Consider the following 269,431-nt stretch of genomic DNA (forward strand, 5'->3'; position numbering starts at 1 on the left):
CAGGGTGAAAGGGACCCACCACCTGCTTGGTGGCTGTCATAGCAGACTTGCAGGCTGCTCGGAATCTTGAGTCAGAGCTTTGTAGGAGCAGCAATAACCAGGGGCCTCTAATTGTTCATTTTAACCCAGACTCAGAATCAAAGGACACAGGAGGGTCGCGTAAAGCTACAAAAACTGTGTTCTCAGTTGTAACAGATTTTACAGGAAGATGTTGGGGAATCTGACACCCACTGAACTTGGCAGGACTCCACTGGGTCTCACACCCAACACCGGCCCATTGTGCATGACTGAACTGAGAGAACATTCAGTGGGTCAAGTGCCACCAAGTGTAGAAGAGCAGTCAGTCCCTCTGGGAAAAGGGAAGCCTCAGGAGTTTTGGGTTTCGGACACCCTGAGATTAGGAGACGTGCTAAGATCATAATGATGAAGGAGGTGGAAATAACCCTGTAGCTTAAACGAACTTGATTTGGGATGAGGCCGTGCACTGATGACGGCGTAGCGTTGTCATGACAGTGACCCATGCGGATTGGCTCCTGGGTGTAGGGAACCTCACTGGACACCTGAGGAAAGGGAGACCCGTCTTGTGATGATCCCCTGCCGGAAAAGTGTTCCAAGGCCCAAAGCAGCCAGGAACTTGGGGTGCAGCACAGGGGCCGTCGGAGGGGCTGAAACTCGGTGAGAAGGATGGAGGGAGCGGAGGCAGGCAGATCCGGGACCTCAGAGGCTGGTGAGGGTGTCCTCTCGTCTAAGGACAGTGGGAACCTTTGGAGGGTTTCCAAGGGACAAACGATTGTTCTCACATTTTTTTTCTTTTTTTTTTTTTTTGAAGTACTCAAGCCTCTCACTGTTGTGGCCTCTCCCGTTGCGGAGCACAGGCTCCGGACGCGCAGGCTCAGCGGCCATGGCTCACGGGCCCAGCCACTCCGCAGCATGTGGGATCCTCCCGGACCGGGGCACAAACCCGTGTCCCCTGCATCGGCAGGCAGACTCTCAACCACTGCGCCACCAGGGAAGCCCTGTTCTCAACTTTTTAAAAAGAGCATCTTACTGCTGGTGAAGAATGGATAAGGTGGTGGCCAGGTCTTCAGGGAGTGTTTGGTTTGAGTTTTTTTTTTTTTTTTCCCAAACAAATTACATAGGAGTTGAGAAGTACTTAGGGTTTTTATAAAATTCAAGGCTGCTTTATTAAGATGAAGATGGGAGAAGTATCGCAGGGGTCACTCAGGGATAAGAATATACCAGAGTCATCGTATCAGTGAGTTTCATTGCAAGCACTTTCTCCCTCTGGACCAGCAGGCCCCTTTCTGGGGTTCAGCTGGATGCTGAGGGCTGAGCCTCGTTCACCGGAAAGGGGAGGGAGGCTGGCAGCCAGAGTGGATGAGTGACCACCAAACCCACCAGGGCTGGGGGTGGAGGAGGAGTGCTGCTATTGGGCCAAACACCTGGAGGGAAAGTTTGCTATCACACAGCGTGGACGGGTCTCCACCAGGTACTTACTCTCAGCTGGAGACAGAGGGCACCCCCAGCCCTGCAGAACCCCAGGCGAGAGCATAAACAAGGCGCTTCACTCCACATGCCAAAAGGTGTAAAGGTCATAAATCAAAATAGCAAACTGCTACATTCTTACCTCCAGCCTCATTAGACACATCTTCATCACTAGGATAAAGAAAATCCCCCCCTCTCCAGATGGCACTCGAGCACCCAAATCCCCCCAGAGAAAATGCAGATGCACTTTCTTGGAGAAGTTTGTTTGTAAATAGGACGTATTTGCAATAACAATCAAAGGACAGTTCCTCCAGCTCATCCAGTCACATATTGATTATATTGATGGACTGGCTCCTCTTGAAGAGTTTTCAGGCAAGAAAGTAAACTACTTCCCCACAGTTGTGATGCTTTCCAATATTTCTCCTTGTTTCTAGCAAAACAACCATGATCACCAAGGTCTTCGCCCCTGGAGCTGGAAGACGGAGATTTGTGTGGTGTGGTTGGGATGTGCCCACAAGGCGCCCTGGCCCCATGTCCTCCCTGCTGAAGCCAGGACTCACCCCACAAACTGTCATGACACAACGTGAAGTCACTCCTTGCCAGCCTCGTCATTTGAAAATAAATACTTGGCAGTGGGATGTATTTATTGAACAAACACTAATATAGAACATTCCCTAGCCAAGCTGCTCTAATCATTTTATAGAAAATATTTGTTGCTTCCAATAACCTTCTGAGGCTCAGAGAGGCTAATAACTCACCTGAGGTCACAGCTGCTGGGGAGAGCAGCCCTGAGTCTGTGCCCTTCAACATCATGCTCTGTGTCACCAGTGCTCTATGTCACCGATGCTCTGTTATCAGTGATCTGTGTCATCAATGCTCTGTGTCACCAGCGCTCTATGTCACCAGTGCTCTATGTCATCAGTGATCTGTGTCATCGATGCTCTAAGTTATCAATGTTATCATTTCATAGATAATGATAAAATGTTCTCTGGAGCAAGGAATCACAGTAAGAAGCATCAATATTTCTGCAGGTGTCCCTTCTCTTGGAGGAGCTGGGTCGCCTGCCCCTGCGGGGCCACCTGGGCACATCCACCACCTGCCCGTTCGATCAGCCATAGTGATGCTCCGACTTCACGCATGTACCTGGATGTACCACCACGGGGTGGGGACTTAACAAAGATGGAAAAGAATATTAAAAAAAAGAGAATGTATATATATAGATATAGATATAGATGTATAACTGAATCACTTTGCTGTACAGTATAAATTAACAAAACATTGTAAATCGACTATACTTCAGTAAAAAAAAATATTGATTAAAAAAAAAAAAGAAGCAGATTCATGGGTAAGTGTGTCACCAACAGGGTGCTGTGCTGGATGGGACCCACCGTGGACCAGCACAGCCTGGTTCTCCAAGGAGTGAGAAGCCCAATGAGGAGGGGATGGAAAGAAAACAGACCACAATTCAGGGTCGTCCCCCACCACCCCGGCCAAGGCGGGGACCTCGGGAAACAGACACAACTCACATCCAGGGGAAATTTCAGGGAAATATGGAGAACAACGTAAGCTGCTGCAGAGTAAGTAGCATTTGGAGTCGACTGCTCAGTTCTGCTCTGAGGCAGGAGGGAGTTGAATGTCGGGCTGGGCACACGGGCCCCACCAGATTGAAGGCCGTGGCCTGCTTCTGGGAGCGCTGGCCGCAGACAGCCTTCGGGGGCTGCCCTTCAGGCAGGGCCCGGCCTGCCCAGGGCCACAGCCAGTGATGAGGGCCTGGCCACTCAGCCCCGACTCCACACAACCTTGAAGGGCCTTTCTGGCCCCGGGGCCCCCATAGGGTCAGCCTGCATCACAGCTGTGCCTCTCCCCTGCCCAGTTGGTCTCTCTTCCAGCCTTTCTATAGCGGTCGACCCTAAGGGTCCATCCCAGAGTCTGCCCACCTGCAAACCCCATCTGCAGCAAAGTCAGTGGGGAGGGGGTGGGGTAGAATGCTTTGGTCTCCCCCATCAGGTCCATTGTTGGCGTAGCTTGGGGAGGTCTCAGGGACGCTGTGACCTGCTGTGACCGCAAGTCTCTCTCCTTTCCAGCCTAACTGTCGCCCGGTTTGCCAGGCGCTGTCCTGAGACTCACTCTTCTCCCCCGAGGGCAAACCTCCACAACAAGCACATCATGCCCTGTCGTTTCTCTTGATTTGGTTGCTGCCCTGTTTTCTCACCCGGCATCCTGAGAGCCAGGTGTTTCCCAAAGCTGCAGTCCTCACAGCCAACTCAGTTGTTTCTAACACTTTCATAAGGTGATTTCCTCCTACTGTTCAGAACATTCTCGACGAGGCACAGTTCGAGCTACACTGGAAATGCCGGCGATGAAAACCCATCTGATGCACCAACTCAAAGGGCGTGGTCTTCGCTGGGTGGTCACAGTGGTCACAGTCAGAGAAACTGTCTCCAAGGTTAGCAGATAAAAGATTGAAATGATCTAAGACAGAAGTCTTTTGTCTCTTCTCATATATATATTCTCATATGTATATATACATATATAATGTATATACATATGTACATTTTCCAAAAATGCCCTAAGTGTTTGATGCTCCCATTAAATGACATGGCCATGTGTATTCTACAGGGGAAAATAGACAAGTGAGTCTCCTTTGTTGAGAAGTTTTATTGTGATAAAGAGCGATATTAATCAGCCACTCACTTTTCTTTCTAATGTTGTCAGAGAGAATGACCTCAGATCAATTGTACTAAAACTAAAATCAATGATTTTGAAACATGACCTTCAAAATTTACTTTAAAATCAATAATAACACAGAAAGGCAATTTCTTTAGTTACTTTGAATACATTTTACAACTAATGCATCCTGGCATTTCACCAGAAAGCCACATGGTTCAAAACAAGGCCACCTGGAGGATTTTAAAACATTGAGAATCTTTCTTGGCCAGTATAAGGGACTGGAATGGCTGCTTTGAAGTATTTCCTAATCCTAACCATTTCAGGTACACTCTATGTTTATGAATTAACTTCTCATTTGTTCATATGATGAATTTGCCAGATTAAAATATTTGCAGCATTGCATAGAGGAGTTTCCCAAAATCGGCGTGCAGAGTTGAGAGAAACATGGCTTGGAAGAGTTTCAGTTGGGTTCTTCATTTTCCACAAGAAAAACACAGCCCCAGCATGATGTGTTTCACCTTCAAAACCACAGAGCTCTTCCTGCAGCCCAGAGCCCCGCCCTCCATTCCAGCAGGTGCAGAGGTCAGGGCCCCACAGGTGACGTCTTGAAGGGATGCCATGCAAGATGCTGGTGAAACGACGTGGAGGGTATGTTCTTGGGAGAAAGATGAGAAACATCACCTCATTCTGAAGGTGAGAAGCGTCTCTATCTACCAGCCCCCAGTTGCTGGGCTGAGTCGACCCACGACTGAGTGGGACTCGAAGTGCTGTTTTAACACTGAATTCGTAGTTCCCCTGCTCTGAGTGATGCATGGCCCTGCCCAGAGCAAATATCCCCAGAGCCCTCCTCTCTTCCATCTGTCAGAGGTGGGAAGGATGAGGACTTTCCTCCTAAATAAGCCCTGTTGTCCTCGAAGCTGAGGCTCTGGGGCACAGACCCAAGTGAGGGGCTTCCAGGCCAAAAGGAGCAAGTGAACTGTCACAGCCCTTTCTGCTCGATGCCCACTCTCTCCAAGGGGAAAAGATCACTCTTATCATTTGCTAGAACCAAAGGCTCTAGAACACCCATTCTTTTTCAAACCAGCCCCCAAAGGAGGCTCAAAACAGAAAGGCAAAGTTGGGAACACATATGTCCAACCCTTGACACACGTCCTGTTTCGTTCAGTACCAAGGCCAGCACCCCTCCTGCCTTGCCATGGCAACGGGACCAGGGCCAACATCCTCCAGAAACAAGAGTGAGTCAGAATCAGCCCCTGTGCCTTGGCAGGGTCCAGACGTGGGGGCAGCAGCCTCCTGGGTCTCACATGGGCCTGGCCAAGCACACGGACCCTGCACTTCATGGGAAGCGATGTTCTGTTTATTGGGGAATTTTAAATACCATGAAAGAAGGAAGGAAGATCTTGAGGATTTCCCAAAGAGGCTCGGTTGAGTTTAAAGAGCTTTGATAAACATGAGTTTACAGTTGAGCTGGCCTGAGAATTTTCCAATCTCCTCTTTTCACCAGAAACGTGGCATGATTTTCTCAAGGTCACATTCTCGTGAGGGATGAAGTGGCAGTTCCATCCCTGAATTTTTGACGTTGTACCAAGCAGTTCTGCTTTATCACTAGATGTTTTCTTTGGTTGTAATTTCTCCTTTTGCCAAAAGATTGTAAAGAACTGACTTTATAACTTCCTGTTTGAATAATGCCCATTGGTAAGCGTTGTTTAGATAACTCATGAATTACACAGACTTTCTAAATAATTAAAATATTTCAACCTCAGAATGAATTTGATCCAGATTGAGGATTCATAAATGTGAAATAAAACCTCTAGGATACGCAGAATAACCAGGCTTCACGGACCTGCATCCAATGTGATTATAGTGCTGTCCATTCGAGGGACAATGGAACTCAACCTGCCAGATACCAAATCGTGCCAAAATCACGTGTCCAGATTAGTAGAGTTTAGCAAACTAGGATTAGCTTCCCTGGGTTTTTTAAGCGTCACCAAATTCTTGCTTGAGCAACCTCAGACCCACGTCATCGCAACACGGCTCGAGAGGACGGGGGACATGCGCCAGGGAGAGAGGAAAGCAGCCACTGACAGCGGCCTCTGCTCACGCGGAAATCATCTAATCTATCTCCCTTTTTAAGAAAGACACTATCAGCACTGCAATCTAATATCACTCGTTCCAGGGGAGAGGAAAATATAGAATGTAAATGCATAATAGTCCATGCAAGAAAAAAGGCATATAAGTGAACTCATGAATCCTGCCTCAGCCAACAGGGAGAGAGATGGAGAGACAGACAGAGATGGGGAGAAAGACAGAGAGACAGAGACAGAAAGAGAGACAGAGGCAGAGACAGAGAGACCAAGAGAGACAGAGACAGAGAGGAGGGAGAGGGAGGGATTGAGAAAGAAATTCTCTCTGTTTAAGACCTGGACCCTCTTGTCCACTCTGGTGGACACTCTGTTTCCCATGAAATTCACGCAGGTCCCTCCACACCCCAGACCATTTCTCGTCACTGAATGGCACGCAGTCTGTTCTGTCAGGGACTTGAAGTTGACCCACGGCCGCCCACACGGATGCATAAAGCCCACGTGCTCCATCCCTTCCGCCCGAACTCGGTGGGGTCCTGTCTTGTCGGGAAGTGCTGCCCCAGGCCGGCGCCGTGAGCAGGTGCTGACAGACATGAGAGCAGGCAGTGAGCCTGGAGGCACTTACGGGTGGGGCAAGGAGTCAGGATGAGACATGTCCACACAGAGTGGGGCCCTGGGAGACAGTGTGGACTTCCACGTCACCCCAGCTGAAGGTCAGGAGAAGTGACATCTTTATCTGTTAAGCTGCAGGCCGAGGGCTGCTCCCGGGGGCACTGGCTCCTTCCATCCTGGCCCATCCCCACCGGGACCAGGTGGCCTGCACCTGCCCTCAGGACAATAGTAGTGGGATGGGAACAGCGAGTGCCAGAGGCAGATGGGTTGGGGGGGCCACCAAGAGAGTCTGCGACAAGGAATCTGTCCGGGTGGAGCCTGCGGTATTTCCCTGGTGCATAGGACAATGTTTTGGAAACCTAGCTGGAGTCCAGAGAGCAGCCATCAGCCAGGCTTTAATAGGCTCTATGAAAACGGTGTTCTGTTGGCTGCATTTTCATCTGGCTAATATTTGTTGTTTAATAGGACGCCGCCTACTAACAACCAGGTTTAGGGTCAAGAAAGGAAAACACCAGAAAAACCTGGGCTGGCAAAGGTGATGGGTCCAAGCTGCTCTGGCTCAGGGACCTGACTCATCTCCTCACCAGGTGTGACTCTGGGCAAGTTGAAGCCTTCACGTTCTCATCTAGGAGCCATACACACTTTACAGGGTTATTTTGATGGTTAAACAAGGCACCACATGCAAACAGAGCTGCACAGGTTACCTCCCACTAGACATCAGAGGCATCTGCTCCCCAGAGCATCCATGGAAACAGAGAGGAGGGCAGCAGACTGTGAAAGAACTGACTGTCTACGGGGACGTCTTCTCCATCCCGAGGTCCCTGGTGGATGTTACAGAGCCCCTGAGACACTGCCCAGAGCTGAGGGGCGTGTGGGGGGCAGGACCCTGGGACTGATACAACGGTCCCCTCGGGTACCCAGCCAGAGGTGACCCGTGGGCTTTGGACAGTGACGCCTGGGTGTCGTCATCCAGGGTGGAGCGTACGACATTCAGGAAGGGGTTACAGAAGATGAGGAGGTTTGGGTGGAAATCTCAGAACGTGCCTTTGCTCAAAACTCCTCTCTCCTCAACACCTTAAAGTCAACAAAGAGTGTGTGTGTGTGTGTGCGTGCGTGTGTGTGCTTGTGTTTGCCTGTCTGTGCGTGTCCATCCATGACAGCACAGGGAACAGGAACATCTCTTGGTGAAGACACTGGAGGAAATGCTTGATGTCGTCAGTAAGTGGTTACACCTGGGAGGAGATTCCTTTCAAGGAAAAGGGTTGACCGACCCCTCACTTTCCAATCACAGTGACAGTGAAGGTGCAAGTAGCAATGGGACCATCAGAGGCCGGTGGGGAGGGTGGGGGGGAAGGAGGCAACGGTACTGGAGAAGCCGCTTTTCAATGGAGCTGAAACTGGCAGAATCAAGTCAATCCAGAGACTCCTCGAGAGTAGATGACGAAGGGCATCCGTGAGTGTAGCCCTAGAGGAGCCTCCAGGGCCCTAGCGAGTGTAGCTCCAGCCCCACACCAATCTTGAGTTGCTGCCCGACACCAGGGATCGCAGGTCGTACGGGTCTCCAGAGTGGTTCCTCCACAAAGTGCACGTCTGCCGGTCCCGCCTTATTGGGATCGTTGCCTTGAGGTATTGAGTTGTTTTATTTCTCAATCTGTTCAGTGTTTACAGAGCTTCAGAGAGAGAAGCTACCGTGTGTAAATGTTTAAATTGCCTGGAAATCTGTTCCAAAATAAAACCTAAAATCCTCAGGCTAAGTTAGAAACAGAGGGCAAACAAAGCACCGATTTCAGTGGGAAAACAGAGCCTGAAAAAGTGATGTGAGAAATCCATTTGGTTCTGTGTTTGTGGGTCTGTGAAGGACATGCAACCACAAGGGCTGGGATAGAGCTGGTGTTCATGCTGGCATCCTGACGGGAGGGGGGCGCCTTCCAGGAGCTGGGGTGCAGGGTGCAGGGTAGAGTCACATGAGACACAGCCCCAAACGGTCTGTGAGACACACACATCTCACGACGGGGCTGAGGATGACGAGTGCATGTCAGCAGGACCAGCTGGCTGCTGAGCTCCTGATGGAATATTTTGCAGGGCTCTTGGTTTTTCCAGAACTTCCGAGACAGTGTTCTTAAGGGTCTAGTGTCCAAACTGTGGGATCTGAATCACTGGGGTGTTGTCATGGAGGAAATTTTGGAGAAAAACCTCTTGACATAAATAAATATTCAACGAAACTGAAGATTATGAATGATTTAGTTAAGAGGTGAAAGCTGTGGGGACCCAGTAGGAAACTGCTTTACTTTCCTCTAACTTCCACCTTCGAGCATGCTTCATCAGATTCCTTTTCTTACTCCCAGACTAAAATTCAAGAAGTTTCCATGGTTTTCCTGTTATTTTCAGTGACTGCCTCAGACTCATTTTTAGGTATGAAAAAGTCCAGCCCAAGCCAGCTCAAAACTACAGTCTCTCATCCATCCAAAGCCTCCTCTCCCCAGCTCGAGATGCCAACCCCCGCAGAGGGCTTGTGGTCCATCCACCCCCCCAGCACCTGGGGCAGTTGAAGCCTGCCCGTCCCACAAGCGCCTGGCACTGATGGGCTTCTGTCGCCGAAAAGAGCGGCACAGTCAGCTCGACAGCAAGCTGGGTCTCAGCCGTGGGCTCCGGGCAGATTCAACATATGCCACCTACCCCTTCCAGGTGGAGGCAGTGATCTGAATATGAGTCAGAAAGAAGCTACTTACTCTTTTTTTAATTTTTATTTTATATTGTAATAGAGTTGATTAACCATGTTGTGTTAGTTTTAGGTGTGCAGCAAAGTGATTCAGTTATACATACATATGTATCTATTCTTTTTCAAATTCTTTTCCCATTAGGTTATTACAGAATATTGAGCAGAGTTCCCTGTGCTACAGAGTAGGTCCTTGTTGATTATTTATTTTAAGCACAGCAGTGTGCACATGTCAATCCCAAACTCCCGATCCATCCCTCCCCCAAACCTTCCCTCCGGTAACCATAAGTTCGTTCTCTAAGTCTGTGAATCTATTTACGTTTTGTAAGTAAGTCTCTTCAAGATAACTCACCGTACAGAGAGGCACTGTGAAATGAATATTTGAAACTATTTCATTGTCACATCATTATATTATGAAGAACGATGGAAGTGTATCACTTCAATGTCACTCTTATCTGCACACTAGTCAAATTAAAAAAAAATCTTCCAAATGAAAAGACTCTGTGGGTTATGAAGTCATTCTTTAGAATCAACATGGAGGAGGGAAATTTACAGAAAAATAAACACCTTTACATAATAAGTAGGTGGGATCAAAAATGAATTTTAGGATTTAGAGTGAGTAAGCAATGTTTTATACCTATAAGATAGTTTTGTCTGCTCTGACAGCCTTTGAAACCAAATATCAAAATAAATCAATATAAAATATACTCTCAAACTACTATATTATAGAAGGTTAAAAAAATTTTTTCAAAATTTTCGAAGCATACTTGATCCTCTCTCTCTAAAATATTATCATCACTACTAAAAGATTTTGTACTGCTGGTAAAAAAAAATGTTTAAAATGCCTTCATGTCATATTCATCACCTATTCCTGTGTGTTTTAAAAGTATATATTAGTAAAATGCACATATACACACACGCACATGACATGTAAGTACATATATAAATACACACGCACATATTTACTACTGTTATCTGTAGGGTTACCTGATCAGACAAGTTCAGAGACACTAGAATTCTCAAACTGAATATCAGGCTTGCACACCTATCGGTTTTATCGTGACCCTGGAGTCAGGATGCCTGCCGTGTGAATCTGCGTCTGGTCCAGACCTGCAGATGGTTTCAGACCCAGCAGAGCGGCAAGGCTCCTGGCCTCCGCACCCTCTACCAGATGCTGCATCCAAGGCTTCATGGAAAAGAGACAGGATGCTGGGATTAAGACTGTTCTTTGGGAGGTTGGCTTAGTTAAAGTGAAGCAGAAAAGATGACCCTGCGTTCTGAGTAAACATGGGTATTCCATTCCTGCAGTTAATCCTGTCTGAGGTCGGGTTCCCCCGGAGCAGACACTGAGCAGTGATTTGTTAGTGTCTGACGTGACGTATTTATTAGGGAAGAACCCCTGAGAATTGAGGGGGGAGGGGGGAGCAGGATGGAGGCAGGAGCGTGCTGCTCGCAAGGCTGGGCCGAGTCTCAGGCGCAGCCTGACCTCCAGGGAGCTCTGAGCACCAATCCTCTCCTGGGGAAAGGGGCTGGGATGTCACACTTCCGCATAGCCAGGCAGGGCCACTGCCACACAGGGAGTGAACCCCAAGGCGCTTCCACCCTGCACCCTGGGGACGCTGTCACCCACTGGCCGTCCTGGAAGGAAGCTGTGAGTGCAGCTGTCAGAGGCCAGGCTGCGCAAGGGGCACAGGGACAGGTCAGAGGGATCAGGAGATCTGGGGGGACGGCCACTGAGCCACTGTGCTCGACTAGAGAACCATCAGTCTCCCGACTCACGGCCGTCCCTGGATCTATGTCCTCAGTGTTGGGGCAAGTCCAGCATCCCAGGCCCCCCTCCAAGGAGCTCACTTCAGCCACAGTTGGACTGAAGGATGAAAACCTGGTGTCTTCAGCCCAGTTTTTGTTGTTTTAACAATGAAACTGAAGGAAGAAAAATTACATTCAACACCAGCAAGGAATTAAATGTTGTAGATGATATAAACTTATTTTAATGCCAAAACTGCATTTAAACATTTGCACAAAAGTCTTTCTGAAATATGTAAGTCTGTTATCTGCCTACTCAGCGGAGGGTCTCTGAGCACAATCAGAGTTTTGCTAACACATCCAGCAGAAGGTGTTATTCAGGGCCGTCACACAGCACATACGATGGGCAGGAGGCGACACTGCATCTCACACTCAGAGGCCCTTTCTTACTGCGCGTTTGGCTCCTCAGAGCAGTTTCTGGCGCTTCTGTCCTCCGCACGCTCTGTGCTCTGTTGGCGCATCCCTTTGCCTGCAGCTTCTGGCTTGGGCTCTAAGAACAGGGATAAATGGGCCTCTTAGCTCCATCTCTGAACCAGAAGCTACCCCGCCCTGAGTTAGGGCCTGAGGAACACTTCTGAGCACAAAGTACAGGAGCATCAGTCATGAGATCCAGGCACCTTCTTACCTCTGCAAAGACCCTCAATGTCCTTGCTCTGGCCACTGCTTCACATTTTGAGAAGTGAGAGTCAAAAAGGACCTTCCACACGGAGACCTCAGCTGCCTCAGTACCCCAGATCTCCCCAAAGCACCCGGGTGTCACCCTGTTCTTCTCAGGACCATACATTGGGAAAAAACAGAAGCACCTTGATTCTATCACATGATGGACACAGAAAAGGTGTGAAGCCACGTCAGGCAGAGATCGATGTCTTCGAAACAGGGCTCCTCCGTCAACACTAAAAATGGCACCTGTAAGGGTTTCTGGGGCTTCAGGTAAACCTCCTGTATTTTCTGTGGCTGAGCGAAAATCCTACCACTTCAAGACCAAAAAATTTAAAAAGTCAGAAAGAATCTGCTTACTTTGAAAAATCAGCTCGTGGGTTCACTTCCTAAAACAGCTCTCCTGCAGCCAGTGAAAGTCCTGCTCCCAAATGGAACTGGATCCTCTTCCTTGGCTCTGAGGGTCTCCTCATTCACAGGTGAAGGACATACGCCGGCCCTGGTCAGTGCCCACCTCGAGCTGTCAGGGATCTACACCCAGAGGGGGTGCTCCCAATGCCTTCCAGGGGCCTCCAAGTCCTCAGCCCCAGGGGCCATAGAAATGGGGCCAGAGACTGATTTCAGGGACTCGGACATTTTCACAACACAGAACAGGAACTGGAAGAAGGGTTTCCATTGTTAAGCCATCACAGGGACCCACAGGGAAGGTGAGGACATGGAAATGGGGCGAGCTGGGGGAATGCCAGTCACTTTTATTTAATATCTGTAGAGCTTTTCTCACACACTCTTCAAAACAGGGGACAACCCAGATATCACCAGACCCAGAATTATTTCTAAGTAAAAATAAAGTCTCTTTGACCCTTATGTTTCTCCCTCCGTCTCCCTTTCTCACACATATACACTTTGGATAAAATACTGTTGAAAAACCTAAATGAAGCATAAAAATTGAAGGATACAGATCGTACACTCCAGCTAGGTTACAACTAGAGATTCTAATAATGTCCGTCCTGTGTTATTTCCTGTAGCTGCTGTAACAGATTAGCACAGACTTAGTAGTTTAAAACAACAAAAATGAATTAACGTACAGTTCTAGAGGTCAGGAGTCTGGCATGGGTCTCGCTGGGCAGCATCGAGGTACCATCCGGGCTGGTTCCCTCTGGAGGCTCCAGGAGAGGACCTGGTCCTTGCCTTTTCCAGCTTCCAGAGGCACCCGCATTCCTTGACTCCTGGCTACATCACCCCAACCTCTGCTTCCGTTGCCACATCTGCCTCTGACGTTCCCACCTCCCTCTTATAAGGAGCTTGTGATGACGTCAGGCCATCTGCACAGTCCAGAGTCACCTCCCATATCAAGACCCTTAACTTACCCACGTCTGCAAGGTCCCTCTGCTGTGGAAGGTGACATATTCACAGGTGCAGGATTAGGACACGGGCATCTATAGAGGCATTATTCTCCCCCCAGCACTCATCGCTAACTCCCCCCTCCTCTGCCGTGGTAGGCTGTGGTCAGAAAGAAACCATCCTGTCTCCTCGTGACACCCACTCCTCGGCCAGTGCTGATGGGATTGGGGGTGGGCGCGTCTGCAGCTCAGCCAGGTGAGCACCCCTGTGAGGTGCGAGAGGGCACAGAGGTGCCATTGTCTGTGCAGAGCTAAGCCAAACACTCACTTGACTCAGGCCATGGACACTGGGGTCACAGGAAAGCACTGGCCCGTGGAGAGGGCAGTCTGCAGAGAGAAGTAAAGCAGGCGTGTAGAGATGGGCGGGGGTGGCCAAGGACGCCAGGCAGAGGCGATGGATGACCTCCTGTTCCCACCAGCCCTGCGTGCCTCTTGCCTGCTGCGTCCGGGATGATGTCTCAGGTCGATAGAATGAATCCGCTGAAGGTTTAGATCCTTAAGAGGGTCTCCGTTATGCACCCTAACAACACACGCATTTGTATGATTAGACCACAGCCCTTGTCTTGTCTCTCAGTCCTGTACAGCATCTGCCCGTCTTCACATCCTTTGCAAAACCACGTGACTTGAGACCATTTACAAGCTGTGTCTGTGGTCAGTAGAACTTCTGCATCGGTAGAAAAACTTTGGTCTGTGGAAAGGAAGGAATGAAATTACGTTAGAGCTAAATTTTAACAGGGCTGAGATCATCTCTCCTAGTGCAGGAGTAGGAAAACCAGGGGCCTTTTATACATTCAGAAGGACAAAAGTTCTTTGTGGTATTGCTTTTCACATTTGTCGAGTGTGGGGAGCCTGGACTGGATGCATAAAACGAAAATCTCATCAAGACATCGTCAACAACTCCACAAAATAATGCTTCAAACACTACAGCTTCAGACTCCCCATCTCTAGGGAAATTTAATGGAATTAAGTCTCCTCTGTTCCCACTTAGAAGTTCATACATAATCATAGCAGGTAATTATACAGACAGAAAGTACAGGACTGCAAAGACAGAGCTGGAATATAATGCAATTTATTTCTGCCGCTGATAAATCTCTCCCTCGGTCATGGGAGAACAATCTGACTACAGAGACCGAGGGAAAGTGAGGCCCATTCTCATGACACTGTGGCAGCCACACCCTCCTTGAGGGCTTTTGAGAACGGACAACACTGCCGGGGTCTCATCTCTCCAAGAGGTGAGTTCAACAGCCTCTGCTGATGTAAAGACCATCTGCCGAACTGGCCTGTGGACATACATTTCTGGAAAGTTATTAACTTTTTATTGGCCTAAGCAGGACTTTGTTCCAGATTTTATTTGTAATAATCATAGATGTGATAGAAAATTTTCAGCCAAGACAATGTCAGTTCATAAACCTGAAGGAAGTCAGGCAAAGCTTCTGAAGTCAACTAGCAAGCTCATCATAATTTATAGGGGAAGTTCTGGCTTGCAGTCAGAGTGGCCTGGTCCAATTCCCACGCTGTCACTTTGCCCCTGTGTGAGCTCTGAGGGTTTGCTCAGCACACCTGTATCTTGATTTTGTGGAAAACCTAACGTACTTGAGAGGGGATTAGCGGGAATAGACTGAGGTACCACAGGCATCACAGCCAACTGGGCTTCAGACACTACAGAGCAAGGACCTGAGGTCTTGTCCTCTTCCCGCCCCTCTTCTTCCTGTGCTTTGCTTTTATGGGGCTGGATTTTGAGTCTAACTCTGTAAAACCCTGTTGTAAAGGGTCTTCCAATTGCAGATGGTGGCCTGAGCCCAAGTAAGTCCATCCCCTTGCTCAAAAAGATTATAATAATTTAGAGACATAAAAAGACAAATAAACGAATATCTCGTAGCCCACAATGAGTAGGAAGACTCCATACCATAAAGACATCAGTTCTCGTCACATGCAATTATAAGCAAAACTTCAAAGGGTTTTTTGTTGTGAACGAAATTTTAGGTTTCTGAAACTTATTGGATGAGTTTAGCAAGATTGGACAAGACACTCCTGAAGGAGTAAAAGAAAGTGGAGGCCCCTTGACCAGGTAGTACTGAGCTGCCATAGGTGTGTGGAGGAGGAGGATGGACAAAATGACAACAGAGCAGAAGGACCACACAATCCTGGGTGCATCTCAGGTCCCTGGGGGAAGAAAGGACAGTTTAGTGAGTGGAGATGACTAGCAGTTACCCGTGTAGAAAATAAATTGGATTAACACATCATAACAAAAATCACTTCAAGCTGGAAATAAAAAGAAAGAAAGGCACACTAGGTTATTCTGTGAAAGAACCCCGGATCTCATTGATTCGACACACAGTTTGTTTCTTGCTCACACCAGGCTGGCTGTAGCTCCAGAACCCCAGGCTGTCGCCACGCTTCCCGATCCCCCCAGGGCACTCTGACCTGTGGCCGCCCCAGTGGCAGCAGTGGTGGACGCCTGTACAGAGAGAATCACGCACTGGCTCTTGAATGACTCCACGGCAATCACACAGGCCCCTTGTACTCACGTTTCTCTGGGCAGAGCAACTCACAAGACCCTGGCTCTCCAAAAAGGAACTACTGTTACATACGAGGATGAGCCATGGAAACAAGATGTTAATGGAAGAAAAACACAGGTCCCTGAAGAAATGCATATTTTGATACCATTTTTATAAAATTTTAAAAAACGAAAAGAAATACTGTAGTATTTAAACATATATTCATATTCATAAACCTATATATATATATATTTGTGTGTGTGTGTGTGGTACGCGGGCCTCTCACTGTTGTGGCCTCTCCCGTCGCGGAGCACAGGCTCCGGACGCGCAGGCTCAGCGGCCGTGGTTCACGGGCCCAGCTGCTCCGTGGCATGTGGGATCCTCCCGGACCGGGACACGAACCCGTGTCCCCTGCATCGGCAGGCGGACTCCCAACCACTGCGCCACCAGGGAAGCCCAAATCGATGTATTTTTAAAAGGGAATGGGTTGCACCAAAATTCTGAGTGATGGTCACCTCTGTGACAGAGTGGAAGGGGCAGGGGAGATGCACACAAGCAGATGTGAGTAGTTTCCACCTTGAAGCACTAGCCTGCCATCACCAGGCCTTGGAGGAAAGTCAGTGTTCCAAGGGAAATAACCAAAGTCGACAATAACTCATTCCACAGGAAATTGGGATAACTCAGAGGAGACAATTTTCAAAAGTCCAAACTATCTTCAGACACATTCGAGAATCTTCATCCATAAGACAAGGACAGGCTGCCAGGAAAGGATCAAAGAATAAGAAAATATTCTTGGTAATATTTTAAAGGATTATTTCTGAAATTAAAATAAAGTCATTAGTGAGGTTAAAAGATAAACATCTCCTAGGGACTTCCCTGGTGGTCCAGTGGTTAAGACTCCACACTTCCACTGCAGGGGACGTGGGTGCAATCCCTGGTGGTTGGGGAACTAAGATCCTGCAAGCTACGGAGCACAGCCAAAAAAAAAAGATAAACATCTCCTAGACTATAAAGCAGAAAGTTAAGGTGATGGAAGATGGAGAACTGCTTGCAAACCCCAACCCTAAATGTTCAAAAACCACATACAATCAAGTAGGGAGCCAGGGAACAGAAGTGCTCCTGGGGTTAAGAAGGGCATTCCCTGTACTTTTCCCAGAGTATGTAGATTTCCTGGGATGTGAGGTGCCCTCTAAGCTGCAGACTCAGCTCTGAATTTCAGGGTAACTTTGTTTTGTTACATTTTGGGGGAATGTGTTTCTGTTCTATTTGTTCTGTTTCCATCTTCATGGATCTGAAGCACTGCACGTTGGGGTCTCTCTCTGATACCGTTTAATATCATGTATGAATTCCTGTTTCTCTTTAACTCTTTGTGGACAATGATGTTGTCTGTTATTTTTGGAGTCTCTGGGGAACTGTGTTCAGACTCAGCCTCCTTTGGTTCATTTCTCTTCTGATATATGCATTTTATTTCATTTTTTCACTCCTTCTTCCTTGTATTTCTTCTTTGTATTCTTCATTGTATTTCTTCATTGTATACAATTGTATACAACATTTGTATACAACAAATACAATTCTTCATTGTATTTCTTCATTCCTTCTTCACTGTATTTATGTACAGATCATTTCTACTGTTTTCTCACTGCTGAACCAGAACGCAGTGGGTGGGAGGGGGCAGGAGAGTGAGCCTGGAACTCACTCTACTTGGCCCTTTTGGTTCAGGTATCAAAAGACAGACAGATATGCCTCCCTGTGGTTTAGCAGCCCCATTAACAATTTACCCAAATCAGGTCTCTCCCCCTGCCCCAGTGGGTGCCGCTCTCCTCAGTTTGCCAGTAGAGATGTTGATAAGGTTCCAGTTTGGTCCTTTGATATTATGTACCTCTTTCCGCTCACACACCTCCCTGTGCTGGGTGACCAAGTCTATCTCAACAGCAGGGCCATCCATTCTACATTAGTTATTCCTCTTTGCTGCTCTTCTGTGTAAAACTGGGTCCTCCAAAATTTATGTCCTGCCTTTCCTGTGGCCCTGCAAGCCCCTACATCATGTTCTTGGACATGTGTCAGGACCTCTGGATGTGTGTCAGGACAGGGACTCCCACGTTTGGGGAAATGAGGATCCTGATTGAGATCCAGGAAACAAAGGCACTTAGAAACTCCAGGTAAAGCAAAAAGCCTTCTAGAAATGCATGGTTTAAATGGGAATCCAACTAAAATGAGGTCTGATGAGCAGTGGAGGGATGTAACTTGACTTTCACCCTAGAAATATTCTGCTCTGTGAGCCCAAAGTTATAATACTTGGCTTGGAGAAGAGAATACAACTCAACCACATGACTTGGCTCTGGATAAATAACATTTACTTTATCATAGTTTTGTTAAGGGTATGTATTGGTTGTGAACACTTAAGTCAACCCACAATGTGCACAAAACGTAATTATGGTACAGAATATAAAATAAATGTTATCTCCCCTAACAAAGGTCCAGTCAACAGTGGTTGGGGAGTGAGTGTAGAAATGGAGATGACAAGAAATACAAATCTGATTTTAAACATGTGCACTTAATTACATGACTTATATTTACACTGTAACTGACAGAAGCACTGTCTGAAATTGGGAAGAAGCCAGAGAGAAGAGAGGGAGGTGGTTCAGGTGACCTAAATTTTAAAATTTAAATCAAAGGATTACTAGAAACTGTCTGAAAATTATTTTAAGATGAATGAAACAACAGAAGACGCTATGAGGGACTTCCCTGGTGGCGCAGTGGTTAAGAATCTGCCTGCCAATGCAGGAGACATGGCTTCGATCCCTGGTCCGGGAAGGTCCCACATGCCATGGAGCAACTAAGCCCATGTGCCACAACTACTGAGCCTGCGCTCTAGAGCCTATGAGCTACGACTACTGAGCCTGAGTGCCACAACTACTGATGTCTGCACACCTAGAGCCCGTGCTCCAAAACAAGAGAAACCACCACAATGAGAAGTCTGTGCACCGCAATGAAGAGTAGCTCCTGCTCGCCACAACTGGAGAAAGCCTGTGTGCAGCAATGAAGACGCAACACAGACCAAAAAAATAAATTAATTTTAAAAAAGAAAAAAAGCATCCCAGAATAGGCTATGAGTGTTTGGTTGGTAACCACCAGAACTCATAATGGGAAGAGTTGAAGGGTTGGGGAGGGAATTGAGGTGTGCAGGGACTTGTGCCTCTCCCTGTGCACTCACGTACCTTCCTATTTTTCTTTGCTGTATGTGTATTACTTTGGTAGATATTAAAACTTTATGAAAAATGTATCTCAACCTAAAAAAATTACAAAATGTAAATTAGCTCTTATATAAAAAGAGTTGTATTTCTACTCTATTCACATTTCTCAACACCTGAGCTCGCCGATCCCACACACGATATAATCATGTTGTTGTTGGTACCTTGTGGGCTCCTTCCGTGGCAATAATTCCAAATTTTCTTGACCTCTAATCACTTTCTGGCTAAAAACAGGCATGTTGACCTCTTGCATCCTGGCAGGAAGGTGACAACCACCACCTGTCTGAATCCTTGTAGGGAATAACAGTCTCTGCTCATATGACGGATTCCCAAAATGATTAGTGACGGCAAGAGCCACTATACTGCTGCCCGTTTGGAGTCAAGAGCCGACTCCACTGTTGGGTTAATAATGAAGTTATTTTGCTTTACTTTTCCTGGAGTTTCTATATGCCTTTGTTGATAAGTTGATAAGCAAATAAGTTTTATTTGCTTTACTTTGGTGCAGACCAGAGTCCCTGCGGCTGAAGGATGGCGATGCAGCATCGCCAAGGTTGTGGCTGAGTGTTTACCTGCCGCAACTTGAGTCAGAGCAATTTCCAAGCCGCTGTCAAGCCGGTCAGAGCTCCCGGAAGCCAAGTCAAATTCAAAACCAGAACTTGCTACCCTCAATTATGTAAATAGACACAAGAGGAGACAAAACACAGTTCATTCACTGGAATTAACTTACACCATTAAAGAAGTCTGATCCTCCAGATTAAGAGACAGGTATGAATCTAGATGTGTTTGGAGGCAGTGTCACGTCCTTTATTTGAAAGTAGAAGTAGATTTGAGCTAAAGAGGCTCAGACTGGGATGAATGTGATAGCAGCTGATGAGCACGGGAGGGGTGATTTGGGGGACAGTAATTACTCTTCCCTCTATGTCCCCGAGGGTAAAACTGGACTGGAGGGAAGGCAGCCTGAGAGTCGATAGGAAACTACACTTGCTAATAGTTAGAGGATTCATCACAATCTTGGGGCTTCCTGAGTCACGGTGGCCTTGAGGGAGAGAGCAGAGGTGAGGAAGAGTCAGGGAAGGATGCGCTGGGACCCTGGACAGCTGCACCTGTCTCCCACTCGCCTTGCCTGTGCTGGGGGAGCACCCGCCTGGAACAGCAAATGTAGCAGAACTTGGAAGAACCTCACCTTTTCCTCTCACTTTGGCTGCTCAGACTGAGCCCTTGGCTGGGAGTTGCCTTTTTACCAACTGCTCCCCACGCCCATCTCAGCACACCAGGCACGCACGCAGAGATGCATGCTTACTTTATAGGATTAAGCTCAAATTGCACCTTTTCCAAGAGGCCTTTTCTGAAGTGTTAATCAAGGAAAAATCTGCAATTCTCAGCACGCTTGCAGGTTTGTAGTTTTGGCTTCATTTGCCAGCCTGTGAATCCCCTGAAGGCAGGAGCTATGTCTTATTTGTCTGTTTATTCCCAGTGCTACATCACACCAGGCACACACATGCCCAGTGGTTTCCTTGATGAAGAAGAACATGAAAAACACGCAGCTGGTTCTACAGAGGATGCACACGTCAAACTGTGGCTGCCTGGTGCTCACCAACGGCACTAAGGCAGGTGTGGAGGGCTGTGCCTGGACCACCGTCTGTGCCAGGTTCTTGGCATGGACCAGACACTAGTCATGCAACTTCTGTCCAAGACGAGCGTTTCCTCCCTGAGTCATGTAAGACAAAGAAGAGGCCATGCTGACTTTCTCTGTGTCCAGCTCTCACTTCCACATGTGCAGACTCAGAATCCCTTCCCCTTCTCCATTCACCATCCCTGGCCTCTTCCTGCCACTCAACAGAAGGTAAGTTGATTGACAGTCCATGCGGGGAGGGTGTTTGTACGTTAACCTACTTAATAACTCAGTGCACCGGCCCCATGTTGGGGCATCCTGTGCATTTCACTCCTTGAGATCCAGGAAGCATTTGTAGGACTGAGAAGCGTCTGGGATCCTGGTCCTGGGATGGGGCTCGGCTGGGGTCCTCTCCCTTCAGTCATTTCACTGGGAAAGTCTCCTTAGTGATTATAAAACACGGCCCCACAAGATTGGTTCTCCTGCTATTGGGAAGTGGGCTCTGGGGTTCCCCCTTGAATCTGTCATGAACAGAATGCACAGGAGGAAGGGCACGCAGCTCACACCTGTTCTCTTGGGATGCCCTTGCTGGGGGGTGCCAGAAGCCCCGTAACAAGTCAAACTGCCCCGAGTCTCCCTTGCTGGAGAGGCCACGAGGGGCGTCCACTTTGGGGATGAGCCCAGCTGAGCCCTCAGAGGACTGCAGGTCCAGCCGAGGTGATCGCAGCGCAACCCAACCAGAATGGCATAGCCAAGTGCTTCCTGAGCACCTGACCCATAGACCTGGGAGCAGGATTAGCGGCGTTCTAAGCTGCTGAGCTTGGAGAAATTTATTATGCATCACTCGTCACCAGGTACCTTCTGGCCCCAAAGAGAGTTACCTGGAGGTGTTCTCCTGTTTGTATTACGGTGGACTCGACCCTTCATTTCTCACATCACCCAGCTTCCTGGGGGCCCATAGTGTGGCTCTTTCTGTACCCCAAAACTGTAAGATACCATCACAAGTACGTCAGAGAAAATGAAGCACTATACAAAGTCAAGTCATCATTGTGACCATAGTTATTGAATTTTTCAGAGAGCAAACTTAGAAAAATACTCTTAGTTTGATGCCAAATTAACAGTAAACCTGGTGGAGAGAGATGGGAAGTGGGCCTGTCATGGGCAGCGTGGCAGAGCACAGGCTGTGTCCCTCCTCCCCTCTCCTCCCCTCCCCCTTCTCCTCCCTTCCCCCTTCTCCTCCCCTCCCCCTTCTCCTCCCCTCCCCCTTCTCCTCCCTTCCCCTTCTCCTCCCCTCCCCTTCTCCTCCCCTCCCCCTCTCCTCCCCTCCCCCTTCTCCTCCCCTCCCCCTTCTCCTCCCCTCCCCCTCTCCTCCCCTCCCCCTCTCCCTCCTCCCCCTCCCCCTCCTTTTCTGCCCCTGTGTCTCTCGGTTCGTCCCTTTGTCTCTTCTCACTCAGCACTGCTTCTCCCTCAGAGAACCAGTCTTCACGCCCCGTTTCCTCTGCCCCTTTGCTTTCCCAGGGGATGAGGAAGCGAGCTGGGCCCCTTTGCTGGGGTGTGACCTGAGCTGAGACAGGTGCGCGGAGAGGACCAGGAGGACCCCGGTTCTCCTTCTGAGGAGTCTTCTGTTGGGATCATTATCTAACTGACTGGGGTTTGCACTCAGTTTGCAGGCTCACTGCTTGCAATTCGTGTCTCAGAGCATCAAGCAGTGGAGGAACAATCAGGACTTAATTGCCTCAATGAAATCTGAAGGATAAGGAAGAAAGTGAAGGGAAAGCCAATCCCCTCGTTATGTCAGCCTTCCCTGCGCTGCTCCCAATGACGCAGGAAGTCACCTCGTTTCATAGCTGCTGCCATGACGCCCATGTGGGTTTTGGAGTCACTTAATTTCAAGCTATCTTTAAAATCAGGTCCTCTGAGAAACAGATATTTACTTTATGCTGCAGTGATTAAAGAAGCTAGTCTCCATTTCCAAGCACACAGGGTGTGTGCAGGTGAACAGCTTTGCAGTGTTTGGCTTGTTGTTCAGTTTTAATAACCTGTGGGATAATCTGAGCATTTATATAAACTGGAAACCTCTCTCTTAACTGATTTTTTTTCATGCAATCGCTTTCTGATAGGGGAATGCCTATCTCAAATCCTGCAAACGTGCAGATGCCTTTTGTTTGATCTGTTTATTCGGGGACTATAAAAGGGAAATGCAGGGGCTTTCCTGGTGGCGCAATGGTTGAGAGTCCGCCTGCCGATGCAGGGGACGTGGGTTCGTGCCCCGGTCCGGGAAGATCCCACATGCCACGGAGCGGCTGGGCCCGTGAGCCATGGCCGCTGAGCCTGCGCGTCCGGAGCCTGTGCTTCTCAATGGGAGAGGCCACAACAGTGAGAGGCCCGTGTACCGCAAAAAAAAAAAAAAGGGAAATGCAGTAGAAAAGGTGCCTCCTGGGGCAGTCTTACGAGACGGAAATCCTGTGTTCGCCAAGCGCGCAGCTCCGACGATCCCGTTCCCCGTGCAGGTCTTGATGCCGGTTGCTTGGCCTTGTGCAGACAACAGGCATGGGAACTCGTCGGCAGCAAAGTCCCTCTCAGTTTTCAAGTGGCCCCACTCCTCAAGCAGCCCTCCTGAACCTCTCCTTGCAAGAACGCGACATATAATGAGAGGGCTTAGAGCCCCGGGCAGAACGCGGCCTGGCTGCGTGCGACACCTGCTCGTGACCGTCGCCCAGGGCTCCACGCGTCCCGCGGGAGCGACCTCACGTCTGGGAAGACAACTCCTGCCGTGGTTCAATGGCTGCTGAAAGGTCTCCATCAGCTGTGTCTCTCTTAACTATTTGACCGGCGTGCAGCCAGGACACTCTCTGCAAAGAATGTCACCTTGGGTGGAAACAGAATTAACTCCTGGGAACACTAACCACTGTGGGAAAGAAAGCATTGTAGACGGATGGAAATCCCAGGTCCTCTCTTAGTAGATGCGTGACTTTGGGCCGGACGCTTGGCCTCTGTAAGGCTCAGCTCCCCATCCATGTAATGGGCGTCTTAAGGGTGTCTGCCTTGTAGGGACATGACTTTGCACAGTGGGCACATAGAACCTACTCGGTACGTCTTAGCTTAAAAATAAATTCTGTTTCCATCTTGTCCACCAGAGGCAGACCACGAGGAAAGGATCTGAGAGCAAGGTGTTGGTCTGGGCGACGATGAGGGAGCAAGCACGGGCAGTGGTGTGTGCGGAGCTGTGCCCGGAATTCCCTCGGGACTGGACTTGAGAGGATGGTGGTGCCACAGCCTCCAGCTGCAGCCCCTCAGGACCTGCTCTGCTTGGACATCAACACACCCATCCCAGCAGCCCCAGCCAATGACCTCAGTGACCACACAGCGGGTGGCTGGGGCCCACGGTGCCCGTCCAGGGGGATCTGACCTCAAGGACAGCATCTCACAGGGTTGCCGAGGTACCTCAGGCTGTGCCACAGCCGGTCCTGACCCCTTTCCCATCAGAGGTGTGGGGTCTGCATGGCGGAGTCCTTTCCCCACCCAACCTGCTTCTTCCCCCTTATTCCTTTTCACAGGCTTTGTCCCCAAGAAACTGCAGAAAGTGCTAACTCCTTCTCGGTGTCTGCTTCCTGGGGGACCCTGATGACATGTGGGAAACTGACATAGAGAAGGTCACCATCACGGGCAGCTCACGTGCAATCCTGGGGGTCCCAGAGATGAAGTGTCCCTTGCCTCAGACTTGCCTAAAAGGGTGAAGGAAAGGATTTTGTTCTCCACTGGCCCTGAAGGATGCTGGGGTGTGAGCGCTGGGACTCTGACCGTCCCAGCAGCGTGGGGAGCAGGCTCTCCGTGGAGCCGCAGGCGCGCAGAGCATGGCTAGCAGGAGGGGTTGAGGATGTCCAGGAGTGTGGGTGGGGCTTTGAGAGCATCTGCTACAAAGGTTTATCCTTTGGCCACTCGTGTCCCACTCAGTGTCAGAGCGGAAGAACAGCAAGACGGGGATAATGCCTGGTAAATACTGCCTCTGAGGGAGTAAAGGAGTTATACTGTTTCATGGATGCAGAGCACAGTTTGGGAAGATAAAAAAAAATTCCTATGTCATGACCTACAGGGGTGGGATAGGGAGGGTGGGAGGGAGGCTCAAGAGGGAGGGGATTTGGGGACACGTGTGTATGCGTATGGCTGATTCGCTTTGTTGTGCAACAGAAACTAACCCGGTATTGTGAAACAATTATACTCCAATAAAGATCTATCAAAAAGGAAAAAAAAAATCCTGAGATGGTTGCTGGTAATTGCACTACAATGTGAATGGACTTAATGCCACTGTACTATACTGTACTTCTAACAACTTAGAAGTTGTTACAATGATAAATGGTATGTTGTATATTTTACCGCAATAAACAAAAGAACCACTGTCTAAATCAGAAGAAGATGCCATGTTACATAAGAAAACGTTAACAGCCAGTTCAGGAGTGAAAAGGAAGAGGACCAGCCAGAGGGGTTGCTTCATGCACATAACAAAAGGCTCCAAACAAAACAGATGCCTGGAGAATGAGGCGCTTTCCCGACTCTCCCCATGTAAATGGGCCACTTTAGCTGTCACACTTGGGCAGGGAATGGATTTGATTTTAGTGGTTATGCTAATTTCTGTAAAATAAATCAGACTCCTGAAACAGCAAGCTTGGCTGCCCTTTGCATGAGTTCAGAATATAAATGAAAGCTATTTCTCTCCAAGATGATCTGAGTTAAAAAGCAATAAGCTACAGGAAATACCTGAGCCACGCCATGAAAGGGCATTCTGAGGTCTCATACTCTAAAGGTATTAGCAGGACAGCCAGTCTGCATTTTAGTATCATCGTGATGCTCAGTGATGGGCCGCAAGCAAGGCAAGTAGCCGTGGCTGGTGGTGCCTCTGTGGGAGAAGCAGGGAGCACGGTAGGCGGGAGGTGGGAGGATTTGGGAGTGCTGCCGACCAGAGCTAAGGGGCCTTTGGCAAATGAGGGCTCCTTGGGGTCTTTCCTGTCACACCAGCAAGCATTCTTGTATATTTAGAGGAGTCTGCAAAACAGAGCACATATAAAGCATGAGAAGGTCCCTTCGCTTCGCTTGCCCCTGACCCTGGGAGTTGCAGCCTATTGAGAACATAGAACATTTTCTTCCCAAGCCCACAGCAAAGCCCATGGAGGAAGGTTCAGAGAAGAAACCCACGATCAAGCCCAGAAATCCTGGCGCTCTTTTCCCCAAGTGAGAAGGGACTGAATCACTTTCTGCTATGCCCAGAGCAGTGACAGAGGAGTAAGCGGTGACCTCAATAAAATTCCGTTCAAGGAAATCTTGTTTGATGGGACCCAAAGGCAATGGTAATGAAGATGACATTCATGACCGGATTTATTTTAAATTCTGTGCATACACACCTTTCTGAAGACAGGGGCTCTAGAAGTTTGTGGCTGGAGGGCAACATGGCTTACCTACTTCAAACGCTCACAATCTGAAAATGGATGACTTCCCCAAACTATGTTAAACCGAAGGAAGTAATTCACAACATCCCTCCACGATCTCGGGAAGAAGGGAGGCTCACAGCTCAGGGTGGGCTGTCGGCACTGTGGTGAGAGGTGGACAGCAGAGGGTCCTGCCTCCTGCCCACACCCCAGTGCTCCCCAGCACAGCCTTTCAGGAGCCCTGGGACGGGACATACAGCATGTGGTTACTCCGCCCCGGTGATCCCATGTGGGGAGGGCACTAAGATAAGGCCTGGACCCACTCCTGCATCTTAGTACTGGAGCACCGGCTCAGACCCCAGCTGAGCCTGAGGAAGGCAGCTCCCTGGGACCACCCCATCCTCATGCAGGAGATGTGTTATCACAACAGATTAGGGTATGAACCCTTTCTGCTCAGGTGGAGAGAACCTGGTTGCTGTAGTTTAGCACCTGATTGAGGAAGCAGGACTCCGACCACATCCCCGCTCTGCTGGTCTTGCCCAGGAGAGCCCAGCCCTCTAGCATCTGAGCCAATCCCAGCTGACCCCGCCTTGTGGGCGGAGCTCCCACTCAATCCCCACAGAGAGCAGGAGAGGATTCTGCCAGCTCCTTAGATTTAGCTTTAAAGCAAGTTCGCACGTGCTCTGCAAGGTGGAAAAGCCCAAATGCTACTGGCCTGTCAGGCTACCTGTGCTCCGGCATCACTTCTGGAACAGTCTTTAGCTGACTGGACTCTCCAGTGGTGCCTCATAGATGTCTCTCGTTCCCCATGGTTTCCTTACAACATGACTTGTCACCCCTTCCATGGAGAGACCAGGGCTGTGTGAACACCACCCCGCCCACATACAGCACAGATGTTGAGGATGGGGTCTTCCAAGGTGACGTCTGCTCTATGTACCTGCCGCCATGTATCAGTTATCCATTGCTGCATGACAAGCCTAGGCTAGCCCCTTGAACAGTGTGAGACCCGTACCTAGCCCTCCAAGTTTTGGTCACTTAAAACAAGTATTTATCTAGCACACGACTGTAGATTTGCAATTTTGGCTAAACTTACCTGGGTAGTTCTGTTTATCTCAGCTGGAGGATTGAGAGTTTGCTCAGTGGCCTGGGACAGCTCCCGTACATGTTTGTGAGCTGCCTGGCTGTGGGCTGGAGGGCTGAGCGTGTGTCTCCCACCATTCAAGAGGCTGGCCTGGGCTTGGTACACAGGAGCCTCAGGGGACCAGAAGAGTGATGAATAGGTACTTTTCAAGCCTTCGCTTACATCACATTTGCTAATATCTCATTGGCCAAAGCAAGTCACATGGCCAACCTGATTCAGCAGTTAGAGAAACAGACTCCATCTCCAGACAGGAGACTTTTTTTTTTTTTTTTTTTTTTTTTTTTTTGTGGTACGCGGGCCTCTCACTGTTGTGGCCTCTCCTGTTGCGGAGCACGGGCTCCAGATGAGCAGGCTCAGCGGCTAAGGCACACGGGCCCAGCCGCTCCACAGCATGTGGGATCTTCCCAGACCAGGGCACGAACCCGTGTCCCCTGCATCGGCAGGCGGACTCCCAACCACTGCGCCACCAGGAAAGCCCTCAGACAGGAGACTTTTTAAGATCATGATTCAATGGTGAGGATGCATGTAGGCAAGGACTCATGTTCATTTGTTCAACCTATCCTAACGACCTAATGAAGATTCTGGATTGTTTCTAGTGCAGCTAAAAAACTAATTTGATGTCATAAAGAACCTCAGCACTCTTGAAGTGAGAATCTCTCCAGGTAATAGAAAATAGTCACTATTTCCAGGAGTTCCCTGGATTTCACTACAAATTCTCCTCCACGTCTCTGAACTGAAAGCCCAGACATCAGGCCTCCAGATGGAAATGAATGGGTTTCATTCAGTTCCTGGAGGCCAAGCTGAACATCCTGTGCTCTCACCTGGGTCAGGTAATGTTCACACCTGGTCAGATGAGACTAGTGCAGCTGGAGAGGTCGCTCCTTCCACGGCTCTCACAGGAGTAGTCTCCACAATACATACACTGTTTATTTTCCTTTAAATACTTGCTCCCATTTCTGCCTTAGAATCTTGGAGGTACAACTTTGAAGGGGCCCAGCACCCAACGGCCTTGTAGTTGAACTACCAGAGCTTGGATCCTTTGTATTTTCTAGGCACTTCAAATTTTCATACTGTATAAGCTACACACTCAAAAACTCCAAGCAGGTGCTCTCACTTCTCTGCCTGCGTACAGTGACTGTGTTCTACCCCAGGACATTCTCTCCTAGAGATGACAGGGACATGAAAGTAGGACCTGCAGACACCTATTATGGGGACACCTTGAGAACCACCCAGGCTGGGCAGGGAGTGGGGGCCGAACGTCACAGCTGGGAAAGCCCACAGTGGGGATCAAACATGGACCACAGTGTATCACTGCGTATATGGTTTGGAGTTGTCCTGTGTCAAAATCGATATGGGGCATGAAGCTGACACCTGTCACCTGTTGCCTGGCAGGTCATGGGACAGTGGCACATCCCCTTGTGACCCATGACTTCTAGGGTATGAATAAGTCCAGTGAAGTTACTATTGTTTCACATTTGCTTTGCCCATGAGATCCACCTGGGTGATTAGTGTAGAACTTAAGTATCTTGAGTGTAGGAGGGGAGGGTGTTCAGTGTGGAAGGACTAACAGGGAGGAAGGGTCTCCCAGGAGGAACGCCAGCTCCACCAGTCAGTGCCCTGAGCTCCAGCAGCGTACCTGTTGAAAACTTACCAGTGGTCAGCAACTCAGAGCAACCCATGGCAGCCATGGCAGAGAAGACTCCTCCATGTACACGAAAGAGAAGATCGGCTCCTCAGCCACCACCTGTGGGCTAGCAAAGAATGCTCTTAAGCTTCTCATGGTTCTTTTTTTTAATTTTATTGAAGTATGTTTGATTTACAATTTTGATTTCTGCTGTACAGCAAGGTGATTCTCTTGAATGCTCTTCAGAATGCTCTTAAGCTTCTTAAGAAGCAAAGAATGCTCTTAAGAATGCTCTTAAGAATGCTCAAAGAATGCTCTTAAGAATGCTCTTAAGCTTTTCATGGTTCACTCTATTATTTTTAATTTTATTGAAGTATAGTTGACTTACAATATTGTTGATTTCTGCTGTACAGCAAGGTGATTCAGTCATACATACATACTGATATATTCTTTTTCATATTCTTTTCCATTAGGGTTTATCTCAGGATATTGAATACAGTTCTCCGTGCTCTATAGTAGGACCTTCTTGTTTATCCATCCTATATATACTAGTTTGCATCTGCTAATCCCAACCTCCCAATCCTTCTCTCCCCCACTCCCCCGCTTCCTTGGCAACCACAAGTCTGCTCTCTGTGTCTGGAATCTGTTTCTGTTTCATAGATATGCTCATGGCTTACTGTAAATCTTTCTGTATTACTTTCCTTACACCCATTCCTTTTGGTTGGTTGGTTGTTGGTTTGTCGTGGACGCTATTACTCACATATTGGGTATCCTGAAATTGTCCTCCACGTCTTTTATCTTTTCCCCTGTAGCTTCCGTACCCTGAATGAGTGAGTGAGTGTGTGTGTGTGTGTGTGTGTGTGTGTGTGTGTTCACTGTGCTGCAGGCTGTCTCTGCTCAATCTCCAGGTCTGTAATTCAATTGTCAGCCATAATCATCTCTCTCTCTCTCTCTCTCTTCATCTGTTACACATTTTAATTGAAAACTCAATTGTTTCACCTACTTTTAGTTCCTAAAAGTAATTTTGTGCCCTGACTACATCTCCTAAAGCTTCTCATTACTGTTTTCTATTAAATTTTCTTGTTGTTCTTCCACCAGTTCAATAGGAGCTGAGTATTATAAGTTATTCACTTTGTTATAAGTTATTCACATCCTCTCTCACAGCCTGGAATGTCCTGGGCGAGCTGAAATATTTTTCTACTTATTCTAGTGTGTCCCCTGGTCATCCAGACCCATCAGGCTTTTGGAGCCTCTGGAGCAGGGATGCTCCCCAGCAAGGGAAAACACATCACTCCCTGTCCTCCGAGATGTGCAGGAAACAAGCTGGCAGATGGTTACCCCCATGGCAGGGCGTGGAAAACAAGCTTCCCTTCTCCCAAGGGCAGACACAGTCTTCATCCAACTGGAGGGGCTGCATAGAGTCCAGCCCGACCTCAACTTCCCCTCTTCTCCTTGGTCATAAAGGTTCAGGAGGGCCCCAAGGGCACACCTATGGCTCCTTTCTGGAGAGATTGACAGAGTTCCACTGGCCACACTCTGTTGAAGAATAAGTGAACTTCCCATCCCCCAGAATGGCTGTGGTTGTAGGCTAGACAGGTATCTCCCAAGGAACCATGCCCTGAGGTTCACACCCTAGTGTGGTTCTCTCTGCTTGGGTCGGGGCTGACCCTGTGAAGCCTTATAATCAATAAAATCAGAGGAAGTGATGTTGTACCACTTCTAGGCTTAAGCTTCAAGAAGACAGCTTATGCTTTGGGGAGGCCTGAGCCACCACATAAGATGCTTGGGTACCTGGGTGGAGAGACCACATGGAGAGGCCATGACCTTGACACTAGTGGAGAAAGACAGAGGTCATCCCAGCATCCCAGCTGAGCCCAGCCCCCAGCAAATCTGTCAGATTGACCAGTGGCAAGACCAGGAGAACTGCCCAACTGGCCCAGCCCAGACTGCAGAATCATAAACAAATCTCTGACGCCAGGGCCGTGGGGTTTTCCTCTGATTCTTGCCCAGGGAGCACACACATATGCTCACTACTATTATGGGGTGACAACAATATTCCCGGTCTTTCCAGACCCAGGAGGTCTGGTGATCATTCTACTTATCTCTCATTTCTTCAAAAGGACTTTTTGGGGCCAGGTTTGTCAGCTATAAATGGGCTTCATGACTCAATAATATCAACTCAAGTCATGAAATAGAATTCTTCTATTTTGCATTATATTGTTTGTTATAGGAGAGACGAAGACGATGACCCAGATCCCCTGCCTGGAATTGCTTACTCTTTGGAAAGGAGGGCTCAAATTATTACAACCCAAATAAAATAAATAAAATAAGATGCGTGCTATAAAGTACAAGCCACACACTCTGGAGTTTCCATAGAGAACTTCACTATGCATTTATGCCTGTATATAAGTCTGCCGTGCTTCTTAATATCTCTTTAAATGATTCTCACACAGCCAGTTCTGATACATTTTTATGTAAGCCCAAGTGATATCCTTCTATATACAAAATCTAATTCGAACTTGGGAAGGAAAAATTGAAACACCTTAATTACAGAGATTTATTATTTTTTAAACCTGAGAAAGATTAACTTTTTCTATTATTTATAATTTCACTCCCCTAGCAACCTCATTTACAAGCTGGATCCATGTTCCTTTATGAAGCCTTGCTCAGTTTTACAACAGCATGAAAAAGCATCTGCGAAGAGAGTGTTAGCTTGGATAGAAATGTGTCTTCCATGCTGGGGTTCAGACTCAATCCTGTGATGAAAACGTTAGCTTTGTTCCTTAATTCTTAAAAGTAGAAATGAGCTGACTCTTGGTTGAGGTAGGGAAGAGTCCCATTTAATCCCAGGTTGACAGCAACCACAAAGAATGAATTCCCAACAGCCCCTGCTATAGACACACGAGGTCAATCTGGGTAAATATTCTAAAGAAGAACGGCTGCAAAGGAGAGACAAGAACTGGGAACACCTACAGCAGGGTACCAATGCCCTAACGTGGCTACAAGAGGGCAGTATTGCTTGTGTTAATAATTCAGGAGGGACATTTCAGAACAATGAACAGTGGTTATTTTTAATTACATTAATTTTCCCTTTAATATTACAAACAGGGAATGAAGTTCATTTCTCAGTGCTCATGCCAGCTGAAAGTTCCAATTAAAATTAAAAGGGGAAATTGATTTTTCTTTGGGTTCAATTAAATTTTTCATTTGGTTAGTCAGAGCCGATGCCAGAAAAATGGGCGCACCTAGAATTCTGTTGTCCTGGGGAGGTTTGGAGCCAGCTTCCAGCTGCTCCCAGGTTCCCAGGCCCTACCAAGAACTTGACCTCTGGTTACAATGTGATGCTAGAAACGTTTCTGATGTCAGGAAGAGTCCAGCCTCAACCCAACAAATACCACCAGGCACACTTTCTCAACTAAGGTCCTTGTTATTTTATCTGGTCAATTCCTTGAAAACTATGATAATGAAAAGGAATTAATGAAATATCTCAAAAGAGACCTGCATTATGCCGAATATTCAGAGATGAGAATAGTAAATGTGTGTGTCGGGCTTGCCAGGCCACAATGCAGGAGAAGTCCTCTGTGAGCTCCCTGCCCCCGCAGGACTCCCAGCACTGGCCCCTCCACCCACTGCCAAACCACCTTGCTGCCCCTGCCAAACAGCTCCTATTCCGAAAATGTAGCCTGGTCACACCCTCCCCTACTCCGAATCATTCTCATCTCCCAGTTGCCTTCAGGACAGTTGAGCATCTTGGAACTCAGGGACCTCACCTCTCTATCCCAGCTCCCAGCGGCTCCTGCCATGTGGACACACATTCTGAACACGCTGCTCTCCATGTCCTCTCCGCCTCTTCTCCGTCTGATTAACTGCTCATCTGTCACTCAGGGCCTCAGAGCTGTGGACATGTGGGGCCAGATCCTTCTCTGTCATGGGCTGTCATGTGCATTGTCGGATAAGGCCCCCACCCACCGGCTGCCAATCGCACCTCTTCAGTCATGACAACCAATATGCCTCCAGATATTGCCAAATGTCCTTGAGTGAGGCTTAGGTGATACCTGCCTTGAAAAGCTTTCTCTTACCTCTCTACCTGCGCACCCTCTACCTGTAGTGCTGTGTTGTATTGTGCATCTACTCATCCACCTCCCACAGGAGCACGCCCAGCAGAGCTCACAGCTACAGTAGATATACACTGTGGTTGTTGGATGAATGGGTGGGTGGGTGGATGAATGGATGGATGGGTGGGTGAATGGATGAATGGGTGGATGGGTGGATAGACTGATGGATGGATGGGTGGATGAATGGATGGACTGATGAATGGATGGGTGGATGAATGGATGGATGAATGGATGGATGGGTGGATGAATGGATGAATGGTTGGACTGATGGATGGATGGGTGGATGAATGGAAGAATGGATGGATGGGTAGATGAATGGATGAATAGATGGACTGATGGATGGATGGGTGGATGAATGGATGGATGGGTGGGTGAATGGATGAATGGGTGGATGGGTGGATAGACTGATGGATGGATGGGTGGATGAATGGAAGAATGGATGGATGGGTAGATGAATGGATGAATGGATGGACTGATGGATGGATGGGTGGATGAACGGATGAATGGATAGATGAAGGGATGGATGGATGTGTGGGTGAATGGACTCAATTCTAGACAATTGACCTAAATGTCTACCCTTCTCTCAGGACCACCCTGTCTTGATTCTGTAGTTTTGTAGTAAGTTTCAAAACTGGGAAGTGTTAGTCCTCCAATTTTCCCCTTCTTTTTCAAAGATTGTTTTGGCTCTTCTGGTTCCAGTAAGGTTTTTCATAGACTCAGGTAAGCTTATTTTAAAATTTATATGGAATAGCACAGTCCCTTAGAATAGCTAAGATGATCTTGACAGAAATAGTAAAGTGAGAGAAATCACTCTACCCAATATTAAGGCCTAATTTATAGGTATTAAAGGCAGGTATTGGTTGAGGGATTGACTCGTGGATCAATGGAACATGGTAGAGAACCCAGAAAGAGACCCACCAAATATGTCCAACTGATTTCCTTCAAAGGTGCAGAAGCAACTCAGTGGAGGAAAGAGACTTTTCAAAAGAGGATATATAGATGGAAAAAAAGCTCATGAAATATGTTCAACATTATTAATCATAGGAAAAGGTCAGTTAAAACCTCAATGAGATATTACAACACACCTATCAGAACAGCTAAAATAAAAAATAGTGACAGGACTTCCCTGGTGGCGCAGTGGTTAAGAATCCACCTACCAATGCAGGAGACACGGGTTAGAGTCCTGGTCTGGGAAGATCCTATATGCCACGGAGCAACTAAGCCCGTGCACCACAACTACTGAGCCTGTGCTCTAGAGCCCATGAGCCACAACTGCTGAGCCCGTGTGCCACAACTACTGAAGCCCATGCACCTAGAGCCCGTGCTCTGCAACAAGAGAAGCCACTGCAAAGAGAAGCCCGCGAACTACAATGAAGAGTAGCCCCCATTCACTGCAACTAGAAATATCCCACTCACAGCAGTGAAGACCCAACGTAGCCAAAACATTTTTAAAAAATAGTGACAATATCAAGTGCTGACAAGGATGCATAAAAACCGGTCCCTGAGGCATTGCTGCTGGAAGTGTACGTTGATAGAGCCACTCCAGAAGACAGTTTGGCACTTCCTTATGAAACCAAACATACAACTTACATGAGATCCAACAATTGCACCCTTTTATCCCAGAAAGATGAAAGTTTATGTTTGCAGAAAAATCTGGACAGGAATGTTGATAGCAGCCTCCCCTTATTCACAATACCCCAAACTGGAAACAATCTGATGTCAGTCATTCAACTACTGAGTGTTTACACGGACTGTGGTAGCTCCACTCTGTGGATTCCTACTCAGTAATAAAAAGGAGCAACTACTGATACAATCTGGGTGAATTCTCAGGAGAACTATGCTGCGTGAGCCATGAGCAATGCACACTTGCTAATGCGATTTTGTTTTAATTCCCACAGTCCAGGAACTGAGGCTGCAGTGTTTGACTCGATGTTTCACGGCCCGTGCGTAACTGATTGGACAGGAAAACGCTCTGTTTTTCTGAGTAAAACACTATGCTGCCTTCTGCTTTATTCAAATATGTATTTTAAGTTGTTCAAGTGGAAAATGAACTACATGAAAGCCAGGTGTGGAACTTGACATATTACAGGCGCTTGGTAAATATGAGTTGTTTTGGGGGAAAAAAAGAGAAATGTCCTATTGAGAAGAACATAGTAAACCCTGCTGGTGGCCTTCTACAGCGCAGCAGGCAGGCATCCATGATTTGGGGCGTCCACTAACAAGAGAGGGGGAGTGGGAGGGGTGATCAGAAGATGTGTTTTACTGATGGGAGGAGAGGAGTCCCACAGTCCCACATGGAAAGCTCGTTGTGGTGTGTGTACCTTCCTTTTCTGTTGCTTTTTTTCCCAATAAAATCCAAGGGCAGCAGCATCTCTTGGCAAGTGATTGAAAAAGTCAGCTTAACAACAGCAAGAATAGGGCAGGGGTTGATCAGGTCACACACACACACATCCCATACAACCATACAGATACACACACACACAACCACACACACACACCCCATACAACCACACGCATACACAACACACACACACACCCATACAACCACACACATACACATATACAAACACACACACACACATACTCTCGCCCCTGGGGTTAAGATTCAGCGTGTCTGGATGGGGTCTGGGAACCCGTATGTTAAGTAGCCCCCTTGCGGTCTTCCGCAAGGTGTCTGCAGAGCACACTTTGAAGAAAGCTGCATATGATGATATTTATACATTCAAACACTGTGGGAGAATTAGACACAGAATCACAAAAGCAAGAATCAGATAGGCAGTGACCATTGGCAATTGAAGTCTGGAAAGATAAAGGTGCTATGGGGTATGTTTACACTTCTTAAAATTATTCTAAAAGTATGTATCGCAAAGCTTATAAGGAGAGAGCTGTACTCACATTATTATTATCGTAATAGTTATGCACACATATATAAAAAACAAAATTGACCCCATTTGTGAGGTCATCGCCACACACTCCTCATACCAGTCCACCCGTGGGTCCATACATCCAAAAAGCAGAAGTCAGGATTTGCCTGATGGGGACCACCTAACTATAGGCCCACGACCCTAAATGGAAGAAATGGTCTCATTTAGAACTGACCCAGAAGATCAAAACCCAAAGAGTAATCACAACATTGTAAGACCTACTTAGACCTCTGAACCCTAAACGTTCTGACCCATTTAGGCAGCTTCTTGGATGCATCCCTGGAGGAGTCACTCTCTCAGTGGGATGAAGAACCAAATTAAAGACAATTTCGGATTCTCAGTCACTCTACTTGTCCAACGTGTGAAAAACAGTGGAGTGATTTTTAGACTCCATTATCATTTAATTTATGTCCTCACTTGCATTGGCTCTAACTAGAATCATTCATTAAGTGGAACAGTTTAAAGTAAAAAGCCTCAGACTTTATCTAAAGAAGCACAACAGTTGATACTTTCCTCAGCGTCTCCAGAATGGATTCTGAAGGTTTGTACCAAGCACTGATTCTTCTCTTCCTGACACACCATCACAGGAGAGGTAATGGTGTTTACAAAGTTGTGCACGAACCCTAACAAGAGGGAGAAATGTGTACCCCTGGTCACAACCCTTGAACTCGATGGCCTGACAGAGACTGTGAGTACATGTTGTTCAGGTGGATCAAAGCCCTTTTGAAGTCTGTTCGTTTCTCTGGGAGAAGAGAAAAAAAAAAAAAAAGGTTAAAGTCAAACATCTCTCCCTTGAACAAATTAGATGTTGATTTTCAGGTCAGGGTGACCCTGGATTGAAGCTGTTGCTCAGCCCTGATACCCGTGATGGAGCCAATTTTTAATCAGATCCTACAGGTTGGAAATTGAAAACTCAAACATCTGAACTTGACCCTTTGTTGGGAAAGAAAAGAGCATCAAAGGCGGTGCCTCTACCAGGACCCCCAGCTCAGGGAGACCCTCACGCCCCTGACTCCGACCTTTACCTGGACCTGACCCTTGCTTCTTCCATGACATCTTCACCCCTTCCGGGAACTTGGTTACCCTGTCCTGGTGATCTCAATTAATTAATTAATTATTAATTAATCTCAGTGAATTAATCCCACGATGGCTCAGGATGTCCACCGCAGAGCCCTGAATTCCTGGCAGGAGTGGAAGGTGGCACTAGAGAGGAAGCCAGTGGGGAGACTGTCGCCCAGCTCTGCGTGAGGCCAGGAAGAGAGAGGCCTTGCTCGGACTGAAAGGTCATTTCCATGTCCTAACGCTCTCTAATCCTCTCGAACCCCAAAGTCATGTGAGATAAAGTGCTTGACTTCTGCAAGCAAAACCCGAATGTGAACGATAATAACACCAGCCCCCTGTCCATCACCTCGTCCACTCTTCTCCGTGGGGTGGGCGGCACCACTGTACCTGTTCCATGGACACAGAACCCAAGACTCGAGAAGGACGACTCAGCTGCCCAAGGGCACGTGTGTGACACCAGTGTTCAGGGTCCAGGGCCTCACTCCCACCCCTCCAGCCTCACAAATCCCCTGATGCATAAGCCGTGATGGGAAGGCGCGGTCGCTGACAATGTTTCTGTTATTATCCACAATCATATCACCACCCGCAGGGACACAGAATGAATCTCAACTTAATAGTATGGATTTTCTTTTTTGGAGAAGACATCGTCAAGTCTAAGCCTTTTCAGAGTGCCCAGCGGCCATTGCTGTTTCTCTTAGAATCGAGTCTGATTCCCCAATACCTCATTGACTGCCCGGCAGTTAATAACTAATAATGGTCTTAAGAAGCTTGATGCTAGGGCTTCCCTGGTGGTGCAGTGGTTGGGAGTCCGCCTGCCGATGCAGGGGACGCGAGTTCGTGCCCCGGTCTGGGAGGATCCCACATGCCGCAGAGCGGCTGGGCCCGTGAGCCATGGCCGCTGGGCCTGCGCGTCCGGAGCCTGTGCTCCGCAACGGGAGAGGCCACAACAGTGAGAGGCCCGTGTACCACAAAAAAAAAAAAAGAAGAAGCTTGATGCTAAAATGTTACGCGTGAGAACTGGTATCAGTTCTTCCCGGCTATGGAATGGAAAACATGTCAGCCTCTGTCCCTATTCTGTGCAGAGTTGGAATTTGCTTGACGAAAACTGGCCACGTGCTGGGGTTTCTTAGCTGCCTCAGGGTCCCAGAGAGGCAATCGTGTCTAGAGAGGAAGATCAAACCAGGCAAACGAGACCGTAGGCACGGGGGTCTCAGGGGGTGGGGGTGGGGGTTGGGGAGGCAGCACTCGGTGCCACACGGGCTGTGTTTGGGACAAAAGGTCAGAGGGTGGGCAGCGTCCATCTTGTGGTCATGCCACAGACACTGCGCTGTCTCCTGGCCCTGCCAGGTCTTTGAAATAATGTAGGAGAGGAGCCCATCAGGTTGACATTTTGAAATATTATGCCTTTTCTAAGAATGCCTTTAGCAAAAATAATGTCACAAGTCAGTGGTAAAAGATTAAAATTCAGGAGGTTAGAAATGCCCTCAGGTCAGTGGAGACACATTCCTGGCAGGGGAGGCGTGAGCCCATTGGAGGACTGGACACAGCAGGTACCATTGTACCCTAGTGGGGGGAAAGGTGGAGGGACATGGGGCGTGAGACCCAAGACGGGCCGTTTGCTGCTGGCCCAAGGCCTGGACAGTTCAGTGGGCCGTCTTTATGAAAAATGCTACAGTATTACCAATGCCAAACTAAGCACAAAAGGTATTTTATTTAGAAGGAAAAAACAAATCATGGCATACTACAAATTCTAAAATGCTTTAATACCCTAACATCACAAAATCCAGAAAAATAACATATGTCATAGTCCAGTCAGCTCTCCAAAATCAAATCTGGAGCCAGGAGTCACCATTACTGGCTCACTTCAGCCGGGGAGCCAGGCAATTCACCCAGCAGAGGAAGAGAGTTATTGCAGGCTTTGGAGAAGGGGTTTTGAAGCCGTATTTTGATGGGCTCGGAGTGAAGCGGGGTCACGGGTACCGGAGTCACTGCGAAGTGGACCAGGGCCATCTGCTTAGCAACCACGACGTGCAGTCAGATCTGGGACATTCCTTCCAGAACCCCTTCTCCAAGTCTTCTCTGCGCCTCTGCGTGCAGGGTGCTTCTCTGGGTTGAAGTGATCTTGGTCCTCCGGGCAGTGAGGACTGTTTCTTCTCCTGATGAGCAAAGTCTCTGATAGATAGTCCCTGAATCTAGAGAACATGTCGCTCACTGAGTGAGAAAGCAGTGGTTCATCAAAAGACGGGCTCTGACCTTCCAAAGATGAGGATGGGAGAATTTTTTCCTGGTGAGCTTGTCACTGGCTTTGTGCTCATGCATTGATCCATCCTGTGGATGGAACAGCGGATTTTTTCTTCCTTGATCCATGTTATTTTTACTTTGTCACATATTATTTTTACTTCCTGACACAAGTCTGTCATAATGTCTGTTTGTATGGTCATCCTCAGCTAATGAATGACAATTGGATTGCCTTAACATAGGACATTGATTTTATAACACCATTTTCTATAAACATAATGGAAAGATAAACCAGTCTCTCTACTAACAATGCTGATCTCTTTTTAAATTGATGGCATATAACATTTTCTTTCTGCTTCAAAACTCATAGTTGGGAATAGCATTCAAATAGCACATTTTTCAAATTATTGTCAAATATGGGCAAGTTTTGTCAGTTTTCTGTCATAGATGAGCTCTAAGATTTTAGTAATTCCTATATTTTCTTGATTGAAGATTGGTAAATCTGAAAGACTCTTTATTGACAACGCTCACCAAACAGAGCATTTTAAAATTGTTACTACCTTGTCGAGCTTCAAAATTGTGTAGTCGTAAAATTCTATACTACACTGATTAGCTCGTTGAATTTGCATAAGGATTTAGTACTGGAACTATGATTCCCTCAGGATATCTTACTGCCCAGGTCACAAGTTTACTTCTACCTGGTCTGGAACTGCCAGACTTCACCAGGACCCCTACACATTGGATCTATGACATGTCCTTGCTATGGGTAGTTACCCTACACTGTCTTGTGCCCACACATGAGGAAGGTTGAGAAATTCTGTTTGATCTCATTAATTACCATCCAAAATAAAAACAAATGCAAGGTGCATGGGTTATTGCATATACCACATTAGTGAGTAAATTTCCAATAGGAGAAGACTTCCTTTTTAGACTAGGTGTGAAAAAGGACCAAATCCTCCACTCATAATCTTATATATTTTATGATGGGAAGAATTTTCCACAGACCACCTTCTGGTTTCATGTATTTCAAACCTCGTTTCCTGTCCACTGGTCACACATTTCCCATGTGAGGTGCTGATCAAGACCCTGCTGCCTGAGTCCAACCCCAGGTGGATGGAGGTGCTCCAGGTGACACTGGGACGGCTGGAGACAACGTCACTGTACACCGGAGTGACCAGGAACCTTGGGGTGATAATCCACTAACCCTTAGTTCAGTGCATCCCCAACTCAACTCATAACCAGATACCGAAATGCCTGTGACCACCCAGAGGAGGAGAATGTGACGGAGATGCCGGGTGGAAAAGACCAAGTTCTCAAGTGATCACGGGTGTAAAGTCTCACTGTTTTAATTGTGCAGAACAGGCGGGGGAGCCCTGCTGCTCGGGGTCTGTGAGGAGCCGTGCACGTGAGCACCATTCACTCCAGACAAGCCTCTTCTGACCGTGATGTGAACAGACTTCCGTTTTGCAGGGGAGAGGCGGGCAGGGAGGTGGGCAACGGGGACCCGGGGAGGATGCACATCCACCAGCTGCAGAGGTAGGAGGTGACCTGAGGAAGAGGCCAGGGCAGGAGGAAACCACACCGAAGAGAAGTTCTCAGGGCCAGGATGTGGAGCGGCTGTGGCTGCACAGGGGGAAGGCCTTTCCTGACTCACAGGCCGGGGCCTGGTCACAGGCCAACCCCCGGGTCATAGGATTTATTGTCAACTGTCAACAGAACATGTGCATGAGGGCTGCGGGATTGTACGGGGATTGTAACTTGAGGTCAGCACTGGGGCCAGGTTAGATAAACCCTGGTGCTCGCGTGTGATGGGAGGGTACACGGCCACCAAGAGGAGGCAGACAGTACTACACGTGTTACAATGGGAAGAATTTCATATATATTATTTTATGGAAAGGAGGGCGCGCACAGTGTGTTAATATAAGGCTCTTTCTGAAGACAGAACTATGCTTATGTGTGTGTACCACGCACACACACACATACCCCTCTGAGAGAATGGGGGGCAGGGAGCAGACCATCGTCTGCCTTTTCCTGGAAGGAAGCAGAAGTAATTCTGAACAGTGGGTGTCTTTGATGAGAAGTGGAACGGGTAGGAGAATGGGTTGTAAGCTTTTGATTTTTTAAAATTTTGCACCTATTGGTCCTGTTTGAATATTACAGCAATGAGCATGTGTCAGCCTTGGGTGTCTGGGCAATGAGATTGTAGGTTATTCTTTGTCTTATTCTTTAGATGCCTAGATCATAGAAACTACCAAATGCTACAGCTAAATGTCTATTTAGCCTGGTTACTGAGCCTGCATATGCTAATCTGGTATTAAGCTCACTAGGAATTAATCCGTGAGTTGACTTTCATCTCGGGTGTTTCCACATGCTCCCTGAATTGCGGCACCTGTTTAGTGGTCAATGCGTCTCCCCGGTTTTGAGGCACTGACCGTGCCCCAGTGCATCCTCTCTGGCCCCGCCCGTGCCCGGCTGGGCAGCGGGTGTGTGGTGGCCACAGGCTGAGCAGGGGGGCAGGGGCCTCCTGCGGGGCTCCCTGTACTGGCTCCTTCCCTCCGTCCTGTAGTCTTACCCCCACTGGCTGGCAGGAGGAAGACACTTGCTGCTATAGCTCAGCTGAAGGTGAGGCTGCTGCATCTCCAGGGGATGGTCTTCGCTCAGTCTCAGCGTCAAGGCCTGCATCTTGCATTCGGAGCCGCTACCTGGAGGAGGAACTGTTTGTGGTCACTGATCCCGTGAGGAGCCGTGGTCTCCAGGATCACGTGTGTTTACACACACATCCACACACAACATCCAGAGCCCTCAGAGTCCAGTGGAGTTTCTAGAAGCCCTCTGTGGAGTCTCCTATGAAGACACTGTTCCCCACCCCCTTGTCCTGCCTGCTCCTCGTGCAAAGACTAAAAGCACCAGACGATGGAGCCGTTTCTCAGCCCCGGGCCAAGACCCTGTTCCAGCCAATGATGTGTAAGGGTCTGTGGGCTCTTCTAGGAAAGGATCTGCTCTGGATGAGATGAGAGACGCCCTGGGGGGGTCCCCCCTCCCCTCTCTTCCCCTCCCCTCCCCCACGGCCTTCCATGATCACCTCCTAACTCCCTGGCCTTTGGAAGCTGCAGTGTGGATAGGACGCCTAGGGCCATGTCACGAGCAAAGCCCCCAGGAACGGAGGCCCAGGAAAGACAGAGAAGAGGGAGCAGCGGCCTGGGCCTCTGACGGCGACGCTCCCCCTGCCCAACCGTGGCTGCCTATCCCCATGGCCTGTTGGGCAACGACCCATGTCCTCAGGGGAAGCCAGTGTTTCTCAGGACTCTTGTGTCTCAATAGCAGCCAGGACGTTCCTACGGGAGACAGAGGTGACATCCCCTAAGTTACCGTCCCAGGGCCGGGGACCCCATGGAGGCTTATTGCGCAGTAAGGGTGGGGATGGGGGATTAACTGAAAATCATAGGACCTGGCTTCCTGTCCTCAACCCGCTTCCCACCTATTTCCTCACAAGTAGAAGAGGTTCATGTGACCTGCCCAGCCTCCCGCGTTGTGTGGATCACAGGAGAATGGGTCAGCAAGAATGTTCACAGAGCCCAGTATGGACGGAAGCTTCGGTCACTATCTTCCTGAGGACTCAGGAGGGGAAACGTCCAGGCTGAGAAGAGACCTTTGCAAAGAGGCAGCTTCCTGGATAAGGCATTTTCCCTGGAGCAAGTCTCAGATCTGAGGACACTGGGTCACCCTGGACAAGAGCTGGCCTGTCCTCCAGCATTCACAGACTTGTGGTCAACAGGGTTATGAGCCACAGTTTGGGTCCTGACTCCACCACTCTCTTAGTTAGGGTTCCCTGGAGATACTCCGAGAGGGAGAGTCCCGTGCAGGAGGCTGAAAGAAGAGTTTGCTCCGGATGCAGGGATGCAGGGGTGCAGGGCACGGAACTGGGCAGTGGGAGAAGCCGGGCTGGGATGCAGCTCCGCAGAGGCCTCAGCCAGCCCCAGGCAGAGCTCTGGAGCTGGGGTGGTCCCCAGAATTGTTGCACATTCAGGCAGAAGAGTCAGGCCTTTGTCCCCCATCCCCCCATCGTGTAGACCATTCTTTGAGATGGGTGATCCCAGGGAAGGGGCACGGCCTGGCTCAAAGCAGCTTTCTTCAACCCAGATCCAAGCCCAGAGAAGGTTCAGCTGTGAGTGATGAGGGGCTGTGCTCCCAGCAGCGCAGAGAAGGAAGCCTGGTGAAGAAGGTTGTGCGGCTCAGGGACTGCTGAGTGAGCAGGTGATGAGGTCTCTCTGAGGCTCAGCTCAGGTAATTACAATATGCACATGGCAGAGGAAATAAAATTGACTTCACACGGCAGCGTTTCACATGTCCCAATGTGAGAGTCACTCCCGAGGGCTCATTAACCAACTCTTAGGTGCCTTGTGTGGTCTGAATGCTGGGAATGAAAAGTCACGTAAGACATGGCCTACTGCCAATGGCTGTTTAGATGGAACCCAGTTAGCTAAGAATGCGGGAGGGAACAGACAAGACGATCCTTGTCGGTAGATTTTTCTCTTCTGTCTAGAAATCTCAGAAGAACCAACTTAAATGTTATGAGAATCAATATAGGTGTTCAGCAACATGGCTGAATCCATGGCAAAAGTCCAGATATCAATAGCTTTCCTAGATACTAGCAAAAACCAATTAGAATTTACAAAGGAAAAAAATCCCACTTCTAGCAGCTGCAGAATGCTCAGTAATATCCTTAAAAAGAGCTGCACACTGTACATCAAGGAAGAGGCTTACGAGGATCCCATGCCTCTCCTTTGCCTCTTTGCCTCTTCTTTGCGCTCTTCTTCTTCCTCCCCTGGTCTCGGTTAATACAGCTATCAGAGCAGAGCTCACAGCCCCTGGGGCGGGCGCGGGCCTCACCCGGCATCCGGTCAGGGGTTTCTTGGTCCCCTGATGCTGCAGCGGTCAAGATGGTCTGGGATCTGCTGCAGAAACAAAGAAGCTGAACTTCGGCTACAACAGCCACACCACCCCTGGCTGTGTGTCCTGCTTGTTCCAGGAGGCCCTGAGAGCCCGAGGGGGTCTCTGCTCCACGCCGTGCTCACCCTGCGCCCTGGGCACAGAGGCCGCGGGCACCACTCCCTAAAGTGGCACTGGGCGACATACATCATCTCCCCTTCTGCTCTGTGGGCCAAAGCCAGTCCGATGACTACACCTGCGGGGCAGGTGTAGAGGGGAGGGGCAGCCCTCTGGTTCTCATGAGAAGATGCAGGAGAGTTCAGAGGGCGGCCCGAATGGCCAGTGTGATGCCCACCTAAACGCCCCTGGGGGTGTCCGCAGCCTCACAGGCAGCTCGATGCTGGACGGCAGGCAGGGCAGGACCCCAGAGCCGCTTTGCCCTGACCACCCATCCCCCTCCCCTGGCTGACTTTGACATCAAAACCACATGATTGGGTGAACTCTACTCAGTGCTCTGTGGTGACCTCAATGGGAAGGAAATCCAAAAAAGAGGGAATGTATGTATACATATAGCTGATTCCATTTGCTGTACAGCAGAAACTAATACAACATTGTAAAGCAACTAGACCCCAATCAAAATTCATTTAAAATAAATAAATAATTAATTTAAAATTTTAAAAATACAAAAAAGAAAAGAAATGCTTGCTAAATCATAAAGTACTGTACTCAAATTGCACTTAACTCTAGGAAGTAGACAATGAAAGTGCCCTTAAGTTTCTGTCTCTTCACAGACTCCTATAACTCCACTCCTCACATCTAGATAACCACTATTAACACCTTAGTGTATTTCCTTCAAGGATATGTGTTATTGTGGTGGTTGCTTTTCTTTGCACACACTAAATATAGGTAGATGGTAAACAGGTCAGTAGATTGATGAAACAATAAGGTGATGTCTGTAGACTAAAATTGCGTCACCTCCTGTATTCTGCTTCATTATCTTCACCTTAACGTTGACATAGACATTCTCTTTCTAATTAATAAAGTTTGCATGGTATTCTTTTTTTTTTTTTTTTTTTTTTTTTTTTTTTTTGCAGTAAGCGGACCTCTCACTGCTGTGGCCTCTCCCGCTGCGGAGCACAGGCTCCGGACGCGCAGGCCCAGCAGCCACGGCTCACGGGCCCAGCCGCTCCGCGACACACAGGATCTTCCCGGACCGGGGCACGAACCTGCGTCCCCCGCATCAGCAGGCAGACTCTCAACCACTGCGCCACCAGGGAAGCCCTGCATGGTATTCTTTTTTTAAATATTTATTTATTTGGCCACGTCGGGTCTTAGTTGAGGCACACGGGATCTTAGTTCCCTGACCAGGGATTGAACCCGCGTCCCCTGCATTGGAAGGCGGATTCTTAACCACTGGACCATCAGGGAACTCCCAACATCGTATTATATTTAAAAAAAAAAACAAAAAACACATGATTGGGGTCTGATGCAATTTAGGATCCTAAACATTCCTTAAAGTATAAAGAAAAGCATGCTTTTCCCCATCTTTGTGATAATTGAGGACCACGTGGACAGAACACCCGGATGACCACTCACACTGTCCATCCAACTCAGCTGCCAGGTTCACCAGGAGGCCAAGAGGGCTGCCTTCCCTGAGTGCCACGTGTAACGCAGCAAGGGGACCAGCCTTTCACTCTGTTGAAACTCTTGCCTGAATCCTTGTGTATTCAGAAGAGAATGGGTGTCTCACCACCTGTGATTCATATTCACTTTTACCTGATTTTCCTTCTGGGCCTCCAGAAAGAGGCTGCTGATTACCTTTCCCTTTGCCTCCATTTCCCTGTTTTACATTTTAATTTTTCTGGGTGATTTTCTAAATGGCATGAAGCTATTTGCTTTTTGTTCCTGCAGCTTCTGTAAAATATTTCTCTCTTTTAATGATTCAAGCACATTCCTCCATAAATGAAAGTTTCTGAGTTTCTGAGTTTTTCAGGCCTGGCCTAACAGGTCTGTGCCAGACACTTGATCAGGTGCTGGAGAAATCAATCAAGGAGAAGAGCCTTCAGTTTCGACGGAAGGCAGGTGCTGGATGGGTGAACAGAAATCGGAGGAAAGATGGGTGCTGGTGAGCGGAGGGAGGGCGCCAAACCCACACAGAGGGCTGGGGGAGGGACGGGTGCCACGCACCCATGGTGCTCCTACGTCAGGACCTGCCTGCTCACCTCCCAGCTGCCAGCATCCTTGACGGTTTGCCTCCACTGGTGTCCAGGAGAGCGCTAGAGAACTAACGCCCCGGCAGGACCACTCAGCACCGCCTGAGGCCCACCGTCTCCCAGGAGTTCCCTGGCAGGAGCCCGACAGGCCACACGCCCTTCCCTTCTTTTCCCCAAAGGTGTTTCCCGGGGTTGCGCCCCTAGAAACCACCTGCTCATCTTCTTCTGAGCAGCCCAACCTGGACAGTCACCTTCACAGACAGAGGAAAACTGCTGAACCACAAAAGGCAAGCAGGAGTCAGTGAGGCAGCTGAAGGGGAAGGGAGTTCGGAGCAGAAGGAGGGTCTGGGCCCAGACATACCAGTGCGGATCGGTGCCAAGTTCACGGTGAGGGGCAGTGACCCTGGAGTTGCAAAGGGCCCGATCTACTGAGCTTCAGCTCAAAAGCAGCTTAACTATGGCCCAGCACAGAGTCTCTCAAATATCCAAAGGACTTGGAGACTGCAGACAGCTCACTTCATGGCACCGGCATGGACTTGGATCCAGACTACGTGCGCTAAAATCCTGGTTCTGTCACTGACAAGCTGTGTGACCTTAAGATACTTTCCTCACCTCTCTGTGCCTCAGTTTCCTCATCTGTGAAATGGGGATAGTAATAGTACCTACTAACTGGTTATTGTGAGGCTATAATGAATGACCGAGTGTTGTGTTCACGGTTGGCTGGTGGTGGTGGTGCTGACAGGAGCAGCCAGTTTCTGTTTGTGATTATTTCAGTGACGTCTGAGGCAAATCACACAGGGAAGGAGACTCAGTGCCTGCTCTCCAGGAGGTCATGGCCTGATGAGGCAGAAATATACATACAAGTAGGAAAGGCCCAGGAGGAGGATGGGAAATGCACTAGTGGACTCAGAAGGGCTGTAGGACTTGAGTGAGAACGTTCACCTCCGGCTGCTGGAACAAGTGGACCTGAACTTGAAGGACAGCTCACTGACTGTCACCTGCTCCCTGAAGATCCCTGTCTCCCCGATGGTCCGTCCTGGGTGGCTCCCCTCCCTGGGGACGTCTGGCGCGGGCCTCGCTGCAGGATGATGGGAGCCTGCTGCCATCTACTGGCATTTGCTCTGCTCAGTCCCATCGCCCGCCCCAGGTCCCGGTGGTGGCCCAGCAAGCGCAGAGCCCAGGAGGCGGGTCTCCAGAAGCCCAGGCAGCATTCAGAGGGTTCAGCCTGCAAAGCTGTCCCCCAGGTCGGATCCTCAGTCACCCTGGGGGCGCCCACAGAGTGTTCAGCCCATGGTGAAGCTGCAATAAGGAGAAGGAGGGGAAAGACAGATCATCTGCGGATGAAGGCTCCCCTCTGGTGGTCACCGTGGTCAAGTGGCGGATGCGGCCAGAGCCTCAGACTCTGCAAACTCACGAGTCGGTAGGACTTACAGGGAAGGTGACCGCAGCCCTGAGCCTGTGGCTGAAGTGCTGCCCTCAAAGGAGGGTCCTCTTCCTGGCGTCTCAGCACATCATCCTCTTCACTGTGTGTGGGGGGGGAGTTGCCCCCTCTGTGAGCCTCTTGCCTCCTTTGTGTCCTGCAGACACCCTCCCTCTCTCAGAGCCCTGGTGGTCCACACCCCCGACACCCCTCCCTGAAGCCCCCAGTCCCCCTCAGACTCCCTCCTCGCCATGGTTCTGTAATCAGTGCCTTTATTTTTTAACATCTTTATTGGAGTATAATTGCTTTACAATGGTGTGTTTCTGCTTTATAACAGAGTGAATCAGTTATATGTATACATATGTTCCCATATCTCTTCCCTTTTACATCTCCCTCCCTCCCACTCTCCCTATCCCACCCCTCCAGGCGGTCACAAAGCACCGAGCTGATCTCCCTGTGCTATGCGGCTGCTTCCCACTAGCTATCTACCTTACGTTTGGTAGTGTATATATGTCCATGCCACTCTCCCACTTTGTCACAGCTTACCCTTCCCCCTCCCCCATTCTCTAGTAGGTCTGTGTCTTTACTCCCATCTTACCCCTAGGTTCTTCATGACCTCTTTTTTTTTTTCTTAGATTCCATATATATGTGTTAACGTACGGTATTTGTTTTTCTCTTTCTGACTTACTTCACTAAGCCATCTCCTTATGACGGTTGAAGCTGGCTAAGGATTAAGGATAAGTCCCACCAGCTTCCACACCCGTGATGGTCTCCTTGGCGCTGGAGGCTGGGGCCTGGCGGGTGGGGGGCTGTGACGGTAGAGGTGGTTCGGGGCAGAGGGCTGAGAAGGGAAGGGTCTCCTGCTTCTGCCAGACCCCATCCTGCGCCTCCCGCTGCCAGCGGATGGGGCCCTTGCTGTTTCCCATCACTGTTCTTTTGCGTCCTCCTGGGTTTTCACCACAGGATCCACACCCACACCCACGCGGGATGTGGCTGGTTTCTGGAACACAGTAGCTTCACGGCCCAGGGTTGGTTGGAGGTGGAGCAGGAAGCGGGGTGAAGAGCTTGGTAGATAATGAATCACAAAACTTAGGGCTGGCAAGGACTTTCCTAGACCATGCCCTTTAATCTCTCCATTTTTGTAGAGAAGGATGTTGCGTCCCTGGGAAGGGAAGCTGCTACGGACCCCGCTTAGGAGCCGTGGCTTCCCAGACATTCCGGGGTCGTGAAGAGGAGATGGAGAAAAGCAGCCTGTTAACAGAAGTTCAGCCACTGTCGACGTGAGGTCACGGCATCATGGGAACACCAACACACCCGTTCTAGGGAGAGGTGTTTTTCCAATGTAGTGGGAAATAAAATTATACATCCACACCCTCTGCCCAGAGCTCGGCAGCACCTCCCTCTAGACAATGCAAAGGGCATGCAAAGAATCATTGAATGGTTATTTTTTTAGATAAGAAAACAGGGAGGCGCGTGGTGGGATGAACTGGGAGATTGGGATTGACATATATACACTATTATGTATAACATGATAACGAATAAGAACCTACTGTAGAGCACAGGGAACTCAGTGCTCTGTGGTGACCTACATGGGAAGGAAATCCAAAAAAGAGGGGACATATGTATATGTATAGCTGATTCACTTTGCTGTACAGCAGAAACTAACACAGCATTGTAAAGCAACTATACTGAAATAATAATTTTACAAAAAAGAAAAAGAAGGACTTCCCTGGTGGTCCAGTGGCTAAGACTCCGTGCTCCCAATGCAGGGGGCCCGGGTTCGATCCCTAGTCAGGGAACTGTATCCCACTTGCCGCGCAGCCAAATAAAAGAATAAATAAATATTTTTTTAAAAAAAAGAAAACACAGAATACTTTAGGAAGGTGGAATCCATTTTCAGGTTTACAGCCTGGTGCAGAAAAGAAGCAAACAGGATTGGTGAGGTTCCCAGGTTGTTTCAGCCCGACTCTGCTGGACTTTCTATTCCACTGGGGCAGGAGTGGTTTGACCAGATCACGTGACGAGCGAGTGTGCAGACGGGCTACACTCAACCCCCCTGCCTCCTGGTCTCCACTTCCTTCCTCTGTACCTCGACACCATGGTCAAGGATACCTAATCCTCTGTCCACCTGTTGGGGGAAACCTTGTTTCACTCAAATAACAGTCTTTAAAACTGCAACCGGAAGGCTCTGAGTTACGACTCCTTCTCTGGATTTCACATAGGGTGGCAGGCTGGTGTGTTAATGGCCACCAGGGCATCAGGCCTGGGGGCGCCCACACCCGTGGAGCCCCTCCCACCCTGACTCTGGGCTTGGCCATGTGACCTTCTTCGGCCAATGAGACATCCGTGTACATGTGCTCCCAGGGCTGGAGCCAGGCCTGTTCACTGGAGCTTGTGCTCTTACAGCGTTCCTGATGCGGAGACAAACTGCCTGTCCTCCCTGAGGATGAGAGACGGGCCCAACTGTCCCCGCTGGGCCCACCTTCCATTCTACTTTCCAGTGAGCAGTCTCACCAGTGAACCCAGGAGGGGTCAGCAGAAGGGCCGCCGCACAACTGCAGAAGCATGAGGAAAGCCTCATGCTGTTTTAGGCAGCAAAGCTGTGGGAAGGCTCCTTAAGCAGCGACAGGTAACTGACACTCAGAATCCTAAACATTCGCCACAGCAAAGACTTGCCCCACCCACACTGGGTCCAAAGAAGGTGAACCTCCTCGGCCCCCAGGCTGTGAGCTTTCATCTGGTGCCCATGCACATGGGCATGGCCACACTGCACATGGACCCAACTCTTCCCTACTGAGTCCAGCCTATGTCATGGCCCATCGGTCTCCTCCCTGTAGCTTTCATCCTCTTTCCAAAGCACTAGTGTATTCAGAACCCATCAAGCTGAACCACCGGGAATCTGCCTCCCAAAGGACCCAAAAGAGATCCAGGACGAGTACACACAGGATCACAGCATGACGTCCTGTGGAGTATGGTCCAGACTCTCTCCCCAAAGGCCAGGCCAGGCCATTGCCCAGTGGCCTGCAGGATGCACCAGGGAGCAAGGCCACACTGTTATATGTCATGTCATGGACTAATTAGAGGGTGGTTAGGAGCCATCGAGGGCTTTAAGCAAAGAATCGCAACCCGCTCTGCTGCAGTGGGTTGGAAGGCACAGGAGAGGAAGCCTGGAGTCTAGCTGGGGTGCTTTAAAGGTAATTCACTCAGGACAACCCATGGGCTTCCTTATAGCTATGGCAGTAGGGGTGAGTGACACACTTAAAAGATATTTAAGAGAATTTTGCAAGTCTTCCATTTCTTTTTTTTTTTTTTTTTGACTGGTTGTAGAAAGATGAAGAATAAAGTGGAAACATTATAGACAGGTAGGTAGGCAGGTTGATAGATAGACGGACGGATAGATAGATGATAGACAGATAGGTAATAGAAAGAAGGAGAAAGAGAAAGGGAAGGAAGGAAGGGAGGGAGGGAGGGAAGGAGGGAGGGGAGAGAAAGGAAAGAAAAGAAAGAAAGAAAGAAAGAAAGAAAGAAAGAAAGAAAGAAAGAAAGAAAGAAAGAAAGAGAAAGAAAGAAAGGAAGGAAGGAAGGAAGGAAGGAAGGAAGGAAGGAAGGAAGGAAGGAAGGAAGGAAGGAAGGAAGGAAGGAAGGAAGGAATGCCAGGCACAGTTCTAAGCACTTTACAAATCTTATCCCACTTAATTCTCCCGACACCCCCAGGGGGCAGGGCACTGCACTACTGTGGCACATTGGATTATTGTTTAAAAATATTCACTCCCCCGGCGCATGGTGGCCTGTAGCTCTCCACCACTTCACTGTGGGCTGGGCTGTGTGACTGTGTGACTTGCTTTACCTGACGTAATGTTAGCAGGTGCATCGTAACCAAAGGCTTAAAAAGCATTTGTGAAGTTAGCATTTGTTACCAGTTTCCTCTTTCCCAATGTAACGAGAGCTCCAACACATATTTTCTTCATTTATTCTTGGTATTTGTTTTCTTAATGTCAGGGAGTAAATGACAAACAGCAGCTGGGACACAGCTCTTAGCCCCACATGCTCTCGGCAACGCTGGTGATTGAGGAATTCGGCTACACCCTGTCTTCACCGAGGCCCACGTGGTCTGCCCTCCTCAGGGCAGAACCGTGGGCGCACCTCGCCCAGCCCCGCCTCGTTTATGGTGGTCTTGGATCCGGGTATCTAGAGGCGTAGTCTGGGATGGGATTCTAGGACACGGCTTTCCTGAAGGGGTGTTTCCAGGGGAAACTCGCAGAGTGAGGGGCAGGCAGGAAAGGCAGAGGAAGCCGTGAGCAGAGGTGGGTTTCAGGTGAGCTCCAGCCTCAGGGTGACCCCAGGGTCCCTGGAGCCTGAGTGGCACCACAGCGTTGTCCCCCTGGAGGCACAGGGTCTAGGCTCCAGATGGTCATTGGCCAAGGGCAGGGGACCAGTCACCCAGACCCTAAGCCAAGGACACCTGTCTGGAGCAGCATCCACAGGAGGAGGGGACGGGCACACAAGCCTGGAGGGGGGCTGGGGGGCAGCCCTGCTACAGGAGGTGTCCTTGGCTCCATGTGGAAACTTCAAGTGTGGGGCTGGGGACCTAGCGTCCTGAGCATCGACACAAGGTCCCAGGCAAGGCCTGAGGAGGGAGTGTGGATATGATGCTGGACAGCATCCCAAAGGCAACAGGAATGACCACCCGGACCGGCCGTGACACGACAGGACCTTGCGTCCCCTTAACCTGCAGGCACGTCACTGACAGCGTGGGCAGGAGCTTCAAAAATTCCCACGGATCCTCCCACCCATGACCTTCTCCTCGAGCTCAGAGACGCGACCCGCCAGACAATAGTACCTTGTTCCCTAAACACCATGCACTGTACTCATCTCAGGAGAGGAAGCCCAGGGTTCCGCTCGACTCCCGGTGCTAAGCCAAGTTCTGGCTCCTCCATCCATGCCGTCTGTGTAACCACGGGCGTGGCTGGCCCTCCAGCACACGTCCCCTGAAGTGTCCTACTACCTACTACCACTCCTCCGCAGGTGAGCCGAGCATTCAGGAGAGAGAAGTAAAAGGAAAAGAAGGTGAGTTCGGAGAAATGAAACCCGGAATAAAATGTTACTTTTGCCCCAAGACTGAAGAGCGAGACTCGACAGCAGGACTGTGACAAGCAGAGTGTAAAGTCCCCGTTTCAAACCCCACGATGCGTAAGCACGTCACAGGTCACAGAACATGCCCAGGCCCGGCTCCGCCTGCACTGCTTCCTCTAGACCCCCGATTGACGAGGTTCCTGGACCGGTCCCCTCGGCAACAAGAGCTTGCTGGGATGAGGGAGGAGGTGGGTGGGACGGGAGTCGACGTGAGGGGCTCATCTTCCCATGGTTTCAATACCTGACACACTCCCGCATCCCAGTCGAATCTGAAGGCCTGGGTTTTCGAACTACCTCTGCTTCTGACCCTGGAGCTGTCTTCCTCGCTCACCTGAGTTAGGAGGGGCTGAGCCACGCCTTGGGGTCCAACCAGGCCGCACGAAGGGTCAAGTTCAGGGTTTGGGTTAGAACTTAGAGACAGTCGGCTACAGCCAGCCCTGAATTACAGAGACCCCGTACAGCCCTTGCCCACCCAGCTCTTATCAGGGACAAATCTCAAGGCTTCCATAATTTTCCTAAGCCCCTATCTTGTTCAGTTTCTTCTGGAGCTAACAGAAGGTGCCAGGATTGCCCAAGCCTCAGGTTCACGATTCCTTGCAACCCAGGTGGGAGGCCAGATGCCAGGGAGGCAAAGTGGACAGGCCACATGGAAGAGGCCACATAATGTTGCACACCTCCCAGACGGGGCACACTCCACACCGAGAAAGCCTAGCCCCACCAGCTGTGTGTGTGTGTGTGTGTGTGTGTGTGTTCATGGAACTTTCACTTGGTGCCCAATCAGTATTTCCTTCAGTGCCCTCATTAAGCAAAGGAGGAATTCGGAGATGAATTCTGGCTTTAAAGGTTAAGCCTCTTAATCTTCATTTTCACTCAAGTAAGTCCCATTAATGGAGATTAGCTGTTCACCTTTGTGTTTGGAGAAATAACATGACTTTATTGGTTCAACAGTTCTGATTCAAGGTGGTTTGTCTTGGATTCCATGCTTGAAATGTCAAGAGAAGAGGATTTCCCCTTGTCCTCAGAGGAACCAGAGAGAGCAAAGAGAAGGCAAGCCTTCAACCTGACCTTCCCGTTTTGCCCAGGTTGCTTGTACTGTCACCGCCACCCTTGTACCAATGTGAGCAGCTGGAAATCAAAGATGTACAGTGATTCCCTCTCCCCTTTTGTTTGTTAGCTGTGAAATAAATCCCTGGGCATTTTCACAGCAGCTCCTTGAGGATGTCATTGCTAATTAAGTTTCACTGGAGGGTGGCTGATCACACATCAGGGAACATCGTAATAATTTGATGTAAAATGCCCGACACTGTCGGCCAGTGGAATTCTGAATGCCCACTGGCTAAGTTGGGGAGTTTTATCTTCTCCTAGTTGGTGTTAGAAAGCAGCCCAAGGGGTGAAAGGACACTGGGGATGCAGCTCGAGGACACTGGTGCTGGTCTTGGACTTAGTGCACCTGGGTCCAAGGCAGATGGAACCATGCCCTGAAAGATGCACGCCTCCAGAACATCAGCACTTAGTAGTTGGAGGAGATAATTATTAAATTACTTCATACACACTCACAAATCACAACCAATGACACGTAGCTGTGTTCTAATTTAGCTTAAAATGGCTACACTGTCATTTTACTGAGAAGTATGGGAAATCCCAGAAGATCCAGAACCAGTAGCTGGTGGTGGAAAAAGTGAGGAAATTCATCAGTGTTGTCTTTTATACCAATAATGGGATTCTCTAGCGGGAAGGAGCACAGCGCCCTGCAAGGAACTGAAACCAAGGCTAACCAACTTCAGAGAAAAGGGCTCATCTGAAAGGAAATGAGGTGGTACACAAAAGTGGGGAGGCTTGGAGAGCCCGGCTCAGAAACGAGCACAGACCGAGGGGCGTTGGGTCACCTGATCACGGCCATGGCCACACCGGTCAGGGCTGAGCTCCCACCACCGCCCGCCATCAGGGCCGTGGCCCAAAGGGCAGTGTGCCAGCCACTGGCACTGCCATGGAGGACGTGGACGCTTCCTTGTACAGTATTCCTGTCTCTCTGTATTCCTATTCCCAATTTAAAATCCAGAACGGGAGCGTCTGACTGGCATCCATGTCCCACGGTCCAGGAAGCAGGAGAGGGGTCTGGCTTTCTCAGCTCGTGTAGACGAGGCTGGAGTTCTGACTGCCCGCCAGGACACACACAAGCGGGTGCCCCAGAGGGGAAGCCGGTTCAGACTCTCGACAGCCCCCCAAAATGAAACATTAAAGCGGCCAATGTCCAGTACAGAAACCTAAAATCTTAGATTTGACTGGGGAGCTAAGTCATTAAGATAGCTTCAGCAGCATCAGTTAGCACAAGTTTCACAGACCGTGCTGAAAGGGTTTTTTCCTGAAAGTGTTTCTGAGAGAGAACCAGCGTTGCTGGACTTAAAGTAACGGCAGACTTCAGAGTCATAGGTAATTAAAGTCATGGCTTTTATGATGTGACGTGAAATGTATGCACACGCGCTTTGTGCTGAGCAGCAGCTGAACCGACCTCGCGGCTGCTTGTGTGGACACGGGCTCAATGCTGGACACGGCACGTTCGCCTCCAGCCATGTGGTCCTGCGCACCTCGACCCCCAGTGCCAGGTTAGCCAAACAAGGGAGCCGGTAAATCATCCAACAAGAAGCAAGGACGGAGGCCAAGGGCTGACTGGACGCCCCCAGAACCACACTTGCAGCTCAGCCCCAGGTCTGCACTCCCAGCCTGAGGCTCCCGGCACCCACATCTGTGGCATCAGCATCGCCCTGGAGCAGGACGGAAACGCAGCGTCTCAGGTCCATCCCAGAACAGCCAGGTCAGACTCTGCGTTTCACATGCACATGCGAGTTTGGCAAGCCCTGGTCTACAGCCCCAGACGGGGATGGTCTGCCCGGGCTGCGGCCCACCTGCTCTGCCCAGCTTGTTGCCAAGGTTGCTGTCCAGTTGTTGGCAGGTGGACTCCGTCCAGGACTGCTCTCCCGCTGGGCTCCCTGTCTCAGTTCCACGTCCTGCGCGACAGGTAGTCTCTGAGCTAGGACATCTGGATGTCTGTCACCTTATGATGTTCAAGCCCAGTTTCCACCCGGGAGATGGTGAATATTAGGGCCTCACAGCATCCCCTCCTCTTCTCTCCGCGGAGGCACGTGGGAGAACGGCCCTGAAGTCAGAGCAGTGCCCGGCCCACTCTGGGCAAACTCCCCCACCTCCTCGGAGGTCTTTCTGTCGAGTTGCAGACCCCATGCAGCTGCCCTCCCCCTCCACTCATCCACTTGGTAAACAAAGGGGGAAGGGAGCAGCCTCAGGTCAGTCCTCCGTTGGGAGCTTAGCTCAGAGCTGGAAGTGAAAGGGGGATGGAGAAGGACTGAGTTCCTCCTGTACAGTGGAGAGATTTGATCTTTTATACCAGACGCTCTGGGAGGAAGTGAAAGAGGAGGTGGGAAGCAGTTCGCTGTCTGTGGCAGGAAGTGAGGGAGCTAAGGAAACCCCCTCCTCGGTGGGAGCCCCTCCCTCATGCCTCTGGACCCCTGGCAGTGAGAGGGCAGAGTCGTTGGGCAAACGTGTGCACACAGTGAGTCCACACGAAACAGTGGAGACACAAAGCCCTGTGTCCTGACACCAGGACACCTGACACTGTAGTCGAGGCTGTGTTTCGCTGGGTTCCAGCTTCCCCAACACAGGACGGCCCTTTCCAATGTGGTCCAGACACTGCTCCTGCCCCATCCAGGAGAGTGCGGCCAGCCTGAGCTGGCTGCCCCTCGGTATGAGTGCAGAGCGTTGGCCGACAGTACAGTCCTTTACCCCCTCCATCCTCACGAGGAGAAATTCAAATTCTGGAAGGGACAAAGCTCGCATTTATCCAGGCCAGCTAATGAGGAATGCCGGACCAAATGCTGAGAATTCACACTGCTTAGGAAGTCAGCCTCGAACCCGAAGGATCCACAGTTGAGCCAGGAAAGAGCCTTTTTCCCCATCAATCACTGCTTTGTTTTAACAAACCCCTTCAGCTCTGCATGCCCACCAGTGATTTCATCCGTAATACACTATTCTCTGCACTCACTACTTCCTTCTTCTTGAGGCACCACCACCAAAACCCCGCGTGTGGCTGGTGATGTATTTAGGTCTGCAGATCGTCGGGGCTGGGTTGCTGAATGTCACTAAGAAGCACGTGTGAGCCTTGCTTACACGTAAGGACCAGGAGAGCGCTCTGGGGCCGACCCATAACCAGCAGCCCTGTGGTGTTCAGGAAATCTGTGCCCAGGATGGCAGAGTAACCCGGGCGCTCCCTCCCAGCTCCCAGCCTGGGACCGTGCCTGTGGGGTGCCAACCTCACCCTGTCACTCCCTTCTGGTCCCTGTTGGGCCCAATCCATCACTTTCCACACCCTGTTGTCTCACACCCAGCCCAGTTCCACATCCGTGGAGAAGAAACCCACTTGGTCCCCACCCCGTTTCTGACCGTGTGAGTGTGAAGACGTGCTGACCGCCAACTCTTTGTGGATTTCAATATCTACAACTCAGAGGTAATGCCTCTCGGATTGGCTGAAGGTAGGTGAGGAAGCACATAAAGAAGGACCTGGGACCACCTTCGTTTCCCTGCCTCGTCCTCTGCTCCTGCCGCCTCCCCCTTGCCCACCCTTGCCCCCTCGAGGTCATCCCCACCTACGATCACCGTTCTCACAGCCTCGGGGTGAGAGGGAGTTACATTTCCTAAGCACCGTAGTGGGATTTTTTTTTTTTTTTTTACATCTTTATTGGAGTATAATTGCTTTACAATGGTGCGTTAGTTTCTGCTGTATAACAAAGTGAGTCAGTTATGCATATACATATGTTCCCATATCTCTTCCCTCATGTGTCTCCCTCCCTCCCACCCTCCCTATCTCACCCCTCTAGGTGGTCACAAAGCACTGAGCTGATCTCCCTGTGCTATGCGGCTGCTTCCTACTAGCTCTCTATTTTACGTTTGGTACTGTATATATGTCCATGGCTCTCTCTCGCTTTGTCACAACTTACCCTTCCCCCTCCCCATATCCTGAAGTCCATTCTCTAGTAGGTCTGTGTCTTTATTCCTGTCTTACCCCTAGGTTCTTCATGACATTTTTTTTCTTAAATTCCATATATATGTGTTAGCATATGGTATTTCATTGCAGCTCTATTTACAATAGCCAGGAGATGGAAACAACCTAAGTGTCCATCATCAGATGAATGGATAAAGAAGATGTGGAAAGAGAAAGACAAATACCGTAGTGGGAATTTTAGGAAGAAACCCGCATACGCGTCGGATGGCCCTGTCTGCCACAGATCCTTGGCCTCCAATCACCATACGGCCCCTGGACCGTTACACAGAAGAGGGAATTGGGGTCAGCACACCCGGAGGACCAGAATGTGGACTCCGACTCATAATGTTACCTAGTCCAAGCTCACACTGCTCACTGCACGACAGGGCAATCAATCGAGATCCGAGTTGCTGGGGAAGGAATAGCAACATCATTCAGAAGCCAGCAGACCGAGAAGAGGGTAGACAAGTGTCCCAAAGAACCACCTTGCTGCGGTCTGGATGCTAGTTTCTTTTATAGAACAAAGAAAGGGACAGGTGAGGAGGTAAATAAAAAAAGACCATAAACTTATGCCTTGCAAATATTACCTGGTCTGGCCGGACTCCAGAGAGGATGCCTTAATTTCTTCCTTCCTGCAGCCATTCACAGGTGGGCCTGGTCAGGAGTTTTCCTGGGAGCTAAACAAAGGTATTTTAGCTTAATATTCAGGCATGGGAGGTGAGGTTCCAGGAGACGGGCCATTATGTATACTTTAAGCTATAGGCAGCATCCCTTTAGTCATTAACTTATAGCAAAAGCAATAGAAAACAAAGATTAAAGTGAAAGAAACAGATCCAACATGGAGTCAGATTTGTTCTTCCCTGTTACAGTAAATTACGAGTAATATTAGCTGAGTGCTTGGCTTCTCGGTGGAGACAGCAGCCACCCAACGCCCCGGTGTCAGAACCTGCTGGGCCCAGTCCAAGTCCCACGGCCACACCTCTGGAAAGTGGACTTGCAGCCAAGATTCAGTGAGAAGCGCTCTTTGTGAAAATAAAAATACACGGCAGGATGTGGGTGTATGCAGTCAACACATCAGCAAGGATTGCCTCTTCCGGAAACTTTGGTCAAGCTTGGTGTGGCACTTGGGTCCAAGCAGTGACTTCAGCTACATCCTGCTCCAGCAGGATCCCAGGTCACCCGCTGTGGCCCAAGGGCTTGGTGGCCTCCCAAGCAAAACCTCTGTCCACTGGGCAGGCGTCTAAGAGAAACAAAGCCAGATGTCCCTCGCGTCCTTGACTGCTAAACACTCGGTGCTATTCTTAGACTGAGGGAGGACTAACTCCTGGCTCTGGGAGCACCTGTCTGACCTTCGACCTGGCCTGGCCGCCCAGTGCTCGGGCTGCAATCACCCGAGGAGACTGAAAACTATGGATGCCTGGCAGTTACCCAGAAGCTCTGGGGGTGGGGGGGGAGGTGCCTGACCCCAAACAGCACCCCTGGGGCCCTGCTGTGTGACAGGGGAGAACCGTTGGCTGGACCCTGAGGGACCCTTCCCAGAGACCCGGCTCTCAGGGATGTCCCCTCAGGCGAGCTGGGTGCCACCTCCTTTGTCCTGACCCCAGGGGAACCCATGGGCCACAGGGTGGGTTCAAGGGGCAGCTCAGCCCACTCCTGCAGGGCATGGAGATCACAGATGACAGAGAACGGGGTGGGGTGGGCAGGGAGGAAGGGAAGGAGGAGGCCTAAGGGGGGTGGATTTGGGTGGTCAGCAGTGGGCAGGACCTGGCTGGGCCTGGGTGCTAAATTGCCTGAATTTGATCATTATGTTGTGATTATATATTTTTTTAAAGTCATTTTCTTAGAAGTACTTCTTTTTCAAGGAGAAGTATTTAGGCATAAAAGGCCATAATACTGTAACTTACTCTCCAAAGCATTTTCCAGATGCCATTCCTGGCTCTTATAACAAGCTTGCCTTTCAAAATGCATATTTTCTTTCAAGATATTGTTTCTAAGTGTTTGTGAACTAGAAAACCAAAGAATGAGGTTTCTTTGACTTGTGTATAAAGTAAGAGTTCATCAGCTCTGAATAATCTGGTGAATAAAGTGATGAACCTGTTGCCATCTAACTGGCCTGCACACAACATGGATGGACCTAGAGACTGTCCTACTGAGTGAAGTAAGTCAGACAGAGAAAGACAAATATCATATGACATCACTTATATGTGGAATCTAAAAAAAGGGTACAAATGAACTTGTCTACAAAACAGAAACAGAGTTACAGATGTAGAAAACAGACTTATGGTTACCAAGGGGGAAGGGTGGGAAGGGATAAATTGGGAGATTGGGATTGACACATACACACTACCATATATAAAATTGATAACTAATAAGGACCTACTGTATAGCACAGGGAACTCTGCTCAATACTCTGTAGTAGGCTATATGGGAAGAGAATCTAAAAAAGAAACCTACAGAAACTAGCTACAAATCTAAAAAAGTCACCTGTACCCCAACAAAAATTTTTAAAATTAATAATAATAATTGGCCTGCATAGAGTCATTCTACCTTATTCTTGTATTCTTGGGTGGAGTTTGCTGGAGCAGTAGTTTCTGGATAAAGTGTTGCAATTTTAAAATAGTTTAGTAGTGATTAGAATACTAAATGTTTTAAAATATTACTTAGAAAATTTCAGATATTTTTTATGCAATTCAATTTTTGTAGTTTTATGCAATTCAATTTTTGTAGTCTGAGGGAAACTTGAAGTGATTCTTTGCCCAAAGTATAGAAGACTTGAAAAATATTTACTTGCTTTTCCACATGTTAACTTGCTTAGACAATCACGTTGGGTTTTAGTTTCTAAGTGTGCAGTTCAACCAAGCCTGGGAAGGTCAGGGAATGACTCCATTTCCAGGAATAAGGCAGGACGGGGATCAGACCAACGTCCCACTAGAAACAACCAAAGTCACTGACTCAAAACATTTTTTAAATTTCTTAAAAGCATCAAAGATTTGGCAAGATAACAAGAAACTAAAGTCCAAAATCAAAGGGGAGATGAGATCTCTGAAAGTTAAGTGGTACCCTTAAAGTTGTCTTTGAACTAAGGGCATTTGCCAACTTGGGCAAACTTGAACTTTTAATTTTATACGTGTGTGTTTATGTGTGGGTACGTATAGGAGTAGATCAAGCAAACGCTAACAACTGGTACATATGTGTGTGTCAGTCAGGGCCCAGGCAGAGAAGCAGAACCAGAAGGAAATGCACGTGCAGAGGTTCAGGGTGAGGCACTGGCCTGCAGACAGGCAACAAGGCCACAGGGAGGGAGGCTGCTCGTGGACGCAGGGCTGGAGCTGCGGCCCCCGGGACAGGCAGGTCTCAGGCCTTTGGGCCTGATCTCAGGTGGCATTGGCCTGCAGCGGCTGGAAGCAGGGTTTCAGTTCCCAGCCCAAGATTGGGGTCAGGCCAAGAGAGTGAGAGCGCTGAATCCTAGCCACTAGACCAGTGGCCAGTGACAAGGCCCTGGCCCTTTGGCTTTGCAGAAGAGAATTCCCACAGAGACAGAAAGTAGTGAAACAAGTAAAGTGTTTATTAGGAGGAAAAAGAGTACAGTACGTGTGGATAGACACACAGGCGGACTCAGAGAGAGAGTCGTGCCCTCGTGGTCGTTTAAATCACTTATATGGGGCATTTCTTCTTGGCTTCCTTTGGCCAATCATCTTGCTCTGCCTGGTTCTGAGTCCATATTTGGTTTATCTCAGGATACTGCCATGTGTGCAGGTGCCTCTCTTAGCCAAGATGGATGCCAGTGAAGAGGCCTATGGGTAGGTTGACATCACCTACTATGGGGTGGCACACTCTCCCTTTTTGACCTTCAGGGAGCTTTATAGTCGGGAAGGTCTCCTTGACCTCGAGAATGAGAAATATGTGGTCTTTTATCTTTTATCTGGGCAGGGCCCAGCCTCCTCTATTATCCTGCTATTATGGAGTTTCTGTCCACAGGGGAGAAAGTCCAGCTGCTCAGCCTGGGGCCTGCCTCAGACCTGCTTCGTGAAGCCCACTGGGTCATCCAGGACACCCTCCCCTCCCTCAAGCGAACCTACTAGGACTCTAATCACGTCTACCAAATACCTTCACAACAACACCTGAATTCATGCTTGATTGAGTAACTGGGGACAAAAGTCTGCCCAGGTCACACAGAAAACCCACCATCTACTTTTACAACTTTTCCATAATTTTGAAATCTTTCTAAATAAAAAGTCTCACGTGCTGAGCTGCAAGTTCCTTTCTCAGACCGAGGGTCCGAAGGCCCGGCCTACCAGTCTGGCTGCACAATTCTGTCCCCATGTCCCTCACGGCCACACAAGGACCAGACCTTCCTCCCTTTAACCCCTGAGGAAATCAGCGCATGCCCTCCCAGACAGGGCGCCAGGCCTCAGCCACGGTGCTTCTTGAAACTTGATGTGCGATGAATCACTTGTTCTTCAGGAAGAAGGAAAGCGGTGCAGGCCAGAAACTCAGATCCACCTAAAGAAAGGAAGCGAAGGAAAAGCAGAAGGCAAAATAAACTCTTTCATTTTTCTTAGTTATTTTATTTTTCTCTCACCTTCCACAAGCTAACCTGAACCACCGCAATGCAATGGATGAACACGTGAGGATACAGTCTCCTCCCAAAGTAAAACTCTGTGCTTTACTTTTTACACTGCCTGTTTTTTGGCCCCTATCCCAGCCTTCCCAAATAGCCCTGTTTTCTCTTTGTTTCTTCTCCACCTTGCAGGCTGACCTGAGTGTTGCACACGCAGGCACATGACCACAGTTGCCGTCGTTGTGAACGAGTTGGTGCTGCACCGTTGTGGCCCAGGGAGCTTGGAACCCCTGGTGACCCTCACAGCAGTCACGTCTGGCAGGGGACTCCGGCTAACACTCATTTCTCTTTGCAAAGGCGCCCCCTTCTTGGACAAGCTGGACATAATCAATGGCTGCCGCCTGACCCTGGGAGCCAGGCGGGCGTGGGGGGACACCCCCTGGTTCCCCTTCACGTCACTGTCTCTGCCAGTTCTCATCTGCCTGTAGCCTCCGACTTCCAACTGTAGGGTGACCAAGAACAGCTCAGCGAGAAGCAGGTTTAGGCTCGTCAAGCACCTCAGGTATAGAAAACATGCTACTGTGGAGGGCAAGTAAGAACCACAGAAGGATGGAATTATGCTTTAACCGCCAGCTGTTTCCAAACGAGCGTGTCCAGACCTGACCTCCCGGATAACTGGCAGCCTGCTGTGTGTCTCAGCCACAGAACCCTGACCTCCCAGTAGGTTTCATTTCCCAAAATTCCTGAGACATGAAAAACAACTGGTACCATGGACTGTTTTCTTCCTTCCTTCCTTCCTTTCTTTCTTTCTTTCTTTCTTTCTTTCTTTCCACTGTTTTCACTTGTACTTCTCTTTTTGCAAGTCCCTGGAGGGTTGTCCCTTCCCTGTCTTACTGAAAGAATTAACTCCAGTTCCATACGAATTAAGCTATAATGGGAGGAAATGGTGACATTTTCACAAAAACAACAAAAACCAGTTTAAGAATGCTAATCCAGTTCATTCATTAGTTCAGGTAATACTTACCCATATTATTATGGTCATGGGCCAGGCAAGGGGAATGGCAGTGAACAAAACAGACAGAAGTACCAAGCTTGGGACTTCCCTGGTGGCGCAGTGGTTAAGAATCTGCCTGCCAATGCAGGGGACATGAGTTCGAGCCCTGGTCCGGGAAGATCCCACATGCCGCAGAGCAACTAAGCCCGTGCACCACAACTACTGAGCCTGCCCTCTAGAACCCGCAAGCCACAACTAACTGAAGCCTGCGCGCCTAGAGCCCGTGCTCCGCAACAAGAGAAGCCACCGCAATGAGAAGTCCCGCGCACCGCAACGAAGAGTAGCCCCCGCTCGCCGCAACTAGAAAAAGCCTGCACGCAGCAACAAAGACCCAATGCAGCCAAAAATAAATAAATTTATTTAAAAAAAAGAAAGAAAGAGAAATACCAAGCTTACATTCTGTAGGTAGAGATAGAGAAGAAAGAAATTATGTATCCACACATTCAGAAGGTGCAATGGGAAAAATAAACCAGGAAAGGAGGCTGGGGATGTGGAGAAGGGGACACATGATTTTAAAAAGTGAGGTCGGGGAAGGTGTCACTGAGGCGCTGACCCTGAAGTCACAGCCCCGACTGCAGTGGGGAACTCTGTGGACACTGGAGGGAGGGGGCAAAACCACATCCAGCTTAGGGATGGGCAGCATTGGGGGGGCGGGTCTTTGGCCACCAAGTAGAAAGACAATCAGATGGATTTGAAGGTAGGATTCTGGTACCAGTTACTGATTCTGGTCACCAGTTCAGAGGTGTGAGCTCTCCCCACAGCTAGCAGTGCTCTGACACCAGCTGGGTGTCCTACAATTCAACTCAATCCTGACACTGTCTATATGGAGATGATGTCAGACCCCACAGGATAAGGGCTCAGTCCCACCACTGACCCACCCACCCACTTCAGAAGCCAGTTGCAAGATTGATTCAGCCTCCAGCGCCTCTCCCTCAACCCCAGGGTCGGGGGCGGGGAAGACTGAATATTCCCATCCTCTAATCACATGGTTAGACCCCCTGGAAACAAGCCCCCAGCCTTGGGTGGTGGTCCAAAAGGCACCTCGTTACATAATGAACCACACCTTTATGGCTCTCATCCCTTAGGAAATTGCAAGAGTTTTAGGAGCACTGTGCCAGAAAAAGGGATGGAGACCAAATATATATTTCTTATTATAGCTTTCCCCCAATATCAAAAAATAGAGCGTTCCTAGGGAAACTTTCATAGACGAAACATCATAGAGTGAAGAAGCTACTACATTAGGACACATCCTGCTGACAGATGCACAGAATAAATGGGGGTAAAGCCCAGATGCTCACAGACACAGCGCACAGCTCTAGTGGCCGATGCTGAGATACTGAGTGTGGTTCCAGGGAAGGAGGTGGCAAGGCCGCTCCCACTCCTGGGGTGCAAGTTACCCCTATAAAGGCTCAATGGAAACAGATGCTGAACGCAATTTTCCCTTCTTGCCTTCTGTTGTAAAAGTGAAAATCCTCTTCAGATTTCCTTCCTTTAGTGAAAACAGGTGGCGTAAAGGAAACTTTGGAAAGCGGGGATCCCTGTGTCAATCACACCATCACGGGGGTAACGTGGCAGTTCTGTGCTGGAGACACAGAGTGGGAGTCGTGGGCGTGGAGGATATTACAGCTGCGAGTGGGTGCGCCTCGAGGGAAGGCACTCTCAGAGGTGCTGGAGGCACAGGGCTCCAGCTGAGCCTGGCAGGGAGGCTGGACTAGGGAATTCTTCACCCCTAGACCAGCAAAGATAGGCCACCCTCCAGGTTTCTTGGAGTTCACAGCGAATCAAGACCACACGCTCCTTCTGCAGCCATGGACAGGTGCTTGGTGAGAGGCCCAGGCAGAACCCGGAGCACGGGCCTCTGGACATTCCCGCACCTGTGACTGTTTGCATCATGCGGTGTTGAAATACCTGTTCACATGCCTTTCTCATGCGGTGTTGAAATACCTGTTCACATGCCTTTCTCATCAGACCAGGACGTCTGGAGGGCAGGAGCCGAGCTTTTCCATCTTGAAAGTCAGTCTCTGACATCCTGTGTTCCATGGATGTTCTCGAAGTTGATGAGTGAATAAATAGCACAGACACGGAATTGATAACATTTTTCATGGAGGGTAAGTCCAAGGCGGAACCACCACGATGTGATCCAGGTAGAAAGGCTGCAGTCCCGGCACAGAGCTGCAGTCGCGTGGCACCACCAAGGGTCTCGGGTCCAGCAAAGTGACATTGAGGTCACCTGTACTTGTAACTATTCCCAAACAAAATAAAGCACAAAATGCTGCTTCTGACACTACTTGACCACCACCGCTTTCTCTTTGCTCCTTGGACCTGACTGAGTCAGGCACAGCTTTCTGGAGAATTATTTGGCAATCTGTATCCAAAAAAAATCTTTGTAGCTTCTGACCCAGTAATTCCAATTCCAGGAAGAAAACAATCCAAAATACACACCAAGACTTTATTCCTATAGTAGTGTGTATTACAGTATTACTCGTCCCAGGGAAAAAAATGGGAACAATCTAAACGTCTAGCATTAGAGAAAAAGTTAAACTATGGAGTAACTAGTTGAATAGGGAGCAGAACAGAGTTTTCAAAGACGATTAACTTCATGAAAAACATTCACGACATAATGACAGTGGAAAACATGGCAGGAATTAGTCATCACATGACCTCCTGCACACGTGTCCACAGAGGTACACGCACAGTCACATATACACATGTAACTTGTCTCCTTTACAGTTGTTTTTTTGTTTTTATAACAAACATATTGTACTAATTTGATTTTAAAAAAACAACAAGAACTTTTATTTTCAAATACAGGGAAGCATTGGGAACATCTGCTCTTTGTCTTTTAAAATCAGGTTTTCCTCTATTTTTTTTCAAAAATTAAAACTAGCTTTGGGGATGGGGCGAGGAAGGGAAGGAAGTTGTTTCAGGTTGAAAAGAGAAGCTGCAGCAAATATTCTGAGTGACCGAGGCTTGCTGCCCTTGTCACTATAGCTGTGCCTGCAATCTGGGGTCCGAGACGCTCCTGAGACTCTTCCGGAGGGACTCCCAAGACAGGGTCAAAGGCTGTCTTATAAACATACAACTTAAACAGCAGGGATGATCTCAGAAACATCAAGCTGAGTGAAAAAAGCCACGTACTGTAGAATTCCATTCAATGAACTTCCAGAATAGACAAAACTAATCTATATATATTTTTAAAAATCAATGAAGCATTATCTCTGGGGGTGGGGACCCAAAGTGACTGGGAAGGGGGGTGAGGGAACTTGCTGGGGTGATGGTCACATTCTGTAGCTGATAGGAGTTTGGGTTACATGCATCTGTCAAAATCAAGTGAATGGGGACTTCCCTGGTGGCGCAGTGGTTAAAAATCCACCTGCCAATGCAGGGGACACAGGTTTGAACCCTGGTCCGAGAAGATCCCACATGCCACGGAGCAACTAAGCCCGTGCACCACAACTACTGAGCCTGAGCTCTAGAGCCCGCGAGCCACAACCACAGAGCCCATGTGCCACAACTACTGAAACTCGCGCACCTAGAGCCCGTGCTCCGCAACAAGAGAAGCCACCACAATGAGAAGCCCGCGCACCGCAACGAAGAGTAGTCCCTGCTCGTTGCAACTAGAGAAGGCCCACGGGAAGCAACGAAGACCCAACACAGTCAAAAATAAATAAATTAATTAATTTTTAAAAAATCAAATGACTGTTCACTTCAGATTTGTGCATTTCACTGTAGGTAAATTTTCCAACCAGTGAAAAAGCTGTAAATAAACATCAAGCTCCAGTTAATGCCCTGCAAGCATAAGTATTTTGGGGTGAAATGCACTGATGTCGACAACTCCCTTTGAAATGCACTTAAAAAGATAGATTGGGGCTTCCCTGGTGGCGCAGTGGTGAAGAACCCACCTGCCAATACAGGGGGCACAGGTTTGAGCCCTGGTCCGGGAAGATCCTTCATGCCACAGAGCAACAAAGCCCGTGTGCCACAACTACTGAAACCCGTGCGCCTAGAAGCCATGCTCTGCAACAAGAGAAGCCACCGCAATGAGAAGCCCACATGCAGCAACGAAGACCCAATGTAGCCAAAAATAAAAAAAATAAAAAAATAAAAGATAGATTGATGGCTGAAGAGAAAGGACAGGTGGACAGACAACGTGATAAAGTAGGTGCAGTATTAGTGGTAGAATCTGGGTGGTGAGTATATGGGTGTTTTCGATGAAATCCTTCTAACTTGGTTGCATGTTTGAAAATTTCCATCATAAAATGTCAAGGGAAATGCTTCCCCCTTCTCCCCTGCACCCACCCCGCTCCTGCCTCTCTTTCCTCCCCCTTTTTTGGTTCTCCCCAGTCTCATAGGCCGAGACTTGGCGAGAGTATTTTCACCACGTTCCAGGCAAAACCTGGGGTCGGGCCGAGCACGGCCTGCCTGGCTTCTAGTGTGAAAGAAATATTATTCCAACACTTGTCCTCTGAGCCTGGCAGGGAGAGGGGCAGGGGACACCTCGGAGAGGGCAGGGAGTGCCAGCTCCAGCATCCAGGGTGCCAGCTTTCACGGGCCGCCCCACTGCAGATGGCTAAAGGAACGAGGCTGCACAAACACCCGGAGGGAAGTCAAGCAGTGACCACGCCGAGGATTTGGAAAGGAAACGCTGACCATCCAGAGGTGCCAAGGGGATTGCTAAACCCGGCTCAGAGCCACACTGCTTTCCTCGTGGCTGGACTGAGGCCCAGAGAGACGGGGGCCATGGGAGACGATGCACAGACACCCGCCCTGGTCCCCAGACGCCCTTTCCCTCCCCCGACACCCTGGGCTGTGCTGCTTCCCCCGCACGTGGGAGCTGCTCTGGTAAATGTGCCGCTTGAGAGGATAAATGGTAATTGACAACACAAGGCGAGGAGGGCCCTTTCCACGTGGACCTGAGCACAAGCTTCCAGAGGATTCTCTGCTCCCCCGTTAAGTGCAAAACAGCTATAGGCCACTGCGCTCACTCTGGCCTCTTCTATGGGGGCTGCCAACAGCCTTTACCTTGAGCATCCCGGTGTACCATTGCCATGGCATCAATCCCTAGCAAAGCCCTAAGTGCTTTGCCCACACTGGCACACGGTGTAGAAGCATCTCCATGTCTCCCCAAGTGGGGGTGGGAAAGGGACACAGGGGGAAGGAGTGTGTAAGGGACCTCAGGGCTCAACCCCAGAGAACCCCGTGCCTCCCACAGGAGAGGTTCCTAATCTTTCCGTGTTAAGATGTCACAAAAACCTACGACTTGCTCGGTCTAAGCTACCATTGTGGACACCAAGTTTTAATTGCTCAAAGCCCTAGTGTTCAGAATCTCAACTCTTGGCCACTTGATGTGACCACTTACCACTTCAGGGGATGTTTTATGTGCTTGGTCATTTATTTATTGAAGTATTACTTAATATCCACTTATTATTGTTTATTGATTTCAGAGAACTCCTGTCACTCCCTCACCTTAAATTCTCACTCTGCTAATTCAGATCACGAGATCAGCAGACACACACACAGCCTTGTGGAAACATGGTTGGTTTGCTCTTCACCCAGCAGAAGGGAAATACACTCACCTCCTGGGCAGACGTGCCCCCTCCATGCTGCACTCGGTGGGTATATGCCGGAACCCCGTGCCTCATCTTGAGTTCACTGTTTCTCTCTGGGTTCCTGCTACCTTATCCCAGGAGCTGCAGGCCCCAGAAACCAGGGCTTGGGCTGCTCTGTCATTTTCCACCGTGCTTACACATCCCACCGAAGCCTGGCCATTTCTGTGTTTCCGACCCCCAGACCCCACAGTTCACAAGGTGGCCAGCCTCACCAGACTTGTGACATTTGCCGAGATCATCCACACAGCTGGAGCGGAGGCCCAGCCTCATCCTGGCCTTCCCTTCCTTATCAGACTGTCCTGCAGGCTGCTCCGGTGGCTCCCGTGGGCACCCTGTGCTAGGATTGGAGATGTCGCTGTACCAAGACGCCTACCGCCAGTGTAATCAACCTCCAGCCGCACGTGTCACCGTTCAGGCCACCCCAATAGGCTCAAACCCACCACCGTGCTCCCATTCTCTGCTGCCCCGCACCTCCTCCGTGATGACGGACGGGAGGACCCTGCCGGTCTCTGCACAGCACACCTTCTGAGGCTGCGGCCCCAGCTGCCCAGTGTGGTGGGAAACCCCAGTGAGGATCAGTCCCTGCCCTTAAGAGACAGTCATGCCGCTCAGAAGTGCTGGCCGGGGCAGTCCACTCTGCCCTGCTCTGTGGAGCTCCCCTCTCTTCTAGTTCACAGAGAAAGCACCTTTTCTCCCTCATCGCACTGCAAAAGCATCCCTGCTGCACCTAGTGGGTGCCATGACTTTTCTAGAGGCTCCTGAGTCAGAGCAGGGAGAGATTAGGGGGGACGGTCGGAGAGCGCAGAAGATGCCACCCCTAAATGTACCACTTTGGCATGTGGAGTATTTAGAGCTGAAGGCAGTCAAGACGCTGAAGCCTCAGGAAAAACTTTTACCTCCTCCTAACTGCCTCAAGAAATTTAGATACCGGACAGAGAGACGCTACCAGAGACATGTTTTTATCTGAAGAGCCATCTGTGTGGTAGGGCTGACATCTGATCCTCAAGCATCTCCTCGTCTCATCGTCCTGTGAGTCCCACCGGCTCCATTTGAAGCCCCAGGCCCCCATTCCTTAGATCAGGGCGGCTTATAAGCTTCAACTACCTGACTGCCTTTGTGTCGCATCTTTGTGGGGCTCTTAAATGTATACAGTTAAATTTATTTTTCTCCTGTTAACCTGTCCTATGGCAATTTAATTATTAGACCAGCCAAAGAACTTAGAAGGGTACAAGGAAAAATTTCTTGCCCCTACAGTTGTAACTGAGCCTCAAGCAACAGCGTCTCAGAAACACTGAACATGTTATTCATTACTGATATCATTCTGGATTCCATGCCGGCTCCCTGCTGCTCCAGCCCCAAGGCCAAAGCGACTCTAGGATGATGCCTTGATGCCTTGACCACTCCCAGGAGAGTTCCTCTGTGTTTGCTCCAAGGGCCCAGAGGTCTCCTGGTGTTTCTGCCACCATCTCCATAGGTCATCGGTCACTGGGCCACCTTCAGGCACACAGGGTGCAGGTAAGAGAATAGCCTTCCCCTCCACTCCCAGGGCCATGTTCAGGCCCAGACCTGCATGGTCCTGGGCTGGAGGGTCTGGTAGCCCACACAGTACCCAGCTGACCATGTCCTCTCAGTCCGGGGAGAAACAGAACCAATAATTAGGTTAACCCAACAATAGAGGAGGCTAAAAAATGATGCTCAAAACCCAGATGCACACACTGCATGAGGCCATTTGCAGAAAGTTCAAGAAGAGGCAAAGACCTAGTCCACAGAGACAGATGTGTGCATCACCCAGAGCCAGGGGCGTGCACAGGATTGACCACAGAGAGGCAGGAGGAAATGTTCTAGAGCTTGGTGGGGCGGGACTACTGGTGTATGCACGTGCTAAAATTCCTCAGTCTGGACACATAAAATGAGGCATTTATTGTATGGGCATCATACCTCATTCAAGTTGATTTTTAAAAATCAAGAAAGGTTTCCAAGCAGTGGACAGAAGACCAGAGCCAGACATGCACCTCCCTGAGGGGACAAGCAACTGCCCCTCCCCCACTGGCCAGGTAAGGGTCATCCTCACCCCTCCACCTGCATCCCCCACCCACAGTAGGGTGCATACGGCTGCCAGGGTGAGATTCCAGGTCATATCCCTTCCCTGCTTAAACACCAGCTGCTTTGCTTCCTGTCCCTAGAGCAGGCCAGCTGAGCCCCACCACAGGGCCTTTGCACTGGCCGTTCCCTCTGCCTGATGCTTTCTTCCCTTGTGTCTGCAGGACTTCCTGCCCTTTAGGTAGGTTTCAGCCTAAATGTGTGTCGTCTCAGAGGCATCCCTGACCAGGGTCCATTGGCACCCATCTCTATTTCACCCTTCACTTCGCTTCCAACAGAGCCCCTGGAGCTCCCTGATCTTAATTACTGATGACTGCCCTCCCCCCTACACCGCCTAACGCTGGGCTGGGCAATGCCACAGCCATGCTTGGAGATGAGGCCAGTCTGCACTGACGCCTGCTCTAAGGATAAAATGTACACACACAGAAGAGTGTAAGATATGTCATTCACAGTTGCTTGTATATGCTGAAATAATATTTTGGATATATTGGGTTAAACAAAAAGTATTGTTTTATACGCTTGTTTCTTTTTGCTCTTTTTAATGTGTCTCCTAGCTAATGTAGTTACACAAGGGTTCGCCTTATGTCTCCAGCAGGTAGGGGCTCTACCACCTGGAGTCCCTGGCCCCGGCTCCCCTGCCCGCGCTCCATCTACCGGCCCCAGACCCTCTGGCCAGGGAGAAGCCCCAGAAAGGTGTGCCAGCTGAATAAATAAATGAGTTGTGAGAAAGAGAACCCGATGAGCTTTTCCCAAATACAGGTTAATTCATTTATGTTTGGCAAAGAAGTTCCCCTAGGACGGGGCGCACACGAGGTCTTCCTTCGTCTGCCTCGGAAGCTGCAGCCTTGTGCGCTGGGGACTCCTAGACGCGGACAGCCGAGGGGGGGCCGAGAGACGCCCCTTCCCCCTTTCAGACCAGGAGACAAGAGCTCGGGGTTACAAGCATCGCCGGCCTCCAGGAGGTGACACCTTCTGCGAGACCGGGGTGAGTCGGGCTGAGGAGCGCGGGGGTGGGAAATCAGGACTAGGAGAAGAGGGCCGGGAATGGGAAGGAGTGAGCCGGGACTGGGAAGGAGTGAGCCGGGTCTGGTGGGTAGAGAAGCGAGAGGAGGGGCGGGACTAGGGCGGAGGACAGGGGCGGGCGAGGGGAGGGGCGGAAGAGGAGGAGCCAGGCGGGCGGGGGCGGGGCGATCTGGGATAAAGACTCGGTGGCTGGCCAGGCTGTGCTCGTGTCGCCGGATCGCTCTTCGGCTGCAGCTCGGTCCGCCTCCGAGAGATCATGGCCGGATCCCCGCGCACCGCGCTGCTTCTGCTGACCGTCCTGGCCCTCGCCCTGGCCCTGGCCGTGAGCCCTGCGGCCGGGCAGAGCCCCAGAAAGAAAAGCCTGGTGGGCGGCCTGACGGAGGCGGACGTCAACGAGAAGGGCGTACAGGAGGCGCTGTCCTTTGCCATCAGAGAGTACAACAAGCTAAGCAACGACGCCTATCAGAGCCGCGCGGTGCGCGTAGTGCGCGCCTTCAAGCAGGTGCGTCCCGTCTGGGAGGGGGCGCGGGGCCCGGGGTGCAGGGGCCGGGGGCACCAGGCCAAGCTACAAGGCAGGGGCGCCGGGGCCGGGCGGCCCTGAATGCGGGAGGCCGGCCCCCGAGGGGGCGTGGCCTTCGCGGTCACCAGCCCCGCCCCCCCAACCCCCCCAGCTCTCGGGAGGGCAGCCCCCAGCCCCTTGAGGCCCCGGGGATCGCAAAGGACGCAGACGGACTTCTCACCCCGGCGCAGCCCCCGGCCTTTCCGGCGCCCGCAGCCCTTCGTGGGACCGGCCGGCCCTCTCGGTCGGCGCTGGGGGCAGGGCCCAGCCTCCTGGGTCCCGGGGGCTTGGCGCGAGATGTCAACTAAATGACCGCAGGCGAGGTAAAAACAGACCCACACCTGTCTGCCCTCCTGGCTCTGCCACTGAATGCCCTTAAGCACTTTTTCCCTTTAACTTTTTATTTTGACATAATTTCAGACTTACAGAGCAGTAGCAAAAATAGCATGTAGAATCACTGTAGATTCTTCACCCAGATTCTTCAAACGTTAAAAAGTTGCCATAGTTGCTTGATCCACCTCATCCCCACGTACACGTGTGTAGGGATGTATATATGCATTTATTTTTCTGAACCCTTTGAAGGTAAACACTTTTGTGTATAGTTCCTAAAAACAAGGGCATTTTCTTCCATAACCACAATACAGTTTTGAAAATCAGGACTCTTTAATACACAGGCCTTATTCAGATGGCACTGATCATCCCACTGTGTCCTTTATAGCCAAGGACCCTCCCAGGCCACACGATGCAGCCACTGTCCTGCAGCCCCTTTTACTCTGGAGCAGCCCCTGGACTGTCTCATGACCTTGGCGTTGTTTCTGAAGCGTCCAGCCAGTTGTGGCTCAGACTGTCAGTGGGTTTGGGCTGGCCTGATGTTTCCTCGAGATGAGCGAGCCTCGGTTCACACCGAAGAGGCATGCTCTCCTCTGAGCCTCCTGCCCGCAGATGCCACTAAACGTACCTGGCCACCATGTTGTCGTGTAGTGGCATTGGGGACAGACACTCTGAACATCCTCCAGAGCACCCGGAGGTTATCAGCAAGCAGACAAGTCCGTGAGTTGGCCCGTGGTGTCCAGTGTGTCCCAGATCAGGGGGTCTGGCATAAGAATACAAAGCTTCCTGGACCGTCGCTTCCGCCTGCAGGTCACATCCATGGGAGCAGCCTCTGGGCTGTGACATCTCACTCCCACCCTGAGATGGACACACGGTCGCTGACAGCCTGACCTCTGCCTCTGCCAGCCTGCCTGGGGTTCTGGCCAGATAAGGAACCCATTGTCAGAGTTGAGAAGAGGGCAGGAGGGAGAGTTAGGACGGGTTACAGGGCCTTGCGCTGGTCCTTGAAGGAAGGCTAGAATTTAGACCATCCGGCCTGCATCCCATTGGAGAGCAGGACGCAGCCACACAGCACCGAGAGTGTGGTCCTGCATGCCAGCCATAGGGCTCCCTGCCACCTTCTCTTGAAACTTCAGAAGATGGGTCAAGACCAGACCCATTTCTCCTCCTGCAGCAGTGGGCTGGTGCTGTCCCCTCTGGATAGGACCTGCTCTCTCCATTCACCAGGTCCCGTCCAGCCTGCTCCTCTCCAGTGTGACACTAGCTCACTGGCCACATGGGGAAGCTGACAGCAGAGGGATCATGGGTCTACCAGGTGGGGTCTGGAGCCTGGTCCCTGGCCCCTCATTCCATGTTTCTCTAGGTTCTAACGAAGCATGTCTGGGATGCCTGTGTAAAGCCAGAGTTCACTTCTATTCTGTAATCTCAAGTGTAAAAGGCATGCAATATATGACACACTTGAGAAATATTCCCGTCAAAAATCACACCTAAGAGGAAGGCATTCCAGGCAGTCTTTTATTGGCCTAAACGTCCACGAACGTGAAGCTCTCATTTTCTTCTGTTCCGGGAGGGAATAAATAAACCTGGGCTACATGCAGGGAATGGGATGCTGTGGGCTCCACCCTGGGGACTGGAGTTCAGCGTAAGTGTAATCACCAGGCAACAGCTTTCCTGCGGATGCAGTGTGGACTCTGACACAGGGCCACCACCTTGTGCTCAGTCCCCTCCCTGGCTCTGGGCACTGGCCAGTTGCTTGCCTGTACCCTGGCTGGCTCCTCGGAGCTGTGCCTTCTGTTCCTGGACCCAGTTAGAGTGTTGGTCCCTGGCTTCCCCCTCTGTGTCCCTGTGGGAGATGCCTTGTTGGAGCAGCTGGTAAACAAGTTCCAGGGAGGGCCTGGGGCGCAGCGGCCGTCAGGAGGTGGCTGTGCTTCCTGGGTGTGGCTCTGGCAGCCTGTGAACGTGGGGGGCGGTGGGAAGAAGGTAACCACATGTGTGCAGCCGGCAGGTGTCATAAGCGTGTGTGCTCTCTGTGTGTCCAGGTTGTGTCCGGGATGAACTACTTCTTGGACGTGGAGATTGGCCGAACCACGTGTACAAAGCCCCAGGCCAACGTGGACAACTGTCCCTTCAATGACCAGCCAAACCTGAAAATGGTACGTGCCTGATGGGAGCAGGAGTTGGGGGTGCCCATGGGGGCGCATCGCGGGTGCCTGCCGGGGCTGTGAGGGGAAGGGTATGTGTGTGCACATGACTGCTCTGGATTTATGGGGTTTTATCCGGGGAATTGGGGCACCGTCTGCTTTGGGGATTGTTGCCTGCGGGATGGAGGACCCAGCTGCGGGTGTTTGCTGGGAAGGGAGAAAGGGCCCTTTAATCCCAGCCTCGTGCCCGCATCCCCGGGCAGATTAGAGGGAATTGGAGGCCTGTAACCGGCCCACCATGCCACCTGCTCACCAAAGGCCAGACTCTCCCAGGGACTTGGCTGGTTCTCAGGGGTCTCGGCCTCAGGGAGGGCTGCACTCCTTTGTCACCCCTCCCGGGCCTCACCTCTGCAGGGGGTTAACTGGACCTGGGTCCCAGCCCCTGGGTCCTCCCCTCTGGTCCTGTCTCAGTGCCAGCCCGCTGGGGGTGGGGGCTGGGGCCAGTGCACTTTCCTCTTTAACTGTAACCCTGACCAACCATCCCTCTCTTCCCTTTCGCAGCAAAAGCTGTGCTCCTTCCAGGTTTACGTCGTCCCCTGGAGGAACAGCATGACCCTGGTGAATATGAGCTGCCAGAATGAATAGGGGACTGGGCATCAGGGAGGCCGCTGACTGCCTCTCACTCACGCCCCCCCAGAGCTCTCACACCTCCCTCCGATGGGTGACCCGCCTGGTGGATGTGCCCTCCGTGTGCCGTCCCAGCAGACACACAGAGAAGGCTCTTTGGGCATTTTTTGAACTGCTAAGGGGCTCTAACTCATTTCTTTCTTCTAATTGCTTTCCAAGTGAACCAAATGCCCTTGCTCTGCTATTTTACTCAATAAAAAAGTAACAGCAGCTACTCCTTGAGTTGCTCACTGTCTCGGGCGGTGCAGCGGGAAGGATCTAGGCAGTTACTTTTTGGAGGCACCCCGTCTCGCTGGCTCTGAGGGCAGGCAGTGGGGAGGGGCGGGGAGCGGGCATGGCAGGGGAGCTGGGCCTTCAGCTCTGGTACTCCTGATAATCGGACACGGGAGAGGAGGGGGGACCTAAGCTGCTGACCCCAGAGACTCAGCTGCTGTGTTTGCAAATGAGTCAGACTGTGTGCTGGGGCTGGACAGGAGGCTGGGGAGGTGATGGAGCCCGGGACCTGGGTCACCCTCCAAGGAGCTGCACGTGTGCTGAGCTGATCAGACTCCTGGGATGACTCTCACTGGTCACGTTCCCTAGAAGCAAAATAATGATATAATGTCTACCTCTTTCCACAAACAACTTTGGGTACCTACGAAGAAATAAAGACCAAAAGTATGTGTAACTGATGGAGCGGGGGAATACTGATCAGAATCAAGGTCAAACAAGGTCGAAATTGGAAATTCAATAGAATGAGAGCAGGTCTTCTCTGATACATTTCCGGAGCCGTGGAATCTACAAGGATTTTACCGATTTACACCCCTCCTACTCTTCTCTGGGCTCCTAGATAAAACGGGTCTTAGTGCAGAACTCCACGTAAGGGGTGTAGAACTTAAGACACATAGTGGGCCTTCTTCTTTTCCTAAGGACTGTATAATTAATAGGCAATGTCACTTCTTAGTGTCACCATCGTTCTGCAGCAGAGTGGATATTTAGTGCCCCAAGCTGGGAACAACCCCGCTCCCTGCACTGTCCTCACGTTGACCATCCACTCCTGAGGGTGACGCTTCCTCTGTTCCCAGATGCCCACCACGCTCAGGTCAGCGTTGCCCAGCCCTCCTGTTGTATTGCAGTGACCACAGAAGGCGACGTGACAAAGGGAACTCACCCAGATGACTCCAAGGCTGGCACCCCACGTGCCACAGCTGCACCTGCAAAGCTAGAACCGGGACGCCAGGAAGAGGGTGGGACCGTCCCCTTCCACCTGCGGCCCCCTGACTCACTGGGCCCCGAGGGCTTCCCCCCCACCGCCCCCCATCTCTGTCTTCACCGAGCACACAGCAGAGCCTTCTCACCCCAGACTCGACTTAACAGAAGGGCTTTGGGATTCAAGGAGTGAGGTGCTGTCTGCAGGCCTGGCACTGGCCAGGTTTGGACCTGGGGCTGGGCCCTGCAAGGGGTCCTGGGACTTGTGGACACAGAAGTGGTGGCCCGGGGCAAAGGCCTCCCTGCACAGACTCTCCTCCTGGGTGGAAAATCTTGGCTTTCCACAAGCAGCCAGCAGCTAGGCTGATTTCCCATAAAGTCGTCCCTTTGTGATGCTTCCAGTGCCCTGTTCCTCGTGGAAGTCTGGGCAGCTGCGTCGGGGTGTGCTTTGCTCGGCTCACCTGCTTCTCCCACCCCCCAGCCCTCCCCGCTTCTGCAGCCCACACTGCAGGGTTCAGGTCGGTGCCACCCCAGGTGGGACAGGGGGTGGGACAGTGTGACTGGGAGGCCTCACTGACCAGGAGGTCACCCAGACCGGTGTGTCTAGGTAGGAAGCACAGCCCCTGAAACTTTCATCTGCACCGTTGTACTTTTATTGCTTGTTTATTTTAAACGTAAATATAAGTGTGGTTCGAAAGCAGAATTCAACTGAGTGAACTTGAAGGTCTTGGCTTTATCCAATGGCTCATGAATATGGCAGCATCTCATAGAGGGACCTGAAGGGCCTGCAGAGGAGCCCTAGAGCGTGGAAGTTGCTATAGAAAGGAGGGTGGGTGAGGAAGTCAGCCAAAGCAAAGGGTTATTTGGGGCCTAGACATCTTTGGGAGGCAGGGGAGCAGGACAGGCACGGGTTTCACTGTGCAGGCGGCCTCTTCTTCCCCTGGGGATGGGGAGGCCCCCCGTGACAGGTGACCTCATGGTGCTGAGCGGAAAATCCCATGCTGTTAAGATGACATTTCTGGGGAAGGTCAAGACTGCACTTAGGTGAGGTGTTAAATCTGGGTGTTGTATCCTGGGCTTTAGCACATGTGACGCCCCTGGGGGTCTGTGGGTTCTCTCTTTGTGTATAATTGAAGGGAAACTATTCATATAAATAGATTTAGCACAGGGCGTGGCTCTGGATGAACGCTCATTGATCTAACTACATCTTATAGTGGTTTAAAACGTTGACACTCCTTGCATTGAGAGGTGGGGTCCGTAAGCTGCCTCTTCACTCTAGGTGGGCTTGTGACTCCTTCAACCGAAAACTGCAGAAGTGGCCCTGTGACCTTCAAGCTGCAGAGAAAGCTTCCCTCCCTCAGCTCCCTCAGACACGTGCCCTGGGGGAAGCCATGTGGAGAGCCCCCCCGGGGTGCCCACCGGACAGCCCCAGAGGAGCTCCCGGCCAAAGCCGGCATCACCGGCCACCAGGTGAGTGGGCCACCATGGATGTCCAGCCCACCTGGACATCCAGCCCCGGCTGTCACCTGATTGCAGTCACGTGACAGCCCCAAGCAAGAGAAAATGGCTGTTGTACCGCACCTCCTAGTGTTCGAGGGATGTGTCACATGGCGGTGGGCCTGGGGCAGGTGCGTGTGGAGAGCACACAGGTACAGAAGGGGTGATGCCCAGGGAGGCTGGGTGAATGTCTCATTGGCCACGTGACCTCCAGCTTCCGCCGTGTTGAGCCTCAGGTGTCATTCTGGGGTGGAGGGAGGGGCGATAGAGCTCCTTCCTCGTGGGGTCGCGGGAATCCTGTGTGTTCATGTCTGTAAACACCTAGAACAGCGCACAACACATGAAGCCACTGAAGTTTGTCCCATAAATGCATCTCATGTCTCCAGTCAGAATGTCAACAGACTCGAGTTTTAGGTGGTGTCTTACAAGAGTCTAATGTCATTTTTTCAAATGAGGTGATTAGCCTTTTTTTTTTCCAGTGAATTTTTTAAGAACTGCTTCAAAAGATGAGGCTTTTCGTTCCCACAGCATAGGGGGCCACTTTCTGTATCTCAGTGCTAAATCTAGCTAGGTTCATTTTTCTGTGCCAACTACTCCATTTTAATTCAATGTTTTCATATCCACTGGGTAAGAGCCATCCTCTTTATTCTTTTCTAAATTTTATTTCCAAATATGTTGTATTTATTTATTTCTAAATATGTTGTATTTATTTTTTTTAATTTTCAAACATGTTCTGATCCTCTCTCGTGACTCTGGGAAGCGGCCACAGCTCCCCGTCAGCCCCGTGAACACGGGGGTGAACAACCGACACGCTTACAACCATTCTGGACCCAGACAACCACTCTGTTTTTCACTTTCAGTACCGTATTCAATAAATTACATGAGAGCCAACACTTCATTATAAAATAGGCTTTGTGTTAGATGGTTTTGCCCAACTGCAGGCTAATGTAAGTATTCTGAGCACATTTAAGGTGGGTCAGACTAAACTCCAATGTTTGGTAGGTTAGGCATATTAGATGCAGTTTTGACTTATGATATTTCAACTTACGATGAGTTTATCAGGCTGTAAGCCCACTGTAAGTTGAGAAGATCTGTATCCCCATTTTGTGGATCATTTCTTGACTTATTTTATTCTAGCTGGTTTGGATCATGGAGACTCTGGCTCAGGCACGCTCTCCAAACCATGGGCATTGTTTTGTTTCTAATAATAATTATTGTCTCCCTAATTCACTGTGTTCTCTTGGAAGTTTTAAATGCATGTGGGCAGCCATTGACCAGGCGATAGTTGGTCTCTTGCGGACTAAAAGACGAAAGAGAACAGGAGACACAACCGGCTCCAAGAATACGAGCTTGACATCCTCTCCTGTGAACACCACGCTGAGATGAGACCCAAGGAGGCAATGGTAACTGAGTCACACTAAGGCCAGTGCTTTTTTTTTTTTTTTTTTTTTTTGTGGTACGCGGGCCTCTCACTGCTGTGGCCTCTCCCGCCGCGGAGCACAGGCTCCGGACGCGCAGGCTCAGCGGCCATGGCTCACGGGCCCAGCCGCTCCGCGGCATGTAGGATCTTCCCGGACCAGGGCACGAACCCGTGTCCCCTGCATCGGCAGGCCAGTGGTTTTTATCAAACCTCTGGAGTGGCCAAGAGGATGACCGGTGGGGGGTGGACTGTGGAAATAAATATCTAGGCCCAAGATGGGGCTGCTCCTGCTGAAGATGCCACATCAGCAAACTGAACTTCAAGGTTCTTGTAAATGCTTCACTTGACCAGAAATGCAGAATATCCAGTCAGCCAATCCGCAAAAGCCAAGCCAACTCTGGCTCCACGTTTATTTCCTTGTTCCTTGATCTTTCTAAACAAGATCAGATATGCAACCCCCGCCAATCATGCCCTGTCTCCACGTTGCTGCTTCCGACGCTCTATAAACTCGTTCTTGACCAAAATCCCTTGAGAAGAATGTGCCACTGTACTCCCCCAACCCATGGATTATTTTCCCTTGAATAAAGGGCATCAAACTTGTTCCTAAATTGTTTTAATTTTGTCATTTGACAATCTTGTCAAGAAATAGGAAAGACAACCCACAGAATGGAAGAAAACATTTGGAAATCATATATCTGATATGGAACATGTATCCAGAATTCATAAAGAACTCTTACAACTCAATAAGAAGACAACTAATCCATTTTTAAATAAACCCCAATTTTAAAAGTTAAAAAATAACACAATGAAATTTTTAAAAAAACAACTCAATTTAAAGATCCCAAAGGATCTGAACAGACATGTCTCCAAAGAAGACATGCAAATGGCCAATAAGCACATGAAAAATGCTCATTGTTAGCCACTAGGGAAACGCAAATCAAAATCAAACTGAGAGACCACTTCATACCCACTACATGGTTATAAGAAGAAAGACAATAACAAATTAGAATCCTCATATATTGCTGGTGGGGATTAAAATGGTGCAACTGCAAAAGGTTAAATGTAGAGTTACCATGTCACCTAGCAATTCTACTCCTCTGTTGATACTGATATAAATGAAAACGTGACCATAAAAAACGTATACATGAATTCTTATAGCAGCATTATTCATAGTTTCAAAAAATAGAAAAAAAACCCAAATGTCTGTCAACTGATGAACGAGTAAACAAAATGTAATATATCTACACAACAGAATATGTTGGGCAATAAAAAGGATGTACTGATCCATGCTGCCACAAGGATGAACCCTGAAAACATTATGCTATTTGAAAAAACTCAGCAACAAAAAGACCACATACTGTATAATTCTGTTTATGTTAAATGGCCAAAAGAGGCAGATTTATGGAGACAGAATGTAGACTAGTGGTTGCCCAGGGCTGGGGGCGGCAGAGGGGTGGGAAGTGACTGTTACAGGTAGGGGGTGGCTTTGGGGGATAATGAAAATGTTCTAAAATTAGATTGTGGAGATGGTTGCACAATTCTGTGAATACACTAAGAACCACTAAACTGTACACATTAACTGGTGGAATTGTGTGGTTTGTGAATTATATCTGAATAAAGTTGTTTTTAAAACATTCATCCCAAAGCTACAATTGACCCAAACCAAATGTTTTCTGCCTGTTCTCTTTCCCATCCCAAATAATTTCCGGCCACATTTCTAAGCCTCAACAAAATTAAATGAGTACAATCAAACAACTGTACTCTAATGACAAGCCAACATAGACATTTCCAGCCCACCTGACCCCTATTATCTCATTCCCAGGAAAAATCAAATTCACGATTAACTCCTCTTGTAAGATGAAGTCTTAAGAAATTAGAGTCCAAAGGATTAAAAACCCCAAATAGAATGCCCTTATTCTTGTGTGAGTTAAAGATCCAAAGTCTTAAAGTTCACCAAGGATCCTCCCCAAATTTTTATTTGGCTCAGGCTCAGCCAGAATCTCAGCCATTGAGGCTCCTGGTCTTGGTGCCTGGGTGAAGTCCAATTTCCTGCAGCAGCTAGAGCCCATTTCTCACTCTGATTGGGTGTAAGGGTTTTAAAGCAGCAATTCCCAAAATGTGGTCCTTGGACCAGTAGCAGTAGCAACGTCAGCCGGGAATCTGTCAGGAATAAACATTCCTGGGCTCCAGCCCAGCCCTGCTGAATCAGAGTCTGGGGTGGAGCCCAATAATCCATGTTGAGAAACTGTGGCGGGGCTTCCCTGGTGGCGCAGTGGTTGAGAGTCCGCCTGCCGATGCAGGGGACACGGGTTCGTGCCCCGGTCCGGGAAGATCCCACATGCTGTGGAGCGGCTGGGCCCGTGAGCCATGGCCGCTGAGCCTGCGCGTCCGGAGCCTGTGCTCCGCAATGGGAGAGGCCACAACAGTGAGAGGCCCGCATACTGCAAAAAAAAAAAAAAAGAAACTGTGGCAGGCAGCCCCCTGGCTGGTCCCCCTGATCTCCATCTCCTGGGATTCATGCCCTTGTGTAATCCCTTTCCCCTGAGTATGGGCTGGACTCGGTGACTAGTCTTTTTTTTTTTACATCTTTATTGGAGTATAATTGCTTAACAATGGTGTGTTAGTTTCTGCTTTATAAAAAAATGAATCAGTTATACATATACATATGTTTCCATATCCCCTCCCTCTTGCGTCTCCCTCCCACCCTCCCTATCGGTGAATAGTTTTTAATGAAAGGACCACAGCAGAACTGATGAGGCATCACTGACCCACCTTTCCATAACATCTGTAGACTGTGACTTCCGCCTCGGGCACTCAATGGCTCACTGTGACCATAGGACACTCAGGCAGCCCCTGGAGAGACTCACAGACGCGGAACCAAGACATGCCAGCAGCCACATGGAGGGGCTTGGAATCAGCCCCCACCAACCAAAGCTGTCAAGCCTCCATCTGAGACGCATCTATGCTGACGGCCTGATGTAACCTCATGGTACCTTGGGCTGGAGCCACCCAGTTTGGCTGCACCTGGATCCCTGGGGCACAGAAACTGTGAGACAGTCAATGCTCACTGTTTGAAGTTGCTAATTTGTTGCACAGCAATGGGTAACTAACTCACCAGCCCTGAGGGGATTCTGAAGCAGGCTGAAGTTGAGAACCAGTGCTTCACTGAAGGAATGGTCAGAGACCAACTGAATCAGGTTTCCCACTCCTCCCCTTGCCCTTCAGCAAGGATCAGGAAAGTTTTTGATGGTCTTGTGCCCTTTCATTAAGGAGTCCTTTGGTTGCTTGTGGTTTTTTGTTTGGTTGGTTGCGTTTTTTTAGTGCCAGAATAAGTCAACACGGCTGTGAATTTAGTTTTTCCCGAAGCAATCTTGCAATCTCATGAGGTGCAAAGTCTGAGGAGGGATGTCGGGAAAGAGGGAGGGGCACAGAGACGGGGTAGGTGGGAAGCCGGAGGGCAAGGCAACCACCTTAGGATTTGCCTGCAAGGGAGTTGAGCTCTCTCCCGTGCTTATCTTAGACCATTTACACTGAAAGTCTAAAGTCAAGTGCCACAGGTCACTCCCCAAGTGAGCCCTGGCTATTGCTGGCATCGTCCCCCTGCCCCGTCCTCCTACCCACAACACTGTGGGGTCTCACAGCTTCTTTGCATGCCCAGGGATGCAAAAAGCTGAGAACCATTCTTCTCTTTTCTTTTTTCAAATTAATGTCAACACAGGAGCAACCCCTTCACGCTCCCAGCCACCGTCCAGGCCCCAGGAGCAGGTCACTGTGTCCCAGTTTTCCCAGGGCCTCCCTGTGGCTGGTCTGGTCACAGGTTTACATCACTGCCCTGAACTGGCCTTTATCAGGCTACCTGTCTGATCTCTGATGTGACAGGGGCAGCGGACACATGCAGGCATCGCCCCACCTCTGGTATCTGATGCTCGCGTTTCACTACTGCTAGAGGTCACCTTTTGACTTGAACCACTGTGTGTGGATGCTGGACAGGTAGATCCAAGTCTAATTATTTAGGCTGAGTTCACGTGGGTGGTGGGAGGCTTAAGAAAGTTGAGAACAGCTGACGGGCCTGAAAAAGTAAAGAAAGTGGAAGATGGTTGGAATCAGTTTTCTGTTCCCCCAAAGGGAATGTTATCTCTGCACTGACTCTCCTGTGTGATGTTTCCAAAGTAAGTGCCAGTGCTGGGCATCCGTGGTTGATCCCTGAACATCACGAATTAAAGAAGTGGAAATTTGGCCGAGTTGACGGAACTGCCGCAGGAGACCCAAAACCGACTCTGAATGGACTCGTTTCAAGGAAAAGCAGCTGGCGTCTCCACTGGGGTAGCCGTCTCTGCTGGGGTAGCCGTGAAGGCAAAAAAGACACACTTGTCAAATTGGCAGCGTCTAAAGAGACCGTTTTGAAAAGAGCAGCGGTAAACACTGCCCAGAGCTGTCAAAATGAAAAGTCTGCAGGTTTCCGCACAGCGTGAGAAAGTGGCCCGGGCCGGACAGCCCCAAAGGCCCAGGCAGAGGGAGGAAGAGAGGCGATTGGCTGGCGGACGATCGCGCGGATCCTCTGCCTGATTTCATCCCAGGATAGAACAAGAGCCCAGGGCTGCTGACTTGGGCGTGGAGCGGGGACGGTGGGGTTCCGTGAGCCCCAGTTCAGCGGGGCTGAGAGGTCACACAGCACAGCTGCCCACACCCCTCATGGGAACCTGACCCCAAGCCACGTGCAGGAAGAGGGGAGGGGCTGGGAAAGCTGAGTACCTCCTGTGGGGTCAGAACACAGGGACTGTACCCCCCGAGCTCCCCAACATGTGGAATCGGAAGCTGGGAGGGCGAGTTTGGCTGTCAGAGCCTTTCAAAGAGGCAACCATTCTACTCGATTCTCCAGGATGAGTTTTCTTGAGCTCTGATCCCAGTGTGAATCAGACCAAGGCCAAATAGCAACGCCCGCCCACGTCCGCCCCCGTACCTGCGTCCACCCCATCCCGGGGACCTGACAGGCAGTGATGGAGCCTGTAAAGCCCTCCTCTGCTGACCCTGTAACTGAGCAGCACCCCATGGGGCCTTCCCGGGCCGGGGTGTGGGGGGGACAGACCCCTCTCCCATATCCTCTGCTTTAGCTGCTCCCTGAAGTACCTAGATAATAGTATTTGATGCACATTTCCTGAGTTGTTTTGCAGATGTAACCCCCTGCCCCACAACAAATGGAAGATGTTCACTGCTTGATGACCAAGAGCACGTAGCCCCAGGCCTCCTGGAGCCTAAGGACAGACAAGGTGAACCCCTGTGACACCGCCCCGTTTCCTCACCATCAGCCAATCAGAGAACTGTGCACAAGCTGATCGCAGACCTGCAAGCCCCCTCCCTCACCTGGCTTTTAAAAGTGCTTTGCCGAAACCCTTCCGGGGAGCTCGAGGCTTTTTAGGGCACGAGCCACCTGGTCTCCTTGCCTGGCCCTGCAGTAAACCTTTCTCTGCTCCAAATTCCGACATTTCGGTTTGTTTGGCCTCACTGTGCGTAGGGCACACGAACGTGCGTTAACAACCCTACACCCCGTCGCACAGAACCCCAGTGCTCACTGCTGGTGACGAGGGTGGTCAGGACCATGCCTGGCTCCCGAGGGACGCTTGTCCCATGACCAGGGAGAAGCATGGGTGGCACAGAATTGCTTGTCAGCGCCTGGCTCTGCCAGGGTCTCTGCGGTGCCATCCACACATTACCTCGTTCATCTCATAACCGCCCTCCAAGCAGGTGCCGGTGATTCGAAATCTGTGGTCATGGAAACAGAAGCTGACTTGAATCCGAAATGTGTCCCCAGGGCTGCAAGTAGGAAGAGGTGTAAGTGAGGCCCCAGCTCAGAGGTGTCAGCCCCGAGGGCCTCCGTGGCCCTGCTTTGCCTCCCCCTGGTCCTGTGCATGGCCTCCACCTCCCCCTGCCGGCTGGACCAGTGGAGGAGGCCTCACATCCTTTGTGGTAACATTTATATTTTTCTTTTTCTTTTTGTCATTTTCAGATACTGTTGTAGCTCTTCTTTTTCAGTTTAAATTTGCTACAAGTCTAAATGGCATTCCTTAAGTAAACAAAACTCAAAGTCACATAATACCTGAGCTAAGCAGGGCGGGGTGGGGCTGGGCCCGTGCAGAGGGGCTGTCCTGGCCCTGCCTGCTCCAGCTGATCCTGATACCATCCAGGGCTCTTGGCCTTCCCCAATCAATAAATTGATCAGAGGCCAGGCAAGACATTCAGGCTGGCTTTGTTGGGGCCCCCGCTGCATCAGGGGAGAGTGAAGACAAACAGGTTCCCTTGCTTGCTCACTCCCTGAGTGGGGGGTGAGTTTGTTCCTTACATGGGGTGAGGGTAGGGGTGTGTCCAGGGGTCGGGCTGGAGGTGTGGCTTAGGTGGTCTGCCCACCCCTTAGGTGGTGGGGTGTGCAGGGGGCATGCGCAGTACCCTGCTTGTGCTCCAGGCTCTTCAAAAGTGGCAGTTGGGTTTTTTGGTCTCTTTTGTCCAGAATTTGCCCTAACTGCATACATGCAGTTATTTTTAGTCCCATACAGTTTCTTTGTATTTTGTTGCTGGAGGAGAGGTGTGTCCAGGTGCAAGCATCGCAGAACGGCAGCAAAGGGTCCCAGGTCCCAGCCTGTCTCAATTCCTTTGGCAGACGGTGGTCACACAGCTCCGTCCTGGGTTTCTCTCTGCCCATGTCTTACTCTGACCACGTGGGCCCTAGGCACATCCTTGTTTCCCAGCTCCTGGGGAGCCTGGGGGATCTTGGGCTATTTGGGTGGGGCCCCGAGGGGAGTGTCAAGCAGGAGGTGGCCTGGAAGCCAAGCATGCGATCCTGGGCAAGGAGGCACAGACAGGAGGGGCCGGTCAGTCTGGGCAGTGAGTTCAGGGCACCAGACCCCCCCGGAAGAACGGCTTCGAGCTGTGAGTTTGGGAGCGTTGTCCGGGAGGATCATCGTGTGTCCTGTGGAGTGATGACCGACTACTCACCCCAGCTCCCCAGAGAAGGGCTGGTAGTTGGTCCTGGCCATGGCCCACACTCTCCGATCCTTGAAAGGGATGCTTCCGGCACACAGAGCTGGGCTTCACGGAATCAGGCCCATTTCAGTGAGTACTTCTGGAGAACTCCCTGTGAGACGCCCAGGGGGTGCTTGGTGCCAGCAGCACGAACATGGGCATGACAGAAGCCCTGCCTCCCCCGGGAGACAGGCCAACCGGTGCCCATGATCCGGTCCAAGGAGACAGAGATCTTCCAATGGGAGTCAGGACAGCCTTAGAAAAGAGGTGACACTTGGCCTGGGCCCTGAGGGATGAGTAGGAATCTTGAGGGCAAAGGCAGCCCAATCCCAGGTAGAGGCCGGGCCAGGCAGAGGGGCCCCAGACGGGATTGCACACCTTCTGGGTTTCCTGGGCCCCGGCCCTGTCTGTACCCACGTCTCAGGGCCTCCCAGCCTGAGGCCCACATTCACCCTTCTTCCCTGGGCTCTTGTCTGGATGTGTCCGTAGCTCTCGGTCTGGGAAGGGAGACCACCAGACCACCAAGGACTCGGGGGCTCTGTACACATTTGTCAGGGCCAGCCGTGTCCATGTGCTGTGTCCTGGGCTGGCTGTGGCCACGCCGTCCTCTCCTGGGCTGCACTGAGAGTAGGGATGCTGTGCACAGGGGTCCACACCGTCCCTTGTATGAGAGTGTGTGTGGACACCCGCTTTGAATGCACAGGGCTGCTTGCCCTCAGGACATGCACAGGACAGACCCATGTTTTTCAGGCTCCTCTGGTGACAAAGTGTGAGTGGCCACTGTGGGCATTGCTGGCCTCTGTCGGGATACTTGCTATCCATCCAGGTGTGTGTCAGGACTCACTCATGTCTCCACAGCCTGTTCCCCCCGAAAATCCACTGAGACGTTCCTACAATTGCTGACCACCTCATCTCACCCCTACACCTGCACATTTACTCTCCTGCAAAAAAAGCCACGTCCCTTCCGTTTCCTTTGCAGTTTTAGTGAACTTACAACCATCTGAGGAAACGGATAACCTGTTGTGGATTTTTTTGGTTACATCACTTTATGGAAAAGATGACTGACAGACAAAAGCTGCACACATCCAATGTCTACACTTAACAGTTTGGAGGTTGAGAAGATGTGGCACATATATACAATGGAATATTACTCAGCCATAAAAAGAAATGAAATTGAGCTATTTGTAATGAGGTGGATAGACCTAGAGTCTGTCATACAGAGTGAAGTAAGTCAGAAAGAGAAAGACAAATACTGTATGCTAACACATATATATGGAATTTAAGAAGAAAAAAAATGTCATGAAGAACCTAAGGGTAAGACAGGAATAAAGACACAGGCCTACTAGAGAATGGACTTGAGGATATGGGGAGGGGGAAGGGTAAGCTGAGACAAAGCGAAAGAGAGGCATGGACATATATACACTACCAAACGTAAGGTAGATAGCTAGTGGGAAGCAGCCGCATAGCACAGGGAGATCAGCTCGGTGCTTTGTGACCGCCTGGAGGGGTGGGATAGGGAGGGTGGGAGGGAGACGCAAGAGGGAGGGGATATGGGAACATATGTATATGTATAACTGATTCATTTTGTTATAAAGCAGAAATTAACACACAAAAAATAAATAAAATAAAAGAATCTTAAGCTAAAAAAAAAAAAAGAGTTTGGAGGTTGGGATCTATGTGAGAAAGCTCCCACTGTCCAGGCTATACACGGATCACCTTCACGTTTTTATTTAATGTTTTTCTTTTCTGGTGTTGAGAGCACTCATTCAACATCTGACCTTTCAGCCCAGGTGTGAGTCCGCAGCAGTGTCAGCTCCAGGACCTATGTCATAGAGCACACACCCAGAAATTGTCCATCTTATAAGTAAAATTTATATCCTCTGACCAATATCCCCTCCAGTTGCCTCCTTCCAGCCCCGGGAACCAGCATTCCACTTTCTGCTTCTGTGACTTTGAGTACTTTGGAGTCCTCATGAAAGTGGAATCAAGCAGTGTTTTGTCCTATGTCTGGCTTCTTTCACTAAAATTTCCTCCTGGTCCATCCACATTAATGCAACGTCCTTCTGTTTCGAGGTTGAATGGTAGTCCAGAGACGCAACCTCTTTCAGGTTTTCCTGCACATCTGGCTGCTTCTCACACCTGATCATATTGCCTTGCTTCTTTGTTGCAAACACCAAATGGCAAAATGACATCTTCCAGCCAGGACTGAGTCCTGTGCTTGGACACCAGGGAACGGTGACCATGGAACCTGATTGAAAAAAAAAAAAATCACAGGGAATTCCCAGGCAGTCCAGTGGTTAGGGCTCTGAGCTTTCACTGCCGAGGGCCAGGCCAAGATCTCAGGGAGGAGTCGGGGGAGGATGGGATGTGAGCTGGTCTCGTGCACCTGGGCACCCCGAGGAGGGGAGGCCTGGGCAGCGTTCACAGCGCCTGCTCCCGGGAAGACAGCAGCTCTAAGCAAGTCAGTGTCGGGCGGGGGTGAGGGGGGTACAGAAAGTTAGGGTCAAAGCCCCTTCTCTCCCCCCAGAGGCACCATCTACTCACTGATGCCGGGCTTCTGGAAACCCACCTTGTTCTCTGTCCCCAGGCATGGTATTCTTACTCCTTCTCTGATCCAGTGTGGCCCCCAGAAACCATTCTCAAGCCCCCAGCCCGCATAAGTGAGTGACTTCTCATTGTGACTCAGCTGTGGCCACTCCCGGGGACCCTGAACTGTGCTACTCAACGTGTGGACCAGAGGCAGGGAATAGCACCATCCCCTGGGAACCGACTAAGAGGCACATTCTCTGGGCCTGCACAGACCTGCTGGGTCAGGATCCTGGAGGAGGGCAAGGCCCAGGGTTGGGGGCATCCACAGACCTCTGGGGGATGCTGGGCCCCTCAGAAGTTCTCCAGTAGCTGCAGACAGAGGCAAAGTCTTGTCTGGAAAGGGTGTGTGTGTCATCATCCCAGAGCTGGTTTGTGCCCCAGCTGGAGGCTGTGACGGTCTCTTCCTCGGACGCAAACCCAGCACACAGGAGTTGTGTGCCCGCTGAGCTGTGGCCCCGAGGCGCCGAGACACTGGCGTCTCCTGCGGACTCAGCTCAGCCTGCTGAGCGCCTTGGCTTCCTCCCCTCTCTCTGCTTCCCCCTCACTCACTCTGCCTCCTCCGGTGACACCCCGTGACAAAGGGGCACCCTGGGCCCAGGGTGTGTCAGTGGCCACCCTCCGGTCACACCTCTGGAGGGAGGGTGTGTCCGTCAGCGCGAACCCGGGGCGGAGGGATTGTGTCAGGGAGACGCAGGGATTTGGCGGGAAGCTCCTGCTTCCAGGACCTGCAAGTTCTGTCTCCCGGCACCCGCCCAGGGGCCTGGGCGCCCGTGTTCCAGAACTCGAGGGGGCTGGGGGCCGTGGGGGACAAGGACACACCTGCACTTGTCAAGACCTCGGCCCTCTGCTGCTTTCCTAGCGTGAATACACTTCCCCTCTGGGCAGGCTGCCTCTGTCACCCACAGAGCCGGCTCTGGGCCACTCAGCCTCTTGGGCTCTGTCCGTCCTCTTCTCGCTGACCATCACCTACTGCTGTGTCCAGAGACCCCCTTCCAGTTCAACCCTTTGCAACTGTGTCCTTGATTCAGCGTCCGAAACTGGGACACAAAACTCAGCCTCCCCTCCCACTGAGGTGCCGAGGGGGGTGTATGGCTGGGCTTCAGCTGCCGGGGTCCTTCCTCCACGGCTGGTCCTTCTCCACCCACCCTGCCTGGGTCTCGCTTCTCTTTCCTGAACAGGAGGCAATTTTATCAGCTTTGGATGGAGGAGGCAGGGTCACAAGAGGGAAGGGACAGGGTGTGACGCCAGAGGGGAGGACCAGGGCCAGGGGCATGTCCCAGAGCAGATGAACTGGCCCAATGCCCAGGGAGGCTGGGTGGGAGCCGGCGCAGGGAAGGGCGAAGCCTGGGTGTCCGGGCGCCCACAGCCATGCTGTGTCAGCAGTGGAGGTTCAGGTGGGCTCAGCCCTGCGCCCTGCTCCTGCCTCTCCCATGACGGATACATCTGCCCAGCCCTGTTCTGGGTGATCTGCGCAGGGTCTCCATATCACTGGCATCACCAGCACCTCTCAGCTTTGGTTGTCCATGGTCCCTGGGTTTGGAGAAAATGCAGCCTCCTTATCCAAAAGTCCAGAGACCCTGGGGCTGCATGTTTCTAAGAGGCTCCAGGAGACACTGCAGCTTCTGGTGGGTGGGCCCACCTTCAGTGGACGCTGCAGCCCCTCCTACATTCTGCCCCGCCCCGAACATCCTGGACCAGTGGGTGTGTGTGAGCAAGACCCCAGGGCAGGTGCTGAGGGGTCTGAGGCCCTGTCTGGGTCCACCCTGCACTGACGGTTCCCTGCCAGGCTGTGCTGATGCCCGTCTGAGGACGACGGTCATCCCTTGAGCCCAGAGACACAGCTCAGACGCACCTGGGCTCCTAGCTTGTGCCACCTGCGGCTGACTCAGGTGTCCAAGGGAGAGAAACCCACCCCACGAACCGGCTGCCCTGCTGGCAGGACGGCCTCAGCTGCCCAGCCCCCAACCTCTGGAACCAGGGAGGCACAAAGCTGCTTGCAGTGCTGACATTTAATGACCAATTCTACGGGAGGAAATGACAGGGAGGAATGTCCACATTGCCCGGATGGGACACCCAGACACCTGCTCGTACAGAGGACAGAACCAGAGCTGCTCAGCCACTGAAGGGCCACGACAGGGCGTCACTGGTGCCCAGGAGGAGGACAGCCGAGCCCAGGCGGGTATGTGGTCTCACTCAGGGGAGCCCTCCGAGCAGGTGTTGTTCAGGAGTTGAAACCTTGTTCTCCAGGGTTCAGTGTCGATTGTAAAGAAGCAGGTGATGGTCTGCGGGACAAAGCACAGGGACAGAGAGTGGCGGGAGGGCCCTTGGGAAGCATGTGGCTCCAGATCTAAAGCCAGCATCCCCCCAACCTTGCCTTCCTGGGGTGGGCAGCTGGGGGTGCAGGCTCTGGCCCTGAGTCCTGGATGTTCCCGACCTGGGACTCTCTCCTGACCCCAGAGGCACCTGGGGCATTCTCCCCTCTCCAGCTCTGTGGTCTCCAGGGACCCCTCCCCCAGGATGTCCCAGTGTGACCCATGCCCCCAGCGTCCCAGCAGGGACTCTGATCCAACTCGGGTTTGTCCCGGGGCGGGGCTCACCCGCCTTATCACCAGGGCAGGGCCTGGGAGGGAGGGCAGTGGGGCTCCTCAGCTTCCACCCCTCGGGCTCTGGGTCAGTGGCAGTGGGACCCGAGAGGGGGCTACTCGGCCAAGGTGATGTTGTTGCCCCCCCGCACTTCTCCTGAAGGCAGGGAAGGGAGGTGGGTGAACACCAGGGAGGGGACATTCCCATCTCTGGCCCAGGTGACCCGGACCCAAATGGTCAGGAGCACCCTGACCCCAGTGTGACCTGGGGTGCAGCGTCTAGACAGGCCAGGGGCATACAAGTGACTGGGGCTGGCCTGCCTGGCTGGGCTCCGTCCTGCAAATGCCCCTCCGTGTCCCTTGGAATGGCATTGTCATCACTCCCCACACCCCCTGCCCCGAGGCAGCGTCCACGGCCGTGTAACCTGAGGGCCGCTGTCGCGTGTCTTACGTGGTTCACGTCTGGACTTGCTTGAAACGAACAGTTGTCAGTGTCTTCGTCAAATTTCCCACACCTGGTTCGGCCGAGCTGCAGCTCCATGGAGAACACGATGCCATTTGCCTGTGTTTGTACAGACCTTGACGTGGACCCATTCCCTGCCCCCCACCACACACACATTCACACACACACACACACAAGAACACAAGCACACAGGCACACTCACAGGATTGGGACAATGGCTCTGTGAAACGTCACCCCTTCTCACAAAGTGCACTCGGAAGGCTTCTGTCTTCTTCTCCACTCCCTGGTCCTCCAGCCTTACAGTGTCTTCTGGCTCCATCCCAGCCTTTATTCCCAACACCCAGAGTCAGTCTTGGACTCCAGGCCAAAGACCATAGACAGAGGCCCAGCTGGAGGGCGCAGGGCGGCAGGACCAGCCAGGACCAGCTCCAGGGTCCACGGAGGGAAGCCCAGCAGCGTGGAGGGCATCCTGCCTTCCTTCTGTCACTCAAGCCAGAGGTGCAGAGGGAGTGATGCCCCAGCGCCCCACCACACACGCGCACACACAGGACCAGAAGTGCCCCTCCTGCAGAGTGTTCTCGGTGTTCGTATCTGCAGCCCACATGAAAATCGCACCCCTGGTTGCATTCTGTAGAGATTGTGTTGCTAGGGGAACATTTTAGGATCAAGAATGCCCTCTGGGAAGAGTGTAAATCACACTCAGTCCACGTAAGTGGGGACCCAGAGGGAGCCCAGAACACGTGGAGTCAGAGGAGAGGCTGAGAACTCCCAGCGACTCCTCAGGACCACGGGGGCCTGTGACTCCCGAGCCGCTCTCCCCCTCCCTCTGTGGGTATCTCTGTGTATCTCTCTCTCTCTGTTTTTCCTAAATTAACCTATTTTAATGTTATTTCCATGAAATCTTTTCTAAATCTCTCTAATCCAGTATTTTCTGTCTGGCTCCTTAGTTTTACTAAATAGTTTCATCCCCTCTTAGTCCATATTTGGTCATTCTTCATTAAACAAGGTCAAAAATGACAAAAACTACAAACACACCTTCCATGTGAGTAGATTGACAGTTTAAAAAATTCCCAAGTTATTTTTTTAATAAAACCTGAAGCTAACCAAATAGAGTTTATCCCTCTATCTTATGGGTTTCAAATGGTGATAGAGATCCCTTGATGACACCCCCCTCCCGACCCTCATTAGCAGCAGGTGTGGGCCAGTGGGGGAGGGGGAAGGATGTGGTACCTACCGGCTCCTTCCACGACCTCAGGATGCGCACCACCTTGTAGGCATTGCTGTCCTGGCTCCTCTGGTTGAATACATGTACGGCGTACTCCACAGTGGCAGGGAAGTAAAGCTCCAAGGTTGCTTGGTCTTCACCACTCCCTTCCCCTTGGGGTTGCCAGCCATGAGTCACCAGGAGCTGGGGATCTAAGAGAAGCAGGAGCAGGGCCCAGGGCTGAGCCCACCTGAACCTCCACTGCTGACACAGCATGGCTGTGGGCGCCCGGACACCCAGGCTTCGCCCTTCCCTGAGCCGGCTCCCACCCAGCCTCCCTGGGCATTGGGCCAGTTCATCTGCTCTGGGACATACTCCTGGCCCTGGTCCTCCCCTCTGGCGTCACACCCTGTCCCTTCCCTCTTGTGACCCTGCCTCCTCCATCCAAAGCTGATAAAATTGCCTCCTGTTCAGGAAAGAGAAGCGAGACCCAGGCAGGGTGGGTGGAGAAGGACCAGCCGTGGAGGAAGGACCCCGGCAGCTGAAGCCCAGCCATACACCCCCCTCGGCACCTCAGTGGGAGGGGAGGCTGAGTTTTGTGTCCCAGTTTCGGACGCTGAATCAAGGACACAATTGCAAAGGGTTGAACTGGAAGGGGGTCTCTGGACACAGCAGTAGGTGAGGGTCAGCGAGAAGAGGACGGACAGAGCCCAAGAGGCTGAGTGGCCCAGAGCCGGCTCTGTGGGTGACAGAGGCGGCCTGCCCAGAGGGGAAGTGTATTCACGCTAGGAAAGCAGCAGAGGGCCGAGGTCTTGACAAGTGCAGGTGTGTCCTTGTCCCCCACGGCCCCCAGCCCCCTCGAGTTCTGGAACACGGGCGCCCAGGCCCCTGGGCGGGTGCCGGGAAACAGAACTTGCAGGTTCTGGAAGCAGGAGCTTCCCGCCAAATCCCTGCGTCTCCCTGACACAATCCCTCCGCCCCGGGTTCGCGCTGACGGACACACTCTCCCTCCAGAGGTGTGACCGGAGGGTGGCCACTGACACACCCTGGGCCCAGGGTGCCCCTTTGTCACGGGGTGTCACCGGAGGAGGCAGAGTGAGTGAGGGGGAAGCAGAGAGAGGGGAGGAAGCCAAGGCGCTCAGCAGGCTGAGCTGAGTCCGCAGGAGACGCCAGTGTCTCGGCGCCTCGGGGCCACAGCTCAGCGGGCACACAACTCCTGTGTGCTGGGTTTGCGTCCGAGGAAGAGACCGTCACAGCCTCCAGCTGGGGCACAAACCAGCTCTGGGATGATGACACACACACCCTTTCCAGACAAGACTTTGCCTCTGTCTGCAGCTACTGGAGAACTTCTGAGGGGCCCAGCATCCCCCGGAGGTCTGTGGATGCCCCCAACCCTGGGCCTTGCCCTCCTCCAGGATCCTGACCCAGCAGGTCTGTGCAGGCCCAGAGAATGTGCCTCATAGTCGGTTCCCAGGGGATGGTGCCGTTCCCTGCCTCTGGTCCACACGTTGAGTAGCACAGTTCAGGGTCCCCGGGAGTGGCCACAGCAGAGTCACAATGAGAAGTCACTCATTGTGTGGGCTGGGGGCTTGAGAATGGTTTTTGGGGGCCACACTGGATCAGGGAAAGGGTCAGAATACCATGCCTGGGGACAGAGAACAAGGTGGGTTTCCAGAAGCCCGGCATCAGTGAGCAGACTGTTCTTGTCAGGGAGAGGAGGGGCTTTGACTCTGACAGCCTGTCCCCCTGTCACCCGCACTGACTCCCTCACTGCCGGTGTCTTTCTAACACTCAAAAGTCATTCTCATATTTAGTCAATGCCTAAGAATTGACTGTTGAAGTTTTTCTAATTACAACTATCACAAGGAGTTCTACTGTGAAAATTTTTTCTATGTATTTTTTATTGAATTACATTTGCTTTAAAATATTATATTAGTTACAGGTGTATATACATTATGATTCAGTTTTTCAAATATACTCCACTCAAAGTTATGGCAAGGAAATGACTAGATTTCCCTGTGTTATACAATATATCCTTGCTGCTTATCTATTGTATACATAGTACTCTCTCTCTCTTAATCCCTTACCCTTCATTTGCCCCTCCCCATGCTCTTCCTGACTGGTAACCACTAGTTTGTTTTCTATGTCTGTGAGTCTGTTTCTGTTTTGCTTATAGATTTGTTTGTATTATTTTGGGGGGTTCCACATATAGGTTGATACAGAGTATCTGTCTTTCTCTGTCTGACTTATTTCTCTAAGCATAATATTCTCTAGGTCCATCCACATTGCTGCACTGGAAGAACTGCATTCTTTTTTGTGGCTGAGTAATATTCCATTTTGTATTCATACCACATTATCTTTATCCATCAGAGCATTAGAGCTCATGATTCATGATGTCTCTTATGCCCATAACCTAGGCCACTTTGCTATGGAGGCTTGAGCACTCCATCCCGTCCTGAGCTGGACCATTGCCATGGACATTCTCCTAGGTGTCATTTGACTAGTGATGGAGGTGAGGGAATCAGACAACAAGAAGGGACTTCTACAGATGTCTACACCAGGTGGGGAAGTCTTGTTAACGGGAACAAGTCTGCCCCCCGTGTCCTAACGTGAGAGGGACCCTGAGTCGGACACCCCATGCTTCTGGGGTCCAGAAAGGACAGTGGGTGCAGCTCCAGCATGGGGGAGCCCAGGTTGTGTGGGGCGGGGGGTGTCCCATGCATCCCCTGTGAGTGAGGGGAGGGCGTCGCGGTGACCCAGGTGGGCAAGCTGGAGGAGGGATGTGTCCTTCAGGTGAGGGGCTCCTGGCGCCCACCTGCCTGAGGCCTGTGTCCCACCTACTCCTGCTGGGGCTCCTCCCTAGCCGACCTCAGAGGCCTTTGATAATCACGGTGCTGAAATCCCTCCTGGCTTCTGCACGTGGCTGTCCTGGCGAGCACATAGGGGTGTCATGGACCTGGACGTGACTTCCTCACCCGCCTCCTCACCCCGTTGTCAGAGCTTGGTCACAGGCAGTACCTGTGCGCAGCTGTGTTCGGGAGAAAATGACCAGGTGCTGATGACCTGGCATCTTTCCCGTCCCCAGGCTCCTTCCTCTGTCTCTGACTCCCCTGGCATTGGATTCCCAATCCGAACAAAAAACCCCTCCCCTCTACGGCAGAAGCCCTCGTGGACCATCCTTGCCCGTGGCCGCTGGCAGCTGTCAGCACCTCCTGCCTTCCTCACCTCTCTGTCACGAGGCTGGTCTGCCTACAGCAAGGGGATAGCACCAAGGAAGTGGAAGCCTAGGGAAGCCTACACCGCACGGAGCCAAGACCCCCTCCCTTCAGGCCGGTGATTCTCAGGCAGGAGTTCTGGAATCCTTCCCAGCCATTGCAGGTCGCCTTCTGTCACCCACAGAGCCGGCTCTGGGCCACTCATGCTCTTTGGCTCTGTCCGTCCTTGTCTCACTGACCCTCACCTACTGCTGTGTCCAGGGACCCCCTTCTACTTAAATCACTTGCAATTCTGACCTTGATTCAGCGTCCGAAACTGGGACACAAAACTCAGCCTCCCCTCCCACTGAGGTGCTGAGGGAAGCATATGGCTGGGCTTCAGCTGCCGGGGTCCTTCCTCCACGGCTGGTCCTTCTCCACCCACCGTGCCTGGGCCTCGCTTCTCTTTCCTGAACAGGAGGCAGTTTTATCAGCTTTGGATGGAGGAGGCAGGGTCACAAGAGGGAAGGGACAAGGTGTGACGCCAGAGGGGAGGACCAGGGCCAGGAGTATGTCCCAGAGCAGATGAACTGGCCCAATGCTCAGGGAGGCTGGGTGGGAGCCGGCGCAGGGAAGGGCGAAGCCTGGGTGTCCGGGTGCCCACAGCCATGCTGTGTCAGCAGTGGAGGTTCAGGTGGGCTCAGCCCTGGGCCCTGCTCCTGCTTCTCGTAGGTCCCCAGCTCCTGGTGACTCAAGACCAGGATTCCCAAGAGGAAGCGAATGATGATGACCAACGAGCCTCAGAGAACTACTTCCTTGCCACAGTGGAGTACGGCTGACACGTATTCAACCAGAGGAGCCAGGACAGCAATGCCTACAAGGTGGTGCGCATCCTGAGGTCGTGGAAGGAGCCGGTAGGTACCACATCCTCCCCCGTTGCTGTTAACGAAGGGCCAGCGGCAGTAGGGGACTTAACAAGGGATCTTGATCATCGTTTGAAGCCTGTAAAGTAGAGGGAAATATTAATACAATCTATTCGGTTGGTTTCAGTTTTTATAAAAGAAATAACTTGGGAACGTTTTAAACTTCAGTCAGTCTACTCACATGCAAGGTGTATTTTCAGTTTTCATCATTTCTGACCTTGTTTAATGAAGAATGACCAAATATGGACTAAGAGGGGATAAAGCTATTTAGTTAAAAAAGAGACAGACAGAAAATACTGGATTAGAGAGATTTCGAACAGATTTCAAAGAAATAACATTAAGATAGGTTAATTTAAGAAAATCAGAGAGAGAGAGATACACAGAGACATTCACATAGGGAGGGGGAGAGCGGCTCGGGAGTCACAGGCCTCCCTTGTCCTGAGAAGCCTCTGGGAGCTCACAGCCTCTCCTGACTCCACGTGTTCTGGGCTCCCTCTGGGTCCCCACCTACGTGGACAGAGTGTGATTTACACTCTTCCCAGAGGGCATTCTTAACCCTAAAATGTTCCCCTAGCAACACAGTCTCTACAGAATGCAACCAGGGGTGTGATTTTCACGGTGCTGCAGACACGAACACTGAGAACACTCCACGGTAGAAGAACTTCTGGTCCTGTGTGTGCTTGTGTGTCCTTGTGTGTGCTTGTGAGTATGTGTGTGTGAGAGAGAGAGGGGTGTGTGTGTGTGTGTGTGTGTGTGTGTAGCAGTAGCTTTGTGTGGCATTTGTCTTGCTGTAGGGCAGGTGAAAGGGGTGACAAGGGGGCACAGAGGGGAATCTCCCTTTCTCAGCACTGATCTATCCAGCAAAGTTTGAGACTCAGAACCCCACTCCTCAGGTCCCTGTCCTGCCTACACTGCGTGGATCTAATCTATTGGCTACATAACGGGCAGGAAGGCTGTGTCCACTTAAGTGTCTGTACAAACCCAGGTTGATTTTGACTTCGTGTTCTCCACGGAGCTGCAGCTCAGCCGAACCAGGTGTGGGAAATTTGACGAAGACACTGACAACTGTTCGTTTCAAGCAAGTCCAGACGTGAACCACGTAAGACACGCAACAGCGGCCCTCAGGTTACACGGCCGTGGACGCTGCCTCGGGGCAGGGGGTGTGGGGAGTGATGACAATGCCATTCCAAGGGACACGGAGGGGCATTTGCAGGATGGAGCCCAGCCAGGCAGGCCAGCCCCAGTCACTTGTATGCCCCTGGCCTGTCTAGACGCTGCACCCCAGGTCACACTGGGGTCAGGGTGCTCCTGACCACTTGGGTCCGGGTCACCTGGGCCAGAGACGGGAATGTCCCCTCCCTGGTGTTCACCCACCTCCCTTCCCTGCCTTCAGGAGAAGTGCGGGGGGGCAACAACATCACTTTGGCCGAGTAGCCCCCTCTCGGGTCCCACTGCCACTGACCCAGAGCCCGAGGGCTGGAAGCTGAGGAGCCCCCCTGCCCTCCCTCCCAGGCCCTGCCCTGGTGATAAGACGGGTGAGCCCCGCCCCGGGACAAACCCGAGTTGGATCAGAGTCCCTGCTGGGACGCTGGGGGCATGGGTCACACTGGGACATCCTGGGGGATGGGTCCCTGAAGACCACAGAGCTGGAGAGGGGAGAATGCCCCAGGTGCCTCTGGGGTCAGGAGAGAGCCACAGGTGCCTCTGGGGTCAGGAGAGAGGAGTCCCAGGTCGGGAACATCCAGGACTCAGGGCCAGAGCCTGCACCCCCAGCTGCCCACCCCAGGAAGGCAAGGTTGGGGGGATGCTGGCTTTAGAGCTGGAGCCACATGCTTCCCAAGGCCCCTCCCGCCATTCTCTGTCCCTGTGCTTTGTCCCGCAGACCATCACCTGCTTCTTTACAATCGACACTGAACCCTGGAGAACAAGGTTTCAACTCCTGAACAACACCTGCTCGGAGGGCTCCCCTGAGTGAGACCACATACCCGCCTGGGCTCCGCTGTCCTCCTCCTGGGCACCAGTGATGCCCTGTCGTGGCCCTTCAGTGGCTGAGCAGCTCTGGTTCCGTCCTCTGTACGAGCAGGTGTCTGGGTGTCCCATCCGGGCAATGTGGACATTCCTCCCTGTCATTTCCTCCCGTAGAATTGGTCATTAAACATCCGCACTGCAAGCAGCTTTGTGCCGCCTGGTTCCAGAGGTTGGGGGCTGGGCAGCTGAGGCCGTCCTGCCAGCAGGGCAGCCGGCTCGGCCCAGGGGGTGGGTTTCTCCCCCGTGGACACCTGAGCCAGCCGCAGGTGGCACAAGCTAGGAGCACGGGTGCGTCTGAGCTGTGTCTCCGGGCTCAGCATCCCTGCCCCAGGGCGGCCATTCAGAGGTGGGTGTGCAGAAGCCCGTGGCTGTCCTGGGACTCTTGGTAGCAGCCACGTGGACCGTCTCCCTCCTTGCCTCCTCTCCTGGTGCTGCCGCGATCACATCCTGAGTCAAAACCTGCTCCCAAGTGTGTGTCGCAGGGTCTCCTGGAGAGGGGACCCTTGGTGTAGTGTGAGGACTTCCTCAGGATGCGTCCTACACACACACCTGGCTGGCTTCCCAGGCCCGTGACCCCAGCAGAGCCAAGGGGAGCCCCGACACGGGCATCCTCGCTGTTGGTGGGCGTTGCTCAGCATAGGCACAGCTGTGCTCTTGTCCCCCTGCCACCTGGGCCTGGACCAGGCAAGTTGCTCTCCAAGACCCTCCCCCACCCCTCCTCCTTCTCCCTCTGAGGCCTTTCCTGACTCCTGGCTGTTTCCACCAAAGGAAGCTTAAAGGATCCTTTACGCACTGTGGTTCTCATCGTGTTTCCAAGGAATCGACGCCGCAATTCTCCTCAAGCAACTCCTGGGAAAGGGTCTCCTCTGAGGTCACCCCAATGTGGGGAAGCCGCCCGGCCCCTCATGAGCTCAGCCCTTTCCTGGGGCTGTGGAGGGACCCCGGGAGGGGCGTCAAACCCGGCTTCTGCCAGGGCTGGTGCGCTGCCTGTCAGCCCACACGCGTGGGGCTTCGCCAGTGCATCTGCCCCTGGGGGGGAGCTGCAGGGCCTGGGTTTGTCCCGACCCCACTATCCCTCACTAGTCCAGAAGGTAGGACACCCGTGCTGCTTAGCTTGGTGAGCACAGGTGTGGACTGAGGGACCTGTCCTGGTGGGAGGAGCCTCCTCCCTGACCCTGCGCACCTCTGCCTGGAATGGTGTGTGCTGGGCCCCTTCCTCCCACTGGAATTTGTGCTCTGAAGAATCAGGGAAGTGGGTTTCTGGCCCTGTTGTCCATGCCTGGGCAACACCCCGCCGGAGGCAGAGGCAGGATTGCTGGGCTCCAAGCGCAGCCCACAGCTAAGGCAGGCACCCCCCTCTCCTGAAACGAGAGACTAGTGGGGACTCTGCCCTCCTAGCTGCTGACCTGTCGGCCATAGGCTCTGGGTCACCAAGGCTTGCAGCTGGGCATCGAGAGGGCCATGAAAGGAAATGCAGCATCAGTGACCAAATGCCTTGCCTCCAGACCCTGTGTTCTGCTCTGTGCCCACTTGCCCATCTACCAGGGGCAGATTCGGACACTTTCCTCAGCTTTCCCACATGTCAGGGTCCAGGCACAGCCCTGGGACTCAATAAATAAGGACTCAACACAAAGGAATAAGCAAGTGGAGACCTTGGGAGGACTTTGCAGTTGCCCGGGCCTCTCCGGTGGAGAGGAAGGGGCGGGGCTGTCTGGTGATGGACGCAGGGACACACCCAGCAGCTGGCCGTCCCTTCCCTGTACACTCCTCAGCCCGCTCCCCCGTCTGCACCTCCCCCAGCCCTGGTCCCCAGACTCCCAGGGAGCTTAACAGCCGTGGGATTTGGACGCTGGTTTCCTCGTCGCGGTTGTCAGCCCGGGAAAGCAACATGCCCTGCTGGAGGTGCATCTGTGACTCTTTCTCCTTTTTTTCCCCCCAAATTCTTGATGATCTATGCTGGGGGGAGGGGGGTGAATGAAAAGGGTGAGGGGGATTAAGAGGTACAAAAGTCTAGTTATAAATGAGACACAAGGATGAAACGTCCAGCATGGGGGCAGTCAATAATACTGTAATAACTCTGTATCAGTAGGGTGACAGATGGTAACCAGACTTATCTTGGGGCTCACTTTGTAACATAGAGGAATATTGTTGGGCAGTTGGAACTAACAGTGTTGTAGGTCAATTACGCTGTCATTTATAAAAAAGAACGGAGGTATTTCTCCCCCAAGTCCTGCATTGGCGGTGGGCTCCCCTCAGGAGCATCAGGCACCCCGCTGTCCAGCCCACCCCTCACAGATGCTCACCGCAGGCAAGTCCTGCCAGAGGAGGAGTCCCAGGGAGGGTTCACCTGTCAGCCAGGTGGGCTTCGACCTGCTCCTGTGTGGTTGTTGACACTTACCTGGCTGGCCCTCACCTGCACACCAGTGCTGTATTTTCCACACCTACGTTTTGGAACATGCTTCCTTCTTGTCATATTGACCCGCTTCACCATCTCAGCCCAGCCCCACACATACACACACACACACAGCGAGAGCCCGCCTCCTCCATGGCCTCTGCTGAAGCGTATCTCCTGGTCATCACGTCTTTAAGCCTCCCCTCCCACACTGAACCAGAGCTGATCTAGGTGACCAACAACACAAAGAGGTGATGGTGTGTCACATCTGAAGCTGGGTCACCAAGCGCGCCGTGGCTTCCATCCCCGTCTCTTGGACACTCTGTCCAGAGGAACCCATCCCCCTCACCCAGCACACAAGAGGCCAAGTGGAGAGGCCCACACTGAGGATAGCAGAGACCACCTGCCGACAGCCAACGCCAGCCAGCAGCCGGGAGGGTAAGCCGCCTGGAGAGTGTGTTCTCCGGGGCCAAACTCACCTTCAGACGAGGGCAGTGCTGTCAGAGCCTGAGTGTGACCTCAGGATAGGTGACATCAGCCAAGCCACCCCAGACCCCTGGTGCACAGACACCACGGAGACATAAATACATTGCTTAAGCACCAAGGGCAGGGTGATGAGTCACGCAGCATTAGATTATACCTCTTACCCTGTGCGAGCACACACACACACATGCACAAATGCAGCCTACTCTCCGTGTACCATCCCTCTTGCATTTTTCTGCCTCAATTCAAAACCAAAAGTAAAACACAAATCTCTAAATGATACAGCTAGCTCCCAGGTTGGATCAGGGGGCTTAAAACTGTTTCTAAAGCCATTTTGCTGTGTCTTCCAGAGTCCTGGGCAGGGATATTTCTGTGGAAAGCCATGGATGGACCTTCTCAATGCATCTTCAGAGCCTTGCAGAAACTACCCACCAGCCTGAAGCAGTGGAGGGGTGGGTCTCCCTATTAGTTCCACACAAAGAGCTGTCAGTGAAAAGTAGCTTGTGCCCAGAGTTTGGTGAAATAAGGAAACAGGTTCAGGTTCTCTTCCATTCATTGGGAGCAGACTGCCCCTGCTGGTAAATGCGTTGAGCAAGCAGAAGACACTACCCAGCCCGGCACCGCATTCTCAGCCTCCACCCCTGAAGAATGCACAAAAAAGCAAGAAGGCTACAAAATGAAGTCAATAGGTCAGATGTGTTATTTAAATGTTTTGCGAGTGTCTTTGCTTCTTTAAATGCTCATGAGAGCGACAGAATGTGCTAGAAGACCATTAGACAGGCTGGCATTCTTCCTTCAGCATATTGAGTTCAAAGTTCCAGGGTTTCGATGCCACAATAAAGGTGCAATGAAACATCTAAAAGAGACAAAAACAATAACCAGCTTGTAAGAAAAATTGCAAAAAACACAAGTCAGAAAATCCCAGAAGTTCCTATTTCCAGGTGCCAGGATTTGGCTTCAAGAGGGCCAAAAGGCCGTCCGAGCCAGCCACGCCTCTACAGACCCCCAAGCTGTTGGCCCAATGGCAGAGCAGCCAGACTCATGACTGGGATGGACCCCCATCGGTTCACCTCCCTGAGAGCTGAAGCCATCACGGTTGTGGCTCCATTTGCTCCAGGTGAGTAATAGTTGGAGCCCAGGACCAATTATCCTCAAGAAATCCTCGTGTCCAGCTCTGGCCCTTCTCCAGACATGCCAACTTCCTGCAGCCCATGGAGACCCCACGCAGCGTGGAGGGCCCAGTGGGTCCTTCCCAGGGGAGATAGCACCACAAGAATAGCCAGGGTCCTGCACGCCTTGGAAAGCGGTGTCAGAGTCTGGCCAGATTCCACCAGGGAAAGCTTGCAGCTGGGGAGCTGGGAGGAGACACAGGGCCTGCAGAGGGAGCAGGGCTCCAGGCTCCTGGTATGGATGAGATCACTGTGTCCCTCCTCTCACCTAAAATCTTTATTCAGTTAGAATAAAAATATAAAGGACGAATAGCTCTTTATGGCAACATCCAGTAGAAGTGAAGTTGCATAAGATACACAGACTGAGGGGCCAGGTTGAGGGGGAAATAGGACCAAGTGACCAGTAACCCAGACAGGCCACGGAGGAACTGAGGCCAGGTTGGTGGGGTGTCCAGGCCGGAGGGGCATCAGGATGGGTGGAGCTGGTTCCTGGCAGTGGCAGGAGGGGCAGGGAGGGCAGGTAGTGTGCTTACCAGAGGATTAACTAATTGCTTAACTTGTGATCGCCAGGGTAGACAGGAAACAATCGCGAAATAAAGGGATTGAAAACCCAATTATTAAAATCAACCATAGAGGATACTTTAGCACTGTATTAACATGTTAAAAATCTTTAAGAGGTGAAAAAATATTGGACAAGGAATTCAACTTCTTGGAACTCTGCCCACAAGGCAACAATAATCAGATATACACACAAACAGAAATAAAGAAGAATATTCATTATGGCACTGTTCATAATAGCTAAAAATTAGAAAAACTTAAATAATCATTTCTCAGGGGTTGACTAAATAATATGTGGAAACACCATTAAACGAAGTCAAATAGTTTCATTACATAATGCCCTCAAATAATTTTACGGTTTGGGAAATCCTTAGATTGTATTATTAAATAAAAATCTAAATTGTGGAACAGTGTACAGTGTGATCCCCACTACACAAAAATACAAATGTAAAATATAGAAAAAACTAGGATACATAAAAATAAGTTGACGGCAGTAAACTTTCCATAAAGGTATTTTTAGTTGATTTTTTTTTCTTCTGTAGTTGATTTTAAGCTACTTAATACTTTGGAAAATTTCTAAATTTTCTACTAAATGAATAGGGCCTATTACTATTTAAAACAGTATCAGGTTTTAAAATTTATTTTCCAAGGAGCTCGGGTAGTTACCCTTTCTTCCTTTCTAAGTCGCAATAAATAAAGAAAACAGATAAGCTCGAATCTATATGAGGTCAGAAACGGGGCATCTCTAGGAGTTCCATGATCCGTGCAAGGGCAGAGACTGGGAGGAACCCTTGGAGGGTAACAGGTGATTTTGAGCAAGATGATCCAAGGCTGTTGAACTCTATCTTAGCACCTACCTTCTGCGTTTTGGGATCCCATTGTACTAAGCAGTTTTCATTTTCCCCTGAAGCTTTCTTGCACATTGTCCGGGCAATTTTGACTTCAAGAAGGTAATCCAAACTATCCGTGACCTGTCCATGAGTAATTTAAAGTTAGAGATCATAAAAGAATATGTGGTATCAATTGTCATTTCTGATAAACAAACATGTCACTGACTGCTTAGGGCAAAAGATGTCTTCTCACCTCCTTCTCTCCTACAGTTTTCTTTTTTTTGGCCAGAGTTTTGGGGTAACGTGGAGGTGGTTCTTACCTTGCTCTCTCTCTCTCTCTCTCTCTCTGTTTCTCAGCCTCTCTCATTATGGTATTTAATTTTAAAGTAATGACAACTGTCACCAAAATAAAGCAAGAAAACTATTCCCCTAAAGACCATTTTCCTGGGAAAACTAATGGTTTGCTCATTGGAGCTTGGGAAATAAACAGCATTTTCATCGAAATCCACTGAGAGTGTATCGATTCCCTTTAAAGCTTTGGTAGTTTTAGTCATCCTTGCCTTCTTCCACGTCATATACCCTCCCAAATCCCTGACTTTCTGGGCATCTCCCCTCCCCTCCCCTCCCCTCCCCTCCCCATGCAGAGCTCCCGTCAGCACTGTACTCAAGAAGGGTCTCACAAGGAAATGCAGATGAACAATGGCAAATGTCCACTCTCATGATTAAACAATGAACAGGAAAACAAAGTTTACGAGACGTCAGGGAGAGAGCATGTGAATGAGAATGACCAAGTTAGTTAAGCACCATAACTGAGCCCAGAAGAATAAGAGATAATTTGGAAAATATAGTAAACATTTTGGAAGTTCTAGAAAAGTCACCTGGGCATTGAACAAAATGGGTGTAGGCAGAATTTTAAGTACAGTTTCATGAATATAAAGTATACTTTAAAATTTTCAGTTATGCATCTAAATGTCTGAAAGGACACTTGCGGGGTGCCCCCAGGATTGCTGAGTCCATGGGGGATGCAAGAAATCAGTGGTCACTTTCACTTTTTACCTCAACTACTTCCAAATGTACCCCTAGCGCATTTTTCATGACTGGATATTAAGTTTCTCTGCCTCAGCTCTGTTGGCATTTGGAGCTGGGTCCTTCTTGGCCATGGCGGGCTGTGCTGTGCCTGGAGGGTGGTGACCCACATCCCTGGCCTCCACCACCCCAATCTCAGTAGCAGCCCCTTCAGTTGTGATGACCAGAAACATCTCTGGGCATTGCCAAAAATGCCCTGTGGAGCAAAATCCATGCCCAGCTGAGAAGGAGTGCTTTAGTTTTGAGTTATATTTCCAAGTGAAAATTATCAAGAAAACAGACTTTCCCAAATCACACTCAACAATCACTGACTGACCACCAGCTCCGTCTTGACCCCCAATTGCCCAGGAAAGGGAGGCAGATGGGGATCCAGCTTCGGAGGCAGCCCCTCACTCCTTTCATGGCCAGGCCTCTCTGACTCTCCTGGCCTCCTGTGACACCGTCCCCTCCTGGCTGGCTGCAACGTCCCATCACCTTCATCCCATCCAGCATCACTCAGAGGCAATAGTATGGACAGATTAGGAGCAGGCAGCCTGGGTTTAAATCTTGGCTCTTCTACTTAGTAGCTGTGTGACCCTGGGCAAGTTACTAAACCTCTCTGTGCCGGTTTCCTCCTATGTGAACCTGAAAACCTGAGTGTGCCTACAGAAAGCCACTGGATCTAGCACAAAGTAAACATGGCTCCAGGCTGCCATTGGCGGTCTTTCCTACAAGTCTTCGCCGTGTGTGAAATCAGCAGCAGAACCCCAGTCAGCTATGAACTGGAGCAGGCGGCCACATGCTTTCTCTTCAAAGGCCAGAGAGGAAATATTCCAGGCTTTGCAGCACAAATACAGCCCAGAGGACCCTCAAAAAGTGTGTGTGGCTGTGTTCTAATAAAATTGTGTTTATGGACACTGAAGTTTCAATGTAATGTAATTTTCATATGTCACAAAATAGTCTCCTTCATTTGTTTCTTATAATCATTTGTAGCTCACGGGATGTACAAAGATGAGAAGTGGGCCGGTTTGGCTTCAGGCTGTTAGTGGCCACTGCTGATAAAGATCTTTGCACTTTTAACTTAAATCATCCAATGGAATAGAACAGTTTTCTTTCTATAGCTCCTGGGCATATGTTATTTTTATCTGAATTTTCACCCAGCATTTTTCTGTTCGCTTTCATTAGGAGTTATTTTTGTTTGGGGGGTGGTGCATTCTTCCTTACCTCCTTTCTTCAATATATTTTTTTGTAGCTGGAATTCCAAGGAGTTTTAAACACTTCTGTTCTAGCCTCTTTTTGAACCTGTTTCTACCTGATTCTTTTGCATCCTTACCTGCATTTGACCTGACAGTCCACTAAGAAATAAAATGTACATTCGTGACTAGTCCCTCCCATCAGGAAACTTGCACAAGCCTCTTAGATAGCCTCATCCACCAGAGGGCAGACAGCAGAAGCAAGAAGAACTACAATCCTGCAGCCTTTGGAACAAAAACCACATTCACAGAAAGATAGACAACATGAAAAGGCAGAGAGCTATGTACCAGATGAAGGAACAAGATAAACCCCAGAAAAACAACTAAATGAAGCAGAGATAGGCAACATTCCAGAAAAAGAATTCAGAATAATGATAGCGAAGATGATCTAGGACCTCAGAAAAAGAATGGAGGCAAAGATCAAGAAGATGCAAGAAATGTTTAACAAAGACCTAGAAGAATTAAAGAACAAACAAACACAGATGAACAATACAATAACTGAAATGAAAACTACACTAGAAGGAATCAATAGCAGAATAACTGAGGCAGAAGAACGAATAAGTGACCTGGAAGACAGAATGGTGGATTCACTGCTGCGGAACAGAATAAAGAAAAAAGAAGGAAAAGAAATGAAGACAGCCTAAGAGACCTCTGGGACAACATTAAATGCAACAACATTCACATTATAGGGGTCCCAGAAGGAGAAGAGAGAGACAAAGGACCCAAGAAAACATTTGAAGAGATTATAGTCAAAAACTTCCCTAACATGGGAAAGGAAATAGCTACCCAAGTCAGGAAGTGCAGAGAGTCCTGTACAGGATAAACCGAAGGAGAAACACCCTGAGACACATAGTAATCAAATTGGCAAAAATTAAAGACAAAGAAAAATTATTGAAAGCAGCAAGGAAAAAATGACAAATAACATACAAGGGAACTCCCATAAGCTTAACAGCTGATTTCTCAGCAGAAACTCTACAGGCCAGAAGGGAGTGGCATGATATACTTAAAGTGATGAAAGGGTAGAACCTACAACCAAGGTTAGTCTACCTGGCAAGGATCTCATTCAGATTCAATGGAGAAATCAAAAGCTTTATAGACAAGCAAAAGATAAGAGAATTCACCACCTCCAAACCAGCTCTACAAGAAATGCTAAAGGAACTTCTCTAAGTGGGAAACACAAGAGAAGAAAAGGACCTACAAAAACAAACCCAAAACAATTAAGAAAATGGTAATAGGAACATATATATCGATAATTACCTTAAATGTGAATGGATCAAATGTTCCAACCAAAAGACATAGACTGGCTGAATGGATACAAAAATAAGACCCATATATTTGCTATCTACAAGAGATCCACTTCAGACCTAGGGACACATACAGACTGAAAGTGAGGGGATGGAAAAAGATATTCCATGCAAATGGAAATCAAAAGAAAGCTGGAGTAGCAATACTCATATCAGGTAAAGTAGACTTTAAAATAAAGAATGTTAAAGGAGACAAGGAAGGATACTACCTAATGATCAAAGAATCAATCCAAGAAGAAGATAAAACAATTATAAATATATATGCACCCAACATAGGAGCACCTCAATACATAAGGCAACTGCTAACAGCTATAAAAAAGGAAATCAACAGTAACACAATAACAGTGGGGGACTTTAACACCTCACTTACACGAATGGACAGATCATCCAAACAGAAAATTAATAAAGAAACACAAGCTTTAAATGACACAATAGACCAGTTAGATTTGATTGATATTTATAGGACATTACATCAAAAAAAAGCAGATTACACTTTCTTCTCAAGTGTGCACGGAACATTCTCCAGGATAGATCACATCCTGGGTCACAAATCAAGCCTCAGTAAATTTAAGAAAATTGAAATCATATCAAGCATCTTTTCTGAACACAATGCTATGAGATTAGAAATCAATTACAGGGGAAGAAAAGGAAAAAACAAAAACACATGGAGGCTAAACAATACGTTACTAAATAACCAAGAGATCACTGAAGAAATCAAAGAGGAAATCAAAAAATACCTAGAGACATATGACAACGAAAACACAACGATCCAAAACCTACGGGATGCAGCAAAAGCAGTTCTAAGAGGGAAGTTTATAGCTATACAAGCCTACCTCAAGAAACAAGAAAAATCTCAAATAAACAATCTAACCTTACACCTAAAGAAACTAGAGAAAAAAGAACAAACGAAACCCAAAGTTAGCAGAAGGAAAGAAATCATAAAGATCAGAGCAGAAATAAATGATATAGAAACAAAGAAAACAATAGCAAAGAGCAATAAAACTAAAAGCTTGTTCTTTCAGAAGGGAGACAAAATTGATAAACCACTAGCCAGACTCATCAAGAAAAAGAGGGAGAGGACTCAAATCAATACAATTAGAAATGAAAAAGGAGAAGTTACAACAGACACTGCAGAAATACAAAGGATCCTAAGAGACTACAACCAGCAACTCTATGCCAATAAAATGGACAGCCTGGAAGAAATGGACAAATTCCTAGAAAGGTATAACCTTCAAGACTGAACCAGGAAGAAATAGAAAATATGAACAGACAAATCACAAGTAATGAAATTGAAACTGTGATTTAAAATCTTCCAACAAACAAAAGCCCAGGACCAGGTGGCTTCACAAGTGAATTCTATCAAACATTTAGAAAAGAGCTAACGCCCATCCTTCTCAAGCTCTTCCAAAAAATTGTAGAGGAAGGAACACTTCCAAACTCATTCTATGAGGCCACCATCACCCTGATACCAAAACCAGACAAAGATACTACAAAAAAAGAAAATTACAGACCAATATCACTGATGAATATAGATGCAAAAATGCTCAACAAAATACTAGCAAACAGAATCCAACAACACATTAAAAGGATCAAACACCATGATCAAGGGGGATTTATCCCAGGGATGCGAGGATTCTTCAATATACACAAATCAATCAATGCAATACACCATATTAACAAATTGAAGAATAAAAACCATATGATCCTCTCAATAGATGCAGAAAAAGCTTTTGACAAAATTCAACACCTATTTATGATAAAAACTCTCCAGAAAGTGGGCATAGAGGGAACCTACCTCAACATAATAAAGGCCATATACGACAAACCCACAGCAAACATCATTCTCAATGGTGAAAAACTGAAAACATTTCCTCTAAGATCAGGAACAAGACAAGGATGTCTACTCTCACCACTATTATTCTACATAGGCTTGGAAGTCCTAGCCATGGCAATCAGAGAAGAAAAAGAAATAAAAGGAATACAAGTTGGAAAAGAAGAAGTAAAACTGTCACTGTTTGCAGATGACATGATACTATACATAGAGAATCCTAAAGATGCCACCAGAAAACTACTAGAGCTAATCAATGAATTTGGTAAAGTTGCAGGATATAAAATTAATGCACAGAAATCTCTTGCATTCCTATACACTAATGATGAAAAAATCTGAAAGAGAAATTAAGGAAACACTCCCATTTACCATTGCAACAAAAAGAATAAAATACCTAGGAATAAACCTACCTAGGGAGACAAAAGACCTGTATGCAGAAAACGATAAGACACTGATGAAAGAAATTAAAGATGATACCAACAGATGGAGAGATAAACCATGTTCTTGGATTGGAAGAATCAATATTGTGAAAATGACTATACTACCCAAAGCAGTCTACAGATTCAATGCAATCCCTATCAAATTACCAATGGCATTTTTTACAGAACTGAACAAAAAGTCTTAAAATTTGTATGGATACAAAAAAGACCCCAAAAAACAAAAGCAGTCTTGAGGGAAAAAAACAGAGCTGGAGGAATCAGACTCCCTGACTTCAGACTATACTACAAAGCTACAGTAATCAAGACAATATGGTACTGGAACTAAAACAGAAATATAGATCAATGGAACAAGATAGAAAGCCCAGAGATAAACCCACGCACCTATTGTCAACTAATCTATGACAAAGGAGGCAAGGGTATACAATAGAGAAAGGACAGTCTCTTCAATAAGTAATGCTGGGAAAACTGGACAGCTACATGTAAAAAATGAAATTAGAACACTCCCTAACACCATACACAAAAATAAACTCAAAATGGATTAGAGACCTAAATGTAAGACCGGACACTATAAAACTCTTAGAGGAAAACATAGGAAGAACACTCTTTGACATAAATCACGGCAAGATCTTTTTTGATCCACCTCCTAGAGTAACAGAAATAAAAACAAAAATAAACAAATGGGACCTAATGAAACTTAGAAGCTTTTGCACATCAAAGGAAGCCATAAACAAGATGAAAAGACAACCCTCAGAATGGGAAAAAATATTTTCAAATGAATCAATGGACAAAGGATTAATCTCCAAAATATATAAACAGCTCATGCAGCTCAATATTAACAAAACAAACAACCCAATCCAAAAATGGGCAGAAAACCTAAATAGACATTTCTCCAAAGAAGACATACAGATGGTCAAGATGCACATGAAAAGCTGCTCAACATCACTAATTATTAGAGAAATGCAAATCAAAACTACAATGAGGTATCACCTCACACCAGTTAGAATGGGCATCATCAGAAAATCTACAAATAACAAACGCTGGAGAGGGTGTGGAGAAAAGGGAACCCTCGTGCACTGTTGGTGGGAATGTAAATTGATACAGCCACTATGGAGAATGGTATGGAGGTTCCTTAAAAAACTAAAAATAGAATTACTCTATGACCCAGCAATCCCACTTCTGGGCATATACCCAGAGAAAACCATATTTCAAAAAGACACATGCACCCCAATGTTCATTGCAGCACTATTTACAATAGCCAGGTCATGGAAGCAACCTAAATGCCCATTGACAGACGAATGGATAAAGACGTCGTGGTACATATACACAATGGAATATTACTCAGTCATAAAAAGGAACGAAATTGGGTAGAGACGTGATAGATCTAGAGACTGCTATACAGAGTGAAGTAAGTCAGAAAGAGAAAAACAAATATTGTATATTAACACATATATGTGGAACCTAGAAAAATGGTACAGATGAACTGGTTTGCAGGGCAGAAATTGAGACACAGATGTAGAGAACAAATGTATGGACACCAAGAGGGGAAAGCGGTGGGGGGTGGGAGTGGTGGTGTGATGAATTGGGAGATTGGGATTGACATGTATACACTGATGTGTATAAAATGGATGACTAATAAGAACCTGCTGTATAAAAAATAAAATTAAATTTAAAAATTAAAAAAAAAAGAATAGAAAAGAGTCCTACATCTGCAGAATACCTCATGCTTGGCAGGGGTGACACTGTGGTATAGTGTAGAAATAATGCTCTTTTTAATAAATGGTGCTATCTGGTTAAAAAAAGCAAAAAAAGAAAACCACACACACAAAAAATGTACATTCGTGAAAAGAAGTAGCAAACACTATGAAATGATTCGTTAGTCTTGAGCTATGTGGGTCTTTGGTTTATTTTATTATTAAATACCTGCCTTTAAAGCAGAACCATGTATTTCTATTTCTGTAAATGGAGAGCACAGATTAAAATGTCCAAGAAAGTGGACTAATCCTGGGAAAGACGGGAACTTCACTAAGAACAAGTACCAAATCTGAGCCCCCTGGGGCATCGACATCCATGAGGTTTTACTTCAGCCACCCATTGGGGACGCACATCCTGGACCAGGTGTCACTGCCTAAAAACACAAACCACACAACTGGGGCCACACGGAGAACCAGCAGGAACCCGGGGCCCACAACCTGTGCAGGTGGCCAGGAGCCAGGGGTCCCGGCCTCTTAGGGGATCCAGACGCTGAGTGAAACTTCTACCCACATAAGAAAACCGGAAACGGAGGCAGGTTGGCGGTGGCTGGAGGGTGGGCAGCGCAGGTTAGAGGGCAGATGGGGCGAGTGGAGGAGGAAGGGGGCAGAGGTGTAGGTCAGGCCGGCGTCACACGTAACCCGGGCCCAGTGGGGCCCCTTCACCCTCTGCCGACCCCTCTCGTTGCTCACCCCTCCACCTCCCATCTCGGGCTCCTGCATAAACCTCAGGACACCCCTCTTTCTCAGGAAACACAGCGCTGGTTCAATGCACTCTTCTCAGACATGGTCCGTGTTCAAATCCTTCCAACTGCCCTAAGAACATCCTTTACAGTATAATTTTAAATCTAAGAGACAATACAGGATCACATTTTGCATTTAACGTCATGTTTCTTAAGCCTCCTTTAATGAGAACCGTCTCCTTCTTTTTCCCCGTCTTTCACAGCACTGATTTTTTTTTTTTTTTTTTTTTTTTTTTTCCGGTACGCGGGCCTCTCACTGTTGTGGCCTCTCCTGTTGCGGAGCACAGGCTCCGGACGTGCAGGCTCAGCGGCCATGGCTCACGGGCCCAGCCGCTCCGCGGCATGTGGGATCTTCCTGGACCGGGGCACGAACCCGTGTCCCCTGCGTCGGCAGGCGGACGCTCAACCACTGCGCCACCAGGGAAGCCCAGCACTGATATTTTTAAGTGGTCTTAGAGAACGCCGCATAATACGGACTCGTCTAATTGTCCCTCGAGATCACCCTCAGGCATTTGGAGCAGGAACACCGTATACAGGCGACGCTGTGTCCCTGCAGTGATGTCACGTCAGAGGCACACGGTGTCAATTTGTCCCATGTGTCCTGGTTGTAATTAATTAACAAGCAATCCCTATAGCGGTCCACCCTCCTCCCTCCCCCTCCCCCTCCCCCTCTCCCCCCACACCGGGTGGAGGATTCATTGCTGATCTTCGGCCTGAGTTAGTTATTACCATGGTGGTTACAAAAGGCGATTTTCTAGTTTCATATTCTTTCACATCTCTAAGTAGGCATCTTTCTGTAAAAAAAAGAGCCTTCCCTTCCGCCCTGGTTCCTTTTTACAGTGAAAGCTGGATGTGGAGTTTGTTCACTTGTTAAATGTCTTATAGTCCATCCCTGTAGCCACTTAGGTTGATGATATCAGCTCAAACTGTCCCAAACTTGACCCCTTCAGGAGCCCTTCTGGGCTCATTACCTGTGTTTTCTGATGTGGCTATAACTAAGTTTAAGTTATTTGAATGGATATATTATGTTTTACCCCAGAATGATAAAGGAGGAAGTTTAATTAACTTTCTTCCAAAACCCCCTAAAATAAAGTTCATAAATGCTGGCTCAGGTGTCTCTCAGCTTCTCTCCACGGACGACAGCCCTGCCACAAAGGCGAGTGTGGGGACAGAACGGGGAGTGAAAGCCACCAACCTGCTCCTGGGACTTCAGAATCTGCAACACCTTGAAGGTGTACTTGTCCTTGCTGGCCTTGTTGTACTCCTTCATGGCGAACCACAGTGCCTGCTGCACGTATACGTAGGATTCGGGGACATCTTGGAATTTCCTCACCACCTTCGAGGAACCCCAGGCCTGGACACCTCTGGACGCGAGGGCCAGCGTGGCCATCAGGAGCAGCAGGCCGGGGCGGAGCCTGGCCATGGCCCCTCAGCCCAGGGGGCACGGCCGAGTCCCTCCTGTCCTCGCAAGGCTGGCCAGGCCCTGCTGCGTCTGCACCCGGCCCCTCTTAGCTCTGCTGCAGGCGGAAAGGGGAGAACAGCGGTTAACGTCGCCTGCCCAAAAAAGAAGCCGCCTGCAAAATGTGCAATTCAGTCCATTTTCCCATCTTGGATGTTTCCTTTCTGGAAGGACACACACCTCTGTGCACTCACGTGTGGGAGGGATGCACACATACGTGTACACACACACACGCCTGTCCTTCCAGCCGGCTGGGTTGGGCCCTGTGGTAGGCACTGCACATACTGTGTGGCCTCTCATCATCAGAGCCCCGTGGGGCTGCGAAACCCTTTACACAGGAGGAAACGGCCACGGGGCTGCGTGTCTGCTTCAGACCGGGGCTGCCCTGCCTCGGTCTCACCCACGCGTAGGAGGGGTCGCGGCTTGTAAAGTGCATTTGCTTTAGAGGAATCCCTTCTGCCACAGAAGGTCACCAGGATTTGGCTCACGAGGCAGAGGCAGCGGTTAATGTGTCAGATGCAGACAAGGAGCAGGCCCCTCGAGACAAAGCAGGGTCCGTGGGTTGTGTTCGCCACAGAGAAGTGGGGACAGAGTGTCCAAGCTGAACAGAGGACGTGATGGCCAAACCAAGAGATGCCTGGTGTCCGTCAGGCTCTAGATACAGACACCCAGCACTGAACACTCCTAGGGTCTTAGCTCAGTTGCCCATCCAGGACACTGCTCTGACCCACATGCCCTCTGCCAGGAATCGCCAACCAAACCCAGGCTGCGGGAGGCGACTTTCCCGTGTGCTTCCCAGAGACGGGCCTGTGGGGAGGCTGATGCGTGAGGACACCGGGTCCCCTCCGCCTACTGGCCTGGCCCGTGGTAACCTGCTCCCTCCTGCCCGGCGTCCACGCGACGGCAGCATTGATGTGACACGCGTGGGATTGGAGCGGTTCAGACCCGCTCCGTGGCCTCTGGAGGAGTTGCCCAGACACACAGGACGGTTGCCCTGGGCCGTATTCCACCCAGCACGGCTAAACCTGGGACCCACCTGAGCACCAAGCTCCTTTCCACGATGCTGCAGCCAAGTCCTGAGCTGGCCGCTGGCCGCAAGCAGTCTCTCTCCTTCCTCGGGACCCGAGCTCAGTGGCTCCTGCCTGTGCCCCACTTGTCTCTGGCACGCTCAGTTCACAGCCATGCGCCTGCTCAGGGTGTCTGTCGGCGTCAGGGGGCATCTGCCCTCAGCTGCCCTCCCTGCCAGTGGTCACCTCTGGCCCCTTTGTGATGTAAGCCCTGCCCCACTGATGTTGCCCAAGTGACCAGCCCCTCTGTCAGGGGGCCCTCTGCCCTCAGAAGTCCGCAGGCTCACCGGGAGCCCCCAGCATCTGCCCCACGTGCTGAGTCCCAGCTCCTGTCCCTTGGCTCCTGACTTTCTAAATTTCTGCGCTTTGGATGGGCAGCTGGAAGTGAAGTCACCTCCAGGGCTGTTTCCATCAGTGTCTTGTCATGTGGCCCCTCAGTCTTAGAGACACAAAACAGCCAGGCTCAGGGGACCTGGGGCCAGAGGTCCTCAGGTCGGGAGGCCAGGGGTGGTGCCGAGGACATGAAGCAGAAGGCTGGCAACAGACTCGGGCGTGATGAGCCTCTGTGGGATGAACAGAGGGCAGATCCCCCTTGGCCCGCCAGCCATTCCTCCCCATCTCCAGCCTTGTCCCGGGCACGCTGCCCTTGTCCGGTTTCCTCTTCTGTGTGTGATTCTCGTCCCACGCCAGGCTGCCCTGACGGTCGGGACTCCATCCCACTCTGCTTTTGTGGCCTGGCTCGGCCACAGAGAGGGGCTCCCAAGAACTCAGAAGTTGGGAAATCACTACTTTTCTTTCCAGGATATGAAAAATACACATCAGCCCAAGGAGGTTCCTACCTGAGATCCATAAGATAAAATCCAGACAGAGCCTATGAGACCTGAGAGTCACCTGCTGGAGGGTCCAATGTGTGAGACAGAATCCTGGGCTGGAAATCAGGAGCCCTTTCTGAGCTTGTAGAAAACACAGAAGCCAGATGGAGAAAAACCATCAATCTGGCCACACATTTTGTGCAGCACACACTCACACGTGCTCTCACCCCACCAAAGTCAACAGGTAAATGGGAACACAATATGTTATTTGGAAGATATTTGGCAAAGGGTTAAGTTCCCTTTTATGGGAAAAGCTCTTTTTTTAATTTTAATTTTAATTTTTTTTAACATCTTTATTGGAGTATGACTGCTTTACAATGGTGTGCTAGTTTCTGCTTTATAACAAAGTGAATCAGTTATACATATACATATGTCCCCATATCTCTTCCCTCTTGCATCTGCCTCCCTTCCACCCTCCCTATCCCACCCCTCTATGTGGTCACAAAGCACCGAGCTGATCTCCCTGTGCTATGTGGCTGCTTTTAAAATCCGAAAGAAAAAGACAATTTCCTCACTTGCCTCGGCTCAAAGGGAGCCAAAGATATGAGCATATAATATGTCCAGAAGGGAGTCCATTTCCCCTCTTGGCCCCATGAATCGTTTGAAAACTGTGGCCTGGGCTGAGGCCTCTCTCAGCCACACACCCCCCACCCACCCACCTGGGCACCTTACTCAACACAAGTAGAGACAGCCCACATCTCTCCCTGGGAATCTGCTGGGGCCCACCCAGCTGGTCCGGGAAAAGTTCAAGGGCGGGGGCAGGGTGCTGACGCTGCGATGGCTCTGGACCCACAGGGCTGAGTCCTGGGCTGGTCCTCAGGCCTCCACTGATGGAGTATGGAGGGGAGACAGCCCCCGGGCTCTCTGGGCACGGCCCCACTCCCCTCCATCCCCCCCCAGCGGGCTCACCCCAGCTGCTTTGGGGTCATTGGCAATGGCAGATACTGACTGTTCCAGAAGCTATTGCCCCGAACGAAGCATCTCATTCTGCCCCTGACGGTGGGAACTGGGATTCCAGGAGGGGCTGGCTGGTACTTCTCACCCCAGCTGCCTTAGGGGGTGTGGCCAGAGGGCAGGTGGGATGCACGGAGCTCACTGCAGGGGCAGGGTGGTTTTTAAACAACTTTACTGAAATATAATTCTCATACCACACAATTCAACCATTTAAGTGCGAAATTCAGTGGCTTTTAGTATCTTCACAGTTTTACATCCAAAACCACAATCAGCTTTCCCAGCAAGGCTGAACCAGTACCCTCCCGATCTCCCTGCCTCCTTCCAATCCTAGGCAACCTCGAATCTGCTTTCTCTATAGATTTACCTATTCTGGACATTTCTTATAAATGGAATCATACTGTATATGTCTTGTGGTGTATGGCTTTCTCTTAGCATGTTTTCAAGGTTCATCCACGTTACAACATGAATTGCTACTTCATTTCTTTTTATCGCAGAATAACTTTCCTTCGTGTATGTGTGCACTGTGTTTCACCTATCCATTCACCAATTAGTGGATGTGGGGGTTTTGACTACTTTTTGGCTATTATGACTAACGCTGCTACAAACTTTCATATTTGGGCTTTTGTGTGGACATATGCTTTTATTTCTCTTGGTATACAGGTCAGAGTGGAATTACTGGGTTACCTGAACTCTGTATTTAACTTTTTGAGGAACTGCTAGATGGTTTCCCAAAGTGGCTGCACCATTTTACCTTCCCATCAGCAGTGTATGAGGGTTCCATTCCTCTACATCCTTGCCAGCACTGGTTACTATCTCTGTATTTATTTATTTATTTACATTTTGGCTGCGTTAGTCTTAGTTGCAGCATGTGGGATCTTTTGCTGCGACGGATGGGTGGGATCTTCATTGCAGCACAAGAGTTTCTCTTGTGCAGGTTTTCTCTCCAGTTGCATCACGCTGGCTCCAGAGCGCGTGGGCTCTGTAGTTTGCGGCAGGTGGGCTCTCTATTTGAGGCGCTCGGGCTCAGTAGTTGTGGTGCATGGACTTAGTTGCCCTGCAGCGTGTGGGATCTTAGTCCCCTGACCAGGGATTGAACCCACGTCCCCTGCCTTGGAAGGCAGATTCTTTACCACTGGACCACCAGGGAAGTCCCACTATCTCTGTTTTTGATGATCGCCAGCCTAGTGGGTATAAAGTGAGACAAGTGGTTAGACTTTGACAAATGTGACACAGAACATTTTAATTTCCATAATATCAAAGAGCTCTTGCAAGTAATTTTTAAAAAGACAAAAATCCAATAGGAAACTTGGAGAAAAGTAATCAACACAGAAGTCACAGAAAAAGGAATATAAATGTCTTTAATACATGTGTGAAAATATGCTTAGCTTCCTTAACAACAGAAAGTCAAATGAACCCAGCCATGAAGTGTCACTATTCTCCTACACTTTGGAAAAAAGTTAAAAAACAGTGACAGTGTCTGGTTGATAAGGCGCCTTCGTCAGCATTGGTGGAGTAGGAATCCAATGTCTTTGCTCAGGGTGATTTAGCAAATCTCTGTTAAACATTTAAAAGTGACATAGTCCTCAACACATCCACACGCAGGAGTTTGTCCCACAGAAATAGCTGCCTACATGCACAAAAGGGCATGGGGACACAGTTTTTTCTTGGCTGGAGTAGTTATTACCTACATTTTTCTGTCTTTATAGACTGCCCCTATCCTGGACCTTCAGCTGGAGAGAGCAGGCTTGGGTTGGACAGAGGAAAAACACAACTGTTTACAAAACGGCCTCTTCACCAACTTTGTCAGCACAGATCAGTTTCGACATCCTAGGCAGGGTTTAGGTGGAGGGGAGGGACGCCCCGTGGGTACTTGGTGTGGAGGGAGCTTCACAACCTGTATCAGAGGCTGTGCTTGGGGAGGGAGGGGGATCACACCGACACGGGTCCCAGTCAGAAGCTTCGGGGGGCTGTGGGGTCAGCCGAGGGCCGTGGCCCCTGTCGCTCCACAGTTCCGGCCATCAGCACCTTCTCCACTTCTTCACGTGGACTACTGTGTCTTTGTCGTCCTTGTATAAACCGTGGGAAGCAGATCAAGACAAGTCTTGGACTCCTCTTCCACCCGGATCGATACAGGTGAACCCTCCTCGGCAGCAATTCTGGAGCCATTCGGGCTGTAGGGCCAGATGGCATTACTGAAATAAGTTGTTCGGTGATTTATTTCCCCCTTCTGCAGGCCTCTGTCCCTCCACTCTGGACCACTCCCCCAAAGCTCTCCACCGTCCACCTAAAGTCATTCCCCACCTGCGGGATTGAGGGTCTGCCGGAGGCGGGGAGGCCGAGATCTCTCCCTGGGAGAGGCCCCCATGAAAGGCTGTGCAGCTGAGGCCCGAGCTCCGCCATGAGGGAGTCCTGTTACGTTCAAGCCAACACCCTCGAAAGCAAAGAGCCTGGAAGGAAAAAGGCCCATCACCTTTCTCCACATCCACATTGGCTGGCCGCTTGCCAAGGCAGGGGCTGAGCTAGGACGGCGCCCAGCCCATCTGGACTCACAGGAGGCACCGCCGAGGGCCAGACACCTGGCTCCAGTCCTAGTTTGGGAAAGTGGCCCATCCTCACCTGCACTCAGCCCAGCTGTGTGACATAATTCCCGCCTGGTTCATCTCATTTGGCAATTCTCCTTATAGCAATGCCCTTAAGTCTTGCTCCAGGGGTGGCTGAATTGGGAAAGATCCTGCAGAAATCACCCTCATTTCATCACAAATCCCCTTTCGTCAAGAGGAAGGCCACGGTCCAGTCCCCAGCACTTTGGAGCAATCCCCTGATCTGCAGCCCGGCTCTGGGCCTCTCCCATGGGTGAAGTTTGCTGTGACACTGAGCTAGGTGAAGCTAGGTCCACCACACAGCCAGTTCCATCTTGGCAACGGTCACAGTCCCACATTCTTGCTTTTTCCACGGGCAAGGTGAGGGTGAGAGAGTGATTGCAGAAGGGGCTTCTCTGCGTGTGCCCAGGGGGCTGGGCTTGAGGCCTTGAGGTTCCCTGCCAGGAGGCGCAGTCAGGGTTCTGGAAGCAGAGCAAGCTGGGCACTGGGCATGTGCACACCTCGGGTTGAGCCCATCAAGTCAGACAGCTCGGGGGCCTGTCCCTGCAGTGTCCGTGGTGGGAGACCATGTAGAGCTGGAGACCAGTTCATTGCCGTTGGCGATTCTTTTCCTGAGAAGGGCCCCCAGGTTCACGTTCCTGTCCTCATGGGGGGAAGGGTAAACGCTGCCAGCATGCCTAGTGTCCAGATAAGATCTGGGGACTCGCAGACCCAAGCCCTCCCCATCCTCTGGTCCAAGGACCCTCTGTTCTTTGGGCAAGAGCCTTGCAGTCTCTGTTTTGGCCCTGGCCTACTTTGAAGTTGCAACAATTAAACTCTGTGTCAGGGGCTTCCCCTGGTGGTGCAGTGGTTGAGAGTCCGCCTGCCGATGCAGGGGACACAGGTTTGTGCCCCGGTCCGGGAAGATCCCACATGCTGCGGAGCGGCTGGGTCCGTGAGCAACGGCTGCTGAGCCTGCGCGTCTGGAGCCTGTGCTCTGCAACGGGAGAGGCCACAACAGTGAGAGGCCCACGTACCACAAAAAAAACAAACAACAACAAAAAAAACTGTGTGTCAGCCCAAGAACAAAAGTGATCGTAGAACTAATGCTTTTTAACTCTTTGGTGGGACAAGGCTGACAGTGAAAAGTGGGAGGAGGCAACAGAGTCCAGGGATCAGGTCTCTGCTGCCAACTGTCCCTAAGGCCGCTAGCCGGCCTGACCCCAGCAGAAACCTGCAAATGTGTCACACATGGATAGCAGAACCGTCAGCCTCCCGCGCTGTAATGGACGTACATGCAGCTGACCCAGCACATCGTCTGGTCCTACCGAGCCAGCAGGCATTCTGTCCTCCAAGATGAAGGCTAGCAGACTGAGGGCCCAGTTACACCGTGAGGGCTTTGAACTAGAAGGTGGCAGCGTTGGGACAAGAACTCCATCTTCTGTGCTGGCCTGTGGCTGTACCCCTGCCCTCGAGGTGCCTACGGCTCAGACATGCTGGTGTCTGGGAGGCTGTCCCACAGGCAACCCTGCTCCTGGCCTCACTCCCCTGGCCGGGGGGCTCCGTGACTCAGCCAGGACTAGAGACTCGTTTCCTCGTGCTCAGACATGCTCATGCCCAAGAAGGGAGGCTGTTAGCTGGGACTGGTACCCAGGTAGCCAGGATCTGCCCGCAGAGACCGTAAAACGCTGTGGGGAGAGGGCCTGCCCCCTGCCAAGCCTGGCCCCGAGCTCCTCTGCGAGCGCCTGTTGTCCTGGGCCCCTCTGCCCTCTGTTCCCCATGGCTTCCTGGGCTCCCATCCTTCCATGGCCCATCCTAGGCCCACACATGCAGCCAGGAGTCAGGAGGCTGCCCGTCAAGGGGGGGCAGCCCCACCGAGGGTGGGGACATTGTGCGTGAGTGCCCATGTGGAGTCTCGGCCGATGGGCAGGGGGCCCAGGGTGGGCCATGGGTGGGCAGAGCAGGTGGGCATAAATTGCTCGGGGCACAGTGGGCGCACAAAGGCACTGTCCAGTCCCCACCGGCATGGTCACCAGCCTGTAGAGGGGCCATCCAGGCGCTGCAAGTTTCCTTTCCTTCCAGATGATACACACCAGTCAGTCTGCAGGAGAGGATGGTCCCCGGTGCGGGGGGAGTTGACGAGCCTCTGGCTGGCCCTAGGTGACATCCACGGCAGTGCATTGACCTGGGCCGGCACGTCCATCAGGAGCCTGGTGATTGGGGCAGAGACGGGCTTCTGTGCCAGGTATGCTCAAGTGCACTTGACGGGCCGTTGACTATGGGAGGAGGGAAATGTCCTGCTCGGTTTGGTTTTGGGACAACACTTGCGGGGTGGCCCTGGCTGAGATTGGAGACGCCAGGAGGGCAGACAGGAGGGGTTTATGGCCAGGCTGGTGCAGCGGGCTGCCTCCATCCTCCACCTGCCAATGAATCGGGGAGCCCTCCACAGTGGAACTGTGAGGAGAGCTGGCAGGAGTGCCCTTCACCAAGGAAAGCAGCCTGCGGGCAAGGGACCCCTGGACCGCAGAAGGCCCGTCTCACCCCCTGGCCTCTGCTCTGGCTGCAGCCCCGCTTCTGCTCACTCTCCTCTCCCCTGGCTGAGCCTGTTGGTCTTGGGAGAGGACTCAAATCTTTATCCCATGTGCCTTGGAAACAAATCGGCCTTGTTATTTCATTCCCGGGGTCAGAGGGGAACAGCTACTTTGCTGGCCTGGGTCCATCCTAGAGCTCCCACGTGGCCACCCCCCCATCCCCTGCGCAGGGTGGACACTTCCAGTGCCTGCGTCTTGACCCTTTGTCCCTGACTCCTCTGGAGACCCTAGAAATGCACCTACTGTGTCTACATGTACCTACCACATAGAAAGGGGAACACCACCCACTAGGTGCACGCGGGTGATGAGTCTGTGCCCCTCCCCATGGGCTCTCAGTCCAGCAGGGCCTGGGAGCCACGCAGTCCCCATGCTGGCCTGGGTCAAGGCGAGCAGACCTGGGGTGTGGTCAGTGGTGCAGCACCCAGTGGACACGGCAGAGTTGGGACAGTGCTTACATCCCTGAGGCCAGGACCAGGCTGCACTCTCCCCACAGCCCACCTGGCCCGTTTCCAGGTTGCAGGCCCTGAGCTCTGTGCTGCTGCTACCCAGGTGATCCCCGGAGCACCCACCCCTGGTCCTGGCAGCTCTGGCCTCATTTCCCACTGGCCTGCGGGGTCTCCACAGCCTGGTCCAGGATTGGGCTAAATGGATTCCTTGTTCTCGCAGAGGATGGCCATGACTGGTCACCAGCTGGAAAGGTCTTGGGTCCCCGCAAGGATAGGGGCAGGGCAGAGAGCAGGACCCCCAGACCAGCCCTGAAGTTGGGCAGCCTCCGAGGCCACGTGGCCAGTCTTGTTGGGCGGCATTTCCTTGATCTCTGTGGCCTTCCAGTGCCCCTTTGCTCCTGCGTCCCAGACAGGTGGACCCTGTTGGGTCCAGGGTGCAGGGGGGCTTCAGCAGAATGGAGTAGAGGCTGTAGGTCTGACCTCCCACCAGGGAAGTGAGCGTGTGTGTGTGTGTGTGTGTGAGTGAGAGAGAGAGAGAGAGAGAGAGAGAGAGACTCCAGTAACATCTCAGCAGAAAGGACATGAAACCCAGCAAGGGAAAGTGAGGCCTGCCTGGCATCTTATTTCGTGTGAAGAAAGAGAAAATGAACAGAACAGACTTGGAGAGACAGGTTGAAAAGAGGTGAAGTTAGATTAAATTTTTTTTTCTTTTTTTTGCGGTATGTGGGCCTCTCACTGTTGTGGCCTCTCCCGTTGCGGAGCACAGGTTCCGGACATGCAGGCTCAGCGGGCATGGCCCACGGGCCCAGCCGCTCCGTGGCATGTGGGATCTTCCCGGACCGGAGCTCGAACCCATGTCCCCTGCATCGGCAGGCGGACTCTCAACCACTGCGCCACCAGGGAAGCCCGGGAAGAGGAGTTTTTAATCAGGATAAGTGTATTCGGTCCAAGTGATGTTGAGCCTGTTTCAGATCTAAATCGTGGGCCCTTACCTGGGGTAGGCTCCTGGGGTTGGGGGCAGGGCAGGAGTTGTGTCGGAGGAGAGCAGGGCACACATGGGTGGGCTGGGAAGAGAGACTAGGGGGGCTGACAGGGGGGAAGAGACAGGAGAGGCAAGGGCTCTGCAAGGTGAATGCCACTTCTCCCCTATCACCCCAGGTGGCATGGTGTCTCCAACCGTGAGACCTTAATTTGGAGGAACCAGACACAAAAGAAGTGGCCTTTGAGTCTCGAGGCCTCATTCTCTCTGGGGCAGGAATGCTGAATCCCCACCACCCACCAGGCCCTGAGGTGAAGCCCTGAACGCTGGTCTCCCAAATTGTACCCAACACCACGTTTAAAACAGCCTATTTATTTTTTAAAAATCTAATTGTAGTAAATACATATAACATCTCCCATCAAAACCATTTAAGTGTGTAGTTCAGTAGTGTTGAGTATATTCACAGTGCCGTGCAACTGAACTCCACAAGCTTTTCATCCTGTGAAATCAAAACTCTATCCATTAAAGAATTCCCAGGCTCAACATCACTTGGACCTAATACACTTATCCTGATAAAAAACTAATCTTCCCGGGCTTCCCTGGTGGCGCAGTGGTTGAGAGTGCGCCTGCCGATGCAGGGGACACGGGTTCATGCCCCGGTCTGGGAAGATCCCACATGCCGCGGAGCGGCTGGGCCCGTGAGCCATGGCCGCTGGGCCTGTGGGTCCGGAGCCTGTGCTCCGCAACGGGAGAGGCCACAACAGTGAGAGGCCCGCGTACCGCAGGGAAAAAAAAAATCACTGATCACAGATCACCATAACAAATATAATAATAATGAAAAAGCTTGAAATATTGCAAGAATTACCAAAATGTGACACAGAGACACGAAGGAAGCAAATACTTTTGGAAAAACGGTGCCAGTAGACTTGCTCCATGCGGGGTTGCCACTGACCTTCAATTTGTGAAAAATGGAATATCCGCAAAGGGTAATAACAAGAGGTGTGCCTGCGTTCATTTTGTGGGGGGAGAAGGCTCCCTTTCCTCCCAAGACCATAGGGACTTCTCCTTTGTTTTAAACTTCATGGACATTTCTAGTCTTTACTTTCTTCCTTTTGTATCTGGGCTTAGTTTTCACAGTATTATACCAGCCAGTTTTTCAGTTTGTTTTCCATTGAGAGAAACTTATATTAATCTAATTTTTAAAATATCAGTGACCTGTCATACCTGACATTTCAGAACTGTCCTTTTTCTTTCATGCTAATTAAGCAGTTTCCCCCGAACTTTAAATTTTAATATTTTCACTGTTGGTTGAAAAAGGTGGTATTTCTCATCTCATAGCCTTCTTTTGGAAACTTAGTTTAGAATGTTGCAGAGGAATAACAAGGAAAGATTAAAAAAAAAAACCATATTAATCTTCTTAAACATCTGTTTCTGTTTTTTTCCAAGGTGTAAAAAGATGGTTCAAGCTTCGAAGAGGTTCACTATACACAGATCTTTTAACATTCTTACACTTTCTCTGAAACGTTTTGCAAATTTTACTGGTAGAAAAATTGCTAACGTATGTAGATAATATTATTAATAACCGTTTATGCTGAGCCTTTCAAGGCTTAAGTGTCAGCAACTAAATTGAACAGTTTTATTATCTGATTTTCTAAGTTCTTCCAGCACTTGGTAGTAGAAAAAAATGTCAAAGAATTGAACTAGCAGTTTGGTATGTGTGTTTATGAGCGTATGTGGTTTTTTTTTCTATATCCTTTAGCTGGCTAGACTTTCTGAAGATAAATTGATGATTATTATCTTCATTTGGGGTTCATAGTCAGTGCAGGTGACGAGTGGCTACAGGGAGTGAGCTTGTGTCATTTGAATCCAAAGAGGGCGCCCAGTCAGGTCTTGCCATTCTTTCATCAGAGCTTATTTTGTTTATTCATTTGTTTTCCGACTGGTAGTATACTGAATTTTCCCATTTTCTTCCCACATTCTGAAGATTGCAAGTGGTCAGAAATCCAGTAACATGCAAAAGAAATCTGTTCCTGAATTGTTAAAAATAAACAAAAGATTGTCTGGGGGCTTCCCTGGTGGTGCAGTGGTTGAGAGACCGCCTGCCGATGCAGGGGACACGGGTTCGTGCCCCGGTCTGGGAAGATCCCACATGCTGCGGAGCAGCTGGGCCCGTGAGCCATGGCCGCTGAGCCTGCGCGTCCGGAGCCTGTGCTCCGCAACGGGAGACGCCACAACAGTGAGAGGCCCGCGTACCACAAAAAAAAATAAAAATAAAAAAAATCAGACTGTCTGGACTCTCAAATCCAGAGTTACTGGATTGTTCCTGTCTCCTTTGATGGATTTGGAGAATTCACTTACTGTGGATCCTTATTTGTTTAAAGGAAATAAAGAATACAGTGGGACTGCATTAAACACACTTAGGTTCAGGTGTGCTCCAGGTTGATTCTGTCTTTTGAAACGAGGTCAGTGTGCTGGTTTTCTGCCAGAACATAGGGCGCAGTGCTCTGGGGTCTCCTGTGCCCGTGCACACGGGATGACCTGCACCTTCAGAAATGACGTTCCTTTTTCCTCTTTCCATTCCTGTGTAGGATGTGAAATATCCTGAGCATCTTGATATTCGACCGTATATGTCTCAGCCAAACGGAGAACCGATCCTTTATGATTTGTATGCAGTACTGGTACACACTGGTTTTAATTGCCATGCTGGCCATTACTTCTGCTACATAAAAGTAAGCTCTGTGGATTTTGCTAATAGCTATTTTTACAATACACTGTAAGAAAGCCCTGGCATTTTGGGGAGGAAAGGTGGGGCTTTTACAGTTAAAATGTGAAAGCCCATTTTTCTTACGTCTCTGGATTGGTGTTCCCTATTTACCTAATTGTATCTAATATCTCTTTTACTGGCTGTTTTGCAGGCTAGCAATGGCTTCTGGTACCAAATGAATGACTCCATCGTATCTGTCATCGTATCTATTTTATGATTTTAGGCAGCCTCTCTGCTAATGGGTGGCGTTGTGTTTCTGTCTTGCTAGTTGTTTGGCATAGGGTGTCCAGCACTGTAGCTTGCTGGTGCTGGTGTTGAGATGGAGATCTCTGGAAGATTTTCGCCGTTTGATATTATGTGGAGCTGGGAGGTCTGTTGTGGTCCAGTGTCCTGAAGTTGGCTCTCCCACCTCACAGGCACAGCACTGACTCCTGGCTGCAGCGCCAAGAACCTTTCATCCACAGGGCTCCTCAATTTGGGATGATTCGTTGTCTATTCATGTATTCCACAGATGCAGGGTACATCAAGTTGATTGTGGAGCTTTAATCCGCTGCTTCTGAGGCTGCTGGGAGAGATTCCCCTTTCTCTTCTTTGTTCGCACAGCTCCCGGGGCTCAGCTTTGGATCTGCCCCGCCTCTGCGTGTAGGTCGCCAGAGGGCATCTGTTCTTCCCTCAGAGAGGACGGGGTTAAAGGAGCAGCCGCTTCAGTGACTCTGGCTCACTCAGGCCGAGGGGGAGGGAGGGGCACGGAGGCGGGGCAGGCCTGCGGCGTCAGACGCCAGCGCGACGTTGACGTTGCGCCCGCGTGACGTTGACGTTGAGCCCGCGTGACGTTGCACCAGCCCGAGGCGCGCCGTGCGCTCACCAGGGGAAGCCGTCCGTGGATCCCGGGACTCCGGCAGTGACGGGCTGCACAGGCTCCCCGGAAGGGGGGCCGTGGAGAGTGGCCTGCGCTCGCACACAGGCTTCTTGGCGGCGGCAGCAGCAGCCCCAGCGTCCCACGCCCGTCTCTGAGGTCCTCACCTTCACCCGCGGTTCGCGTACGTCTCTGGAGCTCCTTTAAGCAGCGCTCTGAATCCCCTCTCCTTGCGCACCAGGAAACAAAGAGGGAAGAAAAAGACTCTTGCCTCTTCGGCAGCTCCAGACTTTTTCCCGAACTCCCTCCCGGCTAGCTGTGGCGCATTAGCTCCTTCAGGCTGTGTTCACGCCGCCAGCCCCAGTCCTCTCCCTGCGCTCCGACTGAAACCCGAAGCCCGAGCCTCAGCTCCCAGCCCCGCCCGCCCCGGCGGGTGAGCAGACAAGCCTCTCGGGCTGGTGTGTGCCTGAGGGCCCCGGTCCTCTGTGCGGGCATCTCTCCGCTTTGCCCTCCGCACCCCTGTTGCTGTGCTCTCCTCCGCGGCTCCGAAGCTTTCCCCCTCCACCACCCGCAGTCTCTGCCCGCGAAGGGGCTCCTAGTGTGTGGAAACCTTTCCTCCTTCGCGGCTCCCTCCCACTGGTGCAGGTCCCGTCCCCATCCTTTTGTCTCTGTTTATTCTTTTTTCTCTTGTCCTACCCAGGTACGTGGGGAGTTTCTTGCCTTTTGGGAGGTCTGAGCTCTTCTGTAGGAGTCGTTGGTGTAAGTCTATTTAAACGCTAGAGATTTTAGCTCCCACTTTGGACTTCCATTCACTTAATGGATTAAATATTTGGGGATTCTTGATTAATGCTGGCCTCCAGGAAAGTGATGCTTTTACAGAAAGAACACTTCAGTCGCATCCGTTTAGCCCTTTCAGGAGTGTGGCATTTTCTCTCTGCCGTCCGGCCGGGTCTGATCACGCTCCCTCATGGCTTCTCAGGGGGAATGGAAGGTACGCCTGGTTCGTGTGAAGCTCCGAGTCCTCAGTGGAGGCCTGGCTTTTGCTTGACTAGGTGTTGAGGTTGTGGACATGTTGGACTTGTTGGAGTAGCCTGTATACACCTTGGAATAATCCTCGCACCTGTGCCATAGTGTCGTAACAGCCTTCAGTTTGATAGGGAGTCACAGATTCAGTGCCTTAGGGAGTTGGACAGGCAGCGGGTCCTGCACTGGGCTCTGCCTGAGTGAGACCTCAGGACACGGCCAACGGGAGAGCACATGCCCTGTGTGGAGGGGCCAGTGCTGTTTCTTTTTCAAGAGGTTTTTTTGTTTTTGTTTTTGTCTTTTTAACTATGAAGCCTTCCAGTCTTAAGATAGCAACTAATTCATATATTTAAGAAAACATTTTGAAGACCAAACAGAATTTCTCTGAGAGTCAGAATTCATCCATGACTACCAGTTTGCAACTTCTGGGTTATAGCAGCAAAAGTTGGGATCTGGAGCAAAACAACTGCTCGAGTAGGAGTCGGAGATGACGGGGGCAGGGATGGCTTAGTGTGTCTGTCCACGTGCCTGTCTCCCTCGCTCCCTTGGCCCGTGGGAGTTCCCCGTGGCTGGCAGTCCCTTCTGCGCGGACTGCGGTGGGCTCCCAGGAAACCGTCCAAGGAGAACCTGTGTGACTCCATGCCCAAAGGGACCTGCTTCTTTCTGTCAAATTGGAGCAGGAAGAATTTGGTCTGGGTGTTGTTCTCTGAGAAAAAGAGTGGTCCCTGTTCACCCGAAATTCATTCTCAGAAAACTGTGCCCTGTGAAAGGTCTGTGGTGGGCAGGCCCACAGGAGAGGGGGGGGGCTTTCTAGGTGTGTGAAACTTGTTATTCACAAAAGAAAAAGATAACCAAAGTGGGAGAGGCCTATGGACTCAGGTTTCTGAGCCTGCGACTGTTTCTGGAGCTCTCACCTGGCTGTGGTCTGCTTGTTTCCAGAACCCACCTCATCTAAACGGGACGGGACCCTTGAAGGAAACGCTGAGCAGCTCCATGTCAAGTCCTAACTGGAATTTCAACGTCAGTAGGACTGGCCCCGTTAACGCCTCAACAGTTCTAACGCCAGTTCAGAACTGGTAGGTTAACAGGCCTCAGTTATTCGAGAACATCCCAAGAAACAGAAAATCACGATCAGTGTTCACGACAAGTTACCTGTGCGCCCAGTTCAGTCTCAGCCTGCGCTTCCCAGCAGTTCCCTGGAGAGTCCTAACAAGCCTGCCCCTCGTCTACCGTCACCACTTCTTCTGCAACACAGTCCACCTCGAGTGCCGCCATGATGCCCGCGTCTGGTAAGGTAGCAAAGCAGATCACCCTGAGGGCGTCCGGCCCTCGGCCTGTGATGAACGGCAGGTCCAGGCTGAGCTCCAGCGTCCGAAGAGTCCGACGAGGAGGCGAAGGGCCTCGGCAAGGAGAACGGTCTCGGCCCCGCCCAGAGCGCACGCGCCCCTGCTCCGGTGGCCGAAGATGCCGGGGCCTCTCCGCACGAGCTCCGAGAGCCCGTGGCTCTGAACGGTGCTACCGGTACGGACGGCGACCCGGAAGAAAACGGCCTGCCCTCGGGTGCTGCCCCCGGCCACGGCCAGCCTGCTCTGCACTCAGAAAACCCCTTTTCTAAGGCAAACGGTCTCCCTGGGAAGGTGAGCGCGCCTCGGGCGGGGCCGGGGCGGCCTTTGCTTCCGCCCTCGTGTCCAGCGGGTCACGTGGCTGGGTGTCAGGTGGCCCCCGGAGCTGAAATCTCTCCGTTTTTTTATGGTAGTTGATGCCTGCTCCTTTGCCACCTCTCCCAGAAGACAAAATCTTAGACACCTTCAAACTCGGCAGCAAAGGGACAGGCTCCACAGATGAGATGAGGTAAGATGCCGTCCCAAGGCCGTGGGATGCGGGCTGGGGAGTCACAGCAGGGCCTGTGGGTGCGGCCGCTCATGGAAGTCTCAGGGTGAACGTGTTGGACCCTGGAATGATTTGAATAACGATCTGTCGAACTCGTTCATGTTCCTTTTAAGAAAGTAAACACGTACAGGGTCAGTTCTGTCCAGCTGACGCCCCCGCTCCCGCAGCGCCCCTCCTCTCTGGGGCTCCTCCTCAGCCCCCAGCTGGGCCTCCCGCCGGCACCGTCCCACTCACCCCCCGCGTGACAGGCACCTGAGGAGGTGTGAAGGGGTGGCGCAGGGCTTCTCGACTGTCCAGTAACGAAGACTTTGTTTTGCTCCCTTTAGAATTCTGAAATTAAATTCCTAGTTAAGATAGGCTGCCTCCACACTTAAAAAAAAAAAAAAGTCAGGGCATTGAGTTCAGCGTCATGTAATGGAGTAGAAGGAAGGGTCAGAAGGCAGCGGCGTGTCGCCATGTGAACAGCCCGGGAGACGGTGCACAGCAGGCCGCGGGGTGGGCCAGCAGCTCGGCGCCACACACAGGTCACATCACGCATGTCAGCGCTGTGACATCCTCCTGGTAGACGACTTATGGCCAAGCTCTGACCAACCTGAGATCAACACCCTAGTGGTATCTGTGAAACGGCCAGTAATAGAGCCGGAGTTTTCACCCACGTGAACCTGGGGACATGGGCTGTTCTCTGGGACCGCCTGCCTCGCCCCCGCCCACTGGTGCTTCTGAGGCTCCCCCGTTGTGGGGCTAACCCAAAAATGCACCCCATGTTTCAGAAGGGCCCTGCGGGGGGCGTGCCTTCACCAAGAACCACTGTTAGGGATGCTCACTTAGAGAAACGAGCAAAGAGCACGCACCCCAAGTCGGTCCTAAAAAGGGGGCACTTGAACACTCAGTCCCTGGCAGGATGGCTGTCCTCCTTTGTCTATCCTTGTCCGGCTTAGTTGGTCTGCAAATGTCACGTGCGTGAGAATTAAGACAGGTGATAGTATAAGCAGTCAGTGCCCAGCTACGCACGTTTCCTAACCTCACGTGGGGCCTTGAACACGTCACTGCCACGCTGTAGATCACACGTGTCTTCTCTCTCCCAGATATTTTCCCGCTGCAAAGCAGGCCCGCTTTAGGGTTTTTCTTGCTTTCTGGCAGCTTTCATTAATTTCGAGATTCCATCAAAAAAAAGCAAGGCAGAGTTCTTTTACTACAGGAAGTGTTTCTGATGCCTCAGTGATTCCTCACAATTTGTAGGTAATTCAGGGAGCTCTTGGTTCTGTCTGGAGGTAGCTGCTCCAGCTCCGAGGCTCCAGGAAAATTCGGAGAAAAGGGATCCAGAGGAAAAGAGCGAGCCCCATCGTTGTTTGACTTTTTTGATGGTCCGGACTTAGTTATTAAGAAGAATTAGAAGTATATCTGAAAACAGAAGGCGCCTAGAATTGCAGAAGTATTATTGCTGAAAAATGAGGTAGGCTTGATACAAAGTTTTACATTTTTATTTAGTGAGAAAATGCAAAGTTTCCAAAAATGATAAGCCCAGTTTTAGGTTTCAACCAGATGTAGTAAAGCCGTAAAATATGTAGTAAACGAACGATTTGAAGTGTTTGTCCCTGTAAGGCAGAAAGCAAACAAGTAAGTGGCTGATTTCTTTCTTTCTTTCGGTGGGGCCGCAGTACCCCTGGGACACAGGAGAGGCCTCCGCAGGACCCCGAGGCTGAGCTGGAGGCTGGCAGCTGTGCTCCCTGTTCCCTTGAGAACCTGGAGCTGATCACGAGCCTTAGCAGCAAATTCAAGAAGCCTTTCTTACCCTCGGACCCCAGCATCAAACCTACCAAAGAAGAAGTCTCTGAAAACATTTTGGCAAAACCCGAGGAGGCTTTGCCAAGTACCAACACCTTTTGTAACACCAACAAGGATACCCTCGGGGATGATCAGCTTCCTAAACTGTGTGACCCTGGGAATTGAACAAACGATCAGGGCAAACCGTCCCAGGACGTGAAAGGGATGTTACCAGAGCGTCCCCAGGACCCGGCGGCAGCAGAAGCAGCGGGGAGGCTGAGCCCGAGTCCCTTGTCACGTACCGAGGGTGACTGTGAGCCTTAGCCCTTGGGTCACAGCAGTCGGGACAGAGGCATGGATGTGGAGGGTCCCCCTAAAAGCACAGGGGTGTCCGCAGATAGGGTGCCCTCTCCACAATTAGACAGGATCGGAGAAAACCGTCCAGATGGGGGTCCCCATGCAAGGTAATGGTGAGAGAGGTGAAGACAGTAAGGCCGGGCAAAAGGTCCAGGAGGCTTGTGCAGTGCAGGAAAAAATCAGCAGCCTCAAAAGGGTTGACCGAGGACATTACCGCAGCCGAAGAGGCCGATCGTCCAGCGGCGAGCACGCGCGGGACAGCAGGAGCAGGACGGAGGAGAAGCCTCGCCGGAAGCGACCCCACCACGAGTGGGAGTGGTCCCCGGTCCGAGCGGCCCCAGCCCGAGTCCTGCGCCACGGCCCTGCACGCCCCCTGCCCTGGATCCCTGGCCTGGTCCGGCCACCTGCGCTCCCGGAGCATGGGGGCCCCCGACCAGGAGTGGGGCCGCTACCACCACGCTGAGGCCGAGCACGCCTGGACCCGAGAGAAGTACTACCCGGGCGGGATGCGCTGGGGGCGAGGTGGGTACCAGCACAACAGGTACGCCCCGTACCCGGCCCGCGAGCCGTGGGAGTGGAGGCCCTTCCACGCCGAGCGAGAGTACGACCTTGCCGGGCCCTACGGCGGCCGGCCCCACAAGGACCACTACAGAGGCCGGAAGGGCTACGAGCCGGTGGCCAAAGAGACGGACCGGCACCGCGTCAGCAGTCCCCGGGCGGGCCTGGCCCACGCGCCCCCTCCACACCCCGCTGACAAGTACCAACGACAAGGCCGCACTGGGGGCTGAAGACAGAAGCTGTGACCTCGCCGGTCAGTTTCGCGAACACAAAAACGTCAAGTCACGAAAACAGAGGTACGGTGGTTCAGGGGATAATGACAGCCATGTAGAAAAGAAAGCCTGGAGAAGCTTACAAAAGGTTCCTTTAGAGGAGCCTAAAGTGAAGAGGCACAAAAAATCAAAGAAGAAAAAGAAATCCAAAGGCAAACACCGAGACCGGGATTCCAGGTGAGGGTGTGTGTGCTTGGTGACACGTGAAGGGCTGTGTCCTGTGTATTTGACTCTGATTTGTACTTTTTATTTGTACTTTTTATCAGGGACCATGTTTTTTTCTTCCTCCTTGATGTTCCAGGGTTCCTTTTTTAAAAAAAATTACTCTCTTTTTGTTTAGAGAACTTCCTTAAGTCATTCTTTTAGGGTAAGTCTACTGGTAACAAATTCTCCTTGTTTTGCTTCATCTGAGAATGTCTTAATTTCACCGTGATTCCTGAAGGACATTTTCAGTGGGTATAGGATTCCGGGTTGACAGTCCTTTTCTTTCAGCAGTTGAAAATGAGTCTGCTACTTCCTTTGTCTTCCATAGTTTTTGATGTGAAATCCATTGCCATTCAAGTAGTTTTTCTCTTATACGTGAGGTGTTGTTTTTTTTTTTTTCACTACTTCCAAGATTTTTTCGATGTCTTTAGTTTTCACAAGTTTAATTATGATGTGTCTTGGCATAAATATCTTTGTTCTTTTTCCTGTTTGATGTTTGCCGTGCTTCTTGAATCTATAGAATCATATCTTTTGCCAAATTTGGGAAAATTTCAGCCTTCATTTCTTATAATACTTTCAACCCAGCCTTCTCTCTCCTCTCCTTCTGAGATTCTGATAGCATGTGTTTAGATATTTTGTTAAAGTCCTGAAGGTCCCTGAGGCTCTGTTCATTTTTCTTTCCCAGTCTGTTCTTTCTGTATTGTTCAGAGTAGGTAATTTCTGTTGTTCTGTGTTCATGTTTACTGATTCTTTCCTCTGTCAGTTCCATTCTTCTACTTAGCTCATCCACTGAGCTGCTTATTTCAGTTACTGTGTTTTTCATTTCTAAAATTTCCATTTGGTTCTTTATATCTTCTATTTGTTGAGTTTTTCTATATTGTTTTATTTGTTTCTAGTATGTTCATAACTACCTGTTGAGGCATTTTTATCATGGCTGCTTTAAAACTTCTGTTAGATAATTCTAACATATCTCCTATCTTAGTGTTGGCATCTATTCATTCATTGTCTTCTTTCACTGAGTGAGAAATTCTTGGTTCTTAGTATGATGAGTGATGTTCAGTTGAAACCTGGACATTTTTGTGTTATGTTATAAGGTATTGGATCTTATCTAATATGTGTTTTAGCTGGCTTTCTCTGACACCATTCTGGCAAAGGAAGAAATATTAGGTGGAGATAGAAGTCCACGTTCCCCACGCAGTCTGTTGACACCCAGGGTGGGGTTTGGGGCTCCACGTTCTTCCCGGGTGGGGGTAGGAGTTTCTTCTCCCCACATGATGTCCACTGACACAGCAGTGGCTTTTTACCACTGGGTGATAGTGGAAGTCCTGATTCTGACGCTACCCACTGGGGAGTTCGAGGGTTGCTTCTTTCTTTCTTTTCTCTCTCTCTTCCTTTCTTTCTTTTTCTCGCTCTCTCTCGAGGTATAATTGATTTACAATATGATATGTTACAGGTGTACAGTATAGTGATTCACAATTTTTAAAGGTTATGCTCCATTTTTGATTATTATAAAATACTGGCTATATTCCCTGTGTTGTATACTATATCCTTGTAGCTTATTTTATACATAATAGTTTGTACTTCTTAATTCCCTACTCCTATCATGCCCCTCCCGCTTCTCTATCCCCACTGATAACCACCAATTTGTTCTCTGCATCTGTGAATCTGTTACTTTTTTGTCATATTCACTAGTTGGTTGTATTTTTTAGATTTCACGTGTAAGTGTTATCGTACAACATTTGTCTTTCTCTGTTTGATTTATTTAACTTAGCATAATATAGAGGGATGCTTCTTTATTACTGGCTTTGTGGGTGGAAATCCAGGCTCTTCGTTTGATCTTCACTGACATTGTGGGACGGGGTTGTGGTTTGTTATCACTCAGCATGGATGAAAGTTCCCATTCCTAATTTACCTTTTCTAACACCACCCCAGTGGGTAGGTTGGGATGTAAGTGGAAGACTAGGCTCCTCACGTGGCCATGGGTAGGTGTGGCACCACAGTTTTTCTGTGTGTTTGACTAGGCTAAAGCAGTTTTTGTAAGTTTTCTGCCTTGCGAGGCTGCCCCTTTCCTGGTCGTTTGGCTAGAGATAGCAGGCTTTCATCGTGGCTTTGTTCCCTCCATTTGTTGGTGTTTCCAGGTCGGTGGCTTCTTCAGCTCCAAGTCCTGGAATATATGAAGCACAAAGAAATCCCAGGGAACTCACTGCCATGTCATTCCTTGGGTTCTGAAATTGCTAGCTTGTCTTTCACAGCTTTCTTATGTTTGCTTCATGTACAATGTCCAGGATTTTTTGTTGTACTTAGTGGGAGGAGTAGGGAAAAGTACCGCTAATCCATCTTCCAAGAAGTGGAAGGTCTCATCTTTGGTTTTGAAAGATGTTTTCATGGGGTATGGAATTCTCTGTTGACATTTTTCTTTTAATACTTGACAGATGTTACTCCACTGTCTTCTGTCTTGCATTGTTTCTGACAAGAAGTCTGTTGTCAGTTTTACCTTTGCTCCTATATACATAATGTTTTATTTCTAACTGCTTTAAAATTTTTTCTTTTTATCACTGTTTTAAGTAGTCTTTTGTTTGGGGTTTGTTGAGGTTGTTAGATCTGTAAATGTACTGTTTCAGATTCGTATACCTTTCAGTCATTTAAAAAACCTTCTACTGGGCTTCCCTGGTGGTGCAATGGTTGGGAGTCCGCCTGCCGATGCAGGGGACGCGGGTTCGTGCCCCGGTCCGGGAGGATCCCGCGTGCCGCGGAGCGGCTGGGCCCGTGAGCCATGGCTGCTGGGCCTGCGCGTCCAGAGCCTGTGCTCCGCAACGGGAGAGGCCACAGCAGTGAGAGGCCCGCGTACAGCAAAAAAAAAAAAAAAAAAAAAAAAACAAACAAACAAAAAAAAACTTCTACTGTTATAATTAACATAAAGTTAATTTCTTTAGTGTACAGTCCTATTAATTTTGTGGGGGTCAGTTTTACGAATTTTTTTTTTTTTTTTTTTCCGTACGCGGGCCTCTCACTGTCGTGGCCTCTCCCGTTGCGGAGCACAGGCTCCGGACGCGCAGGCTCAGCGGCCATGGCTCACGGGCCCAGCCGCTCCGTGGCATATGGGATCCTCCCAGACCGGGGCACGAACCCGCATCCCCTGCATCGGCAGGCGGACTCCCAACCACTGCGCCACCAGGGAGGCCCTACGAATTTTAATACAGGTATAGGTTCATGTAAACCACCACCTCAGTCAGAATACACAACTGTTTCGTCACTCTAAGAAAACTTCCTTGTGCTCTCCCTTTTATACAATCATTATTTCTTACAATATTTGTTCTGTCTCTTCACCTTCAGACTCCAATTACATGTACATTAGGGACAACTTGAAGTAGTCCCACAGGTCACTGATACGCTTAATTTTTGTTCTTATTTTGAGAGGTTTTTTTTTTTAAGGTTTGTGTGTGTGTGTTTCATTACAGATAACTTCTGTTGCTAAGTCTTTAAATTCACTAATCTTTTCTTCTTTTGTTTCTAATCTTTTATTAATTTCACCTGGTGTGTTTTTCATGTCAGAGATTCTACTTTTCCTCTGTAAAGTAGATTTGGCTCTATTTCCATATCTCTCCTTAACGTGCTCTTTTTTCTACCTCGAGCATAGAAATTATATATATATTTTTAAAATGTCTTTTTCTAATGTCCTTATTTTTGAGTCTTATATCTGTGTCATTTTCAGGTCTGTTTCTGTTTATTTGCTCCTCGTTATTGGTCATTTCTGATCTTTCCGTGCCTCATCTTTGAGTATATAACTCAGTTGTACTCTTCAATTAGAATTTTATGTTGCTGCGTGCTGGATTTTCTTTTTACTCCTATAAATATTTTTGAGCTTTATTCTGGGACACAGTTATGTTAATGGGAAATAGTCTAGGACTTTCCCGGTGGTGCAGTGGTTAAGAATCCACCTGCCAATGCAGAGGACATGGGTTTGAGCCCTGGTCCAGGAAGATCCCACATGCCACAGAACAAGTAAGCCTGTGCACCACAACTAGTGGGCCTGCGCTCTAGAGCCCGTGAGCCACCACTACTGAGCCCACATGCTGCAACTACTGAAGCCCGCATTCCTAGAGCTTGTGCTCCACAACAAGAGAAGCCACCGCAATGAGCAGCCCATGCACTGCAAAAAAGAGCAGTCCCCACTCACCGTAACTAGAGAAAGCCCACGTGCAGTAACGAAGACTCAACGCAGCCAAATAAATAAATAATTTTTTTTTTTTAAAGGAGGGCTTCCCTGGTGGCACAGTGGTTAAGAATCTGCCTGCCAATGCAGGGGACACGGGTTCGTGCCCCGGTCTGGAAAGATCCCACATGCCGCGGAGCAGCTGGGCCCGTGAGCCATGGCCACTGAGCCTGCGCGTCCGGAGCGTGTGCTCCGCAACGGGAGACGCCACAACAGTGAGAGGCCCGCGTACCAAAAAATAAATAAATAAATAAAAATCAGACTGTCTGGACTCTCAAATCCAGAGTTACTGGATTGTTACTGTCTCCTTTGATGGATTTGGAGAATTCGCTTACTGTGGATCCTTATTTGTTTAAAGGAAATAAAGAATACAGTGGGATTGCATTAAACACACTTAGGTTCAGGTGTGCTCCAGGTTGATTCTGTCTTTTGAAACGAGGTCAGTGTGCTGGTTTTCTGCCAGAACATAGGGCGCAGTGCTCTGGGGTCTCCTGTGCCCGTGCACACGGGATGACCTGCACCTTCAGAAATGACGTTCCTTTTTCCTCTTTCCATTCCTGTGTAGGATGTGAAATATCCTGAGCATCTTGATATTCGACCGTATATGTCTCAGCCAAACGGAGAACCGATCCTTTATGATTTGTATGCAGTACTGGTACACACTGGTTTTAATTGCCATGCTGGCCATTACTTCTGCTACATAAAAGTAAGCTCTGTGGATTTTGCTAATAGCTATTTTTACAATACACTGTAAGAAAGCCCTGGCATTTTGGGGAGGAAAGGTGGGGCTTTTACAGTTAAAATGTGAAAGCCCATTTTTCTTACGTCTCTGGATTGGTGTTCCCTATTTACCTAATTGTATCTAATATCTCTTTTACTGGCTGTTTTGCAGGCTAGCAATGGCTTCTGGTACCAAATGAATGACTCCATCGTATCTGTCATCGTATCTATTTTATGATTTTAGGCAGCCTCTCTGCTAATGGGTGGCGTTGTGTTTCTGTCTTGCTAGTTGTTTGGCATAGGGTGTCCAGCACTGTAGCTTGCTGGTGCTGGTGTTGAGATGGAGATCTCTGGAAGATTTTCGCCGTTTGATATTATGTGGAGCTGGGAGGTCTGTTGTGGTCCAGTGTCCTGAAGTTGGCTCTCCCACCTCACAGGCACAGCACTGACTCCTGGCTGCAGCGCCAAGAACCTTTCATCCACAGGGCTCCTCAATTTGGGATGATTCGTTGTCTATTCATGTATTCCACAGATGCAGGGTACATCAAGTTGATTGTGGAGCTTTAATCCGCTGCTTCTGAGGCTGCTGGGAGAGATTCCCCTTTCTCTTCTTTGCTCGCACAGCTCCCGGGGCTCAGCTTTGGATCTGCCCCGCCTCTGCGTGTAGGTCGCCGGAGGGCATCTGTTCTTCCCTCAGAGAGGACGGGGTTAAAGGAGCAGCCGCTTCAGTGACTCTGGCTCACTCAGGCCGAGGGGGAGGGAGGGGCACGGAGGCGGGGCAGGCCTGCGGCGTCAGACGCCAGCGCGACGTTGACGTTGAGCCCGCGTGACGTTGCACCAGCCTGAGGCGCGCCGTGCGCTCACCAGGGGAAGCCGTCCGTGGATCCCGGGACTCCGGCAGGGATGGGCTGCACAGGCTCCCCGGAAGGGGGGCCGTGGAGAGTGGCCTGCGCTCGCACACAGGCCTCTTGGCGGCGGCAGCAGCAGCCCCAGCGTCCCACGCCCGTCTCTGAGGTCCGCGCTTTCAGCCGCGGCTCGCGCCCATCTCTGGAGCTCCTTTAAGCAGCGCTCTGAATCCCCTCTCCTCGCGCACCGGGAAACAAAGAGGGAAGAAAAAGACTCTTGCTTCTTCGGCAGCTCCAGACTTTTTCCCGGACTCCCTCCCGGCTATCTGTGGCGCATTAGCTCCTTCAGGCTGTGTTCACGCCGCCAGCCCCAGTCCTCTCCCTGCGCTCCGACTGAAACCCGAAGCCCGAGCCTCAGCTCCCAGCCCCGCCCACCCCGGCGGGTGAGCAGACAAGCCTCTCGGGCTGGTGAGTGCTGGTCGGCCCCGGTCCTCTGTGCGGGCATCTCTCCGCTTTGCCCTCCGCACCCCTGTTGCTGTGCTCTCCTCCGCGGCTCCGAAGCTTTCCCCCTCCGCCACCCGCAGTCTCCGCCCGCGAAGGGGCTCCTAGTGTGTGGAAACCTTTCCTCCTTCGCGGCTCCCTCCCACTGGTGCAGGTCCCGTCCCTATCCTTTTGTCTCTGTTTATTCTTTTTTCTCTTGTCCTACCCGGGTACGTGGGGAGTTTCTTGCCTTTTGGGAGGTCTGAGCTCTTCTGTAGGAGTCGTTGGTGTAAGTCTATTTAAACGCTAGAGATTTTAGCTCCCACCTTGGACTTCCATTCACTTAATGGATTAAATATTTGGGGATTCTTGATTAATGCTGGCCTCCAGGAAAGTGATGCTTTTACAGAAAGAACACTTCAGTCGCATCCGTTTAGCCCTTTCAGGAGTGTGGCATTTTCTCTCTGCCGTCCGGCCGGGTCTGATCACGCTCCCTCATGGCTTCTCAGGGGGAATGGAAGGTACGCCTGGTTCGTGTGAAGCTCCGAGTCCTCAGTGGAGGCCTGGCTTTTGCTTGACTAGGTGTTGAGGTTGTGGACATGTTGGACTTGTTGGAGTAGCCTGTATACACCTTGGAATAATCCTCGCACCTGTGCCATAGTGTCGTAACAGCCTTCAGTTTGATAGGGAGTCACAGATTCAGTGCCTTAGGGAGCTGGACAGGCAGCAGGTCCTGCACTGGGCTCTGCCTGAGTGAGACCTCAGGACACGGCCAACGGGAGAGCACATGCCCTGTGTGGAGGGGCCAGTGCTGCTGCTTTTTCAAGAGGTGTTTTTGTTTTTGTTTCTGTCTTTTTAACTATGAAGCCTTCCAGTGTTAAGATAGCAACTAATTCAGATATTTAAGAAAACATTTTGAAGACCAAACAATTTATCTGTGAGTCAGAATTCACCCATGACTACCAGTTTGCAGCTTCTGGGTTATAGCAGCAAAAGTTGGGATCTGGAGCAAAATAACTGCTCGAGTAGGAGTCGGAGATGACGGGGGCAGGGATGGCTTAGTGAGTGTGTCTGTCCACGTGCCTGTCTCCCTCGCTCCCTTGGCCCGTGAGACTTCCCCGTGGCTGGCACTCCCTTCTGCCCGGACTGCGGTGGGCTCCCAGGAAACCGTCCAAGGAGAACCTGTGTGACTGCATGCCCAAAGGGACCTGCTTCTTTTTGTCAAATTGGAGCACGAAGAATTTGGTCTGGGTGTTGTTCTCTGACAAAAAGAGTGGTCCATGTTCACCAGAAATTCATTCTCAGAAAACTGTGCCCTTTGAACGGTCTTTGGTGGGCAGGCCCACAGGAGAGGGGGAGGGCTTTCTAGGTGCGTGAAACTTGTTATTCACAAAAGAAAAAGATAACCAAAGTGGGAGAGGCCTATGGCCTTAGGTTTCTGAGTCTGCGGCTGTTTCTGGAGCTCTCACCTGGCTGTGGTCTGCTTGTTTCCAGAACCCACCTCATCTAAACGGGACGGGACCCTTGAAGGAAACGCCGAGCAGCTCCATGTCAAGTCCTAACGGGAATTCTAATGTCAGTAGGACTGGCCCCGTTAACGCCTCAACAGTTCTAACGCCAGTTCAGAACTGGTAGGTTAACAGGCCCTCAGTTATTCGAGAACATCCCAAGAAACAGAAAATCACGATCCGTGTTCAGGTCCAGGCTGAGCTCCGGCGTGCTGGTCCCCTACGGCGCCGAGTCGTCCGTAGAGTCCGACGAGGAGGCGAAGGGCCTCGGCAAGGAGAACGGTCTCGGCCCCGCCCAGAGCGCACGCGCCCCTGCTCCGGTGGCCGAAGATGCCGGGGCCTCTCCGCACGAGCTCCGAGAGCCCGTGGCTCTGAACGGTGCTACCAGTACGGACGCCGACCCGGAAGAAAACGGCCTGCCCTCGGGTGCTGCCCCCGGCCACGGCCAGCCTGCTCTGCACTCAGAAAACCCCTTTTCTAAGGCAAACGGTCTCCCTGGGAAGGTGAGCGCGCCTCGGGCGGGGCCGGGGCGGCCTTTGCTTCCGCCCTCGTGTCCGGCGGGTCACGTGGCTGGGTGTCAGGTGGCCCCCGGAGCTGAAATCTCTCCGTTTTTTTATGGTAGTTGATGCCTGCTCCTTTGCCACCTCTCCCAGAAGACAAAATCTTAGACACCTTCAAACTCGGCAGCAAAGGGACAGGCTCCACAGATGAGATGAGGTAAGATGCCGTCCCAAGGCCGTGGGATGCGGGCTGGAGTGTCACAGCAGGGCCTGTGGGTGCGGTCGCTCGTGGAAGTCTCAGGGTGAACGTGTTGGACCCTGGAATGATTTGAATAACGATCTGTCGAACTCGTTCATGTTCCTTTTAAGAAAGTAAACACGTACAGGATCTGTTAGTCCAGCCGACGCCCCCCCTCCCGCAGCGCCCCTCCTCTCTGGGGCTCCTCCTCAGCCCCCGGCTGGGCCTCCCACCGGCACCGTCCCACTCACCCCCCGCGTGACAGGCACCTGAGGAGGTGTGAAGGGGTGCCGCAGGGCTTCTCGACTGTCCAGCAGCGAAGACTTTGTTTTGCTCCCTTTAGAATTCTGAAATTAAATTCCTAGTTAAGATAGGCTGCCTCCACACTTAAAAAAAAAAAAAAAGTCAGGGCATTGACCTCTGTGTCATGTAATGGAGTAGAAGGAAGGGTCAGAAGGCAGCGGCGTGTCGCCATGTGAACAGCCCGGGAGACGGTGCCACCGCAGTCCGTGGGGTGGGCCAGCAGCTCGGCGCCATGCACAGGCCACATCGCGCGTGTCAGCGCCGTGACGTCCTCCTGGTAGACGACTTATGGCCAAGCTCTGACCAACCTGAGATCAACACCCTAGTGGTGTCTGTGAAACGGCCAGTAATAGAGCCGGGGTTTTCACCCACGTGAACCTGGGGACATGGGCTGTTCTCTGGGACCGCCTGCCTCGCCCCCGCCCACTGGTGCTTCTGAGGCTCCCCCGTTGTGGGGCTAACCCAAAAATGCACCCCATGTTTCAGAAGGGCCCTGCGGGGGGCGTGCCCTCACCAAGAGCCACTGTTAGGGATGCTCACTTAGAGAAACGAGCAAAGAGCACGCACCCCCAGTCGACCCTAAAAAGGGGGCACTTGAACACTCAGTCCCTGGCAGGATGGCTGTCCTCCTTTGTCTATCCTTGTCCGGCTTAGTTGGGCTTCAAATGTCACGTGCGTGAGAATGACGACAGGTGATTGTATAAGCAGTCAGTGCCCAGCTACGCACGTTTCCTAACCTCATGTGGGGCCTTGAACACGTCACTGCCACGCTGTAGATCACACGTGTCTTCTCTCTCCCAGATATTTTCCTGCTGCAAAGCGGGCCCGCTTTAATGTTTTTCTTGCTTTCTGGCAGCTTTCATTAACTTGCAAGACTCCATCAAAGCAAGGCAGAGTTCTTTTACTACAGAAAGTGTTTCTGATGCCTCAGTGATTCCTCACAATTTGTAGGTAATTCAGGGAGCTCTTGGTTCTGTCTGGAGGTAGCTGCTCCAGCTCCGAGGCTCCAGGAAAATTCGGAGAAAAGGGATCCAGAGGAAAAGAGCGAGCCCCATCGTTGTTTGACTTTTTTGATGGTCCGGACTTAGTTATTAAGAAGAATTAGAAGTATATCTGAAAACAGAAGGCGCCTAGAATTGCAGAAGTATTATTGCTGAAAAATGGGGTAGCTTGATACAAAGTTTTACATTTTTATTTAGTGAGAAAATGCAAAGTTTCCAAAAATGATAAGCCCAGTTTTAGGTTTCAACCAGATGTAGTAAAGCCGTAAAATATTTAGTAAACGAACGATTTGAAGTGTTTGTCCCTGTAAGCCAGAAAGCAAACAAGTAAGTGGCTGATTTCTTTCTTTCTTTCGGTAGGGCCGCAGTACCCCTGGGACACAGGAGAGGCCTCCGCAGGACCCCGAGGCTGAGCTGGAGGCCGCCAGCTGCGCTCCCGGTTCCCTTGTGAACCTGGAGCTGATCACGAGCCTTAACAGCAAATTCAAGAAGCCTTTGTTACCTTCGGACCCCAGCATCAAACCTACCAAAGAAGAAGTCTCTGAAAACATTTTGGCAAAACCCGAGGAGGCTCTGCCAAGTACCAACACCTTTTGTAACACCAACAAGGATACCCTCGGGGATGATCAGCTTCCTAAACCGTGTGACCCTGGGAATTGAACAAACGATCAGAGCAAACCGTCCCAGGACGTGAAAGGGACGTTACCAGAGCGTCCCCAGGACCCGGCGGCAGCAGAAGCAGCGGGGAGGCCGAGCCCGAGTCCCTTGTCACGTACCGAGGGTGACTGTGAGCCTGAGCCCTTGGGTCACAGCAGTCGGGACAGAGGCATGGATGTGGAGGGTCCCCCTAAAAGCACAGGGGTGTCCGCAGATGGGGTGCCCTCTCCACAATTAGGATCGCAGAAAACCGTCCAAATGGGGGTCCCCGAGCAAAGTAACGGTGAGAGAGGTGAAGACAGTAAGGCCGGGCAAAAGGTCCAGGAGGCTTGTGCAGTGCAGGAAAAAATCAGCAGCCTCAAAAGGGTTGACCGAGGACATTACCGCAGCCGAAGAGGCCGGTCGTCCAGCGGCGAGCACGCGCGGGACAGCAGGAGCAGGACGGAGGAGAAGCCTCGCCGGAAGCGGCCCCACCACGAGTGGGAGTGGTCCCCGGTCCGAGCGGCCCCAGCCCGAGCCCTGCGCCACGGCCCTGCACGCCCCCTGCCCTGGATCCCTGGCCTGGTCCGGCCACCTGCGCTCCCGGAGCATGGGGGCCCCCGACCAGGAGTGGGGCCGCTACCACCACGCTGAGGCCGAGCACGCCTGGACCCGAGAGAAGTACTACCCGGGCGGGATGCGCTGGGGGCGAGGTGGGTACCAGCACAACAGGTACGCCCCGTACCCGGCCCGCGAGCCGTGGGAGTGGAGGCCCTTCCACGCCGAGCGAGAGTACGACCTTGCCGGGCCCTACGGCGGCCGGCCCCACAAGGACCACTACAGAGGCCGGAAGGGCTACGAGCCGGTGGCCAAAGAGACGGACTGGCACCGCGTCAGCAGCCCCCAGGCAGGCCTGGCCCACGCGCCCCCTCCACACCCCGCTGACAAGTACCAACGACAAGGCCGCACTGGGGGCTGAAGACAGAAGCTGTGACCTCGCCGGTCAGTTTCGCGAACACAAAAACGTCAAGTCACGAAAACAGAGGTACGGTGGTGCAGGGGATAATGACAGCCATGTAGAAAAGAAAGCCTGGAGAAGCTTACAAAAAGCTCCTTTAGAGGAGCCTAAAGTGAAGAGGCACAAAAAATCAAAGAAGAAAAAGAAATCCAAAGGCAAACACCGAGACCAGGATTCCAGGTGAGGGTGTGTGTGCTTGGTGACACGTGAAGGGCTGTGTGTCCTGTGTATGTGACTCTGATTTGTACTTTTTATCTCTGTGGGTTTCGGACATCCCTGTTTTTATAGATTCCTAAAACTTAGCTCTGTGTTAAGCTGGATCTTACTTCATGGTATTTTAAAGTGCCCGAAAACCATCTTTTAAGATGATGTTGCCGTTTTCAGTTAGTGCTTTTTAACTTCTAGGAGTAAGTGTGCAGCGTTTGGTAGATAGGTAAAACTTGGCATCCTCTGACTTCACAGTGGTTGTTAATATATTTATTCACAGATGTAGTTATATTTTCACATCTGCTGATATTTCCTTCAACCTCAGAGACCGCTGCCGCGTGGCAGGAAGTGGGAGGCCGCCATCCTGTTGAATGTGCCTGTGACCCAAAGGGCTGAGACACATCATTTGTTGCATTTGCCTCTGTCTAGTTTTCTGTCTCCATTTCTCAGTTTGAAATCTCATTGGGACGTTTGTATTTTTAAAAAGCTAAATTGGTCAGTAGTTTTCTTGAAAATGACTTCTCCACGATGAGAGGGATGAGCACAAACACAGTTACTGCGCATTGTGTACTACACATGGGTGTCTCTTAAAATCGAAACCCTGGGAGAAGGTTACCAGAAGGCATAGGTAAATAGTGGTTACTTGAAGGAAAAGGAAATCAAACCTCCTTCCCTCCTATGTGCCTGGGACACCTGGCAAGAATATTTTTTCCTTCAGCCACTAGTTTCAGGGAAAATTGACGGAATCCTTCCTCTGGTGTCTTGGCCGTAGCTCCCCTCCCAAACGAAGCTGAAGGGCATCGGGGGTGAAAGGTTGAAATTGGTGAACTTATGACCCCAGACTTAAAAAAGTATTACAATGAAGACAGCGCATTTTTCATTATATAAGGCTTTACCTGTGTTCACGTAATGAGTGTCAACAGTAGTGAGTATAAATCAGAGTCAAAGACCAGTTCTCTTTGGGGTGGTTTGCTTTTCCGGTGGTTTGAGTTCTGGCTTTTTCTTCCTCAGGCATCAGCAGGACTCAGACCTTTCGGTAACGCACTCTGATGGTGACCTCCACAGACACAAGAAGAAAAAGAAGAGGCACTCAAGGAAATCAGAGGACTCGGTTAGAGATTCAGAGCCACACTTGCCCAAGGCCGCCAGCTGTGAGACTGTGGACCATTTCCAGAGAGTGGTCATCGCTTTCCCCCTCCCAGCCAGCCAGCCTCTGGACGGTGTGGGACCTTGCCGTGAGAAAACAAAACATTTCTGGATGGAAACCAGGGCTGACAAGTGTCATCTGAGTGTGGCCAGGGTAAGAGGACATACTTGGAACTGTGAATATAGAAACTCTTTTCTTTGGAAAGGGTGGTTAACACAGGGAAGGAGGCTCAAAGGGCATGGAAGGTGTTAGTCCCCTCTGAGCTCCCCGCCCTGTGTCCTCTGCCCGACGGCTGGCCCGAGGCTGTTGTGGCCGGTCTCGACAGTTTGCTGCCGCGGCCCTTACTGGAGACCTGAGTCACGCGGAACCGGGAACCTCTGGAATTGATGGCTCTGAGTGTGTGACTGTGGACCAGAACTTCGTTTTTAAGCCATTTTTGATAGAAATGTTGTGGTACATTCTTTCTCTCCAGAATCCTTAAGCCTTTGGCATTGTGAGTAGAACCTAGAACTCAGTTTGGTGACTGGCTCGCTGGACGTCACGCTTCAGGCCTGGGTTGGTGAAGCTCAGGCTCCTGACGGGGTTCCCTGGGTCACTGCAGGCCTCTGGGCTCTGGGATTCTTGTCTGCTTTGCACAGTTCTGCCTTCCCTTGTAACTTCCCAGCCTTTTCTACTCTGATTGCTCTGAAAGCAGAGCCCCCCTTGCTTCCTCATCTGTTCCGATGACCTTCGACCCTGGAAGGAGTGCTGAGCGTTTTTGAGGGGGCCGCGGGCCTAGGACAGGGCTGGACTGGCCGCCGCCTTTGCGCGGCCTGACGGTAAGGAAGGATTTGACGTTTTTCAATGGTTGGAAGAGTCAAAAGAAGAATATTTCATTTCACATGAAAATCGTGTGAAATTGAGGTGTCAGGAGAGCTGTAAGGAACCCAGCCCAGCCCGCCCGTCTGCCCGTCCACGGGGACAGGTTTGCTGGCCTTGCCCTGGACCCCTGAGGCGCACCCTCGCGACCCTGCCCGCTGTCCTAGGTGCCCAGGGGCCACGGGGTTCTCGACTGCATCCTGGACCCGGGTGAGGTATCGTTTGTTCGGGGGCAGCCCTGTCCCTTCCAGTGGCCCAGTCCCATGATGATGGTGGAGGAGGGACAGGTGGCCGCACAGCGCACTGGCGTCTGGGAGGGGCCGAGGGCAGAAGGGGGGGTGTTCCTGAGTGGCGGGGGGAATGCTGGGGCGTGCGGAGCGGGTGAGGAGTCGTAGGGACGGCAGGAGAGGGAAGCTACCAGCGGGTTTGCTCTGTGTGTGTGTGTGTTAAGAGGGGAATTATTTGCATTTCCGCATTGGTTTCCCATGAACAGTTAAGCGATTCGGGGAAGGCGCTTGGCGGGGATGAGGCCCTTCTGATGTCTGCTTGGTGCTTGGGGCAAAGTGGAGACGGGCTGTTCGTGTGCATTCTGCGCAGGTCCGCAGGGATTCTACGTTTTTGCCAGAATCTTCCCCTTCCGGCTGCAGGTCTCTTGTGAGGACCACAGCTGGAGGCCGCCAGTGCACCCGCAGAGCTGGCTCGGGGGACAGTAGGTGGCGTGCAAAGCCCAGTAGTGGGCATGTGGTGGCCCAGACGCGCGTCTCCAGAGGCTGCAGGTTGGGGGCGGGGGTGGCCCCTTTCCTGTCCTCCATCTGATGGCGCCCAATGACTGGTGTGCTCCTGGCTTGGGCACCCGTCCCGTCCTGACCTCCTGGGAAGGGCCACCTGCTCGGGCCCAGGCCAGACCTCTTGGCCTGCGTGTGTCTTTCCTGGTGCCTTGACCACTGACCTCTCTTCCAGACTCCTGTTCTCTGGCGCCATCAAGCTCTTGATTTCTTTGGCCTAAGATCTGTTCTCATCTAATGTTGAAATGCTGATGGGTTTACTGGGGTCAGAGTGGACTGTTGCCGAGGGGACGTGGCCCTCAGTTATCACCTCAACTCTTGTTTTCAGAGAAACACTTGGAGACACAGCTTGTGTATGACTGATTTCAGGCAGCAGACATTAAGCTACTGAGGACTGCTTCTGAGTGTAATCACGTAACGCACACAGCGCATAGGCACTACAATTTTTGCAAAACCATCATTAAAATGTTTCCTAACCTTTGCTTTCTAGGTGATTGAAAACGTGGCCTCAGAACAAAAAATTCACTAGTTACGGTAAGCTCTTTCGTCTCGGTATGTTCTTCCTGTTTGTTTGTAGAGCCGCTGAGGGGCCCTGAGGAGGGAGCTTTGGGCCTCGGCCTCGGCTTCGGGGGTAGCAGGTGGGGAGTCAGTCCTTAGCGGGGGGATTTGGGCCCCTTAAGTCAGAGAGTCACTCTGCTCCCACCCTCCCTCCTTGTAAGAAAGTGAGGCCAGGTCAGAAGCTTCAGAATCAAGTCATTTGGTAAACATTTAAAAGATGGAGAAGCCATGTCCTCTCGCAGCCCCACCTGAGGGGCCGAGAGAGGGGAGCCCTTCCCGTGCCCGCTGCCCGCTGACAGCGTGTATATTTAATTTAAAAACTTAAAGATTCACAAGCTCTCAACTAGGCTTTTGAGAGCAGTCTGTTTTCTGTAATGTCTGATCTAGAAACTAATTTGCTTCGTATTTTAGTTGTATTCAAGATTTGAAGATTTTATAGACAAGTTCTGTTTTTGAACTTTGTGGAACTATTCCAATCTATTTACCAGTTATGATGAGTATTTACATTATGAGTGTATAATCTGAACATTATTCGTAAGGCCTACAGTATGTTTTTATTACATAACACTTTTTTTATACAGTGTCTCTTGTCTTGACTATGATATTGGAGTCTGAGTTGTCAGCTTGGTCCCTTAAAGTTTCTAGTTACAGACAAAAATCATACTGTGATTTTATTTTTAATATGGATATGCTATCAAACTGTGATACACTTTAATTCACTGGTCCTGCTTCAGGAGTTGGAGTGGGGAAAACTGTATTTAATACAGTTTGTATCTGAATAACCTGTATGGTTTATACAGTTTGTGTTGTTCAGAGACGTCTGAAGTTTGATCTTTGTTTTTTTAAAGATTAAAAAAGCACTTGCCCCACTGTAAATATACAGCATGTAAAATTTATATAGTATATAAATGGCAGCAATTTTTTACTGCTGTTTTCCCCATTTGCTTACAGACACTTCTCATGGACTTCTTTCTCTTTGCATTCACTTTCCTAAAACCTCTAAAGCTCAAGCCACGGGCTCTCAGTCCTAGACTGAGAGGTGCAGACCCCAAATGGGTGAGGGAGAGTCAGGTGTGGGCTGCTGGGCCCAACAGTCTCCCTACTTTAAAGAACCCAGTCACGGGCAATCTTGTTTTAACAGTGCGTTTTTTATTTAACCAACACAGTATTTGCAATTTGACAGCCATACACTCTCCAACTTCACCATCCACTTTACAACAAAATATCAATAGATATAGGGTATTTCTTCATGCAAGTTGGAGTATATACACTAATAACACCCCAGAAGTCATATTATATATGTACATTATTCACATATTAACTCTATTTACTGTAAATAGAAATGTTTTCTAAGAAAAAAATAAAACAAGAAATCACAATGTGTGGTTTCTGGTCTACAACAGACCTAACTTCTCAGCAAAGCACATCTATGTAGATATATGCATTTTAACTTGAAAAATATGCATTGCTTTATATGCAGCATTAAATGCCACTTCATCTATAAATAGCTCCTATTTGGACTCAGTCTGGTACCACATTAAACTGCTCAAAACTGTTCCGTGATCCTGAAGACACTTGCTCGTCTGGGTCCAGGGTGGGCCAATTAAACCCCACATGTTAACGGGGGCTGTTGGGGCTGTGGAAACTGCTCTCTCCCACCCAGCGACCCCCTTCCCTGCCTCCTGCCCTCCGTCTCTGGAGGAGAGCTCTTTGGCCAGAGTTGGGACTGATAATTCAAGCACTAAGCGCAGACAGGGGGGTGGGGAGGGGGATGAACGGGGGACCACGCTGAGGTCCAGACAGCCGGGCCCGCACCCCACAGCCCCGTCAGCCCCGTCAGGTTAACACTGTCACACAAAACCTGGGGTTACACGATTTCACGTAACACTCCCGAGGGCAAGTGACACAGATTCTGAGCACCATGGCCTTCTGCATCGTTCCGGGCAAATAGCCATCAGGCGAGGCTCCTTCACAGGTGGCCAGAGGAACAGATTTCTTCCAGGTGTTTCCTTAAGCTCACTTCTCCCAGCCCCACCTTGAGGCAAACCCGAAAAACAGAAAGCCCTGTATCCCCAGGGTCCTACCTGGGTCAGACAAAGGAGAGACCGGTTATTCCACGCAAAATCCTGATGGATCCCGTGCCCCAAGCAGCCCGGGTACAGGGCCAGCCTGAGGGGAGGGCGCTGCCGGGTCGTCGTCAGCAGTGTTTGGTCTGGTGGTCTGGGCAGCGTCTCTTTTCACGGAAGACTGGGGCCAGAGTTGCATATATGCCAGTCACGCGTTTCAAGAATGCTGACTTGCCTTTCTCAAAACTAGAGGTTCGAATCTGAGGTATCAGTACAGTAGCAAAGCCTAAAAGCTTGGAATGAACCAAAAAAATCAGTTGATGCATGTTGAAGAGTCCTGGGTGCAGACCCCTGTGCAGTCTGCTGTGACTTAGCGTTACAAGGTCAGCTGCCCCGAGGCCAAGGGCCCACAGCCGTTCAGTCTCAGCATCGAGGCAGCTCCCGGGAGCGGTTCCTTCTGCTCTTTACGTCTCCACGTAAGTGCGTACAGCCTGCGGTTGTCATTCTCGGACTCTGCTTTTGCACAGGAGAGGTGATGACCTCTCAAGTGTGCAAACGGAGGGAGTGCTTTCGCGGCTGGGGCAGGGAAAGGAGGTGCTGCAGGGGAGAGACCCTCCACCGGAACAGCCCCTGGGGGCAAGGGGGTCCTGGCGGCGGAAATAAAGCTCCCAATAAAAAGGCATCTGTCACCAGCCCCGAATGTCCCAGCACCCAGTGCCTCTCGGCCGGCCCACCTGTGCACCCTTGGGCCAGTTCTGCGATGTGCTGGGGCCCAGCTCCAGCCTGCCCTCAGCACACGACTGAGCACCTCTCATTCAGCCACCAGCAACCTGACAACCTCCTGGTCGGCGATCTTCAGCAGACCCACCACCAGTGCATATTTGGGGTTTTAAACTATTTACAGAAAAGCCTAAGCGCTCCACTTCTTCATCTCCCCCCCCGCCTGCGCTTTTCCCTCCCCATAACGGAAGATCAAATCTCTGAAAACATGGAATAAGGTTATCCCTGTCTCCTTATATGTCTACTCATGACGTTAAGAAATCTGGTCAAATTATTCCAAGCATTCGTTTTGCCAACAAGTTTTAAGTACTGAAGACAGTGGTCACAGCTGGTCTGAACCACGTGTTCAGCTGGACCACAGGACACTGCTTTCTGTGGGCGTCATAAACGGTCAAACATGAGCACTTTCATGTGGTCCAACGTACACGCTGTCTATCCTGGGGTTCAGAAGTTACAGGACAAACGCCCCAAACCGAAATTTATATTTTAACAATTCGCCTCTTTAGAAAGTATCTGTGGGACCATAAAGTCTGAGCTGAACGGTCCCAGAGGACTGGACTCCGCCCTGCCCCGCCCAGTGCTGGTCGTCAAGGACACGTGTGCCTCCCTCCACCAGGAGCTCCCCTGGGCGCCCCCCACGGGCGGGGCGCCCCCCCCAGCCCCCCGGGGGCTGCATACGTGTACACATGTAACTGTTCTCAGTGCACAGTATATTCCTGTGTCCAGAAGTTAAATTTATAGCTGCCATTCTAAAAATACTACTGTTAGAAAGTATCTTTCATTATAATTTGAGAATATAAAAAGGCATATAAAAGCTATAATCCTATATATCTGAGAAAAAAACAATAAAAAACTGGTAGCTTTTCCTTTCCTGTTATGATACAAAGCAGCGGCTTCCAGAACGGCGAACACCGCCACAAAGGAGCACGTGTGACCCCGCGTCTGCCACGCGGATTTTCACGGCTGAACCACCAGGCGCAGCTGCTGGACGAGACTTCGAGAAGGATGCGCTCGGCGCCGGGAGGGCGGCGGGAAGGGACGGCGTGAGGCCCCTCGAGACCAGCGGGGGCCGCCGTCCCTGAGGAGCCAGGCCGGGGGTCCAGGGTGTCGCGGGGAGGCCCCCAGTCACTCTTTGCTGCGGGGTTTGAGTTTATTTTTACCTGCTGCTCAGGCCAGGAAAGCTCTATTTCTTATTGGCAATCCTCCTTTTCCTCGTGGCCAGCATGTCATAGAAAGGATCCCTGCTGATACTCGCTCTGGGGGAAAAATGAGAAACTCGGTTAGGCGAGGAGGGCCGGTCCTCTCCCGCGCGGCCCCGCCCCCTCTGCCCCCCCATATGACCCACCCACAGCCCCGGGCCCCGCCCTCCGGCCCCGCCCCCGCGGGCCCGGGCGCACCGGATGGACTTCATCCACTCCTCCTTCTCCTCGGGGCTGGGCGCCGAGATGCGGTACACCACGTGGTTGCCCTCCACCACCCGGCCGTCCGCCTCCGTCTTACAGGCTTTGATGACCTGCCCTTTGTGGCTCGGGTTGTAAAGCTCGAAACAGTTCTGGTGGAGACAGACACGACAGTCACTCGGCGCCGGGGGAAGGGAAGGGGAGGGGAGGGGAGCGGAGGGAGGGCGGTCGGCAGGGAAGCCAGCTTACGGGTTTCCGCGGGTCTTCCACCTCCCGGATGCTCAGGTTCTCCAGCGGGATGATTCCCCGGGGCTCCTTATCCTGCGGGAGGAGAGCGCTCAGCCAGCCTCCCCCAGCACCCGCGGAGGGTCCCGCGACGCGACGCGGAGGACGGGCAGCCCCGCACCTGCCCTGCACTTACCGTCGTGTATTCAAAGTAATAGAGGCAGTTGTCGGTGAGGATGAACCAGCGCCGCTTCCAGGTCTTCACGCGCCCCCCTAAGAGCAGAGGGACCCCGTGAGTCAGGGCGGCGCGGGCCCTACACAAGTTAGTGCGCTTTTCAGAAATGCCACAGGGGCCGAGCTGGGTTTTAAGTTTCCTTCCTCGTGGAAAATGTTTCACATTCTGCACCGCCCCCCCCCCCATTCCGCCCGACACTCAGCCAAATGCTGGCCGTGCTGTGCTGCCTGGCCCGCCCCGCATGCACCCCGCCCGCCTGCGCGGCACCCAGATGAGCGCTTCCCAAATCTGCTTCCTGGAAGGGTTAGTCGTGATGAATGGTCTTAATTTCCCCACATGGAAATGACAACAGGATGAAGTGAGCGCCGCTGCAGGTCTGTCCAGGACTCAATCCCGCTACGTCTGGGCCATCGTCACATTACTGAGGACTGCAGCTGGCCCTGGGATCCATCAAAATCGATCACGCCTTGGCCCGGGGAATTATTAGATTGAATTAATCTCTTAAGATCTGGGACACACACGTGTACACACACACACACACACACAGAGCTCATCTGCACTTACTCTCTTTACACTGTGGAAAAGAAAATCTTTTACCCTCAAATATACAGCAGAAACAAACTGGTTTCCATTTCTAGTTTTGCTCCTGATACAAAGTTTAAAAACAAAAACTGAAAGAGAAAACATGAGCCTGGTGACAGATGCCCACGATCCACGGGCACAAGGTAAGCAGCGGCTCCCCTGACCCACTGCTCCCCAGGGGACATGCAGGCAGGCAAGACCCTCATGGCCAAGGGTCATAAACCCGGTCCCTGCTGTGAGGAGCTTGGGGAGCCCAGACAGGGACACGGGGGGACATGAAGGGACATGAAGGTCACCCTGAGGGCTGAGGCACGAGGGCCTGACGTTTGTGGAGATCGGGGGGTGGGGGTGCGGGGAAGAGACATGCATGAGGACACCCAGCTGCAGGGAGGGAGCCCCACCTGCAGATTCAGTGCCACTGAAGGGTCCTCAGGGACTGAGACCCTCACCCCTGCGTCACTGATGATACGTCTGTCCTCGTGACGGCCGCGGGCAGGCTGGGTATACGGGGCGGCCATGCGGGGAGGCAGCCTCAGCCATGCCCTGAAGGAAGGTCCCCAGATTCCCCAGCTCCCCCCATCTCGCTTCCCATCCCCGTCAGAAGCCTTCATCCCCCCAAGGCCTCCATCCCCTTGAGGCACCACCCAACCCGTGTCTCTCAGACCCATGGGCTGGGTTCTCACTCCCGGAACCCTGCGTGCAGTCTCATCAGGGCTCTCTGTTCCCTGGAAGGCCTCTCGGCTCTTGGTACCCGGGTTCCCACCCCACTGCACCCAAGTTCAGTGGCAACTCTGGAGGAGCCCTCCCTGGTCCAGCTCTTGAGACCAGGGGAGCCTCTCAGGCCGGGGGCTGTGAGCATCAGGATGGAGGTGTGTGGTCTGCATTGACCCCTGAGCCCAGCCCAGCCCCGGGCCCCTTTTCAGGGTAGCTGGTGGTGACACTCTTGGTCTCCGAGCCCCAGCAGGTTTTGATGCGGGAGACCGAGCGGCTCCACTCATGCACGTGTTTGCGGCTGGACTTCAGGACGCGGGGACACACACACACCTATAGGAAGGAGCCTGGCAACACCTGACTAGTACAAGCACCCACTTTCTCTTTGTAAAAACCCTGCTGTTGGCACGGCTGTTAGCAGACACGCGCTCTCGTGCACACTGCGCACGCCTCTTCTCCACACCAGACCCACTCTGACCACACTCCTGTCTGCGTTAACACAACTGACTCATTCTCAAAACGTAGTGACTACGTGGTATTTACTGTACCAGCGTTAAGTGACACCAACAAGCTCTGCTCTGGCGGGGCACCCTGGCCTCCTCAAAGTGCAGGGTCCTCTAACTTTACGATGAGAAACCATCAAGCAAGGTCACACTGCCATCTCCATTCCTATCCCAGCACGTGCGTGGCCACAATTCTAGCTTCTCTGCCCGTGTGTCCAGGCCATGCAGGGGCCCAGGGCTGCGTGTCCTCACCGAGTATAGGCGCTGCACCCAGGCCCAACCCAACACGGCCTCCGCATCTGCTTCCTGCAGACAGACCGCCTCCTCAGTCCCTCGGGGGCTGACACCCAGTGACCCTTCCCAGCAGCCTGGCCAGCGTCAGAACTGCTGGCAGAAGTCTGGAGTGCAGATGGGCCACCAGTGTGCTGGGATCCCCCTGGGGACGCTAACAGCCCTGAGAGCAGAGTGGCCTCGGGAGCCGAGGCTCCAGGTGTGAGCTGCGCCATCACCAGCTCTGCAGCCTTAACGAGGACACGAGCGCGTGGCCTCGGGAGCAGGGAAGCAGCAGACCCTGGGTGCCAGCCAGCCCTGCGGCTCGTGACGGTGCTCTGTGCACCGGCGCTGTGGCCCGCTTATCTGCTCAACCAGGTCACAGGCCTGTTGTCACTCATTTTGTTCAGTCTCCGGAGCCAGCCACATCCCCACTGGCACTGGGGCACACTGGCTGCCAGGCCCGCTTGTGCTGTCACGATCCCGAGGGGGGCACTTGCTGGCAACACAGCAACAGGAAGGGCCCAAGTGCTCTTCTGGGCACCTTCCTCTGCCCTCAACCCAGGACCACAGGCTGCATGGGATCTCAAAGTCTGGTGCCTCTGGAAGGTTACTCAGGTATTCAAGTCCAAGGCTACAGTTCTGGGTTTTTAGGCAAAGACCCAGAACTCTTCCAAACCCTGGCACAGCCAGAGAAAGGTCAGAGCAAGACCCCAAATCAGAACAGCTGACCGGTGTTGCGCACCCCTACGCCCGTCACACTGTCACACTGTCACCAGGCCCATGTTTATCCTCTCTCAGTTAAAGGCACAAAATCACCAGAACTCTGTAGGCCCCGGTGTTTGCACAGTGCCTGGATGATGTCAGATCTCTCACGCTCCAATGTCACAGGAAGGTGGAAATCCCAACCCCGACCACAGTAAAAACCCCCTAGCAATTCCTAAAATTGCCCAGAAAATAAAAATGCTATTCTACTTGTTTGTCAGTGGTTAATGAAGTCCTTAAAACGCTGCTGGACTCTACACGGGTGGTGCAAACATGCACCGCCCGGTGAGTGGGCGGCGGGTGATTTGGCCGTCCCGCGCTCAGGCCCTGAGGATGCGGAGGCATGAGTTCCCCCGGGCATCCCCACGCGCCTCCGGCCCCTCACTCCTCACCCAGCCCCGGGTGGGCGTCATGGCCACCGCACCCTGCAAGGAGGATGAGGTGACCCCAGCACGTCCGAAGCCACAAGGGCCAGATGGATGACAGCCGAGTCAGAGCTTCACACAAACCGACAGAGAGAAAGGAGAGGAAAGAGCAGCTGGGAAGGGGGCAGGAAGCCACTGGGTACGTACCTCCTAACGCAGGACAAGCAGGGACAGCCCGTCACAGAACAGAAAGGTGGGAGCCACAAGCAGAAGGAAAACAACAAGAAGGCACATTTAAACCACTCATCAAAAATCAGCCACACCAAACCAAGAGAGGCGGCAGGTTCCGGGGTGGCGGCACCTGCCTCTGGTACAGAAACTGCCGTGGGCTTATCTGGACACTAGGGGGCGCCGTTTGCTGGGACGGGCACTGCGTGCGGCCCCGGCAGAATGGCCTCGTTCGGCAGGGCGCGTGGGATGCTCCGTGGAGCGTTCGTGCCTCCGGTCGGGGAGGCGCTGGAGGCACCGCGGGGGCTGCTGCCGCGGGAGGAGGGGCCTCGGCTCGGTCCCGCCCCCAGCGCCGCTCACCCAGCTTCAGGAGCCAGCCCTCCCGGTCCGGGTTGAAGAACGTGTGCGTCAGGTCGTTGCCATCGTCCTCGGGAATCTTGAACGGCTCGTTCTTGATGCTCTCGTACAGGTTCTACGAGGAGGGAAGGCGGCGGGCGCGGGGACTCAGGCGGAGGAGGAACGGCCGTCCCCGCGTCGCCCCCCCAACACGGGGCCCAGGGACCCTGTGAAGACGCCGTGAAACCAACGGCCTGGCGCCGCTGCCCTTGAGCTGAGCCTGACGCTCCTGAGCACAGAGATCGCGGACGGGGGACGCGGGGGCTCACCCGCAGCAGCTCCTCAGGGAGGTCCCCGCCCTCGTTGATGCCACGGTTCATGGTGACAAAGCGCTCGGCTGTGGGCTTGTCGCGCACGTTGTGGTTGTGAAGGCTGGTGTTGAGCATGATGATGGCGAAGGACAGCACGTAGCACGTGTCTGGGGGGAGTCAGGGCCGCGGGGCGTCAGCGCTGGCCCAGCGCGCGCCGCCCCTGCGTGTGCCCGGCGCCCGCAGCCCGTGCTCACCCGTGGACTGGAAGACGCCGGGGTTGCACAGGCAGTAGCGAGCCGCGAACGCTTCCATCATGCGGTCGATCTTCTGCGCCTCGCCCGGGAGTCTGAAGCTCCACAGGAACTGCCTGCAGGGGGACGAGAACCAGGGGTGGGCATGCGCGTCTCCACGGCCCGGCTGGGCGGCGCCTCCGCGCCTAGAGGCCCCGCGGGGACCCACGGGACACAGTGGCACGGCCGCTGTCTGTGCTCCGCCACCCACTTGTGGGAGAGAGTCGGGAGCCCCCGCGGCTCCGGGCCAGACACTGACCCAGAGGAACAGAATCCACGTGGATGCACCCCAGGCTCGCCAAGCCTGCACCTCCCCGTGACACCGTTTTCAAACACTGAATCTAAAACTCCTGAACCACGGCTGCAGGATTGGAACCCGCCAGTGTGTCCTTCAGCTGAGGCCAGGGGCTGAGCCCAGAGGCGCGAGTATCAGACAGCAACACGGCTGCCACCTTGGTCCACAGGTGGGGGAACCACGAGGGGGGCCACGAGGAAACAGGCTCGAGCTGGGGCGGAGCACGGAAGGGCCAGACCAGGACCAGCCAAGGCCGTCGGGCACACTGGGGCCAGGGGTGGCCTCCGATGGCAGGAAACCCACACCCTCCCAGGCACACGCCGGGTGTCCACACGGTTGCTGTTCAAGGCCAAATGTGGCGTAAAGTGAGCCTGTGCCCAGGCGGCACTGAGACCACGCGCAGAAGTGGGAAGGAGGCACGCCCACAACTGTCAAATATCACACAAAATGAAAAAGCAAAGCAACTATGAATGGAACACAGGACCAGCGGCCACAAGGAGGCAGGCGTGGCCTGACACCCCCACCTCCCTCCCCTCCCCCCTCCTTCCCCTCCCCTCCCCCTCCCTCCCCTCCCCCCTCCTCCCTCCCCCACCACCAGGCTGCAGGTCTGCAGAGGCCCTTCGCTTGCCAGTGGGTCACCCGGCACCGCTGGGCCACCTGCCCTCCCTCTGCGCAAGAGGAGGTGATGAAACACTCACCTTAAGGCTTGTACAAGGTTGAGATCGGCAAACTCGTGGAGTTCCACAAAAGCTTGAAGAACTTTAATGTTAAATTCATCCCTAGTAAAGAAAATGTATTTTACAGCCGCACTGCATGTTATTTCAATAATTTTAAACAACACTTCCTAAAGCAAGTTTTCATGGTTTTTATCGTCACATGACTAAAAGATCAGGTATTTTTCACTATGCGTTTGTTTTCAGGCTGAAAACAAAGGAGACCCAGTTGGATATTAAGCGTTTACTTCACAATCAGTACGAGTTAGGGTAAGACCCCAAATACAAGCCTGATGGCCAACGTTCCGGGTTCCCTGCACTGAGCTGTAAGGCACCGACCCAGGTGCTTGGTACAGATTCTCAACCTCCAAAAAAACCACCACGAAGCAGGTGCTAATCTCTCCAGAGCTCTCGTTCCCACCTCCCAGGTGGGATTTTGAAGCTCAGAGAAAGGAAGCAACTCCTCCAGGGTCATAAGGCAGAAAGCACAGTCCTGGACCCAGAAAGGAAGGTTTGGAAGAGAAGTAATGCCTTACATTAATAACTAGCTTTTAAAAACTAAACAGCGTGAGAACACAGTAAAAAAGGTAAAGTTTTATGACAAAAAAAAAACTGAAATGACATAACAGCGACAGCTCAATACACTGGCATTTTAACTCCAAGCCGCTCCCACAGGCCCTGGTCTGGAGGAGCAGTAAGGACACCCCAGCCAGCAAAATGCCAGGATAGCACCTAACCCAGGCTGCAAAGGGCTGGCTTACAGGTGTGGGCCACTGACCATGGGGACACCTGTAACTCGCCCTCCCGGGAGAGCAGACCAGGCCTCACCTGAAGATGCTCACCTCCACAGGTGCAGGCCCATGACCTGTCAACAGCAAGGAACGGCTGCAGCTCAGCACCCCTGTGACTGCGACGACACCACCCACCCGAGGGCTAAGGATGACACCCAAGGTGGGAAGAGGCCCCAGCACAAAGTATGTTCTGCAACTTCACCCCCTCCTTTTTCTTTGAGATGAGCTGGTGGCAGGTGTGGGGCTGCTGCCTGAGGGCCCTGGGGCTCCAAGGCCTGGGTGTGCAGAAGGGGGTGCGGACGGGACCCTCCCGGGAAGCAGTGAGCGCTCAGCCCACTGGAAAGACTGGCTCTTGGGCCCTGGTTTGTCCAACACTGCACCTGTCAGCTGGTGTCCTGCTGAAAAGGCCGCGTGACTTCGTAAAGGGCACGCTTGGGGTGGGTGTGTGTACACGTGCGTGTGTGCACGCAAGTGTGCTGAGCACCAGAGGAATAGCAGGCAGGCTGGGGTACAGATTTGTGCAGCAGGGACAGGCCTGTGACCCAGCACAGGGGTCTGTTCTAAAGTCCGCGTTAAAGGCGAGACGGCACACAGCAGGGTCCCGGAGCGCACGGAGCCCCGCCGTGAGGCCGCCACCTCCACCGGAGAGAAGGAGCGGGGGGTCCGGGCTCACAGGTGTTCAGTGCTCAGCTTGCAGCTAGTGTGAAGCCCCCCAAGGCCGGGGGGCTCCACCCATCCCCCGCTGGAGGGTGGTGTCGGGGGCCTCAGTCCTGAGAATTAAATTCTACCTCCGCGCCAGTCCTCCAGGGACTGCCTGCAGGCCGGGCCGCTCTCCAGAGCTCTCCACCTGACCGTCCACCAGGCCTCGCAAGCTCCTCGGCCCCGATGCCCCACCTCCCAGGCGGCTCGGCCCACGGCCTGGAGCCTCTCACCACCGCATCACCCCTGCCAGATCTTCCCCCCCCGGCTGTTCCTGGACCTCAGAGCCAGAGCCTGAGCGCCTCTCACCTCCTGAGCAGCCACCAGCCTGGCCAGAGCCACCCTACCCGCTCCCGCCTCCGCTCTGCTGCTCGCTCCGCACGGGGGCACGGGGACCATCTGCTCCAGAGGGAACACACAGCCCTGCCCCTCCCCCACTGGGAGCCTTCCACACCCCCACTTCCCATCACCCTGAGCACATCCGCCCCTCCCCGCATCCCCACACAGGTGCCCCCGCCCCAGTCGGACGCCCTGACCAGCCTCTCACACTGCTACCCACTCCCCCAGCTCTTCCACGGTCCCTTTGCCCTGGTCACCTCTGACATCACGTTTTCTTATTTAGTTTGCTTGTTACGTACTGTCTGTATTACTGCAGCCAACGCAGTTCCACAGCGGAGGTACCAACGCCACCCAAGTGCCTAGAACAGCACCTGGCACGGAGCCAGGACTTCATTTCTTTCTTTTTTTTTTTTTTCTGGCTGCGTTGGGTCTTCATTGCTGTGCACGGCCTTTCTGCAGTTGCAGCGAATGGGTGCTACTCTTCATTGCGGTGGCTTCTCTTGTGGCACAGCACGAGCTCTAGGCACGCGGGCTTCAGTAGTTGCAGCAGGCAGGCTTCAGTAGTTGTGGCTCGCGGGCTCTAGAGCACAGGCTCAGTAGTTCTGGCGCACGGGCTTAGTTGCTCTGTGGCATGTGGGATCTTCCCAGACCGGGGCTCGAACCCGTGTCCCCTGCATCGGCAGGCAGATTCTTAACTACTGTGCCAGCAGGGAAGTCCCCATATTTTTGGACTAAAAATCTGCAGGCACTGCCAGACCGTGCACTATACTAACGTCACAGTTAATTCAATCTCCGTAGTCGCACACCTGCCAGAGGACGCCGGGGAGTCGCTCAGACTCTGGCCCTCCTAGCACGTCGTCCTGCGCTAGGTGCCCGTTAGACTCGGTGCCTGAACTCCTAGAAGACCCTTCCATTTCTTTAAGAAACAGCTTTGTCGAAACATAATTCACAATCTGTATAGTTCACCCATTTCAAGTGTATCATTCAACAGTTTTTAGCATACTGAGTATATCACAGATCTGTGCAACCATCGCCACGAGCAATCCTGGCACATTTTCATTCCCCCAGAAAGAACGCCCACACCTCAGCCATCGCCTCCCCATCCTCATAGTGCCCCAGCGCCAGGCAACCCCTGTTTCCTGTCTCTATAAATCTGCCAGTTCTGAGCATTTCATATAAAATATATTCCTCATTGCAGTGCACAACATCATGGCCTTTTGTGACTGACTTCTTTTCCTATCACAATGTTTTCAATGTTTTAAATCCACGCTGTAGCATGTGTATCACTACTTCCTTTCTTCTTCATGCCCAATAACATTGCATCGTATGGAGAGACCACATTTTCTTTACCCATTCGTCAGCTGCTGGACATTTGAGTTGTTTCCACTTTGGGGCTGCAATGTGGCTGTGAACACTGGTGCACAAGTTTTTGTGCATACAAGTTTTTTTTTCCCCCTTGGGTTTGTAACTAGAGTAGAATTACTGGATCACATGGTAAGTTTACCATTTTGAAGAACTGCCAACTACTTTCCAAAGTGGCTGCACCATTTTTTATATAGTGGTGTATGAGGGTTCCAGTTTCTCCACATCCTCACCAACATTTATCATCTTCTTTAATTACAGCCATCCTAGTGGATATGAAGTGCCATCTCACTGTGGTTTTGAGCTGCATTTCCCTGATGACTAATGATGTTGAGCATCTCATCATACGCTTATTGGCCTTATCATATGCCTATGTATATATCCTCTTTGGATGAATGTCTATTCAGATCCTTGGCCCATTTTATAATTATTTGTCTTTTTATTACTGAGTTGTAAGAATTCTTTTTATATATTAGATACAAGTCTTCATCACATTTATATATGACTTGCAAATATTTTCTATTCTCTGGGTTGTCTTCTTCCTTTCTTGAGGACGTCCTCTGAAGCACAGATGTTTTGAAATTTGATGATTCTACTTTTTTCTTTTGCTGTCATATCTAAGAAACCCTTGCCTAATCCAAGGTCACAGAGATTTACCCCTGTGTTTTCTTCTCAGTGTTTTATAGTTTTAGTGCTTATACTTAGGTCTTTGACCCACTTTAATTTCTGTATATGGTGAGTGACCCAGTGACACTCTTTTGCAGGTGGCTGTCCAGTGGTCCCCACACCACTTGCTGAAAGGACCATTCGTTCCCCCGCTGAATTGTGTTGGCCCCTCAGCTGATGTATATATGAGGGTTTATTTCTGGATTCTCAAATTCTATTCCATGGCCTTTCCTTCTACTCTTATGCCAATACCACACTGTCTTGATTAGTGTAGCTTTAGTCTGTTTTGTAATTGGGAAGTGTAAGTTCTCCAACTTTGTTCTTTTTTTTCCAAGACAGTTGTGGCTATTCTGGGTCCCCTGAATTTCTACATGAATTATGGGATGAGCTTGTCAACTTCTACAAAGAAGTTAGCTCAGATTTTGCTAGGGAGTACATTAAATTTGTTTTGCTTTTAATTAAAAAAATTTTTTTTAGTTAATTATTTTTTCACTGCGTTGGGTCTTTGTTGCTGCACACAGGCTTTCTCTAGTTGCAGCGAGCAGAGGCCACTCCTCATTGCAGTGCACGGGCTTCTCATTGCAGTGGCTTCTCTTGTTGTGGAGCACGGGCTCTAGGCGTGCGGGCTTCAGTAGTTGGGGCACACGGGCTCAGCAGTTGTGGCTCACGGGCTCTAGAGCACAGGCTCAGTAGTTGTGGTGCACAGGCTTAGCTGCTCCGTGGCATGTGGGATCTTCCCAGACCAGGGCTCGAACCTGTGTCCCCTGCATTGGCAGGCGGATTCCCAACCACTGCGCCACCAGAGAAGTCCCATGCTAAATTTGTTTATCAATGTGGAAGGTACTGCCATTTTTGCGATATTTAAGTCTTCTAATCCATGAACATGGATGTCTTTCCACTTATTTGGATCTTTTAATTTTTTTTCAATAATACATTACAGTTTTCAGAGTAAAAATTTCGTCCTTTTGTTAAAATTTACTCCTAAGTGTCTTATTCTTTTTAATGCTACTGTAAATGGAGCTGGTTTCTTATAATAGCCTTTCTAGCATTTTCAATGCTACTGTATAGACATATGAGTGAAACTGTATATTGATCTGATACCTTGCAACATTACTGAAATTATTAGTTCTAATAGTTTGTTAGTGATTCCCCAGGATTTTCTATATGCCAGATTATGTTATTTGCAAATAGAAATGGTTTTAATTCTTCCTTTACAAATTAGATGCCTTTACTTTCATTTTCCTGCCTAACTGCCTTGGCTCAAACTGCCAGTGCCAAGCTGAATGGAAGTGCTGAGAACAGTCTTGAACTTAAGGGGGAAGCACGGAGCTGTGGGTTTTCACAGGTGCCCCCTATAATGTTGAGGAAGTTCCCTTCTTTTCCTAGTTTGAGTGTTTTTATTATGAAGCAGTAAATGTTGTCAAACGCTCTTCCTAAATCTACTGGGATGATCGTGTGGGTCTGGCTCTTTATTCTATTGATATGGCATCTATTGATAACTGATCTGTGTATGTTGACCTAACCTGGCATTCGTAAGATAATGAATACAGTTGACCCTTGAACAACATGGGGGTTAGGGGCAGCGACCCTCCTCCACTCAGTTGAAGATGTGTGTGAACTTACACAGCCCTCTACAGACGGGGCTCCTCCATCTCCACGGCTCTGCATCCGCAGATTCAACCAACCGTGGATCACGCAGTTCTGTGGTATTTACTACTGAAAAAGATCCACATACAAGTCAACCTGCACAGTTCAAACCCGTGTTGTTCAAGGGTTCTGGTGCATAATCCTTCTTCGATATTGCTGGATTTGATTTGCTAGTATTTAGCTGAGGATTTTTGCTTCTACAGTCATAAATGATATTGGTCTGTAGACTTCTTTTATTGTGATGTCTTTGATTTTGGTATCAGGTAGCACTGGCCTCACAGAGTGAGCTGGGAAGTGTTCTGCTTTTCACTTTTGATCAAGTATTTTTAATGAAAAGCTCGAAACAGAAACCACGCGGGCTGAGTGACTGCTGGCCTTCTGTTTAAAAACACTGCTGTCTGCCCCTTGCCCAAGTCTATTCTGACACATTCAGGGGATGCGCTGCCTGAGGACTCCTGCCCTGCCCTCTGCTAAGCAGAGTCAGTGGACTTTTAGGTGGAGACGGTCGAGAAGGTAAGCCTGACTGGCCGCTCTCCATTTAAAAAATAACAACCTTCTACCTTTACTCATACCCCCAACTAACAGGGGAAAGGCGACAGCTGAGAGATCCGGGTATTTCTGTGCAAAGCAACCAAAGACGCTTTCCGAGGCAAGGAGCGAGAGGCAGTGGCATTCTTGGTTCTGTCCTGGTTTCCTGGATGAGCAGAGGATTCCAGAGGAACGGCGACCCCGCCCAGCCCCAGGACACCCACCCCTCTCTGCTCACAAGGGCACAGGGGAGGATGTGGCTGCGCTGGACTCGCTCGGCCAGCACAGCCACCCCCAGAGCCCACGTGATAGACCCTGATGCAAGGGTCGGCCCGGGTGGCCGGGCTGCCCCCTGCCCTTGAACTCACCTTTCACCCAGGTAGTCCCCGATCACAGTCTTATTCAGGCCTTCCCCTTTATACAAGAACTGGGCCACGTCCTCCGGGGAGCACTGCAGCAGGTCGTTCTCTATTAGAAACTGAATTCCCTGAATAGGAGCGTAAAAAGGAAGCACCGGTTAGGAGGGTCACCAGACTCGTATTTCAAAGATAAATACATTTAGTGTCATGACCTTACTGGTTTGGACACGGCAAAACTAATACAAGAGCACGATGGGATTCTCACATCACCATAACACATTTTACCCATCAGAGAAAAGCACTTCCATGCCTCCTGGCAAATGCACAGGCTAAGAGATGAACAAGTTACTGACAAGTAACAAACAAGTAACAAGACAAACAAGTAACAAACAAGTTACAGTTCTAAGTGTTATTAGAGATCATAAAAGCAGAAGGAACAATGACACTGAATTTCCCCGGCTCAGGAAGATGATCTGTGCCGTGTGCGACAGGAACACATCGTACATGGTTGACCGACCCAACACCCATCCCAAGCCCCGCTTCCCAGACTCCCCTGCAACCAGAAATGACCTTGTGAACAGATCTGGTGAAACAGACAGAGATGAAGCCTGTGAGGAGGACCCAGGAAAGCTGCTCCTTCCCTGATAAAAGGGGACCTGACAGCTCTTTCCTCCTCCTTCCTGCCCTGAATGCAGATGTGATGGCAGGAGCCCTGGCAGCCGGCATACAGGGAAAGGCTGGGGAGAACACAGGACCCCAGTCCTGCCACCCGGGAACCACTCGACGCCCTGCGGCCCTCTCTGCCGTGAGAAGACAGCCCGCTGCATAAGCTGTCTTCACGGATGTGTTGCCGCCTGTGGCTCAACAGGAAACCAGTCACCATGCCACTGAGCTCACAGCAGTCAAGTCCACACCCATGGAAGGACCTACGGAGACCAGCCCAACAGTCTCTATGAGCGGCTGCAGAGGGGCTGCTGGGCCCGAACTATCGGTTCTCTGTCTCACGGGAAGCCCTAATAATAGCAAAAATTGACCTCGGGCAGAGCTTCTGAGCTGGTTTCAAAATACACGTTGGACAGCTTGTAAGGGAAGAGGGAATTCTGCCCAGAAGCTGTTTCTACAAAAGCAGCTAACAGCCTAAGGGCCCAAGACCAGGGATCTCTCATGCCCCATGAATCCATCTGAAGAGTCTATTCATTTTTTTAAACACATGAATGTCCACAGCAGCCTCATTCAGAATTTCTAAAAACTGGAAACAACCCAACAGTGGGTCAGTAAGAGAACCGACAAGTACACTGTAGCACATTCACATGATGGAAGACTATAGCACGCGACGGAATAAACCATAGCACAGATGAATCTACAGACGTGACATGGATAAAAGGACTCAGCGTAGTTTAATTCCACCTACGTAAATTTTTAAAAAGGCAACACTCATCTATGCTGATAGCGCAGAATTCATTCCCTAGGAGGAGATGCCAGGAAGGTGCCCTGTAATGTTCCACAGCTGCGTCTTGTTCTGAGTTGTGGTTACATGGGTATTTAAATTTGTTAAAATTCTTCAAGCTGTACATTTAAATTTTGTGCACCATGTTATTCTTCAAAAAAAAAAAAAGTTTACCAAAAAAAACCAGTAAGTCTGACAATCTTAAATTAACTGCCCTATATTTCTGGTGGGAGCTTAAGTGGGTACAGCCACCTGGGTATCATCTTCCAAATCTGAAGACACACACACTGGAACAAAGCATTCTGATCCTAGGTGTGCAACTGTCCTCACCCAAATTCCAGAAAACAAGGCTTTGGACAAGGGCGGTGCTGGCGCTCCTTACTCAGGGGACACGATGCCACGCCCAGGTGCCCATGGAGCAAGGCGAGGGGAGACTGCAGGGCTGGGGATGCCCTCAGGGCTCCGTGACGGAGGGGAGCTCTGGGGGGATGGGCAGAGGTTCCGAGTCTGACCTGAAAGCCCTGCCGAGAGGCCAGAGGCAGAGCTGCCCCCAGCTGCCTCGCTGGAGCCCGTGGAGCCCTTGTCGTGAGGACTTCCGGGCTGGCTGTGGGTGCAGACAGGAGGTTCTGCCGCTCCCAACACCATGGGGGCAGGGGAGAGGGCCTCCTAGGAGCCCGAGGTCGGGGACAAAGGGACCAGCAGAAGCAGAGGCTCCCTGGGGGATCGAGGCTCACATCGGGGTGACAGCCCTGGCCTGGTCTTTCGTGACCACTTCGGCTGTGATACCAGTGAGGGTGGTGGCCCAGCGGCCAGCCCCCCTTCTGCGGATGCTACTTGGCTGTGTGACCTCAGTGGGGCCGAGGCTGCGAGAGGGTCTTGCAACCTTCCGACCCTGCTCTCTCCCCACCCTGCCGGCTGTCTGCAGAGTCATCCGACCGGCAATCTCTGCGGCCAAGGGGCCCCGGCAACCCCGTCAGCCTACGGTCCCCAGAATTGAACGGGCTGCGGATGAGGCTTTCCTGGACTCTTCCAGGTGCACACGACCTGCTCTAAAACCCAACGCTCCCCAGTCACTCGGAAACTTCTCCGAGAGGAAGTGCCATCTAACCACCTCCCAGGATCTGGGAAGGCAGACGGGCTCAGCACGAGGGGATCCCTTCTGTGCTTAAACGTCACATAAGGCAGGCAGAGGAGGCCCCGAGGGAAGCCTGAGCTCCCTGTGCAACAGACGGAGGCCCTCCCTGGTCATGGAAAACACGGAGCCACTGGCGTGAGCCCAGGCCACAGGCAGAGAGCGCAGCTGCGAAGGAGGAAGGGGCCGGCTGCACCCGGGAGGGGGTGCGGAGACGGCAGAGGAAGAGGCCTGCTCTCGGCCGAGGACGCGCACCCCGTCCAGAGAGGAGGAGACGTCACACTCCGGGAGGGATGCAGCCCCGGGGCAAGGGCGCTGGCAGCCCCGGGAGCTGCGACAGAGGCTGCAGCAGAGGCTCCCTTGGAGCCTCGGGAAGGAACAGGCCCCACCCACACCTGGATTCCGGGCTCCCGGGCTCCCGAACTGCGAGAGAATGAGTTTCCGTTGACTGAAGCCACCAAGGTTGTGGCAGTCTGTGACGGCAGCCCTAGAAAACGAATACATTAGGTAAACACTAATAATTCAGAAGTCCTATGTGATTGCTATTTTTAGTGGCGACTCTTAATTTTAACAAATTTTTAAACTTATATTCACCTACCAACATCCAGAAAACCTTAGCCAGCTTTTAATTTCCTTCCTTTCCTTCTTGCTACTTACATATTGAGATAACCTGGGACCTAACTTTTAAAAGTATTCTTACAACGATCACTCTGTAGACTTAACTGTAAATGCTTCTGGTCTCTCTGCTCCTCTTTGTTTCAACCCCGCATCTCGCCCTTGGGCTCACCTCTGGATCAGAGACGTACTACTCCAACTACTCCATTTCTGGCGCTCAGAGAAGGTCTTAGTGGTTAATTTAAATCACTTGTCCCCAGACTTCAGAAAACATGATTTCCCTTGACTCGGCGCTGCTGATGACGAGCTTGCTGTGATTTTGTTTCTTCTTAGAGGATCTGCTCTTTCCTTCCTGGAAATTTCGTACACTTCTCCTAATCCACAGGTTTCCTGATATCTTACTCAATATATCTATGCATATAGGTCTTTTAAGAAATGTATCCTGCTTAGCATTTGGTGAACCCTTTGAATTTGAGGACTTGATCTTAATCTAGTTCTGAAATATTCCAATATTTTTTTGAAATATTTCCTCCACTCCAGTTTCTTTTTTTTTTAAGGTTTTTTAATTTTTTTTTTTACTATTATTTTTTAAATTTATCTATTTGGCTGCCTTGGGCCTTTGTTGCTGCACACGGGCTTTCTCTAGTTGCGGCGAGCGGGGGCTGCTCTTGGTTGCGGTGCGTGGGCTTCTCATTGCGGGGGCTGCTCTTGTTGCAGAGCACGGGCTCTAGGCACACGGGCCTCAGTAGTTGTGGCACACGGGCTCAGTAGTTGTGGCTCACAGGCTCAGTAGTTGTGGCTCAGGGGCTCTAGAGCGCAGGCTCAATAGTTGTGGCTCACAGGCTTAGTTGCTTCGCAGCATGTGGGATCTTCCCGGACCAGGGCTCGAACCCATGTCCCCTGCATTGGCAGGCGGATTCTTTTTTTTTTTTTAATTTATTTTTGGCTATGTTGGGTCTTCATTGCTGCCCGCGGGCTTTCTCTAGTTGCGGCGAGCGGGGGCTACTCTTCATTGCAGTGTGCGGGCTTCTCATTGCAGTGGCTTCTCTCATTGTGGAGCACGGGCTCTAGGCGCGTGGGCTTCAGTAGTTGCAGCACGCGGGCTCAGTAGTTGTGGCTCACGGGCTCTAGAGCACAGGCTCAGTAGTTGTGGCACACGAGCTTAGTTGCTCCACGGCATGTGGGATCTTCCCGGGCCAGGGATCGAACCCGTGTCCCCTGAATTGGCAGGCAGATTCTCAACCACTGCGCCACCAGGGAAGCCCTGGCAGGCGGATTCCTAACCACTGTGCCACCAGGGAAGTCCCCACTCCATTTTCTTTTCTCTCCTTTGGGGACTTCTATTAAGCAACCTTTGAGCTGTCGGGCCTGTCATCCACGTCCCCTTGCAGTTCCGCGTGCAGCTACGGCGAGAATCACCCAACTCCACCTTCGGCTCATGAATCAATCTGCAGCCGGGTCCTCTGTGGGTTCCAGCCCAGCCCTTAGGTTTTTACCTGATGCTGTTTTCACTTCCAAGGATCTTTCCCCCAACTCCCCACTTCTGTATCATGAATAAGCAACGTCCTATCACGTCTCTTTGATGAGATTTATATAAAATACAAACACATGCATATGAATATCCTACTTTTAATGTTTCCTTCTGTTGTTTCTATGAGGTCTACTTCCTCCAGAGCCAGTTCATTTCTGTTGGTTGAGTCCATGTCTCTTTCGTGGTGTCCGTTTCCTCCCACTTCGCTGGTTCCTGGTTGGCTGTTCAAATTTGCATGGAGGATGCTCTGGGAGCTGGAACACAGTCTGTTTCCCACTTTCGTGGCGGCTGCCTCCAGGGATTTAGCAGAGGGGCGGGTTACGCAGGCGGGGTGGGGGTGAGGGCTCGGCAGCTGGTCTCCGTCAGTGGGTGTTTCCCCCTTAGTGATGGCAGCCCCCAAAGATGTGGCCCCCTTTTCACAGACTAAGCGCCCTCCCGGCTTCTCCCACCTGGGGGCACACTCCACTGCTCGACACGAGGGGAAGGATCTGATGCCCACCCTCACGATGGCCCGACACCCACACCTGCCTCTGAGCAGGCAGTAGCCCTGATGCTGCTCCCTTTCCTACAGCCTCCTCTCCCTTCCTTGTGCTTTGGGCAATTCTTCTTGTGTCTTCAAGGGATTCCTCAACTGCTAGGCCACCGAGTCCACTCCTGCTTGTTGCACATTTATGTATTATGTTTTTAAAGGCACTTCTAGGAAGTTGGGAATAAAAGCGAGAGTCTGCCGAGTGTTTTCAGCTTCCTTGATCTCATCAACCATCTCTCTTCTGTATTTATAAACCCAAGTGCTACTCCTGGGTATCCACGTACCCGAACAAGCCAAAGCTTCTTGCTCAGTGTGTTAGCGCTCTGGGACTTAAATCCTCCTCCTGGCCTGAAAGAACAAATCCACTGTGACAAGAGCCTCGCGTTTCACAACATCACGTGGTCTAATAGGGGCCTGGGCCACAGCGGAGATACAAGTTTGAATTGTGAGATCATCCAGTCTTGTTACAGACTGAACGCATGTGTCCCCTGAAAATGCCTACACTGAAGTCCTAATCCCCGATGTGATGGTATCAGGAGGTGGGCCCTCTGGGAGGTGATCTGGGTTCGATGAGGTCATCTGGGCAGAGCCCTGGGCTGATGGGATCAGTGTCCTTATAAGCAGAGATGCCGGCGAGCCTGCCCCCTCCCTGCCATGTGAGGACACAGCTCCTGGACAGCCGTCTGCAAGCCAGGGAGAGGGTCCTCACCAGAACCTCACCATAATCTTGGACGTCCAGCCTCCAGAACTGTGAGCAAAATTAATCTGTGGCTTAAGGCACCCAGTGTACAGTATTTTGTTATGGCGGCTGGCATTGACTGCAAGTGCTGAAAACCAAGTCTACAAAACCAGAGAATTTTGATAATTATTCCCAGAAAAAGCAAACATGCAGACTAAATGTGTCAAGTGCTTTTATCGCACAACGTAATTACAAGTAAGTTGTCAAATGGAACCAAGGATTAATATTTCAAAAACTCTTTTAGGTGAATAGTAACACAAGACGAAGCCTGTGGTGCAATGCGCCACAGCCCAGGCACAGCAGATGAAACACCCATGTCCAAGACGGGTCAGCAGATACCACAGGGCTGGCGAGGGGCCTGGGCCGCCTAGGCTGGGCTCAAGGCCACCTACGAACCAGAGTCTGCCAAAGCCCAGGAAGCACCACAGTTACAGGCATGAGTCTCAGCGTCGGGTTCTGTGCTCCTTGGCCGCTCCCCAAGTGTGACACAGGAGGTAACACAGGAACCAACCTCAGGAGGTCGTCGTAGGGACTAAAGTCTGCCAGGCCATGTGCTTCCTTAGCACAGCTCCTGACAGAGTTACTTCTCAATAAACGGTAGCCGTTATTATTGTAAATCTGATGCACAGTGTATGTAAAATAAGACAAGAGGCAAGACCCTGACGGTGGGGACTTCAGGCACCACTCAACGCAAGTACTTATTTGTCTGTTTCGAGAGAAGATCTGAATCTCTCCGCGAACTGAAGGGCGTGCTACCCTGCGCTGCACTTGAAAATTTAAGGCCCAGTTTTTAAAACTTCCTCTTGTTAGACCGTCTCTCTCCTGAGATGCTTCCAATGCTTATTACATCTGCTGATAATTCTACTCCATAAACTCAACTTCTAAAAAAAAAAAAAAAAAAAAGACTGTTACTAATCCCAAGTATCAAATCATTACCAAGTTCACAATTTGAATTGTTCTCACTGACAATCTGGGATTGATTTATACCCTGTAAGCAGAGAATTAGGAAGCAACAGGAAAACTTGCACAGTGGCCAGAGTACCCGAGTTAAACAGAGACCCTCTTGTACTGCAGCCCTGCTAATATCTTGACAAAACCCAAATGTGCAAACCTTGAATAGGGAAAGTGGTACATATATCTTTAAATAACATCTGCAACCGTGCTTGTACCTACAGATGTAAATTTACAGATCTGAGATCTTGTGCAGTGTAATTCCAGCCATCAGCAAACATTTGCCGAATGAACAAATAATTAAGTCATTAGTACAGAGATGCCAGGAAAAACAAGGAAGACGTTAAAAGTGAACGCCAATTAAAGACCAGTGAGGGGACTTCCCTGGTGGGGCAGGGGATAAGACTCCACACTCCCAATGCAGGAGGCCCGATCGAACCAGGGTTCGATCCCTGATCAGGGAACTAGATCCCACATGCATGCCACAACTAAGAGTTCGCATGCCACAACTAAGGAGCCCACCTGCCGCCACTAAGATCTGGTGCAACCAACCAACCAAACAACAACAAAAAAAGACCAGTGAGGAATGAAGTCACCGGCAGGGAGGGCCTGAGGCCACCTCTCTGTGGACACGTCTCTCCTCTCCTGTCCTAGACCATAACCTTAGCGGCTGATCAGGTCCACTCTTCTCAAAACCAAAATGATGTTACGCTGAGCCATGTGTTCCACAAAGCTTTATAGGTTCAGCTAATAGGTCCTTTAGCTCAGATCTCAAAAACAAGATGCTACATGTTGCAGGTTTCATTTCTTGGGGGGTGCTTTCCTAGAAAATCCAACTTGAGGAAAGACCAAGATATTGGCTTAAATCTGGAGCCGCTTGGTCTTTCAGACAGATGTCTTCTTTTTAAGGTAAATGAAAGGAAGGAAGACCTCTCCCTTGAACCTTTTAACCCCCTAGACCATAAAATCTACCATCTCTGCCCCGATGGGCCATGTGACTCCCTGGCCTGGGGCTCCTGAGGGCCAGCAAAAAGCTCGGCCTGGGGGAACCAAGGGGCCTGACTGAGTGTCGGGCAGCTCCTGTGAGGCCAGCCCCGACTCGGAACTTCCCAAAGAAAGGCCTCCTGGTCCAGGGACTTCTGCTGCCCCCGCTCATCAGCAGCCCCCTTTGTGGTAAAACTGAACATCAACGCAGTGTCTTTACGAGGTATCCGCCCACCCTTGTCCACGAGGGAGCACGTCTTTAAAATCGATGAATCCATCCATCCATCCGTCTCTCACAGGCCAGAAAACTGAAGATGTCCTCTTACCTTTTTGGGATCCATGTTGAATTTCTTCCTTCCCATGGCTATCTGCTTGTTCCTCTGAGTAGTTTTGCTGTGCGTTTGAACGAATTAAGAAGTCGTTACTGGACGTTTGCACAAAGCACCGGGAGCTCACGTCCCCTCCCAAGAGGACAACTCGGGAAAGGAAAGGGCACAAGCCCCCAGGCCCCCCTGCCCAGGTGGAAGCAGCAGAGGTATGGCCACTGCAGCTCTTTTGTTTCACAGTTGCTAACTTGTTCAGCAAAAGCAGAGCTTCTTGTTACACAGAAAGGTCATGTCTGGGCAGGGTGTTCTGAGGGGCCTGTGCGGCTTCCTCAACTACAAGGCCTGATGGTGAACTGGACCACGTGGGGAGGGGAGAAGCAGGGAAGGCGAGGGGGCGGAGAAGGAGGACCAGAGGCCCCGACAGGCTCCCCCCCGCCCAGCCCCAAAGCCCGCTCCGCCGTGGCCACCACAGCGTCACGAGCTCGGCTGGAGGGTGACCTGAAGGTGCAGCCACAGCTGCTCACCTCTCCTCCACGGACGTGAGGTTGTCGATCTCCGTCATCACTTCCGCGATTTCATATTTCAGCCTCTGTTGAGAAAGAAAGAAAGCGTTGTGGGGGTGAGAGAGGGGGCCTCCACCTTCAGAGACCTTTTAGCCCCCCAGGTGCAAGGTCCCCTCAGGTCTCATCGGGACATCACAGGTATGGAGAAACCAGCGCTGCTTATGGACACAGAGAGCCTCGTAGTTAGAGCCACCCTGACTCATGAGCAAACAAAATTACTGTTTGTCCACCTCCCATCAGAACGAAGGCAGAGGGGTCCTGTGGAAAGATCCTGGAGTGTTTGTGTGTAAAATCAAGAAGGGACCCTGGGGAGAACATCACAGGTGTAAAAAGATACAAACAGCAAAAGGAAAGCAATGAGTCCCATCATACGTCACCCACACACGCCCACCTGCCTTCGCCGGCACCTGACTTCTTGGGAAGACCTGGGGCGAGGCTTAAACTCAGGTCAGTATCGGGCCTCCAACCACCGTCTCACTTTACATGAGACGAGGCACCGTGGACAGAGCCCAGGAGGTGACAACGATCTTGCCTGGGGCCCTCAGACAGGCCAAGGACCCCAGCAGGGACGGACTCCCCACCACGTACTGGCTGAGACAGCTCTGACCTCCTGGGCCTCGGCGTCCTCAACTCAGAAGTGAGGTCGTTGGAGCTACACAGGGCTCCATGGGCACTATTATTACTAACACCCAAATCGGAACGTTAGCCTTACAATATGTTCTTATTCTTCAACCAAAGCACGCGTTCTGGGTTATCTGATTTTTCTGAGAATGACAGGTAACCTTAGAAGAAAAAGTTTCATGAATTATCTCTCAAATACAAAGAGATTTTTATTCAGACCCTATGATCTCAGGTGCTAAGAAACTTTGGGCTCAAACGGTGAGCCCCTAGAAAGGAGCTACTGTCTGGACACGGCTCGGTTCCGCAGCAAGTGGCCGGGGAGGCCGCACTGACTTCGGCGGGACAGCGGTTAGGAAGCTTCCAGGGAGCAGCCACACGTGCAGCCGATTTCCCGAGGAAGCCCCGGACGGGAGCCGCGAGCGCTGCCGCTCTGCATCGTTCCTGCAGCTATTACAGACGCTCCGACTCGGAGACGGTGGCTTGACTCCTCTGGGTCTCCCACGGGACCCCTCCACCCTGTCCTCGGAGCACACACGTGTGGAAGGTGCACGGGTGGCTACCTGTGTTCTGTCCGTCACTCCACTCCCACCCGCTAGTAGGTGCTCGGTGCACAGCTAGAACTCAATACATGTTTAGTCCATTATTCAAAAGACACCTGAGTGCCAACAATGTGCCAGGCAGCATGCCAGGGACCCTGGCAGACGAACGGGGCCTCGCCACAGACTTCCGGGAGCAGCACGTGTGCAGGCGCCACTGCCGTGTGAAGACACCCTTCGTGACTGCGGAGTCACACGTCGCTCGCCCGTGACTCCAGGCATGACTGCTCTTCCGGTGAGTCCACGCCGCCCCGTGGGCACGAGCTCCGCTTCACCAGCCTGGGTGACTCTCACACTCTGCCTCTCCGTATGGTCCGGAGAAACGCAGACTAAATACCCACTTGTTTACATTTTCATGAAGCTACTTGATGTACAATGTTTAAAAAATTTATTGAAGTATAGTTGATTTACAATGTTGTGTTAATTTCTGCTGTACAGCAAAGTGATTCAGGTACGTACATACATACACGTACACACACACACACACACACATATATTCTTTTTCATTTTCTTTTCCATTCTGGTTTATCACAGGATACTGAATATAGCTCCCTGTGCTCTACAGTAGAACCTTGTTGTTTATCCATTTTTTTTGTTAATTGGAGTATAGTTGCTTTATACTGCTATGTCAGCTTCTGCTGTACATCAAAGTGAGTCAGCCATACATATACATATATCCCCTCTTTTTCGGACTTCCTTCCCATTTAGGTCACCACAGAGCACCAAGTAGAGCTCCCTGTGCTATACAGTAGGCTATCTGTTTTATGGTAGTGTATATATGTCAATCCCAATTTCCCAATTCATTCAACCCCCCGCCCTCTCCCCCTTGGTATCCATATGTTTGTTCTCTACGTCTGTGTCTCTATTTCTGCTTTGCCCATAAGATCATCTGCACCATTTTTCTAGATTCCACATACATGCGTTAATATACGATATTTGTTTTTCTCTTTCTGACTTACTTCACTCTGTATGACGGTATCTAGGTCCATCCACGTCTCTGCAAATGACCTGATTTACAATTTTACCTAAGAGCAAAAACTAAAAGACATTTTTTTACCTCAATGTCATCAATAAGTTCCTTTTTTCTTCGACGAATGTCTAAAAGTTCTTCTCTCTCTTCTAATGAGAGGTCTTCAGGCACTGAAAGAAAAAAAAAATCAAGTTAAACAAGTAAACAACAGCTACTCCAAAGAACAATTTGCCGACTTCTGGTGAGGCTGAAGATGGGCATATGTACAAGCCAGCAATTCTGTGTGTAGGTATTATCCCAAGGAACCCTCACTTACAGACCACACGTAAGATATTCGTAGCAGCACTGTTTTAATAAAAAAACAACCTAAGTTTCCACTAATAAGAAAATGAATAAACTGTGGTATATTTATGAAACAGAATCCCACACAATTAACAATGGCTGAACTCAGTCTTCCAACACAGATGAAACCCACAAATGAAAAGAAGATAAAAGCAGGCTGAAGACATACACTGTAGGTGACATCTTCCACAGAGGGGTGACATATACATACGCAGAGCATAAATAAATGCACAGAAATGATCAACACCACATTCCTTTTTTTTTAATGGAAGGTTGTTTTTTTTAAATATTTATTTACTTTTGGCTGCGTTGGATCTTAGTCGTGGCGTGTGGGCTCCAGAGCATGTGGGCTCTGTAGTTGTGGCATACGGGCTCGCTAGTTGTGGCACGTGGGCTTAGTTGCTCTGCGGCATGTGGGATCTTAGTTCCCTGACCAGGGATCAAACCCACGTCCCCTGCATTGGCAGGTGGATCCTTCACCACTGCGTCACCAGGGAAGTCCCTCAACACCACATTTTTTTTTTTTTTTTTTTTTTTTTTTGCGGTACACGGGCCTCTCACTGCGGTGGCCTCTCCCGTTGCGGAGCACAGGCTCCAGGACGTGCAGGCTCAGTGGCCATGGCTCACGGGCCTAGCCGCTCCGCGGCATGTGGGATCTTCCCGGACTGGGGCACGAACCCATGTCCCCTGCATCGGCAGGCGGACTCTCAACCACTGCACCACCAGGGAAGTCCCTCAACACCACATTCTTGATAGTGGTTCTTTCTGAGAAGGTTGGCTTGTGAGGAAATACATTTCAGAATGCTATTAGGGAACGTCAATGCAGTGGGGAAAGGTTGGCTGGGACACGGACATTTAATTTTAATTGACAGGGTTGTTCATAATATCCTTGCATTAATGATTAACCTCTGCAGTATTTTCCATTCCTACTATGTTTATATTCTCTTTTCCTTGTGCTAGAATTGGCTTTTATCTCATTAAACTTTTCAGAGAAACAGCTTTTAATAATCCTCTACCGTGTGTTTAATTTCTATTTCTTTTATCTGTTTAAAGAAACAAAAGATTAAGAATCTGAGTAAATAGCAAGAGAACATGTAGAGCTTCTACAAACAAATTAAGATAACGTGATCGTGGTGCAGGGACAGACAAACGGACTGATGAACCAGAAGACAGTAGCCAGAAAAATACACACAGACTCACAGAAACTTGATTTACAACACAACTGACATTGCAGCTCAGAGAGAGAGGGCAGACTCTTCTATGTATGTTACGTGCTGCATCAGTTATCTCCATGTAAAAAAATGAAATTGAGTTCCTGGTTATCATCGTATTTTTAATCGGTTCCAAGTAGAATAAAGGCTTAAATTCAAAAGGCAATAAATATTACACAATTTCTTAGGAAGAAAAATAGAAAATGTGTTTATAAATTCACAGCAGGAAATTATACCACACCACCAAACACCTACCCCTGCCACTGCCAAATAACTTTGAGAGCAGTCATTATTATCTTAATTTTATAACTGAGGAAACTGAAGCCAAGAGATGTCTAATGATTTTCCCTGGTGACAGAGAAAAAGTATTTGAAGAAGTACTGGCTAAAATGTTCCATATTTGATAAAAGACATGAATATACACATCCCAGGTGCTTGAACTCCAAGTAGGATAAACCCAAAGATCCACAAGGTCCCAGAGTACGCTACGGGTGGGCCCAGCAGCTCCAGAGTGTCATCAGGGACCCGCTCTTTCCATTCTACAGTCCAAAGTGTCAGCTTCACCATAAAGCTGCTGTTAGCGGCTTCCAGAGGCTTCTTATTCATGCATGGGGTGGGGTGGGGAGGGGAGACCCAGATCAAGAGAAAATGTGAGAACCAGCAGAGAATGATGCATCCAAAACCAAGAGAGGAGAGAATTTCAAGAGGGAAAAACCCAACAACGTCAAATGCCACAGTAAAATAAAGAAGCAAGTGTGCAATTCTTGAACCTCCCAAGGAATTACTCTTACCAGCAAGCAAGCACCTTACTGTAATATAGACAGAAATCAAAAACTAACCAGTTGGTTGACACTATCCTGTTACGAAAAAAATAAATGCACCCAAAGAGTCAAACCGAGTCTGTCCAGTGCGGACTGGGCTCCCAAAAGGGGCCTCATTTAAAAAAAAAAAAATGTTCGGCTGAGTTCTCCTATGTAGCTATATGAAAACAAGAGTCTGAAAGGGTGCCACTCTAGTTCAATCATCAACAAACTTTGGTTTAAGAAAACCCACCTCCAGTTTTCTCGCCTCCAACCCTGATGATGAGTAGGGTTGGCTGATAACATTGAAGGTACCTTTTAAGTGAATCTAAACATCAGAATGATTCAACTCAAGACTCATGATCTTTAATGGATTTCCTTGATTTTCTCTCAGTAATGTCCATCTTCTCCTATCCCTTTAAGGCCCTAAAGAGTTAAAGTACTGACCATTTACTTTACCCGTAATTCTGACCAGAATTTGCATGTCTAAAAGAAAGACAAATTCTGTAAGGTGGGATTGTAAGGTGGGATAACGATATTGTGATTATGTTAAAAAAATAGTCTTTATTCATACTGTAGAATTTAGGAGCTGTAATACTATTATATCTGGACTTCACTTTGAAATAGTTCAGCAAAAAATTAATCAAGCAAAATGATAAGTGTTAAATCTATTTGATGGATATATGGGCATTCATTACCTATTTTATACTCTAAGGGCTTGGAATTGATTGATTGATTGATTGATTGATTGCTGAATTGGGTCTTTGTTGCTGCGCACGGGCTTTTCTCTAGTTGCATTGAGCGGGGGCTACTCTTCGTTGTCGTGAGGGGGCTTCTCATTGCAGTGGCTTCTCTTGTTGTGGAGCACGGGCTCTAGGCGCATGGGCTTCAGTAGTTGTGGCGCTCGGGCTTAGTTGCTCCACGGCATGTGGAATCTTCCTGGACCAGGGCTCAAACCCATGTCCCCTGCATTGGCAGGCAGATTCTTAACCACTGTGCCACCAGGGAAGTCCTGGAATTTTTCATAAGTTAAAAAAAAAGTTTCAAGTATAAATGGCCAGTAGCACCTTTTCAGGGTATTTGGCTAAAGTATCAATGAAAAATAATGGAATGTTTCCTGGCACATTTAAAAGAATAAATAAAAAGAATACAAGTATATAATGAAATACTCAGGACCAATCTCTGTACAGCTGTCACTTAAATATCTTGATGTCCTACTATTTCTTTTAACACCCTGAATGTACGGTGAATACCAGCATTTTGCTGGTATTCAGTGAAACTCTATCATTTCTCTGCCTTCAAGATAACTTTGCAGCCACATAATCCTCTCACACACAGATAATTTCACGCATGCAAGTGCCATAGGAAAAAAATGGGAAGATAAGCCATGTTCAGAGAAGGTGTTCTTAGTTATCAAGACGTTTCCCACAACTCAGCAGTCAGTCTTCTCCCAATGAAGGCAAAAATAAGGTTTGGTTCACTTTATCATCTACATTTTGTGACCTTGACATTGTTAGGTAAGATGAAACGAAAGTCTACAGCTGATTTATTTTTTCTCCTAAGAAATCCAGTGGTTTATTTTTCTTAATTGAAAAAGTTATACATGGATATGGTTATTACACACATACATACTCTCTCTCTGAAAACATACAAAAGGGCATACAATGAGAAATTTCCTTCCAACCTCAATAAAAGCTTTTTTTTTTTAAAAGCAAGTTAACTGGAACCTGCTGGTGAAATTCAGTGCAATCACTGCAGCTGATCATGGTCTTCCTGATTCTCCAGAGATAAGGGCCTTGCTTAAGCCTCACCACTTGGGGCCCGTTTCTCATCTGCAGAATGACCGGAGAGGGTTAGCCGCAACACAGCAGGTGTGGTTTCTACAAATATAAATGTTTTCAGAGGGGAAAAGCAATGTGGAAAGATGTCAAGAAATTCCCCATTTTAGTACAAAGGTATTGCCAGAGAGGTTTTAGATTAAGAATCAGAAGCAATTTGTGTAATTTAGCCCAGGCCCCTGCCTTTCTCAAGAAGGCACTGGTTTCCCACGAATGAAGGCTTGTGGGTGGGAGGTCTGTTTGGGGTTCACGATTTGTATGAATTTAATTAAAGTACTCAGGTGGGAAGTTCTGCTTTCAGCCAAGACGAAGTAACACGGATAGATTTACCCTCCTGTCTGAAATGACTAAAACAACGGACACAGTTCTACACCCTGCCAGGTATCTTTCAAAAAGGAAGGTGAAACAAAATCATTTTCAGACATTAAAAACTTGAAAGAATTCATCACTAGTTGATCTGTATATAAGAAATGTTTAAAAGTCCTGGGGTGGGGACTTCCCTGGTGGCGCAGTGGTTAGCAATCCACCTGCCAATGCAGGGGACACAGGTTCAAGCCCTGGTCCAGGAAGATCCCACATGCCATGAAGCAAGTAAGCCCATGTGCCACAACTACTGAGCCTGTGCTCTAGAGCCTTCAACCCATGACTACTGAGACCCCGTGCCAAGAGCCCGTGCTCCGCAACAAGAGAAGCCACTGCAATGAGAAGCCCATGCACCACAACCAAGAGTAGCCCCCGCTCGCCGCAACTAGAGAAAGCCTGCACGCAGCAACGAAGACCCAGTGCAGCCGAAAATAAATAAATAAATAAATAAATAAATTTATATATTTTTTTAAAAGCCCTGGGGTGGGGTGGGGGGTGGAGAGATACCAGATGAAAGTCTGTATCTACATGGAAGAATGGAAAATACTGTAAATGGTAACTGTGTGAGTAAACACTTTCCCCTCATGATGTGAATCTCTTTAGAAGATTTACTGCTACTGTTCAAAGCAAAAATAACAAAAAGTGTGTTGGGTTGATGACACACATAAAAGTAAAAGAGCACAAAGGCTGGGAGGGGAGAAATGAAAGTACACTGTTACAAGGTTCTTACCCTGGATGTGAAGTGGTGTGATATTATTTGATAGTAGACTGATAAATTAAAGGTATATAATATCTAAAAAGCACTACTACTTAAAAACTAAAATAAACCACTAAGGTAAAGCATGCAAAAAATATAATAAGAAACTGAGAATCATTACTTTATGATGTTTAATGAAATGTAAGATCCCATCAAATATAAGATGAATCCTCCACTTCAGTGATTTCAAAATGCAGAAAATTTTGCAAATCAGAATCAATGGAAAAAGGGAGATTATCATACATACTGACATCAAAGCATAAGCAAATGGTATGTTATCTCAAAGTGTTTTCTAATTTTCAAATTATATTAATAATCTATTTACCTAACAGATTCCAATCCACCAAGAAGCTGTAATTTGGTTCACTGCTATAAATATCAAATGACTCCCTTACAAATTTTACACACACGCGCACACACACACACACACACACACACACACGATCTTCTATAAAGTTAATCAGCAGTTCTCCTAGGGGAAGATAATGTTCCACAGATGTGAACTGTGGCCAGAAACCTTCACCTTGTTTTAGTCACTAAATGTCAAATGTGATAGTTTAACAAATTTGACAATGGGTGATAAAACAGGGTTTCAAACAATCACATGCACATGACTCACAACTGCATATTTTTGGTACCTAGTCCTAATGGAAACTGATGTCACTTAACCTTAATTTTACCTTGATTACTAATCAATACTAACTTTTTTGTTATTGTATGGTATTTTTCAGAGTCTTGGTCAATGCCATAGGACACTAAGAATGCTGGGAAAGCATGGGCTTGGCCTCTGGTCCCGTTAATTCACTAAATGGGAACTCTGTACTGGAGTGTGGTTTAACCCAAATAATATCCACCTGGCACACTACAAAAACCGGTGACTTAAACTGTTAAAGCAGGATGAGTTCCCAGCTACTACGAAGCAGTATGGTTATACCAAGAACATAAAGGCAGGCTGTGGCCGTCGGCAGCTGTGCCTCTGGGTCTGGTCACCACTCAAGGACTGTATGCCTTCAGTGAGGTGATAAAGCTGAGTCCAAATGGCTAACAGGGCCAGCAGTATGTCAACCACACTGGGGGCCAGGTCAGTGGAGGCTCCAGATCGCTAAAGCACTGCGACCAAACTGCAGCGGCAGCCTTTCTACCAGGGACAAGGAAGGACAGAGTGTGCCTGTCCCCTGTCCAGGGAGAGAGGCGCTCTGAGAGGCCGGCTTTCTACAGGACAGGGAGGTCCTGGCCCCCGTGGACCACTCAGCAGTCACCTCCTGTCACTTCCCCTCATCCTCCTTCGTGATCTTTCTTTGTCTGGGGACACGCATGCTTTTCCCAGCCTTCTCTGGATTAGGTGAAATACCCCTTTAGACAAACAAAAACTCAAGAGTTGGCCAACAGCACACCATCATTAAGGGAAATTCTGGAAGAATGAACTTCAGTCACGAGAAAAGACCCAAGATGGGAGGGGCGGGACACCAGAGGGAATCATGGGCACAGATTTACAGAAGGAAACCTAAAGAAAAAGTGACTACACAGGATGATAATGTCGCATAGAATAAAAAGTAGCCAGCAACACGAGCATGGAAATGGGAAGAGAAATAACTTGCTCTGAAGTTCTTAGAGTTCTGAGGAGGAGGGCCTGCATAATTAACTTTGACCTGGCAAGCTAAGAATCCATATTAAAATGTCTAGGCTAAGCAGCAAAGGAATGGAAATGGAGTTCAAAATGCCCAAACTGAGAAAGAGGAAGAAAAATTGGAATGAGAAAAAAATCCAGAACAACAAAGAGAAACAGAGAAAAACTGTTAGATATGTCAATTCTATCTCAATACAGCTGAAATTTTAAAAAGAAAAACCATTAGAAATACAAAATGCAAAATATGGGAGTCGGAGGAAAAAAAAATCCAAACATTGATTTTTACTGTGGAAGACTGAAGAAAGAGTCTGTGATATGGCACAATTACTCCGATCAGGAAGGTGGGAGGCTCGGGGGCTTCCTTTGCCCAAGAGAGGGTGACACAGAGGACACCATGCAGGACCCGGAACCCAGGCCTCGCACCCCTCCTGTCTGGGAACCCCAAGACCACCGTGCTCCAGAGAAGCCCGGGTCAGCAAGCTTCTGAATGAAACCTACTGTGGAAAGAGACCACTGGCAGGGAGAGTCCAAGACATCCCAGCTGTTGCAGCCGCCTGGGCTGAGGCCCCGAACCTCAGGGAGGCAACTCAGCCCCGGCTGACCTGCCAGCTCCATGCAGCCAGGGGAGTGGGTGGACCCAGACAAGAGCGGTCCATGAACTGCCAGCCAACTCCCAGAAATGTGAGCAATAATAACCACTGTTGTTTTAAGCCAATTACTTTGGAATACTTTGTTATGAAGTCATAAGTAACTGATACATTTACAATGAACATGAACAGGAAAAAGGACCAAGTTTAAAAACCCGGACATTAAAAAAATGCACAATGAAAAAACACCCAACTAAATGCTCTTTAAAAGAGGTTTATTTTTTTGACCTTTTTTATCGAGCCAAATAGACACAACCTAAAATTTACCATTTTAATCATTCTTAAGTGTACAGTTCAGTGGCACTAAGTACATTCACAGTGTTGTGCAACCATCACCGCTGCCTATTTCCAGAATTTCTCATCATCCCAAACAGAAGCTTTGTAACCATTAAACAGTAATTTCCCATTCTCAACCCCCAAGCCCTAACCGCTGGCTAGTAACCTCTTTTATACTTTACAGCTCTCTGAATTGGCCTGTTCTAGGTATATCATGTAAGTAGAATCATACAATATTTGTCCTTCTGTGTCTGGCTGATTTTGCTTAGCATAATGTTTTCAAAGTTCATCCACACTGTAGGATGTATCAGAATTTTATTCCTTTTTGTGGCTGAATAACATTCCATAACGCTTAGCCACCATTTTGCTGATCCATTCATCTGCTGATGGATTATTTGGGTTGTTTCTAAGTTTCGGCTACTGTGAACAATGCTGTTATAAACGTGAGTGTACAATTTTTGAAGTTTAAATCCACAAACATGGATTTGGTCCACAATCAAATATCATACTATATATCACCCCTCTTAGTACATCATGAAACACGTTAATATGTTAAAGATGCCATGAAATCTGTAACCAGAAAAAGAAGCAGCAACAACACAGTAACTGTATTAAACTAAGAGGATTCGTAACTGACGTGACCACGGACTCGTCTTTTAAGAAACAGAACATCTCTATGCTGTGTAGCCTGCTGAACATAATTAAGGACAAACAGGCCTAGGTTTGTTTTTGTAATTAGTTTTTATTGGAGTATAGTTGCTTTACAATGTTGCGTTAGTTTCTGCTGTACAGCGAAGTTAATCAGTTATACATAGACATATATCCCATCTTTTTTAGATTCCCTTCCCATGTAGGTCACCACAGAGCACTGAGTAGAGTTCCCTGTGCTCTACAGTAAGTTCTCATTAGTTATCTATCTTATATATAGTAGTGTATATATGTCAATCCCAATCTCCAAATTCATCCCACCCACCTTGGTAACCATAAGTTTGTTTTCTACATCTGTGACTCTATTTCTGCTTTGCAAAAAAAGTTCATCTGTACCATTTTTCTAGATACAAGAGGCTTATTTATTTATTTATTTTTGGGTGCGCTGGGTCTTCGTTGCTGCACGCGGGCTTTCTCTAGCTGTGGTGAGCGGGGGCTACTCTTTGTTGCGGTGCATGGGCTTCTCATTGCAGTGGCTTCTCTTGTTGCAGAGCTCTAGGTGCACGGGCTTCAATAGTTGTGGTGCACAGGCTCGGTAGCTGTGGCTCGCGGGCTCTAGAGCGCAGGCTCAGTAGTTGTGGCGCACGGGCTTAGTTGCTCCGCGGCATGTGGGATCTTCCCAGACCAGGACTCGCATCCGTCTCTCCTGCATTGGGAGGTGGGTTCTTTTTTTTTTTTTTTTTTTTTTTTTTTTTGCGGTACATGGGCCTCTCACCGCTGTGGCCTCTCCCACCGCGGAGCACAGGCTCCGGACACGCAGGCCCAGAGGCCATGGCCCACGGGCCTAGCCGCCCCGCGGCACGCAGGATCCTCCCGGACCAGGACACGAACCCGTGCCTCCTGCATCGGCAGGCGGACTCCCAACCACTGTGCCACCAGGGAAGCCCCCTGGGAGGTGGATTCTTAACCACTGTGCCAGCAGGGAAGTCCCAAGGCTTATTTAAAATATAAGAACATAACAATTGAAGGCAGAAGGGTAGGGAGTGATATACCAAAGGAAAACTGGTCCCGTGACATGAACACAGGCAAAACAGACTAAAGATAAAGTCACTAGATACTGACATTGTTCCATTAATCACAAAATTAACAAGTCTGAACATATATGCATCTAACACAATAGCTTCAAAACATATAAAGCAAAAATTGACAAGGTACACGTAAAAATGGACTCTACCTAAAGGCAAAAAAAAAAAAGCTATAGATTTGACTAATACAATTAACAAGCTGAACTAGTAGACATAAGATGCTTCATCAATTTTAAGAGGTGCGTCTTTACGTCTCAGAGGTCAATGCCTTCACATCTGTGAATACGTTTATGACTGCCAGGGGCACTACTAACGTGCTACTCCTTGATGGTTCTGCTAAAACAATTTAAGAACCATTTCATAAAGAAATATGAGGCTGACTATTGCTTCAAACCTTGCATTGGTACCCTCTAGTAAGATCAATAAAGTCTCAGCGTGAACACGTGCAGAATTCGAACCCCGCCCCTCCCAGACGATACAGGAGGGCCCTTTAGAAGTGCTGTGCGCCTGGGCCTTGAGCAGCAGAGAGGACAACATTGCTGTTTGTACTGCTTCTGTCAAAAACGCAAACACCTGCTCTGTGCAGAGAACGAGGCTCTGGTCCTAAGCTTTAGGGGTACCTTATGTACGGACAATTGGTAAACGTTGTTTAGAAATCAATGCTTAAAGAAGTTTAAAGAACTCTTCCCATCAGTATAAGTAAAAAAATTCTAAGAGAGAAGAAATCATTAAGTCTGGTTTAATTGACAGCTTTTTTTTCCCTCAATGGAACATAAAAGAATGACGCATCTTACAACTGATGGAGACACAGATTCAATCAGATCACTGCCCCCAGCAGCTGTGCAGTATGCATTCTTTTCAGGGGCATGGGGAACATTTATGCAAACCGACTGTATACAGACCATCAACAAAGTCTTACTAACTCTCACGGGACCAGTGTGGTGGATACAATGAATTGGCTTTGCTCCACCGAAAGCTCAAAATTATATCACCAGACTCTCTTACGTTTAGACCTGTGAAGATGAATTAGGCTCTACCCATGGGATGCACCACCCAGGATTCCACAGAGGGGAGTGAAGCAGGGGTCCTCGTCCTGCCTTTTCTTAGAGAATAGCTTCTTGGCTGGCCAGCGAGGATGTGGAAGCAGAGGATATCCTTCAACAGCCTTCTTGCGCTCATCCTCCAGGCTCCTAGGAATCCAGACGGTGCTGCAGCAGAGTGCCTTCTGGATCCAGGCTTGTGGACCCCCTTTCCTCGCTGGAGATACACGTGGATCTCAATGATTCCAGGGGTCGCCTATGAGGAGCTCCATCAGTGACTCAATTCTGGAGACCAGGCCAGAGCCCAGTCCCCTAGTCATTCCAGGGCTGTGTCCAGCACCCCAATTCCCTATTACTTTATCCCTTCCTGCCCCAGACACAGCCAGCTTCGTGTGTCTCCCGTGGAACTCTTATGGAAACAATGCTATCATGAAGACCACATTCTCTGAGCACAGGATAATTACGTTAGAAATCAATAACAAAAGTCATTAGAAAAACCCATTTGTTTGGAAATTAAGGAACACAATTCTAAATTACTCCTTGGTCAAAGAAGATATAATGTAAATGTGAAAATTCTGAGAAGACGATGATGAAAAACTGCATATCAATACTTGTATGCTCCAGCTAAAACAATCCTTAGAAACTCACAACCTAAAATGCTTATTTTAGGAAAGAATTAAGCTGAAAATAAGCAAAGCATTCACCTTTAAAAAATTAGAAAAATAATAGTTTAAAACCCAAAGGAGAAAATAACAGAAAAGAAATTCATTTTAAAAATGCAATGAAGTGCAGCCCCTCTGGCAAAAGTCTGGCAGTTCCTCAAAAAGTTCAACACTAAGTCTGCATGTAATCCAGTGAGTCCCCTCCTCCCAGGTGTTTACCCAAGAAAACTGAATACATATGTCCACACAAAAACTGGTGCATGGGTGTTCACAGCAGCATCAGTCACAACAGTCAAGAAACAGAAACAACCCAAATGTCCACCGAGTGATGAATGATTAAACGAAGTGTGATATGCCCACACAATGGAATATTACTCAACCATAAAAAGGAATGAAGCACTGATATTTGGACATGTTATGCTCATCCAGCCACAGAAGACCACATACTGTATGGTTCCGTTTATAGGAAATGTTCAGAACAGGCCAAGAACAGACAAAACAAATCTGTGGTAACAGAAACCAGAAGAGGGGTTAATCTGGGGTGGGGGAAAGGTGCTGAATGAGAAGTCAGACAAGAGGGCCTTCTGGGGGATGGCAAATGTTCTGTATTTTGATCTGGGTGGTAGTTACACAAGCATGTGTGCTTATCCAAGTAAAACAGCCTGAGTTCTGTGTGCACTAATGTCGGGGCATCGTATTTACCGCCCCTGCATGTCTACTTCTGGGTAAGTGATCCCTTATAACCCTCCACAGAGAGAAGGAAGAATTTCCTTGAAAAGACACTAAAAGAGCATTCTAAGAGCCTGCCACACACTAACAGAAACCGATGCTCGCCCCGCTAGGAGGACTTCAGGACAGACTGGTCTGAGGTACAAAAAGATGAGTCAGACGGCCTCACTGCCACCTCTAAAACGCAAAACACCAAGTAAAGGGCAAGAAGCCACTGCGGCATTATAAGGGACACGGGGGAAGGGGAATTTTTTTTTTCTTTTTAGAGCAGACCTCATCTTTATGGCACTTTACTCCATTGTGCTTCACAGATATTGCCTTTAAAAAAAAAAACAAAAAAAAAAACCCAAATTAAAGGTTTGTGGCAACCCTGAATTGTCAGATGTTATTTTTTAGCAATGAAGTACTTTTTCATTGAGGTATGCACATTGGGTTTTTTTGTTTCTTTATAAATTTATTTATTTTATTTTTGGTTGCATTGGGTCTTTGTTGCTGCGCACAGGCCTTCTCTAGTTGCAGCGAGCGGGGGCTACTCTTCATTGCGGAGCATATGCTTCTCATTGCAGTGGCTTCTCGTTGCGGAGCACGGGCTCTAGGCGCACAGGCTTCAGTAGTTGTGGCACATGGGCTCAGCAGCTGTGGCTCGCGGGCTTAGCAGCTCCGCGGCATGTGGGATCTTCCTGGAACAGGGCTTGAACCCATGTCCCCTGCATTGGCAGGTGGATTCTTAACCACTGCGCCACCAGGGAAGCCCGCACATTGTTTTTTTAGACGTAATAACGCTACTGCACACTTAATAGACTGCAGTACAGTGTAAACGTAACTTATATGCACTGGGAAACCAATACACACAATGTGACTCGCTTTACTGCAGTGGTCCGGAGCTGAATCTGTGACGTCTCCAAGGTTTGCCCATACAGAATAACTTATTTCAGAAAATTGAAAATCCATCAATTATTAAGTATGCCATTATTTTGTGTCCTGTTAAGAAAAAGCACTAAGACTACCAAATTTAATTTTATGATGCCAAACTGTAAGACGTATTCCAGTTTTAGAGAGGTTAAAATGTGCATCTTGGAATCAATGACAGAAGACCTATGAAGCATGCTTACTTTATAATGGAATAACATCTCTTAATTCAAAATTGTTTTCAGAGTAGATAAAAATCATTGCTAACTGCTCTAGAAGACGAAACCTTTGTAATGACTGCTGTTACTCCAAAGTCTCCCTCACCCTCCAGTGTTCGCATCTATCCCTGGGTAGGAGTTAAGAATCACCGCACGACAGAGAGATGATAAAGTCAGCAATAAACTAAGAGTGAAAGCAGTCACTGCAAGTTTCTTAAGTAACCACTTTGTCTTTACACTCACACTGGGCCGCATCCCCTCCCCAAGTGAGTCTGCACTCGTATATAAACATCCTCTTGATGACCAACTTGCCAACCCACAACTGTCGCTTTTCCTGGTGGGTGATGCAACCAACCACCACCAAGCAGCAGGAGGACTTCTGCGGTGGCGTGTAGATGTCTTACTGAAAGCAGTGGTGAAGGGCATTTATCCCCTGGATCCGTCCAGCAAAAGCGCACGGGAGAGCCAGGAACTCAACCAGCTCTCTGGACGCCTCATCAACAGTGTTGGCAATGATCTGAATCAATGACTCCAGCTCATTATCTACACCTGTTCTTACACAGCACCATCCACAGGACTTCTCCATCAGCATCACCTGAAGGTACTTGTCTAAAATAGGGTTCCAAGGCCCTAGCCCATGCCTATCAAATCAGAACCTCTGGGTAGGAGGCCAAGGACTCTGAACTTTAACAAGCTTCCCAAATGATTTTGTTGAACGTTGCTAAAACGCAGCTATGCACGGCTAAGTCCTTCACACCAATCATGAACACAATATATTAGAGAGGCAACATGACACAGTGGTTAGAAGCCTAAGTCCTGCAGTCAGACTGCTTGTCTCAAAGCTTGTCTCTGCCAATTACTAGCTGTGTGACCTTAAGCAACTTACCTAATCTCTCTGTGCCTCAGTTTCCTCACCTGTAATAGGATATTATCTATGTCTGCATTACTACGAAAAGCTAATCAAAATTTAATGCTCTTCTTGAATGTTGCTTGAAATTTAAAGATAAATATTACACCTTAAATCAAAGCAAGAAGCATTTAAAGATCTTGAAAGACAGATGTTTTTACCTCAATCATAAACAACTAATAACGAACAATGAGACTTCCTATTTCTACCATAACTGAAAAAGCAAAACAACTTTTGACATCAAGCCTGTTTAACTGATTTTTTTCCCAGGCAGAAGTTGTGACAGGGGGTGGAGGACAGAAGGCATATGGAGGCATAAAAATCGTGTGAAGACAGGTCGGCAGTTCCTGATAAAGCTAAACACCACCTTGCAATATACGATCCAGGAATTCACCCAACTGAGTTGAAAACCTCTGTCCACATGAAAACTTGCACATGAATGCTTACAGCACCTTTATTCATAATTGCTCCAGGGAATAGCCTGGCGGTCCAGTGGTTAGGGCCCTGCACTTTCAGTGCCTGGGGGGAAGGTTCGATCCCTGGTTGGGGAACTAGGATCCCGCAAGCCGCGGGGCACGGCCAAAAACAAAACAAAACAAAACAACTGCCCCAAACTGGAAGCAACTAAGATGTCCTTCAGCAGGTGAACATAAATTGTGACACAACAGACAATGGAATATTACTCAGTGTTAAAAAGAAACGAGGATCAAGCCGTGAAAAGACATGGAGGAACCTGAAATGCACGTTACTAAGCGACAGCAGCCAGTCTGAAAAGGCCACACACTGTAACTCCAGCCACATGTCACTTCTGAAACTGTGGAGATAGTCAAAGGATCAGTGGTTGCCAGGGGTTCAGGGGAACGAGGGGAGGGATGAATGGGTGAACACAGGGGGTTTTTAGGGCAGTGAATCTATTCCGTATGATACCCTAACAGTGGATACATGTCATCATGCATTTGTCAAAACTCATAGAACTATACAGCACAAAGGGTGGACCCTACTGTAAACTATGGACTTTAGGTAACAGCAATTTATCAACACTGGTTCATCAATTGTAACAAACATACCACACCAAAGTAAGATGCTAGTAACAGGGAAACCAGATGTGGAGGGGACCGTATGGCAACTCTGTACTGTCTGCTCAGGTTTTTTTTAATGTAAATCTAAAACTCTAAAAAATAAATCTATTAATAATGTTTCTAAAGAGAGATAATGATATCCAAAGCCTCTAAATAATTTTCTTAAACAATTTTATGAAAGTCAACTCTGGCAATTTAATCAGCCCTGACTTCCAACAAGTTCTTCTGAAGATCAGAGAGAAGATGAAAGAGGCTCCTTATCAGATTTCAAATGAGATTTTCAACCACAATGTCAGAAAAACGTCACCTAAAATTTAAGATCAGATTTGATTCTTTTCATTTAAATTACTGTCAAAAACTTTGCCTTTGAAAGCTTCATTAAGTTGGGGAGATAAGAACGTTTTTATACCCAGTTTGCTGAAGCCATAGGTGAGTTCTGGCTAAAAATGCATAAAATCTGCATCAGTAAGCATGTCCCCAAAAGAAATCCTCAATGCATATGTCCACCTTCTTTCCAATTCATTTCGCTAGTTCTGATGAATAACTGACATCACCTTGAGTAGCTGCCCCCAGGCTTAAAAGGAATGCAGCCTTTCTCCTTCCAAGGTATATCTTTAACTATGTATCTTTCAAAAAGAAATGGATGGGCATCAGTGCTTTCCTTGGTAGACTGCCTTGCTTGGTAGATTCATCACACTTAAATGTTTGAACAGCAACCCCCCAAAAAAACAGTGGAGGACAATGATTTAATCTTATAGATCTTGAAGTCAGACTATCTTCAGGCAAGTCTTCAGTCTGATGATTGATTACAAAATGGCCAAATAGCCTAGAATTTCTTCTCAACTTCCTTTCCAGCTGCAGTTTTGGAAGTGTGCACTAAACAAAGCCCATCCCTGCTCAAAACACAGAGAGCTCCCCATGGCCCCCAGCACAGAATGCAGCCTCCTCACCCAGGCCCGGGGTGCAGCGCCCTCCCCAGTGGACGCCACCCGGTACAGCTCCTCTGCTGGCTCCTTGTCTCGCTTTTGGACCTCAGTGCAAACGCGGCCTTCCCCGTGGCCTGAAGGACCCCGGGCTCCCTGCACATTTTCTGTAAGACTCCACTGTCTCAGTTTTCCTAAGCACCCAGCAGCATCAGGGTGTAGGAAGCAGTCAGCACAGTGACTGGATGCAGCGGCTCTGCAGCCACACGGCCGGGCGCAGCTCCTGCATTACCTCGTGATTCTGGACGACTGCGCTTCACTCTTCTAAAAATTTGTAATTTTTTTTTTTTTTTTTTTTTTGCGGTACGCGGGCCTCTCACTGTTGTGGCCTCTCCCGTTGCGGAGCACAGGCTCCGGACGCGCAGGCTCCGCGGCATGTGGGATCTCCCCGGACCGGGGCACGAACCCGCGTCCCCTGCATCGGCAGGCGGACTCTCCACCACTGTGCCACCAGGGAAGCCCTAAGAATTTTTAATTTTTAATTGTGGCTGAAAAACATAAAATTTACCATCTTCTCCATTTTAAAATGTACAGTTCAGGGGTATTAAGTATACTCACATTCCAGAACTTTTTCCTCTTGTAAAACCAGAACTCTGGACCCATTGAGCCCTAACTCCCTACTTCCCCTCCTCCAGCCCCGGGTAACCACCACTCGAGTTTCTGTTTCTATGAATTTGACTACTTTAGATACTGCTTACAAAAAGAATCATACAATGTTTGTCCTTTCTGTGACTGGTTCATTTCACTTGTCCTCAAGGTCCATCCGTGTCGTAGCATGTGACAGTTCTATGTATGAATAGACTGTATTTTCTTTATCCAGTATTCTGTCAGTGGACATTTGGGTTACTTCTACCCCTTGACTATCGTGAATAATACTGCAGTGAACATGAGTCTACAAACGTGTGTTTGAGTCTTGTTTTCTCCTCTTTTAGATATACACCCAGAAATGGAACTGCTGGATCATATAATTTTTTTTTAAGAACCTCCATACTGTTGTCCACAGCAGCTGTACCACTTTACGTTCCCACTAACGGTGCACAGGGGTTGCAATTTCTCTGCACGCTTTTCTCCTCTTTAATAGAGAGAATATTAAGCACTTCAGCAGACTGTCGTACATACAAGCACTGTGTGCTAATATTATCATCTCACTGATTTATTGTTAGTTTGTCTCCTCCTACAAGAATGTCAACTCCCAGGGATAGGTTTCTTGCCTATCTTGTTCACCACTGAATTCCCAGCACCAAGAACTATGACTAGCACACAGTAGGTGCTCAAAAATATTTGAATTATCTTAGTATTCAGAACACAGGTTTTTCACAAAAGTTACTCCAGGGATGAGAGTTGTTTGCTTATTTGTTAATTCTTTGCAATTAAAAAAAGTAGTTTGTACACTTTCGTGGTCTTGGTGGATTCCTGAAAATGTTCCAGCATCATCCACTGTCATGCGGTGCAGAAAAGTTCGGGGACGGGGCGGGGGGAAAGCCTCCCAGAGCATTTTAATAAGATTTCCATGATTTTGTGTCAAGTAATGTTCACACCAAGGGCTTTAATGACACTCCTGCCAGCATTCTATACAATGAGGCAGCCTGATCCCACTCTTTTCATTATAGCCTCAATCCTGGTACAATGTCCCTACCTTTTTCTGCCATTGTCTTTAATTACTCAATCAAAAAAAAAAATTAACCTCCTTGGCCCTCAACCCGGGGGCCTGGAAGCCCACAGGCTACGAGGTACTCTCCTAAGTGTGACCTGTTCTCTTCTTGGGTCCCTGAGTCCACAGTCTTGTCCCCTCTTCCCAGATTCCTTAGTTAATTCAGGATCACGCCCAGTAGAAGATAAACACTGTTCCTTAGAAGCCAGCAAAGCAAGAGCTTATCAGGATGGCCCAGCACTGAGGAGAGGTAAATCTGAGCTGCACAGACACGAAACTGGGGGGAGCTCTTCGTGGCAGACGGGACAGAGGGCACACGCCCCTCACCCTGTGGCAGGAACCAGAACTTCCAGAAGACAGGTGGTTCGAATCCAGGTTCCTGGGGGGCCCACCTTGGACCATACAAATAAGAAAAAAACCTGCCGAAGGAGTGAAGTGTTGTGATACCTACAACTCTGAAATGCCTATAAAATAAGATGGACTGATGGATGAGAGATGGATACATGGATACACCTGGGGTAAAGCACACAGCAAGGGTTAATGGTAGAATCTAGGACGTGGGCTTATGCATAGCCACTGTATAATTAATTCTTTAACTTTCTGTATATTTGAAATTTTTCATAATAAAATGTTGAAAATCTGAAACATTAAAAACTTTAGAAGCCTCATTAGAGAACTCTACAGATTTCTAAACCATTTTAAACTCTCTTTAATTTCCTGTATAAGGAATGTTCTACAAAAAAGAAGAACTCTTATTTTCTCCTCAAATATTACTAAGTATTCCCAAATAACCTACACGATATCTGGCTCTTCAAAACCACACAAACTCAAAAACAAGCATGTATTTTCAGCCCTGGAATTCCCTTGGCAGCTGGCACCTAACAGGGCCACAGCCCTCCATGGCCTGGGTGTGACCTTAGAAGCTAAAAAAACTGAGCACGCCCGACAAAAATCATAAGAAAAAAATTAAAAGATTAACAAATATGGAGCAAGGATAAGTTGCTAGTTTAAGCAACAAGTAGAACCTGTAAGATCTATTGTTTTCCTCTTTTCTGTAGGATGCATGAGGTTTGTAAGATTTCCTACAGTAACATAAAATTACCACTCATAAAACAAAATGATTTAAGGGCCAATGCTGACAGTCTCCCTGTGAAAGGCTGTGCGAGTCTCTTCACCATCCCAGGCGAGGGGCTGCCAGGTCACACTGTTAGTACAGAGACGATACTACGTTCTTAGCCTGATTTTAATCAGCTTTGGACAAAGGAGTAAGGTTCTCGTGGTAAATAAAAATGGACAAGAATTTAAACAAAACCCACCCTACACAAAACTACAGAGTTATTTTGTGTGTGAAGAGGATGGGATGGGACACCCCTTATCCCTTTGAGGGGAATTATGCCTGTTACTTTTGAGTATTTTGAAAGCTTAATGACAGGATTTTAGACATCACTTCCCAACAGGGGGCACTGGAGTCAAAAAAGTCCCAGAGAGACGTGTGACCAGCAAGTTGTTCTCAATTGTTGCCTGAGCCCCAACAGGCCAAGAGGAGAAGCTGTTCCACAGGTGACAGGGGCATTCGATAGTCAAAGGACACAGAGAATTCCCCTGAAACAAATGAGGACAAAGAGGGCGGGCTGCAAAACTGCTTTTTTTTGGAATGACTGAAAACTTCCCCCATCTGTCAAAAAACAAATCTATAAAATTCAAGAAGCTGAGCACACTCTAAAGGATAAACCCAGAGACCTGTGCCAAAACACATCGTATGCTTTTGTTTTTCTGTTGTTATCTTTTTTTTTATTTGCATATAATTGCCATCATATGCTTTTGAAAGAGAAAAAAGGTTTGATATCAGCCAGAGAAGATGACACCTTACCTACAGGAGAGAAACAATTCAAATGACTGGATTCCTCATAGAAACCACAGTAGCCAGAGGAAGAAACCCAACATTTTTCAAAGGGGGAAAAAAATTTTTTAACTATTATATCAACCCTGAATTCTGTATCTGGTGAAATTATCCTTCAAGAACAAAAGAAAAATTAAGACATTCTAAGATGAAGTAAAACTAAGAATTTGTTACCAGCAAACCTACCCTAAAAGAATGGCTAAAGGAAGTTCTTTAAAAACAAATGATAAACAGGGAGTTCCCTGGCAGTCCAGTGGTTAGGACTTGGTGCTTTCACTGTGAGGGCGCGGGTTCAATCCCTGGTCGGGAAACTAAGATCTCACAAGCAGAGTGGCGCAGCTGGGAAAAAGAAAAAAAGAAGATAAACAAAGGAATCTTGGAATACAGGCAGACCTCGGAGATATACTGCAGGTTCAGTTCCAGACCACTGCAATAAAGCCAGTATCACAATAAAGCAGGTCACACGAATTGTTCTCTCAGTTCATATAAAAGTTATGTTTATCGCTACACTGCAGTTTATTAAGTGTGCAATAGCATTATGTCTTTTAAAAATGTACATACCTTCATCAAAAAGCACTTTATTGCTAAAAAACGCTAACATCATCTGAGCCTTCGGTGAGTCATAACCTTTTTGCTGGTGGAGGGTCTTGTCTCAGTGTTGGACATTTAACTGAGTAAAAGGTTCAGCCTGGTTTCTTGTTGCTTACAGTAAAATGCAAGAGGAAAGAGATAAGTTGAAGGAAAAACTGTTACACAAAAAGGAACCAAGACGTGATGATGTGAGAAAATCTCATCTCATCCAGACTGTAGAAGATAATAAAATCAGGACGCTCGCTGTAAGGGACACGTGCTCTAAAGAGAAAGCCAGGTGTGCCTGGCTAATGCCTTGCAAATGCTCTGGGAGAAATTAAAGAACACAATATTCCCTCACACAGAAAATTCTCTGACAAGCCTGCCACTCAGTAACACCTCCAACCATCTTGGCAGAAGCCAGGGATAGAAATGGGGTTATACAGGAAAGATCTATGGGGGACCCTCTTGTCTAATGGAGTGAATCCCATGAAATAGATAGAGACCCACAGGTTTCTGAGAATGTTACACCAGCAGAAACACGGCCTGCTTGGTATGAAAAAGACAGAGAGGATGAAATGAAATAAAGCTGTCAGACGCCCAAAATTCTACAGACAGGAAAACTGGCTGGTAAACCTACTCAGTTGCAAACATGCTAACTAACCTCAAGAAAAAGGAAAGATCGCTGTGAGGACAGAGCCTTGAGTCACAGAGGATTATTCGCAGGCCCTGACACCCAATGACCTTGCTTGGTTGGGTTTTGAAATTGCTTGGGAGCAGTGACTACTTCTTCCCTTCCCTTCCCTTCTCTCTCTCCCCTCCTTTTTGGAACGGGAATGTCTCTAACTGCTATCCTTTGCCTGTCCCACCACGGGATTTGGGGAACAGATAACTTGTTTTCTAACTTGACAGAGCCACAGATGGAGAAGAATTTTACCTCAGGATGGATCATACCCAGAGTCTCACCCACACCTGGCTGAGATATGGGATTTCTGAGCTGATGATATTTAGATGAGACTTCCTTACTTTGATTTGATGATGTAATAGGTTGAGACTTCAGGGGATTTGGGGACGTGATGAACATATTTTGCATGTGAGATAAATATGAATCTTTGATAGGCTGAATGATGCCCTCCCGCAAAAGAAATCTAGCACCTAATCTAACAAAAATTAAGTTAACACAGACAAATACTATGATAGACCATACCTTGGTGCATGAAATAAACCTCAATAAATTTAAAAGATGTGAAATCACACACAGTGTGTTCTCTGACCACAGGGGAGTCAAATTAGAAGTCAGTGACAGAAATAAAGCTGGAAAGTCTCCCAATACCAAAAAACTAAACACACTTCCAATTAATCCATGGGATAAATGCAAAATCCCAAGGGAAATTCAAAAACGTACATTGAACTGCGTGAAAATGAAAATACAACGCATCAAAATTCGTGGGGCATCACTAAAGCAGTTCTGAGAGGGAAATTTATAGCACTAAAATGTTTACATTAAAAGGGGAAATGTATCAAATCAACAATCTAAGTTCCCATCTCAAAAAACTTTAAAAAAAGAGTAAAATAAACCTAAAGCAAGCAGAAAGAAGGAAAAAATAAAGAGCAGAATCAATGAAATTGAAAACAATGATGAATAGTCCAAACATTTGTAGCTTCCACCAGAATTTCAGAAAGACAATAGAGAAATATCAATGAAACAAAAAGTTGGCTCTTTAAAAAGAAAACCAACTATCCTCTAACAAGATAAAAAGAGAAAAGACAAATTACCAATATGAGGAATGAAACAGGATATCAGCCCTTGCAGACTATAGTGACATACAGGATAGGATATATATAGGATAGTGATATATATAGATAGATAGATATAGATATATAGATATAGATATATAGGATAAATACTGCAAACAACTAAGATAACACGCACCAATTCCCTAAAGAGCAAAAACTACTACCACTCACCCAAAATGAAATAGATAATTTGAAGAACATAAAACAATTAAGGAAATTGAATTTGTAACTTAAAACTCCCCCAAAAAGAAATGGCCAGGTACACATTGTTTCACTGGAGAATTCTACCAAATGTTTAAAGAAGAATTAACACCAATTCTACATAATCTCTCCCAGAAAAAAGAAGAGGGACCACTTCTCATTTCATTTTATGCAGTTAGTATTATCCTAATACCAAGATGAGACAAAGACAATACAAAAAGAGTAAATTACTAACCAATATCTCTCATGAATATTGATCTAAAAATTGTTATACAGAGATCTCAAGGAAGAAATAAGTGTCCTTATTTGCAGATTACAAGATAACCTACAAAGAAAATCCTAAAAAACCTCCTAAAACGTTAACGTGAGTTCAGCAAAACTGCAGGATACAAGAACATATAAAAATCATGTTTCGGGGCTTCCCTGGTGGCGCAGTGGTTGAGAATCTGCCTGCTAATGCAGGGGACATGGGTTCGAGCCCTGGGCTGGGAGGATCCCACATGCCACGGAGCAACTAGGCCCGTGAGCCACAACTACTGAGCCTGCGCGTCTGGAGCCTGTGCTCCGCAACGAGAGAGGCCGTGATAGTGAGAGGCCCGCGCACTGCAATGAAGAGTGGCCCCCGCTCGCCACAACTAGAGAAAGCCCTCGCACGGAAACGAAGACCCAACACAGCAAAATAAATAAATAAATAAATAAATAAATAAACTCCTATCCCCAACATCTTAAAAAAAAGAAAAAATCATGTTTCTATGTACCAACAGTGAACACGTAGAAACCCAAGTTTCAAATGTAACAGCAGCACTCAAAAGAGAACACTTGGGTGTAAATCCAACAAAACATGTACAGGACCTTGTATGCTGAAAGCTACAAAAAACCAATGAAATGAAGAATTTAAATAAATGGAGAGATATACCGTGTTCATGGAAGACTCACCACAGTAAAGATGCCATTTCTCCTCAAACTGATAAACCAGTTTAATGTAATTCCTATCAAACTCCCAGCAAAATTTTTGTAAATGTATGTATATAGCAAAGGTTATTCTAAAATTTATATGGCAAATCAAAGGAATATTAGAATAACTAGAACTATTCTGAAAAAGGCTTAAGTTGGAGGAATCACTCAGAATAGAAAACTCCAAAGAGCCCACACTCCATGCAGCCAACTGATTTTTTTTTAATAAATTTATTTATTTTATTCATTTATTTTTTGGGTCTTCGTTGCAGCATGCAGGCTTTCTCTAGTTGCAGCAAGCGGGGCTACTCTTTGTTGCGGTGCATGGACTTCTCATTGCAGTGGCTTCTCCTGTTGTGGGGCACGGGCTCTAGGTGCATGGGCTTCAGTAGTTGTGGCACACAGGCTCAGTTGTTATGGCTCGCAGACTCTAGAGTGCAGGCTCAGTAGTTGTGGCGCACAGGCTTAGTTGCTCCACGGTATGTGGGATCTTCCCGGACCAGGGATCGAACCCATGTCCCCTGCACTGGCTGGTGGATTCTTAACCACTACACCACCAGGGAAGGCCGGGCCAACTGATTTTTGACAAAGGTACAACAGCAATTCAATAGAGGATAATAGTCTTTTCGATAAACCATGCTGGAATAACTGGATATTCATAGGCAAAATAAGGAAACGACCTACACTTTACACTTTATATAAAAATTAACTCAAAACGGATCACAGATTTAACTATCAAGTGTAAAACTATAAAACTTTTAGAAGACAACGTAAGAGAAAAGCTTTGGGAGCTAGGGCTTAAAAAAGAGTTCTTAGACATGACAACAAAAGCAATAACCATAAAGGAAAAAAATCAATAAACTGAACTTCATAACAAAACTTTTGCTCTGATAAGAGGATAAAAAGTAAGCTACAGACTGGGAGAAAATAAGCCACAAGTCTGATAAGGGACTCTTATCTAGAATTTACAAAGGACTCCCAAAACTCAACAGTAAAAAGCAAACAATCCAATTAGAAAATAGGCAAAACACAAGAAGAAACATTTCACTGAAGAGGATAAACAGCAAATAAGCACAGGAAAAGATACTCAACATCATTAGTCATTAGAATAATGCACCACACCTATTAAAACAGCTATAATTTAAAATAGTGACAATACCAAAGGCCAGTCAGGATGCAGAGAATCTGGTGGGAACGTAAATTATTACAGCCCTCTGGAAAACAGTTTGCCAGTTTCTTACAAATGATCCACACTTAACCATATGACCCAGCAATATCACTCCTGGACATTTACCCCAAGAAAATGAAAGCTATGGCCACACAAAAACCTGTACACAAATGTTCACCGCAGTTTTACTTATAATATCTAAAAACTAGAAACAACCAGTGTCCTACAATAGGTAAAGAGATAAACTTGGTACATGAATACCATGGAATACGACTTAGCAATAAATATGAATGAACTAACTATTGATACACACAGCTCAGATGGATCTTAAGAGCGTTATGCTGAGTGGGGTAAAAAAAGCAATCTCGAAAGGTTACATACTGTATGGTTTCATTTATATAACACTTTTGAAATAACAATATTATAGACATGGAAAACAGATTAGCCACTGCCTGGGGTTAAGGGTGGTTGGGAGTGAACAGTAGGTATGACTACAAAGGGGTAACAGGAGAAAGATAAAGATCTTTGTGGTCCTGTATCTTGATTGCAGTAGTGGTTACATCAATCCACACAAGTGTTAAGATGACACAGACCTATACACACATCGTACCAAGGCCAACTTCCTGATTTTTATATTACAGTTACATGAGACGTAACCAGTGAGAGGGGGTGGGTGAAGAGCAAGGAAGACCTCTCTTTGCAACTTTCTGTGAATTTATAATTATTCAAAATTAAAAGTTTTTTTAAGTTACATCATCTAAGGGAAAAAAAGAACAGGTGTTTCTCCATACCCCTGTGACAGGACAGAAGGAATTGGTTACACCCCTGATCTCCAGTTACATGGTCCTGCGAGCCATCTCAGGGAAAACTGGCAGGGGGTCCGAGAAGAGCCTTTGGCTCAAGAGCAGAACGGCAGCCCCCCTGCCGGCGCTCATCACAGTCTCTGAATGAGGTGGGATCCGAGCGCTAATGAAACAGCAGCCAGACTTTCAAGGACAGAACTGTCAAGGTCCATCATCACTGACTGAACATCAGGGCTCACTTATTCTAAAGATGTGCCACCCGGTGGAAACGAGCAGGGAACACAGAACCATCGTCTCTGTGCTACAAGAGGCAGGAGCCTGGCTTTCCTCACCTGCTTCAGCGGTGATACCCGCCCACCTGGAGGACTCGTTAACATTTTAACAGCTAGGGAAGCAGCAGCCCAGACAGAAGGTACTGTGCAGTGTTCTTCACCTGAACCATTTCGTTGTACACCATTATAATTCATGATAACAAAGCAATGTTCCAGATTTTTGGGTGATGGTTAATTTTTGTTTGACAACACAGCTAATATGACAAAGGAACATTTTATAAAGTAGTTCTACACAACACTTTGGTTGGCCTGTTCAAAACAGTCAGTGAATCAGTAATTAATTCAACAGGGACTGAACATTTGCTGGCGGCCTCTACTGAAAGCAAGAAAAAGTGAGTAAGGATATTTCACTTCTCCACTTACATGGAGATGAGGTATTTATACACAAATTAATTCTCCGGGATTTCAAGAACAGACAATGTGTGTGACAAGAGCAGTCAAATCATCAAGACCTGTGAATGGGGCAAATAGTGTCTTTTCAGTTTCCACACAAATAATTCTCACTGATTAACAACTCTACTCCCATTCACTCATCTTTTAAATCTTTCTACCACACTAAAAGCAGACACATGTTCATGCAGAAAAAGCAAATGAGAAGCAAAAGAAAAAGCAGCTACAACCCCACACACAGAGATAACCACAGTTAACATTCCAGATTCATCCTCCCAGGATACAGACACATACGTACACACAGACACAGAAAGAGAAACGGAACTTTTAAGAATTTTTCATGGGATGATAATAACATTACAGACCTTGACGGCCCGGGCAGCTTGGGAACCAGGTCGCACTGGTGTGGCTTTGCTCCATCTTTAGTGCTGCTTACTTTCTTATAATAATTAGCACCTCACTGTATCACTTCTCCTCCTGACCACACAAGCTAGCACTTTATAAAACACCATTCTACCCTTTTTAAAAAACTTTGTAAAGATACGATAATCAATAAAAGCAAAATTACATCTTACATCACAGGACCAAGACATACCTTTTGTATCAAAACTAAGTTTCTTAAGTCACAATTTATCTCAGTCTTTCTTAGCTTATTTTACATCAAAACTCACTCCCAAAAGAGAAAGACTGCACTGCACTCATTAAAGCAGAAACTAATCTAGGGGCTTGCCTGGTGGCGCAGTGGTTAAGAATCCGTCTGCCAATGCAGGGGACATGGGTTCGAGCCCCAGTCCGGGAAGATCCCACATGCCATGGAGCAACTAAGCCCGTGCGCCACAACTACTGAGCCTGTGCTCTAGAGCCTGCGAGCCACAACAACTGAGCCTGCATGCCGCAACTACTGAAGCCCGTACACCTAGAGCCCATGCTCCGCAACGAGAAGCCACCGCAATGGGAAGCCCACGCACCGCAACGAAGAGTAGCCCCCACTCGCCACAACTAGAGAAAGCCTGCGTGCAGCAACGAAGACCCAACACAGCCAAAAATAAAAATAATAAAATAAAATAAATTTAAAAAAAAACTAATAGCAATTCTAATAGAGAAAGAATGACTAGCTTTCACACATCCACTTAATTTCAAATGCTTAAATTTAACCCAATTTTCAAGCTCCCCGTACTTAGATCACAAAACCCCAAGTGTGTTAATGTTATTTTACACTACTATATCTTTAGCTTTCATAGCTAAAAGAAAAAAGATAAATTGGACTTTATCAAATAAAAACTTTTGTGCATCAAAGGACATTATCAAGAAAGCGAAAAGACAACCTACAGAATGGGAGAAAATATTTGTAAACCGTATGTCTAATAAGGGTCTAGGATCAGGAATACATAAAGAACTCTTATAACTCAAAGACAAACAATCCAATTAAGAAATACAAAGGACCTGAATAGACATTTCTCCAGAGAAGACATACAAATACCCAAAAAGCACATGGAAAGATGCTCAACATCATTAGTCATTAGGAAATGCAAACCAAAAACCACAATGAGATGGTACTTCATATCAAGTAGGATGGCTATAAGAAATTTTTTTAGTTAATTGATTTACTTATTTATGGATGCGTTGGGTCTTTGTTGCTGCGCGCGGGCTTCCTCTAGTTGTGGTGAGCAGGGGCTACTCTTTGTTGCGGTGCATGGGCTTCTCATTGCAGTGGCTTCTCTCCTTGCGGAGCACGGGCTCTAGGCACGCAGGCTTCAGTAGTTGTGGCACACGGGCTCAGTAGCTGTGGTTCGCAGGCTCTAGAGTACAGGCTCAGTAGTTGTGGCACATGGGCTTAGCTGCTCTGCAGCATGTGGGATCTTCCCGGACCGGGGCTCAAACCCATGTCCCCTGCATTGGCAGGTGGACTCTTAACCACTGCGCCACAAGGGAAGCCCAAGAAATTTTTTTTAGTAACAAGTGTTGGCAAGAACATGGAGAAATTGGAGCCTTCATACATCTCTGGTGGGAACGTAAAAGGGTTTAGTCACTCTGGAGAACATTTTAGAGGTTTCTCAAAAAGTTGAACACAGAATTACTATATGACCAAGCAATTCCACTAGGTATATACCCAGAAGAACTTAAAACAGGTATTCAAACATATACTTGTACATGAATGTCCTTGGAGCACAACAGCCAAAAGGTGGAGTATAGTTGCTTTACAATGTTGTTAGTAGAGAGGGTTTTTTTTTAAATAAATTTATTTATTGTATTTATTTATTTTTGGCTGTGTTGGGTCTTTGTTGCTGCGCGCGGGCTTTCTCTAGTTGCAGCGAGCGGGGGCTACTCTTTGTTGCGGTGCGCAGGCTTCTCATTGAGGTGGCTTCTCTTGTTGCAGAGCACGGGCTCTAGGCACGCGGGCTTCAGTAGTTGTGGCTCAAAGGCTCAGTAGTTGTGGCGCACGGGCTTAGTTGCTCCGCGGCACGTGGGATCTTCCCGGACCAGGGCTCAAACCTGTGTCCCCTGCACTGGCAGGCGGATTCTCAACCACTGCACCACCAGGGAAGCCCGAAAGGGTGTATTTTTAAAAAGGCAGCAACGTATCCGTGCTTGGCTCCCGCTTTCAGCTGGAAGACCGGACAGGTCCCTTCCATACCCTCTGCACACCCACCCCTCAAACAACAGTCCCCACCACCCTCCCCTGGAAAGCAGTGTAGAGACTTTCTCATCCTTGCCAGGAAGCCTGCACCACGGCTCAGTCTTGAGCAGACTGAACACAGCTGTACAACAGCTGGCACTCCACTTCCCATTCACAAACAACTAAAAGGTATAATAGAACACTCGAGGAGTTTAACGTGAGGTGGGGGAGGGCTGTTTTAGGGCAAAGCACGCAAATCAGGGTGGAATCCATGTGGTTTTTTTATCTCACAGTCCAGGAGGGAAGGTGAGGTTGGCAGTCTGGGCTGAAAAGCCCAGAGATTCTTCCAGCTACTCTGTGGCTAAGGTCCTATGAACCTTCTAATCATCTCCTGAAATTTCAGCCTGAGCTGTCAGGTTCTGTAATGTAATTCCGAGCCCCGATTCACAGTCAGGGTCTCAAACTAAAGTGACAGGACATCTCAACGGCTTCAGGAAGTTGACAGCACAGCAGAACTTGGGCGAGGAGGGCTGGCTTTTCAAAGTCCCCAAGACTGGGTCAAAGGGCAGCCCTGGCACAGGGGTGTGTGCTCTCTCTCCTCTAAACCCATGAAATGACAGGAGAGGCTTCTGAAGAAAGAAGAAATCACTAATAGCCTAGAAATGCTGAAATCACCTCAAAATGGAAAGCAGACAGGTACAGATGGAAGGAGAAATCAAATTCAAGGAAAAACACATTCAGTAACATGGCTGCTGTTTTAAAGGCATTCTAAGCCTCGGGTGAGTGGATGTACTATGTGCAAATGGTTTTTTTAAAAAGTCGAACAGTACAGAAAGGCTCCTAATGAAAAACACACGACCGTCTCAGACGGAAAAACAGCATTTGATAAAATTCAACAGCCCTTCGTGATTAAAAAAAAAAAATGCAGTAAACTAAGAATAGACGATTTCTCAACCTCAGCAAAGGATCTCTGGCAGAAACCTGTAACACTCATCAGACCTGGAAGTCTTCCCAAGAAAGACGGGCCAAGGCGCGGGCCCCGCCGTCACAAACAGCTGCCTCCAATTCACTGGGCTCCCAAAGGGGAGAAGCATTCACATCAACTAAGTTTTCAGTAATTAGCAAATCTGTAGTTCTCCACCCAAATGGGCTGTTAGATTCTTTGTGTATCTTCCAAGACCACCTCATCTCATAAACTTTATTGAAAATGTTCCTGAAAACGTTATTAGGATTCCTCCGGCAGAAAATTCCACCGTGAATGTGAACAAGCAAACTTACAGGACCTCAGCTGAACCAGCATTTAAAAACTCAACTTTCTGGAGAATGAGACCCTCTGATTTGCTGCAGGTCTGTTTCTTTAATCATGGAAACGTGGTAGGTGGGGTAGATTTCAACAACCAGACCATTGCTCAGGCTCACTCTGACTCAGTCTCCTATTTAAAAAAAAAAATTTAACAATGAACGTGAATGTGAAAATGTGAGGCTTCCCCTTATTTTACATCCTTGTTTAAGTGTTTAACTCTGCTAAACCAAGGCTCACAGAAGAATGGTCTAAGGAACCGTGTTCTGGATTCGCCATCCCCTTTTACTGTCACAAACCGCCGCCGATCACCTCCTTTCCAGTTTCAGAGAGGCATGCTGAATAGACCACACAGCTCAGCACTTTCATAAAGGAAAACCGTGTGTCCCGGGCTTAGAGAACATTTCCATTTTTATATACATTTGCTTTAAAGCTCATACTTTTTCCATGTCCACAGAAGGACATACGTAACAGGCCCTCTAGCCATGCTCTGTGCAGAATACTCAGCACCAAATACGGAGTAGTTTGCAGGGAAGAGAGAGGTTGGAAAGAAGTCTTTGTGAGCAAAGAAATCCAGTTCTCCAGTTGTGTGGGAGGGCAGGATTCAGGGGTCAGGCCACGCTGAAAGAGCCAGGCTGGGAGCAAAGAGACTCCCCCCACATGACCTTAAAAATAAAAAAATGAACGGTTTTAAAGCAAGTCGAGGAGGCGAAAGAACTTCTTATCTGCATCCAAGCCATGCTCAACATTAACATTTCAGCTTCTGGAAACCTGGGCCGTCTCCCCCCCTGAGACGCGTCCTCCCACTCCAACACCCCTCCCACTGCCCAGATCCGCAAGAGGATTCCCTCACACTTGAGAACACTGTATTTTTAAGAATGATTTTTAAAAATCTCCCTTTTTAGTAGGAGACTTCCTCCTTCCACTTTGTCTTATCTTTTTCTTTTCCCTAATTCCTGTGATGGGAAAAGGTCCCTTAATTTTGTTAGACATCTTTATTGGCAACTGGCAGCTTCTGAGGCTGTGGTGACTAGGAGAACAGAAGACACTGCACAGGGCTGCGAGAGACCCTCCGTTCTGAAGGCTCCCGGCGCCGACACCAACAGGATCAGAGCCACCGTGTGCACACACCCACCACGCGTCCTCAGAGCACAGAGCAACAGATGTTTAACAGCTGTCCAGTAACAGCACAGACCAGAGGAACAGGAGGTAAAGCTTGACTGAGCCAAAGAAAGTGCAGATCCACGGAGGAGACGCGCAGTCGTGAAAGGCAGCCGGGGTGCCAGACCCCCGATCGGCTCACCCCTCCCGACCGCTACGACCTGCAGCCAAAGAAACAAAAGCAGTCACGTCGTAACTTTAAATACGTTCCCCCAAAATGTTCAAACATGTCTGCTTCTCTTTTTAAAAATATGGTGCCTCTTTAACCTTATAAAGAAACTATCTCGCTACCGCCAGGCGTGCTCATTTTCCTGAGAGGCACACAGAGTGGAGAGCGCGTGGCCACCAAACCAGACCCCAGGAACACGCGACCGGGGGTCCACAGCTCAACTCCATCCTCACAAGCCTCGTTCAAGTTATTTCATCTGGTTAGGTCTCAGTTTCCTCATCTGTGCAATGGGGCTGATAGCACCCATCTCAAGGACTGCTGTGAGGACCACCCAGGAGCTACTACTCCAAACGCAAAGCGTCGAGTGCAACATCTGGCACGTGGTGGACAATTAACAACCGACCATTAGGCGCTGATGCTGCTGTGACTGCGATTCTATTAATAACTGTTAACATCCTTCACCTAGAAACTTACAAGGAGTTCCTCCTCCTTCAAGTAGAGCCTCAGGCACCTAAAGCTAAAAACTACCTATCTATTCCCATTCTACTAGGCAGGGAAAGAGGAACTTTGGGGGAGATTTTTGGATCCTGTGGAGGGCATCAAATGACTAATGCAAACCCCAAGGAGACAGAAACAGTCAAAAATAAACACTTGGAATCCCAATTTGCATTCTACTCTATCAGCCACCAGACTCAAGGAGAGTTCTGTCTTGGAGGACTGAAATTACAATCTGAAGAATGTTCATCTCAGTGCGATTTACATGGAAAAAAACCCCAATGTAATCCAAGTGTTCACAACAGGAGACAGGCTTGCATTCCAACGACAATACCACACAGCCAATCAATGACAACGTGGATCTCGCTGACATGGAAGGATGTCTACAACATAATTAAATAAGAAGAGCTGGGCAGAAACCCTAAGTACATACAATTGTGCTCGTGTTTTGGAAAATATATATACTCACTCACAGAAAAGGCAAGTTACACAAACCAAAATGGTAAAAATGGCAGGATTATAAATGACTTTCATCCTCCTCTTTGTAATTTTCTGAAATTTTTTAGGAGTTTGTACTTTTACAATCAGAAAAAAGAAAATCGATCATGCTATTTGCGTCTCAAAATAAGACATCACCCCGCGGCTGAGCAGGTGGCGCGTGGCACCCCACGGTTCACAGACAGCTGTTCTCACAACCCTCAGCAAGGTTTCCCCTCACCCCTTGGGGTCCTCTCTAGGCCTTTTCCCTCCCAACTGTACCCACCACACCCAGGGCTTTCATTCATTTAGCAAATACTACTCCACGCCTGCCCGGAGCAGGGACTGTGTCTGCAGCAGGGCCACGCACGTGAACGAGACCACAAGGCCTCCGCCCAGCTTCTGCTTTCTGTCCTGTAAGGCAAGGCAGCATATACCCCACCCCACACACGCACATCACCATCATCATCATTATTACAATAATAATAACAGTAAGTTCTACGAGGGAAAAGAGAGAATAGGAACTTTAGACTGAGGATTAGGGAAGGGTGAGGAGGTGACCCGGAAGCTGAGTAGGACGGAACCAGATGAGGGGCAAGGTCGAGGCTAAGAGTGCTCCGGGCAGAGGGCTCCGTCCGAGCAGGAACCCAAGGGCTCTGCAGGAAGTGAGAAACTTGCTCACGGCTCACGTGACAGCGTGACAGCATTTTGCAGGGAGGGAGGGCCAGCACCTCTCCCCAGGAGCCTCACCCAGAGATGCTCACCACCGGAGGGCCTCTGCAGGCCCAGAAGCTGGATTTGTTTATTACCTGCCAGGAGTGGACCCATCTCTCAGGTCCTCAGTTACATTAGTCACACTTGAGAAATTTATGTTTCAAATCAGCATGCCCAATTATCCATGTGCAGTAAGAAATACAACTGCGTTGCTTTCAATGCCGACAGATCAATTCAGAGATAAATAGGAACCTATCCCAGGGGACAGATACTAGAAATTAACACGATCGCCACATCATTCCCAAAGTGGGGAGGAAATGGAAAACCGCTGTGTGCCCAAGCAATCAAACCAGAAGGGAGGCTGTTTAAGGGCATCAGGATCCTGACCAGATGCCCCCGTGCCTCCACAGGGACACCGCACGAACACCCGAGCCCACTGCTGGCGCCTGCTGCGTGCACCTTCACGTTCAGGACGGGGTCTCCGCCGAGCTGGGCCCCCAGAGGCCAGCAGGCCAGCTCTGCCGCTGCTCCAAGGACACATCCCATCCTCGCCTCTGTTTTACTGGTCAGGCAGCCACCTGTGTCCCTCTGAGGAGCAGATGGTATTGATTTCACAGCCTGTAACCCCAGGATAGGAATTAACTTCCCCCATTCACAAACGCTTTGAGGATACCTCACTGCTGTCCTGAAAAGCCTCAAAACAAGGCCCTCTTCCAGATTCTCTCGTCCTAAGTTCTTCTCTGATCCTAACCGGGACAACCTGGGTGCTCCGCTTTTGCGCCCCCACCTGCACCCCAGTCTTTAAACTTGCCTTGTCTCCTGGTCTCTCCACACCCTCGAGGTTTCACTTCCTCCCAGTCGGCCCAGAGATGCACCTTTCTAACACTTTCCTTACTTTCTAGCCCTTCCACCAGACCCACTGCCAAGCCCAATCCTGGATAAGCTGAACCACCCTTTAGTCCAACCCAGACATAAGCACATTCCTGACAATTAAAACAAACCAGGAGGCAAATCAGTTCTCCCACCTTGGGAAAACGCCAGCCAGACGCAGGCAGGCCCTGGGAGTCGTGGCTGCAGGAGAGGCCAGAGGCCTCCAGGGACCAAGCACGCTCAGGCTTCGACTGCCAGGCCTGGGGACACGGGGCTCTCTTGCCTCCCGCCTGCCAATTAATTCTCCCAACTGCCATCCCCCTGCTCCTGCTAAGACCACCACCGAGAGTGCAGTGCCTGCTGACCCTCCCGGCCTGACGTGAGGGGCCACCTGCCATTGCGCCGTCCATGGAGCCCTGGGGCCGGGAGCCTGCTCAGCGAGCTACTTCTGGCCAGGGCTCTGACTCACAGACTGTGGTCAAGAAACGCACAATCTGGCAACGGCCTGGCCAGTGCCAGCAGCAAACAGGGCCCAGTGGTGCAGCTGCAGCAGTAGCCAGACGGCACCCTAACCAGGCTCTGACAGCCCGGCTTCCTCTGGCAGTGCTCAGTTTTCTGGGCGGGGCTCTCCAGGCTTCCCACAGGCTCTGTAACTTCCCCTGTGTCTTTCCAATGCTTTCCTTCGGTCACTCGAAACGGCTCTCCCACTGCCTCCACTCTTACCCCTCCTCCTACCTCAGCTTCCTGGCATCCCAGGATTCTTTCCTTCTCAAGCTCCTTAAGTAGGGCTTCTCCCTAAATATTCATCCCTCAGGCACCCACTTTCCTCACTCTGCACATCCTACGCTTCTCTTGATATCTCAGTGCTTTGACAATGTCGAACATCACCTAGGTGTTGGTTAGGCCAGTATATTCAATTGCCTGCCAGACAGCCTCATAGGACGTCATATAGAAAGAGCACTGTGTCCAAAAACTAACCCATCATGCTGAACTCTGCACGTTCTGTTTGTCCTGTTCCATGCCTGGATTCAAGTCTTTTTACTAGGAATCGTGTTAGACAAGCTTTGAGTTATCTTTGACCTACATCCAAGAGGTCACCAAATTCCTGTCAACTCTACCTCAGTAACAAGTTTTTGTTTTGTTTAAGACAGTAAATCTGTCTCTTCACCTCTAGTCCCAGTCTGCACCCTATCACAAGACCTCATCACTGGTCCAAACTTGACGCTGCACCGTTATCTTTCTAAATCACAGAGCTGATCACAGAGTTACCACCCTACCGGCAGAGCTGTACTCGGTAACTTTGACCACGTGCTGCAGGAGCCTGGTGGGGCCGCTGCAGAGCTGCTCTGTCCACAGGAGAGGTCTGTGAGTCAGCCCTCCCGAGGATGCAATCATCAGATGAGTATAGGCACCCACTGCCCTGGAAAAAGAATAAAAGCACCTTCTGGGTCCTGACCAAGGTTTCCTTTGCAGTAATTCAAATTCCACTGGTCCAATCTGCATCTGGGCCAAGGAGCCTCTTGGAGGCCAAGGAGAGGTGCCCTCGTTCCCTCCTGTTAGAGAAGCTCCCAGGCAGCCTGACACACTGGGCGTCCCAGGTCAGCCGGCAGGCAAGGACACCATGAAAGGTTGACTCAGCCTCAAAACCAAGGTCCGGATGCTCAAGGAGGGCGCTGGTTTCAGCACAACTTGTACTTAAGACAGAAGCCCCTGGGGACCCAGCGACCCCGCCAAGCAGCTGTGCTCGGGCAGGAGCAGCTGCGTATTCAGCGCCAGCAAACAGAGCTGTGCCTCCCCCAGCTCTCCGGGCACACGGCCTGACCAAGGAATCGCCGGAGGCCTGCAGGACAAGTCCTAGGTCAAGAAGGATCATCCTGAAGGAGACGGTGGACTTCCCAGTCCTCAGTAACGAGAGGGCTGGAGTGATCTGTTGGAAAAATAAGGGGCGTGGCCCAAGCTGGTGGAGAAGGTCGTTCCGTCACAGACGGTTCTTCCCCACCTACTTGGCACAGGAACCAGAGCCTCCCTCGCGCCACGTAAGTGCCTCTTCCCTGGTCCTCAGAGATGCTTCCAGCCTCTTCTCCCGCCCGGCCCCTAGCCTTGGCTCGCTGCCCGGAGCACACCGCGCTTCCCCGCCGCCGTGCGCATGCGTGTGCTCCTTGCAGGAGGGCCCGCCCCAGCCGTGGACCGCCTGCTGATCCTCCCGGGCTCGGTCACCGCTCGTTCCACGAGGTCCGCCCCGGTCCCTGCGGCCAGAACTGCTCCTCCCTAAGGCCCTCCACGGCGTGGCCCGCGAGGCCACCAGCTCTCGTCCTGGACTCCGCGTCCCCCCACAACCTCCCCCCAACAGGCCCCTCCTCATACACGATGCTCACCTAACACGTAGGACTCCCAACGGAAACTGGACACCACACAACAGCTGGCAGGGTCCCGCCACCAACTTGCACAGGTTCCTCACCTATGAAGTCGAGCACATTGTAAAGCCGCCAGGCAGAGAAGCCCCATTCAAGTTCGGGGATCCCTGTGCTCTGCTCCACAACTCGACCCCACAGAAAGAGCAGGGCCTCCCATTATTAGAAATTTAATTAATTTTAAAAAATAGTTAAGGAAAATCAGTACAAGTCAGTAGACACAAATCCACCACTGTTTAAAAGAAATCTGGAATGTCTGCATAGACAGGATTGGCTGCCGCTTAAACATGAGACCAGCCCCGCCAGTCGAGGAAACCACACGTGAACACCCCTCCCAGGCCACCTGGGTTCTCCTCTGTAACTAACGACTCCAGGATTACAGCCTCAGGCAGGAAGACGACTTTGCAAACTGCACCACGTAGACAAAGAAGGGGTTTAGAAACCCTGCAGAACGTATTAACAGCCAATAATCATTTCTTATGATTAACTTTCCGCCCCCAGTCTCCAGAAGTGTACCTATACCCACCTGCTACACACTGTTTCAAAGAGATTATTGAAACTTCCAGATTTCCCAACTTTTTTAAAATTTTTTAAAAATTTATTTTATTTATTTATTTTTGGCTGCGTTAGGTCTTCATTGCTGCACGTGGGCTCTCTCTAGTTGCGGCGAGCGGGGTCTACTCTTCGTTGTGGTGCGCGGGCTTCTCATCGCGGTGGCTTCTCTTGTTGCGGAGCATGGGCTCTAGGCACGCAGGCTTCAGTAGTTGTGGCATGAGGGCTCAGTAGTTGTGGCTCACGGGTCTAGAGCGCAGGCTCAGGAGTTGTGAAGCACAGGCTTAGCTGCTCCGCGGCATGCGGGATCTTCCCGGACCAGGGCTCGAACCCGTGTCCCCTGCCTTGGCAGGCGGATTCTTAACCACTGCACCACCAGGGAAGCCCCCAAATTTCCCAATTAATGTTCTAGAACGGAAGGCCTGCTTCTCTTTAATACAAATGAATAAAGCTACAACTCTTCATAGGAAAGACAGCTAAATCAGTTGCCTCAACATCAATAGTCAACAGGCCTGGATCAGCTTCTGACTTTTTCTTGTGGAGGGGGTGCATATTTCCTCACTCCACTGCTCAGAGAAGGCTCATATCTAAGCAGAGGGATCCTTGTTGAGAAGCAGCTCAGAATACTGCAGATCAAAGCAGTTGGCTGCAGGACAGGAGCTGATCAGTGGCCACCACTTGGCAGCCAACAAGCGGCAGCCGTCACCCTTGGGCAGACACGTACTGTCTCGATTCACGTGAGTTTAGCCTGGGACAGTGTGGCGTGTGAGGGACGGGAGGCACAGGTGCCACAGGATCCCGGGATCCTGCTTTTCAGAGGACGGCACCTATCTGCACCCATAAAGGCTCAGAAAACCAATCACCACATGGATGAAATTAGTTACTAAGAAGCAGCACCCACCTCTCACCTACCTGGTTCTCTGATTTCTATTTTAAAAAACATAACTTTGATTCCCACGGGAGTTTATACCAATTAGAAAGCTCCACTTATGTGTCTAGGCAGTACACAGGAATTTGGCTACTTCTAAATGTATCTTTATTTCGTCTACAAAAAGTCTCAGCCTACTTCCAGGGATGGCAAGAGTAACAAACCCAAGAGAGAACATGACTTAGCTACACACATGGATGTACTCATCCTGTATGGCTAGAAAGCGGGCTCACACATCCACTTGGCTGAGATGCTGAGCAATGAGCACAGGGTCGGCTATGGGCAAAGAACCAAGGTTCTCACTCATTCAAACATTCTAATAGGAGGAAATACATTTTAAACATCTTAGACAACGTTCCTACTCTATCAAGTATCCTCTGCGGTTGGTTATCATTCAAACCTAGGAAAATGACTACAGAACGTGTTCCAACCAGAAGAAGAATGAACTATTAATATTTTAAGAGCCAGGTTTTTTTTGTTTTTTTTTTTTTAAAGAATTGCTTTTTACGTTCCGGTCCATGAAAATCAGAAAAAAACACTGTGAATCTTAATATCTATTTAACTGCTTCATCTGTCACCAAAAGGAACAACCCTCAGGCTCCCATTCAAGCACAATTCCTCCCTGCAGGTAAGTGTTTGAACAATTTCCACTAAAGGAACTTCTTTACTTCTCTTCTAAAAAGAATAAAAGGAATGAGGAAACGATATTGAAAGATTAAAGAAATGACTGCTAACGAACAAGATGAAGTTCAGTAAAGGCTAAAGAAAGCAGTGTGCTTAGTAAAGGAATACAAACCACAGCATGATGTAAATAACCTACAGTAGGGGTGAGCATGCTGAGTAAGCAAAAGCAAACTTAGAACGCCTTTTGTGAAACTGTTCTGTATGATACTATGATGTATACATGTCCCTACACATTTGTCCAAACCCACAGAATGTCCAACACCAAGAGTGAGCCCTAACATAAACTGGGGACTCTGGGTGATACTGACAGCTCTTGGTAGGGGCATCTCTGTAACAGGTGTACCACCCCCTGGGGGCTGCCCACAGGAGGGTGGGGTGGGGGGAGGGCAGCAGGTACATGGAAAACCTCTGAAATTTCTACTCAACTTTGCTGTGAACCTAAAACTGCTCTAGAAATAGAGTCTATTTAAGAGGGGGGACGAACAAAAGAAGGGCAGCCCTTCCTTTCTGCTTCTGTGGTCTCTGGCCATCGCCGCCCACATGTTGCCGCTGTTGTCTCCAGCTTCGTCCCCTTTCCCCACTGCACTTTCTCCTTTCGCAAACACACCGGCTCCCAGTGTTTGAACTACCATCGTCAGTTAATGACTTGCAAATGTGATTCCCAGCCCTAGTATCTCTCCCTTAAGCTTCAAACCTATGCCTCCATATGGAGGGCTCACTAGCGGCTCAAAATGAACATTTTTCAAAAACAGAACTCAGGGCCAATGCAAAAGGCCAAGAGACTAAAATCGGAGGAATAAAAACTGAAAAGGAGGAGATAAAATTATCACTTGCCAAATAAATGACTGTGTAAGTAGAAAATCCAAGAGAACCAATCAAAAAGCTACATTTCTAAAACCAGTAATATAATTTGGTAAGCTAGTGAGATACAAAATATACAGAAATCAACAGCTTTCATAAATCCAAACAATAACTAGTTAGATAATAAAATGGAAATGAAGTGGAAAGAACACCTCAATTACAACAGCAATGAAACATCAAGTAACGGGAAATAAATTTAATAAATGTATAAAACTTACATAAGGGGAAGGAAAACTTGAACACGTTCCTGAATGACCTAACAGACTTGAGCGAGAAGGCACACCATGTACTTGGATATAAAGATGCAACATCAGAAAGATGTCATACCCTCCAAGGTCATCTATAAATCTAATGTCATCTCAAAGCGGCGGCTGTTTATTCTCTGTTGTAGACAGGCGGATTATAAAGATCATGAGGGGGCTTCCCTGGTGGCGCAGCAGTTAAGAATCCGCCTGCCAATACAGGGGACACGGGTTTGAGCCCTGGCCTGGGAAGATCCCACATGCCGCGGAGCAACTAAGCCCATGCGCCACAACTACTGAGCCTGCGCTCTACAGCCCATGAGCCACAACTACTGAAGCCTGCGTGCCACAACTACTGAGCCCGCGCACTGCAACAAGAGAAGCCACAGCAATGAGAAGCCCGCGCACCGCAACGAAGAGTAGCCCCCCCACTCACCACAACTAGAGAAAGCCCGCACGCAGCAACGAAGATCCAATGCAGCCAAAAACATTTAAATTAATTTTTTTTAAAAATAAATAAAGATCATGAGGAAAAACAAGCAAACAAAAAGGGCCAGGAAAACTCTGAAAAGGAAGAAAAGTGAGAAGGGGCGAGGAAACTAACCCTAAACAATATTAAAACACCACGGCCTATGAAGAAGGAAAATCGTGTAGTACTGACATAATAGACAGATCAATGGAACAGAATAGTAAGTCCAGAAAGACTCAAATCAGATGGAAATTTAGTGTATGACAAGGTGGAAAGGTAAAGATGAACTTTTTAATAAATGGTGTTGGGACAAAATAGTCTTTTGGGAAAAAAAGATAAAGCTGTATGTATACCTCACACCATACGCCAAAATCAATGCCAAGTAGTTCAAAGATTTACATGCAGCAAGGGAAACTACAAAATAAAAGACAACATTCTTTTATAATCCTGGAATGGGGAAGTCGTTTCTAAGTATGACTCAAAATTTAGGTGTTGCAAAAGAAAAAAAAATACATTTGGCTACATTAAAAAAGTAAGATTTGAGACTTCCCTGGTGGTGCAGTGGTCAAGAGTCTGCCTGCCAATGCAGGGGACACGGGTTCGAGCCCTGGTCCGGGAAGATCCCTCATGCCGCGGAGCAACTAAGCCCATGCGCCACAACTACTGAGTCTGAGCTCTAGAGCCCGCAAGCCCACAACTACTGAGCCCATGTGCCACAACTAGTGAAGCCTGCGTGCCTAGAGCCCATGCTCCACAACAAAAGAAGCCACCATAATGAGAAGCCCGCACACCGCAATGAAGACCCAACACAGCCAAAAAAAATCAGTAAATAAATTTATTTTAAAAAAAGATGCTGGGGCTTCCCTGGTGGCACAGTGGTTAAGAATCCGCCTGCCAATGCAGGGGACACAGGTTCGAGCCCTGGTCCAGGAAGATCCCACATGCCGCGGAGCAGCTAAGCCCATGCGCCACAACTACTAAGCCTGCACCCTAGAGCCTGTGCTCCGCAACAAGAGAAGCCACCACAAAGAGAAGCCTGCACACCGCAACGAAGAGTAGCCCCTGCTCTCCGCAACTAGAGAAAGCCTGCGCACAGCAACAAAGACCCAACGCAGCCAAAAATCAATAAATAAAATAAATAAATTTTTTTAAAAACTATTTTAAAAAAGTTATTGTATTAAAAAAATAAATAAGATTTTCTTTATGGCAACAAAACAAGCAAATAAAAAATAAGCAAACAGAAAGTCATAAAAGCAAAGTCAAAAGAGAAATGGCAAATTGGGAGATAACATTTGCAATTCATGGGAACGAATCCCCCTATGAAAGAATGATCTTCTAGAAGTTGAAAAGGAAAAGGCCAATAACCCAAAAGATAAATGGGCACATAATGAGAGGAAAGCAAATGAAAACTCAACTAAGATTCCATTTCTGACCCATCAGGCTGTCAAAATCCCCGAGTTGGCCAGCATTCTCTGCTGATGAGGCTGTGGGGATTATGCGCCCTCCCACGTTGCTGGTGGGAGTTAAGAACAGTAAATGGGTGTGGAGGGAAGTCTGGTGACGTCCACCAACATCTCAAATCCATTTTCCTTTTGGATCTGGAATCCCACTTCTGAAAATTTATCTCTCAGATAAATTTGCAAAAATTGGGGATCCGTAAGGGGAGCCTATGGGATTAGCAGATGCAAACTATTGTATACAGGATGGGTAAATGACAAGGTCCTGCTGTAGAGCACAGGGAACTATGGTCAATATCCTGAGATAAACCAGAATGGAAAAGAAGATGAAAAGGAATGTGTGTGTGTGTGTGTGTGTGTGTGTGTGTGTGTGTATAAAATGTATATATATGTATATGTATAACTGAATCACTTTGCTGTACAGCAGAAATTAACACAACATTGTAAATCAATTGTACTTCAATAAAGTTTTTTTTTTTAAAGGGGAGGCTGAGTTGAGGATACATTTAGTTCGGGTTCAGTGGGATATATTCATGTGGCTTTTGGTCACTTCTGCGGATCACCTTATAGGAAAGAGGCATAATAGACAAATGACTCGAGGAATGCTCTTCCTGCCCTGCACCTACTTACCTGATGAAACCATCAACAGTGGACGGGCAGAGGGGGTATTTTACTGTGAACAGGTCTCTAAGTGCCCAACACCAGAAGGGTGGTGAGGGTAGTGGAGGAGAAATGAGGTTTGAACGGTATGGGGTCAGAAGGTAGTCTGTGGAAAATGGTTCCCATCATTGGGTATGTACATTTTTAAATAGAAGATTTGATTCTAACACTGAAGTTTCATCAAAATGGAAATGCTCTCCTGTTAGGAATATACTTGATGATTACCACATACAATAATATAAATACATCCTATTTTTTTCTTCTTTGGTGTTTACTGTGAAAAATAGAATTTATGAGAATTCCTATGTGTATAGCTTCTAAACCTGTGGTCCAGAACGAGCAAGTAAGTCTGTGTTGAACTTGCATGTTTGATGCAGCCGCGTGAAATCACACTGTATCTGGTGCAACTTGTCCTGATGAAGTCTGGTAGTGCCAGATCCTACAGATAAAAGTGCATACAAAACTGCCACCTAAGCGACAAAACAGCCTGAAGAAACATGGTTTCGGGAGACAAAATTCCACACCTGCTCATCTACAAGTCACGATTAAATTATCTAACTCAATACAACTTAGTGGCAATTTTTAAATGCATTTCAATTGCATTTGTACATGCATGATATTTAGAATAATTTTGTATATTTTTATCATTCAAAAATTCATATATGATATGAAGAAGTATCCTGGTAAGATCCAAAACCAGAAGCTGTAAGAAAGACTGGGGAAAGCTTCAAAATGTAAAAAAGAAAAGTTCTTGTATTACAATGGAAACTTAAAACTCTCCACGGTCAAAATCTTGAAAGAAACTTTCCTAAATTATCAATAGTTTAAGTTTTGCATTCAACCATCCTAGGGGAAAGACTGAAATATCTTTGTATTCCTTTCACAGTAAAATAGGAAATTACTGCTATGTGGAGAGGCTACCAATTAGCTAGAGTAGGCGACGAACAACGGGAGGAGAAGCATAAAGTTGTGCAAGAATAGGAAAGAGCTGTGGCGTTTCTGAGTTTTCACCTGCTTGTGGTTTTATAGGTTCTTCAGAACTTCTAAGTTGTGACTTCGTTTTCATTCTAAACAATTTCGCTTTGATACTCAATTCTGTATTACTTCTCTTAAAGAGGGTGTTCCCAATTATAAGTTTCAGGTCCCACAAAAGCTAGCTCCTCCCCCGCTGCCCACGGATGCTCCGAAGGGGCAGTGCACTTGGCTTTCAGTGCTCAGCACCCGCGAAGGTGCACCTTTGGGAACCTGCGTCCAGAGGGAGCGGCCGCCACGCCAGACCCTCCTCACTTCACCTCCAGCCACACCACCCCTTCCTCAAGCCCTTCTGCCTCCAAGACCTTCCTAAAGATCTGTCCAAAAATACCTCGAAACAGCATGGGGATGAGTCACGGATGATCTAAATTTCTAAAAGAATACATTTCACAAAATGGACAAATCTCCCACCAACCCCCTCCTTTTAAAAAATTTTCCCAAATGTGGGCCAATAAAAAGCAGGTAATGCTCCTCTAAATAAATTCAAAAAGCCAATGACAAAATTGAAACCGGACCATGGTACTTTGACCTGATGTGACCTTATCCCATGATCAAACTGACCTATGTTTTTCTCCCTCTAGTGATGTGGAATGTATATAACTTACTTTAGATTTCTAGTGGTTACCCTTATTTTTTCAAAAACCACACCGCTAGGGCTTCCCTGGTGGCGCAGTGGTTGAGAGTCCGCCTTCTGATGCAGGGGACACGGGTTCGTACCCCGGTCCAGGAAGATCCCACAGGCCGCGGAGCGGCTGGGCCCGTGAGCCATGGCCGCTGAGCCTGCGCGTCCGGAGCCTGTGCTCCGCAACAGGAGAGGCCACAACAGTGAGAGGCCCGCGAACCGCAAGAAAAAAAAAAAAAAAAAAAACCACACCACTAACTGTATTTTTCTATTTTTCAAGATTAAAAATAAAACAGTTGATATCCCCCTTTGTAAGACAAGGCAGGACTTTTACTTTCTCCCAACCTTCCTGTCTCCCCCGTCGCCTACTTCTTGGCTTATGTTAGAGTTACTTGGATCCATCTTTATTATTGCTGCCATTTTTACTGAATTAATGGGGTTTTTTCTTTTCATTACATATCTTCTCTTTCAAGATTTATGACATTTGAACTGTAACCAAATTTATAATTATACACTTCAATTTATGTTTACATGATTTCAATTCAATGTCAGTTTTATTTTATATCCCAACTTTCTCCTTCCTGAGTTATTTTAATTAATCTTTTAGTGGATTGGAATTTATCTTTAAAAAAGTTTTTGTTTTTTTTTTTTGCGGTTCGCGGGCCTCTCACTGTTGTGACCTCTCCCGTTGCAGAGCACAGGCTCCGGACGCGCAGGATCAGCGGCCATGGCTCATGGGCCCAGCCACTCCACAGCATGTGAGATCTTCCCGGACAGGGGCACGAACCCACGTCCCCTGCATCGGCAGGCGGACTCTCAACCACTGCACCACCAGGGAAGCCCTGAAAAAGTTTTTGTTTTTCTTTTTCAAGAAAAATTCACAGCTGGTCTGTCAGGAGGATATTAGGTACAGGTAGCAGAAAAAGAATAAGGACTAAGGAAACAAACTGGCTCTCAATTCTTAAGTGCAAAGGCAGGGTGAGCTCCAACCACAGGCAGGATGCTAGGCCTGACTTCTGTACCTTTAGAGAACATCTGTTTGTTGCCTTCACAGATGAACAGCAATTAGTGTTAATTATTTAACTCTTGGGTACAACCTTTTTTTTTTTTTTTTTTTTTTGCGGTACGCGGGCCTCTCACTGTTGTGGCCTCTCCCTTTGCGGAGCACAGCCTCCGGACGCGCAGGCTCAGCGGCCATGGCTCACGGGCCCAGCCGCTCCGCGGCATGTGGGATCTTCCCGGACCGGGGCACAAACCCGTGTCCCCTGCATCAGCAGGCAGACTCTCAACCACTGGGCCACCAGGGAAGCCCAACCTTTTATTTTTTTATTTTATTTTTGGTTACAACCTTTTAGCCACAAAACTCTCAGCCTCCGCTCTACTATCTTGTGGCAATGTTGTAGTAAAGCCTAAAATCATCTTGATTTTTCCTTCTTTCTAGGTAGCCTTTTTTTTTCTCTCTCGCTTCTGACTGGCTGCCTGTAAGGTATTTTATCTTTGAAATTTAAAAATTTCACCAGCACACAGTTGCTCTTTTCACTAATTTCATCTTAGCAGAATGAGCCCTTTCAACACACAGAAGCAGCTGTTGTTTTTTCAGCTCAAAGATATGTTTTTCCATTGTATCTCTGATTACTGTTTCTGTTCTACTTGTTTCGTAGTTTCTTCAGGAACAACTTATTAGATCACAGCACTAATTTAACTTGTTACGTTGGAAATGATGCTCTTCCTGCAAATGCATTTAGTATCATTACGGTTTCTTCCTCTCAGCTCATTCATTTCACTTTATCTGCCTGTTGCCTTATCTCCTCTTTCAATCATTTATTTCAGAGTATGCCTTAAATTTTATTAAAAAACAACACAAAGCAGATTCAACCTGAAATTTACTTATAGTTGCTATGATTAGTCTTCTTCAAAATTACACTTTTCCTCTGCCTCAAAAAGCATATAGCCCCCTCCCTTATTTTATTTTGGCAACGTGTTTTTATTTATCGTTGAACAGTGATATTCAGGTGCAGTTTGCCCCCAAAACAATGTCTGGTACTCCTTAGGATGCTGAGTTTCGTGGGCTTTTTTTCCTGATCTAAGTCCATAAGCTGAAGGGCTGATGCACATAAAGTTGCATCACCCATTCATGAGTGGTCCAGCTTCTCTGTGAATCTATCATGTTGGTTCTGTGACCTAGTTTCTGTACATCATTCTCCATCTGGCAGGGCTTCCGATCCAGAGAGTTGGGGTGCTCCCACTGCACCAGGGAGGACAGCTGCAGAACCGGGGGAGGGGGACGCCCCACTAGTCTTGAGCATTTTGCAGCCGCGTTGTGTCCTCCGGCCTCCGAGTACAGCTGCCCGAATACCACTGCTGCGAGGCAGCCAACCCACCCCAGCTGCCTGCAGCCATGTGGCCTCACTCACCCTCTTTTCCCCCAAATTAGCAGAGGCGATAGCATGTCCTCTTACACTTCTCCTATCCCTGCACTGAGCTCTAGGGAAAGAGTCATGAGTCAGCACTTGATAATTCTTCACCCTGATCCCGATTCTCCCCATTCATTTTTTACACTTTTTTCCCCCTCAATCACTTCCATCAGGACCTAGTGATTCAAGGGAGGAAGGGAGGTAGAAGTTAGACAAACGCTAGTGCTCAAGTCACATCTTCCCTCGACTCTCCAAGGATCCTTCTTTTAGGTGTTCTTCTATCTTCTGAACGCTCTTTCTTTGGGGGTCAGCTATTCCCGCTATAAGAATGTATTAAATTTTCTCTTCCGTGTTGTCAGTCTTCCCCCATCTGTCTGGAGGCTGCTGCTGTCTGGACATTCTTACAACTGAGATGCAGCTGCGTGGCTTCCTCCAGCACTGGATTAAGTGCCTTCTCTCGCCTGACTTCTGTCCTGAATGGGAAGCTTCACTGTGTTCTGTCCCTGGCAGGTTTCACTTGGGATGAAAAGTCAGGGCAGCAACCTTTAGGTTGAAAAGCCCCCATAAGACAGAAGAAAAAAAAAAGCTTCACTTGGGGTGCTGGTACCTACCCAGGGAGATCCAATTCTCCCCCAGAGAATGCTATCTCCATAAAGAAATATTTGCCTGATGGTAAAATGCTATCACCTGCCTGCCTCAAAACAAGAAGAAGGGAGAGGTGGGAATTTCCTGGCAGTCCGGTGGTTAGGACTCAGCGCTTTCACTACCATGGGCCTGGGTTCAATCCCTGGACAGGGAACTAAGATCCTACAAGCCAGGTGGTGCGGACGACAACAACAACAAGGGAGAGAAGAAGGGGAGAGGCTCCTCGGGGACGGCAGCCCGAGTCTACGTGCACGTCCACGCTCGCTCAGCTCAGGGGACTGCCCGGGAGCCCTGCCCACTCACTCGCAATCTGCATTCTGTTTTATCTGTTTATAGGTTCCAATTTCTTGTTTCTTCCGAAGTTTTGTTAAAAAAAAAAAAAAACTCTCCTCTGGTAAAGGTCCCTTTCCCAGCCCCTCTGCTGCTCGGAGTTTCCTATCGCTTCCTTTTTTATTGTTTGCTGGGATTTCAGGGTGAACAGAGGATGGAAGTCTGGTCTCATGTGTCCACCGCTGGGATCACACTGGCAAAGCCTCACTGGATCCCCAACCAGTAGATTCTCCCTGCTTTTATTAACATAGTTCAGTACGGCTCCCTGGGAAATTCGGTTTCTTGAACCCATATATTGGTCTTCAGAGTAAAAATTTTCTACAGACGACATGGTTCTGCTCTGGAGGCAACCATGCACAATGGTGCAGACATTATAAACTAAGGTATTATGACAGTGAGGCTTCAATTTAGTCCTTCAAGTAAAAAGGTTGAAAATAAACTTCAACTTTCTCAATGAGAAGAAACACATGCAAACCTAAAAACCTTCAAGACGGCATACAAACCACAGATTCAACCATGGGACAGAGGTGAGTAAAATCTCTCCCAACACCAAAGCCAATCCAAGTCTCCCCTGCACTCACAGGAAAAGTACAGGCGCTCTACACTGAGTCATGTCAGGACGTGGATGTGCCTGGAAAATGGAATCATGCTACAACATGGATGAACCTGCTCAGCGAAGGAAGCCAGACACCAAAGGCCACAGGGCACCTGATTCCATTTACATGAAATGTCCAGAACAGGCAAATCCATGGAGACAGAAAGTAGATGAGTGGTTACCAGGGGCAGAGTAAGGAGAATTATGCTGATGGAGATGCAGTTCTTTTTGAGGTGATGAAATGTTCTAAAACTAGGTGATGGTAGCACAACTCTGTGAATATACGATACTAAAAACCACTGAATTGTATTCTTTAAAAGGGTGACTATTCAGACATAGAAAACAAACTTGTTACCAAAGGGGAAGGGGGTCAGGGTGGAGAGGGATAAATCTGGAGTTTGGGATTAGCAGATACAAACGACTATATATAAAATAAACAAGGTCCTACTGTATAGCACAGGAAACTATATTACAGGAAATATCCTGTAATAAACCATAATGGAAAAGAATATGAAAAAGAATATATATATGTATAACTGAATCACTTTGCTGTACACCAAAACACATACAACACTGTAAATCAACTACACTTCAATTAAAGAAAAAGGAAAAGTTAAAAAGAAAAAGGAAAAGGAAAATCAGCAGGATATTTGAAAAAAAGAAGTTTGAAAAAATTTTCAAAACCTAAAAAAATTAAAATAAATAAATAAAAGGGTGAATATACTGTTATGTAAATGATAGTTCAATTTCCCCCCCAAAAAAAGAAGAGGTACTTTATTACCAAATCAGGCTCACTGCTGTAACACCTTCATTAGATCAAACAGTACTTCAGGAGAACAGGGTCTCTGATACTATATAGAGCAGCAAACCAATCATTTATAAATCTTTTTTAAATATCAGATTATTCTTAAGTTTAAAAAAAAACCTCAAAACCATGAGTAAAACTGAGACAGGAGAGAAGTAAAGGAGACTGGTAGGAAGTCTCTTGAAGGGTCGCGAAAACGCTCCTTTCAGTGGGAGACAGAAAATAGTAACTTGCAGGGACCCAGGAGACTGAAGTGTCCTAGTGTAAAACAGGTAAGGATTCTTCAAAATATCGTTCCTGCCGGTACAGATACAGCAGTGACCTGAGAAACAGAACAAAGCTCCCTTAAATTTGTTAAGCGGTACCCATCTCTTATATCCACTGAAGTGTCACTGGTTTATTTTTCCTATAAAGTTCATACAGCCTTAAGACATTCAACGATATTTCTGTGCTAAATACTATATTTACTACTGATGCCCTGAACCACAGAAATGTAAAGGGATCATCTAAAACTAGAGTACAGAATTTCAAGGAAACCTGTCCATAAAATCAAATCCAAAAACAACAACCCGGAAGATCACTACAGAACCGCGTGATTCCTTCACAGGCAGCGCTGGTCTCGATTTGCCCCCAAACAGGATGTCTGGCTACAATTAGAAGAAATCTGAGAAATGTGACCTCCTTAACATAAAAAAAGGAAAACAAAATGTTCAAGATACACAAGCATGTGAAAATCACTAGTCGTATGATAATTACGTTTATCACAAAAACTGTTTCAAAACACACGATCCATCTTCAGCTACAGGGTGATGATATGTACTTGTTCCTTGTAAGACAGAGTTGATCATAGATACAAAGCTTTTATAGGAAGTACTTCGAAGGAGACATGCAAATTTGACGTTTAATTTTATTGAACTACTGATTCTGTACTTACTTGCTCTCTGGTTAACGCATAACTATGAGTTCTACTGAACAGATCTAAGCAAAGAGAATGAATGCCTCTTTTCACAGACAGCTGCCACCTCCACAGGAGTGCGGACGGGTCTTTGAGGAGTCCCTGCCCCGTTGTACAAGGGGAGGGCTCAGTCCTCTGGGTTCTCACAGGTACTATTTTCTGCCCCCCCCCGCCCCGTCCCGAAAACAACACGTCAGCCTCATGCATGTTCTCTGGTTACATGGCTGTACACCTAACACGATGAAAAGGGAGAGACTAAAACACCTACTGGACTTGTCACAAACAGAACGAACACTTCAGGGTGGGTCTGAAAGGGAGACTCCTGGATCAGGTCCTGCTTCTTGAATACTTCTGTAGAGTGTCATTTTTTTTCCCACCCTGCCCTTTCCTTTATTGAATTTTCGTACAATGAGCTTGCTATGACCATCACCGGATATACTAACAACAACAAAGGGGTTACAGCTGGATCCTGTATTAGTCTCAGCTGCAGCTGAAGTTCAAAAACGTTGAAAGCCAATAGGAAGGCACTGAGGGAAGGGAGAAGAAAAAGACTCCTTCCTGGGAGTTGAAAGGTCTGCTCTTCCTCCAAGGTTCTGGCAGCAAAGGCATCTCTTCTGTATTATGTAAATATAGTTTGTCTTGCTAAGTTTTCCAGTTCTAAAGTTCGTTTCTTTGTAAACCCATGGCCAGATATTAAAATAAAATCCTTACTGTGTTAAGCCAGATAACTAATCACCTCCATATGCGGGTAGGCCTAACCAACCGCTGTGTATGTTTGTTCCAAGTTCGCCTACGCACATACTCCACTGACATCTGAGCTGTTTAGTAACTCCTTTTGGTCACCAATCTAATCCACATTTACCAAAGAACAAGAAAAATGAATGGGACTTTGACCTTGAATCAAGCAGATGATTTTAACATATTTATAATTTTAAAATGACATGAAAGAAACCAAAGCACTCCTCTCTTCTGTTCATATATGTGACCTAGACTACAGGATTCAAGTAATGGTATGAGGCAACCAGCCTGGACTCTTTAAAAAAGTCAGTCACTGGAAAAAAAATTTTTTTTAAGACTGAGGAGACATAACTAAATACAAGGTGTAAACCCCGATGAGAACCTAGATAGGTAAGAAAAATAGTTATAAAAGACATCTTGAGAACAAATGGGAGAAAGCAGTATTTGGACCACATGTGAAATGATAGTATGAAATTACTACCGGTTCTCTTAAGTATGGTAATGGTGTGTTTAAGTAGGAGAATGTCCTTAGGAAATGAATGCTATTTCGTATTGAAGGATAAAGTGTTATACTACATGTAACTTACTTTCAAACGGGTTAGCCAAAAAAAAGCAGTACATATTAGACATAAGGCAAATGTGGCAAAAATGCTAGCAATTAGGTTAAAGATACATGGGTATTCACTGCACTATTTCAACTTTCCTGTAGATTTGAAAAGTTTCAAAATACCAAGTTGGAGGAGAAAAGAAACAATAATCATACTGCCAATCATCAGTTATTCCTAAACCCAAACACAAAACATCATCCAGTTTGCTCTGCTGTGCTTCTAAGGGTGGGCAAGGGGCTGACTATGTTGACGACAAAAGGTTTTACATGCCGGCTGTTTATTGGGGATTTTTGACAAATTTTTCATTAAATAACTCCACTCGGGTTTTTCAATGCCCATTTTACATACGGGAAGATTGAAGCTCCAGGAGATTAAGTAATTTACACAATCAAGGCTAGAGGTACCACAGCTGCATATATTTGCTTAAAAATACGTCAACAACAAATAACAACCAGTTCAAATGTTTAAGCAAACCTCTCTTAAGAGTCTCAGATTCTCAGAACAAACCACTAACATCACAGCTGACTATTTTCTGCCTTGAGCTGAGGAAACTGTCTGAAACATCCTTCGACGGCTGACCTGATAGAGCAAACAGGCAAAAATTCTGAAATCTTAATTCCCAGAGATCACAAGGGGGAAGGGGGGCCTCTCCACTCCCACGGGACTGAGGTTATCTGGGAAGGAGTAGCTGCGTGGTTCTCTCCGGCATGGTTCATCCCAGCACAGCCTGCCAGGAGGAAGCACAGCCGAGGACAAGGAAGGCCGTCCACCACAGCGCTGGACCATCCTGAGGCTCCCAGCTCCAGTAAATGAATGAAAGTAATGGTCTCTGAATGGAGGGGGGAGGGCAGGAGGGACATGCTTAGGGACATCAGGGGAAAAGAGCTTCAATAAAACATGCAGAAACGGTCTCATAAAATGAAGGGTTTACACTAAAAGACTCCCCTCTCTAGCACTGGGGGAAGATAATCAGGTTAGTTTTACCACCTGAGCTTGGCCTTTCATCTCTAACTAGTGAAAGCTGGACCGGCCCTGACTGTCAATTTACAACTCTTTAAGCAAATGGCTCTCCTGTCAAATCTGTTCCTGAAATTCCCAGTCACCGATGTGTCTCTTGACTGCTAAAACCAAGATAAAACCGCCCGAGCCAAGCTCACGTGACTAGAGAGCTTCCAGACGTAAGGAGACAGCTGGGGCCAGCGACCAGCCACCGAGTGGGGCTGAGGGTGTGCCCCCGACTCAGTACTGCCGGGCAGGCCTACACCACATTTCCAGGTGCAGACTTTTCTCTCAAGAGTGCAATTCTTTTTACCCTACTTCGAATTTTCACAGGTCAAAGAGAAAAGGGAGATAAGATTTCAAATGCAGAAGTAGCCAGAAGACTTCTGGAAGTCTTTGTCGTCTCTCCACGCGGGAGGGTCTGCTCTTTGTCAGGATCATAACACTGGACAGGAAGACATGAGAAAAGAAAGGCCTCAGACGCCCCTCCGCTGGAGGAGAAAAGGATGGAGGCCGCCCGAAGGTACCAGGGACTTAAATCCTAAAGCCAGATGTCTAAGTACCGACAGCAGCAGAGCCCAGGGGGAATAGCTCGGCTTATGTTCTTTCCAGGTTAAAAAAATAATCATGTTCTGCACATCCAGCCAAACTGCTGGGCATCTGTGAGGCAGAAGCACCACGAGGGCTGCCGGAGGACGTGGGACACGCGCCCCGGACTCCTCTTGTGAGCAAGATTCTCAACACCTAAAGGCCAGTCTGACCCGCAGGGAGGAGGGAAGAAGGCATGTGATGTTCTTCTGTCAAAATAAAAACATCAGAGTAACCGTCTGACCAGCACACAGCTTACCCACTATTTTAAATGGAAAGGCTAAGCTTTAGAAACATGTGACTTTGGGGAATCTACAGCAGATACTCTGTGATTCCTGGGGAAACGCAATGCTTCAGAAGAACAATTATCTAGCATTAAGATTCTTGTTACACAGGCAATGAAAGGCGTCATTTTATCCTCAAGATGGTTCTTGCTCTCATGAGGGCATCACATACTGAATCAAAGTCTGCAGTCACTTGTCCTCCCACACTCGGGAAATACAGCCTCATCGTGTGAACAGGCCAAACATTTAAAAGTCACTGAAATCCTCCCATTTTCCCATACTCTAATACAAACAAAAATGAATTCATTTGCCTGTCTCAATTCAAAAAAATTTTAATCTAATTACTGAAACTTGGAAAAGGACATGCTTGATCATTTTATTTCCTCTCCGAAAAGAGCTAAAAGGAAGTCCTGTCTTCTAACAGAATATTAAATGGCCAATGCCTGCCACTTCCGATTACTGCATTTTTTAAATATTTCTGTGTTAAAATAAATGTAGTCATGGACCTCCCTGGTGGCTCAGTGGCTAAGAATCCACCTGCCAACGCAGGGGACACGGGTTCAAGCCCTGGTCCAGGAAGATCCCACATGCTGTGGAGCAACTAAGCCCATGAGCCACAACTACTGAGCCTGCACTCTAGAACCCATGAGCCACAACTACTGAGCCCATGTGCCACAGCTACTGAAGCCCGAGAGCTCTAGGGCCCAAGTGCCGCAACTACTGAGCCTGTGTGCTGCAACTACTGAAGCCCGCGTGCCTAGAGCCCGCGCTCCGCGACGAGAAGCCACCGCAATGAGAAGCCCGCGCACTGCAACGAAGAGTAGCCCCCGCTCGCCGCAACTAGAGAAACCCCGGGTGCAGCAATGAAGACCCAACGCAGCAAAAATAAATATATAAATAAATTTTTAAAAATGATAAAAAATAAAGAAATGTAGTCATAAGGATGTGCCAAATGAAACTGTTAATGGATTTACAAGCATGTGAAAATATATTTTGCTTTATTCAAAGTAGCAGAAAGTGTTCATCTCAAAAAGAAAGTGTAACCTAGCTCAGTTCTTAAAGGGATAAATATATACACCCAGTGAACACGTGTGGCAGAGAGAAGAGGTTTCCTCTTGGCCCTCAATGGCCAAGATGAGATCCTTATTCTTAATAAATAAGAGAATGAAACCCGCCTACCGCTCCAGCCAGTATCAGACAACCCCGCAGCCCTGGTTCCAGCCACTTCTCCTCAGCCCTGGAACAAGACAGGTATTTACAGTCACATAGGACAGGACACGTGGAGACGCGGGGGGGGGGGGGCGCTCCCCAGTGGGTGAAGCCCAGCAACTCCACCAAGGGTCCAGCAGATCATCCTCAGCGTGGGGGCCTGGAACTGGACGGACTTCGGGGACATCGTGAATGTGAGTTGGCTACCCACCCAGGCCCAACAAAGGCCATTGTAAGAAGAGGAAGTGGTTCTTCCCTGTGTATTTTTCCAAGAAGGAAGATACCCTTCCAGGAAGTCCCCCTGCTAACTGCCCTTCACAGCTCATTGGCCAGACTTAGCTTTACACAGTCAGGAAAGGAAAACCTTACCTGGTTTAGACCATTTAAGATTCACTTCCCCGTGGTGATACGGTCGCTTCACAATGGACAGATTATCTGCACAAACAGGGTTGTTAAGCAAGGAAGGGAGGGAGGACGGGTTTGTGATGGGGAGCACAGTGGCCTGCTACAGACTCGAAGTCAGCCCTACTGAAGGCCAGCCTGCACGGCAGTGCGCAACAGACAAATAAACCAGCTGACTGACCCTTCCCTTGCCGCCCCAAAATATCTAGATCCCATTTTACGGTTTAAAATCAAGGGTTGTTATTTAAAAGTTACATTTTATAGAAAGGGAAACTTTTTGTAAGATTTTAAAAAGTCTATCAGCCGCCCTAGCACTAAATTAACTATAGAAATAGCTAAATAGTGACTGTTTTAATGAGGTCTCATATTATCAAATTGTGGTTTTAAAGAACCTCCAGAATGTAAAATAAATGCAACCCAGATGTTCATGAAAAAAATGAAAACAAGATTGTTTTTACTTCATAGCAACCAAATAGGTCAACCCATTTCCTCCTTCAGAGAATTCTCAGAGGACCACGAAACTCTACTAGAAGAGCATGTGTTTCATATGTATCTGTCCAAAGAAAAAGGAAACTCTGCTGTCCAAGATAAACAGAGAATATTATATGTTCCCATGAAAGTGAATTAGAAAACTGCCGTAAGGCTGTGTCTACACGTTGCCAAACATCTGGATGAAAACCGAAAAAAAAATTTACTAATTAGCTAGATATTGGGAAATACTTTTCCATCATCATTAAAATGTCTGCTTTTATAGCAAACTGCCATTTTTATTTATTAATTACAGGAATAAGTTGTTCCAAAGAAGAGTACAGTGATTAAAAATAGCCCTGCTGCAAGTTTAAGAAAGGAACTTATTTCCCCCTATTTGCACAGTGCTCCTGGTGACATTAAGTCAGCAAAAAGAGTAAACTTGCTCTATCAAAGTAAATCACAAAATATTCTTAGCCAACTAAATTGACTCAGGTGAGTCTTTTCTAATATTTACGGAATACTGAAAGATATTTACCCAAGATAAACGCTTGCTGAGTTGTCGCAGTCATGTTATAAAACACTTCGGGATCTCACGTCTATTCTATCATGTCGACTGCGGGGCTGACATTAACTATGAAAAGTTATGTTTGATTAACTTCAGTACCAGGATAGAGAGTCATGTATTTTCTACTCTCATTTAAATGATTTACTATTTTTCCACAAATTCAAAATATTTAATATGCTTTTTGCAGCTTTTAGGATACTTTGGTAAAACCTATTTTTTGATTTCATTTCACTTCAGAAGTTTCAATAATCCTCTACTACAAACTGATAAACCTGCTTCCCGAAGGACGCGCCAATAACCTTTAAAAAAATAATTTCTCTCTTCCAAAGTTATTTACACTAAGAGTGTCTGCGTGCAAACAGCAGTACTATTCTAACTCACCTGATGAATTACTGTCGGTCCTCTATCAGAAGGACTTACTTGAGAAACCCTTAGTTGCAAAACAAACACACATTTCCCTCCCTAAGCTCCCAGCCACTCACCACGCCCCACGCTTTCCCTCTATCCTCACCACACAGCAAACTTCTAGGGAAGGGCCATGGCCCAGGTTTCTGCTTCAGCAAGGAAAAATCTCATTCACTCCTTAGCCCTCTCCAGTCTAGCCTGCTCCCCACCTTTCACCAAACTTTTTTTTTTAAAGACACCAAATCCTGAAGACACTTGTCCATCCTCATTTTAGTCCATCTCTCGGGAGCATTCGGCTGAGCTGAGCACTCCCTCTTCTTAAAGCGCTCCTCCCTCCTGCAATTCCACGCAACCTTCAAGGTTTCCTCGACCTCACTGGCTACCCTTTCTTGGTCTCCTTTTCTGGGCTGTCTTCAGTCCTGGGATTTTTCTCCTCTCTCTCAACTCTCTCCCCTAAGTGATCTCTCACCCACTCCCGTAAATTAGAAGAATTTAAATCTTCCCAATGTTTATCTCCTATCCAGACCATTCTTCTAAGCAGCAGACCACATAGCTAAGCATCTCCCTACCATCTCTACCAGGACATCTCACAAAAAAGTCCGATTTTAAACACCAAAACTGAATTCCTAAGATTCTGTTTCCAGTAAAAGCTGACCAGCTTGTTGCAGACAACCCTTCTGCCAAGAACAACTAAAAAAGCTGAGCAAATTATAAGAAACAACCATTTGAAGGTATCAGAAAGCTACCAATGCAGTGAGGGCCTAGGCGGCCAGGATCCCAGAGAGAAAGTGCAGAGAGGTGAGCCCAATCATCTGAGCCACTTTTCTCCTCGAGACATTTGCCAATTCACAGCAGAAAGTCAAAGGCCAAGAAGCTAAGCAGAGACAAGTAGTTGAGAATAGAATATGAGGTCAACAGAATCTCCAGCAGTCTGATGGGACTGGGGGGACAAAATTAGAATTCAGGGGCTGCCAAGTAGAAGGGGCCCTGGTAAACACCCTGAGCTTTCAGCTGGGACCACCAAAGCGCTGTACCCTGGGAGAAGGGTAAACCAGAAGGAGACCAACCCTCACAATGTTAAAGTGATTATTTCCCCACCCTAACTGCCTGCCAGAAGCCTCTCTTGAAGAAGATAGTCTCAAACTACCTCTACAGTTTTTCATGCACATCGTCTAGAATTTAAAGCTTAACAGGCAATCTAGAATCAAGATCACAGACTGAAAACCAAGGGTAAAATAGACAACAGAATATATTCACAGGATGTCCAAATATTGATGTTATCAGACACCAATAACTAATAAAGAAATTCACTGGACAAGACGAAAAATTTTAACAGAAAATTGGAATCTAATAAAAGAATCAAAAACACTGAAAAAAGCAATAACTGAAATTAAGAACTCAACAGATGGGTTTGTTTGGTTTTTTTTTTTTTGCTGTACACGGGCCTCTCACTGTTGTGGCCTCTCCCATTGCAGAGCACAGGCTCCGGACGCGCAGGCTCAGCAGCCATGGCTCACAGGCCCAGCCGCTCTGCGGCACGTGGGATCTTCCCAGACCGGGGCCCGAACCCGTGTCCCCTACATCGGCAGGCAGACTCTCAACCACTGCGCCACTAGGGAAGCTCAACAGATGGGTTTAAAAGCAGATTAGATAAAGATAAAGAAAGGATTGATGCACTGGAATGTAGATCAGGAGAAAATATACAGAGTGAAGCATGGAGAGATCAAAAGGATGAGAATAGAAGTTGAAGAGATACACAGGACACAATGAAAAGGTAATTAGTGTCCCAGAGGAGAAGTGACAGGAAATGCAGCCAAAGTAGTAAATGTAGAGATAGTGGCTAAGACTTCTCCAAATCTAATTTAAGATCAAGTCTTGGGGCTTCCCTGGTGGTGCAGTGGTTGAGAGTCCGCCTGCCGATGCAGGGGACACGGGTTCGTGCCCCGGTCCGGGAAGATCCCACGTGCCGCGGAGCAGCTATGCCCGTGAGCCATGGCCGCTGAGCCTGCACGTCTGGAGCCTATGCTCCAATACGGGAGAGGCCACAACAGTGAGAGGCCCGCGTACGGCAAAAAAAAAAAAAGAACCACCAATCTCAATAAGAATAAATTCAAAGAAAACCACATCTGGACACTTTACAATAACACAGCTAAAAACCAAAGGCAAAGAGAAAAATCTTTTTTTTTTATAGGTTTTGTGTGTGTGTGTGTGTGTGTGTGTGAGAGAGAGAGAGAGATGTAGACCATTTTTAAAGTCTTTATTGAATTTGTTACAATACTGCTTCTGTTTTATGTTTTAGTTTTTTGGCTGCGAGGCATGTGGGATCTTAGCTCCACAACCAGGGATCGAACCCGCACCCCCTTCATTGGGAGGAGAAGTCTTAACCACTGGACCGCCAGGGAAGTCCCGAGAAAAATCTTAAAAGCAGCCAAAGGGGAGGAGAAAGACACACTATCTTCAATAGAACAAGACTGATACAGCTGATTTCTCAACAGAAGCAATGGAAGCCAGAAGGCAATGACTTGACACATCAAAGCGCTACAAGGAATTAACCTGCTAACCTACAACTGTATACCCAGGGAAAATGTCTTTCAAAAGTGAGGACAAAATAATGACATCTTCAACAAAAAACAAATGAGCCCTCCAAATGGTTTTCTCTCAAGACTCCCCTTCTCCTGAAGCAGCACCACCCACAGTCACGTGAGCCAGAACCCAGGAGTCATCTCTGATTCCTGCAGTTCCTTCGCCTTTAACCTCCCAGCTGTCAGTATGCCCATTTGATCCTCCAAAATACATCTAGCAAAGCAATGCAAATTTTAACAGTACATCATTTCTTACCCAGGAGACAGGCAGACACTTAAAAGTCTGACAAACGCCAAGAGATGATTACGACGCTGATAATACACCTAGTGAGAAAGCAACCTGCCAGCATCTGGCGAAACAGAAAGCACACCTATAACCCACAACTGCGATTCTAGAGAGATACTCAAGAGAAACTTGCAGTTTGTAAAAGGAGAGGAGCCTTGGTATTCTTTGCAACAATTTAAAATCAACGTAACAGTCCAAGGCAGGACAAGAAAAATGAAACGTTATGGCAGTTAAAAGAAACAAACAGGGTCTCTACATTAGAATACGGATAACCTCAAACACAAGCTGCAGAACATCACACACAGTAAGATGCCATTTTTTGATAATTTTTTAAACAGACCAAAAAGAGATCCATATATTGCTTACAGACGCACACACATACATATTCCAGTATGAAAACGATTCCGGAGGGCCCACATCACATTCAGCGTGGTTGCCTTTAGGAAATACAAAAGAAAGGCAGGGGAACAGGGCCAGAACTGCTCGACAGGAGCGAGCGCCACTCTACTCAGTACGTATTAACAAGCATTTACTGAAGGCCTGTTCCCCACGATGTCTCAGGTCTTGGAGACACAGCAGTGGTTAAAAGCAGATGCTATTCCTTCTTTCACAGAACTTACATTCTAAGAGAGGAGAGACGATCGATGAACAGGTGTGCAGCGGATGAGGAGTGCTGAGAGGGAAACTGAGGCTGGGAGAGGGGACAGGCGGGCGGAGGAAGGCCTCTGTGGCAGGGAGACGTGCGAGCGCAAACCTGAAGGGAGCAAGCGAGCACGTACGCAGATCCCTAAGGGGAAACCACCGTGGGCAGAGCAAGTGCAAAGGCACGGAGTCAGGGCAGCGCTTGGCAAGTTTCACGGAACAGCAAGGAGACCAGCGTGGTGACACGAGTGAGGGAAAATATCAAAAGACCACAGGGGACTAGAGCAGGGGCAAGGACAGCCCCAAGGTGAGAACTTTTTTTATGTTTTTAAAGGGTTATCAAGAAGAAGCGTTTGTGAGAGCCCAAGTGTGGCCCACGCAGCTGAGCACGTCTGCTGTCGGGCCTTCTGACAGGAAAAGCGTGTAGGGCCCTGGCCTAGAGCACGGGGACCCGACACTGCAGGCAGAAGGGGACTCTGAGTGCGCCAAGGACGGTGCCGACTTGGAGAGGAGTGACACGACCCCTGCTTTAGAGAGACCGCTCTGGCTGCTGCGTGGACAAGGGCAGCGGCAAAGAGAATGCTGGACGGCTAAGGCAAAGCAAGTGGAAGACCGCACCAAAGTCTGGGCCTGAGCAATGGGGAGAACGATGCTGCCAGGTGCTAGGATGGAGACACTTACCCGAGATGCTTTAATTATGTTTTGTAAAGACCTTAAACGATGGGACAGAACATTAACAGCTACTACGTGGATTCTGAGTAACGGGAACGTGTTTGTTTCACGGCTTTCTGTGCTTTTCCCTGAGTTTTTATACAGGTTTGTCCTACACCGATCTCTCCCTTCACTTTTGCCACCCCCCGCCATCCACCGCGCCCCTGTAACTCCCACCCGAGCCCCTCCTCACTGGCGCCTATCCCCACGTCCTCTCTTCCCCTCCTCCACTCTGTTCCCCACTCGGTAGCCGAGGACACTTTCCTTACAAGGCAGGGTGTCCAATGCTTAAGAACGTGGCCTCTGAAGCCGGGACGCCTGGGTTCAAAGCTCGGCTCCACCACTTACTAGCTGTAAGCTACTTGGCTTCCCTGTGCCTCCGTTGTCCACTGTCATCCGTAAATGGTGCTCATGTTAAGCACCTAACAGAGTTATTGCGAAAAGTAAATAGGTTAAGATCCGTAAAGCAGGCGGGGCAGAACTGGACACAGAGACCACTGTGTAAATATTAGCTACAATTACTAAAACATAAATCAAATGTCATCCCGCAGTTCAAAACCCTTCACTGGCTTCACGCACTTAGAATAAAATGTAAATTCCTTACCTACTCAAACTGCCTGAAGCGGCCCAGTTCACTGCTGGCTCAGACCACACACAGCAGCTTTCAGCCCTCTGGAGGCCCTCTGCTTCCCCAAGCCCCGGGCCCAGTCTCTGCCTGGGCCTCGACCCCTTTAGGTCACACCTGAAAGAGTTTTCCCTCCAAGAGGCCTCCCCTGGCTACAGGCCCTACCTACCCCTCCCACCACAGGCCCCCAACTCTCCCCTCAACCCCTTGTTGATTTCCTTTCACACATCAGCATAATGTGCAATGACTTTATACATCTGTTTACATTTTTCTTCAGTCTCCCGTCTAAACAAAAGCTCCAGGAACGCAGGAAATTCATCTGCTTTATTCACTGTATTCACCCTTCCGCCAAGCACAGGACCTGGCATTTGGTCGGGATGCTATCAATATTTGTTGAATAGATAAATGTTCTAGAAAACAATATGCTCTAAGCATACCCTAAAAGCACCTATCATGTCACTTTTTAAACATTCAAAAGAAAGCAGTTAATTTCCTATGCAGACTGAAAAAACAAGTAATTTATTTTATAACTTTCTACATGTTACATTGATTTTGCTAATATACAAAAACTCCAAAAAATATCGAATCACTTTGTTGTACACCTAAAACTAACATAACATTGTAAAGCAACTATAATTCAATTTTTAAAATTCTCTCAAAAAGGGTGTTTTCATACTATTTTTCTGTGAAACTGGTTTCCAGTTTGGGAAACAGTGGAGATGGACAAGCTTTTCTGAATTGCAAAACATAAAAAGGCATAGAGCGAAGTTTCCCGGGCACCGACGTTCCCCGTCTGCTTGGTTCCCATCACCCTCCCCAACAGGTAACCATTGTTATTAGTTCCTTGCTTAGCCTTCCTGAGAATTTTCATGCATATGTAACCACTTCCTTTTTTTCTTTTTAACAGAAACGGTAACAAACGGTGCACACTTGCCTGCACTTTGCTTCTGTAACTTAGTAAAATATTTTGGAAACCTCAGCTATTAGTTCATAAGGAGCCTCCTCATTCCTTTATACAGCCTCACGACTTCAATCGCCACGCGGGTACGTAACGTGCAGTGAACACTCGGGTTATTCTCCATCTTTTACTATTACAAACAAGGCAGTGAATAATCTTGTACCTACGGTATCTCAGGCATGTAAAAATATACCTACACGTTAAATTCCTAGAACTGGTATTGCTGCGTCAAAGGATGTACATGCTTGTAATTTTAAAAGCTGCTGCCCAGGGCACCTGTATCTATCGGGGTCCAACCAGAGAAACAGAAGGCCCTCAAGGAGTTGAAGTAGAGGGAATTTAAAACAAGGCATTGGTTACACATACAATTGAAAAGCTGAGAATCATACAGGAAATGGTAAGACAATGCAGAGATTAGCAAGAGGAACAAGCTGCTACCACCTCTAAACTGGAGGGTCACAGGGAGGAGGTCCTTCCAAAGCTCGGGGGCTCGGTCAACAGGCAGGAGCTGGAGCCAAAAGGAGACCGACCGCCAGACACAAGGCTGAAGGCAGCATGCGAGCAAAGACGATAACCTGGCCTCTCCCTTCCTCCTGCCATCCAATCACCCACCAGCAGCTCCCACTGGCCACACCTAGCCCCAAGCCAGCCGACCCAGGCTCTGGGAAATGTCCCTCTGCAGGCGAAGGGCAAGCAATGGATCCAAGCCACCCAAGCACAGGCTGGCGCAGCCTTCTTCAGAGTGGTAACTAATTTACACTCCCATCGCCCACAGGTGGTTTCAAATGTAGGGGTTATCGTTTGCCTGACAGGCCAGATCTGGGATCTCAGCCTGGCCTTAATTTATATTAACTTTACTGGGTGAGATGGAGCAGCTTTTCACGTGAAGCACAAGCGTACGTCTCAGCTATGCTGATTGGGGCAAGGGGTGAGCGGGGTGCAGGAGGGAGGGGAAATCAGTAAAGTGATTCACCTCATCTGCCACAGATGGTCCATTCAGGAAGTTCAATCACACAGACTCCCAAACTGAGCATTAGGATGGTGGCAATGAACCAAACTAGCCCGTCACCTTCCAAGTAGAGACATATCTCAAGAACTGTTCTAGAAAAACTGAAAGGCAACAAGGCCCCAAAGGAATGAAAGATACCTTAACTACACTCAGCACACATTATAAATAACAGTGTGTTCCTGTAATCTAGCAGCCCCCATGTGTTCCTCCTTAGAACTGCCTTCCAGTCATTCCTACCACCACCCTCTCTCCTTATCCTACAGTTAAAGAACAAACAGTCATACCCTGGACAAAAACTTACAAGTATCAAAACAGCAAGCAGGAATCATTTTTTGAAGTCTTCTAACCGGACCAACACATTAGCAAAAAAGATATTTTAATTCTTTTGCCCCTGGCATAACTACTGTTTGAATAGATTATTTACCCTCTCTGGTAAACAAGCTGAAACTGACCTCCCCATATACAGTTCAAAGTTCTGTACTACACTCTAAAAATATACCCAAAAAAGTTCTGTTTTGCAAATGACTGGCAAGCGAAACTATTCTCTTTCGAGGGGCTGAACTTTATTTTTAAAAACATGAATTTTAAAGCAAAGCATTTTTAGAAGTCTAAATGGTGATAAAAACTAATGAACCATAAAGAGGTATGTTAACTTCAAAACTTCCATCAGTCAAGAGTTAAATATAAGCACACCAAATTTATATGACAAGCACTGTATGACTCTTCTTTCAAAACTCTTAAGATTTCCATCTATTCAAAAACACTCTTACTCTAAGAATGCCAAACATATTTTAAAGTGTCTTCCATAAGGCAAGGAAGAAAGAATTTAATAAACCATATCAATAAAGCTTAATGAGGCAGGGACATTTTAGTAGATAATAAATATCTGTTCATTGTTGACTGTTCCAGTGAAGTGAATTAAATGATACTTTAAAAACAATCATACCCTTTTTCCCACTGCAGGGTAATTTTTTTTTTGAAGAGATGATTTTATATAATTTCAAACATTCAGAAAAGTTCCAAGAATTGTACAAGAAATACCAATATACCCTTGACCCAGATACACCAAGTACTTACGTTTTGCCCCATGTGTTTATCCTTCCGTCTCCCTCTATTATTTTCATGTGTGTGAACTTTTTTTTCTGAACCATGAGAGTAAGCTGAAGCACTGTACTTCTTTATACCTTAATTCAGTGTGTATTTCCTAAGAAAAGGAATATTTTCTCTACTTTTATTATCAAAACCCAGAAATTTAATATTGATACAATACCATTATCTGATCTATTGCCTATTCAAATTTTATCAATTGTCTTATTAGGGTAAATTTTTTAAGTTTTTTTTTTCCAAATTTGAAAGTAATATACATCATTCCAGAAACTTGGAAAATATAAAAACCGAGAAAATAAAACATCCATAATATCAGCAGTTTTTACATTGTTTAGACCATAATATATAAAACTGCTTATTTTTAATGGTTGTAAAATATCTCATCCAGTAAACTCCCCATAATTTACCTCACCAGTCTCCTATTAGGCACTGTAGTTTCCAATTTTCTATTATAAATAGCGTTAATGCACAGCTCCTGTGCATGAGATTTTTTTTTTTTTTAAATCTCAGGATTGTATTCCCAGAAGAGCTATATTAGCCCAAAGAAAGTCTTGATACTTTGGAGATGTAATACTATCCTTCTCTATAGTATTCAAAATCTATACTGGCTTCCTTTTTTTCATCTTTATACCTGCTTTTTACCTTCAAGTTTTCTACATTCCTTAACGGACAGAGTCCAAAACTCCTTCAAATGAAATCGCCAAGCCAGCCAGCTGCCTGGACTCGAATGTCAAACGTTTAAATATTACAGTTGTTTGTCTTTGTTTTCTAAAAAGGAGACACTTGTCTGCCGGTGCTGTTACCCCAGTTTTGACAGGCAGGAAGCACCGCGTCCACGAAGAATCCATCACTTATATTCTTCAGGCAGCAGCCTGGCTGGAGGAGGGTGTGCACCTGGGCTCCTCCTTTCCACAGAACTTTCCGTCAAAACAACACACCCACTCGGTGCCACAGTGCTACCCCTAGCTTCAACTATGAGAACTGAACTCGACAAATGCCAGGATTCGGGCGAACTTCCCCCCATCCCAGCCCCACCGCTTCTTGGGGCGCAAACGCTTCCCCCGGAGCAGCACTTAAATGCCAGAAGGCACCTTGATTAACCACTTCATCCTGAAGCGTTCAACACTGCTGATTCTTACAGGCAGCTGCTCCGCAGCCTGTAATTAAGATTTTTTTTTCCCAAAATGCTCCCTTATTACAAGGGATTCTGATGATGCCGTCTGTCAGCATAAAGGAGATCTTTAGCAAAAACAGAGATCCTTAACTTTGGGTGTTCCTGTAAAACAGGGGTATTAACCCTTTGCTTCCCAAGCCAACGACCCACTCCATCCACAGACACTACACAGACACGTTATTCGCTTTTAAAGGAGTAATTCGCATCGTGACACAACGGTAATCTGTATTCCACTAAATAATTTACAACAAACGCGAATCTTCTAGCAAGAGGTGACCGAGCGTCAGACGGACAACTTGGTTTTCTGGTCTCACCTCCGGGCGGGCTGCAGCTCCTGACTCCGACCCCTCGGCTCCTCTGACTTTTTTTAAATTTATTTTTGGCTCACTCCGTAACGTCCCCCTATTTCATAAAATGCGTGCGCTCTAGCTGCCCCCTCCTCATTTAACGATCCCACTGACCACTTCTGACCTAAAGCCAAGAAAACTGTCACGACGTTCAACCTGAACTCTCCCCCCAGCCGCCCTTCTTGGACCCGGAGGATCCCCAATTCAAAACTTTGCCCTCCCGGTTTCCCGTGGACTCCCCGCTTCCCACCACCTGAGAGAAGACGCGGGGAGGGTCGTCACCGGCGGCTGGGCTCCGGAGGGCGTGGACGCCCTTGGCGACCAGAGGCGGAGAAGGTCGCCCCCAAGGTCCCCCGCCTGGGGAGAGCGACCCCCGAACCCCGACCCGAGCCTCCGGGAGGCCCCGGCCGGCGGGCAGCCCCGGCCTCGTCCCAGACCCTCGCCCGGGCTCCGAAACGACCCCGCCGGCCCCCGCCTCGGGGCCCCCGGACCCCCGCCTCGGGCCCCGGGCCCGGCGCGTGCCGCGGGCCTCGGCGGTCGCCAGCCGGCACCGGCGCTGCCCAGACCCGGTCTTCTCAGGCGGACCCGGACCACCGACCCCCGACCCGGGACCGGCAGTCCGCGCTTCGGTCCGGCGCGTCCGCGACCCCCGCCCCAGGCCGCCAGCCGCGCCGGCCACACCTCCGACACTCACCGCCGCCGCCCTCGCCGCCGCCGCCGCCGCCGTCTTCGTCCATCTTGAGGCCGCTCCCGCAGCCGGCGAGCCCGGGGCCAGCGGGCGAGGGGCCGCGGGTGCGGAGCGCGCGGGCGGCCGTGCAGCTCCAGCAACGCGCGGACCCGGTCGCTGCCCGGGCCTCCTCCCGCGGGGCGGGGCGCTCGCCGCTCGGCGCCGCCGTCACGTGGCGCACAGGCCCCGCCCCCCGGCTGCGATGGGCGTGGCCCGAGGCCGCGCGGCCCCGCCTGCGGGAACCCGCCCGGACCCCTCGTGAACGCGCTCGGCCCCGCCCGGAGCCCCGCGTGGGTGAGAGGGGATCCTCTGGGGGCGAGGCGGGCGTGCACTCCCGGCCCCGCCCCGCCTTCGAGCAGCCTTGGGACGGACGTGGGGTCCGGGGCCGGCGAATGCCCAGTCTACAAAACACGGCGGCGGGAGGTCCTCCTCGCACGTGCACCCAGGGAAAAAAGATCAAGAAACGTATTTAAAAGTCAAGCCTTCGCCCTTCGGCCCGAGAAATTTTACAGTAATTCCAGCCTTCCCGCTTTCTGGTGTAGAATGGAGGCTCTCCTTTCCTGGAGATGAGTGCACTTCAACAAAGTGTAAAGCTTGTAAATAAACGTTATCATGAGGTTGGAACCGAATCCCCAGCCGGCACACCTGGGGCCCACCCTCAGAGGGCTTTGTAGGGTTGGCCCGTCTGGCCCCAGTCGCTCCTGTGCTTTCTCGCCCGTCTCCCTTGGAAAGCTGCCAGCTGCCCTGGATTTATGATGCAGAAGGAGCTCTGAATTCAATTTCCCGTGGGCACAGCCGGGGTCCTCAGCACAGGCCCCCTGGGCGGAAGGCCTCAGCCCGCCCCTGCTCCATATCTTCCCCGATCTCCTTTCCCACTCCACATCTTGCTTCCAGTAACTCCTCCTGAACCATTGAATGGGGCCCCTCCCAAGCTTTTCTGTTCAATTTGCTGGAACTAAATTGCATTAAAGAAAAGGAAACATTGTAATGGAGGAGATAATTCATCTCTAATATAATTTTCCAGCGAGTGTTTTATATTTACAAATGGCCCATTGAGTTGAAGGAACTTTCTGCTGTCATTTATCAAAATGGACATTTTTCACTTTTTTGTTCAAGGTTGTGGGATGATTCCAAAGAGTGCAATCTCCTAATAATCTCAAAAATTAAACACCCAGCATTCTGGTGCTGCTCAAGCCTCCCGGCACACTTCTGGGTGAGATAAGACCTTATCTCTGTGGCAGCTTATGTGACAAATATACAACAGAAAAGGGGTCTAGGCATCAGGAGATGTAGGTTTGCATCCCAGCCCATAGACTTGGCTTCCTGGTCTTGTTCCTGTTGGCTTGGTTATCTTGGAGATAACAGCGTAGTTACTGAGAAAACTGACAGCATACTTTGAACTTGAGAATGTGACATGTGGAGCTTTGAACTCAGTGATACTATCAATTTTAAGTGCTTTTAAATGTCAACTCCTAATTCTTTAGGTTTCTTAGAGTGTGATCCATAGATGCTTCTCTCAAAGTTTGAGTCTGAAAATTGCTTCTCTGATCTCCACCCAAGCTCATTTCCATCAGAATCAGCCACAGCCCAGTTATTTGTAAGCAGGGTATTATATTATCCCCACAGCTTAGCCAGGGCCTCCATTTCGACAAAGCCTGCAAAAAGTGTTGGGAGAATAAAGGCTCGCATTATAAGCCTTTATTTCTGCACTTGAATGGCGTAATTGGAAGACTTAAAAACCTTCAGTATGTGAAGGAATTAATATCTAATTGAAAAATTAGATTTTGGGGAAAAGAGCTGCTTTCCAGTACTTCTTAAATGCCACCAAGATAGCAGGTATCTAATCTGCTCACATGCAGGTTGGCCCTACATAGGAACATTAAGTATCCTAATTATCCACTAAGATAGGCACTCACTTTATGCCCATCTGTGTTACTCAGATGTTGAAAGCTTTATAAGTGAATCTGTAAGGAAAACAATTCACGCGGCAGATAGCACTCCAAGTGTTAAACCCAAAACCTTGTTGCAATCATTCCATCAGACAATACATATTTAGGGACCTGCTGTGTTTCAAGCACTGTCCCAGGTGCTGGGAATACGATGATGAAAAATATAGATTCAGGGGCTTCCCTGGTGGCGCAGTGGTTGAGAGTCCGCCTGCCGATGCAGGGGACACAGGTTTGTGCCCCGGTCCGGGAAGATCCCACATGCCGCGGAGCGGCTGGGGCCCCATGAGCCATGGCCGCTGAGCCTGCGCTCCACAACAGAGAGGCCACAACAGTGAGAAGCCTGCATACCGCAAAAAAAAAAAAAAAAAAAAAAAAAAAAAGATAGATTCAGTTCCTGTCCTCAAGGGACATATGGCCTAGAAGGAATACAGCCATTAAGCATATAATTACTCAAATAATTATTTAATTGAAAATTTGATGTCCTATCCTATTTATAGACTTTCTCACAGTGTTTGCTATTTCCTGTCTATTGGCTTTGCAGCCTTGAAACTCCTTCAGACCAAGACTGTAGTCTGTATGTATTTTGTCTCTGTGATCCACTGCAGGGCCTGGCCATATCAAAGAAAAGTAGAAAGCAACAGTTTTTGCTTGAACTGGACGTATTTGGTATTGCTGCTGGAACAGGGCAAGCAAAAGTGAGAAACATCTTGAAAACATGTTGAAAGCCATTTATCAGCCCTTTGACCGCTGCAGAAATAGTTTAAGAAATCAAGAATGGGCACACATTCTGGAAAGGTCAGAGGACTTCTCCTTTGTATATTCATCTCCATCCTCCAAGTAGAAGTCTATGAAATTGGACAGAAGTGTCCTCGCCCAGCACTAAGGTCACAATAGCCAAAACCCTGCCAAGGCCAGTTTCTTCACACTCAGTCAGAAAGAGGCTGCCCACGCAGCCCACACAGAGCAGTTCCCGTCTCCTCTGATACTGATCAAGAAATGCAGAGACAGCAGTGACCATCAGGAGATGGAAACCTCAACTAATCTGTTACATCTGCTCAGGGGTCTCTGGTCCAGTCTGGGAAAGGCACACACAGCGGCCAGCTCGCTGCTGGCTCACGGCCACGAAAGGAAAGCAACGCTTTCCGAAATCTAATTTCATCTAGGAAAGAAAACGTCTCATTGGAATCGAGATGATCTTGTGCACACTAGCATTCTCCGCTCTGCCCAGGCAAACAACGGGGGTCCAAGTGTCAAGTCACATCCTCATTAAATTTTCAAAAGCCCAGACATCATGTCCTTCACAGCGTCCATCTCCCTTTCCAATCGTTCAGTGCAGTCTACCTTGGTCTTATGCTCTCCCCCATGGAATCCACACAATGGACAACAGTTCTCTGGCCTCAGATTACCAAGGGCAGCTTAACTCCTTTTAGATTGATTAGTCACTTGCATTTTTGCAAGAACAAAGGCGGTCAAATTTCTCAGTAGTGGTAAACTTGGGAAAAAAATAACTTGGTCACCATTTCAAGCTATTTATTTGGAAGAAAGACGTTTCACATACCCACTCAAGGCAGCGTGGATATGAAGAGTTATCAAATGCAAAGTGTCTTCTGTAGTAATAACAAGCCGTGTTATTTTTATCTCGTTCTTCATTTTTATAGGACGTCCCTGACCTACTAAAAACAAAAACAAAAGAAAAAAAATTTTTAATTTAAAAAGGTCCCCTTCAGATGTTGGTCAGAGTCTGCTGTGTGCAGCTTAAACTCATCAGGAAAATCCATCCCCGGGTACAGAGTGGACTATCGGACAGGCAATTAAAAAGGGAAAGAATGTGAAAATGGCAAACATTAGTACATGGAACATCTGTCTGTGATTATTGTCCTCTGAATAGAAACTGTGCTCTTAGCCAGCAATCAAGTGACAGAACAACACCCATCACAGACCCAGAGAGCCTAACTGGGCCCAAGCAAAGGTGAGTCTGCAATTTGACTTGTAGGATGGCGAAAGCCAGCCATGAATTCCAGTCATTCACTGACTTTGCCAAAAGGCCACATAATGCCCAGTAAGGTCATTAGGTTCCCAGCCACGATGCATCACAGCACACCACCTCTGCTAACTGGATACTGCAGGCTCTAAAGTCAGACGGCCCAGGTACTTTGAGTTCTTGGCTGTGTGACCTTGGGCAAATTGCTTCACCTCTCTGTGCCCTAGTTTCTGCAGCTGAAATGGAACCAACAACGACTCTGCCCCATATGGGTACTCTGAAAACTAGAACTAGATGCTATCATACACCAACAGTGTATGGCACACAGTCAGTGCTCAATCAATGCTCATCATTGTTATGCACAGAGGCAGAAAGCTTCTCCACTCCCTCTTTCACAAGTCAGACAGGATGCATGAGACACGATCGATCGGGAGGCGAAGCTGAATCTTAGTAAAGGCTCCCCGCCTTCACGGCCTCCTTCTAACTGCTGTGTTTTCCTCCAAGTCTGTCTTCTGGAACATACCTTGCCACACTCCACGCCCTCTGCCTGTGAACTGTCCCACACTTCATACCTCATTAGTCCTCTAAAGAACTAGGTTCTTAGGGCCACGGTCACATGCGTGCAGCTCCACAGGGGAATCTGGGGACTCTGTGCCCCTCCCTTGATGTTACTTTATTCATTCAAAACCTGCTTCTTAGCTCCCCAACCAGGCAGGCCCTGGGGATTCGACAAGAGCCAGCAGTCAATGACGTTTAATGATGGCCCCATCAGACCTCAGCATCCAGAGGGACAATAACAGCCCCAGAAACCTTTACCACACACCCCCTTGCAGCTGCCAAGGTTCCTTCTCTTAGGCCAAATAGAGAGAGGGGAAGGGTCTGGCATGCACACCCCACTCAAATACTTCTCCCTCAGTAATAGATTAATCATACTAGTTTAATCTGTACAGATCTTCTGTTTGGTCAATAATTTTTAGCATTTCATAAATGTATTAAAATTCATCACTGAGGTTTCGAATATATAAACACATTATCGAGGACCCCTATTCACTGGAATAAAAACAATGCAAGTGATGGCTTGTTTTCCCATCAAGTTGCCCAATGACACAATATTAAATCTCTCTTTCCCCTCCTTACAACATACAGGGCAGATTCTGACCATCCTGATCACGTTTGTTGTTAAAAATAATGTAGCTTAGACAGACTTCTGATTCCAGAAATATGGAGTTGATGTAGTTCTTCCTATTCCTCCCGCTAAGTACAACTAAAATCCATGAACATTACACGAGAAGACTTGGAAAGATGAGGGCAGAAGGACTGGGGACATCGGGAACCAAGGAACAACATGGTGGTCAGTTCCCTGAGTTTTCTTTGTGCCTCAGAGATCCCAGACTCGATGCTGGAGAAGCCAGAAACCCAGACACACCAACTGGTGCAAAGAAGGAAAAGCTACAACAATAGCCTCCTCTCTCTAGTCGAAGGATCAGGAAAGGTACAGCCTAACAAGACAGAAAACGTTTAGATATTAAGTTTCTACTCCACTGCAGCCAGCCCCACTCCCACCAAAATCAGCAAAAGGCTGAGAGAGGAGCCTAGCTCTCCACTCTCTTCAAGCGGAAAGGAGGTATCCCAAACCAATGCCCCCTCTCCAAGGTTGGTACTGGAGAAAGTCAAGTAGGGGACCCAGACTTTCACTCCAGCCAGGCAGTAATGAGGCCCCCTCTCCCTCTCCACTGGGGTGGTGTCAGAGAAGGTCTGGAGAGCATCAGGACTTTGACCACCCTCAGCAGTGACAAGGCCCCCTGTCACCCATGGTACTAGTGGAGGCCATGGGTAGCAGTGATAAAGCACCCCAGCCTCTCCCAGCTAAGGCAGTATCAGCAGGAGCCTGGGGGAGCCTGAACTTCCATCTCCACTCAGCAGTAACAAAGTACCCTTTCCCCCAACACAGGATGTCCACAGAGGCCAAGTGGAGAACCTGGACTTCCACCCCCCACCTGGTAGTAATGAGGAGGAATTCCCCCTCTTACTTTGCTGGAGGTGTCAGTGGAGGCAGACATAATAAAAGTATTTATCAAAGGCCCAAAGTCTTATAACAATACCAAAAAGTCCAGGAAACAATTGAAAATTACTCACCGCACCAAGAACCAGGAAAATCCAGGTTGAATGAGAAAAGACAATTGATAGATTCTGATACCAAGAAGACAGAGATGTCAGAATAATATGAATAAGATTTTGAAGCAGCTATTAGAAAAATTTTCAACAAGCAATGATGTACACACTTGAAACAAACGAAAACATCTTGAGACTTCCCTGATGGTCCAGTGGTAAAGAATCCGCCTTACAATGCAGGGGATGCAGGTTCGATCCCTGGTCAGGGAACTAGGATCCCACATGCTGCAGAGCAGCTAAGCCCGCATGCCACAACTACTGAGCTCACACACCCCAGAGCCTGTGCACTGCAACTAGAGAAGAGAAAACCTGCACACCACAACTAGAGAGAAGTCCACACACCACAACGAAGAGCCTGTGAGCCACAACGAAATATCCAGTGTGCCGCAACTAAGACCCAACCCAGCCCAAAATAAATTAAATAAATAAATAAATAATTTAAAAAGAAATAGAAAATCTCAACAAAGAAATAGAAGAGGGACTTCCCTGGTGGCATAATGGTTAAGAATCTGCCTGCCAATGCAGGGGACACGGGTTTGAGCCCTGTCCAGGAAGATCGCACATGCCACAGAGCAACTAAGCCCATGCGCCACAACCACTGAAGCCTGTGCGCCTAGAGCCCGTGCTCTGCAACAAGAGAAGCCACCACAATGAGAAGTCTGCACACTGCAACGAAGAGTAGACCCTGCTCACCACAACTAGAGAAAGACTGCATGCAGCAATGAAGACCAAATGCAGCCATAAATAAATAAATAAATAAATTTTTAAAAAAAGAAATGGAAGAAACAAAGAACAACCAAATGGAAATTTTAGAACTGAAAAAATAACCAACCCCCCTCCAAAAAAATCAATTATGGGCTTACAGCAGAATGGAAGAGATGAAGGAAAGAATCAATGAACTTGAAGAAAGAGCAACAGAAATTATGAAATCTGAACAACAGAGAAATATAGGCTGTAAAAAAATGAACAGAGCCTCAGGCATCTGTGGGACTATAACAAAAGAACTAACACTCTTGTCATCAGAGTTCTGCAGAAAGAGAGGATAAAGAGGGTGGAGTAGAAAAAGTATTAGAAAAAATAATGGCTGGAAACTTCCCTAATTTGGCAAATATCCTAAACCTACAGATTCAAGAAGCTGAGCAAATACCGAAGAGGATGAATCCAAAGAAGTCCATGCCAAGGTACATCATAGGAAAACATTGAAAATAAAGAAATGGAAAAAAATCTTGAAAGCCATGAGAGAGAAACACCTTATGTTCTATATTTTTAACACAATAAAATTAATTATTTAATTAATTTTAAAAAGCTGGAAAAAAAAGTACAAAGTGAAAGAGAAAAAAAAGCTGGTACTTTGAAAAGATAGGTAAAATTGACAAACTTCTAGCAAGACTGAAAAAGAAAAATGAGAGGGAAAACATGCATTACCAATATCAGGAATGAAACAGTGCCTGCAGAGATTAAAAGGACAATAAAAACATACTATGAAACCTATATACTCATAGATACATGACAACTTAGATGAAATGGGCCGATTTCTCAAAAAGCAAAAACTGTCACCACTCACCCCAAATGAAATAGGTAATTTAAAGAACCTGTAACCATTAAGGAAATTGGAATCATAATTTTAAAACTTCCAAAAAAGAAATCTTCAGGCCCAGATAGTATTACTGGAGAAGACTACCAAATGTTTAAATGAACATCAGTTCTACACAATTTCTTCCAGAAAAGATAAGCAAAGGAAACACTTCCCAATTCATTTTATAAAGCCAGTATTACCCTGTTAACAAAACCAGACGAAGACAGTACAAACAAGGAAAATTACAATGTCCTTCATGAATATAGATACAAAAATCCTTAACAAAATATTAACCAAAAAATGTAGCAATTTATAAAAAGAATTACACACCAGGATTGAGTGGGATCTATTCCAGGGATGCAAGCCTGGCTCAACAGTCATAAATCAACTGATGTAATCTACCATGCTCACAGGCTAAGAAAAATTACATGATCATATAAATGGATGTGGAAAAAGCATTTCACAAAATTCAGTACCATTCATGATTTAAAACTCTTTGACGCTAGGCATAAAGGGGGACTTCCTTAATTTGATAAAGAAAAAAAAACTATCTACAGGACTTCCCTGGCGGTCCAGTGGTTAAGACTCCACGCTTCCCCTGTTGGAGGTGGGGGGGGCCTGAGTTCGATCCCTGGTCAGGGAACTAAGATCTCGCAGGCCACGTGGTGCAGCCAAAAAAAAAATCTCCCAAAAGCCTATAGCTAGGACTTCCCTGGTGGCGCAGTGGTTAAGAATCCACCTGCCAATGCAGGGGACACGGGTTCGAGCCCTGGTCCAGGAAGATCCCACATGCTGCGAAGCAACCAAGCCCGTGCACCACAACTACTGAGCCTGAGCTCTAGAGCCCACGAGCCACAACTACTGAGCCTGTGTGCCACAACTACTGAAGCCCGTGCACCTAGATCCCATGCTCTGCAACAAGAGAAGCCACCGCAATGAGAAGCCTGCGCACCACAACTAGAGAAAGCCCACGCACAGCAACGAAGACCCAACAAATTTAAAATTAATTAAATAATTTTTTTAAAAAAGCCTATAGCTAACATCACACTTAATTTTGAAAGACTGATGGATGTTCCCCTAAGATTGGAAACAAAGCCGGGATTTCACTCTCACCACTACCACTCAACACAGTCCTGGAAGTTCTAGCCAGAGCAACAAAGCAAGAAAAGCAAGAAAAGGCATACAAATGACAAAGGAAAAAGCAAAAGTGTTCCTATTTACAGATCACGTGCTTGTCTACATAGAAAATTCCAAAGAATCTATAAAAAAATCTCCTAGGACTTATAAGTAAGTGAATTCAGTAAGGTCACTGGATGCAAGATCAATATATGAAAATTAATTGTATTTCTGTATACCAGCAACGAACACGCGCAAGTTCCCTCACTGCACTGACCCCAAAGAATCCCTTGTACCTCTAATTGCTCCCCGGAGGGCGCCAACTGCACAGCGGCTACCTGGGGCAGGGTGGTGTTGTCTGGGAAGGGGCAAAGGGAGCTACGGAAGTTTAACCTAAACACACACACACACACACACACACACAAAATGCAGTCGCGCTTAAAAGAGAAGGAGGGGAACATAGGGAGTCTGGCTTGGAATCTGTGTTTCTGAGTATTAGGTTTGTGCGTTTGGGGTTTTTGGATCATTGCTGCCATTTGTAGTTTTTGTTTGTGTACCAAGTTGAATAGTGTCACCCCACCCCAAAATTCATATCCACACAGAATGTCAGAATATGACCCTATTTGGAAGTTGGGTCTTTGCAGATGTATCAGTTAAGATGAAGCCATACTGGATTAGGGTGGGCCATAAATCCAGGGCCTCCTGTCTTTATAAGAAGAGAGGATGCACACAGGGGAGATGGCCGTGTGACAGAGGCCGAGACTGGAGGGAAGCAACTACCATCTAAGCAAAGCCAAGTACTGCTGAGGACCCAAAGCTAGGAGAGAGGCGCAGGTCGGCCCTACTGACACCCTGATTTCAGACTTCTGGCCTCCAAGACTGGAAGAGAATACATTTCTGTTGTTTTTAAGCCACCCAGTTGGTGGTCACTTGTCACTGCTGCGCTAGGAAACAAATACAGTCCGATTCTGCCTTTCCCACGATCTAGAATAAGTGGCATCGTGCTAAGGATGCCTGGGGGGTGGGGGGGGATGGGGGGGCTCCTCGGGCAATCAGTGTGGCTTCCTCACAAGGAGAATGAATCCCAGATCCTATTTGGGAACTGGAGAAGTGTCTTCTACACAAGAAAATGAGGGACACACCCTCAAGCACGCAGCATTTTTCTGTGAAGAGCAGGAAAACCAGCAAACAAAAATCACATTCTTGTACAGCCACATGAATGCACTGCCCGGGGCGCGTTCGCCTGGCGCCTGCTTGCTCAGCAGAAGGCCGCGGGTCAGCTGGCTGGGAGCTTAGTCACGGCCTTTCAAACCCTCCTCCGTAGCTTCCAAGTTCAAAGGAGAAAAGAAACAAGGCTTTCTGGACCATCTCACGGAGACACCCTGCTGGTACATGTGAGTCAGGGTGAGACACTATCCTAATTTCTTCAAAGGTTTTCAAGTTCTCTTGGCTTCTCCCGAGTGGAGTGGTTTTCAAGTTCCTCCTAAGTCTCGCCCTCATTCTCTACCTTTCTGCCTCTATTAATGCCCCTGGACTCAGGATCAGAGCAGGCAACCAGGGTGTGTGGCTTCTCCTGGCATCTCCACCCACAAGAGCAGCATCATCCTCTCCACCATCACCAGCATCATCACCATCTCCATCGTGGAATAAGTACAATATTACAGGAACGACTTCTGAGCGCCTGCTGTGTGTCAGCCTCCATACGAAGTCCCCTCCCAGCTGCCCTCCAGGTAGGCATTGTTCAGCCCCCGGAGAGGCAAGGAAGCTGAGTCTCAGTAACATAAATTAAAATTGTGTAAATAAATAGTGTGCCTGACACCACCCAAGTAGAAAGTGGAGGCCCCGCCAGTCATCCTGCCTCCACTGCCCCTGTTCTCTCAAGACACCATCCAGCCTCTGAAACACAGAAAAAGGAAAACATTCCAGCCACTCCTGGAATACCACACATCCAGGGAATCCCCAGCCTGCTGCCTGGACAAGACCGATGTCCTCACCTGTCCCCCACCTTTCTTTTCCCATCTTCTGTCACATCTTTGTTAAGCCCCTACCACGTGGCATGGACACCAATCAGGGGGCCTGGCATCACATGCACGACTGAATTTTCAAGTGACTGGTCAGAGGGTTTGGGTTGGGGTGTAAGTGCTCAGTGGGTCCGGGGGTTCCCTTTGGGGTGAGGCAAATGCTTTGGAACTAGATGGAGGTGGTGGTGGCACAACACTGTGCACGTACTACGTGCCACTGAATTGTGCACTTTAAAACGGTTGATTTTTAGGGACTTACCTGGCACTCCAGGGGTTAAGACTCCTAGCTCCTAATGCAAGGGACACGGGTTCAATCCCTGGTCAGGGAACTAAGATCCTGCATGCTGTGCTGTGCAGCCAAATGAAATAAAAATTTTTTTTAAATTTTTAATAAATAAAATGATACAGACTTCCCTGGTGGCGCAGTGGTTAAGAATCTGCCTGCCAATGCAGGGTACACGGGTTCGAGCCCTGGTCCAGGAAGATTCCACATGCCGCAGAGCAACTAAGCCTGTGCACCACAACTACTGAGCCTGCGCTCTAGAGCCCACAAGCCACAACTACTAAGCCCCTGTGCTGCAACTACTGAAGCCTGCACACCTACAGCCCATGCTCTGAAACAAGAAAAGCCACCACAATGAGAAGCCCGCGCACCAAAACAAAGAGTAGCCCCCGCTCGCCGCAACTAGAGAAAGCCCACGAAGACCCAACACAGCCAAAATTAATTAATTACTTGTAAATAAATAAATTAATTGATTAGTTAAATGGTTGATTTTTAGATAATCAACAAGGACATACTGTATAGCACAGGGAACTCTACTCAATACTCTGTAATAACCTATATGGGAGAAGAATCTGAAAAAGAGTAGATATATGTATATGTATAACTGAATCACTTTGTTGTACACCTGAAACTAACACAACATTGTAAATCAACTATACTCCAATATAAAATAAAAATTAAACTCTCTCTCTATATATATATATATTTTTTTTTTTTTGAAGAGGGAATTCCCTGGTGGTCCAGTGGTTAGGACTCTGCTCTTTCACTACCAAGTGTCCAGGTTCCATCCCTGGTTGAGGAACTAAGATCCCACAAGCTGTGCGGTGCAACCAAAAAAAAAGAGAAAGGAAAGAAAGAAAGGAAGGAAGGAAGGAAAAAAGAAAGAAAGAAAGAAAAGAAATAAATAAAATGGTTGATTTTATGTGATGTGAATTTTGCCTCAATAAGTTAAAAGGGTTTGGGAATTGCATGACAAAGGAACTCCATGGCTGAGGATTTTTAATGCTGTCACAGCCTAAAAGCCCATCTCACCTCTTTCTTTGCGGGAACCACGTTCCGGCAGCAGCCAGCTCCCCGGGACAGCCTTGGTGTTGGCGGGTTATTTGGTGAGCCGCGCTGGGGCACGATTTCGGTGGCACTGTCCTGCCCTCCCATTTCAGTGTCCCCATGTCTTACACATCCTGTTCACACTAAAGCTGAAGTGAGAGACAGGATATCCAGGAACTTGAAAGTAGGGTTTGCTGAGAGGTGACTCAGGAAGATGGATTCTCCAAGTACCTGCCCCTCCGAGGCTATGATTTCCCCTTCGGTGGTGCTTCTAGAAAACTGATGACAGACAGAACAACCCGCGCATGTTGCTGAGCACCCTCCCCAGGGAGCATGACAAGGCAGCTGCCTAATTGCTGGGTGGCCTCTGACGGCTGTGACCCTCTGACACGTGTTGCCTGGCAGGTCTTCCAAGAGATGCTGCAGGAGGCCCCAGCAGGACCAACCTGGCCACAGGTGAGGAAGGGCAGTTTCCAGCCTTCTTGACGAGGAGAGAGAGAAACTGAAACAAAAAACAGCCAAATAATCCCATCAAAGGTGCCCAAGCAAATCCTGGTCCACACACATTCACAATAGCCAACGGTGAAACAGATAGCTAATGAGAACCTACTGTATAGCACAGAGAACTCTACCTGGTGCTCTGTGGTGACCTAAATGGGAAGGAAATCCAAAAAAGATGGGATATATGTATACGTATAACCGATTGGCTTTGCTTTACAGCAGAAAATAACACAACACTGTAAAATAACTATACTCCAATAAAAATTAATTTTAAAATAAATAAATAAATAACGTTTATAAAATAAATGATCAAAATGGTAATTAAAAAAAAACAAGAGGGCTTCCCTGGTGGCACAGTGGTTGAGAGTCCGCCTGCCGATGCAGAGGACACGGGTTCGTGCCCCAGTCCGGGAAGATCCCACATGCCACAGAGCGGCTGGGCCCGTGAGCCATGGCCGCTGAGCCTGCGCGTCTGGAGCCTGTGCTCCGCAATGGGAGAGGCCACAGCAGTGAGAGGCCCGCGTACCGCAAAAAAAAAAAAAAAGAAAAAAAGAAAGAAAGAAAGGGAGGGAGGGAGGGAGGGAGAGAGAGAGGGAGGGATGGGTGGAAGAAAGGAGAAGAAACCAATCAATCCATCTTAGCCCCCTCCTCACTGAGACTGTTGTAGCCACAGACTGGATCTGGGTCAAGGTGACCGCAGCCCCTTCTGAATCTACCCTTCACCCTCCACTGTCATCCCCAGGGATGAGACTGAATTGGCAGCAGGTCAAAATAAAATGTTTGTGGGGCAGTAGCAGCCTTAGGGGGCCTGTGAGATGCTGGTGGGAGAAAATGCCGTCCTCAGATGACAGCTTCATGAACAACTCTCAGGTTTAAGTGCATGAGAAAAGTGTCTCGGCTGTGGTTTCCTCTCTAAGTGTTCCAGAGTGGACAGCTCATTCCTGCTAATGGAAAGGTCTGCATCCGCTTCCTGGATTTCGTGAACGGGCTAAAAACCCAGGAGAGAAAGTGCCCACACCATCGCCAATCGCACCCCGTCCATTTGTGTGCTGAGCCTAACTTCAAGTTAATTATTTATGACGGGGCTCCAAAGGAAGTGTTAGTAAGAGACTGGCTGCCTCTTCTAATTGCCAGGTTTCTGAGAAGAAGCTTCAGCCTGGAGGGATTTTTGTGATTAGAATGAAAGGAAATATAAAAAAGCAAAGTGTGCTTCGGCCTGGTCCAAAAGAACAGACTACTGAGAACTAAAAAGAAAAATTAATTATTAATAACCAGAATATGGAAAGAAAAGGGGACGACAGAGGAAAGACGGTTTCTACCAGCCCTCACCTGAATCTCCTGCAACCAGAAACCAAGGGGAGCTGCCCACAGAGTCATACACCAGACGTGGAGCAGATCGGTTGTTGATTCTGAAGATGAAACAGCATAAGGCTGCCTTCTGTTGGGAAATCTCAGAGCCAGGGGTCTAAGGTAGAGGCGGCTTCACCATGAAATCAAATTGAACTTTGGTTTTCCAAAAACAGCACGTGTGACACCTATTTAATTTCTAGCCATTTTTCTCTTATAAGCGCATCATCTAACTTTACAAAAAAAAATTTATTGAAGTATAGTTGATTTACAAAGTTGTGTTAATTTCTGCTGTACAGAAAAGTGATTCAGTTATACATATGTATATATATTTTTTAATATTCTTTTCCATTATGGTTTATCATAGGAAATTGAATATAGTTTCCTGTGCAGTACAGTAGGACCTTGTTGTTTGTCCATCCTGTATATAAAAGCTTACATCTGCTCACCCCAACCTCCCAGTCCATCCCTCCACCAACCCCCTCCCCCTTGACAGCCACCAGTCTGTTCTCTATGTCTGTGAGTCTGTTTCTGTTTCATAGATAGGTTCATTTGTGTCATATTTTAGATTCCACATACAAGTGATATTATATGGTATTTATCTTTCTCTTTCTGACTTACTTCGCTTAGTATGATAATCTCTAGTTGCATCCATGTTGCTGCAAATGGCATTATTTCATTCTTTTTTATGGCTGAGTAGTATTCCATTGTATATATGTACCATATCTTCTCTATTCATTCATCTGTTGATGGACATTTAGGTTGTTTCCGTGTCTTGGCTATTGTGAAGAGTGCTGCTGTGAACATAGGGATGCATGTATCTTTTTGAATTAGAGTTTTGTCTGGATATATACGCAGAAGTGGGATTGCTGGATCATATGGTAGCTCTATTTTTAGTTTTCTGAGGAACCTCCATACTGTTTTCCACAGTGGCTGCACCAACCTACATTCCCACCAACAGTGTAGGAGGGTCCCCTTTTCTCCACATCCTCCCAGCATTTGTTATTTGTAGAGTTTTTAGTGATGGCCATTCTGACTGGTGTGAGGTGGAACTTCATTGTAGTTTTGATTTGCATTTCTCCAACAATTATCGATGATGAGAGTTTTTTCATGTGCCTCTTGGCCATTTGTATTTCTTCTTTGGAGAAATGTCTATTTGGGTCTTCTCATCTAACGTTTTTGTAGCTGCTTCTTACTTGGGCAATGAGCACCCAGCCCTTGGATCATTCACATCCCGCAAGCTCAGAAAGGAAGAAAAAAATAGAAAGAAAAAAGGCTTCCAAATAGTCCCATTTTGCTACTCAGAGAAAATTTGGTAGGGGAAGAGGTTATAATGATAGCAGATAAAATGCAATTTGAAAGTTACCTGTTTATTTATGTATCACCCTTGTCCCCAGCCATCACTGACAACTAGGAGTTGACTTATTTATCAGTTTAAATCCCAGGTACTCTTCCTTGGGAGCAAGAAGTGGCATATCAGGAAACGGTGAGAAGTTCTGTGGCAAAGACACAATTTGTAGCTCAACTGCTGGAGGATTTTTTCATTTGCATCCCACCAGGCAAACTCAAGTCTGAGTTTCTATGACTTTCGAGGCACATTTTACTTCCCTGCCTGGCACTCCACTCACCTCAGCAAGAACTATCCATTAAGGTGTGGAATTTAATAACAGGGATGCTTAATTATAGACGTTGCATTTGCCTGTCCTGGAGGATTGAAAACAAAGTGTCTCCTAAAACACTCAAGGGGCTTCCCTGGTGGCGCAGTGGTTGAGAGTCCGCCTGCCGATGCAGGGGACACGGGTTCGTGCCCCGGTCCGGGAAGATCCCACATGCCGCGGAGCGGCTGGGCCCGTGAGCCACGGCCGCTGAGCCTGCGCGTCCGGAGCCTGTGCTCCGCAAGGGGAGAGGCCACAACAGTGAGAGGCCCACGTACCGCAAAAAAAAAAAAAAAAAGAAATGCTGCCAGACGTTTAAGAAAGATGGATGGGGACTTCCCTGGTGGAACAGTGGCTAAGACTCCACGTTCCCAACGCATGGGGCCTGGGTTCAATCCCTGGTCAGGGAACTATATCCCACATGCTGCAACGCAGATCCCGCAGGCAGCAACGAAGACCCGACAGAGCCAAATGAATAAATAAATAAAATATTAAAAAAAAAAAAAAAAAAGGAAATGGACCGATGATGAAGCAGGGAGGGGCTGTGTATGGTGACTGAAACTCTTCCAGAGTTATCCACTAGAGGACCCGCCCCGGCGAGGCCCCTGATGATATGGGCAGTGCAGCATACGGGTCCAAGTTGGAAAATATTGCTATGACTTTTCCTCTGCCAGGAAGGTACCTCCCTGTTTCTTTCCTCAGTCAACTCAACGCCCTCAAGACAGTTGTCCGACGATGTAATTGTCCACCGCCCCATGGTGGAGTGAGCTCCCCATCCCAGGAAGCATTCAAGTAGAAATAAGAGAAAATACGTCTGCACTACATTTGTTCCAAAGTCCCTTCCAGCTCTTCAGACTGTGTGAATTTTCAGGTTAACAGAATTGAAGGTCATTCCCAAATCACAACAGCTGCTCTCCGGCCAACATTCCATCTGGTGAATCATGGAGGGAAACGGCGGTGGAGGTTATCAGAGCTAATGATGGACAAACACTGTGACCGTGAACCAGAGAGGGGCCCCCCAGCTTCACGGTGGGGTCCCCGTCTGAGGATGTGGGAAACTGGCACCCTCGTGCCTTGCTGGTGGGAATGTGAAATGGTGCAGCCGTTGTGGAACACAGCTTGACAGTGCATCAAAAAGTTAAAGATAGAATCACCATGCAACCCAGCAATTTCACTCCTAGATAGAATCACCATGCGACCCAGCAATTTCACTCCTAGGTGTATCGTATACCCAAAAGGATTGAAAACAGGTAGTAAAACAAATACAGCTGGCCATTGAACAATGAGGGGGGTCAGGGACACTGACCCTCCGCCCAGTTGAAAATCTGCATTTAACTTACAGTCGGCCCTTCACGTATGGAGTTCCCCCATACCCGAGGTTCCCTGTCCCCGGATTCATCCAACCACAGATCATGTAGTACCTTAGTATTGACTATTGAAAAACATCTGCCATACAGTTCAAACTGATGTTGTTTAAGGGTCAACTCATATACATAGTTCATAGAAGCCTTATTCAAATAGCAAATAGCAAAAAGATGGAAACAGCCAAAATGGCCATCAATGGATAAATGAATAAACAAATTGTGTTTTTATATATACATAAAGTATTTTAATATACAGTATTATATACACAATTATGTATATATTATATAATATATAATAATATATATAATGGGATATTTCTCAACCATAAAAAGGAGTGAAGTATTGATATATGCTATGTGATGAGCCTTGAAAACATTACGCTAAGTGAAAGAAGCCAGACACAGAAGGTCCCATGCTGTATGATTCCATTTACATGAAATATGTCGACTAGGTAGAGCCACAGAGACAGAGGCAGGTTGATGGTGGCTAGATGCTGGAGGGCGGGAGCAATGGGGAGCGACCACGTAACGGGTGCCGGGTTTCCTTTGGGGACGATGAAAATATTTTGGAACTCGGTAGCAGTGGTGGTGACAGAACACTGTGAATGCATTAAATGCCACTGAATTGTTCACTTTAAAACAGTTAACTTCGTGGGACGTCCCTGGTGGTCCAGTGGTTAAGAATCCGCCTTCCAATGCAGGAGACGCAGGCTCAATCCCTGGTCTGGGAACTAAGATCCCACATGCCGCGGGGCAACTAAGCCTGCGCGCCACAGCTAGAGAGAAGCCCACCAGCCGCAACTAAGGCCCAAACACAGCCGAAAATAAAATAAATAAATAAATTTAGAAAAAAAAAAAAGAAAAGAAATGTATCACAGAGTTAAAAAATACAACCAACTAGTGAATATAACAAAAAAGAAGCAGACCTCACAGATATAAAGAACAAACTAGTGGTTACCAGTGGGGAGAGCGGAGGGGGGAAGGGAAATTTTTTGAAAAATAGTTAACTTTATGTTATGAGAATTTCACCTCGGTTAAAAATCTGTGAATGGTTCCCAGCCCAGAATGAAGAGAGGTCCCTGGAGCTCACTGCTGTGTGCCTCAGGGCAAGGTGATTGACCTCTCTGTGCCTCAGCTTCTTGGTTTATCAATGAGAGACAGTAATACCTGCCTTTCAGAGCTGTTCCTAAGATTACAGATCATTTACATTATGTGCCTGGCATGTATTAACTATTATGAAAAAAAAATAGAAGACACCCTGATGTGAACATTTCTAGAATGGAATGGAATGGCTCTAGAATGCAGAGCCAGGGTCCTCGCTGACATTCTTCAATCAATAAAACAGGTGGTCTAGTTGTCAGAATACACCACCTCCCTCTTGAGAATTGGTTTATAAGAGAGAGGAACAAACGTTACTATTTTATCACCTTCTGCTTACACAACTATCAAATAGGAATCACCAGGTCGGAACTCAGCATTTACTGTGTGCCAAATGCTTTCCTTGTTGGAGCTCGCCCAACCCTGGAGGCCTTAAGCGTGTGTTATTATTCCTGTGGGTTTGAGAGCTAGGCGAGCCCTCGCAGTGGGCGGGGAGGCCCAGAGAGGTGATTCGTTGCCCACCATCACACAGCTTAGGACCCACTTCCTAGCCCCTTTGGGAGGCCCCTTTCCACCTCTCCAAGGTGCACCGGAGGGCAGCTCAGAAATTTGCTAGAAAGCAGAAAAAAAATCCTACATGAGATTTGAAATCTGACATGAAGGACAGGTGACGTGCACCCCTGAAACTCAGCAGTACACCCCGAAAGTCAGTATCCCTGCAGAATTTTTCAGAAGAGTGGCTACATCTCAACAAGCTTAGCTTTCACTGCAGTTTCGACCCTAGATTATTAAGCTGAATACAAACAGGCCATTTGCAAGAGATGATAAATGATTTAAAATATAAATAAATACATTGAATCTTACCAGCAATTCAATTAGCAAAAAAGAAACAAAAGAGAGAGACAGAGATTTACCTGTGCTGAGGAAGGCACGTGTGAATGGGTAAAACTCTGTAGGAAGAGTAAATCGACAATATCTTTTAAAAGCCTTTCAGGGGCTTCCCTAGTGGCGTGGTGGTTAAGAATCCGTCTGCTAGTGAAGGGGACATGGGTTCAAGCCCTGGTCCAGGAAGATCCCACATGCCACAGAGCAACTAAGCCCGTGCGCCACAACTACTGAGCCTGCACTCTAGAGCCCAGGAGCCACAACTACTGAGCCCACTGCCACAACTACTGAAGCCCATGCACCTAGAGCCCGAGCTCCGCAACAAGAGAAGACACTGCAATGAGAAGCCCGCTCGCTGCAACTAGAGAAAGCCCGCGCACAGCAACAAAGACCCAATGCAGCCAAAAATAAACAAATAAATAAATAAATAAATTTATATTTAAAAAAGACTTTCAAACGCTCACACCCTTTCACTCCATAATTTCCCCTTTTAGGACTCGATCCTATAAAACACAGAAGTACAGATAATGTTTTATGTCCCCAATGCTAATCAAAGTATTATTTATAATGGAAAAGTAGAAAAAGCCTAGAAGACTAACAGTAGGGCTAAAGTTCAGTAAATCATTACACAAATCCATACAATAGAATAGTAAGCAGTCATTAAATGATCTTAATAATATGGGAAAATACTTATGATATAATATCGTTCAAAAAAGCAGGATAACATAGAGACAGATTCATAGAGACAAAAAGTAGAATGGTAGTTGCCAGGGGCTGAAAGGAAGGGAGAATGGTGAGTTATTATTTAATGGGCACCAAGTTGCAGTTTGGGAAAATGAAAAAGTTCTCAAGATGGGTGATAGTGACGGTTGTGGGAAAATGTAAATGGACTTAACACTACTGAACTGTACATTTAAAAATGGTTAAACAATGTTCATTGCAGCACTATTTACAATAGCCAGGACATGGAAGCAACCTAAGTGTCCATTGACAGGTGAATGGATAAAGAAGCTGTGGCACATATATACAATGGAATATTACTCAGCCATAAAAAGAAATGAAATTGAGTTATTTGTAGTGAGGTGGATGGACCTAGAGTCTGTCATACAGAATGAAGTAAGTCAGAAAGAGAAAAACAAATACCGTATGCTAACACATATATATGGAGTCTAAAAAAAAAAAAAGGTTCTGATGAACCTAAGGGCAGGACAGGAATAAAGACACAGACGTAGAGAATGGACTTGAGGACACGGGGAGGGGGAAGGGTAAGCTGGGACAAAGTGAGAGAGTGGCATGGACGTATATACACTACCAAATGGAAAATAGATAGCTAGTGGGAAGCAGGTGCATAGCATGGGGAGATCAGCTTGGTGCTTTGCAACCACCTAGAGGGGTGGGATAAGGAGGGTGGGAGGGAGATGCAAGAGGGAGGGGACATGGGGATATATGTATGCATACAGTTGATTCACTTTGTTATACAGCAGAAACCAACACAACACTATAAAGCAATTATACTCCAATAAAGATGTTAAAAAAAATGGTAGATTTTGGTATGTGCATTTTTACCACAATAAAAAAAGCAGGATAAAAAACATACATATATGATATGATCCTAACCACATAAGAAAAAAAGTTATATACAAAATATTACCAACAAAATAGATCAAAATAGTAATATTGGTTGCCTCTTGATAAGAGATAAATGACTTTAGGGTCTTCCCTGGTGGCGCAGTGGCTAAGACTCCATGCTCCCAATGCAGGGGGCCTGGGATTGATCCCTGGTCAGGGAACTAGATCCCACATGCTGCAGCTAAGAGTTCGCATGCCACAACTAAGGAGCTCGCCTGCCGCAACTAAGACCTGGTGCAACCAAATAAATAAATAAATATTTTTTTAAAATAATACCTAAAAAAGGAGAGAGACAGATGACTTTAATTTTCATGTCTCTATTTTTCTGTACTTTCTATATATTCTATTATGTGGATGTATATTGTAATATTCAGGAAAAAATAAACTTGAATTTTTAAATGCAGCCTAATTGAACAAAGGAAGAATTAAGAGTTTCTAGCGTAGCTTATTCCAAAAATTTGCTCACAAATATAGCAACCTACCCTCTGCATTCTTTTCAGAGATGAGAAATTGTTCTACAAAACAATTTAAAAACCCAGCATTTCAGAAGAAAAAATTATGGAAGATAAAGTCCGTGTGTGTTTACAGTGTCTTGATTTGCCATCGTGTTTTGTCTTAACCCGTTCTTATTCTCTTTAATTCCCCATGAACTTAGAAGACACAGTCACAGTGCAGCTAAAATTTTGCCTTTGCTATGACTTAGTTTATGAAAGTTATAAATATAACTGATTTGTAAGGGAGAAAGCACATTCTTGGCAAAAACCAAATGTCTCTTAAGATGGGCTTAATTAGAACAAAATACTCTCTAAATAGAATACCTCATCAGAATGCATGAAAATTTTAGAAGTTGGACATGACAAAGTAGGTTTAAAGACATAAGATTATTTAAAGCAAAACATTCTTCTTTGTAAGAGACCCAAAATACGTCTAAGGGTGCACGAAAAGTCAAGGCTGCAGAACAAAGACTCTGTGTTTGAAATTTTAATGTGCACATTTTAAAAAGCCAAGAAATACGACCGTAATCTGGGTGAGATTAGACAAAACCAGGAAGGTGATAAAATAGCAGAAGGAAGTGCCTTTCAACAGAAGAATTTTAGGCTTTATACGAGAGACCTTAGCTCTAAAAATGACAGTGGCAAGCAGCCGTAGTCAAGGCAAAACTTCATGGTTAAAAGACAAAGGGCATTTTAAAAAGTTATTTCCATTTTCCCCCTCTGAAAAGGGTTTTTTCATTTGCTCAGTTAACTATGAAAGTTTGCTACATTTCCCAAATGATCTTGACCACATACCATGTACGTAACCAGGAATGAAGTCCTCCCACTTCTACGAGTTGAAGGTACACCTAGTGCAGCCTCACACTCCAAAGGGTCAGTTACAAACAGCCTCGGGGGCCTCCCTGGTGGCGCAGTGGCTGAGCGTCCGCCTGCCGATGCGGGGGACGCGGGTTCGTGCCCGGGTCCGGGAGGATCCCACGTGCCGCGGAGCGGCTGGGTCCGTGAGCCATGGCCGCTGAGCCTGCGCGTCCGGAGCCTGTGCTCCGCAACGGGAGAGGCCACAACAGGGAGAGGCCCGCATACCGCAAAAAAAAAAAAAAAAAAACAGCCTCTGAAGAGCAACAGCCTTTAAAATGTATTTGCCAAAAAGCAAGCACGCCATTTTAAGTTCCAAGTTTTATCTGCTCTGTTTGCCGACACTTAAAAGGTGAATTTTGGGGAGATGTTGGATTGTTGAGTCCCATGGGGCAGATGTGTTTTTTTTATCAGTAAGGACCCTGAATGCCTGGGTCTGCTCACCTAGGCCTCCTGCACCCAGCATCCCTGGCCAGATCCTCGTTTTCATTGTTGACCCACCTAAGAAACGTTGTGTGGTTGAAAAGCACATAAGACCAAATTATATTTAATTTTTCCACATGCAATTAAATAACTAACTCAAGAGTATATCATTTTTTACCTGTCTATCTGGAATTCTCAGGGCCTGAAGCGTTTTAAGATAATTTTTCAAGGATGGGTAAACTCAGAGGACTTACATGTTTCCCAAGTAAAGAACTTACTTTCTGTTTCCAAAAATATCAAATGCTCTGAGCACCATCATGTTCTTTATCTTTTTTTTTCCAGGCAGGATCAGAGTGGGCTGGGATAAAGGTAAAGTACCTCTTTACAGTGAGGTACACTACACTCTGAATCTTTCAATGTTGTGATTAATTGCTCCGGACCTTTATGAGCGATGCCTGGGAGTCATTACTTGGGGAAGGATTGGGGAAGGTAATTGGGACATATTTGCGTTTTAGAAAGATGTGTGTGGGAGAGGGAGGTTTAGAGGGTCAAGACAGGAGGCAGAAAGACAAGTTTGGAATTCGATGCAGGTCAAAGACAAGGGTCCAAAAAAAAAAAAAAAAAAAAGACAAGGGTCCAAGCTATGATGGTAGAAGTGGAGATGGACAGGGAGAAGTGGTCAGATTCAGATATAAAAAGAGATAGAATTGGCAAGACAGCATCTTTATCCTTGTTCTAGTTACTACTGCTGTGTAACAAGCCAGCCCCAAACCTAGAGGCATAAAACAACCCTTCTGCTATGTTGATGGATTTTGTGGGTGTGGAATTAACACTGGGCACAGCAAGGATGGCTTGTCCCTCCTGCTTGATGTCTGAGGCTTCATCTGGGACGATTCAAAGGCTGGGAGGCGTGGGGGGCAACTGGATGGCTGGGGGCTGGAATCATCTGGAGGCATCTTCACTCACTGTCTGGCAACTGACTCCCGTTTTCAGCCAGGACCTCAGCTGGGGCTGACAGCCAGAACACCTATGTGTGGTCTGGGCTTCCTCACAGTATGGTGGCCTCATGTAAGGTCTTGACATGATATCAAACTCAGTGCTCCAAACACAAGTGTTCCAGTGAACAAGGCAAGAGCTGCATAGCCTTTTATGAGCCAGCCTTGGAAGTCATTTAGTGTCACATGTCACATTAGTTACAAGTGAGTCATAAATTTGCCCAGACTCAAGGAGTGGGGGTGATTTGCACTCCATCTCTTGATGGGGTGACAAGGTTCTAGAAGGACATGTGGGACAGGAGTTGTTGTGGCCATCTTTGTGAAATACAATCTGCCACAATCATCAACCATTCTCTCTGCAATGACCAAGTGCCAGCCCATGTAATCCCCACAATGACCACAAGACAGGTGTTATCAACTCATTTCACAGACTTAGTGAGGTTGAGTGACTCGTCCAAGGGTATTAGGCCAATGAATGAAAGACCCAGAACCAGGGGGTCTGACTCCGAAGTCCCTTTCCTTATCCATTCTCTGGTTGTAAGTGATTATGGGGGTCTGAGGACAGGAAAAGTAGAAGTCAGGACCCACACACTGGACGATGAAGGGAGAACAGGAGAAGGGACGGGCTTTTGTTGTGGCATCGAGGTGAGGCCAGTGCTGGAACCCTGCAGAGATGCCCAGGACAGAGCCAAATGTCCGGACCGGAAGGGCCCAGAGGGCCAGAATGGGAGCTATCAGCTGGGAAGAGGGTGTGGAGGGGGAGGGGGAGGAAGCCGCTGAGCACCGAGGTCCGGAAAACACCAGGCTGTTCCCTGGAGAGGACCGGAGAACGGGGCGCTGGGCAGGGATTGGCAGTTGGGTCAGACGAGAGGCCGGGGCCGGAAGCACTGAGACCATGGAAGTTAAGGCGGATGGAGGACCCAACGGGAACGCAGACTGTCATTGCAGAGCCACGAGTCTAATCCCCAAAAATCTATCATCTGAAAATACCGTGCTAAGTGAAAGAAGCCAGGCACCAAAGGCCACATGTTATATGATTCCATTTATCTGTGAAATGTCCAGAGTCGGCAAATCCATAGAGATAGAAAACTGGGGCTGTGCGGAGGAGGGAATGAGCCTGGGGTTTCCTCCTGGAGTGATGAAAACGTCTGGAACTAGACAGTAGCGATGGTTGCACAACATCCTGAATGGACTAAATGGCCACTAATAGTAAATTTTGTGTCATGTTTTATGACGATAAAAAAAATATCCCATATCCATAAAAGGAAAAATGGATAAATTGAACCTCATTAAAACTAAGAAGACTTGCTCTGCAGAAGACCCTGATAAGGCGATGAGGAGACATCTCACGGACTGGGAAAAATTATTTGCAAATCGCATAGCCAACAAAGGACTCATATTGAGAATATATAATTTTCAAAACTCAACAGTAAAAGAAAAAAAAAGTGGGCCACTTGCATCCAGTGAAAAGGCAGTGGAGGAGAAATGCCTTTCCACGGCTCTCTTTAACAAGAAGTCTGTGCGATTATCTGACCAATGTCTGTGTGTCCCCAGTTAGAGCCCAGAAAATCAGTTACTAGGCCTGGTTTTGCTCACTAGGTGTCCCATGCCTGGCCCAGAGCCCAGCACATAGTAGAAGCAGAATAAATATGAATGAATGAATGAACAAACCAATGAGCAGGAGCAGGGACCTGCTAAGTGCTGGCCAAATGGACCTAGAACCTCTAAAGTATGATGACTGGAGATCCCATTGAACACAGACCCCCAAAAACAGCAACGAGGAGCACATTCATTCATTCGGTGAATATTTGTTGAGCACCTACTGTGTACCAGCCTCTGTTTTAAGCATATGAAATACATCGATGATCAAAACACACAACAATCCCTGCACTCACGGAACATAACTTTACACTATATGAAAAGACAAGGCATTATTCACAACAGCTGAAAAATGGTAGCAACCCAAGTATCCATGGATGGATGAATGGATAAACACAATGCGTCCATCCATCCAACAGAACACTCTTCAGCCTTCGAAAGGAAGGAAATTCTGACGCCTGCTACAACATGGGCAAACCTTGAGGACATTACGCTAAGTGAAATAAACCAGACACGAAAGGACAAATACTGTGTGATCCCACTTCTATAAGGTCCCTGGAGGAGCCAGATCCATAGCGACAGAAAGTAGAGGGTGGGGCCCGGGGGCTGGGGGAGGGGGAGGGGAGTTAGTGTGTAACGGGGGCAGAGCCTCAGTTTGGGAAGATGAAATGAGTTCTGGAAATGGACGGTGGTGATGGCTGCACAACAATGTAAGTGCACTTAATGCCGCTGAATTGGATGCCTGAAACTGGTTAAAATGGTAAATTTTGTGTTAAGTGTGTTTTACCACAATTAAAAACATTCTAATAATAAGGGCTGTGGAGAAAGGACATTTGTGAACGAGATTACCATTTTAAGGAGGGCAGTCAGAGTCTTGTTCATACTTCTATTCATATTCAACGGATAGGATTTTTAGCTGCTCTTGAGAGATAGAATGGCATTATAAATGACTGAGGGGAGAATATTTGTGCAAAGAAGATCACTTAAGGGAATTCCCTGGCGGTCCAGTGGTTACGACTCAGCGCTCTCACTGCCGGGGCCGCAGGTTCCATCCCTGGTCGGGGGAAATAAGATCCCACAAGCCATGTGGCGGCGTGACCAAAAAAACTAAAACTAAAAATTAAAAAATTTAAAAAAAAGAGATCACGGGACTTCCCTGGTGGCGCAGTGGTTCAGAATCCACCTGCCAATGCACGGGACACAGGTTCCAGCCCTGGACCGGGAAGATCCCACATGCTGCAGAGCAACTAAGTCCGTGCGCCACAACTACTGAAGGCTGTGAGCTCTACAGCCCATGCTGCGCAACTACTGAGCCCACGTGCTGCAACTACTGAAGCCCAAGCACCTAGAGCCCGTGCTGTGCAACGAGAAGCCACCGCCATGAGAAGCCAGTGCACCGCAAAGAAGAGTAGCCCCCGCTCACCACAACTAGAGAAAAGCCTGCGTGCAGCAACGAAGACCCAACACAGCCAAAAATTAATTAATTAATTTATT

General features: G+C 48.7%; 4 protein-coding genes and 2 pseudogenes across 9 annotated transcripts; 4 read left to right on the forward strand and 2 right to left on the reverse strand.

Annotated features, from left to right (window-relative positions):
- Window positions 1-72,578: 72,578 nt before the first annotated feature.
- LOC309816811 (cystatin-C-like) lies at window positions 72,579-76,335 on the forward strand. Its single transcript, XM_082644584.1, has 3 exons — window positions 72,579-72,906; window positions 75,333-75,446; window positions 75,996-76,335. Exons 1-3 carry the CDS (start codon window positions 72,661-72,663, stop codon window positions 76,077-76,079), a joined length of 444 nt encoding a protein of 147 aa, XP_082500710.1. The 5' UTR covers window positions 72,579-72,660; the 3' UTR covers window positions 76,080-76,335.
- A 27,535-nt stretch (window positions 76,336-103,870) lies between these two features.
- Window positions 103,871-115,459, reverse strand: CST8 (cystatin 8; the record flags this gene model as incomplete). Its single annotated transcript, XM_082644551.1, has 3 exons — window positions 103,871-103,954; window positions 105,683-105,796; window positions 115,232-115,459. 3 exons carry the CDS (start codon window positions 115,457-115,459, stop codon window positions 103,871-103,873), a joined length of 426 nt encoding a protein of 141 aa, XP_082500677.1.
- A 14,128-nt stretch (window positions 115,460-129,587) lies between these two features.
- Window positions 129,588-150,384, forward strand: LOC309816782 (ubiquitin carboxyl-terminal hydrolase 42-like; annotated as a pseudogene). The gene is made up of 6 exons (XR_014296218.1): window positions 129,588-129,594; window positions 130,468-131,263; window positions 131,383-131,477; window positions 133,175-134,644; window positions 147,352-147,640; window positions 149,621-150,384. The product of XR_014296218.1 is annotated as a ubiquitin carboxyl-terminal hydrolase 42-like (transcript).
- Window positions 141,427-145,281, forward strand: LOC309817461 (ubiquitin carboxyl-terminal hydrolase 42-like; the record flags this gene model as incomplete). Its single annotated transcript, XM_082645786.1, has 4 exons — window positions 141,427-141,450; window positions 142,551-142,940; window positions 143,060-143,154; window positions 144,848-145,281. The coding sequence occupies 4 exons, from the start codon at window positions 141,427-141,429 to the stop codon at window positions 145,137-145,139; spliced, it is 801 nt and encodes a 266-aa protein (XP_082501912.1). The 3' UTR covers window positions 145,140-145,281.
- On the forward strand, window positions 145,146-146,209 carry LOC309817412 (ubiquitin carboxyl-terminal hydrolase 42-like; annotated as a pseudogene). The gene has a single exon. The product of its transcript is annotated as a ubiquitin carboxyl-terminal hydrolase 42-like (transcript).
- A 433-nt stretch (window positions 150,385-150,817) lies between the features above and the next one.
- CYTH3 (cytohesin 3) lies at window positions 150,818-243,051 on the reverse strand. 4 transcript variants are annotated; one of them, XM_082643878.1, is made up of 14 exons: window positions 242,915-243,049; window positions 177,246-177,328; window positions 174,933-174,997; window positions 174,409-174,475; window positions 166,164-166,282; window positions 159,749-159,829; window positions 158,720-158,832; window positions 158,484-158,632; window positions 158,179-158,290; window positions 154,356-154,432; window positions 154,184-154,255; window positions 153,932-154,086; window positions 153,695-153,790; window positions 150,818-152,401 (listed from the first exon to the last, which is right to left on the reverse strand). In XM_082643878.1, the coding sequence occupies exons 1-13, from the start codon at window positions 242,955-242,957 to the stop codon at window positions 153,718-153,720; spliced, it is 1,209 nt and encodes a 402-aa protein (XP_082500004.1). In that variant the 5' UTR covers window positions 242,958-243,049; the 3' UTR covers window positions 150,818-152,401; window positions 153,695-153,717. The 4 variants fall into 4 exon arrangements, 3 of the variants coding, with proteins under 3 accessions (XP_082500004.1, XP_082500003.1, XP_082500005.1); XR_014296023.1 differs by lacking the exon at window positions 153,932-154,086 and having other exon boundaries at window positions 242,915-243,051; XM_082643877.1 differs by having other exon boundaries at window positions 150,818-153,790; window positions 242,915-243,048.
- Window positions 243,052-269,431: the final 26,380 nt, after the last annotated feature.

Source organism: Mesoplodon mirus (assembly GCF_964341445.2).
Source record: "Mesoplodon mirus genome assembly, chromosome: 15".
Classification (NCBI taxonomy): domain Eukaryota; kingdom Metazoa; phylum Chordata; class Mammalia; order Artiodactyla; family Ziphiidae; genus Mesoplodon; species Mesoplodon mirus.

Coding starts and splice junctions, on each gene's coding strand:
- LOC309816811 (XM_082644584.1), top strand. CDS start 72,661: ATGGCCGGATCCCCGCGCACCGCGCTGCTTCTGCTGACCGTCCTGGCC. Junction 72,907..75,332: donor TAGTGCGCGCCTTCAAGCAG/GTGCGTCCCGTC, acceptor CTGTGTGTCCAG/GTTGTGTCCGGGATGAACTA. Junction 75,447..75,995: donor ACCAGCCAAACCTGAAAATG/GTACGTGCCTGA, acceptor TCCCTTTCGCAG/CAAAAGCTGTGCTCCTTCCA.
- CYTH3 (XM_082643878.1), bottom strand. CDS start 242,957: ATGGACGAAGACGGCGGCGGCGGCGGCGGCGAGGGCGGCGGCG. Junction 158,833..159,748: donor AACCTTGTACAAGCCTTAAG/GTGAGTGTTTCA, acceptor GTCCCCCTGCAG/GCAGTTCCTGTGGAGCTTCA. Junction 158,291..158,483: donor TCCCTGAGGAGCTGCTGCGG/GTGAGCCCCCGC, acceptor CCCTCCTCGTAG/AACCTGTACGAGAGCATCAA.